Source organism: Vipera berus (genome assembly GCF_964194415.1).
Source record: "Vipera berus genome assembly, chromosome: 3".
Lineage (NCBI taxonomy): Eukaryota > Metazoa > Chordata > Lepidosauria > Squamata > Viperidae > Vipera > Vipera berus.
The window spans coordinates 118,120,659-118,376,638 of NC_138204.1; the positions used below are offsets into that span (position 1 = coordinate 118,120,659).

At 41.8% G+C, this 255,980-nt stretch overlaps 5 protein-coding genes and 1 pseudogene across 10 annotated transcripts; 4 read left to right on the forward strand and 2 right to left on the reverse strand.

The window, feature by feature from the left end:
• Positions 1 to 8,703: 8,703 nt before the first annotated feature.
• On the forward strand, positions 8,704 to 31,997 carry LOC308665785 (mitotic-spindle organizing protein 2A-like). The gene is made up of 4 exons (XM_081324006.1): positions 8,704 to 8,927; positions 15,352 to 15,470; positions 23,626 to 23,814; positions 29,546 to 31,997. The coding sequence occupies exons 1-4, from the start codon at positions 8,791 to 8,793 to the stop codon at positions 29,686 to 29,688; spliced, it is 588 nt and encodes a 195-aa protein (XP_081180132.1). The 5' UTR covers positions 8,704 to 8,790; the 3' UTR covers positions 29,689 to 31,997.
• A 1,889-nt stretch (positions 31,998 to 33,886) lies between these two features.
• HMGCS2 (3-hydroxy-3-methylglutaryl-CoA synthase 2) lies at positions 33,887 to 61,794 on the forward strand. Its single transcript, XM_081322560.1, has 9 exons — positions 33,887 to 34,016; positions 36,797 to 37,251; positions 40,114 to 40,239; positions 46,988 to 47,152; positions 52,480 to 52,648; positions 54,231 to 54,401; positions 55,121 to 55,227; positions 59,233 to 59,358; positions 61,261 to 61,794. Exons 1-9 carry the CDS (start codon positions 33,907 to 33,909, stop codon positions 61,365 to 61,367), a joined length of 1,536 nt encoding a protein of 511 aa, XP_081178686.1. The 5' UTR covers positions 33,887 to 33,906; the 3' UTR covers positions 61,368 to 61,794.
• A 3,649-nt stretch (positions 61,795 to 65,443) lies between these two features.
• Positions 65,444 to 83,472, reverse strand: PHGDH (phosphoglycerate dehydrogenase). Its single transcript, XM_081324004.1, has 12 exons — positions 83,237 to 83,472; positions 76,031 to 76,182; positions 72,937 to 73,002; positions 72,457 to 72,511; positions 72,262 to 72,360; positions 71,988 to 72,120; positions 70,041 to 70,189; positions 69,502 to 69,654; positions 68,462 to 68,594; positions 67,683 to 67,810; positions 67,174 to 67,393; positions 65,444 to 65,694 (listed from the first exon to the last, which is right to left on the reverse strand). Exons 1-12 carry the CDS (start codon positions 83,390 to 83,392, stop codon positions 65,540 to 65,542), a joined length of 1,599 nt encoding a protein of 532 aa, XP_081180130.1. The 5' UTR covers positions 83,393 to 83,472; the 3' UTR covers positions 65,444 to 65,539.
• Positions 83,473 to 105,934: 22,462 nt separating this feature from the next.
• Positions 105,935 to 222,049, forward strand: PDE4DIP (phosphodiesterase 4D interacting protein). 5 transcript variants are annotated; one of them, XM_081323242.1, is made up of 36 exons: positions 105,935 to 106,209; positions 121,228 to 121,304; positions 129,428 to 129,536; positions 140,183 to 140,302; positions 143,463 to 143,582; positions 144,163 to 144,255; positions 146,080 to 146,298; positions 149,409 to 149,567; positions 152,081 to 152,194; positions 153,113 to 153,250; positions 153,972 to 154,139; positions 154,560 to 154,754; positions 156,024 to 156,167; positions 156,801 to 156,882; positions 156,967 to 157,058; positions 157,960 to 158,076; positions 158,794 to 158,931; positions 159,328 to 159,440; positions 159,720 to 159,841; positions 172,847 to 172,935; positions 182,686 to 182,900; positions 192,536 to 192,890; positions 197,813 to 197,966; positions 199,368 to 199,484; positions 199,774 to 200,248; positions 200,751 to 200,986; positions 202,282 to 202,330; positions 203,332 to 203,552; positions 205,219 to 205,359; positions 210,177 to 210,371; positions 215,231 to 215,446; positions 216,303 to 216,434; positions 217,116 to 217,293; positions 219,709 to 219,833; positions 220,088 to 220,254; positions 220,631 to 222,049. In XM_081323242.1, exons 1-36 carry the CDS (start codon positions 106,069 to 106,071, stop codon positions 220,802 to 220,804), a joined length of 5,700 nt encoding a protein of 1,899 aa, XP_081179368.1. In that variant the 5' UTR covers positions 105,935 to 106,068; the 3' UTR covers positions 220,805 to 222,049. The 5 variants fall into 5 exon arrangements, with proteins under 5 accessions (XP_081179368.1, XP_081179369.1, XP_081179367.1 ...); XM_081323243.1 differs by lacking the exons at positions 105,935 to 106,209; positions 129,428 to 129,536 and having other exon boundaries at positions 121,287 to 121,304; XM_081323241.1 differs by lacking the exons at positions 105,935 to 106,209; positions 121,228 to 121,304; positions 129,428 to 129,536 and adding an exon at positions 136,476 to 137,794 and having other exon boundaries at positions 215,300 to 215,446.
• LOC308665337 (thiopurine S-methyltransferase-like) lies at positions 190,627 to 191,583 on the reverse strand (annotated as a pseudogene). The gene has a single exon. The product of its transcript is annotated as a thiopurine S-methyltransferase-like (transcript).
• Positions 222,050 to 229,906: 7,857 nt separating the features above from the next.
• Positions 229,907 to 243,491, forward strand: PLPP6 (phospholipid phosphatase 6). Its single transcript, XM_081324005.1, has 3 exons — positions 229,907 to 229,950; positions 232,173 to 232,611; positions 242,591 to 243,491. Exons 2-3 carry the CDS (start codon positions 232,194 to 232,196, stop codon positions 242,956 to 242,958), a joined length of 786 nt encoding a protein of 261 aa, XP_081180131.1. The 5' UTR covers positions 229,907 to 229,950; positions 232,173 to 232,193; the 3' UTR covers positions 242,959 to 243,491.
• Positions 243,492 to 255,980: the final 12,489 nt, after the last annotated feature.

Below are 255,980 nucleotides of genomic sequence, written 5' to 3' on the forward strand. Positions count from 1 at the left end.
TTGAACAGGCCAAAATGCCCCGCAGCCGGGTTATCATGACACTGGCTGAGGACGAGTCCCCTGAGTGGCCCTCCTGGAACATAGAGCCGGTCACGATAATACAGGAGTCCATCCGTGACCGACCAAGGCGAATCTGGCCCCACCTCTTCCTTCCGCTGAGCCACCCACGCCTCCTGCTGCTGCGCCTCCCGGATCCGAGCCCGTATATCCACCGGCTCCCGCACCGCAGCAAAAGACTCGACGGGGATCACTGTCCTGGGCGGAAGCTTGTCTTCCACTCGGGTGTACTCGGGCTTCCTGGACAGAGCATCCGCTCTCTGGTATGTACCGCACCCGGAAGTCAAACCTCGCAAAGAAGAGGGACCACCGGATCTGGCGTTGGTTCAAATTCCGAGCGGTCTGCAGGCTTTCCAGATTCTTGTGGTCCGTCCGGACCTCGATTTGATGCCGCGCCCCCTCCAGATGATGCCTCCAAGCCTCGAACGCCGCCTTGATGGCCAGCAGCTCCTTCTCCCAGATGGTATAGTTGCGCTCCGAGGGGTTCAATTTCCGAGAGTGATACGCGCAAGGGAAAAGGGTACCGCTGGGCGTCGTTGCCTGGAGTAACACGGCCCCAATGGCAATGTCGGAGGCGTCCGCCTCCACGACAAACGGCCGTTGCGGGTCAGGATGCTTCAAGATGGGCTCCTTCATGAAGGCGTCCTTCAAAGCTTGGAACGCCTGTTGTTCGGGGGCGTTCCACTGGAACCGAGTCTTCTTCTGCAGGAGCCGGGTGAGGGGGGCTGTCAAGGCAGCAAAGCCAGGGATGAATGTCCGATAGTAGTTGGCAAATCCAAGAAGTCGCTGAACATCCTTCACGCGACGCGGGGGTTGCCAACTCTGCAACGACTCAACTTTACTTGGATCCATGGCGATGCCCTCAGGAGAAATGCGGTGGCCCAAGAAATCAATGGTCACCTGGTAGAACTGGCACTTCTCCAACTTGGCAAACAGCCGATGTTTCCGGAGGCGCTGCAGGACCTGACGGAGATGCTGATGATGCACTTCACGCGACGGGGAGTAAATCAGGATGTCGTCCAGGTAAATCACAACAAACTGGTCCAACAGATCCCGAAAGATGTCGTTCATAAAATGCTGAAACACAGCGGGGGCGTTGGTCAGGCCAAACGGCATCACCGTGTACTCGAAATGTCCATAGCGAGTACCAAACGCCGTCTTCCACTCATCACCCGGCCGAACCCTGACGAGGTTGTAAGCTCCACGCAGGTCCAGTTTCGTGAAGATCTTAGCCTCCCGGAGTCGGTCCAAGAGCTCGGGGATGAGGGGCAGCGGGTAGCGGTTACGCACCGTGATGGCATTGAGTTTCCGGTAGTCACAGCAAAGCCGTAACTCGCCCGACTTCTTTTTGACGAAGAGCACGGGCGCAGACACTGGCGAGGACGAGGGCCGGATGAATCCACGAGCCAAGTTCTTTGTCAGGAAGTCCCGCAATGCAGCCAACTCGGGCTCCGACATGGAGTACAAACGCCCCACTGGGAGAGGCGCATCAGGGACTAGGTCAATGGAGCAGTCGTAGGGCCTGTGCGGGGGTAATTGGTCCGCCTCTGACTCGCTGAACACGTCAGCAAAGTCGGACAGTTCGGGAGGCAAGGAAACCCCTGGGGAACCCTCCACCTGGCCGGCACAGATATGGCGGGTGTGGTCCACGCACTGCAAACTTGGGAAGGTGACCAAGTTCTGAGACCAATAGATCTGTGGATCATGCGCCCGGAGCCACGCCAGTCCCAAGACCACGGGGAAGTGCAGATCCGAAGTGACGTAAAACTGAATGGCCTCCACATGGGTACTGATGGCCATACACACGGGTTGCGTGGCGGCCGTGATAGGCCCGGACAGGAGCACTCGACCATCGATGGTCTCCACAAGCATGGGCGGATCCACCGGACACTGGGGAACAGCCCATTTGGCCACGAAGGCCGAGTCCATAAAGTTAGTGGTAGCCCCAGAGTCAATTAAGGCATGGACCGGAATCCCCTCTGGCTTGCCAGGAAGGATCAGTCGTGCCTCCAAAATCAAATGCCGTGGAGGTTCACAGGCACCGTCGGAACGGCGTCGCTCGGCGTGATCGTTGTGGGTCGCCCGATCTTTCACACCGTCTAGATCGGGCTCGGGCCGTTTCCCGATAGCCAAGCAGGGGACTTTCTCGGGGCAGGCTTGGTCACTGACGCCCGCTGACGCTTCTTCGGGCAAGAAGCAGCCAAATGTCCAGGGTCCCCACAGTAAAAACACAACCCCTCCGATCGTCGTCTGTCCATTTCCGTCACCGATAGACGGGACCTGGCGGCACCCAGCTCCATTGGCTCCTCCCTCTGGACTGGGGGCTCACGCACAACAGGGGCGGCAGGGGTCTGTGGGGTGGCACGGCGACTCTTACGCTGCTGCAGCCGGGCATCGATCCGCAGACAAAGATGGATCAGCCCATTCAGGTCTGAGGGAATGTCCACGCGGGCCAGCTCATCCAACATCTCCTCTGACAAGCCATCCTGAAAGGCATCCACGAGCGCAGCCTCATTCCAGGCGGAATCCTGGCTAAGCAGCCGGAAATCGCTGATATAGGCCTGTAGGGGGCGCTGACCCTGCCTCAAAGCTTTCAGACGTCGGGTGGCGGTCTGCGCCTTAATCGGGTCCTCGTACATGAGGCGCATATGGTCACAAAACCCCCCAAAGTTATCCAACAAAGGGCTAGGCTGTGCCAACAGAGGCGTGCCCCAACGAGCTGCATCTCCCGACAGAAGGCTCAACACGAATCCCACCTTATCTCGGTCAGTGGGGAAATCAGCTGCTCTCACGCTGATATAAAGCTGGCATTGTCCCAGGAAGGCAGGAAACAGTTCTGGATTACCAGCAAATTTATCCGGCATAGCTATCTGACATTTCCTCCTGGGTGGGGGGGCAGCATGTACCTGAGCCTGCAGTTGTGCCACCTGAGTGGCCAGCAAGGTGAGTTGCTGGTTGAGCTGGGCATTCTCGGCAAGAAGCTGCTCCATCGTAGTATTAAGGGGTGGGTGGCTGAAAGCAAACTGTTCTGAACCAGCCCTCTTCTCGCACCCCTAATCAAAAGAAGAGTCTGGAAAGCGTCCAAGGCTAAAAGGCTTCTGCCAAGATTTAATTATGCAGTTAACAAAAACACAAGAGCTTGTCTTCTCAAGCGGAAAAGGTTGCTTTCAGCAACCAGCCCCTCCCCAAACACTTCTTTTATAGAGAGCTCAGGGCGTGGTCTCCCTGTGCCTCCTCCCGAGGAGTCCCATAGTCTTTCTTTGTTTGTCCCTGCTCGTCTGCCTCCTGCGTCGGGCGTCCTTGAACAGGGCCAGCTGTGGGTCATCATCTTCCGCACTCTCGGGCTCACACAGCTGAGAAGAGGTCCCCGGCTGAGGGCTCTGCAAAGCCTCCAAATCATCATCATCAGCCGGTTCGTTTCCCTCCTCCCCCACATCTGAGTCCTCCGATACATCGGAGCCGGCTGTCGGACCCACAGGCTGGCCCTGAGTCACAACACAATCCTTGCACAAGGGACAGCGCCACGAGTGGCAGGTGGGTGGTGGTGTGCCATAGACAGGTGGCGGCATTGCCACAAACCTTTTGTGGGTGGCAGCAGTGCCGCAAGAGGCAGGTGGGCCACAGCACAATCCTCATGCATGGGTGGCAGTGTGAGCCTCACGCTGAGGCAGGTTCACTGCGGGCTGCTGCACAATCCTTATGCGGGGACGGCGGCATAAGCTTCACGCCAGGCACGATCCTCACACAGGGGTGGTGGCATGACCCTCATGCCAGGGTGGCATTGCTGCAGGCCATGGCACAATCTTCGCACGGGGCGGTGGTACGAACCTCACATCGGAGTGGGGCAGCATTGCTGCGGGCCACAGTATGAGCCTCGTGCTGGGGTAGCATCGCCGCGAACCTGGCAGCAGCAGCACAAGCCTCACACAGGGGCCACCATCACTGACAGCCTCATGCACATGCTCGCAGTCTCGTTTGCATGGTGTGCACGCTCGCAGCCTGTTTGTATGTGCGCATGCATGTATGGCCACATTCACGTTTGTGCATGTGTGTGTAAAGTGCCTGCCCTTCCCTCTCCCGCCGGGCCACAATCCAAAATGGTTGGTGACCCCTGACCTATATCATTTCAGACAAGTAACTGTCTAGTCTCTTCTTAAAAATCTCCAGTGATGGAGCGGCCACGATTTCTCAACGCCAGCTGTTCCACTGGTTAATTGTCCTCACTGTTAGAAAGTTTCTCCTTAATTCCAGGTTGCTTCTCTCTCTGATCAGTTTCCAACCATTGGTTCTTCTCTTGCCCTCTGGTGCTTTGGAGAATAGTTTGACCCCCTCTTTGTGGCAGCCCCTCAAATACTGGAATGCTGCTATCATTTTTTTACTTGTAGTTTGTCTTTCTAGGGGTTGGGTTTTGTTTTTTTTTGCTGTTGGACTATAATTTTTGTGTGAAGATTGATGCTAAGAATGAGTTAAGCAGCTCCGCTTTCTCTCTACTGTCTGTTTGTTCCTTGCTGTCTTCTCTCTTTAGTGAACCTACAGTTTCCTTGACTTTTCTTGTTATTAATATGTTGAAAGAAACTTTTTTTATTGTCCTTGATTTCTGTTGCAAGTCTTTGTTCATTCTGAGCCTTTGCTTTCCTGACTTTATCTTTGCATGTTCTGGCTGTCTGCTGATAATCAGCCTTAGTTATTTGTACCTCTTTCCATTTGATGTACTTGTCCTTTTTGTCATTAATTTGTCATTTATATATACATATGTTTTGTCTGTATAGTGCATACATAAATTCACCCATTGGTTAAATAACCATTATTTAATGAAATATGACTGCAGCCATGTACAGTAGATTCAAGAAATATTCAGACCCCTCCATTTTGTTAATTTTGTTATGCTGCAGCTTGATTCTACAAATGTTGAAATGCACTTTTTCTCATGTTAATCTACATTCAGTACACCATAATGACAAAGTGAAAACAGAAGTTTAGAAATGTCTGTAAATTTATTAAAAAGAAAAAACTGAAATACCACATTGGCATAAATATTCAGATCCTTTGGGAAAACATGTGAAATTTAGCTCAGGTGCCTCCCATTTCTCTTGATCATTGCTGACATGTTTCTACACCTTGATTGGAGGCCGGCCACCTGTGGTAAATTAAATTGATTGGGCATCATATGGAAAGGCACACACCTCTCTATGGAATTCTTCACAGCTGACAATGTGTACTGTAGCACAGGGTTCCCCAACCTTTCTGGGTTGGTGGCCTGGTGGGAAAGGGAGGGGCAGGCACCTTTATGCGTGCATGCACATACATGGTAATGTGGGTGCACACGCATACATATGAACGGGGCCACAAATGGTGCTGCTAGCGCGGTGTGAGGCTCATGGCTTGACTAGCACCGCTGCAAGGAGAGGTGAGCGTGTGCAGACACAGGCTCACACACACTGGCCAGCCACTCACACAGCCCGGTGGCCAAGAGGCGACGGTCGGGTAGTGGGCCGCAGCCCATAGGTTGGGGACCTCTGCTGTAGCAGAGCAAAAGCCATGAGATCAAAGGAACTGCCTGCAGAAGGCTTTTCAACCGTTGGTACGCGTACCATCGGTGGTACATTGGCACCTGGCAGGTGGTATGCGACCCTGCCCAGCCCAGCCAAGTGTAGCAGGGGAGGGAATGAGCCAAAGCGGTGCAGCACAGGACTTGCCATGAGAGATCCTCAGGAGCTGCAGGGCAGCTGGAGCGAGGCAAAGGACCCAGAATTGGCACTTTCGGCTCACCTGAAAGAGAAAGGAGAAGGGGGGTGGAGAGGAGAGGCTATAAAAGAAGGTAGTTTGGGCGGGAGAGGGAAAAAAAAGATCCAGCCTTGGGAAGAAGAGTCAGCTGGAGCTGCACCCAAGGAAAAAGAAGGAGTGGGGGGGGGAGAGAGGAGATCAAACAGGCTGGCTGGGAGCCGATCTGCAACTTCTGTGGCAGCCATCTGTGCTGGGCGCGCACACAGGTGGCAGCGACAAACAGGCAAGAGACGCAGCTGGGGAGGGGTCACCCCCCCTGAGGAATGAAGAAAGGCAGCATGGCTGGAGGTGAGGCACGGTGGGAGGGAGGGAGGAAAGAAGTTTTGGAAGAAAAAGCTGGGGACTTGCTTTCCAGCCAGGAGGCTATATCTTTAAGAAGAAGAAAAAATGAAGCACTGCTGTTTGAAATAGGCGAGATGAAGCCGGCTGTTCTGGCTGCTCCAGAGGAGATGTTTATTGGCAGAAGCGAAGTGCCGTTTCAGCAGTTCAGTTTTGGATCATCTAAATAACAAACTGGGAGAATGGAAGAATTCTTATGTGATTTTGAAGTTCTGGAATTTGTGCAATGTGGGCTTGGTGTGTTCTTAAGGAGTGTTTGTCAATTTCTTTTGCAGCTGATGGCTGATGTCCCGTGTTGGATTTTGGGTTCTAATTCTATTGCTCTATTGTTAGCTGTAAATTTTGCTGCAAGAGATTTCAAAGTATTTTTGTCCTGAATGGATTTTGCTTGTAGCATTTGTTTACTTATGAATGGAGCCATTTAGGGAGGCTACCTTAGCCAGCAGCCAGTACTTACTACATTTGTTTTTTTTCCTTAAGTGCCGGGTGCCGGCTCCTTATCTTTCCTTTCTAGCCAGTAGCTAATTCTTGAAGGAGAATGCACTCTTTTAAGCTAGTTCCCTCAGCAACTTGTCTTTTCTGTCTCCTTGTTTGATAAATGTATGGAGGAGGGAAAATATGGGAGGGGGGTGTTCAAATTCTTACTTCAGAAGGAAGGAGATGGGAATGACAAAGAGGGAGGGAGGGAAACAGGAAGGCAGAGATGAGGCACGGAGATTGGAATGAAAGGGAGGGTCTGAAGGAAGTCCTGCCTTAGCACTTGGCCACCAGCAGCCCTGCCATTGACTTTGATTGTCAAAACTTTGCAAAAGGGGATCACATGACCCTGGGACGCTGTAACCATCATAAATATTAATCAGTTGCCAAGCATCCAAATATAAATCACATGATCCTGGGAATACTGCAACGGTCATACGTGTGAAAAATGGTCATAAGTCACTTCAGTGCCATTGTAACTTTGAACAGTCATTAAGCAAATTGTTGTAAGTCAAGGATTACCTGTACTTTATCACTTTTTTCCTTTTTTTTGGTCATCAGGTTTTTGACACCTTGCTAGGTGGTAGTCAAATATTGCCATATCCTAAAAGTGGTACAATCAGTGAAAAGTTGAAAAACCCTGTCCTAGACCTCTCTCAGTTATTGCTGTTGAGCCAGGTCCCTCCCCTGCTACACTGTACCTATGCATTGACTTTAAAACTGAATTTCATTTTGTTAGATAGGGCCCAGTCTGACAAGATCTTTCTGGATCTTCACCCTATCTTCTGAGATGTTGGCTATTCCTGCCAGCTTGTTCTTGTCTGCAAACAATCCAAGCATCTAAATCAGACATGTCAAACACAAGGCCCGGGGGCCGGATGCGGCCCGTGAAGTGGTTTCATGTGGCCCGTGAAGCCATCCTGGAAACAGTGAGGGAACGGCCCCCACTGCCTTGGCCCTGGCCCAGAGACCCTCCTTCTGCCAGAGACCCTCAGATCTGTCCCCACTCCTGCCCGGGCCCCCATAGGCACCCTTGATGCGAATGATGTAGAGCTGGCCACGCCCACCCAGTAGGCCATACGCACTCTAGCCACGCCCACCCAGTAGGCCACGCCCAGCCTGGCCATACCCACCCGGCCCCCTGAGGGTAACCGCAATGCTGATGCGGCCCTCAATGAAATTGAGTTTGACACCCCTGATCTAAATTGTTTGGATAAGCATGATACACTGGATATAAAAGACCAGCACGCAAACAAGGTCAACAAGTAATCGATTGGAGTTGTAATTAGGAGAAAAATATTACTGAACTCATTGAGCTTCTGTCTAACCAAATATGCGTTTGATTCAGCAGCAGGATGTCTCCCACTTAACAACTTTTATTAAAACCACAGACTTTGGTTTTCAAGGGAAACTACTGTAAATTTTAGCCTAGGGACTTTGTCAGCTTAGAAACTAAATTAGTATTTGAACCAGATATCTCATTACCTTTAACTTTGTTCTTTTAACTTATTTTAAATAGTACGCCCTGGCGTCAACCTCAACTTTTCTCACTCTTGGGTGCAACCACACTGTGCTTTATCAAAGTAAAGAAGTATTTTTTGACTTCCCAGGAAAATCAACTACAAAGTGCAAAAAGAATTTCAAGGGTTTCATTAAGAGCCTAAGTGCACGAAGCTCTTCAGACCCAGTGGTAGGTGGAGAGGACACAAAATGAGAGGAGAGGGCATGGTCTGAAAATGGAGCGCTTCACGTTGCTATTTTTTCCCCCTTTCATTTGCTACCATCGATCATGTCCCGTTTATGAGTGAAAAGCAGACGCCGAAAGGAGAAAAGTCCAACTTCAGAGTACCGAATGAGAAAATCGACAGTTTAGATCAGGGGTCTTCAAACTTGGCCGTTTTACGACTTGTGGACTTCAACTCCCAGAATTCCTCAGCCAGACACGCTGGCTGAGGAACTCTGGGAGTTGAAGTCCACAAGTCATAAAAGGGCCAAGTTTGAAGACCCGTGGTTTAGATCTACCGGCTTTCCGAGAAACTACGAGTCCCTGAGTTCCTCGTTAAATTCCCGAGATGCTTTGCCCGCGGAAGTGAACATGAGGCCGGAGGGCGCCTCTGGGATATCGGGTCGGTGATGGAGACGGCAGGGTTACCGAAGGGGGGCACGGCTGTTGGATCGCGAGCTCGGCGGAAGCTTCTTACGGGGGAAGAAGAGGAACTCTTCGAACTTGCGCAGGCTGCGGGGAGCGGCATTGACCCGGAAGTGTTTAGGTGAGTGAGCGGAGGTTGAGGTCTTGCAAGCTTGTGGCCATTGCTTATTGGGAACTGTAAAGGCGTTAGGGCAGGGGTAGGCAACCTCGGCTCTTTTATGACTCATGGACTTCAACTCCCAGAATTCCTGAGCCAGCATGGCTGGCTCAGGAATTCTGGGAGTTGAAGTCCATGAGTCATAAAAGAGCCGAGGTTGCCTACCCCTGCGTTAGGGTATTTCACCCGCTTTTCTTCCCCTCCGCAAAGAAATAGATGGAAGATAGTGACGGGACGCTTCTTCGCCCAATGAGATTATAGTTGCCTAAAGCATTTAATTTGTTTTCTTTGTAGATAATAACACTCAACCCTCTTGAAGAGGTGTGTCTATTTAAGTTTTGCCTGCAATTTTAACCCTAGCCCAGGGGTAGGCAACCTCGGCACTTTTATGACTCATGGACTTCAACTCCCAGAATTCCTGAGTCAGCGTAGCTGAGTCAGCGTAGCTGACTCAGGAATTCTGGGAGTTGAAGTCCATGAGTCATAAAAGAGCCGAGGTTGCCTGCCCCTGCCCTACCGTGTATAATAAGTTCCTATTTCTTAGACTACAATTTAATATATAGTTTGGGGGTAATAAAAACTGATAAGAGTTGTACAGGGCCCAGCTAGTAATATGATGGTGTTATTAGTGAACTGAAGGTGAGGGTCAGTTAGATTAACAGAATAACAGTTGGAAGGGGCCTTGGAGGTCTTCTAGTCCAACCTGCTCAAGCAGGAGACCTTATGGATGTCCAGTCTCTTTTTACAAGCCTCCAATGATGGAGCGTCCACAACTTCTGAAGGCAAGCCGTTCCACTGGTTAATTGTTCTCACTGTCAGGAAATTTCTCCTTAGCATTAGGCTGGCTCTTTCCATGATTAGTTTCTATCCATTTCTTCTTGTCCTGCCTTCAGGTGCTTTGGAAAATAGGTTGACCCCCGCTTTTTTGTGGCAGCCCCTCAAATATTGGAACACTGCTATCATGTCACCCCCTAGTCCAGGGGTAGGCAACCTCGGTTCTTTTATGACTCATGGACTTCAACTCCCAGAATTCCTGAGCCAGCCATGTTGAAGTCCATGAGTCATAAAAGAGCCGAGGTTGCCTACCCCTGCCCTAGTCCTTCTTTTCACTGGACTAGACATATCAAATTCCTGCAACCATTCTTCATATGTTTTAGCCTCCAGCCCCCTAATCATCTTAGTTGCTCTTTTCTGCACTCTTTCCAGACTCTCAACAACTTTTTTTTATATTGTGGTATTTATTTTCTCTCTCCTAAGTGTAAAATCTTATTTTTTTCATCATTGAATTTCATTTTGTTAGATAGGGGCCAGTGTTCTAGTCTGTCAAGATCCTTCTGGATCTTCATCCTATCTTTCTGAGGTGTGGGCTATTCCCACCAGCTTGTTCTTGTCTACAAATTTGACGAGTTCCCTTTCTAAATTGTTTATGAAGATATTGCAGAGTACTGAGCCTAAGACAAGTATCTTTAGGTATCCCACTGCATAATTTCCTCCATGTAGATGTAGTTCCATTGAGGACTACATGTTGAGTGCAGTCAATTAATTGCAAATCTATCTGGTGGTGATGCTGTTTAACCCACATTTTTCTATCTTATCGAGTAGTAGATTGTGGTCTACTTTATCAAATGCCTTACTGAAGTGCAAGTAAATTATGTCCATAGCATTTCACTGTCAAAGAATGTGGTAAGATTTGTCTGGCATGATCTATTTCCGACAAACCCATGTTGGTTCTGGTTGTAACTTTATTTGCCTCTACTGTAGGTGTTCGTTGTTTGACAGTCTTTTCCAGGATCTTCCCATCTATCGGTGTCAGGCTGATTGGCTTATAGAGAATTATGTCAGCTCTTTTCCAGTTCTCTGGTAGTTCCCCAGTTCTCCAGAACTTTGAAAGATATGATTCAGTGATTCTAAGATCACATGCCAGTTTCTTTAGAACTCTAGGGTGTAATCCATCTGGTCCTGGTGATTTGATCTATGGTGCACAGGTGTTCTATTACTATTTTCTTGCCTATTTTAATTTGTATTCCTAATCTTTTGCAGTTCTGCTTTTGGTAGGTTGGACTATTTTTCTCTCTTGTGTGAAAACAGATACAAAGAATGAATTAAGTAGCTTTGCTTTCTCCCTGCCACCTTTCACTTCCTTGCCATCTTCTCCCATTAGTGGCTCAATTGTTTCCTTGCCTTTTTAAAATATATTTTGAAAGAATTTTTTCATCAGTTTTGACATTTATTGCAAGTCTTACTTCATTCTGAGACTTAGCTTTCCTGACTTCATCTTTGCAGATTCGGGCTATCTGTTGGTATTCTGCCTTATTTATGTGCTCCTCTTTCCATTTTTTTTATACTTATCCTTTTTGTCTTTCAGTTTATCAGAGAATGCTTTATGCAACCATGCTGGTTTCTTCTTGGATTTCTTATGTTTCTTTTTCAGTGGTATTATAGTGGACTAGGTTTTCATCCATGGAATCCTTCCCAAGCTCTCTCTAAATTTGTTGAAATCAGTTCTTTTAAAGTCTAAGACATTAGTTTGATTTTATTATATTGCTTGTGTCTGCATTATATTGAATTCCAATATGACATGGTACCTCTCACCCAGAGTTCCTGGAACTTCAACCCCCTCTATCATTTCACCTCTGTTAGTAAGAATTAAGTCCAGTGTAGCTGACCTTCTGGTTCCCTCCTCTATGTTTTGGATGACAAAGTTATTAACTAGGCTCATAAGGAACCTGTTCAATCTCCCACCTGCTGCAGAATTTGTCTCCCAGTTGATGTCAGGATAGTTAAAGTCCCCCATTACTATTGTGATGTGTTTCCTACATACATTAGTTAACTGATTAGCAAAAGCTTCATCTCTTTCTTCTGCTTGGTTGGATGGCCTGTGCTAGACATCTATGGCAATGTCATTCTTTTTTCCTTTTCTCGGAATCTCGGTGAATATTTTGACTTTTATGTTGAATCTGTATATTGCACAAATCATACCTCAGCTTTGGCAACAGATTGTGCTTGTCTTCATTATTGATGCTGTTATGATATACAGACAGATCAATTTGATTCCACATATTTTAATGCAAATGATACCATTTTGAAATAACATCTTTTTCTAATGATTTAATTCACAAGAACTATGTACATATTTTCAGACAGAACCAATGAGCTCACGCAATTACCAAGTTTAAAAATTTCTCTGAAAGAAAAATTCTCTTGATTTTTCATCCTTTTTATATACAATCTGCCTGAAAATGTATACATAAATTATAGAATGAAAAAGATGGATACAAATATTAGTGCTGCATTTCAGCTTCAAAAGAAAAAAGGCATTTTGAGGCACATAAGTGGCATCTGTTGCAACTCAAATAAAACTTTTTTCCTGAGGTCACATTGGTACTATGGAAACAAAGGATCAGCGTTTTGGGGAAAGAGGTAATTTAAAGAGTTGTTGAGTATTACCTGAATGATCCTATGTGTTCTGAAGCACCTTTGACCTTTATTATCCAAAACAGTGAACAATAAATCTTCACATTGCAGATTTAGACATCAGTTTAAGGATGAATATATGCGAGTTTGCATTACTGCCAGTGTATTGCTCGGCCAAGGCATAGTCACTGCTTACACAAACTTACTACAATCAATATATAAAAAAACAATGGTGACAATTTGTCTTAATGATCTTAAAGTGGAAATCAACATAGAACAAGGTGCGCGCCCCAAAATTGCCACGAGGCCATGGATGAGAGCTTCAGAGGCTTGGAAAATGCAATTTGGCGCCCTCCCCACGGCCGATCCGGGTGGCATAAGCATTTGCCAAGCCTTTGGAGCTTGCATCCATGGTCTTGCGGTGATTTTGGGGCGCACAAGCGGCCCAATCCGCACTGTGGAGGCCTGGAAATGCTTTTGCCTGGATCTAGGGCTGCAGAGTGATTTTGTGCACCCCCCACGGCCGATCTGGGCGGCATAAGTGTTTGCCAAGCCTCCGGAGCTCGCATCCATGGCCTCGCGTCGATTTTGGAGCGCGCAAGCGGCCCGATCCGTGCTCTGGAGGCCTGGAAAATGCTTCTGCTGCCTGGATCTAGGGCTGTAGAGCGATTTTGCGCACCTCCGATGGCGGATCCGGTTGGCAGAAGCATTTTCCAGGCCTCTGGAGCCCGGATCGGACTGCTGGCGCATCCCAAAACCCCCACAGCCATGGATGCGAGTCCAGAGGCTTGGAAAACGTTTCTGCCGCCCAGATTGGCATGAGTTGCAATTAAAAGATAGTTTTAAAGATACAGGTACTCCTCACTTCCCTTTAAGATCATCTATTCCTCCACCCACTTCAGTATGATCTCTTGCTCCATCACTGGAGGCTTTTAAGTAGAGATTGGATATTCCTTTGTCTGGAATGGTATACGTCCCCTGCTTGAGCAGGGGCTTGGACTAAAGACCTCAAAGGTCTCTTCCAACACTCTTTGAGATAAGCGCTACTAACCTCTCCCCCTCCCCTCATCCCTTCCTGGGCACAGAGAAAGGAAGGGAAGGAAACAGGAAGAAAGAAAGGGAAGGAAAGAAGGAAGGAGTTGGGAATGAAAAGGAGGGAGGCAGGGAAGGAGGGGAGGGAGGGAGGAAGGAAGGAGATTGGAATAAGAGGGAGGGAGGGTCTGAGGGAAGTCCTGCCTTAGCACTTGGCCACCAGCAGCCCTGTTGCCCTTTCGCCATCCCCTGATGGTCTCCCATCCTATTGCTGAGGATGCTTTGGTTACAAAGCCAGGTCTCCCTCACGTGGAGAGGGAGTGGGCCTCCCTCTGACCCACGCACTTTGCCCTCCTGCACCCACCATGAGCAACCTTGCCAAGGAGAGTGAGCACAGAAGCAGTAGCCTTGAGGAGGAGGTAAATGCAGCTGGGCATCCCCTCGAGGAAGTGTGGCTAGGATAGGCAGGGCTGTGGGGTCCTGGTGCTGTGGGAGCTCAAGGGCCGGGCTGGGCGCTTGACCTCCGTTGCACAGGGCTCCAGGTAGTCTGTGCCACCGTCCAGGGGTCCCCTGTATGGCCTGAGGATCAGTGAGGTTCCTCCAGGGGACCATGCCCCAGCGCTCGCCCTGGTACCACCACCCCAGGTGCCAGAGATCCTCAGGTCCGCCCCAGTCCTGCCCAGGTCTGCACAAGTGCCCCTGACGCAAGTGACGTTAAGATGGCCACACCCACCCAGTAGGCCATACCCATGCCAGCCATGCCCACCCAGTGGGCCACGCCCACCCAGTGGGCCACGCCCACCCAGCATCCAACGATAAATAAGTGGGGTTTGGGTTGCAGTTTGGGCACTCAGTCTCTGAAAGGTTCGCCATCACTCTTACAGCTCATTCTGTGCAGAGGAGTGTGATTTAATGGTAATTTCAGTTGGATTTTTATTAAAACTGTGAAATCATAGCTCTGTCTTTTACTTTTCATCACAAACTTGTAAGTGCAACACCTGTTTTCAAGTAATTTTTAAAATCAAGATCTCTAGTCCCAGTGAGGGGGCAAAATGAGTTCCCATTGATTTTATATTGTAAACATGGGGTTATAGCTGTGAAAGAGTTCAATATCCATAACCCTACTTCATGATGTTATATCAAAGATAAAGAGAAGCTATTTTAAAGGAGTGAATGATATTTCACAAGGACGTTGTGATTGAATGGATAGCTTATGCTTTCACTGGAGAGAATTTCAATCATAAATTACATAAAGGAACCCAAATTCTATACTTGTCAGCACACATGTATTACATATTAAAGGTAATGGAGATTTGCTACTATGTTGAGCATAGAAACCATTGAGCTATTTGGTTTCTGCAGGGTACAGTATATGTCAACTAAATAAAATGGGAATGGTAGAAGCTTGTTCTCTTCTATTTTTGTGAGAAAGGGTTAAAGTATGTGTGTTCAGCAGCCCTGAGTAAAACCTTCAGTTCCTGGCAAGCAGACACAGTCAGTCTAGAAAGAGTAATTGCTGCATAATCAATGCTCCTATGGAAGAACAAGAATCCAAGACTATAAACTTATACTATTCTGATGTAGCAGCAGGTACAGAAATAAATCAAAACAGCGTAAGTCAATCTCAGATATAGTTTAAACTAGATTCAGATTGATTGGTAGTGGAAAGGCTGGTTACCTCTGAAAATCCTCAAATACATTATTGCCTGAAATAAAACTTGAACTGGAACGGATTCTCTTGTTTCTATATTTTTGGGGTGGGGCTCCCAAACATGTATGTATTTGAGTCATGGAGTACTGTAGTCCATCAGTTCTTTTAAACACTTGTTAATTTTACTTAACGACCCAGAAACAATGGATTTCGGGTACTGTAATCAAGAAATCCTGTTTGCAAATAATAAATGAAAATATTACATTCTTAACATTTATTTTCTCTCCTTAGGATTCTGCTGGATCTTTTACGCATGAATGTGGCACCTTTGGCTGTCTTTCAGATGTTGCGTTCTATGTGTGCTGGGCAGAGATTAGTTAGTACTGAGGCTCTTCCTGATACAGTACGAGGTCAGTGGTTCTCCTGTTTGTTGAGACGCATGTATTAGGATGCTTCAGAGTCAGGGTTTGGTCTAAGGCAGGAAATGAGCAGCAGTGACATGATTACTTTGGATCTTTGGAAGATTACCTACACAATAGTTTGATAATTTTCTATTTGACAAACATTCTGCAGACACAATAGAGTTATGCTAATTTTTTAATGTCTTGATATTCTTGATCTGAGGCAACGTTCTAGAATTACTAAGTGTTAGGCTTTTAATGTCTGTATTTTTCGAACAGTTCACTTTGTGTAGTTGGAATTAAAATTTACAAAATATTGTTGTTGCTTTTGCTTTATTTGTTTCTTCAGTCTCTTCTGGTATCCACCAACAATATAAGTTGCATTCATTTCTTGAAAAATAACACATCAAAATGTATGCTTTTTAAAAAAAAGTTAAATCCCAGTTTACTGCATTTTTAAGCTCCGCATGGTGTTATTTTTCCAAGTAACTTATCATTAGAAGCATATAGAACAGTCATATGTTGTATCAGATCATTGAATTATCCATCTGAGTATTATCTTTGCTGATTGCTTCAACTGTGCCAGAGTTTGGACCTAATATTTTCTGAGCCAAAAACTGGGGTTGTTCCTTCTACAGTATGTACAAAGTATATAGTGCTATACTTTGTATATATTGACCTGGCATGTTTTCAATTAAATATAACAACAGAAGTAGTGCAGTGTTATAGTTTATGTTGCTTTCACTCTAAAAATTGATCAGGCTTTCTGGAGTAAGCTTTTCTAATTTAAATAATAGCTGTTTCATTAATATGCAGCCATAAACTTCTGTTGCATTACAGGTGGTTCTTTGTAAGTATGACTCAGGACAACATAATCTTGCTACTGTTTCTCTGCAGTTCACTCTGTGTTCTGTTCAGCAATGAAAAATATTGCCTGTTTCGTTTTAGAATTGCAGCTGCTAACTATCGTGTGTTAGGGGAAAACAGCACGTTTGAATAGTTAATTAATATCAAGGTTACCTTGGTTGTTAACCTAAGCTTCTTCAGAGCATTTGTAACAATAATTGTCCTTGGCACTGCATATATCATCCAATACTTCTATAGCTTCTAGCTTAGTGTCAATCACTAGAAGAGCAGCAAGGCAACCTGATCAAATGGAGGTTTTAAACAGCAAAAACCTAACTTAATGGTAGAAAGTGTACGGTTCTAGGGTGAATTTTTCAAGTATTAAAACTGAACAGGAGAAAGTATGAAGAGCAGTAGAAGACCAATTTATCAACGGGGAATTAGCTTGCAAGAATGGAAGTTGATGAAAAAATAGGCTCTACTGTGTGTTGTGTTCTCTTTCATGGCTCTTCTCAGTTACATTATGAGCATTTGTGTTAGCCCTTGTGTAGAATTCTCGGTGCTCTCTGAGCTTGGTTGTTTGCTTGCAGTTGTTGCATTATCCAACTTATCACTACAAGCGCTAGCTGACTAATGAAATCTTTGCAAGCAAACAGCCAAGCTCAGAGAGCATTGAGAATTCCACAATTCAGCCCTGATATTCTCTTCTATTAGTCTTTGTGTCTTGATTTTTCTGGCAACATGAGATTATCTCCCTGAATGTCAACATTCCTAGTAAGATCTTACATAACACTGTTGAATTTATTCTGAGGGGATTTTTTCCCTAATACTGGGAAATCTCTGATGTCCCATCTATGAGACTTAAATAATATTAAAATTGAATTTTGACCATATGTCATATTATTCACCTACTCCCTGTTCTTATATAACCCTCCTCACTCCACACTCCAGTCCTATTTTTTTCCAAGTTGTAAAAGCACTATAGGTCTAAAAAGATGGACTGAGTTGTAATAAAACCTCATGTTGAATTCATACATCAAAAATGATTGTCTTTCAAGAAAACTTGGTTAAGCAAACTGGCTTAGGATAACATGCAAAATCAGTGTGTCCTTTCTGATAGCGGAGGATACTGCTACTGCTCTTACTAGGTTGTTCCTTGCTGTAAGAAACCTCTGAATTAAATTAAGGGCACATCAGTACATCTAAGAAGGCAAACATTTTTATTCATGAAAAATCTTTTGAGGGAGGGAAGAGTTTGAAAAGCAAGTGTAAGAGAAGTTTTAACCCTTTTCTTGCTATTTCTCCATTCTACCATTCGCCCCAGACCACCCTATCACGTAAGATAAAAAGAAAATCACCTCCCAGTTTAGTTTTTATTGGTGACTTGCAGAAATACGCACCTTCAGTTTTCTAGGTATGATAGAAAGAGACTTGGCACTACATTTTTTTTAAAAAAAAAATCCCAGTCAAGATAGTTCATGTATTACTCCTCAAAAGTGTGCCTGGAGAGTTGAGTAGAAAATAGTTAAGTATCTCCTTAACTGTCCCCAAAGTGTTTTTTTCCAAGAGGCAACTAGACTTTGTTTTTCCTTGAAGATGTTTTGCTTCTCATCCTTAACTGGTGAGTTACCGGTAACTTATCCTTCTTATCCTTAACTCATTCTTCTGCCTCCTTAACTGATTATCCACTCTAAACTGTGGCCCCACACTTAACAGTAACATTTAGTATTCAGTTACATTCTTTTTTTTAATAAATGTTTTATTAATTTTCTATTTTCACAAAACAAGTGCTCCATAGACAACGTGATGACTGAGTCCATGGGTGATTCTGTGGTACATGTAAGCTTCTTCCAACTAAGTCCAATATTAAACCCGCCAGTACAGCCTCTCTTCTTCTGGCAATAACCATTTTCCCGCACTAAGCAAATACAATTCTTGTTATTGTTTGTAAACATACAATTGCCTATCAACATTTGATACATTTTTCTAATAGTGTTAATAATATCAGTTTAGAATATCTTTATTAAACAAAGCATACCTTAATTGCATTTGCACTCAATTTCCACTTATTTAATCCGTATCCTATTGTTGCTTTTTTCAGTTTTAATTTCCCATCCATGTTCAAAGTATCCCAATCATTTAAAATTTCAAAACAAGTTATATTTGGGCAACCAAAAGCATCCCTTATTCAAAGTTCTTAGCATACTCTTATTTCCCTTTTCATACCAAGATACAACATTCTGATTACAAATCCTAACTATCTAGTTATAATAATACTTCTGTTTCTAAAAATCTATTCTTAACCATATTCAAACCTCTAATTAATAATATAGCATCCCCTCTAATAGGTCAAAGCTTCTGTTTCCTTCAATCTTGCTCTAGCTTTCTTTCTGTGTCAACTAACTTTCCAAGTCAGTGCATTTGGATCATCAAATAATTCTTTCTCTGTTTTTGTATATATTATTTGAAACAAGAGAAACAATTTGGTTAAAGTGTTTTTGGAAGAGCTAGCCTGTTGATATTCATTAAACCACCTCCCTCCTTCTCCCGTTCCGCACAGTTCTGTTAACGACTTTATCTTCCATTCCATCAGCTCTCCTTCCTTGTCATCCAGTATGTACTGAAACCTTAGTTTATAAAATGTCTTTTCCATTTCCAATATTATCATTGTGTCTTCTGAGTTTTCATTTATCTGAGTCTGGTCATTAGTTTCTTCCTTTAGATCATCAATGTTTGTGTCAGCATTCTCTAGTTTTCCTTCTATTTTCTGGGTTGCTGGTTCCTTCTCTGTAGTTGTTTTCTAAGTTTGTAAATTTACATTAGAAAATTGTTCTTTTATCTCCTTTGTGTTATTTTTAATTTGCTTATCAGCTAAAGTAATTGGTTTTTGTATTAATTTCAACATGGAGAGAATTTCTTTCTGTGTTTCATCAGTATTTTCTTGGTGATATGGCAAGTTAAGGCTAGTGGGAACAGATGTTAAAGATGGTGTTTTACTATTTAAAACTGAGTATGAATCATCCATTTTATTTTTTTTAAGTAGCCTTTATAAATTTATCCAATCAACTGTTCCTGAATCTCCCCACAGCAGATATAAGTAAAATTCAATTTTTTCTGTCCAGTAAGAAATATATCCTTTCTGTCCAGGGAGAAAAAAAGAACCATTGAAGGTTGTTTAACAATCAAGATTTATAATGCAAAGTGTTCCATGTGTTTCTTCCACAAGAAAATAAATCCACAATACAGTTCTGAAAGTCAGTATTTATGTTCAAAATTCAGACAGGCCAAATTTAGAATATTTGTTATCTCTGCCACAGAGATAAGCATCCCCCAAGCCTGTTCCTTTTTTCTCAACTGCATTTCTCAATAGTGAAAGCTTCCAAAGCCAGCCAAAGTCTTATGTAGTTCTGGGCTTTGAGCCAGGTTTATTTTAGGCATAAATAAGTTGTAGTGCTGCAATTCGCCACTAGATGTCATCAACACCGCTTTCCAGTTTTTAGATCCAAAATTTATATTGTAAACTTTTTAAGTTTTTTTTAAAGGTCTTAAAAACACTTTTAGTCCGCAAATTTTCAAGCTGTATGTATAGATTAATTCCAAATAAGTCTTACAGCTTTTGCCATTTTCCCCAAGTAATTAATTTGCCGGTTTTCTTTTCTGATGGAATGGGGCGGAAATTCCCTTTCCCTCTTTCATGGGGGGGAATGCTTTGGGCAGATTTTCAGGAAGAGGTCTTTAAATCATAAAGAAAGGATCAGGTCTCACCCAGTTTCATCTATGTTGCTGTAAAGTTGCTTGGTAGTGCTTGTTGACTTCCATTGTCAGCAGCTTCGGACTGGCTACATGAATGCAGCGTCTTTCCCCCGCCAGTTTGGAGGGCTTCCTTGGATCAAATGGGAGGGCTTCCGCGCCCCTCCCCACAATCAACGAGAGTCCCCTCCTTGCTTGCTGCCTCTATGGGGCAACTTTTGACCCTTTCCAGGGTCCCCCAGCAGGGCAAAACCAAACGCAAAAGATGGAGCCCCTTCTTTCTGCATCTGCATCGCCGTGAAGTCAAAACTGGAAGTCAGTATTCAGTTACATTCTTCTTGTAAATCATTCTTCTTTGCAATTCACGAGGGGCTGCTCTACTGAGTTCAGTACAACAGCTTACATAGGTATTGGATTGTGATTTTTATCATCCTTAGCCAGTGGTACAGAACATAGAACAATAGGGTTGGAGTGGACCTTGGAGGTCTTCTAGTCCAGCCCCCTGTTGAAGCAAGGGACCCTATACCATTCTGGATAAATAGCTGTCCAATCTCTTCTTGAAAACCTCCAGTGCTGGAGCAACCAGAACTTCTGGAGGCAAGCCATACCACTGATTAATTGTTCTCTGTCAGGAAATTTCTGTTTAGGTCTGAGTTGGATCTCTCTTTAAAGATATTCCACCCATTATTTCTTGTCCTGCCCTAAGGTTCTTTGGAGAATAGGTTGAGCCTCTCCTCCTCTGTGGCAGCCCCCTCAAATACTGGAAGACTGCTATCATATAATCCCTAATCCTCTTCATTAGACTAGACATACCTAGTTCCCTCAATCATTCATTATATGATTCATCCTCCAGACCCCTTATCATCTTTGTTGCTCTTCTCTGTATTCTTTCTAGAGTCTCAACATCTTTTTTGTATTGTGCTGACCAGAAGTGGATATAGTATTACAAGTATGGTCTCACCTGTGCAATATAAAGCATTACTAACACTTCACATCATCTTGATTCTACCCCTCTGTTGATGCAACTAGGACTGCATTAGTTTTTTTGGCAGCTGCAGCAAACTGCTGGCTCATACTTAAGTGTATCTACTAGGACACCTAGATCTCTCTTACAATTGCTACTGTTGAGCCAGATACCACCTATTCTATATCTGTGCATTTGGTTTACCTTACCTATGTGTAGGACCTTACTTTTTTCACCAATGAATTGCATTTTGCTGGATAGGGCCCAATGTTTAAGTCTGCCAAGATCCTCCTAAATCTTGAGTCCATCGTCTAAAATATTAGTTATTCCCACCAGTTTGGTGTTGTCTGAAAATTTGATGTTCCCCTTCTCATCTCGATCATTTATGAAGACGTTGAAGAGTACAGCCCTAAGACAGAACCTTATGGTACTCTTCATGTAGATGTAATTCCATTGAGGACTACTTGCTGAGTGCTACTTGGAGGTGTTGTAGTTCAAAGAGGGCAATGCATTAGATTTCATTCAGTCTTGGAAAATCATGAAAAAACTGTAATGCTATCAGAAATTGGAAACAACTGCTAATGAATCTATGGATTTTTGAAAGTACACAACGACAGTGATACTGTTGTGGTAATGAAATAGAATATATTTAAATTTCCCATACTTATTGATAAGGTCTGAATTGCAATTGCTATTGTTGCTCATAAATTTAGCTTAAAGAGGTATTCTGATGCTCCTTAGATTTTATCTGCTATTTAATAATAATTAATTTTAGATGACGCGTCCGGCCTATGGGCCGGCAGAGTGACACCCCTGTGCTAGGGTTACCTGCCATTGACTTTAAGCTGGTTGCATTTGAATAAAACACTTTCTAAGAGAGTTTATTGTATTACAGATGGAAGTTTAGTTCTGCCACCTATAACTTCAACTGAGTTTTTAATCATGTAGTATATCAATTAAACGCAGTTTGGTGTAGTGGTTCAGGCATCAGGCTGTAAACCAAGGGAACCATGGAGTTCTAATCCCACCTTAGACATAAAGCCAGCTGGGTGACCTTGGGCCACACTGAACAAGTGCAATTCCTGTTTCTTTGCTTATTTCAATAGAAGAACAGAATCAAGAAAAAAAAGTATCAAAGATAAATAAGGGGGGGGCGGAATTAAAAGCAATGTAAGATAGAATAAAAAAATGAAGAACATTTATTTAGTGCTGCAGACTTCAGAAAAATATTGAAATGCTTCATAAAAACCACCAAGAGTTTTTGGATTGTGACAGGATTGAAATACAGTAAATAAATTCAAGCAAATATTCAATAATTAAAAACAATAGGCAGTATAATATGAATCATGTCAGAATAAAAAATTAACAAATGTTCCTTTATATTCTAAATCCTATCCTTATTTAGCAAATCAAACAAAAGCTATTATTGTAAAGCTTCCTGCTAAGAGAAACCTCACATCCGTATGTAGAACTGTAATCTATGGATGGTTTCTAAGCTGAATTAAATTCTGTATCAGACTTGATTCTCAAATGTAAGATTATTTCTGACATTGAAATATACTTCCATATTTTAGGTTGCCATTCTTCATAGAGACATTTATTTGCAAGGACACTTTCTGTTGCTTTCTTTTCTTCAACTAGTTATATCAAAATATATAAGAGAGCAGTTTTCAAGTTATGCATGCAAGAGTTACTGTCGTATAAGAATCTTTCCCACTAATCAGAACCAGTAAAATAAAATAATTGGCTGCAACTGTTGTTGCTACAAAAAACTAACACTTCTGTTCAGGCATTATGTGCTTCAAAGCTTCTTTGAATTTCATTAATTCATTTATATTTCTTTTACTAAACAGCATTTAAGCATTTACTGTGAATTTGTCTATGAAGAGAAAAAGCTAGTTTAAAAGCTTTAAGTAAACTGTCCTTACCTTCATGTTGTAATTATTTAAAAAAAAATTCCAAGGGGATGTTATTTTACACTACTGCATTTAATCAAAACAAAGCAGTATGATTAGTTTATGAAGTATAGAGACATTTAAATTGCTGTACTATTTATGGTTCAGTGTACTTGTAATGTGCGCTAAGTGTTCTGGGGCTCTGTTAGATTTGGAAGAGATTGACTGTGCTAAGATTGTAGCAATAGAGCCAGGACATTTCCTTTCCCTGAGCTGTGTAGGCTAAATTCTAGCCTCATTGCATATACCGTAGAATAGAACTTTACTGATAGTGCTCTTATTGTATAATATACAATTAAGGATGGCTTTGAAATACATACATTAAAGATCTTTTACAAAAATTAATATTACACAGTGTCTTTATTTGTGGCATCCCCAAATTATTTTGAAAATGAAACAATTAAACCTAATAGAGCAGCTAGCTCCCATTTTCTCCTAAATACTTCAAGCTGTTTAGAATTGTATGTGGATCTACAGTTTTTCAATCTAGGAGCTGCATGTGTGTAAAACAACAAACCCCAAAAAAGCAATATTACTACTTGGTGTGTAATAGCATTTAAAGTATGTAAAATATAGATTCACTTGTTTATTTTTGTGTCTGTAGCCTTGTGGTGTTTCTAATTTGTTTCTGTGTCTCTCTTTGAATTAGAGCCCCCAATTGTGTCTGCCAAGGCCAGTAAAATCCCTGCGCCACTCTTACTTTCCTCTGTCCTTCGACCTCCACGAATAAGAGTCCCTAAGGCTGCGGTCTACGGTTCTGCTGCAGCTTGCTCGCCTCTCTCTCAAGGTCCCCCTGGCTCTTTCCAGTTTTCTTGCTGCCTGTTCTCTCCTTTTGCAGGTTGTTATCTACTGGGTTTTAGGGCAGTCTTGAGAAAGGAAAGTGACTCTCTTGCCTTCAGATTTGAAAAAGTTCTTACTTGGACTAAGAACTCTTGATTTCAGCAGAATTTGCTTCCGAGTAAACGTACTCATTACTTTAAGTTTACACATTCTGAACACCGTGCAAACGATATTCATTTCATTCTAGTGATTTTTTCAGTCCTGGATATCATGGTTCAACTGAAAGGTTGGGGGGAGCCCATTATATTTTTTTTATCAAGTGTATTATTAATATGCAGACTGTTTCGAATGTGAAACAACAGCTTTTTAGAGTTTAAAGCAGATTGTTTAGAATAGTACCAAACTTCTGTTAAGGTTGGAATAGCCTTGGAATGCTTTTGGTAAGGTGGGAACAGGTGTTGAGAATTTCAGCTCCAAAATGGGGGTTCTTTTAGGTCAAAACATTTTAAATTTTAAATGTTTGTACATCACTAGTACATGCCTCCAAATATATCGTCTTTGCAGCACTGCAACCTTGTGAATTATGACTGAAAGTTCCTTGTGTTTTCTGAAAGGAGTTTTACAACCACCCATATCTGTAGCACCAAGTAGGAAATGGCATGCAGATTGAGCATAGCTCATTTGGATCATACTGTTGCTATTGCAACATTTAGGTCAAGTATAGAATACCGTATATACTTGAGTATAAGCCGACTCGAGTATAAGCCGAGACCCCCAATTTCACCCCCAAAAACTGGAAAAAGTTATTGACTCGAGTATAAGCCGATCCGCCGTTCTGCAAGCCTCTGCCGCCAGCAGAGGCTCGATCCGCCATTTTGAAAGCCTGAATACACAGGAATACCCTGTGTGGCCGCGGCTCTCGGGGAAGCCCTGGCTGTCCGCTTCCTCGCTCCACGCTGCCATTCGGGGCCCGCGCGTTCCCCGGGCAAATCGCGGCGCCCAGCAGGCGAGGAAACACGCCCGCTCCAGTCGCCCCCCCTTCCCTCAGGAGACGCGAAGCAAGTGACCGCCCAGAGCTTACCGAGGACTTGCGCGCGGCCGAGGCTTCGGTGCTTTCAGGATCGCGCGCACCTCTCCCAAGCCGCCGCCGTCCGGAGACCTGCCGAAGTTTGGGGAGGTTTGGGGAGGTGCGCGCGCAGCGGAAAGAAGCAGGCAGGCAGGGCGCGGAGGAACGGAGACCTGCCGACGTTTGGGGAGGTTTGGGCGCCTCCCCAAACCTCCCCAAACGTCGGCAGGTCTCCGTTCCTCCTGCCGACGTTTGGGGAGGTTTGGGCGCCTCCCCAAACCTCCCCAAACGTCGGCAGGTCTCCGTTCCTCCGCGCAGACCTGCCGACGTTTGGGGAGGTTTGGGCGCCTCCCCAAACCTCCCCAAACGTCGGCAGGTCTCCGTTCCTCCTGCCGACGTTTGGGGAGGTTTGGGCGCCTCCCCAAACCTCCCCAAACGTCGGCAGGTCTCCGTTCCTCCGCGCAGACCTGCCGACGTTTGGGGAGGTTTGGGCGCCTCCCCAAACCTCCCCAAACGTCGGCAGGTCTCCGTTCCTCCGCGCAGACCTGCCGACGTTTGGGGAGGTTTGGGCGCCTCCCCAAACCTCCCCAAACGTCGGCAGGTCTCCGTTCCTCCGCGCAGACCTGCCGATGTTTGGGGAGGTTTGGGCGCCTCCCCAAACCTCCCCAAACGTCGGCAGGTCTCCGTTCCTCCTGCCGACGTTTGGGGAGGTTTGGGCGCCTCCCCAAACCTCCCCAAACGTTGGCAGGTCTCCGTTCCTCCGCGCAGACCTGCCGACGTTTGGGGAGGTTTGGGCGCCTCCCCAAACCTCCCCAAACGTCGGCAGGTCTCCGTTCCTCCTGCCGACGTTTGGGGAGGTTTGGGCGCCTCCCCAAACCTCGGCAGGTCTCCGTTCCTCCTGCCGACGTTTGGGGAGGTTTGGGCGCCTCCCCAAACCTCCCCAAACATCGGCAGGAGGAACGGAGACCTGCCGACGTTTGGGGAGGTTTGGGGAGGCGCCCAAACCTCCCCAAACGTCGGCAGGTCTGCGCGGAGGAACGGAGACCTGCCGACGTTTGGGGAGGCGCCCAAACCTCCCCAAACGTCGGCAGGAGGAACAGAGACCTGCCGACGTTTGGGGAGGTTTGGGGAGGCGCCCAAACCTCCCCAAACGTCGGCAGGTCTGCGCGGAGGAACGGAGACCTGCCGACGTTTGGGGAGGCGCCCAAACCTCCCCAAACGTCGGCAGGTCTGCGCAGAGGAACGGAGACCTGCCGACGTTTGGGGAGGAACGGAGACCTGCCGACGTTTGGGGAGGTTTGGGGAGGCGCCCAAACCTCCCCAAACGTCGGCAGGTCTGCGCGGAGGAACGGAGACCTGCCGACGTTTGGGGAGGTTTGGGGAGGCGCCCAAACCTCCCCAAACGTCGGCAGGTCTGCGCGGAGGAACGGAGACCTGCCGACGTTTGGGGAGGTTTGGGGAGGCGCCCAAACCTCCCCAAACGTCGGCAGGAGGAACGGAGACCTGCCGACGTTTGGGGAGGTTTGGGGAGGCGCCCAAACCTCCCCAAACGTCGGCAGGTCTCCGTTCCTCCGCGCCCTGCCTGCCTGCTTCTTTCCGCTGCGGAAAGAAGCAGGCAGGCAAGGCGTGGAGGTCCGGAGACCTGCCGACGTTTGGGGAGGTTTGGGGAGGTGCGCGTGCACCTCCCCAAACCTCCCCAAACTTCGGCAGGTCTCCGGATGGCGGTGGCTTGGGAGAGGTGCGCGCGATCCCGGAAGCACCAAAGCCTCGGCCGCGCACAAGTCCTCGGTAAGTTTTTTTGTTGACTGGAGTATAAGCCGAAGTGGAATTTTTCAGCCCAAAAAGTGGGCTGAAAAATTCGGCTTGTACTCAAGTATATACGGTATTTTTTATCTATCTGGCACTGTAAATCCCTCCAGTCATTTGAAAATGTTTAAATATATACTGTATTAAACTTTTGGTTGAAGAATCTATTTCATCTAGCACATTAAGTTGCAAGATATTATAATTTTGTGGCAGAGTTATTTTTCTAAGATATTTGTTCTATGTCTCTTCTTCCATCAACATGTTCAACCTTCATAAAGTTTTTTGCATTAAGATATTATGTTGATCCTTGACATTCAGCATTGTGACTCGTATGCTTTGTGACACCTGAATGGGATATTCTTAATCAATTTGGGGCACATTTTACAACACACATTTAGTGGAATACCCTATTTTAAATATAAACATATGTGGCGTTCACTTTTTATTCCCAAAATATTAGTTTATACTTTTCTGAGAAACATTCTCTACCCTATCTCATTTTGTCATTGTTCCACCAACTACTCCAGTTAGCAAATTTCTGGAGCTTCTAAGTTTCTTCTGCAAGCAGAAGACAATGCAGCAGCTTCTACAGATGACAAATATCTGGGACAGAAAATGTTTTTTAGGAATCACACCAGTGTGAACTATCCTTTCTAAATCTCCATGGAGAACACTGATTTAAATCCTTGCCCTAAGATTATTGTATCTGAGGAAAGTTTTGTTTGCATCTGAGGATAGTGAAAGGTTTCCTTCAGCTTTTCCTTCATTCATTTTTGGTAAGGTAACTGGCAATTTTGTGTCTGTACAGAAGAGAATGGTGGATCCAGTAAATTATTAATGTACTTTCTCTGATTTAGTGGATCGTATAATAAGTGTGAGATATCTGGAAGAAGTCTGAAAAGAAACATTTCTTCAAAATGTTGATTCTTTTGGAAAGGATCAGTCGTTGCTGTGAAACATAGATTTGTGGGACTGGATTTTAAAAAATTTAACGAAAAAGGTTCAAAGATCTAGTCCAACATTATTAAAAATTTTGGTGAAATTAAACACTTTCCTGTCATACATGACAGAAGTGACCCCGTAAGCTCTAACTTCCATTAGAGAGAGTGTGTAAAAAATGTATTATTTCTGTCCATGTCCTTACTTTCAAAGCCAGAAGCCAGAATTGGCTTGTAAAAGTGCTATTTTCTGCTACATTCTTCCATTTCCTCGTGTTAGTGCTGGTAACCATCTATGGTGGCCAGTGCTGACATAGTTACATAAGGCATACATCAAGGACAGATACTTTCAAAGATGCATTGAACAATAAAATTAATATGGCTTAAAATTAATTGATGGAATAATTCAGATATATTTGGATGCCAACAAGCTCTGTGATACTATTTAAGAATATCATTTTTGTTAGAGTGCTTTGAGTACAGATTCATTAAATATTATAAAAGCCAAGGGCTTTGAACATCTTCATGTCATTGACAGAAAGAAACACCATCTTGTTTCTTTTACTGTTAATTCTTAAACTGGAAATCAGGGTTCTAAGCCATGAACTATTGCAACATTGTGAAGATTCCAAACCATTACTAGAATAACATTTGAGCTTAACAAAATGTTAGTTTTGTGACTTTTATGGAAAAGAACATTTCTTGAAGTTGGGCCCACAGGGAAAAATTGGCACATTTATCAAAGGGGAACCAAAATTTGTACCCATTAAGAATTAAAATGTACCTTTTAGTCTTTGACTAAAGATGTTCTGATTGTAAACTTATTTATATGGATTAGTCTTCTTTACATCAACTAGAGGATTTTGGAGTTTGGGTAGCAGTATTATTTTACAAAGTAATTTTCCCTACATAAAAAACAACCACCACCTCTAGTACTACATGCTGCTCTTAACAAAATAGTTTGGTTGTGGAGCAGTCGGGTTAGGCTACACTGCTAAAATACATAATTCATTTTTATTTCAAGAATACAAAGCACATTTTGTGAGTGGGGAGAAATTCATTAGAAGTCTTCAAAGAGAGAGTGAATCATCATCTGTCAGAGATGCTTTAGTGCAGCCTGCACTGAGCAGGTGATTGGACTGCAGTAATGATTTCTGTGGTCTCTTCCAATTCTGTGATTCTGCAGATTTATAAGAAAAGGATAGAATTTGGAAAAAGTTGAAAGACGTTGTGTTCATTTTCATGTTGCTCAACAGTTGCAGGGAATATGTGAGGGTCCAGAACAAGAAGTTTGATTATGCTATTAGCTAGTTCTTGTTTTCAGCAGTGAGTCTCAGGAAAACAGATCTGATAAGCAGTGATTTGGATAATTCAGCTACTCCAGACCCTTAACAGTAGCTGAATTATCCAAATCACTGCTTATCAGATCTGTTTTCCTGAGACTCACTGCTGAAAACAAGAACTAGCTAATAGCATAATCAAACTTCATATATATATTTAGGGATGCAGTGGCTCAGTGGGTTAGGATGCTGAGCTTGTCGATCAGAAGGTCGGCAGTTTGGCGGGTCGAATCCCGAGTGCCGCATAACAGAGTGAGTGCCTGTTACTCGTCCCAGCTTCTGCCAACCTAGCAGTTCGAAAGCACGTAAAAATGCAAGTAGAAAAATAGGGACCACTACGGTGGGAAGGTAACAGCGTTCCGTGCGCCTTTGGCATCTAGTCATGCCGGCCACATGACCACGGAGACGTCCTCGGACAAGCGCTGGCTCTTCGGCTTTGAAACGGAGATGAGCACCGGCCCCTAGTCGGAAACGACTAGCACGACTACCTTAGTATATTTTTAGTCTTTTATATTGTGATCTTATAGCTTGTTAGATTTACATCCCTAGATACATTTCAAAATTGTTTAAAATATTCCAGCAATCCTAAGAGTTGATAGGTTGGTCATAATAAATATCTGAGCCTTTCTTTTCCTCCAGGGAGAACCAGAACCATTTCTGCAACAACTGGGAACCAACCTGTGTCTGATCATAGCAACCGAGAAGGATCTGGTCAGCGTGTACCACGGCAGCCAAGTGCCAGCAGGCTGCAGAAGACTGGGTGTCCTGTGAAAAATACATAGATATTTAGAAAAGGGTTAAAAAATTATTCTGATGTTACAAATAGCCAAACACTGCTCATTCCAGGAAAGCCAATGACTAGAATGCTATGTAAAGTTCTAACTATTAAAGAATATAATGAACCTGTCCAAATTAATTTATTGTTCAGTTTAACCATCAGGCAGAACATAATATACAGTATATTCTGTATTTCTCATATTGCTATTTATGATTACATGTAGCTTTGTTACTTGTTTTCTGTTTGGGGGGAATTTCCTTTTTGAAATTAAGATTTTTTTAAAAATCACTTAACTTGTCTCCTAGGGAATCCATGAGCTTATTCACAGAGCATTTTTGGCAGTACAGGTGGTCCTTGATTTATGACCACAATTAAGCCCAAAATTTCTGTTGCTAAGTGAGACAATTGTTAAGTGAATTTTGCCCCATTTTATGACCTTTCTTGCCACAGTTGTTAAGTGAATCACTGCAGTTATGAAGTTAGTAAAATGGTTGGTAAATGAACCTGGCTCCCCCAGATTCATCAGAAGGTCACAAACAGTGATCACATAACCTCAGAAAACTGCAGCCGTCATAAATATGAACCAGTTGCCAAGCATCCGAATTTTGATCATGTGATCATGGGGAGGCTGCAGCAGTCATAAGTGTGAAAAACCGTCCTAAGTCCCTTTTTCCAGTGCTGTTCTGACTTTGAATGGTCACTAAATGAATTGTTGTAAGTCAAGAACTACCTGTAGTACAGAAGTGATTTGCATTGCCTTCTTCCATAAATGAATGAATGAATGAAATAAAATCTCTCTCTCTCTCCAGTCAAGCCTATGGCTCTGGGATTTTCTGATGGTTTTTCATGCAAATAGTAATCAGATCTGACCCTGCATAGTTTTTCCAAGATCAGCCAAAGCTGGGTGGATACTGCTACTCAGCTTGGCTTTAAAACACACATGCCATCTTTCACCCAATAGGCAGCCATCCCTAAACCTTGAAGTTTTATACAAATGTTTTTGGGAATAAATTCAGTAAGAATTGGGGTTATTTCAGTCTGCTATTGTATTCCTGGAACAAATTCATTAACAAATACAGAGCAAAGATGCAAATGCAATTCTAAGCACAGTTAGTCTCTTAAACATGCTAAAGGACCATTCAGGAGCACTAATTAGAGAGAAAATAATTTTGTAGTCAAAGTATTCTTCAAGAAAGGTAGTGACTGGAGGTTCAGAACAAAATAAGGCTGGCAATGACTTTATCCTTAATATAGAGCTGCATAAATTTGAACAGCATTTGTTGAGAAACAACAGCAGGAGAGTCCTATACATGCTTATCACAGTTGTATAACTGGTGTGATTTCTGTAGTATTACATCTGTCCCTCACATAGCTCACTAACAGTTTTCCATTTTTGATATAAAAATGGAGAACTGTGCAGTTCTTAAATAATTTTTGTATTCCATATAAAAGCTTTCCTTCAGTACTTCTCTCTGACGTTTGATGTGATTGGGGAAGGTTTAAATTTGGCTACAGTAGGATAGGCATTTGGAGAACTGAGGTGATTATGAGAGTTAGATAAAACAGAGCAAGGAGTTTAAAAAAACACAAAAGATTGCAGAAAAAAATGTCTGTAAGAGATAGTGTAAAGAAACTAATCAGTTTGTGGCATATTTTGAACTATTGCCTACATTCCTCGCCATCATCTGTAGAAAGAACTGCTTCCCTGTATTCTTCAGTAATGTGAAAGCCCTATTTCTAATATCTTGAGCCATCTTGTTTCCCCAGCAGCTTCAGCAATATTTTATCTGCTGCCCTGACCTCTTCCCTAAATTTCCTCTGCAGCCTTTCACCTGAATTTAAAGTAGTATCCGTTGGCACATTACATTCTGGGAGGCAGTTCCTCACCGCAATTGTCCCCTCTTGCACTGCTATTTTGTAAGTGTATATTATACACTTAAACAAAGTAATAAAATGAACTATTTTTTTTACCTTGGATGCCTCTCTACACTAGCTGACAGCTGTACTAAATGAGTGTTTTCTTTGCCTGGAGATACAAGATATTTAAATGACAATGTTTGTTTGCTCATAGAAAGATGTATGCTTACAGGGCAAAATTTCACTTCACTTTGTGGCAGCCTTAAATATTATTTTGGTGCCCAGAATTTTGTTTGTCATTTGATCAACATAAATGATTATCAATCAAAGTGGAAGGCAAGGAATTGAGAAATGTGCAACTTGCTTAATTAATTATAACAGTATGTGTGTGTGTGTGTGTAATTTTTTTTGGATTGCTAACAAAGAATTAAAGGGAGGTATTCTAAAATGCTTAACAAATACTTTATATATATATATATATATATATATATATATATATATATATATATATATATATATATATATATATGTGTGTGTGTGTGTGTGTGTGTGTGTGTGTGTGTGCGCGCGCGCATGCGTGTGTGTGTGCACGCGTGCGCACGCACGTATGTGTGTGTATATATATATATGTATGTACATATATATGTATGTGTGTGTATAGGTAAAGGTTCCCCCGCACATGCGTGCTAGTCGTTTCCGACTCTAGGGGCTGGTGCTCATCTCCGTTTCAAAGCCGAAGAGCCAGCGCTTGTCCGAGGACGTCTCCGTGGTCATGTCATACATAGAATGAAGGCTACTGCTAAGCTTGTAAGCCGCCCTGAGTCTTCGGAGAAGGGCGGGATATAAATGGAATAAAAATAAAAATAAAAATGTGGCTGGCATGACTAGACGCCAAAGGCGTACGGAACGCTGTTACCTTCCCACCGTAGTGGTCCCTATTTTTCTACTTGCATTTTTACGTGCTTTCGAACTGCTAGGTTGGCAGAAGCTGGGACGAGTAACAGGCGCTCACTCTGTTACGCGGCACTCGGGATTCGACCTCCCAACTGAAGACCAGTTTTCAGAGCTATGTCCATTGGAAGATCCCCATAGTTACATGATCAAAATTTAGGCACTTGGCAACTGGCATGTATTTATGACAGTTGCAGTGTTCCAGGGTCATGTGATCACCATTTATAATCTTCACAACTGGCTTCCAGCAAACAAAGTCAATGTGGGAAGCCAAATTCCCTTAACAGCACATGATTCATTTAACAGCTGCAGTGATTTGCTTAACAATTGTGGCAAAAAGGTCATAAAATGAGGCACAAGTCACTTAGCAACTGTCTTGCTTAGCAATAGAAATTTTGGGCTCAATTGTGGTCATACGTTGAGGACTACATGTATTTGCTAAATACATAGTAAGCTGATGGCAGTATTGTTATGGCTATTTTTGCCTCCTTCAAGGTAGGCATAAATAATAATTTATTATTACTGCAGTACAGTAGGTAGTTATCCACAAATCAGCTTCTGGTAAAACATACAGAAAATACAATATTAAGATGATTAGCATTAGAAGAAGAAATGCTCGGGTTTAATTTAATTTGGATGTATTATAACTGTTTTAGGAAGATTTGACTTTGAAGAATGGCATGTTCTTTCGAAAATAAAATACTAAGCACATTAAATAAAAGGAGTATTATAATTTGTAGATGCAGTGCTTTTTTTGTAAAAGAAAAAGGTGCCGGAACTCACACATGTTATACAACCCGCCTTGCCTACCCTACAAGGTTCCATCCAAAAAAGGTGCCGGAACTCCATTCTGAGCGTTCTATGACAAAAAAAGCCCTGTGTATATGTATGCATATATGAAAGCCAAAGTTATATTAACTCCTAAATACTAAACGTGGGAAATTTTTTGTTTGTTTATTAGTTCAAGCCACTTTTGGCAATGAGGAAGTAACCATTTTCCAGACTAAATCCTACCTCTGGGTGCTGTTTGCTTTACAGGGCAGCAGGAAAATACAGACGTAACACATTACAACTAGTTAGAACTCGTATGGAAGAGGAAGGGGTCCAAAACAACCCAACATTCATGGATGGAAAGTTTTAGATTTAGATTCTAGTCAGGACAAAACGGGAAGACACCTTGATTAAAGGTGGCCAGCTCTTTAGAAACCCTCGGGACTGAAAGTTGATGCTACAAAAAATTGCAAAAGCCTAGTTAGATCAACTTGTGTACTGTTACTTGTACTGAGTATACTATTGGCTGCCATGATAAGAGCAGGGAGGGGCTTACCGGAGCTCTGTAGTACCCTTGGGGTGTCTTTAAAAAAGCTGGGGTGGCAGTTCAAAGCTTAGTTGGATTGTTTAACCAAACTGGAAAATGTTCCGGCTTTTCAGACATACGAAGCAGCTATGTTGCTTTCAGATGAAACGAACATTGCAGAAACCACTTTGGCCTCTCACTTTTTCAGCAGTAACAAAGCAGAACAGGTAAGTGAAGAAAAAATAGCACTAAAAATGTTGACATCTTCAAGCTCTGTAATTAGGGTTTTACTTTTACACAAACTTTTCCAATGGTGATCTACCTAGAAAATTGGATAAGAAAATTCTGCCTTAATCATAATGAGTATTAGAATAATAGAAGTCAGGGTGTTTTAAAATATTAGGATCACCAGCTACAAATCTGTAAAAAGCCTCTTAAAACTCTTTTCTCTATGAAAAGCATACACAAGCATTTTCAACTTTCATCTTCTATCTTGCCTTTAATCTCGATATAACTTTTGTTATGTCTTAGCATTTCTTCTGTTTGTGAAAGATCATTTGTGAACGTGTATATCTGAACCCTATAAGAACAATGGCTTATATCATTTAAAGGAACCCAGAGATTCTGATCCATGAGAATGCGTGTGTGAGAAAAACTTTTCCAAATTATGTAGTTTTTTGAATAGCAAGTCTTAGGTAATCTTTTTCTTCCACTTTTTCCTGTTTTGCTACTTTTATACTCTAATGTCCCATCCACTATTGCATTGAAGTCTCCTACTAAGCAAACATTTTGATACTCCATTTTTCAGATCTCAAGAAGACAGTTCCAATGGTCTCACATAATATTTTTCATCAATGAAATATTAAACCGAAAAGACAAATGTCAATGCAAGATCCAAAATTGGGATTCAAAATTCTGCCCATGCTAAATAGCATATTGATGCAGACCTTATTCCTTTAAATAGGAAAACACTATTATTTACTTTGATATCCACTTTTTTTAAAAAAAAGCTAATTTTATATTTATAATAAAGTAATCCAAATTAAAATTAGCATTACAGGTAGTCTTTGACTTACAACAGTTCATTTAGTGACCAAAGTTACAACGACACTGAAAAAGGTGATTTATGACTATTTTTCACAGTTATGACCTTTGAAGCATTCCCATGATCCTTTGATCAAAATTCAGGTGCTTGGCAACTGGTTCATACTTGTTGCAACTTTCTGACAAGCAAAGTCAATGGGAAGCCAGATTCATTTAACAACCAGGTTACTAACTTATCAATGGCAGTGATTCATTTAACAACTGTGGCAAGAAAGGTGGTAAAATGGGGCAAATCTCACTTAACAACTGCCTTGCTTAACAATAGACATTTTGGGCACGGTTGTGGTTGTAAGCTGAGGACTAGCTGTATCTCTATGACAATAGGAAGAAAAAATCAGAATAAAAACAAGGAGACTGGATTTTTGGAATACTCTTTTTGTATTCTAAGGGACAATAACTTAAGTAATACATCCACATACTTACCCTTTGGACCTGACCCCTAGTGCTGTCCAGCAATGTTGATCTTCTGCAAATGTAATCAAAGGTCTTTGTATTAAACATTAACCTCTTGATAACAATATGTCAGGGTTAGGATGAGTGAGTATCCTCTGGGCTATTGGACTGCATCTGTTTTTAAGATGCTGTAGATCACAACACAGTAAAAGCCTTAATTCCACAGTTCACCCAAATGCTAAAGGGCAAAGAAAAACTTAGATACTATTCAAATATCTCATTTGTTCATCCGTATTTAAAGTAAATGTTTCATTTTTTCTCTTAATACAAGTTTGCAAAAAACTAAAATCTATAAAGTCAAATCTGTAAAGTACTGCCACAACAATACAGTCAGTGACAGTATAACAAAACAGAAATTATAGAAGAGAAAGAGAAAGAAAACATAACTGTTGAAAATAAAAGGAGGCCATTTCAAGAGCCTATCTCAAAAGGCAGCACCTGAATATCAGGATGAATATCAAAATGTATTTTGGTAGAGACTTACCTAATTTTCTTCAGTGGCAGAAAAATTGAAACAAAATTCGTTGGAACTCGAGCATAGAAGCAAATCATCACTACCATAAATAGGACCTTCTTTTATTTGTTTATACAAATCAAATTTGTTGATACAGATCTCACAGAATTGGGAGTGCCTGTAATATATCTATCATTGAATGAGCCCTCTCTTAGCACTAGGAATTTCCACATTTATTTATTTGAATGCAGCAGTAGTCTTATCTGAAGGCTGCCACTGCAGCTCCAAGCACTTTTGTGTCATTGTTGATTGTAAGGTACTTCACTTTTCCAAAGCTTCACAGGGGATATTGCAGATGGAGTGACAAAATAAGCGCTGCAGTAAGTTGCTTCTCAGATTGTATGGTAATGCCTAAACGTGGAGCAACAGTTGTTTACACAGTGGGGTTTAATTATAGTAGCCTTGGTGGAGCAGTGGGCTAATGCCTCCTTAAGTAACACCAGCTGCCTGCAATTAGTGCAGGTTCGAGTCCCACCAGGCTCAAGGTTGACTCAGCCTTCCATCCTTCCGAGGTAGGTAAAATGAGGACCCAGATTGTTAGGGGCAATAAAGCTGACTTAGTAATAATGCCGCTTGGGGGGTGGCTGAAAGCCCTAATAAGCAGGCATATACATAGAATGAAGGCTATTGCTAAGCACATTGATTTGTGCTTTAGATTGTAAGCCCCCCTGAGTCTTCAGAGAAGGGCGGGATATAAATGGGATTAAAAAATTTTTTACCTAGCTAACAAGAGATTGTGAATATTCCTTTTCCCTGAGTATAAATATACCTGTCCTTGTTATTTACTTGTGGGATATTCATAAGACGAGCAAGGTCCTTACCTACATCAGCCTGAAACATGTTTGTTTTGTAAGGTATTCCTCCTAATAGTGTAGAAGCCAGAATTATATCTAAATGTGTATTGTGAAAAACCTTTCCTCTCTACTTGTTTTGCAGTTTCTCCACAGATTCTATACAACCACTCCAGACAAATTCTCCATGGCCTAAGGATGTGGGTATCCTTGCTCTGGAAGTATATTTCCCATTCCAATATGTAGAACAAAGTGAGTTAGAGAAATACGATGAGGTAGAATCAGGGAAATACACCATAGGCCTAGGCCAGAAGCAGATGGGTTTCTGTGCTGCACACGAAGACATCAATTCCTTGTGCCTGACTGTGGTACAGAATCTGGTACAAAGAAACAATCTCTCCTGGGATTCTATCGGCCGCCTGGAAGTTGGGACAGAAACTATTATTGACAAATCCAAAGCTGTTAAAACTGTTCTGATGCAGCTCTTTCAGGATTCAGGGAACACAGACATTGAGGGCATTGACACAACCAATGCCTGCTATGGAGGTACAGCTTCTCTATTCAACTCTGCTGATTGGGTGGAATCCAGCTCCTGGGATGGTAAGTGTTGGCAGACTGAGTTCAGTTCTTTTAGCTGGAGAATCTAAGTTTTCTTAACTTCAGCAACTTTAAGATAGGTGGACTCCAACTCCTACAAATCTGGGAATTGGAGTCCACCCACCTTAAAGCCACTGAGGTTAAAAAAAACACAGTGGTATAGCCAATGTGCCTTAAGTGCACATTCTGAAAAAAAGAGTAACTATTCAAATTGTTTAATTGGTTAAATTTCAGAGGTAAGGGAGCTGATCCTTTGATTCTACTAAGCTGTTAGCTACTAACACTATATATTCAGCATAATGTAGTCACAACATATACCCTTTTAGCAGCAGATAGAAAGTGGAATACTTTCAGAATTTTCTCAACATATAAGTCATTACTGCATAGCAATAACAAAATAATGCTGGAGACACAAGGTCTCTTGCTACAGAAGCAACTTTGCTTTAATGTTTCTAATATTCTCCAGTTTTCTGATTTTCCTTTTTCATTTAATCTATTATCAACTCTTAATCTACCAAGCTTCAAAACACAGTTTTGAACACTGTTTTTTTCTAGGGTTTTTCTTACTCTCAGTTCTCTCCTTTCTCCATTCAGCCTAGTTTTCTGAACTTTTCAGTTCTTCCTTACATTGCATTAATGATTTAATTTTATCTAGAAGCAACGCTAATTTTTTTTGTCCAAACAGTTTGTTAATATATGTTGATATATGTCTGGGACTGACAGAGACAGAAAATGACCCTAGGGTTGCGAAGAATTAGCTGTAGTACTTTCGTTGTAGAGAAAGAAGAGGAAGAGGTATGGGAGTCGTCAGATATACCTTCCATTATTCCCCGCTCCCCTTGAGCTTTTGAAAAATAGTCGATTCAAAGTCCATGCACAAATTCTAGGATAGCAAAGAAAAAAATTGCAAAGAAGAGGCAAAAGTGCGTGATGACAGGCCATTTGTAATCATTGACCGTGTCCCAAGAGCAAGAATGATGTAACAAAGCAGAAAGTACGTGAAGATCCCCTCTCAGCTACTTCTGCAAAGAAGCAGAGCTCACTCTGGACAAAATGAAATAGAGCAAATAAGAGATTACAGTATGAGATGCATTCCTCGTGTCACTGTCCTGTGCTATTATGTCAGCAAACAAGGAAGCAGTCCTAATGTTGTCCACTAACTAATGAACTAATGCTGCCCATTAACAGAACCACCAATGTGGGATGACCCCAATGCTATTGGCCACAAGGGAGAAAATATAGAGGCTTCAATATATCCTGAGTTTCCTATACTTTAGCTGTTAGTCTAGCTTACAGCCCCCAAAAGGAAATCCCATAAAGTTTCCTGAGTCTGACCTTTCAATAAACATGTTATGGATTAGATTTTGAGACACTTGATCACCCCCTTAAAAATAGGAAATGTGTAGGTAATTAAATCCTACTTTTCTCAGTTGCAGTACAATTATTCTTGCCGAGAAGGTTCTGCATAGAAGCTCCTTTCTTATTTCAAAATTGCAGTGCAGATTTCCAGATTTCAAAAGTGCACATTAGTAGTTTTCCATTAATCTTTGAATCATGATATAATAAGTTCTGCCCTTCGGTTCTAGAGCTCTGCCTGCTTAGAATCTGCCTGACTGCTTATGAAAAGAAGTGTAGAACATTAAATAAAAGCCCACACTTTAGTCTCTGAGATGTTAATTCTGTGGCCCTTGGAAAATTCAACTCCATTTCAACCAACTTGGGAAAAATAGTTCTACCACTGCTATGATAAAGTTCAGAGAGTAGGCTGGGGAGGTTTGGGAGTCCCCAGTGACTTTAAAATAGTCATTTAGTCCTTGCTTAGACACTTGGCCTCTACCCAGAGTTCATTGAGGGGACTATTGGACAGCAGCTAAAGAAAGGGCAATAAAGGTTGTGGCTGCTTCCTTCCACAAGGCTGTCATGAATATTACTACTGGTAGGAAATGGCTACTGTTTGCTAAAGGAGCCACAATTTCAGAAAATGTCATTGTGTGCCATCATAATATTGAGTTTGGGGATGTCCCTTGAGGTCTTTTTTTTAAAGCACAAAATTTAGCTATGCAAGCTATATCTACCCTTGTTACGCATTTTATGACTGATAGTGCTGTTGTGATTTCCCCCATAGCTGTTTTCACCAACAGGGAATGGTTGAAAAGTATTCCTTCCCCACCCAGGTTTCCCAAATCAGGCTGCAACTTCCACTGCCACATCTTTCAGCTGAAAGGACAATTTTTAGGGGAGGGGGAAACCCTAACATATTATCACATGTATTTTTGATCTAGATCCTTCCTTTCAAACCTCTCTACTGTGTATCCATTCATGAAATCTTAATTCTCACCATATGTAAACTGAATTCAATCATCTCTGTGTTTCATCTGTCTGGTAACTTTTTGCTTACCTTTTCTGTACTTCTATTGGCTCTTTGATGTCAAAACGGAGGTCCTTGGTGTAGGGCATGGGTGTCATACTCGATCGCATCATGTGATGTATCATGACGTATCACAACATTTTTTGCCTTTGTGGAGCTGCGGTGGGTGTGGCCTGTGCGTGACGCATCTGGCCCACTGACCGCCAGTTTGACACCCCTGGTAGGGGCCTCTCTTTTGGGGTTTAGGCCAGTGTTTCAGCAAATTTAAGATGGGTGGACTTCAATTCCCAGAATCCCAGAGCTGCACACATCTTATAGTCAGTACTATTCAAACGCATTGGCTTAAGTAAATATGTTCTTGAATAGATAACAGCTACTGGAACAGGAATTGAAGCTACAAAAGAACTTCGGCCCATTTTATGAAGAAAATTAGGTAGAGTTTATCTATTTTTCTCTTCATCAGTGTTGACACTTTGGTGATGCTCTTGTCATGCCAGGACGCTACGCCTTGGTAGTTTGTGGTGATATTGCTGTGTATGCAACTGGAAATGCAAGACCGACCGGTGGAGCTGGAGCTGTAGCTATGTTGGTTGGACCAAATGCTCCTCTGACTTTAGAGAGAGGTCAGTAAAAACATTTACATTTACAGTATTTATGGATTTCAGCTAAAGCCAGTTTGGTGGGAGGAGAGGAGTATTCATTGCAGAAGAACAACATGGGTGGATGGATGAAAACAATTCCTTTAAAGGGGGAGGTGATAATGAAGATGATCCTCCAACAACATGAGTCTTGTTGCAACCTTGTTAGCATTAATAGTTACACTGCTCTGACAGGCACACTGCAGGGCAGACACTTGTAGGGTAGAACAAGTCCAGAGCTATGAATTTATTCTACTGTAAGTGAAAAAGATGAATAGGACAAAGGTGGGTTTCTGCCAGACTCCATGGTGCTTGCTAATTACTCAGCAGTCAAATACTCTGATGTATGCTGAACCAGAAATTCAAAAGAACTTGCTGGTGGAAAAGCAGATTGGTGACGGTAAAAATGTGTCTATTTCAGGGACATAGAAGGCTTCTGGGACAAAGCTGCTCTTCTCTTTATAATAAGCTTTTCATCTGCAAGAAAGAGTCCTTTGTGTCTGAACCATTAGTATGCTTCAGAGGGTATACTTAGAGTAGCTGCTTGTATTTTATGACCAAACCACACTTACCTTACCTCTCCCTCACCCCTCTACCCTAACAGTGAGGAATTGTGTTTGCATTATCTGGAAAATGAGCAACTTCTGAACAAAGCTAGTCAGAGCTTATATAGGGAAGATTTGGGGAACAGTCTACTTTTACCACATGTCATATCAAGAGTCCTTTTTAGGTATTTTCCCACTGTACGATTACCTTCTGTGGGGATAGTTTGGGAGGAAAATTTAGAAAATAGAGAATCTTTCCTACTTAAGGAACTTCCAGTGCATTTCAAAATTTTGGTAGTCTAGGGTTAGTTTTAAAATGATATATGAAAGGCCATATTCTAATAGCTTTCCCAAAAGTAGGCTCATGTTCTGATACAATTCTTTCTCCTTAGCAGCATTGGCACTGCCTTTACCTATCATTTACCGGTCATACAACATTACCTGTCAGTAATTTATTTCCATTATTCCAGTTGCTCTGCAGGTGAGATGGGCAATCTCTAAATTTGATATTAAAATAAATAAAATTATGAAGAATATCTTTTTTCATGAACTAACTTTTGTGGAGTTACTGAACAAATGCCACTTATTTACACTGTGTTCATGACCAAGAACACATAACTGAACAAACCTCTTTACAAAACACTGGTCCATGTTCTTGTTAAATTCATCATGGAAAAAAACATTTCATATCATAACTGAGAAGATTATATTCCTTTACTCTTGAACCTACCCTGCTTCTTTGACAAGCTCAAATCACACAAGATCATTAAAATCCCTTTGGGTCAACAAATGCGGCTGACTTGAAATGTTGAATTTTTGAATTAATATTTTCCCTTATATGCCCTTGTATGCATTATTATTATCAGTAGATTAATTGCACTAAACATCTGGAGGATGTAGTACAGGCAACTGTTTACTGTGTAGGATTGATCTTATTGCACATGGTAAATCAGAGTATTTCACAATGTGTTTACTTTTAGAGTGATTCCCGTTGCACTTGTTAGGCAGAAATTACAATCTAATGAATGGTGTTTTGGCTCCCTCCAAAACATAAGAAAGGCAAATGGCTTATAGCATTTAACTATCTTGTTAGAAATCTAACATGTCACACAGTAATTGTGTGGGCCCTATTCTTATCTCAATCAGCCACTTTACAACCAAAATAAATTTCATAGCATTTTTGACAGGTGGGATGTAGTTTCACTTCTGAGTTTTAACAGTTAGCTCACCACATGCATAGCAAAAAGTATCAGGATGATTTGAACAGTTTTATGGCAGGATAGCATTATGTAGATAATCTATGTAAACATAACACTACAGTATAAAAATTAAACTAATATTTAATGGAATACAGGAAACATAGACTTAAACTTCATACTCTGATCTAAAACAGGAACTGCTTTTCAAGCAGAGATAGGACTCATGTGCAAACATGATTCAACCTGCATAATAAGCTAGCTATCATGTCTACTTCTTTTGTCTTGAGGTTATTTACATTGAACAATGATAACTAGATTTTGCTCAATGTTTGTTACAAGCATGTTTCTCTAGTTAAAATATAGTATTATAATAGACCTAGTTAAACTGAGTAAAATGAGAGTTCCTGTTTTGCGTCATAGCAATACAGCCGAGGGATTGCAGGGCTCCGCACCCTACAGCTGGTTTCGTCCTGCTAGGGGACCCTAAATGAGTTTAAAGTCCGCCCGGAGAGCCGACAAAGAAGGAGATCCCCCCCTTTCGATCACAGAAAGATGGCGCTCAATCCATTTGATCTGTGGGAAACCCTCCAAACCAACAGGAGAAAGGCTAGCTGCAGTCCGGTGACTAGCCCAACCTACCGGCATCTGAACTCCAAAAGCACTAACTAAGAACAACTGTGAACAATGTGTTTGGAACTGGGTGACAATATTGATCTTCTCTTCTCTATTTTGAGACTGATTTCCTGGAAAAGATCCCCAAGAAGCAAAAAATCCTCCAAAAGTGAGAAGGAAGGGGATTATAACCCCACCCCTTCATAGATGGAAGCAGTGATTTAATTTTTATGGGAGACAGAAATACATTGAAATGAATTAATATAAATCTGCAATCTGGATAAAACTGAACATTATGGAAATTGTTAAGATTTTCCATTTGAAAGAATATTGATGAAATTACAAGAAAATAATTTTTCATTTTAAAAGTTGGAAAATAAATAGTTACTGACATCTAATCGTGGATTAGAGTATAGAACTAGAGCTGTCTTGGCTCAGAAATCGGCAAGATGCCTAGAAACAGAACAATTTGTTCCTTTGATCCTCAGTGACTCTTAGCTAAATAGAGAACAGCTGGGACCAGAGGAAAGAAAATACACTGGGCTATCTATTGCAGAATGAGATTACAATTACAATAAATTACAATTACAATAAAAACTGCTGAACTTTTTGGATTACAAACACTTACCGAGCTGTGATCTTTAAGTTCAAGAATTGTTTGCAGGAAAAAAAAAACCTTGACTTTTTGGCTATTCTTCTAGAGGGGAAACTACTGGATAGTTTTTAAGAGGTTGAACACTTTGAACTGCAACTATGGCTGGTTGATAATTGTAGGATCCCTGAGCAGAAGAACCATTATAAAATATTGCTGTTAGTGGTGGACTGACAATTGGAAACACATTGGACTATAAAGGCCATACATAAAGATAAGGACTATATAAGACTTTGGTGTTTGGAACGTAAGACTAATTGGTTTGATGAAAATGGAGGTTGCATACTAAAAGTGGTAGGAAACCACACTCAATATTCTTTTCCAAAATCCCCAGTCTGGAACATCAGAGACCTGTAGGAGTAATACTTCAAGACAAGACAAATATCTTCCAGGAGGAAATGCATGCTATGTTGCAACTAATTCAAATGACAATTGTTTCAAATCATGAGATTAAAAATAATTTTGATGATATAAATGAGCACATTCTTGATCTAAGCTCACAATTTAAAAAATTTGGTCTTTGGCTAATCTTCTAAATGAGAAATTACTGGAAAACTTTTAGATGGTCAAATACTTTGAACTGAATCCTGACTGGCTGATAATTATAAGACCCCTGAAAATAAAACTGCCACAAAATATTGTTTTCAGTGGTGCATTGAAAATTGGAAATGTACCGGAATATAAAACTATTATATAAAGACAAGAACTACATAAGGTTTGGCTGTTTGGATTTTAAGATGGATTGGCTTGCTAAAACTAATTAAAAAGACTATGACACCGATGGAAAACTACTTAGAGAGGAGAAATCAAATGGATATTATATACCTATCTAAAATAATATAAAACCATACCTAACACCTCTTCCTGAAGAACCCAGTTTGGAGCTTCAAAGATCTACAGGAACAATGACTCAAGACAACACAAATACATTCCAGGAGAAAATACACACAATGCTGCGACAGATTCAAACGATAATTGTTTCAAACCATGATGAGATTAGAAATCAGTTTGACAATATAAACGAACATATCTGTAACTTAAACCTACAACTAAATGACATTCAAAAAATGACAACAAAGAATGAACAAACAAATCAGATAACAGAATATAAATTAAATGAAAGTGACTTAAATAGAAAAGCTACAAATGAAGAAAACTACAATTTAGTACAAAGAAATCTGCAAAACCTTACTAAAATAAAGACAAAAAAGATGCCTTATCCTCCAGGACTTCAAAACAAATTTGAGGATAAAAAAGAAGAACAAATAAAATGGATTAAAGGACTGTCAGATGAATCATCAAAACGTGGGAGGCAAAAACTGGATACCTTACTTGCTTTGTCTTTTTTGTCCCCAATAACATTTACAAAAATACAACCTGGCAAGCTAAATTTACTGATCTGGAAAGCAACTTGGCAAAAGAAGATCAAAGCTGGAGTCAAGAGACATGATTTAACTTATCAGGTGGAATATTATATGACTAAGCATTTGTTTGAATATCACACACACACACACACACACACACACACACACACGCACACACACACACACACAGTAAGAGGAATAAGATATATAAGTAGTATAATACTTTTAGAATATATGAAATGTTAAAACATTGAGAGGATCTATTTAAATGAAAAGTTTGGATTTTAAAGGTAATGAATTTTGAGAAAACTATGACTGATAAGAATGGTTTGAATACTGAGGGGAAATTAAACTTCAATAAGCATCTTGAAAAGAGGACATATAAATTTTTTATAAATACAATGGAAATAAGCTGATTAAAAACATGTTATATGTTGATATTATTATATGCATAAATACTAAAAAAGGTTTATGTTCAACTTGATTTGTACTGAAAATATTAAGAATTATATTTGTTTAATGTACACAAAAGGAGAATATTACAGGAAGAAGAGAGGATCAAGAAATATATATATTAACATTGATTAATTTGTTGTAGCCACAAGAAAACTAAGCCTGATGAGAAAAAATATTGATTTCATTTTTGAATTCTGCATGGAAAAGTCTGCTTAGAACAACCATTACACCCTTGTTATAAAATTTTTATAACCAGTATTACCAGGGTGGGCTTCTAAGCCCAGGTACTGTAGAACTTTAAAAGGAAGAATCCTCAGTTTTTATACTCAGAAACTGATCGTTTTTCAAAACTAGTGAGATATGTAATCAAATAATCGGAGCGTACTATATTCAATTACAGTAACTTAATTCAGTTTTTGTTTTAATCAACTGAAGTTTTTACCCATCTTTAATAGCATCACTATGGGAAACTCATTATAGCAGGTGATCCTAGAAGATTCCAGAGCAAGGGTGGCTTATTCAAGACAGACGATAACTGGTCCCCACTACAAGCTGACAATTCACTATAGAAGCTATATAGGCCATCAATTAATTACAATAATAAATTCAGGAAATGCTCTAGATCAGTGAGACCGAGTGCCCAAACTGCAACCCAAAACCCACTTACGTATCGTCAGGTGCCAGGTGGACATGGCCCATTGGGTGGGTGTGGCCAATTGGGTGGGTGTGGCCAATTGGGCGGGTATGGCCCACTGGGTGGTAACGGCAGACTGGGTGGGACTAAAAAGTTCAATCGATTAATTCCAACTTTGCGAGATCTTTTTTTTCCTGCGAGAAGTTGAAATTGATTGATTGATTGATTGAACCTTTTTTTCTCATATGGCGGTGGAGGCCTAAAGCGAAAAGGTTTTATAAAACCCAGCTGAAGGCCTAGGACCGGGGCAATGGTGCGCGTGCCCACAGAGAGGGCTCTGCGTGCCACCTGTTGCACGCGTGCCATAGGTTCGCCACCACGGCCCTGGATTATGAACTTTAGAGGGGTCACAATCCCTTTCAGAAGTTATAAAATATTTCTCCAAACAGGTAACCCACCTGACTACTAGCTTTCTCTCTGGTCAGGATAATGTGGTTGTTTTAATTCACTAGTAGTCAGGACCAAAACCAAGAAAGACATATGGTGATTCTTCCCAGGTGAGTTCTTTATTGTTTCATATCTATAGACAAAATGTTGCCAGACTAAGCATTCTACTATCTGCACCTACAATACGCTCTGTCAACTATTAGGGAGGGGCTGTCTTCACCATCTTTCTCTCACACGAAATGTCTGGAGTGAGCTGCTTCTTACTCCTCTGTAATGTACCCTCTCCCTCTGGGAATCCACTTCCTTAGTACGTTGTATCATACTCTCACTGAGCCCAATATTTATTCTAGATGGTGGAATGATCTTATTCAATAGAAGACAGGTTCATATGGAGGAAATAGCAGCAGATATTATGCATGTGTCAGTTTGTGGGAATGGATAAGGCTTCCTGGGAACCTGGACCTTGGAAAAGGAAGCATCGAGAAATAATACAGCATACCCCTCACCAGGACCTTAGGGAAGGAGGCATCTGAAATTGTGAGATTGAAATTAAGTGGGCTATTTATTGTATTAATTGTTATAAATATCATTCACATTGAATACATCATTCACACTTGAGGGGCTCTCCAATTTTATAAGCAGGAGAAATTAGAATCCTCTTGGAAGAATCATATGCTTAGTGGAAATTGCTTGGTGAGATGACCAGCCATAGAAATCACTCAATCAATTACTGAATGTCTGTCACAACTTCAATGGTCATAAGATAAAGAAGATCATGTTTCTATGACAGATTATCACGTCTATGATATCATCTTCCTATTCAGGTGTCCGAGGAACCCACATGGAGCATGTCTATGACTTCTATAAACCAGACCTGGCTTCAGAGTATCCTATGGTAGATGGACCACTTTCCATTCAGTGCTATTTCCAGGCTCTTGATAAGTGCTATGCCACATATCGAAAGAAAATTGAAAGCCAGTGGCAGAAAGGTCTGTATGTCTGGAAAGCTAAAGCTAAGCTTTCCCCTATTTTTCCTCATCCTCTTATATGCTGATCTCTTTATGCAAGTATGGAGTGCATGGAAGTTGCACTTAAGATGTGAAAAGGAAATAGTAAATACAGGAATAGGAAATAAAAGAGAAATAGCCTTCATCTTATGCAACCCTATTGAAAGGGGTCATGATCTTAAAACTAACTAATCTGTGTTTTAGATTAATATTTTGGGAGAAAATAGAAAATAGTAGAAAAGGAGAAGGAAGAATTTTGAACCCATAGCTCTACTCAACAATGGAATCTGAAGTAAGAAATATACTCCTCCTCCTTATTTCAGGGCCTTTCCTCATGACTGAGTTACTGAGTATCTACCTTGACTTGGTAGAAAGCAATATTTACATGAACATTCACTGTCCCTATTGCCAGTTCTTCTCTGACCTCAGTTGTCTCTGTTCCAAGCTGATTCCCTTATAAGATAGTACAAGCCTAACAGATTTTACTTACCTTAATAAGGGCTTAGACTTAGAATAACGGAAGGGACCTTGTAGATCAGGGTTTTTCAATTGATGGTACATGTACCACCTGTGGTACATTGGCACGTGGCAGGTGGTATGTGGCCCTGCCCAGCCCAGCCCAGGGTAGCAGGGGAGGGAACAAGCCAAAGCAGCTCAGCGCAGGACTTGCCATGAGCGAGTCTTCAAGAGCTGCAGGGCTGCTTGAGGTGAGGCAAAGGCCCCAGGATCAGCATTTCTGCCATCCCCATAAGAGAAAGGAGGAGGAGGGAGGGCGGAGACAGGAAGGGATATAAAAGATGGCAGTTTGGGTGGGAGAGGGAAAGAGAAAAAAAGATGCAGCCTTGGGAGGAGGAGGAAGAGTCAGCTGGAGCTGCACCAAAGGTAAAAGAAGGAGGAGGAGGAGGGACAAGAGAGGAGAGGACAAAAAACAGGCCGGGTGGCAGTGAAAAACAGGTAAGAAATATGGCCTGAGAGTCCTTCCTTCCTTCCTTCCTTCCTTCCTTCCTTCCTTCCTTCCTTCCTTCCTTCCTTCCTTCCCTCCCTCTTTGTTGCTGGTTCACCTCGCCAGCCACTCCATGCGGTGAGGAGAATGCACCTCTGCCTGCCAAATCCAGGCAGGGGTCTGGGCGGCGTAGTGCAGGTAACATGGACTCTCATGCCACTTGCAGTGTCCCCTTCCCCGGAGTCCAAGGGTGTATGAAGAGGGCGAGGGCCATTTGCTGATCTCCTTCAGGGGATGCCTGTTTTTCTCCCTCTCTCATTACAAATATCTTCCTGCCACTCTGCTCTTAACACTGCGTGGCTCTTGTCCAGCAATTTACAGTGGCCTTTCAAGCCATGGCCGCCAGCAGCACAGCCACCAGCCATGCTGGCAGCCTGTCCCCCTCCTGGTGTCCCTTCCTGGGCATGGAGGGGGGAAGGAGGGGGGAAGGGACAAAGAGGGAAGGAAGGAAGGAAGGAAGGAAGGAAGGAAGGAAGGAAGGAAGGAAGGAAGGAAGGAAGGACAATGAGAGGGAGAGAGGGAAGGAAGGAAGGAAGGGACAATGAGGGAGGGAAGGAAGGGAGGGAGGGAGGGAGGGACAATGAGAGGAGGGAGGAAGGGAGGGAGCAAAAGGGCCCATTGCAGACCCATCCCCCTCCACCAGAGACCCACGGATCCCCTCCACAGCCCCGCCTGAACCCCCCACAGGTGCCCCGCAACCTGAGCAATGAGCTGGCCATGCCCCCTCCCAGCCATTGACTTCACTTGTCAAAAAGTTGCAGAAGGTGATCACATGACCCTGGGACACTGTGACCATCATAAGTATGAATCAGTTGCCAAGCATCCAAATGTAAATCACATGACCCTGGGGATGCTGCTATTATTATCCCTCTCACAGTTAATGCTATTAAGTCAGGTTTCACCTAATCTGTATGTGTACTTCAGTTTTTCTTGCCTAAGTGTAAGACTTTACTTTTTTCTATGTTGAATTTCATTTTGTTAGATAGGGCCTAATGTTCAAGACTGTCAAGATCATCTGGATTTTGAGCCTATCATCTAGGATATTGGCTATTCCTGCCAGCTTAGTGTCATCTGTAAATCTGATGAGTTTCTATTCCTTCATCTAATTGATTTATGAAGATATTGAAGAGTAGTGGACCTAAGGCAGAACCTTGTGGTATCCCACTGCTTACTTTCCTCTATGTAGATGTAGTACCATTAAGGACTAACTCATTGAGTATGGTTTGTCAGCCAGTTACAAATCCATCTGCTGATGATGCTGTCTATCCCACTTTTTTCTAGCTTACCAAGAAGTAGGTTGTGGTCTACTTTGTCAAATTCCTCACAGAAATCTAAGTATACTATGTCCACTGCATTTCGCTGGTCTACTAATTTAGTCACTTTGTCAAAAAATGAAATAAGATTGGTCTGATATGATCTCTTTGTAACAAATCCATGCTGGCTTCTAGTTATAACTTTGTTTCTAGATGTTTGCAGGTTTGTTTTTTTATTATCTTTTTCAGTATCTTCCCAGGTATCGATATTAGGATGATTGGTGTGTAGTTTCCTGGGTGTAATTTTATTCCTTTTTTGAAGGTGGGAAACAAATCAATTCTTTTCCAATCCTCAGGTAGTTCTCCGGTGCTCCAGGATTTTTTTTTAAGATATGGTACAATGGTTCTGAGATCACATCTGCCAGCTCTTTCAGAACTCTGGGTTGTAATCTGTCAGGTCTCGGGGATTTATATTTATCAAGATCAGACAGCTGTTCTCTTACCACTTTCTTGCTTATTTTAATTTTTATTTCTAGTCTGTCTTTTACAGTTATGTTTTAGGTAGGTTGGGCTATAGTTTCTTTTTGCGTGAAGACCAATGCAAAGTATGAGTTAAGCAGCTCTGCTTTCTCCCTGTTACCTGTTATTTCCTTGCCATCTTTTCTCTTTAGTGGACCTAGTGTTTCCTTGATTCTTTTCTTGTTATTTATATGTTGAAAGAAACTTTTAAAATTATCTTGAACTTTTGTTGCATGTCTTTGTTTGCTTTGAGCCTTTGCTTTCCTGACTTCATCTTTGCAGATTCTAGCTATCTGCTGATATTCTGCCTTAGTTATGAGTCCCTCTTTCCATTTTTTGTACTTATCATTTTCGTTTGTGCAACCATGCTAGTTTCTGCCTGGGGGTTTCTTGTTTTTCTTTTTGGTATTGTGGTATTGTGCTGGACGGGGCTTTTATGATAAAATCTAAGATTTTTGTATGACTATGTTCTATTGCTTGTGGTTGCATTATGTTGAATTCAGTGGTGGAATTCAGCCGGTTCACACCGGTTCAGCAGAATCGGTAGCTAATTTCTTTTGAGTTCGGAGAACTGGTTGATGCGTGGCAGAAACGCCCCCCCCCTTCCCTTCCTCAATCGGACCCATGAGACATCTTCTTTCCAACTCCGACATACTGTAGTCCTCTGTCACTTCCTCCACTGCCCTGGGCAGACCAAAAAGAAATCTATCAAGTCAAACTTCGCAAAATCTTTGGGTTTTTTTGCAAGAAGTTGGAATTGATTGATTGAACTTTTTTTTTTAGTCCCACAAACTTCTTGTTTGTGAGACTGTGCATGGTGGCAGAGGAAGTGACGCAAGAGCTGGAAAAGTTAGAAAAGAAATGGTTTGGAAAGCGAGGGCATCTGGGCAGTAGTGGGTGGGGCAAGCTCTCTGGTGGCAGAGAAATGCTTTCCAGCTCCAGTGCTCCACCTGCTGCTTTGGCGGCTGTGTGGGCAAGAGCTTTGAAGAAGGCTCGGAAAGGGAGTGAAAGGGAAGAGGGTGGCAGGTGAGGGGGGGTCTGTTGAAGCTATCCGGAGGAGAAAACGAAAAGCAGCCCCACCTCGTTCGCTGCCAGCAGTTCGGAGAAGCTGCCTCTGAGCTGGACAGCCAGCCGACAGCTGAGGAGGTGCTGCAGTGGGTCATGCCCCAGAAAAGGAGAGTATGCGAGGCTAGGAGGGCTGGGACTGGGGGAGGGGAGGGAAACCAGATGGGCTGGGATGCATCTGGCCACGTGGGGCCTCAGTGAGTTAGCGGGCGACTGGTTGAAGAGAGGGACAGTTGCGGTTCTGCCTGCTTTATTATGCAACAGGCTATTAACAGGCAGCCCACTCCATTTAATTAAAAATAAAAAAGAGTTTTTTTAATGAAATGGAGCGGAATGCCTGTTAAAAGCCTGCCCCATAATAAAGCAGGCAGAAGTCCGACCATCCCTCTCTTCAGACACCCGCCCACTAACTTTGGTTCCATAGGAAGAAGGCAGGTATCAAATGGCGACTTATATTTTTTTCTCCAACCGCCTGTTTCCGGTGTTAGAACTGATAGCTTTCAGGGAGACTGTGTGGTCGAGGAAGGTACCGCTTGTAATCAAAAACATAAGAGGCGCTGTCCTGCATCATGGTGAACCACCATGGAGCCCCATCGGTGCGGGTGGAGACAGCCTGGGGACAGCCGGAAGGGGGCCCTTGCCTGGCCTGGGCCTCATCCACTCAGTGGCTCTGACGGGGATGGCAGCTACTACGGCTCCTGCTGCTACGAGCCCCTCAACTGGCTGGCCACGCAGGGAAGCAGGAGAGGCAGCCGGGGGTCTGGAGCCACCTTGGCTGCCCACTGGCCACAGCCAGCCCTGTCTCAGCAGCCAGACAAGGCAGCAGATCTGACACACTGGCTGCCCAGCCTCATGGGGCAGCAGGGCCTGGGCAATGCATGGGGCTGGGCAGGAGGTTGCGGCTGCAATCCCTGCATCGCCAGGCCCGGTCAGCAACAGTTGTGTCGCCCATCCTTGTGCTGCTGGGGGCGGTGGTGGGGGAAGGTGGGTTCTGGTGTGTGCCCATCCCTCGTTGCTGCCACTCCACATCATCCTCCGTGCGCCCCTGGCCCACCTCCACCCCAACAGATGCTGCGCTGTGGAAGCGAGTTGGTGACGAGTGGTCGGGGGCATACGCAGGATGATGTGGAGTGGCAGCGGCGAGGGGTGGGCACGTGCCAGAGCCCGCCTTCCCCCTACCACCCCTCCTCAATTAGTGGCTCCAGAGGAAGGGCAAGGGATTTATTTATAGTAAATAATTCAATTTTTTTATGTTATGCATAATTGCAGGAAATGTTGGTGGTTATGCAGCAAGGGATGGGTTGCAGAAGTAAGGGCTTCTTACAGAGAGGAGCATGGTCTACTGAAGAAGTTTGAAGGGCTGATGGGGAGGAGATTTTCTGTATCTGTTTTATAAAACACCCTTCTCTTTGGGTGTATTTGCCAAGTTATTTCTATTTCTTATTCTTTAAATTATTTTACTTGAGCAGCTGGGATAAACAAACTCTGTACTCTGGAAGATTTCCAGTTCATGATCTTCCACACGCCATTCTGTAAGCTGGTGCAGAAGTCTTTTGCACGGATCTTTTTGAATGACTTCCTTGCATCTCCCAAATCAGACACAGAAAGTGGAATCTACAAAGGGCTCAAGGATTTCAGGTCAGTGAAGGCTACAAGAATTCCTTCTCCAATTCTATACATATATATATAAGGAAATTCACAAACCTTTTGATGAGAGGTGCCTTTTTTATTGAAATTTTTACAAAATTTAAAAAACATATAAATTTAATCCCCCTCCCCATCACCTCTCCCCCCCCCCAGACTTCCCAAAGCAGAATACAGGGTATTGTGTATAACAATGTTATACAAACATATGCTAAATATCTATTAAAACATTCCACTCTTTAACTCCCTTATAACAAAACTGTGGGGGGGGGGCAGTGAACTACAACTATGAATTTAATAGCTACTTTAGAATTTAGACAGCAAATTTTAGGAATGATCACTACCTGGGTGATTCCCTACAGAGAAATAGATGATGAGCATAAATTTGTGGAATCTTAAAATAATCAACTACATTTATTCCTTTGTAATTCTCCATTAATTCATAGAATTAGTTCCCCATTTAAGTCTCCTGTAGCAGAGCCATTTAGTATGAACAAATCTAGTCTGTCTATAAGCTGGGCCACTCAGAAGCCTGTCCTATTACAGGGTTTAGACCAGGGCTTCTTTTCTCATAGAACACTCAGAACGGAGTTCCGGCACCTTTTTTGGATGGAACTTTGTAGGATAGACAAGGTGGGTTGTATGACATTTATTTTATTTTATTTTTTATTTTAATTCCATTTATATCCCGCCCTTCTCCGAAGACTCAGGGCGGCTTACAAGCTTAGCAGTAGCCTTCATTCTATGTATGTGCCTGCTTATTAGGGCTTTCACACACACCCCAGCGGCATTATTACAAAGTCAGCTTATTGCCCCCAACAATCTGGGTCCTCATTTTACCTACCTCGGAAGGATGGAAGGCTGAGTCAACCTTGAGCCTGGTGGGATGCGAACCTGCACTAATTGCAGGCAGCTGGTGTTACTTAAGGAGGCATTAGCCCACTGCTCCACCAAGGCTCAACTCATGTGTGAGTTCCAGCACCTTTTTCTTATACAAAAAAAGCACTGGTTTAGACTGTCAAGCCTTTAAAGCAGGGGTCCCCAACTACTGGTTTGCGGACCACTATCACTCTGTGGCTGTTTGGAAACTAACCAGGGGTAGGCAACCTCGGCTCTTTTATGACTCATGGACTTCAACTCCCAGAATTTAACTCCCAGCATAGCTGACTCAGGAATTCTGGGAGTCCATGAGTCTGACTTTTTTGTCCATCACAAAATAAGAAATCAAAGCTAATGGATAAAAGCACACCTTGAAACTATGGTAAATAATCAATAACTTTGTCTCAATTTCTTAGTAAAACCTGTTTTTGAAATTAAATAGTATGATCAGGCAATTTGGTATTAGTGCATTCTTTAATGGGACAAAGTTATAATTAAAAAATCATGGCACATGATTCTTTATTGGGATAAAATATTTTCCTTTTGTAACAAAAAATATCAATATCTGATATAATGGGAAATTTTGTTCATTGTTGTAACTTAAGTTAAGAAATAATTTTTAAAAACACCGTATACAGTATCTACCTATCTAGTCTGATTCACTCATAAGGAACTAGACGTGCTTGCTCTCTTTCAGCAATGTGAAATTGGAAGAAACCTATTCAAGTAAGGAGGTGGACAAAACTTTTCAGAAGGCCAGCCAGGAGCTGTTCAAGCAGAAAACGCAGCCCTCTCTCTTTCTTTCTGCCCGGAATGGCAACATGTATACCCCATCAGTCTATGGCTGCCTGGCATCCCTCTTGGCCCAGTAAGTTGTAGGTCTGATCTCACACCCCAGGAGTCAGTGAGAACATACGACACCCTTCAATTCTTCAATATGCTGCATTAAGAGTAGTACCGTATATTAAAGTTTTGTAAACGTTGTGTAACAAATAATTAAATGCCTTTCTTGCTTATGAAAATCTGCAGAAAATGAATTCTTCTAAATAAGTGTTAGGGCTAAGGCATCCAGATATATTGGTGGTCCCTAATATTGTTACAATATGAAGTAGTTTTTTATCCAAACATTTTTATATTTATATTTTATATTTTTATATATTTATATCCAACATTTATTTTTTTCCTTTTTTTAAAAAAAAATCAAAGCAATGTCAAATATTTAGATTTAGCAGTTTATTGCTCTCTGTTTAGAACTGGGTAGTTTAAATTTTTGCTTGAAATGGAGTTATAGTTGTCATTTATCCTTTTCATATTGACATTCTATGTGTATTTTATGCATTATTTTGTTCTTTCTAGAGAAACAAATAGATTTAAGTATAATTAGAAGGTCAATATCCCCCTCAAGGCCTCAAGATTTCCAGACATTTTTGCATCCCATCCATGTCAGCATGAATTAGCGCAATTTATAATTGTCATCTTCAGAAAGGAATGGTTTTATAGGGACACAATATGCAGATAAACAAGCTACTGGAGGAAAAAAAATATGGTCTTTCCCCCTGGGACTTTATTTACTCTACATTTTTGCAGGTATTCTGCCAAGCAGCTGGCTGGATCCAGAATTGGGGTTTTCTCCTACGGCTCAGGATTGGCTGCCAGCATGTTTTCCCTGAAAGCATCTCAGAACTCAGATCCAGGTAAGTCTGTTAGGGCGGATTAGGAAACCTTTTTCATTTCTTCCCACACATTTGGCCTACTGGAATGGGCTTATGAATTAAGCCATTTAAAGACTGTGTTTCAGAAATAATATTGTATGTACATATTGTCTTATTTTCTTTGTTTTCATGACAAAGGAATAAAAACTATATTGGGTTCATCTCTGGATTTAGGGTTATTGAATAAAGTGAGAGAATTAACCCAAGATGGGACATGCATAATGTTGTTTTCCAACAGCGAAATTGCATTGGTGGATTACATGATTCATCACGACCAACCTCTTTTCCTGATGCTTTTCTTTTCAAAATCTCATTTTTCCTGATACGTTCTGGCAGTATAGTATGTTATCAAACTGCAGGAAGCTTCTAAAGGTATCATAGAAGTCATCTAGTCACTGAAGACAATATGTAATACATATTATTTAAAAAAGCAGGGGGAAAAGCTGCAGAGTTTTTAATCTGCTTTGTAAAGGAGCTAAAAGATTATAAAATTGAGTAGACTGTAATAAAATGTGATTATGAAATTTACTATGTGCAAAACAAATGCACGATAAGAGGGAAAGGATGTCCTCAATTTCTGTTTCTCCAAAAGATTGATTGATAAAAAAAGACTTGTTTTCTTTTCTTAAAAGACTGCATCTAATGAGCAGGAAGAGAAAATTGAATTTGTAACACTCACAAACAGAAAATGAAGTAAACTAGCTCAGCAGCAATTGGAATCTCCAGTTACAATCCAATAGGTATCCACAACACATAGCCTTTTTAGCCTTCTTCTCCCTCGGTCATGGGAATGTGCCTCATGTTCAGATTCTAAACAGAACATATGTTGCATTGATGCAGTTTGTCTGTCATGCAAATAGATAAACCTGAACTACCACAATACCTCAGAAGTCCTCAAACATTGATTTGCCCTTACGTCTCTCATGCATGGGCAGAAATATGGTATGGCAGGAGTGAGTGAGCAGAGAGGAGAAACAGCCAGGCATATGGATATTAAACAAGTGGCCATACATATTGCACATAGCAAAATAAGAATTGAAACTTGATTCAAGCAATGACAAGTGAGTGGGAAGGACAGGAGAGGACAATGATTTCCCAAGTGTTGTTGAGCTGCAATCAGCCCTACCAAAAAAAAAATCAACTCCATAGGTTAACTAAAACTACTTTTATTGTGATTGTCTACACTAATGGAATCATGTAAGTCTGATATTGTTGTGCCTCCTTCCCTTTCTTATGTTGTTGTTAGCTGCGAAGTCGTGTCCAACCCATCGCGACCCTATGGACAACGTTCCTCCAGGCCTTCCTGTCCTCTACTATCTTCTGGAGTCCATTTAAGCTCACGCCTACTGCTTCAGTGACTCCATCCAGCCACCTCATTCTCTGTCGTCCCCTTCTTCTATTGCCCTCAATCTTTCCCAGCATTAGGCTCTTCTCCAGTGAGTCCTTCCTTCTCATTAGGTGACCAAAGTATTTGAGTTTTAGCTTCAGGATCTGGCCTTCTAAAGAGCAGTCAGAGTTGATCTCCTCTAGGACTGACCGGTTTGATCGCCTTGCAGTCCAAGGGACTCGCAGGAGTCTTCTCCAGCACCACAGTTCAAAGGCCTCAATTCTTTGGCACTCAGCCTTTTTTATGGTCCAACTTTCACTGCCATACATTGCAACTGGGAAGACCATAGCCTTGACTATATGCACTTTTGTTAACAGGGTGATATCTCTGCTTTTTAGTGTGCTGTCTAGATTTGCCATGGCTTTCCTCCCAAGGAGCAAGTGTCTTTTAATTTCTTGGCTACAGTCCCCATCTCCAGTGATCATGGAGCCCAGGAAAATAGAATCTGTCACTACCTCCATTTCTTCCCCATCTATTTGCCAGGAATTGAGAGGACCGGATGCCATGATCTTGGTTTTCTTAATGTTAAGTTTCAACCCAAGTTTTGCACTCTCCTTCTTCACCCGTAACAAGAGGCTCTTTAGTTCCTCTTCACTTTCTGCCATTAGAGTGGTATCATCTGCATATCTTAGGTTGTTGATATTTCTTCCGGCAATCTTAATTCCAACTTTTGATTCATCAAGCCCTGCCTTTCTCATGATGTGCTCTGCATATAAGTTAAATAGGCAGGGCGACAGTATACAGCCTTGCCGGACTCCTTTCCCAATTTTGAACCAATCAGTGGTTCTGTGTCCAGTTCTCACTGTTGCTTCTTGGCCCACATATAGGTTTCTCAAGAGACAAATAAGATGGTCTGGTACGCCCATCTCTTTAAGATCCCTTTCTTATACTTCAGTGAATTAGGAAGTTGTGTGTCGTGAGTTGCTTACAAATACTATCAGTTTGTTGTAGACAAAATATTTTTTCACCTCTCTGCACTTTAATACTAAAATGCATCCTGCATATCTCCATCAAAATCATATTTCTTACTTGCTACAGCTACAATTCCCAACAGTCCCAATATGTATCCCTGAAGTAGAGACTGAATTCAACAGTAGGAGCATGCAAATAATTTCATGAAGATGGGAATGATGAGCATGCATGAGCAATGCTGATAGCCTAAAGCCTACCCCTTCACAATTTAATGAAAGTAAGGAAGATTTGTCTGCCACAACTTAAACGCCTCTCTTCCATGCTTGGCCTCAAGGAAAGCATCTTAGAGCCAGCCTAATATTAGATGAAAACAAAAATGTGGGGGCCTCAAGCAAGCAAGAGGGCACTGCCTTCCTCTATGTAATGGATCCAGAGTTCTATCCTATTTGCAAGTACTAAGGCAGCCACCAATTTCACTGTATTTGTATTTGTATCTGTTTTTCAGTCCCAAGAGTGATTTTTTTAGCTATGTTCACAGTGCTTAAACATATTACCTCACAAGCTTTTGAATTCATACTGTGTGCAAAATCAGCATTTATCAACCTTAGCAATTTTAACTTCAACTCCAGCTGAGGAATTCTGGGAGCCAAAATTCCACCATCTTAAAAGCTGACAAAGTTGAAAAACACTGAGTAAGAAGGTGAAACACTGTCCTTCCGGAGCATGAAGTTGTTGTGTCTCGAGATAGCACCGGCTTTATCACTGAAAGATATCTTGCATTGATAGAAATTGATTCAGAGACGGAACTTGTCAAAGACTGTATGATAAAATGGGCTCAGAATTTTCAAGAAGTTATAACAATGGATACTTGGGAAAAGATCTGGGTGAGAAATGTAAAATTTACACAGGCCCAAAATTTAAGAGAGAACTTTTACAAAATGTTTTATAGGTGGCACTTAGATCCTAAAAAATTAGCAAGTATGTATCCGAACTGCCAGCCCAAATGTTGGAGGTGTGGTTGTGAGGATGCAACGTATTTTCATATATGGTGGACTTGTAAAAGGGTTAAAGCTTTTTGGATTAAAATTTGGTGGAATTTGCAAAAAATATTCAAGAAAAGGATAAAGTTTTGTCCGCAACTGTTTTTATTGGGTATTATCACAGATACTACCGTTGTGGACACTAAGTTGATGTTGAATTTAATTACGGCAGTGAGACTTTTAGTAGCGCAATATTGAAAGAAGGAAGAACTGCCGACTATAGAAGAATGGACTTTAAAAGTTTCCAACTTGGCGGAAATGGCAAAGATCTCAGCGTATTTGAAAGACCAATCGCAACAGAGATACATTGTGGAGTGGAGAAGATGGATTGATTATATCCAGAATAAATATGGAACTAAAAAGTTTCATTTAGCATTTGAATAAGTAGCGGATATAATGTATAACTAGCTTGTAGTCATTTTATTAAGAGTTAAAGTGTGATAGAATTTAATATTTTATAGTTGTTTGCATATTTTAGATTATGTTTGTTTGTATTTTTATACCCTGTATTTTGCTCTGGGAAGTCAGGGAGGGGGGAGGGGGGGAGGGTTGGGGGGGTTGGGGAGAGGGGAGGGGGAGGGGGGGTTGTATTTAAAAATGTATTGTAAAACTTTTCAATAAAAAAAGATATCTGATGTTTTGTTTCAGGCTCCCCTCTGGAGAAATTGGTATACAGTCTTTCAGATTTAGACAGTCGCTTAAACTCCCGGAAATGTGTTTCTCCTGAAAAGTTTAATGAGATCCTGAAAATCAGGGAAGACACTCATACTTCAGGTGAGCTTAAGAAAACAGTCTTAGTTTTGTCTTGTGTACACCAATGCCATCCATCTGTCCACTCTCAAAATATTCATGAAAAAAGTGGTAATCTGTGGAGATTGCTGCCCTCCCCAATGGTTGGCTTTCAAAATTTGGGACTATTTTTGGAATTGAGGAGAATGAAGGGGCAAAACAGTACCTTAATACTTGAAGATGCTTCAGGAATTCATTCAATCCTTAAACTTCTTGCAATACCATCACAGAAATGGTTATTGACCTCCCTACTTTCAGAAGGTGTGGCTGAAATGTTAAATAAACTATTGATCCTTTGAGGTAGAAAAGTCCTGAAACATTCGACAAGGATTCTGGAACTCAGCAGAATCTTGAAAACCCAAAGGAGATTCTTTCTGTCCTTCATATACTAAAGAAAATCAGGGTGGGGGATTTTTTTTCTTACATCCTCATATCTATTCCAGTTGAATTTCTTTTTTGAGGACATCTCTGCTCTACAGGAACGCTATACTGCATGATAATTTGGGGATTGCCCCAACCATGTTGATTTCCTATGCCATGACACCCCATGCCCATGCCATGCGATACAAACATTTCTAGTCTTCCTTGTTTCTTAGTCACTGACTCTTACTACCATGTTTCCACGAAAATAAGACCCACCCTGAAAGTAAGCCCTATCCTGATTTTTTAGGGTGGGCCCTATCCCAAAAATAAGCCGGGGGGATGGGCTTGGCCAGCACAAGAGGTGGCAAGTGCACATGGACCGATGGTGTCCAGCAGCAGCCCCAGCCCACTGGCCCCTTGGTGCAGCGCAGATAAGTCCAGGCGTGAAGGCAGAGGCTGGGGGGACACAGGTGATCTGGATGTGCTGCGTGGCCACCTGGATCACAGGAGACTCGCGGGAGGCTAGTGTGGTGGCACTGGCAACAGGCAGAGGCAAAGGAACAGTGGGGAGGCAGGCAATTCTGTTGAAGCAGTGGGCAAGCTGAGAGGCGGGAGGACAGAGTGGGTGGCATGTCAGGATCGCCTGCCTCCCCCCCCCGCCCGGTACCTCTGCCTCCATCTGCTGCTAATGTCATCATGCAAGCCAGGTAGCTGCACAGCATGTCTGGATCACCTGCCTCCCCCCATGCCTCTGTGTCTGCCCAGCTCTGCCGCACACTATTCGCCCAGAGGGAGACTGGAAGCATTGTCTATTTGCAAATGGGGCGCTTTGAAACAGAACAAATTGCTCTGTTTCAAAGCGCCCCATTTGCAAGCAGACGAAGCTTCCAGTCTCCCTCTGAGCAAAAAGTGTTTGGGCGCCTATGGGGAACAGAGCAAATCTCCCCACTTCCAAGAGCCCCATGGGAACCAGAACACTTTTCGCCTGGACGGAGAAATGACAAGAGACTGGAAGCTTTGTCTGCTTGCAATTGGGGCACTTTGAAACGGAGCGATTTAGCAAATAGACAAAACTTCCAGTCTCTGTCATTTCTCTGTCTGGGCGAAAAGTGTGTCTGCCCTGGGAAGTGCATCTGGCCTGGGAAGCCCTGTAAACCACTGTGGCCACGGGCAGGCAGATGGTGGGAGGGAGCAGGCGGGCAGCTGCAAAATAAAACATCCCCCGAAAATAAGACCTAATGTCTTTTGGTCCAAAAAAGATTATAAGACCCAGTCTTATTTTTGGGAAAACACTGTATTGCTAAGTATTCCTAGAATAAAAAGACTACACATCCCTGAACACCAGAACTGAATGCACAGGAATCTCTGCTGGACTTTTGAAGGAGAATTGTAAATGTACGTAGTAGAAGGAAGACAAGTGAGCATTGCTTTGAGAAAAAGTGTGAGGTATCAACACTAACTCTTCATATTGATTTTTATTGATTCGTATTGACTCATGCTGATGTTGCTCTTACCTTCCCATAGTTGATCACACTCCCCATGGATCCGAGGATGACCTGTTCCCAGGAACCTGGTACTTGGAGCAAGTGGATGAAAAAAACCGCAGGAAATATGCACGAAAACCAGTTTAGGAACATAGAGCTGTCATTAATGAGAGCTAGATCTAAGAGCCCTAGATCTAAGAACCCTTCATAGAAAGGAGACATGCAGACGGAAGGATCAGTTGCCGTATCAGGCAAAACGAAAAATGAAAATACTTATGGAAATGAGAAATTTGTCATAGTTTGGCAACTGCCTGTCTACCTATCCTTCTGTACAGAAACATTTAAAATAAAGCGCACAACCATTAGACTTTTGTAACTGGAAGAGGAATATGCCAATACTGTTCTTTCAAGCTATTATGTGTGTGCATTGTTCAGCTGGGCATCAAAATAGGCTGATAAACAAAGGTTGAATGGTTGGTTATTCATAGACACATGCAATAAATAATAATAATAATAATAATAATAATAATAATAATAATAATAATAATAAATAATATAAAATAATAATAATAAAAAAAAGAGCCTTGGTGGAGCAGTGGGCTAATGCCTCCTTAAGTAACACCAGCTGCCTGCAATTAGTGCAGGTTCGCATCCCACCAGGCTCAAGGTTGACTCAGCCTTCCATCCTTCTGAGGTAGGTAAAATGAGGACCCAGATTGTTGGGGGCAATTAAGCTGACTTTGTAATAATGCCGCTTGGGGTGTGTGTGAAAGCCCTAATAAGCAGGCATATACATAGAATGAAGGCTACTGCTAAGCTTGTAAGCCGCCCTGAGTCTTCGGAGAAGGGCGGGATATAAATGGAATTAAAATAAAATAAATAAATAAATAAAAATAATATATCAGAAAATAAAATTCCCACATGGCCTGTATCCCTTCTACCTTGCTTGATATCAAAATAAAAGGTGAAGAAAAATCTTACAAATACAGGTTCTCCTTGACCTGTGACCACAATTGAGCCCAAAATTTCTGTTGCTAAGCAGGACATTTGTTACTTAAGTGAGTTTTGCTCCATTTTACAACCTTTCTTGGCACAGTTGTTAAGTGAATCACTGCCGTTAAGTGAATCTGGCTTCCCCATTGACTTGGCTTGTCAGAAGGTCACAAAAGGTTAAGAGTCTGTCCCATATTTAGAACTTTCATCACTATTGTAATCTTTGCTAATTTTCTCACACTTTAACCATAAACAATCTGTCATGTAGATACATAACTTGTTTGAGTGACATATTAAGAACAAACTGCCCTTTCTATATGCAGATACTCATTACTCACAATTCTGATTCTCTGATCTCTGAATGACCCAGTTGCTTTTTCTGTGCTTCCATCTTGCTCATATCCGTTCTTCATATTATTCAGCAGAATAGCTTCCACCATTAGATCACATTCATTCAGAAAGTTACATGATTGTTCCCAAATTCATTTTCACTTCTTTCATTTTTACCATTGACTGGAGCAAACCTATCATCAGCCTAGATACCAATTTTCAAATGCACCTTCCACAATTCTAGACGGCACCAATTTATATTTTGTGGTACATATTTTAATTCATTCATTAATAATTAGGTTTATACCTTCACTTCCCTGCATATATTTTATCAATTTTACTTCACAAAATCAGATGTTCTTCATTCAGGTTTATTACATATTTCCCACTGTTATACAGCATATTTATGATTCATTTTATTCGTTAGCTATACTATTTACTCCACTTACATTTCTATATCTTGTATATGCCACAGTGTTTATCAGAGAACCTCTGGTATTCATGGTTTGATCAATACAGGCTTTCATATATATTTTAGTAAGATAGAGGTGTTGATAAAGTCACCAGCCTTAATCATACCTGTGCCAAATTCAGCATTCCCACTTACAATACTAATATGCATTTAGGATAGACGAAAGCATGGTAATAACAGGGAAAAAAACCCTTGCATTTATTTCTATTTAGAATCTTTCATCCTCATGGACAGAATCAAAGTAATAGCTTAACAGGAAATAGGATAATCTAAGCTTTTGAAGATGGCTGCTGGATTTCTATTGTACTGTAGAATTTCATTGCTTATTCATGCTTGCTATCAGGACTCCAATTTACCCCTTAGGCTGTATGTGGGGCAAATTTCAACTTTTGTATTTTGTGATTGTTGAGTTGCCATGGTCACCTGCCACTTATCTTAGTATCTGCCTCAATTATATACTTTTCTGAGTTTTGGGATGGGTAAGAACAATAGTACATGTATAATGATATCAAGAAGCATCTGTCATGTCGTATTATTTCCATCAGATTGTGGCTCACAAGTAGGTAATAATGCACTGGCTTGGTCATACTATAGCAGATACATTATTTTTGGCATCCCCACAATTTGTTGTGGATACTTGACAGTATGAGTGATTTAAAGGAGTATTTTTATTTTGTTAGGACTGAAAATAGTGGTAACACAGTATACATTTGTATGCTGAAATGATTACTTTGATTATCTGCAAACTGGGTTTAATTCAGCACCCACACTTTCCAATATATCAATCTGATACCAAGCTCCATGCCTCAGCTTTACAGTTTTATTCTTTAATATTTTTTTTGAAATACTGGGAAATTAGCATGCTGCAAAGGAAAACATCAGCCTCAAACTATCATATTTATTTCTGGGTAGCTCTCATAAAGTTTTATTTTTACACTGTGCTGAGCAGCCCAGAGTTGATCTTGCTTCAGGCACAAATGACCAGGTTCAAATTTTATCCTATTTTGGACACCTTATGTGAAGATCCAGCTCTTTGGAGAAGACTCTAATGCTGGGAAAGATAGAAGGAAAGAGAATAACAGGAAGACCCAAAGTGAAGTGGCTGGATTCAGTTACAGTGGCAATGAATGCATCATTGGGAAACCTGAAAGAATAGGTTAGGGATGGATTATCATGGAGCACACGTATCTATGTGGCTAGGAGTCAAAAATGTGTTGATGGCACATATGTGCTGAATGCCATTATTACCTTAAAGATTGGCTATATTAAATAAAACTTTCAGAACTACATGTTCATTAGTTTTTCAAAAGGTTCACCTAGCTCTAGATGCATGCTATATAAGAAATTCAAGCAGTTATTTTTTTTAAAACATGCTATTTTTAAAAAATAACTAATGAAGAATAGTGTGTTTTAAGCAACTAGTGACTGTTTTAAAGAGATGGGTGTTGGGGAGTTATTGATATTTCAACCAGATACTTGAGGCATGAATATGGGGAACTTAAGGGATTAAGGAAGTTATGTAGTAGGACTGGGATGGGAAATTCTACCTCCAATTAAGCTTAAAATAGCTGTTTTAAGGGAGCGGATGTGAGGTGCAAGAATTCAGGAACCAGGATAGAATTCAATGGTACTACAAGTTTACAGTATTGCATGCTACCTATACACAAGAATCTGATCTACTAACAGTCAAAGCAAATTGGTACCAGATAAGAGTTAATGGACTTCAAGGGGGACTGGACTTAGGTCATAGGGGTATAGAGACTCCAGACTGATGATGCATTTGATCGTACCTACAGGCTCAGCCTGGTCCTCTTCTACATCAGAATTACATTTTATAATGTTTAAATTATAGAAAATATTGTTTGATAGCACTCAATACATCAATGCTTATTGCCTTCCTAAAAATATTTAGGTCCATAGCTATAAAAAGATAATCAGAGGACTGAACATTTCTGTGTACTAATAAATAAATTAGTGAAAAATAGAGGGAGGGAATTTTCTCAAGAAAAAAAAAGAAAGTTCCACATAAGTCTGCAGAGGATGCTGGTTTCCTGAAAATTTTGTTTCAGATATTGAAGGTGGTAACTGGGTCACTCACCCAAGATACAAATCCTCTGAAGAATTGAGGTACAATTTTTTCCCGAGTGTGCAATGTGCTGAGTGTGGTTTGTAAAATACTATCCTTCAGACTAACTTCTGAAAAATGCACTGTAGAAATAATATTAAAATGAATCTGTTATTTGCAAACAAAAGTAAGAAATGTATGAATACTGAATAGTAAAGCTACACATTCTGGTTTTTTTTTCAGAACTAAGAGCCAGCTTGAAAGTTTTTTATCAGTAAGTAGTCAGGAAGAGCATTTCACTTCTCACACTGAAATACATTGGTCAGGTCTCTCAAGGACAACAACTGTATCATACATAAAAACGATGATGCACAAAATCATTTTTGCATTATTTTTAATTAGATATATAAGATTCACATTGCAGAAAGTGGTGGGCCCTGTCAGGTTCTTCACCAGAACTTAAAGTGTCACCTGGAACACTTCTGTCAGAAGTGGCTTCAGTTCCTGCAGGTTGTGTAGAGCAGAAGATAGACTGAGGACATTCCACTCGTATCCACTCTCAGTGCTGGAACGGTGATAGCACAGCAGCTCTATTTTGGTCTTCCCTAGCAGATCTGAAATCAGAATAACACCCATTCCAGAGAGCTGACTGTGCATTTGCAGACCTGTAATCCTCTAAGCCAGGGGTATCAAACTCAATTTCATTGAGGGCCGCATCAGCACTGCGGTTGCCCTCAGGGGGCCGGGTGGGTATGGCCAGGGTGGGTGTGGCCTACTGGGTGGGCGTGGCTAGAGTGCGTATGGCGTACTGGGTGGGCATGGCCAGCTCTACATCGTTCGCATCGAGGGTGCCTATGGGGGCCTGGACAGGAGTGGGACAGATCTGAGGGTCTCTGGCAGAAGGAGGGTCTCTGGGCCAGGGCCAAGGCAGTGGGGGCCGTTCCCTCACTGTTTCCAGGATGGCTTCGCGGGCCACATGAAACCACTTCGCGGGCCGGATCCGGGCCCCCGGGCCTTGTGTTTGACATGTCTGCTCTAAGCCTACACTGCTAAATACTGGTGCTAAAACACAGTGATATTTTTTTTAAAAAATAAAATGGGTGCACAAAACAGATTTCTATTTTAATTCTAAAATACTTCATACACTCCCTCGATAAAGGAAAAAGAAGCCCAAAAGTTATGCCACTGTTGCCACCCTCCCTTATGCACTGGGAAACTTTAAAAAAAACAAAACACCTTCTTCATAATGGCTGCCTGTCATATAGCACATCTTACGAGTTCATTACAGATTTCTTTCCATACAGGTAATCCTTGCTTAGCAATTCTAACTGGGGAAGGAATTTCTGTTACAAAGCAGTCATTACATGAAACATGTGATCACACCACTTAACAACAGCAGTTCTGGTAGTCCCAGCTGCAGTTGTTAGGGCCAATAGCTTCCTCAGCTTAACACACTTCATCAACAGAGGGAGGGGGAAGATGCGGGGAGATGGCAAAAAAACAGCTGTGGGTGGTGAAGGATGGCAAAAATAGGTGATGGCAGTGGAGTCCAGGATGACCAAAAAGCCAGATATGGGGGGGGGGGGGGAAAGTTGAAGCACACTCTGTGACAGTAAATGCGGATGGACTGCTTGGTGCCTGAAATTTGATCACATGACTGCAGGGCTGCAGTAATCATAACTTTGAGGACCAATCATAACTACCATTTGTTCAGTCCTGCTATAACTTCAAACAGTTAGCAAATGAACAGTCATTAAGTGAGGACTACCCATATTTTCCTCCACCCCAAATCCCATAAGCAGATGCTTATAGGTATTATCTACCATACAGATCACATTATTCATTAAATCATGTTTAAAGTATCTTCCTACAACTATCAATTTTTCACCTGCTCTTTATCATGCCTTGGAGCACTTATCATAAATGTTCTTCTAAAATCCAATGTTATTCATAGATACACCAAAGGAGGTTACATTCATGACTCATCCTTGTCTATGGTTTTAGTCTTTGGGACACCGATTGGAGGGAACTTGGTTCTAAAGAAAATTCTTACTTAAAAGGCAGTGAAGGGGATGAGAAATGTTTTGCCTTACCAACAATTCTTGGTAACACACTGACACTGGAGGTCTTGGATTTGTAGAACAGTAGAGGGCCACTGAGGGGAACCAGCTGCTTGAAGATTGCTCCGTTGAGTTCTAGCAGGCATGGAATGGTGCCTTGCACAGTGCCAACAAGCACTTGAGGGGTATTGGTCACAGTTAGTTGCACTTGTTCACTATTGCCCAGTGCTCTGTCAGTGTGAGTAGTGGTGATCTGGGAATCAGAAAGAGGGAAGTTAGTTTTGTTCCAAATTTCTTCTTCCAGACATGGCAGAGCTATAGTCTGCAGAAAGGGTTATTATTATGTGCAGCTATAACTGTGCTTTGGAAGATGCATACCTTGAATTTCAACCTGTTTTATAATTACAAAAATATACAGAAAGAAACAGCATCATGTCTTAAGAGAAATAACTTTACAAAACATTTCTTTAATGATCCTGCAGCTGTCTCAAAGGCCTGCAATAAACTAGCTCTTAGATCTGGGGATAAAGGGGGTTATGTACCTTCAACCCTGCCTCTTGAGCCAGAAGCAGCCCATTCACAAGGTTCACATCCTTCTGTGCTGTTTCTTGAAGGAGCCCCATTGCCACTGCCGGAATCAAGTAGTTGCTAGACCTCTGCAAGGTTGAACCTAGTGAAAATTACAGGCATGATCAAATCATCAGATGTATAAATTGAGGAGCCAAGTCCAGAGTTTCAAACAGAATAAGAAGAATTTCCCAGAATTAGTTTAAGTGAGAATAAGCAAGCTGAGGGAAGGACTGGATTAATCTAATCTCATCTCATCTCAAATCTAATCTAATCTATATCATCTTGTTTGTCTCTTTTCAGGGTAAGTAAATTCAGGACTATCTTCTGTTCTTTTCAGGCAATTATAGTACTACTTACTAGAGACCTATGCTTTAGCACCAAGAGCAAATGAGATTTTATATGCAAACAGGGAATGGACAATGACAACCTCCCATAGGATACCAACTGCAAAAATACAAAATGAGAAAACTGTTCCTACACCATGTTTTCTTAAAAAAAAACAACAAACTCTGAGAAGAAAGCAAAAGCCAAAACAAACAAGGAAACAAAAGGCATTTCAGAGAGGGTGAAAGTTACTAATTCTCTTTAAAAAGACGAAATCTTACACAAGAGAAATTATGTAGGCTGAAAAATAACGCTTTCCTGTTTAGTCGAGTAGGAAGATGAGAGTACAAAGGCAGAGGAGTGAAAAGATTTTGGTAAAAAGCCAATATCTGAAGGCCAAGCACTATGCCTGGATCTCTCATCTCACCCTCGGTAATAAGCTGCACTCCTCCATTCACTTGATGGCTCAGTCCCCGTAGCACACTTCCTAAAGCTCTGGCCAGTGCAATCCATGGCTTGGTATGGGGTGCATAGGCACTGCTGAGAGCCTGCCCATTTACCTGAGAAAGGGAAGAACAGGAGCGTGAAACTGCCTATTGGACTAGACTTCCAACCCACAACTCTTCCCCCCAGTTACTTTGTTTACAATGCTTGGTCACTTAATAGGTTTTCTTTATTATATACGTAATAATTACAGATGGATTACCATTCAAGCTCTAAAGCACAGTGGTACCTCGGTAGTTTATCATCAATTGGTTCCAGGAGGTGCAATGAGTACCAAAACCAATAAGTAGCAAACCATTTTTCCCATAAGAAATAATATAGTGAGTCATAAAGCAACCAATACTGCCAGGTTCTAGCTTGTGCGTTGAATACCAAACAAACAACGATTACTGGGACAATATTTTCACGTCAAAATGCATTAAGTACCAAATTTGATGAGTTTCATAGCAGTTGAATACCGAGGTATCACTATATTGTCTTCTTTGAAAATCTATCCCCTTGGAGGATTTATCCTGAGGCCTGCTTTCAATTTTAGAACTGAATATCTTTACACTGAGTAAAGTTCTATTTTATTGTCATTTGTTAAAAAAAAAATACTGGCAGTCACACAATGAAAGTTAGCACTTATAAGATGGACTGGTCAGTACAAGCATAATACCTTGAAGCTTGGCTGAACTTTAGGTTTAACTTAGTACTGCGTGTTTTAGCCTGTATTCAAGTTAGCTATGTTTATTACATCTCAAATGTGTTGTATGATGCTTTGATTTTGCTTACAAATTCAACTCTATTAATTTTTGGAAAAAATGTGCTAGAATATGCAGAAACTGAGTTTAAAATTTGTGCTGATCTTTAACCATAAATGATTTATGATGATGATGATAAGTTTAAAATTAAAATTAGTTACATGAATTTTAAAAATGATATACAAATCACAACTCGCTGAGGACTGAATGTAGGACTCACAGTGCCAACCAGTGCCTTGCCCTGGGCCAAGTCTACAAGCTGCATGGCAATCTCTCTTCCACAGCGGCTCTGAGCTTCTCTGGTACTGGCACCCAGGTGGGGACAGCTGATCACATTGGGATGGTTAACCAAGGCTTTATCCTTGGGTGGCTCCTAAAAAGGAAAAAGAATTTGTCTAGTTATGAAATGCTAAGTCCAGACTTAGTTGAGTTAGAAAGAAAATCTTATCCTTAATAATGCAGACACTGTAAGACTCCAACTAGTTTTGCAGTGAAATAATAAGGAGCAGCATTTTCTATAGAGGAATCAGGTAGTTAGCTCTAGAACACTAATAGGCAACTATGAATTTTTCATCCTGAGGTGCACACTTTCCCCAATCAGAGTACATGACCAAAAATATGGCCTTTTGCTTCCAGAGTTCCTCAGCCAGCTTGGCTGTCAGAGAAAACTGCTGTAGAACTACTAGACCCAACAGCACCACCAGTCTGACCACCTGAACTGAACTGCTGAAGGCAAAACAAGATGTCATAAAGCCTCACCTCTGTGAAAACATCTAAGGCTGCTCCTCCACAGCGGCCAGACTGGAGAGCCCGCAAAAGGGCACCTTCATCCACAATACCTCCTCGGGCACAGTTGATCACCTGGACCCCATGGCGGCACTGACCAAAGGTAGTGTCATTGAGAAGCCCTAGAAAGAAAGCAGCAGCAAAAGCAGAGAACTTGAGTAGAAGTCCAGCCATATTCTCCTTCTTATATTTACCCTTGTTAGAAGTTTGCAACACCACAATTATAGCACATGCCAAGAGAACTGACTGCCTTTCTGTTTATATAAAAGATTGTGTACTATCTTTTCCTGAAGGAAAATTCAAAGCTACGAACAAAGCAATAAACCAGCTTAGAAAGCATTTTTCTAGTAAGTTATCATAGTAACTGCTTCTCTCATGATTACAGCTGCAAAATTTTAATACAAACACACATAATTGCTCCTCCCCCCATTAGCCAGAATTCTTAGCTGACACCTTCTACAATGTAGTAATCCTTGTCTGTACCATTAGGGTTTTCTAACATACATCCATAGTCTGTCTTCTCCATTCCTTATCCCCAAAGGGTTCCTTTTGCTCATTCAAGATGCCTGTTTACCGCATGTAAGTTCTCATGGTCAATCATTCCAACTTTCCTTCCTTCCTGTCAAACAACTAGTTAGAACAGACCAGGAAATTAATTCCAGATAGGCTAAAACTACTTTTATTATATTGGTTATACATTGGTTATATTAATAGAACCATCAAGTCTGATTGTGCTATACTTCCTCCTTCCTTCAGTGAATTATAGAGGTGTCTGCTTCAGCCACTTCATTATTTTATTGTAGATTTAAAAATGTTTCACCCCCTTGTGACTAGGCAATGAATCCTGCAGATCTCTGCCAAAATTTCTTTCTTGCTCCCTACACTGACTCCTTCCTCACTCAGCTTTATTTGCGTAAGTTGTGGGTGGAGCCTTGGTGGAGCAGTGGGCAATTAGTGCAGGTTCGAGTCCCACCAGGCTCAAGGTTGACTCAGCCTTCCATCTTTCCGAGGTAGGTAAAATGAGGACCCAGATTGTTGGGGGCAATAAGCTGACTTTGTAATAACGCCGCTTGCCCCCCCGAAAGCCCTAATAAGCAGGCATATACATAGAATGAAGGCTATTGCTAAGCACATTGATTTGTGCTTCTTAGATTGTAAGCCGCCCTGAGTCTTCGGAGAAGGGCGGGATATAAATGGGATTATATATATATATATATATATATATATATATATATATATATATATATATATATATATATATATATATATATATATATATATATATATATATATATATATATATATATATATATATATATATATATTCCATTTGCTAATAATAAGCAGCAAACATGAGCATGCATACTGTTCTGTACCAGCCTGCTACCGGCCTTGCAGAAAGGCAACCCCTGTACAAACGGCAGAGGCTGGAATACGTCTGCCAAATTTATTACACAAACAAACAAGACACGTACCAAGATACAGGAGCTTTGAAACACTATCTGAGCGGTTGCTTTCAGCAAACCAGCCCTCCCCCAAACACTCCCTTTATAAGAGTTCAGGGCGTGGCCTCTCTTTGCCTCCTTCCGAGAAGTCCCACAGCCTTTCTCTGCTTGCTCCTACTTGACTGCCTCCTGCGTCGGGCGTCCTTGAACAGGGCCAGCTGTGGGTCATCTTCATCCACACTGTCAGGCTCACACAGCTGGGTCTCCACCAAGTAAGAGGGGCCTGGCTGGGGGCTCTGCGGAGCCTCCAAGCCATCATCAGCAAGTTCTTCTTCAACACCCCCCTCCTCCCCCTCATCTGAGTCATCCGACCCAACTGCCGAACCCACAGGCTGACCCTGAATCACAACACATACCTCAGGACTACACAAGGATCCCTCCGACACAATAAGAGACCTCAAAACTGGCACTTTACCTGTGGTGGAAGGCAGGAGTGGGGTGTGCACTGTGATGAAGTCACACAGTGGCCAGATCTGTTCCAATGACAACTGTTCAACACCAAAGACAGCCGACTCCTCAGGAGTGATTATGGGATCATAGCCTATGGTCTACATAGAGAGAAGAAAGAAAAGTTGTCTGAATGGCTGAGATGTCCATCTATCACCACTAGGAAACAGGAGCACTGGCTATCCATAGCCTTTTTTTCAGAAGAGGAGGTCCAAGGCAGCTGAGGGGGAAACCACTCTTACCTTCATGCCAAAGGACTGCATCCGAATGGCTACCTCTCGTCCAATCCTGCCAAGGCCTAGGATGCCTAGGGTCTTCCCTTGAAGTTCCATCCCCATAAACTGCAGCGGAAAGATGCATTGGTTTCAACCAATTCCTCCTCTCTCTATAGATATATGATTGCCCTCTCTGACATCCCCACAGGATCAACCTCTTACCTTTTTACGGTCCCATTTCCCTTCTTTCATTGAAGCTGCAGCTTGCGGGATTTGCCTGAAATAACAATTTCTGTTACAAACAGTCTCTAATAAATAAATAAAAAGGTCCCAGGCTTTTAATCAAGTGGATACTGTTATTTCTTATTATTCTGTTTTAGTGTGATGATTACTGAATTTTGATTTCAAAACTATGTTTGATTACTACCAATTATATGCATACCATGCCTAATATAACCAGAACCACTATATTAAGACGTACTTTACTTAAATTTATATCCCATGTTTGGAAATACAAAATACAAGCATAATAGTCAGTCTAATGAAGTAACTACAACTAGTACAGTACCTCTTAACACCTTTTGACAGTTTAACTCTTTTCTCTCGGTTTGTTTAATATTTAACTTCTTGAAAAACACAGAAGTTCAAGGTAGCCTAAGCTCTTGCAGGGACGTTCCATTCTTTCTCAGAAATACTACTTACCTGGCCAGACTCATGATCATGCCACATGTTAGCTCTGCTGCACTGAGACTGTTGCCGGTGGGAGTACTACGGGGCAAAGCAATAAGAAAGAAATATAATGTTAACAGTTCCTAGTCACTTGGGAAAGCAATTAATGTATGCTTCTATGTATTTATTTCACCATATTGTTTTCCCAGAGTTAAAGTAACATTCCAAATAGACACTACACACAGAACATTGAGTGAAAAACTGCTCTTCAGGAAGTTCTAAAAGATAGGTAAAGGTAAAGGTTCCCCCACACATGCGTGCTAGTCGTTTCCAACTCTAGGGGCCGGTGCTCATCTCCATTTCAAAGCCAAAGAGCCAGCGCTTGTCCGAGGACGTCTCCGTGGTCATGTGGCTGGCATGACTAGACGCCAAAGGCGCACAGAACGGTGTTACCTTCCCACCGTAGTGGTCCCTATTTTTCTACTTGCATTTTTACGGGCTTTCGAACTGCTAGGTTGGCAGAAGCCGGGACGAGTAACAGGCGCTCACTCTGTTACGTGGCACTCGGGATTCAACCCGCCAAACTGCCGACCTTCTGATCGACAAGCTTAGTGTCCTAACCCACTGAGCCACCGCGTCCCTGTCTAAAAGATAATGCCCCTTAATTGAAAATTGTGCTTTCAATCCTTTGTAGCTATTTATTATTTATGGTGGACATGTGAATAAGGCAAAGAAATATTGGAGTACGATTCATATATTAATGCAGAAAATTCTTAAAGTGAACATAAAGATTAAACCAGAAACTTTCCTTCTGGGCCTAATGGAAAGAGAACTGGAAAAAAATTGGAATTCTGATTTTACATATGGTGACGGGAGCAAGACTGCTCTATGCACAAAAGTGGAAGGATGCCTCGAATTCCTAACATGGACAAAAGCTGATGGAATTAAGCAGAGCTGGCCAAATTGACTGTGTTGATAAAAGAAAAGAACATAAGTACTTTTGTTTCTGCTTGGAAACCACTTCTGGACTTTGTGCTTGAGGTGGGGAAAAAAATGATATTATGGTTTTGAGTTTTACTGATTAGACTTATTTGCCAATACAGAAATGGCTAGTGCATACTATTATAGAAATGTAAAAAGTTGAGATTTGATTTGAATGTCTGATTTTACCACAACAGAGAGTCAGAAGTCAATGCCTTTTGTTTCCTCCCCTCCCTTTCTTCACACTCTTCCCCCCCCCCTTTTCTACTATTGTCCCCTACTATTTGCTTTTGCTTTTTCACATTTTATGTTATAGATGAATAAAACTAATTAAAAAATCCTTTGTAACTAGAATCCTGTGAAGGAGGACCTTTCAAATTAAACACCACACATAAATCCCTTAATATCTATGCAGGCAAAATATCATTTACCATACACTTTTGAGGTATCAGATGTAAACAGACGATTTTTTGTTCATTACTTATATTGCCCAAACAATCACAGGGTTTACACATTAAATGTTATGTTAAACTATAGCTTAGAGCTGTAGAAATGAACTTAAGAAAATGTAGAGTTTGCAGCTTACCTGTGACAATGAGATTGGAATCATGATTATGTTTAACATTCTGTCATATTAAAAACTGTAATTTGGTAATAAATTTTGGAAGACTGCATGTAGTCCTAATACCATATAACTAGTTCATCTCTGTATTAAACCATTACAATCCATCTGTACAGTTTCAGAGATATTTCCAGTGGTCAGAGTGCATTTAAACAATGAAAAAAGTAAGGAAAGAATGATGAATGTGGACACAGCACAGCAGTGACGTATAAGTGAAGGCAAAAACACCATATAACTTTAAAAGCAACCTGAAATATTTTTAAAGGCAAAAACAAGGATATTTTCTCCTCCAGAGTTAATAGGAATTGTTATTCTTAAGCAGTTGCAGCTTTGGCAATGAGAAGGGGGAAATGTTTTTTTTTTAATTCCACCTGCTAGTTCCTTCCTTCAAGCTGAGTTGCATGGATTGAGTTGAATACAGGTAATCCTCGACTTATGACCACAATTTAGCCCAAACGTTCTGTGGTTAAGTGAAACATTTGTAAAGATAGTTTCGCCTCATTTTTTGACCTCTCATGCTACAGAATCATTGCAGTTGATAAGTTAGTAAGCTGGTTGTTAAGTAAATCTGGATTCTCCAGTAACCTTGCTTGTCAGAAGGTTGCAAAAGGCGATCACATGACCTTGGGACACAGCAACGATTGTAAGTATGAACCAGTTGCCAGGCATCTAAATTTTGATCACATGAACATGGGGATGCTTCAAAGGTTGTAACTGTGAAAAATGATCATGTCACTTTTTTCAGTGCTGTTGTAATTTTAAATGTTCACTAAATGAACTGTTGTAAGTCGAGGACTACCTGTGGTTGTCCCTAGGAGGAAAAGGAAGACAGTGTTTATCCAATTTCTCTTTTCCTGAGCCTATGTGGTGATGAATGTAGGAGGAGGGAAATGATTCTCTTCCTATGAAGGAATAAGAGAAAAAACAAGAAGCTAAAGATCTTTAAGAGGGTTTTTATTTTATTTATTTTAATTCCATTTATATCCCGCCCTTCTCCGAAGACTCAGGGTGGCTTACAAGCTTAGCAGTAGCCTTCATTCTATGTATATGCCTGCTTATTAGGGCTTTCACACACACCCCAAGCGGCATTATTACAAAGTCATCACGGGCAAGGAAATAGCATGCTCAGTTTGGCAGGTAAGGAAAGACCTCAGAAGATATAAAGTTATGCTGGGCCTTCCCTTCTCCAGCAAGGGCCACCCACAACTCTAAAACTCAGCTCTGAGAAAGGAAGATAGGGATTGTCACTACAGAACCCTAGTACCATATGTGTTCACCCTTAGAAGGAAAGGCATAGTCTCTTAAAACCCAGGCAACTAAAACTGCTTTCATTGAGAGCAAACGTCTTTCAGAAAGAAGCCTGCCAATTCATTGCTCCTGAATTCTCTGCTTTATGAGCAAATCCAGGAGTGAAGATTAGACCAGACAGGCCTGCTCTGAATTAGGCGCCTGGTGACCTCTGCATCCTCTTCCATGTAAAAGCAGGGAATGACTTTGCTCTCTGACAACGTCTTGCTGACTTACTTCATGACTAGGATTCCTTTCCTTGTAGCAGCCTCCACATCTACGTTGTCAACCCCAGTTCCGGCTCTCCCAATGATCTGCAACTTCTCCGCTGCATTGATGATCTCTGCAGTCACTTTGGTTGCCGAGCGTACAATGAGCCCATCAACGTCCTGAAGAAATCAAAATCCAATCAGCAATTGGATGAGAAGGAAGGTGCCCAGAGAACTATAATCAAGGCTTAGAAATGTGTCCTCTATTCCTCTCCCTAATCTGCACAGATATCAGGAAACTATAAAGAGGGCTGAAAGCTACATCAGTTATAGAGATAGGGTTTCCAAATAATGTTGTAGGCACACCGATTCTTAAATCACCTCTATATTTCTTACTTTTCCACAGAAACACTGCAGAAAAGAAGTAATTTTAAACAAAGAGCCTCAGAAGGGCTAAAATGCCTAACCCACCTCCTCCTTACTGAGCTCTACTCCTCTTAGTAAGAGAACTTAGTAGGTAATGGTACTGCATTTTCAATGCTGTAAGTCAGTGGTTCTCAACCTGTGGTCTGAGGACCCCTGGGGGGCTGCAATGCCATCATAAAGGATCTGCAAAGGCTTGAAGAAATGTTATGATTTAAGTTACGTCTTGGGGGGGTTCCGTGGCCATGGTCCATGACCACAAAAGGTATTTAAAGGCGATCCATGGTGAAGAAAAGGTTAAGAACCACTGCTGTAAGCAATAGTGTGACTGATTTCAGGAGAGGAAAAGCTAGTGGGTTTTCCATTCCTGTCAGTAAAGATAGCTGATCTACCACTTAACAAATGGATTGTCAGAAAGTTACAAAAGTTGTGAAAAATGGCACAATTTGTCTAGACAATCAAAACGTGAATGCCTCATCATCCATACACTTTATATAATTTTATTTGCATAATTAATTCTGATCAGGTTATTGATAAAAAGGGTTATTGAAATGCAGCCCTTCTGACCACTGGAAATCTAATTCAGCCATGGAATTTACAATAACAAAACAGGATAAAAGAATTACAGAGTTGGTAGGACCTTGGAGGTCTTTACTCCAACTTCCTGCTCAAGCAGGGGACTCTACCCAATTCTGGACAAATGGCTGTCCAATCTCTCCTTAAAACCTCCAGTGAAACAGCATGTACAACCTCCAGAGGCAAGCTTGCCTCTGGAAGTTATGTGTGCTCCATTACTGGAGATTAATTATGATTGTTAATGATTGTTTTCAGTGTCAGGAAATTTCTCCTTAATTCTGTATCTCCTTCTGATAATCTTCCATTGTTATTTCTTGTCCTGCCCTCAGATGCTTTGGAGAATAAATCAATCCCCTCTTCCCTGTAACAGCTCCTCAAATATTGGAAGATTGCTATCATGTCACCCCTAATTAGCCATAACTAGTTCCTGCAAATCATTCATTATACAGTTTAGCCTCCAGTCTATCTTTGTTGCTGTTTTCTGCATTCCCTCTAGTGCCTCAACAACTTTTTTGTATGGTGGTGACCAGAACTGGATGCAGTGCAGTATATAGCAGTATTTACTTCACATGACTTTGTTACTATCCCTGCATTGTTTTTTGGCAACTGTAGCACATTGCTGGCTCATACGTAAGTACTTAAGTAGTTGTCCACTAGTTGTCCACTAGATCCCATTCACAGCTACTGCTGTTCAGCCACATATCGCCTACTCTAAACATGTGCATTTGGTTTTTCTTGTCTAAGTTTAAGAACTTACTTTCTCACCACTGAATTGCATTTGGTTGTACAGAGCCCAGTGGTCAAGTCTGTCAAGATCCAGATGGATCTTGAGCCTATCTTCTAAGTGTTGGCTATTCCTTCCACCATGGTGTCATCTGCAAATTTGAAGAATTCTCCTTCTATCGTCTATGAAGATGTTGAAAAGTACTGGACCTAAGACAGAGCCTTGAGGTAACCCTCTGCACACTTTCCTCCATTTAGATGTAGTTTCATTGACGACTATATGTTAAGTGTGATTGGGTAGCCAGTCATGAATCTATTTGGTGGTGGATGCTATCTATCTCACATTTTCCTATCTTACCAAAAGGTAGGCTGTGGTTACTTAGTGAAGTTTAAGTAATAACTGCAGTATGTGCACAGTATTTCCCCAATTCACTAATTTAGTCACTTTGTCGAAGAATGCATTAAGGTTTGTCTGGCATGATTTTTTGATAAACTCATGGCTTCTCATAATCACTTTGCTTGTTTCTAGGTGCTCACAAACCCTCTGCTTGATTAACTTTTCCAGGACTTTCTCAGGTACTGATGACCAGTCTGTAGTCTTCTGGATTTGAACCATATTAGCTCTTTTCCAGTCCCCTGGAAAAATAATGTTCCTGGTGCTCCAGGATTTTGGAAAGATATGGCTTCCTTTTCCCAAACCTCCCAGTGTTGTTCAGTCTCCACCAGCTTTTTCGAAGTGTATACTCAGGGCTGCAGTTGGCCCTTTTCTTTTTCCTGGAGCAGTACCGCACCTACGGCCACATGGCTAGCATCAGCCTAAATGACAAATGGTCTCTCTGGGTATGGGTGCCTCAGTACTGGCTCTGCAGAAAAATGTCTTTTCAACTTTTCAAATGAGGCTTGGCATTCCATAGTCCACTTTCAGCTTATCTACCCCCTTGGTTTTTAACACGTTTGTAATGGGAAGTGCAATGTGCAAAGGAGAGAATGAACTGCCTATAGAAATTGGTGAAGCCCAAGAAGATTTGTAGTTGCTTCCTGCTGCATGGGGTTTCCCATTCAAAAATGGCTCATACTTTTACTGGGTTCATTTCCACCCCCTCATGCAATATCCGGTAGCCTAGGTAGTCAAATCTTTTCTTTGTGAAATCCACACTTTGAAAGTTTAGCATATAGCTTGGCAGCACAGAATTTGTTTAGGACCACTCTGACCAATTTTACATGCTCAGCTTTCATTTCAGTGTAGATTAATACATCGTCCAGGTTCATCAAAACTCCCTTTATACTAATACTCATAAAGTACTTTGTTTATCAGTTGCATAAACACTGCAGGGGCTCCATATAATCCAAATAGGCGCACCTTAAATTGGAAGCAACCCAGGGGGGCAGTTAAAAGCGGTTTTCAATTTGTCTCCTTTAATTCTGACCCAGTAATAAGCCTTCCGTAAGTCCAGTTTGGAAAACACATTGCCCACCTTAGAAAGGTGGGCTTCAGAAGGGGCAAGGGGTACACATTTTCCGTGCATACCATGTTCAGATCCCTGTAATCAACACAGAGACAAAGACACTCATCTTTCTTTTTCCGTTACAGTACCGGGGCTGCCACCCTGGGTCTGGCTGGCTGAAACCCCGAGCCAAATTTTTATCTATGAACTGGTGCAGTTCGTCTCAATTCCCAGGGGGGGGGGTGTCATGTACTACAATTTAGGCTTTGGTAGTTTGGCTCCGGGGACAATCTCAGTGGCATAGTCGGTGGGTCGGTGAGTTCATCTGAGATCCTTTCACTGGATACTTCAGCCAAATCGTGGTATTCTCTGGGTATGCCTCTCAGCCACTTGCTCTTTGCAGTGGCCGCCCCTTTTTGATTAGGTTCATGAAGGACATGCTGACCCTCCTCTCTCACGGGAATGTGTTCTCTAAACTGGACGTATGGGAAGCTTATTACTGGGTCAGAATTAGAGAAGGGGATGAATGGAAAACTGCTTTTAACTAACTCCTTAATGATTTTCTACCGGTTACTTCTTTTCCTGCCCTCAGGTGCTTTGGAGAATAGGTCGATCCTTTCTCTGTGACAGCCCTTCAAGTACTGGAAGACTGCTATCACATCTCCCCAGTCCTTCTCTTCTTTAAAAAAAGTAATAAATTGTATTTCTATTTCTCATTCCTTTACTTCTTCCATTTTGTAGTACGCTGCCTAGTAGTACGCTACTGCCATTCTCAGTTGTCTCGCTGCACATCCCACTCTTTCCAACACCATTCATTTTCCTTCTCTATGCCATTCCTTCTCTTCTCTCTTCTCCACCTCACCTAATGTCCTTCACTTTTCAAATTTTACTTTAACTGTGTTTTCCTTTTTCTTCTACATTTTTAAACAAAAAAACAAATAAATGAGGGAGGGAAGAAGCCAAAACTTTTAGAGAAAAATTAGAATTTCAGTGGCAGCCCCTACCCTATAGAGTAGGGTCCCCAATCTCTGTGTACCAGGAAATGGGCCTCAAAATGGGCTGCTGAGCATGCAAAGCTTCATTTGCACACGGGTGGGAGCTAGGCTGTGTGCATGAAACCACCCCCTTCCTCCCAGCTGCCATTACCATTGTCAGTCTGTGATGCCAGAAAGATTGGGGGACCACTGCTATAGAACACCCTGCTCCCTGAAATTTGGCAGGGCTCAACCCTATTAAGCCTTCTGTAAGGCACAGAGTGAGCACCTGTTACTCATCCCAGTTTCTGCCAACCTAGCAGTTCGAAAGCACGTAAAAATGCAAGTAGAAAAATAGGGACCACTACGGTGGGAAGGTAACAGCGTTCCGTGTGCCTTTGGCGTCTAGTCATGCCGGCCACATGACCACGGAGACATCCTCGGACAAGCACTGGCTCTTCGGCTTTGAAACGGAGATGAGCACTGGCCCCTAGAGTTGGAAACGACTAGCACGCATGTGCGGGGGAACCTTTACCTTTACCTTTTTAAGGCACTGAAGACCTGACTTTGCCTGCAAGCACTGGGTTAAAATGAAGTGGCTGCACATCAGAAACTTGACTTGAGACCAAGTTTCTGTTTTTATGTGTTTGGTTTTAATAGTTTTATTATGTTTTTATATTATTTTAATTTTTGATTGGAAACTCACCAGAGTTGGTTATAAAATTGGGCATAAAAGTTGGGCATAAAATAGTATCCTGCATAAGATGAGCAGAATAATGATAAGCAAACATTTAAGTTTCCCTGAACACTACTTGGGAGTCAGTATGACTAACGTGTTGCAGAGAAAATGGATAAATCTAAAAACTTGGTCTAATCAGAAAAACTATCTATAGCTTACGTTACTCTAAAATAAACATATAAATAAACCCTCCAAGGTTTCTTATTAGTGGGGATATTTGGTATTTCAGTTGTTATATAATGGAGAAAACTTGCCCATTCATAAATGCAAATAGCATAAAACAGTCATATTTGCAGGAGCAAATATCTAAGGCTAAAAGAAAAATACAGTAATTCTTCAAATAAATTAAGTACAAAGCAGCAAGGAATAAAGGAATAAGTACAAAGCTCCAGGAATAAAACCATTCTTTCAAAATCAATTCTCTACTCCCGTGTCATTTTATTGAAGGCAAAGGGCAGAAATTTCATGTATGTGCATCGTAAATCCTTTGCATGAAAAGGGCAAATAATCTTAACATGCAGTATATGGTGTTGCATCACAAAGAAGAAAACAATAAGTATAGGTCCTACGCCCATCACTTTCTCTACCCCCAAGATCCTCCCTAGACCCACACATTGCCTCCAGCTGATTTTTCTGGGCAAGGCTCAAACTGCAGCAACCAAGAGTTCCTTTGTAGAATGGCACACTGTATACAGTTCACCTTCCTTTTCTTAAGCTCTGAGACTATAAAGATATTGTGTACCATACAACATTTTACATAATTTACCCGTTTAGGAGGGGGGGAGGGAGAGAGGTTTTTCTGGGTGTTATATTGATCACCAGGAAGCAGCACATGATCAATTCCACCCTGCATAAAACTCATCAGGCTGTGGATCTTTCTACTCCCTTGTGTCCAATAGGCAGAGCATGAGGAATATTAAGTCAATTATCTACTCTTTGGCTGTCAGGGTAAGCAAGTTCCTTTCCCCTTCCACAATCTTCATATGAAGCCAAGCAAATTTCATCTTCTCCCCCTTCCTCCAAACAGGAGGGGTTGGAAACAAGGACGGACAGAATTTCCCACCAACTTCCTATTTCTAACCTGGCAAAATGGTCTTGGTATTAGGAACAGCCATTGGGAACAACCCAAATTCAACAGTTGCTCTCAGGACTAGAGCCAAGGGTGAATTGGACCAGTTCCCAACCAGCTCTTAGTTCTACAATCTTCCAACATAATTGGAACAAAGGAATGAGGCAGAGTTATGCAAATCAGAGCAGGCTCCAGCTACCACTGGAGCGCTGCCTCCAACTAACTTTAAAGGACAAATGGTTCATCGGGTGAGATTCATCCCCAAATCTAATCACCCCAATTCTTCAGATTCATTCTTCAATTTTCCAATCATCCCCAAAGCAATAGCAATAGCACTTAGACTTATATACTGCTTCACAGTGCTTTGCAGCCTTCTCTAAGTGGTTTACAGAGTCAGCATATTGCCCCCAACAATCTGGCTGCTCATTTTACCAAAAGGCTGAGTCAACCTTGAGCCTGTGAGAATGGAACTACCAAACTGCAGGCAGCGGGCAGGCAACAGAAGTAGCCCGCAGTACTGCATTCTAACCACTGCGCCACCAAAGCAAAATATCTTTTAAAGAAAAAACTGAAAGGTTTAGATTCGGGCCGCTAAGCACGTTTGATTTACAAATTCAGCAACCTCTATTCCAGCAAACTATTCTGGAATCTCTTATTTTTTCCACTACCCAGCCAGAGAAACAGTTGCACTTTGTGCATCCGATTTCTATCCTGCGATACACGCATTTCGTTTTGGATTTATTGCAGTCGCCCGCTCTAGTGGACTCTTGGTGGCTCACAAAACGTAACAGATCAAAACAAGTAAAAACTTTTTAAAAAGCCATTAAAGAAAAGCACGACGGGGAAAAGGGGGGGGGGTTGAACTAGGAACTCTTGAGCCGGAATAAATTTATCTCGCATTGCTTACATCCTCCAACCTCCACCATCGGATCGCAAGAGTCTAGAGACGGATGGGAAGACTAAAACAGCGATCTCCAATCCCCTGTTACTCTTAAAACGAAATGAGGAAAATATTCTAATTTTAGTCCCGGCGTTCTTTACAATCCAGATATGAATTCATGAACACAGCTGGAAACCTACCCTGCATATTTGAATTGATTGGTTGAACTTTTTTTAGTCCCACTTATTTTATTTTTTTTGGACTGCACACGGCAGAGGACTGGGAGCCTCTTTATCTTGCCTAGCTTAACGTTTTGCTTCCCCTCTCCCGACTTTTGAAACTTATCCAGGGGATTGTTCCGACGGCTGGAGAAGCGAAGGTAACCTCACAGTTCTTCTGTCTCACCTTGATCTCGGCCTGCAATTGTTCTTTGCTGAGGTTAATTTTCTCTAGGACTTGGATGCCGGCCGCCTCCAGGATCTGCTTGCAGCAGGGGTCCAGGCTATCGCTGATCAACACTTTAGTCAGGGCGATCGCTCCTGCAGCTGCCGCCGGGGCCATCCTAGCTTCACCTCTAGGCTTCTTCGAAGTACGGCTGGAGTAACAACTCCTTTCCTAAACGCTTGCAAGCGAAAAGAGGGAGAGAGAGCTGGTTCGCAGCGCGTGATAAAGACTGACTCGCCCCTTCGTTCGATTGGAGCGGAGTTGCCGAGGTCCCACCTCCTCCCCCTTTTCCTCACCAACCATAACCTTCGCCCCTCCCGTGGAATTTTCCTGCACCAGCACAAAACCCTGCATTCTTCCACCCTTGGGTGCCTCGTCGGCAAAAGTCAAGTGGGCTGGCAGCCAGCTGGCCTCGCTGCTCCCTAGCCAGCTTTTTTAGTTTGTCCCTTCCTGTCTTGAGCAGACCTGGGTGCGTTGTGCGGGGAACACTCGGTTGCCCCGATGGCGTGCTTGGAACGCAAAAAGGATGCCGTCGGGGAAAAGGGCAGAAGGCGGACTCCTGCTACGAAAGGGCCCGTGCTTGGCGCTCGTTTTCGGGTGTTCAAGGCACGCTGCACCACATGAACGAGACTTGGCGTTCATCCGAAGGGAACAACACGTGTCTGCGTTACGTCGGCAAAAGTCAGTTAACTACCACGTCGGCAAGAATCCGTCGAGGCTTATTGCTGTCTGGAAGTCTATCCGCTCAAACCATTCAAGCCTCTGCACCCTGCAGGTGTGGTCTTAGCTCAGGGGTAGGCAACCTCGGCTCTTTTGTGACTCATGGACTTCAACTCCCAGAATTCCTGAGCCAGCCAGGCTGGCTCAGGAATTCTGGGAGTTGAAGTCCATGAGTCACAAAAGAGCCGAAGTTGCCTACCCCTGTCTTTAGCTCGTGCCTCTGAACTTGTACAGAGGCTGCGGCTGTACGACTTTCTCTCCGGCAGATGTAAGCTTCAACTGGTGATATCAAAATGCAAAAATGTTCATGAACGTTGCCAAAGTCATTGGACTGGAGCAGGACATAATTGCAGTCAGTCAATAACCACAAATAAGTATTACTGTGAGTAGGAAGCCTTATTCAGTCAATATTCACCTGATTGCTCTCTCTATCTCTCACACATATGTAAAAGACCTTTACAGGGAGCACTAGAATTTGTGATTTCTTAGAAGTGAAGTTTAAAACAGTTGTGAACTGCTTACTCTAAAATCTAGTGAAAATGTCTGAGCAATTTTAAAGATTCTCCAACACATTGAGTAGGTTTGTACGAGATACTGAATTCAGATAAGTACTTGTAAACATGCTGTGTAAAACCAGGCATCAATTGGAGAGTAAATTTAGACTTAAGATATATACATTTTAGGTGTCTGTTCTAGTGACCAATAAAATCCCCAGCTTGGGTCTCTATGTCATTTATAGTCATCTAAGTAATGGTTTACAAGGGACGTGGTGGCTCAGTGGGTTAGGACGCTGAGCTTGTCGATCAGAAGGTCGGCAGTTTGGCAGGTCGAATCCCGAGTGCCGCGTAACAGTGAGTGCCTGTTACTCGTCCCAGCTTCTGCCAACCTAGCAGTTCGAAAGCACGTAAAAATGCAAGTAGAAAAATGGGACCACTACGGTGGGAAGGTAACAGCGTTCCGTGCGCCTTTGGCATCTAGTCACGGCTTTGAAACGGAGATGAGCGCTGGCCCCTAGAGTTGGAAACGGCTAGCACGCATGTGTAGGGGAACCTTTACCTTAAGTAATGGTTGTGGGAAGTCAGCCCTCCCTCCCCCAAAGAAGGAAATATTAAAAAGACAGAATATTATATTTCCTCAAAGGATCTTAAAAAGGCAGAAAAGCATGCCCAGTTTTTCTGAAAGGATTATCACATCTGCAGAGCTGGTTTCTGCTTGGGGGAGGGAGACTTGGGGCTATTAAAAAAACTGGGCATACTTTTCTGCCTTTTTAAGATCCTTTGAGGAAAGATAATTCTGTATTTTTAATATTTCCTTCTCTGGGGGTGGGGGGCTGACTTCCCATACGGTAATGCTGGAAATACCACACTAGAATAGCATATTGGTTGATGCATTGTCAAGATTATTCACCCAAAAATGCCCTTAACACAGAGGTCCCCAACCTTTTGGGCACCAGGGACCGGTTCCGCGGAGAAAGTTTCTCCCATGGACCGGAGAGTGCTTGGTTTTGTGTGCTGCCTGCATCCTGTGGATGGGGCTTTGCTTGTTTGTGAGGCCCAGTTGCTGGCATGCCAGGCCCGGTACTGGTCCACAGACCAAGGGTTAGGGACCCTTGCCTTAACAAGCTTGATTTTAGGACAGTTTCCAATGTAACAGAGAAATACACATAATTGTTATAATTAAGCTGAACATCTTTTTGATTATATTTTTGAAAGGTTTGATTGGTCAAACCTGAAAATGAGAAAAGCAGTGAAAAAGAATAAAATCATGACACAAAATTGCATTCCAATCAGAAAGATGGGGGAAGAAATTAAAATATGTTGTGTAATTTTTTGGCTGAAAACCCACTGAAGCAAAAAAATGTAAAATTTTAGACATAGTTACTACTTTTTTATCCCTATCTATTTTTATAGGGGTTTAAATAAATGAGTCCAGGTAAACCTTGACTTATAACCACAATTGAATCAAAATCAAAAAGGGGATCACATGACCCTGGGACTCTGCAATTGTCATAAATATGAGTTAGTGACCAAGCCTCTGAATTTTGATTGTGTGACCATGGGATGCTGCAATGGTCATAAATGTGAAAAATAGTCATAAATCACTTTTTTCAGTGCTGTTGTAACTTTGAATGGTCACTAAATGAACTGTTGTAAGTCGAGGACTACCTGTATAGCATAAATAAATTGGAATTATTATCAGCAACTTATCATCTAGTGATTTGGAAAGTTTTATACTTTATTTAACTTTTAATGCAGTCGTTAACCAGCACAAGAGAATTGATATTCAAATATCCAAAAAAATCTAAAATTAAATTGACAATGTTAGGATAGTTTAAAAAAGTACATAGAGACAAAAATCAAATGGCTAAAAGACAATATTAAATCAAATATGCCAGAGGGCTTGGTCAGTCTATATATATATGCAACAAGGAGAAAAGAAATTAAAAATAGCCATCTGGATAATATAAACTTTGAAACAGTATAAAATACAAATGTGCACATGCACACCTATAAATATGCATATTCAAAAATAAAATAAAGTTATCCAAAGGTATTATAACTTCTCTTACAATCTCCTGTCAAATCTGAGAAAAATCTAGTATAGTAGCTGACATGGCATATACAATGGTTAATGCTGAATCTGAGCCATTTCTGGCTATCCATACTACAGCACATTCAATTGTTCGTAATTATTCTTTGCTGAAAAGACTATTTTCTCCCCTGCTGAATCAGAGAAAGGAATAGTACCAATTGTTGTGTCCATAGCATATTTAAGCAGTAACCAGGAGTTGGGCAGATTTCCACTCTTTTTTTTTATTAAAGAGTTTTACAAAAACAAAATTTTACAATATATCCCCAAATCCCTCCCACCCCAAACCCACCCACTTCCCCCCCCACTTCCCAGAGCTAAATACAGGATTATAGTTACAATAATCATATTCTAAATAAAAATTATGCATAATATACAATTAACCAAATTCATAATGCGCTTTAACTCTCTTTTAACATAACTACAAACAACATACCAATAACAATATCCCACTAAAATCTACTCATAAGCTAAATGGTATTTTTAGTCCCATATTTGTTTTGAATATAATTTATCCATCTCCTCCAAACTGAAATATATCTTTCCTGTGAATGATCCTTCAGATAAGCAGAAATCTTAGACATTTCTGCAAGATTCGAAACTTTAAACACCCATTCTTCTACAGTGGGCAAACTATCCTTCTTCCAATATTGTCCCACCAGTAACCGTGCTGCTGTTATCATGTTCAACATCAAGTTAGTTTCTTTAACATCACAATCTACAACAATGCCCAATAAAAACAATTGCGGGGAAAACTTTATCTTTCTCTTAAAAATCTTTTGAATGTTCCACCAAATTTTAATCCAAAAAGCTTTTATATTTCTACAAGTCCACCACATGTGAAAATAGGTAGCTTCTAAACTACCACACCTCCAACATTTAGACTGTAAATTAGGATACATGTTGGACAGCTTCTTGGGATCCAGATGCCATCTATAAAACATTTTATAAAAATTTTCTCTTAAATTTTGAGCCTGGGTAAATTTAACATTTCTAACCCAAATTATCTCCCAGGTGTCCAACAAAATTGGTTCCTGAATATTTTGTGCCCACTTTATCATGAAGTCTTTAACCAGTTCCGTTTCCGAATCCAATTCAATTAAAGCATTATATATCCTCTTTATATACATATAAAGAGGCAGATTTCCACTCTTGACCTCCTTAATCTTCAGTTCAACGAAGAGGGAAAACACTACTTTAATATCAAAACAAATAAAAATGACTAGACTGCACTGGGCTGAGAAGAGGCAATAAATACGTCTCTCTTGAAAATAGCAGTATGGCAGTTAGCATGCTGTGGTAAGTGGGAAATTGAGTCTTAAGTGTAGGATAGAATAAACTTTCATGGACTAGAATCTGTATTATGAGAGGCATGCAATGCTATTCACAATAAAATCATGAAACAGGGACCTTAAAATTATTATGAATTTTCACAAATTGGTAAAGTTCAGTTTTATTTAGATCAATAACAATGTAATTTTATTTTAGAACTATCCACTAAACGTCCTTTGCAGGTGAATAATTATTTAAGGTCAATAGTAATTATGTCTTCTAAATTATGTCATTTCTTATGTCAAAATTTTGTCCATTTTTTAACACTTATTTGTTCAAAGAGCCAAAGTTTATTATTATATGTAGCCTGATTATCATATTAGAAGAAGGTCAGGGAGATCAAGCCAACATCACTTGATCCTGCAAATTACTGTTTGACTACAGTAGTTATTTACCACATGCTGTAGTTACTAAAGATGACTTTGCCAGATCTCCAAGGAAGAGAAATGAGGCTGCTTTCAGGGAGTTTAAATAACTATTCACACGGACACACCTCTGTCACAAAAAGGTTTGCCTTGTATTCCTAATTAGTTATATTTTACCTGAGGAAGAGGGAAATTTGCACCAAAGACCAGAGGTCACTACAAGAAGACTAGGTCCTGCTAGATAGCAACATTTAAGGGAAGAGACCTGAAGCATGCCCACCCTGTCAGATCTGGCACACCTGGCAGATAGCTTCAGGGAGAGGCAATCACACAGACAACCTGGCCCTTGTCATTCAGCACTTTAAAGCAGATAATCAGCACCTTAAATCATACTGGAAAGAAATCTTTTCAACATCAGTAGTATAATATGGGCAAATTGTGGGGCACCCAAAACTATACATGCTGCCTCATTCTAGACCAGTTATAATTTCCAATTAGTCTTCAGGGCAAGCCCCATTTAAAGTGCATTGCAATGATCCAACTAGGATATGGCCAGGGCATAAGTGACAATGGACAAGCCTCCTGGTCCAGGAATGGGCATGATTGGCAAACAAGAGTCTGTGGAAAGGCCCTTCCCTAGCCACAGCTGCAGAAGCTGCAAGTCCATGGAAACTCCTAAGTCTCTAACTCTGTCCAAGGGAGTACAACCTTGGCAAAAGTCAAAGCTGATAACTTCTCTGAACCAGGGCACTAAAATCCGAGAACCAGTGTTGAGCCAAAGCTAATTCCTTTTCATGCAAACCCTTCCAGGCAATGGGCCAACATTGGTATAGTATCACCTGGATGGCCAGAAGCAGAGATATATTACTGGATTGTCAGTGGTGATATTACTTTCCATGCTGTCAAATCTCAGTGATTTCACGTAGATGTTGAAGAGATGGGGTGAAAAACACAAGGCATCCTGCATTGCAGTGGCCTAAACTTTGCCTCTTGCCCTATCCCAACTCTTGGTGGAACTTGCCATAGAGGAAGGAGAAAACAGTGCTCTGTGCTACCATAAAACAGTGCCCCTGTTTCCAAACCTTGAGCTGGCACAAAAGGTTAATATGGTTGATGCTAACAAATGCTACTGAGAGATCCAGGAAGGCCAGGTTTAATGCACCACTCCTGTCACAGGCCTTCCACAGATCATTCATAAATGCTGTCTCAGTGCAGTAGCCCAGCCGAAATCTTGACTGAAAATGGCCTAAATCAGGGGTCTTCAAACTTGGCCCTTTTATGACGTGTGGACTTCAACTCCCAGAATTCCTCAGCCAGGGTGAACTCAGACAGCACATTGGTTGAAAAATTATTACTATGTGTATGGAAATAATAAAAATAAAAACTTCTACAAAAAAAAGAACGACAGCAGAAAACCAAACCAAAATTGAGGGATGAGGGAGAAAATATATTAAAGCTTTTCTGCAAAAAAAAGTTGTGTGATATAGGATTATGTGGGACTATACAGTATATGATATAGGATTATGCAAGCTCCATAAATTTGTTATTTTATGAGGGCATTAGGAATGATTGTTATTAAATGAAATCATTAAATTGTCATTCAATATTAAATAATAATTTGTTAAATTATATAATCATTAAAAGTGACGATGGCATATTTCATGATTTGGGACAGGACAAGATAGAATCTGCTAATCAGCAAACATCTGTATTGCTACAGATGGGTGCAGTGACATCATAGGAGAAAGTTCAAGGCAAACTGCAAACAGACAAAGGAACATATTACAAGACTTGTCTCAAACAGACGTGTTTCAACTTGACACTATTTCTATGTAGGCATACACGTACATGGGTGTACAGTACATAAATACGAAAAATTCTTCATTATGGCCTCCAGCCTCTCTTCACAAACTGCAGGAGCAATTTGGCTGGCTTTAATTCTTCACAATGTCTTTCCCTCCAGCTGACCAATAAGAAGCATTAAGAAAGACAGCTAGTGGTGTCTTGCTACCTTCTCGGTGTTTCCTCTACTACAACTGCTTTCTAGAATGCTGAAAAAAAGTCAGCATAATCATAATCATGATTACAGTGTACCACACCGGTGTATAGTAAAACCGCCCTTCAAAAGAGCCAGAAAGCAGCAGCAGGAACACCAGAGTGCCTTGATTTCAGAAGGAGAGACAAAATCCCAGGAAATGGAGGCAGGATGAGGAGGAAGTTCTTGTTGAAGACTGCATCATCTCTTTGCCAGTCTTTGCCTATATTGACCACTAAGGGAAGGGTGAAAGACCTGGTGCTAACCTTTTTTTTGCTTAAATGAATCTCTGGGTTTAAAGGAAGGTTCTCCCTCGCTCCAAGTTGTAATTTAGATAGAACTGCTGATTTCCTACTCCCGTATACAGTCCTCAACGTACAACCACAATTGAACCCAAAGTTTCTGTTGCTAAGCAAGACAGGTGTTAACGGAATTTTGCCCCATTTTACAAGCTTTCTTGCTGCAGTTAAGTGAATGACTGCAATTATTATTTATTTATTTTATTTATTTATGGGACTTATATGCCGCCCTATCTCCCGAAGGACTCAGGGCAGCTCACAACAATAAAACAGCTATAAAAAACAGTAATCAAATATTAAAAAAGAATTAAATTACAAAGCCCCATAATTAATTACTAAAACCAATAAAATTATTTAAACCCCCCATCCTCAGTCCAGGTCGGCCAGTTGGAAAAGATACGTCTTTAGGTCACGACGAAAGGACCGGAGATCTGGGGACATCCGAAGTTCTCGGGGGAGCTGATTCCAAAGGGCAGGCGCCCCAACAGATAAGGCCCTCCCCCTGGGGATCACCCGCCGACACTGTCTAACTGACGGCACCCTGAGGAGACCCTCTCTGTGTGAGCGCACAGGGCGGAGGGAAGTCGTTCCTGGCAGCAGACGGTCCTGTAAGTATCCTGGACCTAAGCCATGTAGGGCTTTATAGGTAAGAACCAGCACCTTGAACCTCACCCGGAGGACAACCGGCAACCAATGCAGCTCACACAGGAGGGGTGTAATATGGGAGTATCGGGATGCTCCCATCACAACCCACACGGCCGCATTCTGCACCAGCTGAAGCCTCCTTGTGGTCTTCAAGGGCAGCCCCATGTAGAGAGCGTTACAGTAATCTATACGGGAGGTAACGAGTGCATGAGTGACTGTACGTAAGGCATCTCGGTCCAGATAGGGGCACAACTGGCGCACCAGGCGAACCTGGGCAAATGCCCCCCTGGCTACGGTTCCTATATGATGATCTAAATCGAGTCGTGCATCCAGGAGGACGCCTAAGTTGCGCGCCCTATCAACGGGAGGCAACACCTCTCCCCCCATAACCAAAGATGGTAAATCTTGGATGGTAAAATCTTGGATGGTAAAAATTGGCCTAACACGGCAGAAAAAAGGAAATGGAAGCTGCCAATTTAAAGCTCTGCTGATAACTTAGTTGTTAAGGGAATGTGGCTTCCCCATTGACTTTGCTTGTCTGGTCACAAAATGTAATCACATGACACCAGGACACTGCAATCATTATAAATATGACTCAGGTGCCAAGTGTCCAAATTTTGATCATGTGACCATAGGGAGGCTGCAGTGGTTGTAAGTGTGAAAAATGGTCATGAGTCACTTTTTTTCAGTGCTGTTGTAACTTCTAGCAGTCACTAAACAAATTGTTGTTTTAATAAATCTAGCTTCAAAATATAGTGAACATCTGTTAGTATTCATTGATTGATTTAATTTGATTTTATTTATTAAATTTATATGCCGCCCTTCTCCCCAAGGACTCAGGGTGGCTCACAACAATAAAAAATTAAAAGACATAAAATGCAAAATTTAAAAAAGAATTAAACAATGGATGTAATAAATAAATGACAATTTAACCCAATAAAAGTCTAATTTAAAACCACAGTCAGCCCACTGATGACTGGAATGCCAGAAGAAACTATGAAGCAATATTCTTAAGCCAATCAGTTAAGGATTTCCACTTAAATGGAAGCTAAAATCAAGTCTCTGCTATTTCAACAAGCAATTCTTTTTCCTCTTCCTTCTCACTAATATGTTTTTTGTTTCTTGTGGAAAAAGAGAACTTCCTTGTGGAGGCTGCCTGGTCATCGGGGGAGCCTTCCATTTTGAACTAGAAGTGCTTCAAATGATTACTGTCCCCAGTTTATCTAAGGTTGCTGGAAGCAATGTATATCCATTTGTTGTCAATTAGCGGTTAAAAGTTCGCTGTCTATAGTTCACCTCTGCCGGCCAGTGATCTAAGTGCCCGAATGAATACAGAGATTAAGTTTATTACTTTCTCAGCTTTCCACATTTATTGCCTTAACAGATTAAGGAAACATTGCATTTTATGAATGAAGACAAGCTTTTTCCAATAATAAGCGATGCCGGCAACAGCACAAGTGGTTTAAAGAAAAATAAAAGGGAGCAGGGTGCTTTCTGGTGTGTGTGTGTGTGGGGAGGGAGAATCTCCTAATTTGTGGAGGGTTCAAAATAAACTGTACATTTCCTTCCTTCCATCACCATAAAATATATAGCATTCCCCACACAAATGTCACCATTTTGTTTGTGCACATGTGCATGGATTTGGCTGATGACTTGCAAAAACAACAAAAAAGAAAATCACAAAATAATTTCACAGCAAGATTGGTTATTGAAACAGTTTGCAAGTTCCCTGGAAGACCTATAAAATCTTCCTCTCTTTGTGGTGCTAGATCAGCTTTACTGAGGTGTGTTTCTTCCTGCAGCAAATATAACTGACAAAACAGCATTTCTGAGTTTCTCAAATTTAACTACTTCAAATATAGCTGGGAATCAGGCTTTGTCAAGCAGTTTCTCCCCTGAGAAACAAGGACCAGGGTTGTCTGCAGGGAATGGCCACAAAAATCAAGATGGCAGCTGTGATGGTGCAGTTGGAGCTTTGTTGTCCTGACTGCCACAACCAGGCGCCTGTGGTTGTCCCTGGCTCAGAGAAGCTGGACTCACTTGAATATGAATGGCATCTCTAGCCAAGGAAGAGAAGAAAAACTCCTCATTTTGAAAGGGTAGGTAGGAAGCAGCTTACTTGAAAATTATAGCATGTGTTGTTGTTAATGCCTGCAAACATCAGGGATCTGTATAATTAATCCAAAATACAAGAAACTCATAAACTGGTAGGCAAATAGTGAAGGAAACTGGAGCTTAACCAAACTTGAAGAGGAACAGTTTAAGAGGATACTATCCCACACATGTCTAAGACTGAAATAAACAGGCAAGTCTTTGCATGAAATTATGTACTTGCCTTGAAGTTCCTTCTGATAGAAAATGCCTGATGAAATTGTATATTCAGAAAGCCCAACCTAAATGTATTGCTTTAAAATGCCTTTGCTGCTATAGTTATGGCAAGAAAGGAAGAAGAATCAATTGAATTCTTTTCTTTTTTCTTCTATTATAAAGTTGGAAGGGACCTTGGAGGTCATCTAGTCCAACCCCCTGCTCAGGCAGGAAACCTTATACAATTTCAGGCAAATGGCTGTCCAGTCTCTTCTTAAAAACCTCCAGTGTTGGAGCATTCACCACCTCTGGAGGCAGGTTGTTCCACTGGTTAATTGTTCTAACTGTCAGGAAGTTTCTCCTTAGTTCTAGGTTGCTTCTCTCCTTGACTAGTTTCCATCCGTTGCTTCTTGTCCTGCTTTCAGGTGCTTTGGAGAATAGCTTGACTCCCTCTTCTTTGTGGTAGCCCCTGAGATATTGGAACACTGCTATCATGTCACCCCTCGCCCTTCTCTTCATTAAACTACACATACCCAATTCCAGCAACCGTTCCCTATATGTTTTAGCCTCCAGCCCCCTAATCATCTTTGTTGCTCTTCTCTGTACCCTTTCTAGAGTCTCAACATCTTTTTTACATCGTGGTGACCAAAACTGGATGCAGTATTCCAGGTGTGGCCTTACCAAAGCATTGTAAAGTGGTATTAGTACTTCATTTGATCTTGATTCTATCCCTCTGTTAATGCAGCCTAGCACTGTGTTGGCTTTTTTGGCAGCTGCAGCACACTGCTGGCTCATATTGAAGTTATTGTCTACTAAGACTCCGAGATCCCTCTCACAGTTACTACTATTGAGCAAGGTACCACCTATACTATACCTATGCATTCGATTTTTCCTGCCTAAATGTAGAACCTTACTTTTTTCACCATTGAATTTCATTTTGTTAGATAGTGCCCAGTGTTCGAGTCTGTCCAGATCCTTCTGTTTCTTAAGCCTATCTTCTGGAGTATTGGCTATTCCTGCCAGCTTGGTGTCGTCTGCAAATTTGATGAGTTCCCCATCTATCCCCTCATCCAAATCATTAATGAAGATAACTAGGCTAAGCCAATATCTGCATCCAGGACAACCGTACTGTATCTATCTGCCGGTATAAATAAATGATGGCTCTGCTACTTAATTACTCTGGTAAAATGATTCACTGTTGCACTATTCAAAATGAAAAATACTGTGTTATTTCTTAAAATATACTTGCAGATTAGAGAGAAAAAGGTAACAATAATTCCAACTATTTTTCTGATAACTCCACTACTACTGGGACACTCCAGTCACATTAAAATATTATCTTCTTTGCAAATGATCTGAATATGCATTGTTATGGGAGAAAACTCCCGATAAGGTTGTTCTTAAGTATCGTTTCCTCTTGTTTCATCTTTAGATGGTTCCTTGTTTTTATCAAGAAGCTTAAGATTTCCAAGTGGCAAAATAAAAGTTAATGAAAGATGATGGAAAGTCTAAGTTCTAATGAACAACTTGAAACTCTTTCTGCTTCTGCCATCCTAGTGTGCTCTGATTGCATCACAAAAGCCAAGTTGCAATATGTTGTAAGAGTCTATGAAATCTACATATTATAGTGAAATACAGACTTTTATCAGTTGCAATGAAATGTCATCACTACAATGATGGCATGCAACTAGTTTTTTGGTTTTTTTCCAACATTTTCGGGAGAGGTGATACGAGCTGATCTCTTAGAATGGTCTACATGAGGCAAAGATGGTCAGGCATTGTGAAGTGATTATTTCTTCTTGAAGAAACAAATTAATCACCTGGGAGTTCTTCAGATTTCTTTGGATTTGAATCTGATATTTTCATCACTGCTACTTCCAAAACTGGGCCAGATACTACCTCTAAAAGCTAACACTCCGAGACTTTAAGAATCAGGAAAAAACATAGGCGACTTAATATTAGGACAAATAAAGCCACTAATTCTTAACCCAATAGCAGAAAGTAAGCAGGGAAACAGCATACCTATTTGTGGGGAGGAAGGGCTGGCTTCACCAAGTCCATAATTTTATGAACCTAAGCAGTGGTGGGATTCCAATATGTGAACAACCAGTTCTCTGTGTGGATGCCACTTCCGGGAGTCCATTCTAGGCCTGGGCAACAAAAAATTAGCTAACTGGTTCTGCCAAAGTGGTGCAAACTGGCTGAATTCCACCACTGGGCATTTCCGACGTTTGTGTGCACCCGGTTGTGTAGGGTGGTGACGGTGGAGGGAGCTGGAAAACACTTGGGAGCTGCCATGCTTCTCTGGAGGTCTTTTGAGAAATGTACAGAAATTTATGGGTGAGACTGGAAGGATTCAGTTCAGTTTCAACTTAGTGCTGTCATAGACCAATAAAAGCAGAGTGTTCTGTGAATATATGTATGTACTCTTTAATCAAACTAAATTTTAAGAATGAATTAAAATACGTTTATAAAACAACTTAACATCTATAAGTGACACCCAGGATGCCGCCTATATTGAATTGTAAATCCTAAAATTATTTTATATTTGATAACATTTAAAATTACAACAAAATGATAATATCTAAAATTTAAATGAATGATAGAATTCATAGAATGCTCTGCAGAAGATTGGCCCATCAGAGTCCGATAGATCTTCCGTGCTGCTGCACAAAACCTCGCTATATGCACTGTAACAAGCAGTATTTCATCTATGAGCACCACCTGGGCATAGACTGAATTTGAGTGACCAGGATATCTACTAATCAAAGATAGTATGGGTCTGGTTCTGATGTCTCCTAAAAGGGGCAATGAAGAGCAGTTCTGTAGTTTCCACTCCCCCAGAATCATAGGGGAATCAGCCTTTCAACCAATGTTACCTTTTTATATTTATCATCCAATACTGCAGAGGGCAGCACAAGGCAGGGAAAGCTTCCCAATGGCTGGCTTTTTCTAGCTGTATAAGGTAGTCGGCAGTAGTGACAATATATCAGTCATGTTCTGGTGACAGGAAGTCTGCAGCCTTCCCTAAATCCATTTGCTGCTCTGTATCATTTTGCTTTGCTTCAGGTTTTGTTTTACCTGATCATATTCTATCTTAGCAACTGAGGAGGAAGAGTAGCCTAGATTTAAAAGATTAGATTCAACAGGCTTGATCGTGGTGGATTGAAAACTGTCCTGATGGTACTAGCCCTTACAGATAGAAGTTAATCCTTAATGAAAGGTTTATAGAAGCTAGAAACAGTCTTCACTGAATTGTATCACCTTGTCTCTAGACATAGAGGTGCATTTGCAGATATCTGGAGACAGTTGTTGTTGTTGTTAGCTGCGAAGTTGTGTCCGACCCATCGTGACCCCATGGACAACGTTCCTCCAGGCCTTCCTGTCCTCTATCATCTTCTGGAGTCCCTTTAAGCTCACGCCTACTGCTTCAGTGACTCTATCCAGCCACCTCATTCTCTGTCATCCCCTTCTTCTATTGCCCTCAATCATTCCCAGCATTAGACTCTTCTTCAGTGAGTCCTTCCTTCTCATTAGGTGGCCAAAGTATTTGAGTTTCAACTTCAGGATCTGGCCTTCTAAAGAGCATTCAGGGTTGATCTCCTCTAGGACTGACCGGTTTGATCACCTTGCAGTCCAAGGGACTCGCAGGAGTCTTCTCCAGCACCATAGTTCAAAGGCCTCAATTCTTTGGCGCTCACCACTGGAGACAGTGGTGGGATTCAAATATGTGAACACTGGTTCTCTGTGTGGATGCCGCTTCCAGAAGTCCATTCTGGGCAACAAAAAATTAGCTATCGGTTCTGCTGAAGTGGTGCAAACTGGCTGACTCCCACCACTGTCTGGAAAGCTGCTTTGATGAATTTAAATTGTACGCTCTCCAAGGAGATGAAACACAACCTGGGGGTCAACTAGAGTCCCATAAAGAAGCTGGGGTAATGACTTAACCTGAAAAAGCTTTAGAGAGGCTGCAACATAATATTTTACTTTGGATCAAAAAAAATTGAGAATATCATTGGCAGATCTTTGTCCAGGAGCAGTAGCATATTCACAATGAGCTTTCCTTGAGCCAGTGGTATGCATAACTACTCCTAAATTCTTAAAGCTAGTCACTCATTCTATTTTATGGCCATTAATGCTCCATAAATGGAACTTTGTCCTTTTGGCAAAAGCATAATCTTGGTTTATTTCCAGATCACATACGTTTGTTAACTGGTTGGCAAAGAATTCATCTATTTCTTCTGATTGGTTGGCTGGCCTGTAATATACACCTATGGCAATGTCATTTTTTCTCCCTTTTATATTGACCCATACACATTCTGGAGGGATTTTATATTGACCCATACACATTCTGGAGGGATTTTATATTGACCCATACACATTCTGGAGGGATTTTATATTGACCCATATTCATTCTGGAGAGATTTTATCTTCGATCACGTGGCATTTCTGTAGATATGTAGTGTTCTCTTACATATAGTGCAACTCCCCCTCCTCTTTTTGTAGATCTATTCCTTTAGAACAATTTGTATCCATCCATCAGTACATTTTAGACATGGGTTTTGTCCCACCAGGTTTCTGTAATGCCAACTATGTCATATGCACCCTCGTTTACTATTGCCTCTAGTTCACTCTGTTTGTTCCCCAAGCTTTGAGCATTTGTACATAAGCATTGAAGACCTTTATGCTTGTCCTTGGGTATGTTTCCTGCATCTCCTGATTGTTGATGGAGTTTTTCTTTTTTTCTCATCGCTCCCTACCACATTGTTTGATTTGTTTTCTTGGGATTTATGATTGGTTTTGTGTTCTAGAGATTCAAAAGACTGGTCACCCTTCCCCCTCAATTTTAGTTTAAAACCCTCCTGATGAGTTGGGCCAGTCTTTTTCCGAGTACATTTTTGCCTGTTTTCGTGAGATGTAGCCCATCCCTTGCCAAGAGTCCTTTGCATAGGAAATGCAGTCCATGATCCAGGAAACCAAAGTTTCCTTGGCAACACCAACCCTTTAGCCAGTGGTTTAATTCTAAAATTCTTTTTCCCTCAATGAGGGGTTGGCCTTTCATTGGGAGTACTGATGAGAACACTACTTGTGCTCCTAGCTCCTTAACTTTATTGCCTAGTTGCTTATAATCTCTCCATATTGTACTCAGGTTCTTTGTTGTGTCATTCATCCCAATGTGAAGGAGAAGGAAATCTGTGGGCCTAATTATTTTGGTTAGGTTCTCAGCCGCATGTTTGATTTTTGCTCCAGGGAGACAACATACCTCCCTGGTTTGTATGTCCGGTCTGTTTCTTGGAGAATAGAATCTCCTATTACCAACACTTGCCTTCCTTTTGGGGGAGGTGCAGTCTGGGGTGCCTTTCTGTTTATCTGAGGTAAGTTTGTTGATGTAGCTCTTTTGGGATATTTGGTGATGTTTCTTTGCTAGGTGTCTGCATGTTTTCTTTGAGGGGGAGGTTGTGGGTCTGTATATTTTCATCTAGGGGGAAAAATCGATTGCTCAGTTTTAAAGGGGCTGCTTCTGGTTGGGTTAGATTGGGCATTAAGAGTTAGATGTATGCTACTTCTTTCTTTGATTATTGTGTTTCCTTCTATGTGTGACATACCTCCATTTGTCTTCCTCCAAGGGTTAATCAGTAGGGTCAAATCCTCTGGGAGTTATTTGTTCATTATTTGATTCTGTTTGGGTATAGCTTTCTTGTGTAGGTTGGAGTTTGGCTAGAGTTGCCTCTAAGTCCCTTCCTTTTTCCTCTAGTAGTTCACATAGTTTACATTTAAGGCATGTATAATTTGGGTGTTCTTTGGGCATGAGTACATACATGGAACATATATTGCATACACAATAGTAGCAGTCACCTGTTCCATGAGTTTGTTGTTTGAAAATCCCTCTTTTTATTTGGTGCATGTGTTTTGCTGTTAGCCTTGTTTCTTCCTTCCCTGTCCTAGGTAATTACGCCTATTTTTTCCCTATCCTTTTTTCCACCTGTTTGTGCTCGTTTTTCTACCTTGTTATTTATTTAACCTTCTTACTATTATGTTAGTTTTATTTAATCTTTCCTTACCTCTATTTTTTTAAAGTTTTTGAGCTCCCAATTCCTCCCTACCTTATTATTTAAGAATTGCCTTGTTAAGATTTGCCTCTTTATTAATCCTATTCTTCCTTGATTTCTAATACTCCACTCTTGTCCTTATTATTTGCCTATTTATTTGTTGACCAGAAGAAAAGCTGATTAAGAAACTATATAATTTTCTATTAAATTTAAAAATGGAAGATGAACAAGTGAAATAGACAATGATAACATGAGCAAAAAACTTTGGGCACAATATAGAATTAGAAAAATAGCAAAATCTTTGGGAAAGAAACTATAAGTTGACAATGGCAAGAAAATTTATATAAAATGTTTTATAGATGGCACTTACCACTTGCAAGGTTAGCAAAAATGTTTAAAAACATGTCAAATATTGTTGGAAGTGCAATAAAAAAACAGGCACGTACTACCATCTTTGGTGGACATGCCCTGAAGCAAAAAAAAACCTAGGACAAATATACATATCTGGCTAGAAAAGATGTTAAGAAAACATGTAGATTTTAAACTGGAACTATTTTTATTAGGTATATTATCAGGAAAATATGATAAGAAAGTATATATTTAATGTTGCATGTATTAACAGCAGCAAGAATTGTATTTGCTCAGTACTGGAAAAATGAAGAAACACCATCTGAAGAAGAGATAATCAAGAAAATACTGGACTGCGCAAAAATGGATAGACTTACACTGAAGATTAAAGAAAAAGAAGACAGAATATTTTCAAATATGGGATGTATTTTATCAATGGCTGGAAAAACGGGGTAGGAATTTAATGTGTATTATGAAGTAAAACAAATGGACCCATACAACCCGTTGTTTACTAAGCACTTATGAATTGTAAATGTAGAAAACTAATAAAATATTATAAAAAATTATTTGTCTATTTATTTATGTCTTATTTTCTGTCCTGTATTTATTTTTATTCTTTACTGGTCCCATCCTATTGGGACCTCAAACTTAGTTGTTGCCTTCACTTCAGTTGCTCGCTGCTCCGGCCTCTTGTTTTCTCTGCTAGCCCTATTCTGTCTTTCGGTGCTCGGGTCTTTTCAGCCTAATCACTGCTCTGGTCAGGCCTGCCATTCAGCTTTCCAGTTGGGTCAGCTCTGCTGTGTGGTCTGCTCCTCTCAGCCGGCCACTCAGCTTTAGAGACCAGAGCTGTTTTACTGGTGTTTTCCTCCTTACCCCAATTTCTTCTTTTCCTTTATCCTTTCTATCTTCCTTATCTAACTTTCTGCTCCTTTTTTCTCCCTTTTTCTCCCTCTCTTTGTACCTTCCTACTTAGTTTAGTGACTTATCTCCCTGTGATCCACTTCCTACGCTGTCACCATCTTGAAAATAGATTGATCATCTGTTCTTTGTGGCACTCTCAAATATAGGAATACTGCTATTGTGTCATCCCTAATACTGCTATTGTGTCATCCCTAGACTAGACATACCTCTCCATTTGGTTTTTCTTGCCTAAGTGTAAAACCTTTTCTAAGGTCACTGGTCCTTGGCAAAACATGAGAAAGCATAAGAATCCAATCATGAAAACTCAAGCAGAGGCTTCTTAAAGGTACAGCACTTTATTTTCAATCAGAATAAGTCCTGGGTGGGAACACAATCTGAACACTGGCAGCAGTTGTGTTCAGGAGGGCCACACCTTAGAAAGTTAGTAGCATTGCTTTATAAACTTTGTTAGCCAATAAAAATCGGACAACAGAGTTATTACAATATAAGGAAGACATCAGTCATTCCTATACAACCCTTATTCCCTCCTTCAGTACATCACATCCTTGCTTCAAGAACAGATCTATCACAGTCCAAATCACAGTGTTCCCTCACACTTTATGGCAGCTGTACAATAAAGTCCATGGCTATCTCCTCCCAAGATCTGGTCGGGTCGATTACCCATTGTAATAACCCCAGACTCTTCCCTGGCAGTCTTTTGCTGGCAGCACAGATCACACAACTCCCCACATAGTTCTCAATGTCCTTCATTTTTGGCCACAAGAATTGACAGCAAGATGTAGAGTTTTCAGGGAGCCAAAGTGACCTGCCTGCTTGGCATGGCTGCATTGCAAGTCTTGCAATCGCAGGTGGTCGGGGACATACAGCTTGTCCCCTTTCCATGCCAACTCATCTCTCATAGGTCAATTCCACCTAGTGAGCCATGAACCATGGATTGGTCATCAACTCTTGTTTCAGCTGCTGGGCAAACACATCAATGGGGGGGTGAGCTTCTCTTTTTCTCTTGCCGCCTAGTTGTTGCTTGCATCTCTTGCTATTTGTTGGGGATGACCAAACTCACCACCTCCTGCCGGGTGTTTTTGTACTGAGGCATACAGTACAAGGCATCAGCTAGGAAGTTTCCCCCCTACAGCAGGGATGTACTTCAGCTCAAAATCAAATCTCTTGAAAGACTGCACCCATCTGACTTTTTAAGAGGAAAGCTTGTGTGGGGTTTTCAAAGCCTGTAAGTTTTTGTGATCAGTCCAAACTTCAAAGGAGACTTTACTCCCTTCTAGGAACTGTCTCCAAGTTAACAGTGCCCTTTGTACCGCAAAAGCCTCTTTCTCCCACACTGCCCATCTCCATTCTGTTTCATTCAATTTGTGGGATGCCACCCCCACTGTTGAGGGCAACATTTGATGGAAGCTCAGAGAAGTTGGCATTCTTTCTCAATCAACCCACCTCGATCGGCACAGAGATGACTAGCCTGAGTTGCTAGTTCCTTCTTTGTTATCATTTTCTGAGTTTGTAGATATAGATTAGAAAATTGTTCTTTTATCTCCTTTGTGTTATTTTTAGTCTCATCATGAGCTAAGGCAATTGTCTCTTATATTGATTTTAACATGGAAAGAATTTCTTTCTGAAATTCATCAACATTTTCTTGTTGGTATGTCAAGCTGGGGACTTTGGGGACAGGTGTTAGGGATCATTTTTTATCATTTGAAGCTAAGTATAGAACATCCATTTTGTTTTCGTATGCAGTCTTTATAAAAGGTAAAGGTAAAGGTTCCCCCACACATGCGTGCTAGTCGTTTCCAACTCTAGGGGCTGGTGCTCATCTCCGTTTCAAAGCCAAAGAGCCAGCGCTTGTCCGATGACGTCTCTGTGGTCATGTGGCCAGCATGACTAGACACCAAAGGCACACGGAACGCTGTTACCTTCCAACCGTAGTGGTCCCTATTTTTCTACTTGCATTTTTACATGCTTTTGAACTGCTAGGTGGGCAGAAGCTGAGACGAGTAACACGCTCACTCTGTTACATGGCACTCGGGATTCGACCTGCCAAACTGCCGACCATCTGATCGACAAGCTCAGCATCCTAACCCACTGAGCCACCGCGTCCAATCTTTTCTTTATAGTCCAATCTATTTAGGGATTTTAAAAGTTTCAGTCAATTGTCATTTCAATTCTGAATTATCCAGCTGTCCTATCAGTCTGTCCTTAAGTCTCTCCTCAGCAAATATAAGTAAAATTCAATTTTTTTCAAATTTTTCTGTCCAATGAAAAACATATCCTTTCTGTCCAGAGAGAGAAGAGCAATTAAAAATTGTTCATCAATCAAAGGTTTATAATCCATAATATTCCATCATCTCAATCAATAATGCATGTTTCTTCTACAGGGAGATAGCTCTGTGACACAGCTCTAAAAGTCAGTTAGTATTTATATTCATGGTCCAGGCAGACCAGTTTCAAAATAGTTTATTGTCTCTGCCACACAGATAAACAGACCAAGAGGGGTTTTTTCCCTTTTCCCAGCTGCAGTCTTCAAAAGTGAAAGTTTTTGAGAACAATAAGAGTCTTATCCGAGTCTGGGCTTCAAACCAAGTTTCCTTTAGGTATAATAAATTGTAGTGCTGTAGTTCACCACTAGATGTCGTTGATGCTGTCTTCCAGCTTTTTACATCCAGACTTATACTACAAGCTTTTTAAGCCTCTTTTTTTAAAGAAAAAAAATCTTAAAAGCACTTTTAGTCCCCAAATTTCAAAGTTATATATGTGTATTGATTCCAAATTAATCTTGTAATTTTCTGTTTTCCCCCAAGCAATTAATTCACCACTTTTCTTTTCCTGAGGAAATGGGGTGGAAATTCCCCTTCCCTCTCTCAGGGAAGATTCTTTGCTTTGGGTGTTTTTTCCCCAGGAAAAAGTCTTAAAGTCATAAAGAGAGGATAGAGTCTCACCCAGTTCCATCCACGTTGCTTGAAAGTTGCTCATTAGTGCTTATTTTCTTCGGTTGTCAGCAGCTTCTGGCTGGCCACATGAATGTAGTCAGTCTTTCCCCTGACGGTTTGGAGGGCTTCCTTGGATAAAACAGAAGGGCCGCTCCCCTCCCGCAATCAACAAAGGTCCCCTCCTTCTTGGTCGCCTCTTCAGAGTGACCTTTGACCCTTTTTAGGGTCCCCAGCAGGGCGAAATTGAACACGGAAGATGGAGCCCCGTCTTCCTGCGCCTGTCATGCCATGACATCAAACTGGAAGTCTCTCCTCCAATGTAATCTTTATTGAGCAGAATAGATAGGATCAAAGTGATCCTCCAACACATAATGGCATTTCAGGTGAAGCAGTTCTCAAATGTGGAAACATTAATTATAAGTATTACCTAAATAGCTGCAATTTTACTGCAGTTTCAGATGTACCATGACTGAGTTAGAAATAAATTGACTTATTCTTGATTACAGTTAATATCATGGGATTACAGAGATCTGGAGGTGAATTCAAAATGATTCAAAATTCTTCAAAAGTGGTGATAGTTTGCCTCAGTTTCTGTCTAGGATCAATTTCAATATAAATCTTCAGAGTGGAAAAATAAACCTTTTAAAAAATCACATTCTGAAAAAAAACGGAGGACAAAAATAAGACACATGGAATTTCAGGAAAGTTCTATGCGTAGAATTTCTAGTTTTTTAGCCAATGTAGAGATCCCAGTTTTTGATAGATTTGCCTTTTTTGAGGGGGGAAGTAGATTCCTTAATCTCATCCAGATTTTAAATTTCTTCTAGGTTTTATATGATGGTGAGAAAAATGTCACTTGTTTCCATTGCAATATTGTACAAATAAGGATTTCAACAATCTAGGAAATAGGTCAGATTACGTGAGCCAATCCAAACTGGAAGAGACATCACCTCAGTTTTTATGAATACTCAACCATTCCACTCATTTAAAACAAAACAAAACAAATAAAAACCTTCCCCAAACCATTTCCCCATTTATTCTACTGAACTGGAGTCATGGATTCTAGTGACCCTGAAATATGTATACATTTTATTTTTTAGATTTTTATCCTGTCTCTATAATTTTTATAAATAACTCAAAGTGCTAAACTTACCTAATTCTACTTCCTCTTCATATTTTCCTTCCCACTACAGGGAAGTTGGGCTGAGAAGTGGTGACCGGCCCAAGGTCATTGGTAAAAGATTGTACTCTCATTCATAATATTTATGGCATTCAGGTAACAGCAGATTAGAGTGAAAGTTGGATGAGAAAGAAAATGTTTTTACTCAGTGCTGGATGCTTAACTCCTCATAAACATAATTTGAATTCAGTCATGTTAAGGGAGGGATTTTTACTTTAGCTCATATTAATGTCAGAGCCAGAAAACAGCTCAATGACCATAATTCCACTTGAGATGAAAATTATATTTCCTTCCAAATAGTGTCTCCATTTTTTTCCTACTTCTGTTTTGAATTAGTAGGATTGTCCATTACTTCGATTTTGGAAAAAAACACTGTCTCCTTACTAGCAATGCAAGCAGACAATTCAAAAGAGAGAATTGGAGCCTCAGAGCCCCATCATATTCTGGGTTTTGCTTCTATTATTTGTTAAACCACCAGCCACCACTTGCAGGGTTGCCAACCCAAATCACAGGCTTATTTGGAGATTCGCTTGAGTCTTTTCTGTTTTTTTATGCTTGTTAGTCCACAGAAATGGAACTTAAGGAGCTTCTTCCTAGTCTACTTGTCTTGTCATGGTGCTGTACTTTGTCTTACCTTCTTAACACCTGCTGCAGTCGCTATTTGCCTATAGTCCTGAAGAGAAAGATTAGTTGCCAGGTTTTCTATTTCTCTCAGGCTTATTAATCTCCTCCAGTTGGTGTGGGATGGCTGTGAAGTATCAGCAGAGTTACAGAGCAATCCTTATCTCAGATTACACCACTTGTACATGTGTCTGTTTGTCCATGAGAGTCTCTGCCAGGAATTTCTTAAATACTTCCCTGAGATAAAAAAAGCAAGTGATTCTTAGGCTCCTTGTGCACTGAGTAGGGCTTTTAGTTTCACAGTGCAGCTGATATTCAAACACTGAGTTCACTTCTGTGATAAACCTCCCATATGCAAGTATAGCCATTTCTTTGGCCTTTTTTTGCTTCACAATGTTATTGGTGTGAAAGGGATGAGAGAAGACTTTCACCCCATGGATTCCCAAACATGTCTAATGGATACCGTACACTGTCTCAGCATCTCAATGACCTGAAGAAGGAGAACTTCAGCCTTAAGCTGCGCATCTACTTCTTGGAGGAGCGCATACAGCAAAAGTATGAAGACAATAGAGAGGACATCTACAGACAGGTGAGTTGGTAGTTTTTGTCTGTCTGTCTGTCTGTCTGTCTGTTTATTTATTCATCAAACAAAAATTACAAATTCAAACAAAATGAAAGAACTAAAACGTGACAGGGATGATAGGCATGCTAGTGCACTTACGCATGCCCCCTTAGGGACCTCTTAAATATGGGGTGAGGCCCACAGAAGTTAAGTTGGAATTAAAACTGCGAAAGTTAGTAGCTGAGACAACTGAATCGGGTAAGATATTCCAGACTTTGACAACTCTTTTACAAAAATCATTTTTTTTGCAATCAAGTTTAAAGTGGTTTACATTAAATTTAAAGTGATTGTTTGCATGCATTAAATTATGATTAAAACTAAAGAAATCATTCACAGGTAAGTTGTTACTATGTACAATTTTGTATGAAATACCTAAATCTGACTGCAAGCATCACAGTTCTAAACAAACCAAGAATTTCAAGCCTAGTAGCATTAACATATTCTATTATGGAGAGGTGTGCAAGAACTTTTCTTGAAAAGTACTTCTGCACTCGCTTGATTGTATTAATATCTGATATATGGTAAGGATTCCAAACAGTTGAACAATATTCTAGGATTGGCCTAATGTATGTTTTATAAGCTCTAGTGAGCAATTTACACACACACACACAAAATTCATAGAATTAAATTCACAACTTTTAGTGCTTTTTTAGCAATGCTGTTACAATGAATTTTATAACATAAATCATTCGAGATGAGTATACCCAGGTCCTATAGGGACTGGAGGATGGGGTGGTGGTGCCACAGTTGAACGTTTTTGAATCTTTAGGCAGAGTTTATTTTTATTTTTATACTATGCTGAAAAAAGTCACTGTAGGAAACTAATAATGTTTCAACATGCTTAAACGATTTGTTTTGTCACTGAAAGTTATGTTCCTGGTAAAGTTGGCTTTCAGTCAGGACCAACAGCTATTTCACTAAAGAAGGAGACAGGATTCTGATCCAACTACCTCTGCTGTTATCAGGTTTTATGCATAATTTCTTAAGAAAAATTATTGATGCATAGTCTCCAAAAATCCTGTAAGCATAGTGTGATATATCAAGTGCCTGTATGAATTTATATGTATATGTTCAGGGAACTGAGCACAAACCCAAGATGAAAAATTGCAGTGCCTGGATCTATGTACAATTTTAGTTGTAAAAAATAAAGGTGGGACATAATTTTAATAAATAAATGTAATGGCACATGGTCCTCTCATTATTAAATATGCCTATAACTACTTTCACCTATAGCATGAAAATCATCAGTATAATCTGGCCTATCTGTTAATTAAGTCAAACAACATTAATAATTCATCTTAATTTTGAACCTGGAAAGTGATATCATTTAACAGTGTGTCAACAGTAAAATATCGAATACAATATTATATTTGGGCAAATAAAACATTTTTAAAGATGACTTTTTATTTAGAAGTTTGCTGATGGAAAGTAAGGCTTAAATGTACAGCCGATGAATACACCTGGGTGCCCACCAAAAGAAATTGTCAGGTAGTTCAGATGTATTACTTGACAGACTTGGGCTAACCAATATTTCTGCATTAATAGATTTTATAGCATTTTTGTTCTTCTACTCTTTCTCAACAAATTAACTGTAAAAGGATGCATCTAAAACACTCTACTGCTTAAAATACTGGAGAGACCACAGTATTTCAGTTGATAAAATAATAACTTTAAAGCTGTGTTGTGAGAAATCCTGATGTTCCTTAGATGATTATCTGGGAGTTTCCACATAAAGGTCACAAATGGGAGAAAAGCTTTCTTGAAAGACAGCTTGCCTGTCTCTGTTAATTTTCCTGACAATCTGCAGCTGTTACAAGAGATCAGAATGGTTTGGGGGCACATTCTCTATTCATTCAGTGGTGGAATGATGGACAAATGAACTTCAAGCATGTGTGGTCTGTTTTGATTGTTTAGTAGAACAGAGGTCCCCACCCCCGATCCGTGGACCGGTACTGGGCTGCAGCAAGCCAGCAACCGGTCCGCATAAACAAGCAAAGCTCCATGTGTGGGATGTAGGCAGCACACAAAACCACGCATCCTCCAGTCCACGGAAAAAACTCTCTCCGTGGAACCAGTCCCTGGTGCCTGAAAGGTTAGGGACCTCTGTACTAGAATACTGACTCTGCCAACTGGAGCTAAATACAAATAAAGGCTCAGAAGAAAAAGACTCTGTGGCATATATATCACACTGACGTATATACATCTTTTTCTGAAAGACTAATGTACCAGTATTTTAATATAGCTGTCGGACTCCATTTGCACAATACAGATACCCATTTTCAACCATGATATAATAGTGAACCATAAACCCATCACAGAGGTGTGTTCTCACTAAAAAAGGTCGGCTTATTTGCGATTCATATGCCATGAAATGAAAGCATTAAAACAAAGTTGAAAAAAGTCTAAAATATCCGATTAATACTTCTTATTTTGCAAATGAGGAACACTGAGACTTAGAGATAATGCATTGCCTCTAAATCAGTTATCCTACTCTTAAAATATCAGGAATAAAAACTGTTGGAGATCTACTACTACAAATTACAAAAAAAAAATCTATCAGGAGAATGATGTACAGTAATTTATTCATTCATTTATTTTTGCATTCTCCACTTTGAGATGCAGTTACTGCAAAATTCTTTACAGTGTGCTACAGTTCTGTAACAAAATAATAAATTTAGTTTTCTCCCCTTTACTATTATATATACAGTAAATATAAATATAAAAACGTTGTTTTAAGCATCTATGCCAGGAGTATCACCAGTTACAAAATTTACTTCCCATCCACATAGATCCACCTCCTTCACTCAAAGGTGCTCTTAAAATGTTCATTTGGTGCCAGTGAACCTTAAATGACATGGTGGGGTAGCTTTTTTTAAAAAAAGGAAAATAGGGAAGAATGGACTAAAGTTCTTTCCCTAGGTGTTTTGATCCCTCCTTAGTATTGCCTAGATCAGACATGTCAAACACAAGGCCCGGGGGCCGGATCCGGCCCGCGAAGTGGTTTCATGCGGCCCGTGAAGCCATCCTGGAAACAGTGAGGGAACGGCCCCCACTGCCTTGGCCCTGGCCCAGACACCCTCCTTCTGCCAGAGACCCTCAGATCTGTCCCTCTGCTGCCCAGGCCCCCATAGGCACCCTTGATGCGAACGATGTAGAGCTGGCCACACCCACCCAGTAGGCCATTCGCACTCTAGCCACGCCTACCCAGTAGGCCACGCCCACCCTGGCCATACCCACCCGGCCCCCTGAGGGCAACCGCAATGCTGATGTGGCCCTCAATGAAATTGAGTTTGACACCCCTGGCCTAGATAGATAGATAGATAGATAGATAGATAGATAGATAGATAGATAGATATAGATATAGATATAGATATAGATATAGATATAGATACATACATACATACATATGCATATATACACATATATATATAATCACCTTGTCATAGATCCTGTTTTTAAAATTCTCATTTAAATTTATTTTCCCGGCAGTGTTCAAAAGACATTTTTCCCTGTTAAGATTTTCTTAGAGTTAATTACACTTAAGTATTTAAGTCTTCTTCCTCATGCAAGCCATCCCAACACTTTTACGTTTCTCATATCTTAAAACGAAAACAAAGAAAAGGGAAGAAAAAAAGAAAATATACTACTTCTTAAGCTAAAATACCTTTATGTCCAAACATTTTTGTATTCTTTTTAAACATATTCAAACCAATATTTAATCTTTAATTATTCCATCTAATAAATCTACAGCTAATCTTTTAAAACTATTCAGAACATTCTTATTAATTAAAATTTTCTCAAAATCCATTATCCTTAAGTGTCTAAAACATTTACCTCATATAAATCATTTTTATATTTCTCATATCATAAACAAAGGATCCTCAATTCATCATGCAACCAGACTTTTAAGAGTGGTCAAGAACGTATTTTCTTCTGCCCTTTTGGGGGGGCATGGTGGTTCAGAAAGTAGTATTTGTGCACCTGCAGGCATTCTTGAGGAGAAGGTTTTTTAGTGTTCTTCAGTCTGAGTTACAGCTTGATCTTGGAATAAAAGTAGCAATGGTTCACTTTCTCCTATGGGAACATGGCGCAAAGAATGTATTTCTATTGCTGCTGCTTTACCTATCTCATCAGAAACGTTTGATACAATTGGTGAATGTGACTCTACGGCAAACACAGTTGTGTACCCTTTTTATAGAGGAATAACATTTGGAGCATAGGGCAATACCTGTCTTGCTATGTATGTATATATACAGTATGTGTGTGTGTGTGTGTGTGTGTAGATCTTTGGTCATTCGGGTTTTTTCCCCACGTAGAATTGGAGGTATCAGGGCAACGTTTCAACGAAATCTCATCCGTCATCCTCAGGCTGGTGACTTCAGCTTCGTTCTTCTGGGAGAAGTTATAATTGAACACCCTAGAAAGGCATCAAGTTAAGAAAAAGTTCAAGTTCAAGGTCAATATGGATTACTAAAAAGTTTGGACAAAATTCTCCATTAAAAATTTCTGAGAAAGCATGTTTATCAGGGATAAGAGATAAATTAGGACATAGCATGGAGAAATATATGGACAATTTTTACGGTACAAAAAATTAATACCCGCGGGGAAGGGTGAAACAAGTCTTTTACTATCCAAGAATGGAAAATAGACTCTTGTTGATTCAATAGATCAGTACTAACTAGGTATAATACAGCTTCACATCTTGATAATAAGAGCTTGTACCTAAACGTTTGTAATCATATTCTGCTAGAGAAAGGTCACTGTGGCGTTGACAGTTGCTGTTGACAAAGCAAGAGCAGCTGCTATGGTACTGAACGGCTTGTTGTTCTCAAATAGAGAAATTATAAATAGCTAGGTTACTCAAATATATGTTTATGACTGAGGCATGGGACTCAGCAGTCTTCATGAAAAGTAGTATCACATTGTTCCAGGAAAAAAAGTGCTACTGCTTTTAGCAATATTTGCTAATTATTTACTCAGAGCTGTAACACACTATGGATACATAGACAGCTCAAAGTCATGGGGAAAAAGAGAAAAAATGGAGGGGGTGGACTTTCTGATTCTCTTCTTACTGATTTCTCATCAGCTATTGATAGCATAAACCAAGATATCCTTTTGGAAGGGCTATCCTAGACAGATATTGGACAAACAATTTTTCAGTGATTTCAGTGGGTAGTGCTAAGATGTCGCTTCATCTCATAGTAGTTCTACTTTGTTGTCAGGCAAATGTGCTGTTTAGAATCTCCATGAAACCATTAAAATTTATTTATTTATTCATTTATTTATTTATTCAATTTATATACCGCCCTTCTCCCGTAGGACTCAGGGCGGTTCACAAGGTTATTTAAAAAACAGATACAACAGTACAAAACTTAAAATCAATTAAAAAGAATTATATAAACCTTGCTATAAAACCCCAATTAAAAAACAGTTAAAATCCCAATTAATATGCTCAGACCAGGCCAGAGAGCTGACTAGAAATGTGATATTTGTCATCAATGTTACATAGATGACATCAGATTTCTCTCTCTTCCTTTGTCCTTCTAAGTTTCTTAAATTTAGACAAGACCGTAAATAGTCTATACCAGTGCTTGAAAATGATAACCAACTGGATTAGATCTAATAAACTGAGGATATTTTCACACATCTGTGATCCCATGCCATCACATGACATTGTGAGATGTATCGGGACTATTTTGCCATTGCCTGCAATGGGGTGGGTGCGGCTTCCGGTTGACGCGTCCACCCCGCGGGCTGGCAGTTTGACACCCCTGCCATAGAAAGTCAATTTATTTTCTTTTTACTTAGTTGCAGTGATTTATACGCAGAGATGTCTTAGGTGTGTGTACCTCATCCCTTAAAATGTTTTCATTGGTACCAATAGAAAACTTGATGCTACATTTAAATACCAAGTGATTAATTAAAGGGATGCAAATGAAGAGAGAGTTTATAATCCTTCTTCACTTTCTGTAATCTACAGAAAATCACTACCTCTCAAGATGATTGTTAAATTTAAAAGAAAAGTTTTATTTGTGTTAATTAAGGGTCTTTTTCTAAGCTTAAGAAAAAGGTCACAGAGGTCACAACTGAGGAGAGAAAGACATATATTTCTATTTCAATGCAGAAGAAAACAGAAAAGAGAAGAGATTAAGATACCTAAATGCGGAAGAGTGAAAAATGTTTATTGGTCTAATTTAATTACTTTGCCAGTCATAATTTAATTAAATATTTTGTCAAAGCTTTGCTGAAGTTAAGATGTTGTAAAACAAACCACCCTAATGCTGACCATTGTGAAGTTGGCTGGCAGACAAGCTACATGGCACTAGGTTTATAAAGTTGGGGTCTTTGTAAAAAAGGAAAGAAGAGCCCGCAGTGGGTGTAGTGGTCTCAAGGCAGGTCTCCCTGACCTCTGAGTCATCCTCAGTTTTGGTCTCTAGTATTAAAGAAGAAGAAAAGTTTCTATTAAACGAAGTTATCTTAAACTAGGAGGAGGAGAGGGAAAGAGGGAAAGATAAGTCAGAAAAATAAAAAAGACTGGAGAAGAGAAAAGGAGGAGAAAGATCTGTGGAGCAGAAAGGAGAATCAGCTGTGGGGCAGAGAGGAAAGTCGACTGAGGGCAGCGCAATCACCAGCAGAGAGGAGAAACAGGAAAGCTGGTGAGAGAGTGGAGCAGGGAGGAGAGCCAGCCTGGGAGAGAAGATGAAAGCTTATTGTGAACCATCCAGGTAGCTCTGTTTGCTGAAGGAAGTGATGGACCAGCAAACGGGAGCCACGTGGCCGCAGAGATGTTGGTGGGGCTGGTGGAATGCTGAAGCACAGTAGACCAGGTGCTACGGACAGCAGTAGACCAGGGCCTACAGATAGCAGCAGACCAAGTGCTACCGGAGCTTGACTGGAAGGCCTGCAGGCGACAATGAGGCAGCACGACAGAGGCGGCAGAGCAGAGCAGGGGAGGACCCGATGACAGCTTGAGAGAACCTGGCTGAACATCGGAGACGGAGCAACAGCCGGAGACAGAACGGCAGAGCGGCGGATGCAGGCAGTTGGTAGGAAGGCCCAGTGGAGAAAACCCAGCTATTAAACCTTCTCAGCAGAGAAAAATCAATTAGCAAACCTTCCCAACTCAGAAAGACCAGTTATTAGACGATCACAGCACAGAAAAACTAGCTGAACACAGAAGAGACTTCAGAAGAGCAATGGCTGGAGGCAACGAGGGGCAATTAGAAAGACCTTCTGAGTACAGGAAGGCAGTCAAAAATGCAAGGTGGAGAGGATAGAGATAAACAAGGAGCAAATTAAGAAAAGGAGCAAATTAAGAAAAGGAAGGATAGGGAAGACTTTTTATGCAGAGAGCAGAAAGTTAAAAACAAACCCCTTGTTGAGGAGAAAGCAGTCCTTCCCTTTGTTAAATAGCCCTATCCTAACATCAATTTTTAACTTCAATATAAACTGCATTTTTTTCCTTTAAAACCAAAGGGCATACCGCCACATACTTTTACCTATACCTAAATAACAAGGCAAAAAAAAAAACAAACAAACACAAACAGGCAGAAAAATGATAGGAAAAAAAGGTATAATTATCTAGAACAGAGAAGCTAGAAACAAGGCTAACAGCAAAGCACATCCACCAACCCAAAAGAGGGATTTTCAAACAACAAACAAATCAGGTGATTGATACTACTGTGGTATGCGATACATGTTCCATGTATGTGCTTATGCCCAAAGAACAGCCAAACTATGCATGCATTAGATGTAAACTATATAAACTACTGAAGGAAAAAGTAAGGGGCTTAGAGGCAACTCTAGCCAAACCCCAACACACAAAAGAAAACTCTGTCCAAACCGAACCAAATAACGAACAAATAGCACCCAGAGGATTTGACCCTACTGACAAACCTTTGGAGGAAGATGAATGGAGGTATGTCACACATAGAAGGAAACACAATAATCAAAGAAAGAAGTAGCATACTTCTTGCTAGATTGCTAGAAATATAAATATTATCATAACTAGATAGTTAGGATTTGTAATCAGAATATTATTTGTATGAAAAGGGAAATAAGAATATGTTAAGAACTTTGAATAAGGGATTGTTTTGGTTGCCCCAAATACTTGTTTTGAAATTATAAATGATTGGATACTTTGAACATGGATGGGAAACTAAAATTGGAAAAAAAAGGAAAAATAGGATATGGATTAAATATATGGCAATTGAATGCAAATGTAGTTAAGATATGCTTTGGCTAGGAAAGATATTTTAAGCTGATATTATTGATATTATTAGAAAAATGTAATAAATGTTGATATGCAATTGTATGTTTACTAACAATAATAAGAATTGTATTTGCTTAATGAGAAAAAATTGTTATTATCAGAAGAAGAGAGGTTGTACTGGACTTAGTTGGAAAAACTTATATATATCACCGAATTATTAATGGACTCGGTCATCACATTGTTTATTGAGCACTTGTTTGTGAATATAGAAAATCAATAAAATGTTTATTAAAAAAATAAAAAAGAATTTAATTTGTAAAAGGAAACATCTGATGGTGCTTAAAGTTGGATAAAATTAAATTAAAGAGAGAGAGAGATGATGGCACTCATCAAATAAGTGAAAGTTGGAACAGGTAATTTGCTATTGCTCAGGAAGACAGGACTAAAAGTAGTTTGTACTGAAGTGTAAGGTCCTGCCTCAGCTAGTTCTACCAAGAAATCAGAACACTTGAAACTGGCATTGTTTCAAAAGGAACTTTTATTGGAAGATAGAGAAAGCAGAGAGACAAGGCAAGATTTGAATATTCCCGCATGAAAATGTTACTTTCAACCCCTCTCTTCAATACTCCTCCCAGATACTCAACTGCTCAGTCCATTTCCAACCAATCCAAAGGTGTGAAGTTGTTGTGGGAACTGGAGGCTGAGAGAACGATAAAAAGCTGTTCCCAGGTGTTGCATTCTCTTCTCACCAGAGTAGAGATAAGGGAAATGGCCCCAGGCTCATCCCTCCCTCTTTCACACCCAAAAAGATACATCAAAATAGCAGAAGAACAAAGCAAAAGAAACACATCACAGAGAGCTCAAAGATTCCCCCCTCCCAACAAATGGTAGCATCCCAATAGGGATTTGAGGCACCTGACATGCTGCCCCTGTAAGGCCCTGCCTCAGATGAATCTCTCAAGAAAGCAGAACTCCTGAAATTAGCATCATTTCAACAGGAACTTTTATTGAGAGTTAGTGAAAGCAAGAGAAGGCAGGCAGAATCTGACAAGCCCACACAAATTCACTAAGTTACACACCAAAGTTTAAAACCCCTCCCAACTGCCCAGTCCATAGGAGCCAATCCAGAGGTGTTAAAACATTGTAAGAACTCTGGACAGAGACAATGATAAGATGTTTCCCAGGCATCTCTTCCGGGTGAAGTGGAGCAGATGGCCTTGGGCAATTCCCTCCCCCCATTACATTCCCCAGAAAGATACATCAAAGCGAACTGAGTAAACAAAGCAAAGCTAAGCACAATACAGAAGAGCTCCAAAGGGTTCCTGTCCCCTCACAATGGCAGAGTCCCGATAGAGATCTATATGGATCTGACATATTGCCCCCCTAAAAGAAGGAGAAATCCACCTGGAGCAGAGCAAAACAATAAAAGGGTAAAGAACATAGAACAATCTAGGGGCTCTAAAATGTTTCTTGTGAACCCACTCATTTTGGGAATCGGGAAGGTCCTTCCATACTATGAGATATTGTGTTATTCCATGGTATTTACGAGAATCAAGGATCTCTTTAATTTCAAAATGTTGTTCACCTTCAACCATGAGGGGTTGCAGCTTTGAGGGGCCTACTGGCCATAAAGACGAGGTTTCTTCAGGTTTTAGAAGACTGCAATGGAACACAGGGTGGACCTGTCTTAATGTTTTCAGTAGCTCTAGCTCTACCATAACAGGGTTTTATAATACGTGTGATGGAGAAAGGTCCCACAAATTTTGGGCCTAACTTTTTAGAGGTTTGTAGGGACTGGAGATAATGAGTATATAGAAAGACTCGGCCTCCAACGCAGAACAATTTAGGTTCCACTCTTTTCTTGTCTGCTTGTGGCTTGTAGGCTGCTCTGGCTTCATCTCTGGCTTTGCAAATGACTGGCCATGTATTTTTCAACTGGTCAATCCTTCAACAAACGAATGGTGGGCTCTTCGGCTGGTAGCTCAGGCATTGTGTTAAAATCTTGCTCTGTGGCCATTCTGAAAGGGGTGAAGCCAGTGCTAGTGTATACAGCATTGTTATAAGCAACCTCTGCAAAAGGCAAGAGGTCAGTCCAGTTATCTTGTTGATAATTAATAAAGCATCTTAGGTATTGTTCTAGAACTGAGTTCGTTTGTTCTGTCCCCATATTCATTTGAGGATGATGACTGGAACTCAGGACCTGATCCATCCCCAAAAGGTCCAGGAAAACTCTCCAGAACTTAGAAGTGAATTGGACCTCCCTATCTGAAATTATCCGACGTGGGGCCCCATGTAAGCAATAGATGTGATGGAGGAACAGCTTCGCCAGGGTTTTTGCTGTGGGGATCTTCTGGCATGAGATGAAGTGGACCTGTTTGGGGAACAGTCCATCACAACCCAGATAAATATGTTTCCCGCATTTTCTGGCAGCTCTACAATAAAATCCATAGAAACCTCTCTCCAGAATGCTGAAGGATCAGCAACCAGTTGCAGGAGGCACAGGTTTTCCCTTGCTCCACTTGATTGCTGCATAGATGGGACAGCTAGCCACATAGTTTTCAATGTCCTTCTTTAGGGATGGCCACCAAAACTGCCTCTTTAAAAGGTGCAGGGTTTTTACAAATCCAAAGTGCCCTGCAAGTTTTGAATCATGGCAGGTTTGCATAGTCTGACTGGCGGGGATGTACAACTTCCTGCCCAAACCAGGCTAATCCCTCTCACATGGAGCAAAGATTCTTATGGCTCAGAAACCACTCATGTTTCTCCAGGGCCTGCTTGAACGCAAGGGTAGTGGAGTTTCTAGTGGTTGGGCTGCTTGTGTTTGTGCTCTGCCATCTGTTTTGCTGGGAACAAGGGCTTGACAATTTTTTGGGGGTACTGTTATACTGGGGCAGTCTCAACAAAGCGTCAGCTAAAAAATTCTTTTCCCCCAGTAGGTAGCGGAGGGTAAAATTTAAACGTTGAAAATACTGGGCCCACTGCAGCTGTTTTGGGGACAATTTCCTCAGGGTCTTCAGGGCTTCTAGATTTTTATGATCAGTCCAACCTTGAAATGGGATTTTGTTCCCTTCCAGGAGGTGCTGCCAGGAGAGAAGGGCCCACCTGACTGCATAGGCTTCCTTTTCCCACACTCCCAATGTTGTTCTGTCTGTCAATTTTTGCAATGTGTAGGTACCAGGCTGCAGCTGGCCTTGGTCATTCTCTTGGAGTAGCACCATCCCTATAACTACATTGCTTGCATCAGTCTGAATTACGAAAGGCTTTTAGGGTCTGGATGTCTCAACACCAGTTCAGCAGAAAAAAGTCTCTTTAGTTTTTTGAACACCGCTTGGCATTCCATAGTCCATTTTAGTGGTTGACTAGGCTTCAATTTGTCCACCCCTTCACCCTTAGTAAGTTGGTGAGGGGGAGAGGGATTTGTGCAAAGGAAGGGATGAACTGTCTGTAAAAGTTTGCAAAGCTGAGGAAGCTTTATATCTGCTTCCTGGGGTTGCCCACTCTAACACCACACTTTCTCTGGATCCATTTCTACCCATTTGTGGGAGATGTGGTAGCCCAAATAGTCAATCTTTTCTTTGTGGAATTCACATTTTGAGATTTTAGCATGCAGTTTAGCAACCTGGACTTTGTTCAGGACTGCTCTGACCAATTTCACATGTTCGGCTTTTGTTTCTGTATAAATATGTCGTCAAGCTACACTCAGACCCTCCTTGTACAGGTGCTCATGGAGTACTTCATTTATCAGCTGCATAAAGGCAACAGGGGGTCCTTGAGTCCAAATGGGAGCACCTTGACTTGAAAACAGCCTAGTAGGCAGTTAAAAACAGTCTTCCATTCATCCCCCTCCTTAATCCTGACCCAGTAGTATGCCTCACACAAGTCCAGTTTGGAGAATATTTTCCCTTTTGAAAGATGGGCTAGCATATCTTTCATGAGTGGGAGGGGGTACATGTTTTCCACACATACTGCGTTCAGAGCTCTATAGTCTATGCCAGGGCTTTTCCACCTTTTCACAGATTGTACCACTTTTAGGACATGACAATATTTGTGTACCACCAGTGCTTAGCAAGATGTTAAAAATGTGATGACTAAAAAAAAGGAGGGGGGATTTGGGGTTTTACTGATTAGATTAATTTGTTGTTATAGAAATGGCTAGTTTATAACATTATGGAAAAGTAAAACGTTGAGGTCCAATGTTAATGCTTCCATCTACTGCAACAGAGGAAGTCTGTTCTTTTTCCCTTCTCCCCCTCACTTTTCTCCCCTTTTTCCTCCCCACTATATCCTACTATTTGCTCTTGTATTTTTTTATTTTATTTTATAATCTAATAAAATGTTACAAACTGTAGAAAAAAGTTTAAAAAGTACCGGTTTTAATTTCTTCAGTGGCTGTTCCTTTACTGAATCACTTTCCCTTTGCACTAACAAATGTGTGATGAATTTATCCATGTTTATTAATAGCAGCTCTGATGGGGGTGGCTGCTGCTGCTGCTGCTGCTGCTCTAAGCCCCTCAACTAGCTGGCCATACAGGGAACCAGGAGGGGTGGCTGGGGGTCTGGAGCTACCTCGGCTGCCCGCTGACCACAGCTGGCCCCACCTCAGCAGCCTGATGAGGCAGCGGATCTTGTATACTGGCTGCCCAGCCTCATGGGGCAGTGGTGCCGGGGCTGGGCAGGAGGAGGAGGTGGTGGCAATGATCCCTACATCACCAGGCTCTGCCGGCAGCAGCTCTGGAAGCAAAGCTGTGCCGTCCATCCTCGCGCTGGTGGAGGCGGCGGTGGGGGAAGGCGGGCTCTGGCACACACCCATCCCTCACCACTGCTGCTCTGCATCGTCCCACGCATGCCCCTGGCCCACCACCGCCCCGGAAGATGCTGTGCTGTGGCAAGGAGCCGTGTGTGTGTGTGTGTGTGTGTGTGTGTGCAGCCTGATGATGCAGGGATTGCCGCTGCTACTTCCTCCTGCCCAGGTGCTGCTGCCCCATGAGGCTGGGCAGCCAGTGCATGAGATCTGCTGCCTCGTTGGGCTGCTAGGGCAGGGCCAGCTGCAGCCAGAGGGCAGCCGAGGTGACTCCAGACCCCCGGCCACCCCTCCACTTCCTCCTGCTTCCCTGCATGGCTGGCTGATGGGGCTGCACTGTGGAAGGGAGACAGCGGTGGCTCTGATTGCCCCTTCTATACATTCCTACATGACTGCGGTGTGGATGAGAGGCTTGGCCAGTGGGGGGGGGCTTTCCTTCACGGAGGCATCCCAATCTTCCTGCCCCCCCAGCCAGACCCCCTCACCTTCCCTCAGCCGGCACCTGCTGATCCCCCACCCTCCTACACCTACCCCAGTCCAAGACTCCTGCTGCTCCCCTCAACCCTACCCTTCTGCCCCCCCCCAAGCTGGGACCTCCAGCAAGTCCGCAACTGGGAGCTCCTCCCCCCCACTGGGACCTCCTGCACCCACCCTAGCCGACCCCCCAAGCATCTCATTCTGACCAAAGTGGAGGGAAAGTGAGGCAGAGAACCAGTTGTTAAATTATTTGAAACCCACCCCTGCACTATTGTATGCATTCAGCTGGCAGAAGGAATATGTACATGTAACAGTCTTTCTTCCCTCCTTCTGTCATTCCTAATTGCTAGGCAAATGCACATAATATCTACTGGAAATTTGGACCAGGAACATTAGCTTTACTTTACTTTTTCTCCTCATGCAAATTCATGCCACAAGTTATTATTTCTTCTATTTTTATTTTATTTTTATTAAATACTCCAGCCATTCTAATTTGTTTTATCTTAAAATGGTATTATGAGATCAATTCGACTCCATCTCTCTGTCTACACCAAGTATGGCTCAGTAGTCTGCACTTCACCACGGTAGGACCGAATCTAACCCCTCTTAGATATTTTAAAATACACACACATGCGTGCACACTCAATCTTCCTTTCGTGTTTTATTCTAATGAACTGCAATTTCTGTATTCTAATTCTGGTCTATGACCAAATAAAGATTTGAGATTGAGATTATTTTACTTTGTGTGGAGAGAGTGTGAGGAATGTCTTCCTATGGGAACTGTAGCAATTTAGGGCATATGCTTTAAACTCTCCTGCTGGAGGCATCATTCCCCAGTTGTTTTTTCAGCTTTTTGATGAATCCAAGGTCAGATTCAACTTGTTTTGTGAGATCCTGGAGTGTGGACATAGAATGAAAATAGTGCCTATGGAACTACCAGTATCTCTAGTATTTGATGAAAAGAAAAAAAATATCTTAGCATTTTTACATAAAATATTTGTATCCCACGTTTAAAATTAAGTCCATAAATAAGTAAAATAAATACATATTTTAAACAAAATAAAATAAATCCATAAAATTTATGACACTTCTGCTTCTCATTTCAACCAAAGATTGTTAGGGCATATTGTTTTTCCTTTTTTGTTTGAATGTTTCTGATTGGCTACCATGAACAACAGAAAACACTGACTTGTAGTTTTTGCAATATACTTTTGAATTATCTATTTCCATCTCGCCAAAAAAATCAAAGGAAGGCTTTCTGTAACTTTTCACTAAATTAATGTTTGCATTTAGGAAGCATCTCTCTGTTTGTTACAATGCTTTAATGAACATCATTGGAAAGATATTTTTGGTTACACAGTAAATAACATAAATTAAGTTGCACCTGTATGTTTGAAATAAAAAGCAATTCACTTCGGAATTTGAATTTCTAGAACAGAAAATCCAACACTACAGTTCAGTAGATTATGTTGATTCTTCACTGTTCTTTTTTTAGAACATTGAGCTAAAAGTGGAAGTGGAGAGCCTGAAGCAAGAGCTCCAGGAGAAGCAGCAAAGTTTAGATAAAGCATGGTAAGCAAAGTATATCATGTAGATTAAAATTTTATGGACATGGGCCCTGATCAATATGAGTCACAAATGTAAAATGCTACATTAAGAAGCACCAAAGGTATTCTATAAAATATCAAATCCTGCCTCTCCTCCACCTCTGTGGGCACTGAAAGTCTCAAGGCCAAGGAGTATGGCAGCCATTGAATGGCACTGCCAGCAAGGAGGCAATGGAAGCCCATAATCTCACTTGCATTCTAATGTGTCCTATATGGAGGTGCCTTTTGCTTTCAACTGCTCCTCAACCTATGACCACAACTGGGAGAAGAATTTCCATTGCTAAGCAAGGCAGTTGTTAATTGAATCATGGCTGATTTTACGACCTTTTTTACTATGGTTGTTAAATCACTGCAGTTAAGTGGATTATGCAGTTGTTAAGCAAATCCAGTTTCCTCCATTGACATTGCTTGTTGGAAGCTGGCTGGGAAAGTTGCAGATGACAATCACATGACTCCAGGATACTGCAACCATTGTAAATATTCACGTGCCTGAATTTTGATTACAGGACCATGAGAAAGTGCGAGGACCAGTCATAAGTAACTTTTTTCAGTGTCATAAAATGAATGGTTGTAAGTCGAAGACTATCTGTATTCATACTATTAAAACAGGGATTATATGGAGTATTTGATTCCTTGTTAAAAAACAGCTCCATTGTTTATTAGTCTGCTTCTACATCCGATTCAAGTACTGAATATGACCATATTCTCTTCCCACGTGCCTGCAAATCACTGTATAACTGATTGTTCATTAGGTATAAACACAAAAAAGCAAAATAATTGGAAATAATAGTTGGTGCTTATTTTTGCCTCCTGTCTGGGCTTCTAGAAAAATGAGAGAACTGTTCTTTTGAAAATGGAGTCTGGGAAACCTGGGATAACGTTTTAGCTGGGGAGTCCATTTACTTGCTTGCCGCACTCTTATGAATGCTTATATTGAGTCCTGGGGGGAGGGGTCCTAAGGAGAAAGCAATTCCTGCAAAGGAAACAAAAGTACAGGTTAGGAATCCCCCCTTGACCTCTGAGGATGCCTGTCGTAGAACTTTTCTATTAATCTGTCTGCCTTCACATCAGTATGTTTCACTCAGGTAGCTTCTGACAAGGGGTAACCTTTCCATTGCACCAAATATTGTGATTTTCCTTTATATAATCTAGAGCCAATGATGCATTTTATCTCATGGTGAGTTTCCCCCTCTACTAAAACGGGACCAGATGGTTTCTTAGGGATTGGCCTCAAGGATGACTCTGTGACTGGTTTTAACAAGCTGCAATGGAAAACAGGGTGGACCTTCCCTAATAGCCTTGGGAGCTTTAACTGAACTGTGACAAGAGTTATAATTCTGACTATAAGGAAAGGAATGAGAAACTTAGGTCCCAATTTCGTGCTTGGTAATTTTAGTCTTAAATATTTAGTAGAGAGGTAAACCTTCTCCCCCACATGAAATGGCTTCTGGGAAAACTGCTTCTTATCGGTTTGTACTGTACATCTTAGTGATTTGGGCTAAAGCTTTTTTTTAATGTTTGCCCAAACATTTTGCAAAGAGGTCACCCACCGATCTAGAGTCTGCGAAGTGGGAGGCTCCTGGAGATATTCGTGTATAGGAACAAACTCCCGAACAGTGGCTATCTTAAATGAAGTAAGCCGAGTGCTACTGTGAACTGTATTATTGTATACCACTTCAGTGAAAGGCAGGAGGTCTGCCCAATTACCCTTTTGGTGCTTAACATAGCATCTGAGGTATTGTTCCACCGTTGCATTTGCAAGTTCAGCCAATCCATTCGTACTCGAATGATAAGCAGATGAAAGTCCCAGGGTGAACCCAATCAATTTTACAAACTCCCTCCAGAATTTTGCAGTAAATTAAACCCCCTGTATGATATAATCCTTTTCAGGGGGTCCGTGGAGTCGATAGATGTGTTTTAAAAATAACCTGCCAGTTTCTGGGCAGATGGAAGTCCCAAACAAGCGATGAAATGTGCTTGCTTTGAACAAAGGTCAATGGCAGTCCAGATTAATGTGCTTCCCCTACTTTCAGGCAACTCAACAATAAAGTCCATGGCTATCTCTTTCCAGGGTTGGGAAGGATCTGCCACCTTCTGCAACAGATCAGGAGGTTCACCAGGGCATTTTTTCATGGCTATACAGATGGCATATCCTTTTACATAACTTTCAATGTCTTTTTTCATTCCTGGCCACCAAAACTGCCTCCGCACCAAATGTAAAGTTTTTAGGAGGGCTTGAATTCTGAGGGACATCAGAAGGTACAGTTTAGATCTCTTCCAGGTTAGTCCATCCCAGTAGGTTAATAGTGATCTATTGCCACTGAACCAGGGGTCTGTTCTTCATTCCTCTTTGAGTTTTTGTGTTAGATGGCTCTCGGGCTCATCAGATTTCCCCTGTGATTGATCCCTCGTGGTTACTTGAGAAGCTGACTGTGGTAGACGAATGATGAAATTGATAATTTCTTCCTGGAGACTTGGATTTTGGAGTATTCTAAATAATATATCCACCAGAAAGTTCTCTCTTCCCACCCCCCGGGAGGTATTTGAGAGTGAAATTAAAATGGTTAAAATACTGTGCCCACCAAATTTGTTTAGGGGACAACTTTGGTGGGCACAAAACATGCCTCTAGGTTTTTATGATTAGTCCACACTTCAAAAGGCACTTTGCTCCTTTCCAGGAAATGGCACCAAGTTAGGAGCGCCCATCTTACTGCAAAAGCTTCCTTCTCCCAAACAGCTCACTGCCTCTCCGTGTTCGAAGGTTTCCTTGAGGTATAGGCACAGGGTTGTAGATCCCCCTTAAGATTGCTCTGTAGGAGAACAGTGCCCACTGCAACATCACTTGCATTGGCTTGGATGATGAATTGTTCCTCAGGATCAGGGTGTTTAAGAACTGGTTCTTCTGTGTACAGTCTTTTCAATTGTTCAAAAGCAGCCTGGCATTCCATAGTCCATTGCAATGGCTGACAAGATCGGTGCTTCCTCCCTCCTTTTTCAGTCTTCAATAGTTCAATAACTGGCATAGCTATTTTTGCAAAGGAGGGGATGAACTGGCAATAAAGAGTTGCGAACCCCCAAAAACTTTGAAGCTACTTACAGGTCCATGGGGGCTGCCATTCTAGCAGGGTCCATCTCTATTCCATCACTAGAGATTTGGTATCCCAGGTAATTGAGGCACGTTTGGTGAAATTCGCATTTAGACAGTTTAGCATAAAGACTAGCTTTCAGCAGCTTCTTGAGAACCTCGCAAACTAATTTGACATGCTCCTCCATGGTCTCAGTGTAGATAAGGATATTGTTGAGGTAAACTAAAACTCCTTTGTATAGGGGATCAGGTAGCACTTGGTTAATCAACATCACCTTGAGCTTGAAACTACCCCAGGTTCAATTGGGTGTCATAGAGTACATCTCTAGATGCAACGGCTAGGTTAGGTGCATTGCAGGGGAACCTCCAAAAGAGACCCATCTGCCTGTTCAAATTTCATGGCTAGAGGCAATAATTTACCATGAATGCCCAGCTTAAGCACTGTGGGGAGGTTGATTAGGCATCTGGTGCAACCTGAGTCTATCAAAACCTTTAAGTCTGTTTGGGTCCCTGGTTTTGGCACTATAATTTTGGTGAGAATAGCGAAGGGTGGGATGGCTTGACTTACCATCAGATCATCTTTGTCCTCCTCATCACTGTCATAAGGTGCCAGCACTGGCTGGCGTTCCAGTGGAACTCTTGCTTCCCCCTGTGATGGAGAGGAGATTTGGATGGCTTGCTCCTGCTGGGCCCAATTAGACTTTTCTCATCCTGCTCGTGGTGGTTTTCTTGGCTTAGTGTTTTATCATCAGTATCAGGTGGGAAAGGTCCTGTCCCCAGTCTTCATTTGTGCATTCCCTCCTCCCACCAGATGTGAGGATGCCATTTGCCAAGCTAGCCTCCAAATTACTGCTTCAGTCATCTTCGGAACCACCACAAAATGGATGATTTTCCAATGCCGACCCATTTCTAAATGTACAAGTTCAGTTAACTGTGTGGCAGGGGGACCTCCGAGGAGGGACCCATTGGCCTGCTCAAACCCAATGAGATGAGGCAATAGCTTGGCTCGGATGCCCAGTTTCAGTACAATGGATAAATTAAGTAAGCACCGAGAGCACCCCGAGTCTATTTGCACGGTCAGATTCATATGAACCCCTGTTTTGGGTACTATCAGTCTGGTGGGAATGGCAAAAGGGGGAATGGGCTGACTCACCATGGGGTCCTGCTTGCCTTCCTCATCGCTGTACTCTGATAAAAGACTAGAGTCCTCCCAAACCTTGTTGCTCGATGTGTGAAAGGGGTGGAAAGGAGCCTTGCCATGCAAAAGTCTCTGCAAAAGAGTCAATCCAAAGATTGTGGGAGGTCCTGCAAGGGAATCTTGACATATAAAGCAGGTGCTCAAACTAAATGGTACCAAGAGCTATGGGAAATTCAGGCTCAAGGGTCCTGCCAGAATTTCTGCTAGAGAGATTGCTAGAAGTCTGGGACAAAAAGACATTGCCGGTCCAGGCAGGGACGAAAAGACACATGTGTCCCAATTACATAAAGAATGGATTTTGTTCAGGGATGAAGCAGGCAACCAAATTTGACTGATAAATGGTACTTTCAAATACAAAATATTAAAAGCACTAAAGCTGGAGCCTTGCTGAAGGATCTACAGGAAATTGGGTGAAAACCATTGAACTGGTCAGAATTTCAATACATTGGCAGGGAGAGACGCCCTATGCTTTCTGGGTCCGTCTCCTAGATGCAGGGGTTGCTTATGCCCATCATGACATGAGCAAGCCCGAGGGCCAGGAATCCTAGCCTCTTTCACTCAGCAGTCGGCCAGTGACATAAGAGGTCACTTTCATAGGATTGTGTCTAACTGGTCCACCACGGAAATATCAGAATTGCACAGAATGGCCAATTTTGTGTTCAACCGAAGGGAAAAGTTAAAAGACGAAGACAAGGAGAGAAAGGAAGCAGAAAGAAAGAGAGAGAGAGAGAGATAGGAAAAGAAGGGCAGAAAGGAAGGAAAACCCGAAAAGGTTTGCAGCCCTGTAAAATGACAGGAGAGATTCTAATTACTGGTCTTCAGATTGCCAGAAAAAATGCCAGGAGAGGAAGAATGGCCTAGGAAAAGATGTCAATATTGCTTTAAAGGTGAAAAAAGAGGGACATTTCAGGAATGAGTACAGGGACAAATTTTTTAGGATGCTGAAATCACTACCTCCCACCCCCCCAGAAGCCCCATTCTCCAAAGGGTCTCCCATCCCACATAGAACTCAGGAGGCTCCAGGGCAACCTCATCATTTGCAGTTTGAGGATGATTTTGAAATATTATAACTAGACATGGGACCAGTGAAGTTTAGTGCAACTTTCACTGGCCTCACTATCCCTCTAAGGAATGGCCCCGAAAGTGAAGCCCTCATAACCCTCACAATAGGAGGGAAAGCCTATGAGTGTCTAGGCCCTTGGTGGCGAACCTATGGCACGCATGCCACAGGTGGCACGCAGAGCCCTCTCTGTTGGCACGTGCACCATCGCCCCAGTCCTAGGCCTTCAGCTGGATTTTATAAAACCTTTTCTCTTTAGGCCTTCACTGCTGTGTGCAAAAAAAAAAAGGTTCGTTCAATCAATCAATTTCAACTTCTCGTGGGAAAAAAAAGATCTCGCAAAGTTGGAACTGATTGAACTTTTTAGTCCCACCCAGTCTGCCGTTACCACCGCAGCCACGCCCAGCCAAAGGGCCACGCCCACTCGGCACCCGATGATACATAAGTGGGTTTTGGGTTGCAGTTTGGGCACTCGGTCTCCAAAAGGTTCGTCACCACTGGTCTAGGCGATACTGGGGCAACATCCTCCCTAATTACACAACCCTCATTTAAAGGGTTGATGGTGTCAGAGACAAGGGAATAACATCATCAGGATGGGAGGAAAATTATAACCATGGAATCCACAAATGACATGAGTAGTAATAGGATCTTTATCCCTAGATCACTCCTTCACAATCACTCTTGACAGACTTACACTAGATATCCCCACCAGGTGTACACATTACTTAGCTACCCACCTCCCTTCAAAAGAAAATCCACTACACCCATACTTACAGGATCTGCCACCCTCCTTATGGGTCTGGGTTTCCACCAAAGTAGATTTCCTGAAAGGGGCCACCCAAGTTAAAATATGGCTTAAAGCGGGGCCTCTCCCATGCATACCACAATACAAAATATCTGTAAGAAAACTGATCAAAGCGTATATGGTGCAAGGGCTCCTCCAAAGCTGCACATCTCCATGCAATATCCCAATCTTCCTAGTCTAATGCTGGATAAAAACATGTAATAAAATTAATTATAAAAGATTATTAAAAAGATCTAAAATGTTTATTTATGTTTCTGGTGAATCCCCAATGCTGCTGCACAGAATCTAGCCACCTGCACCGTCATCACTGCCTGCTCGTCCTTAAGCAGCCACTGGAGATAAATACTTTCAGAACGACCAGGATACCTATCAATTATGGGGAGGATATGGTTTTCCCGAATGGCTCTGTAGAAGGAACATCGAAGGAGTATGTGTCCAATGGTCTCCACCTCTCCTAAGCCACAGGAGCAGAATCTTTCAGCCAGTGGTGTCTTTAATCTTCCTAGTGAAAAAACCTTGGACTGACCTAGAAGGAAACCCTATCTTTTGCGTTATGTTTTGTAAAATTTATGTGATACCCAAAACATATAAAAACCCACACACTCACCAATCCAGTTTGCCAGCTGCCCCCAAGAACATGCTGGTTGTTGTTGGGAATAAACCATTTCCTTTCCTAGCAGTTTGCCTCATGACTTCATTCTTTTCGCCTCATGACTTCATTCTTTTCGCTCGTCGTGCCACTCTCCTTCTCTGAGGTTGAAGGACAAATCCAAACCTTTCAACAGTGTTTTGACTTGCCTGAAGAGTTTTCACTTTTTCTGTAATCTAATTAGTTCACACTTATTGTTAAGTGTAATTTGAGTCCTCCATAGGTAGGAATATAAACATTGCACACAGTTTGCATGTAACGTTGTTGTTAGACTGCTTCCCTATGGCTTTGTTTTTCTTCGTGTAGTTTGTTTATAGCTCCACTATAAGCAGACAAACAATGTTTTTTTCTCTTGTGGCACTGTTTACAACTCCTCAAGAAGTAGAACAGAGTCTTTAGAAAGTATAAAAGTCTTTATTAAAAAGTCCAGTCAGGTTACGTTGGAGAAAGAGCTGGATTTTCACAGCTGTTCAAATGAATGCATTGCACATTTGGGGCTCTTTCTACTAATAGTGAGTTTCACATGTCCATTTTTTTTTACTTTTTAAAATTAATTTAGTGGTGGGCGATGGCATTTTTTGTCTTCCAGTTCCATTTGGAATATTCCTGACTGCTGCCATAGGTGGACTCTTCTTGCCAGTATGCCATTCTCTTGCTGTTATATGGGAGTCAAGGTGAAATGGATAAGAATTCTTGTCCTTGTTTCTCCTTTTTAGCTTGAGTTACAGGTTATAAGCAGTACCAAAAAGTGTTGAGTGAATCACAGCCACTTTCTGTCATTTTTCTGGCAAGACTTATTGATTCTTACCTCGCCTCAATCTGAGGCCAAGCTTTTCACTGGGGTAGCCCATGCTGGGAGACTATTTTTTTACTCATGAAATACTGTAATCACAATAAGGAACAAATATACTGTATAGGCTGATATATCTATGGAGGCAATGACTGAGCAGAGGCAAAATAGCAAGATATGGGGTGGGCAGAATGGTGGCATATGGGTAGTGGAACAGTGGCAATGGCAGTGGCAAAGAAGAGGCAGCCTTGTATACAGATAATGCAGGAGAGAGAAGAGAGGATGATGCACACCAACCATGCCCCACTTATCCTATGCAATCACTCAGAGTTCACAACTAGTTTATTTCCACTGAAACCTAGAACAGCCAAACTTGCCAGACTTTGTTGTTGTTGGACCAATGTTGTTTGGCAAAACTTGCAGAATACTATGGTTTACTATAGATTAGAAAGAAAGCATATTTTTCATTCTTTGACCATCAGTTGAAACTATGAATTTCAGGACAGAAGCAGAGAACCAGAGCAATAAAGATGAAGCCAAGATCTGTCATCAACCAAAGAATAAGGTTGTCTGTGAGAACCTGGGGGAAAAAATCCAGACACAACACGAGGTAAGAAAAATACTGACTATTTTGATTGATTCAGTCAAGCCATACTATTGCATAATTTACTGTCGTGGCTATAAACAAATGTCAGACCTGCCCCAGACTACTCTCTCAGGAAAGTAAGACTCACAACTCCGTTTAGTTGAAGCAAATGAACTTTTACTGAAAGAAACTGGTTGCAGTAAAGTCAGGTGGCATCTGGTGTTCCTGAGCAAAATACAAAACTATTCTTTCCGACTCTCAATCCCTCCCCCCCTGTGACCAGTCTCCTAGCCAGTCAATGTGATGCTGGTATGATGTTTTGAGAATCTCTGAGGTGTGAAACTGGTAACATTCCATTTTCAGGGCAAATGGCCTTGAAGATCCTGGTACAAACTGGTTTGGTGATCTGGTTTTCTTCCATTATCACTTCCCCCTCCCCTTTCCCACCAATTGATACACAGGTGTGGATTGACCCAAATACCTCTTCCCCCCCACACACTCCCCTTTGATAGTAGAACCCAGCAAGGCACCAGGACAACAACCCCCTTGGCAAGGATGTTAGTCCTGCAAAAAAAGAGAGACAGAGAACAAGGAAAACCAGGGTTAGATCATTTGGTTTGTCAGGGTATTGATTGTGAAAACATTTGAGGAGTTTGGCAGCTGTAACCTGTTTGAGGTCCATCCACTCCATTTCGGAAGGGGGAAAGTCCATGCCACCAAGTACTGGATCTTCCTGTGCTGTTTGCTGGAATCCAGAATGTTTTTGACTTCAAAATGCTGTTCACCTTCGATCATGAGAAGGTCAGGTGAAGGTAGTGGTATTGGGTGCAGTGGGAAAAGTGCCTGAGGTTTCAGCAGACAGCAATGGAAGATTGGGTGGATGCATCTGAGTGATTTGGGGAGTTCAAGTTCTACTGTGACTGGTTTAACCAGGCGTTTAATGTGAAAAGGTTCAACATACCTGGGTCCAAGTATTTTCAAGAGTTGTCTGGATTGCAAGTACTTGGTAGATAAATACTCCCACTCTCCTACATTAAAGCCCTTAGGCTTTGTGCATTTTTGCTTGTTTTTTATAGACGTGTCTCACCTCTTTCAGTGATTTTCTAGCCACTGGCCAGATGTTTTGTAATCGGGTCACTTAGTCTTTGAGAGAGGTGACAGAGGGGGCGGTCATGGGTAATTCAGGTATTGAGGCAAAGCCTTGGCCCATGGCCACTTTGAATGGGATGAAGCCTGTGCTGTTATGGACGGAATTATTGTATGCTACTTCGGCAAATGGGAGGAGCTCAGTCCAGTTGTTGTGCTGGTAGTTTACACCAGGGCTTTTCAACCGGTGGTATGCATACCACTGGTGGTACATTGGCACCTGGCAGGAGGTACACAGCCCTGCCCAGCCCAGCCCAGCCAAGTGTAGCAGGAGAGGGGATGAGCCAATGCGGTGCAGCACAGGACTTGCCCTGAGAGAGTCCTCAGGAGCTGCAGGGATGTTTGGGGTGAGACAAAGTCCCCAGGATTGGCACTTCTGGTTCGCCCAGAAGACAAAGGATGAGGAGGGGCGGAGACAGGAGAGGCTATAAAAGGAGGCAGTTTTGGTGGGAGAGGGAGAGAAGAAAAGACTCCAGAGAAAGAGGCAGAAGAGAAAAGGCTTTTGTCAGAGAAGCAGTGAGAGAGAGACAGAGAGAGAGAAAGAAGAAAGGACCCTCTTTTACCGATCTACTATAGAGAGCGTCCTCTCATATGGTATTTATTTATTTATTTATTTGATTTATATACCGCCCTTCTCCTAGAGGACTCAGGGCGGTGTACAGGGCAATAAAATAAGAATACATTAGATAAATAATTTTAAAACCCAAATCCATCAGGCCAGGCCGGCTTGTTCGAATAGATAAGTTTTTAGATCACGCCGGAAGGAGCGAAGGTCGGGGGCCATCCGGAGTTCAGCTGGTAAGCGGTTCCAAAGGATTGGTGCACCCACCGAGAATGCTCTCCCCCTGGGGGTCACCAGCCGACATTCTCTGACCGGTGGTACCCTGAGGAGGCCCTCTCTGTGGGAACGTACAGGACGGAGGGACGTTGACGCCGGCAGTAGGTGCTCCCGTAGGTAATCCGGACCCATGCCATGTAGGGCTTTGTATGTCATCACCAGCACCTTGAATTTCACTCGGAAGGTAACTGGAAGCCAGTGCAGCTCACGGAGCAGAGGTGTAATATGGGAGTATCGGGAGACCCCCAAAAGAACTCGTGCAGCTGCAGGTATTGTGGTTTGGTATGCTGGTTTGACAGCGGCGGATAGGAAAGTATTACAGAGGGTGGTGAGTACAGCACAAGACATTGTGGGCTGTCCCCTGACACCACTGGATGACATCGCCAGGGCTCGTTGCCTTGGAAGAGTGAGGAAAATTCTCAGGGATGACTCACACCCTGGACGGTATCTCTTTACTCTCCTCAGTGCTTTTTTTGTAAAAGAAAAAGGTGCCAGAACTCATACATGTCATACAACCCGCCTTGCCTACCCTACAAGGTTCCATCCAAAAAAGGTGCCGGAACTCCATTCTGAGCATTCTATGAGAAAAAAAGCCCTGACTCTCCTACCATCTGGTAGGAGATACAGGAGTATAGCCAGCCGCACCAACAGGCTGAAAAACAGCTTCTATCCATGGGCTGTTAGGCTTTTGAATGAGAAATAGCTTTTGTGAATTTTATGCAGAATTGACTTGGGAGGCCGGTGTGTGGTGTAGTTGGTTCACATGGTGTAGTAAGATGGAGGGTTTGTTGTCACTGTGTGTTGTGGGGTGGGAGCACAAAGGGAGGCTCAGCTAATCTCAATGTACACATAGTTGTACTTTGACAATAAAGGTTAATTTCATTTCATTTGGAGGAATGTGTATGTGAGAATGGGGAGGATATTTGAGGAACATGTGTGTGAGACTGGGAAGGATTTGGAGGAATGTGTGCATGGGAATGGGAAGGATTTTGGAGAGATGTGTGCATGAGAAAGAGAGAAAAGGCTTTTTGTAAGAGAAGCTGTAAGGAGAAAGGAAGAAGAGAAGGAAGGAAGGAAGGAGATGGGAATGGGACGGAGGGAGGGAGGGAGACCCTTGGATCTTCTCCACAGGTCTCCCCCCGACCTGAGCGATGTAGAGCTGGCCACACAACCCCACTCCCCCCCAGTAACCACAATGCTGATGCAGCCCTCAATGAAATCAAGTTTGACACCCGATATAAAAGGACGAGGTGGGGGGAGAGGAGATGATATAAAAAAAGGAGGAGGAAGAGGAAAGGAGAGGATATAAAAGGAGGAAGCAGGAGAGAGGAGAGGATATAAAAGGAGAAGGGGTAAGAAATTTGTTAAATGAGTTTTGTCCCATTTTATGACCTTTCTTGTCACATTTGTTAAGTGAATCACTGCAGTTGTTAAATTAGTAACATGGTTGTAAAATAAATCTGGTTTCCCCATTGACTTTGCTTGTCAAAGGATTGCAAAAGGGGAATCGAATAATCCTGGGACACTGTAACCATCATAAATATGAATCAGTTGCCAAGCATGCAAATGTAAATCACATGACCCTGGGGATGCTGCAATGGTCATAAGTATGAAAAATGGTCATAAGTCATTTTTTTCAGTACCGTTGTAACTTCAAACAGTCACTAAGCGAACTGTTGTAAGTCAAGGACTACGTGTACTTTCACTTTTTTCCTTTTTTTTGTCATCAAGTTTTTGACACCTTGCTAGGCGACTGGTGGTACTCGAATATTGCCATATCCTAAAAATGGTACAATTGGTGAAAAGGTTGAAAAGTCCTGGTTTACACAACTTCTGAGGTACTGCTCTAGAACCCTATTGGTCCATTCATACCCCCCATTAGTTTGGGGGTGATGAGTGGAGCTTAGTCCCTGGGAAGTCCCCTAAAGGCCCAGAAACTCCTGCCAAAACTCTGAGGTGAATTGCACTCTGCGATCACAAATTATTTGTTGAGGGGCCCTATGCAGTCTATAAACATGCTGAACAAAAAGTTTAGCCAAGGCACGAGCAGATGAGATCTTTTGTCAGGGTACAAAATGTACATGTTTGGAGAATTAGGTCTGTTACAACCCAGATCACCGTATTTCCTGAGCTCTCAGAGAGTTCTACAATAAAGTCCACGGAGATTTCTTTCCATGGAGTGCTGGTCTCCGCTATTGTTTGAAGGACCCTGGTGTTGTCCCTTGCTGTCATTTGGCTGAGGCATATACTGGGCAGCTTGCCACATACCCTTCAATGTCCTTGTCAACCGTCAGTCTAACGAATTCAAAATTAAGGAATCTTTACAGCTCTGAGGTGCCATAAATTAAGATAAACTTTATTGAATATACATCTCAGTACTGAAGAAGCAAAACCAACTCTAGTTTTCCCATGCTTAAATCTGGTTAGTTAACAATAGCTTTCCATAATCTCCACCCACCAAATGCTCATGTTTCCCAATCATACTTCCTTGATTTGTTATGAGAACAGTCCACTTCTCCATCAGACAACCTGCTTTTGTGACCTTGGTTCTCACAGTCCATGGATGGCTTCTTAGAATCCTTTTCTTTCCCAAGCTTTCTACCCCTCCCCACTGTTTCTATGGCAAATTGAACAGCAGTAGAAGTTAGCAGGCATCTTAGCAATTCAACCTTGACATGCCGACCCATCAAAAAAAAGCCAAACATAGGGAATTAATAAGTACAATTATCCAAACAATCAAACATCATCCCCTTGGACACTCAGGATATTTATCATGAAACTTTCATATTAATCTGTCATCATTCACCAGAACTTTGTGGTAAACTGCACCCCCTCTGGTGAGAGATGATGTGCCTTGGGATTCCATGCAGTCTATATATATACATATGCTGCATGAACAACTTGGCCAAGGTTCGGGCTGAATGGATTTTTTGTAGCTAATGCCACAAAATGCGCTTGTTTTGACAACAGTCCAGATTACTGTATTCCCAGAACTCTCAGGCAGTTCCACAATGAAGTCCATGGCTATCTTGTCCCATGGGCTGCTGGGATTAGCCACTGGCTGCAACAGTCCAGGAGAGTTTCCTGGCAGTCTTTTCATAGAAGCGCATGTCGGGCACCCAGCAACATAGCTCTCTATGTCTTTGTTCATCTTAGGCTACCAAAATTGCCTCCTGGCTAAGTGGAGGGTTTTCACAAATTCAAAATGGTCTCCTGGCTTTATGTCATGACACCCTCATCCTTTGGTTGAGTGGCACATACAGTTTGGAACCCTTCCAAGCCAGACCCTCACTCGTCTTCATGTCTCCTTTATGGTTCCTGAACCATTCATCTTCCTCCAGAGGGAACTACCGGAAGATTGGAAAAGAGCCTAGTTGGCAAAGGAAGAAAGCCAGAATAAGGCTGAAGAAAATTGGGATTTTAATTTATTAGAGGGGATTTCATATTATTAATTAGAGGGTTAAAGGGAGAAGTTGAGATAAGGGGAATTCTGGTCATTAGATTTAAAATATTAGGAAATTAGTTGAAAATAGGGATTTTTATCTGTTTAATATTTAAAAATTAGACCTAAAAGAAAAAAATAAATTATTATGAATATGTTTGATTTATGGATTAACCCAGGTAATATATACAATGGTTTTGATTTATTAAAGGGGATATTGTATTATTAAGTAGATGATTTAATATGGTGGGAAATAGATAACTTTTAGGGAATAGAACAATATTATATTTAAATAGATAAAATGTGTATTTTAGATATTAGATTCTGTTATGAATTGAGATAAGGGAAATCTTGGCTACCTAAAACCTGAAAATTATAAATATCAAAGATTAATTTGGAATATTGATGGGAAACTAAAAATTGGGGAAAAAATTAATAACAGGATATGGATTGTTTATGAAGATTGAATGTAAAAAATAATTAAAATACGTATAAGCTAAAAATTTATTGATAAATGTAATAATGATGTTTTTACTGAGTTGATATAGTAAGAACTGTATTAGCTTAAATACGAGACAGTAAATGTTAAAGGAAAAAGAGAGGAAATATTTGATGTTGTAACTTGAGATTTGTACTAAAGATTTTGTTATCGAACTATTGATTAACCTAGCCAATACGTTGCTTTTTAAATACTTAAATGTAAAATTGGAAAATTAATAAAATATTATATAAAAAAGAAGAAATAGGGGTGACATGATAGCAGTATTCCAGTATTTGAGGGGCTGCCACAAAGAAGAGGGGGTCACGTTATTCACCAAAGCACCAGAGGGCAGGACAAGAAACAATGGTTGGAAACTGATCAGAGAGAAGCAACCTGGAATTAAGGAGAAACTTCCTAACAATGAGGACAATTAACCAGTAGAACACTTTGCCTTCAGAAATCGGGGGCGCTCCATCACTGGAGATTTTTAAGAAGCATCTAGACAGTCACTTGTCTGAAATGGTACAGGTTCTCCTGCTTGAGCAGGGGTCTGGACTCCATGGTCCCTTCCAGTTCTATTATATTCTAATTCAAATATCTCGGATTGACAGGAGTTATTCTACATATGCAACACAGTAATTAAATTGAAACGAGGTTATACAGCTTTGCTTGTCTTTAATCAGCAAATCAAATATAGTTTCAGAGTCAGTAAGGCAATTTCTATACGAAAGTACGCTAAATGCATTCCTTCAACGCATTCATCTCGGGGAAACCTCGCGTTTTTACATAAAAGGACGCGGTTTGAAGCCAGCTAGAAGGGAGTAGATGATGTGGCATCTTGAGCATGTATTATTTATTCGCTTGGCAGGCTGGCCAACTACATTCCCCAAGAATCTTTGCGCGAAAAGTGGGCGGACATTGTCACGGCCGCCATCTTGAAATCTGAACCGCTATCAAAAAAGATTCGCGGATCGCATCAATCTTTCCCACTCTTGCGGCAGCCTGGGGAAAATGGTGGGGGGGGGAGACTTAGTAGCAGGTCCAACTTGTTGGAAGGAGGCGCTTTAAGGTCCTGAAGTCCTCAGTAGGTCAGCTATGCGATTTGGGCGGAGACGTGTGTGTGATTGAATGGAGGGGCATTTTTGAGCCAGGCAGATCTACGGGGGAAGGGATTTTTTTGGCTCCTCCCATCCGAGTTAGTGATGTTTCGGTTAGCTAAAGCCAACCCAGCTGAGAAATAGCAAGCGAGAGGGAGAAAAGAGAAAGGAGGCCGCGAAGGAGGAAGCTGGAGGGAAATGAGGGAATCCTGTCGAATTTGTGGTCGGGAACTTTGTGGCAATCAGAGGCGTTGGATCTTCCACCCTGCAGCTAAACTCAATTTGCAGGTTTTGCTCTCGCATGTTCTGGGCAAGGAGATCTCACGAGATGGCAAAAACGAGTTCATCTGCAGCAAGTGTGCCTTTATGCTGGAGCGCATATACCGCTTCGATACGGTCATTGCGCGCATCGAAGCGCTGTCAATTGAGCGGTTGCAGAAGCTGATGCTAGAAAAGGACCGCCTCAAGCTGTGCATCGCTGGAATATACAGGAAGAACAATGACGAGCCCACCGACGAGACGACGGACGTCTCCAGCCTGCCGGATCTGCGCTACTCTGCTCTCCTGCAGGAAGACTTCGCTTATTCCGGGTTTGAATCCTGGACAGAGCCGGAGGAACGAGTTGGAGATCCACAAGCGTGTCACGCTGGAGAAAGCCGTCCTAGGCGGTGTCGGGGTTGCGCTGTGCTCCGCGTTACTGATGCTGACTATGAGGCAATTTGCAAAATCCCACGAAAGGTGGCAAGGAATCTCTCCTGTGGATCGTCCAGGTGTTCTGCCAACGTTTGTAGTGAAGACTTACTTATGTGTGAGCCAGGAATTACTGACTTGCTAAGCGACAAGGCGCCTTTGGATGAAAAAAGCGTGGAAGGGGAAACTCCCGCATCGTCCCTTGAGTCGTTGGATGCAACCGCTGGTGCATTACATCCAAAAGAGGAGGAAACGGACACAGAGGCAAAGAGAAGCGCGATGTGTAACTGTATAGATGATTGTGGGGCCCAAAGCTTGTCACTTCAGGGCAACAGGTTAGAGGTAGCCCTTAATTTGGTGAAAGCTTTTGACTGCAAGCCAGTCCAGAGTCCCAGAGGGAGCAAGTTACCTATTCCTGTAAAATCAAGTTCTCATTGCCAGAACTTGGATAAAAACTCTTCTTCTGGCTTCCCAGATGTGGTGCTGAAATCTCAACCTGGCTTTGCCTTAGCTTTTCCCTTGGAGATGTCCGATCTTCAGGAATTGTGGGAAGACTTATGTATGGATTATGTTCCACTTCAAACTAAGGTAGAAGATTATTTCTTCCAATTCTGCCTTTCAAATTCTCGAATATTGTCATCTTGTACTTTTGATTCACTTTTGGCTTGAGATCCAATATTTTTGTAACCCACCTATAGTTTATTGCTTGCTTTCGTCATCCACTACAGTTTACCACTTGCTTTCTTCGCCCATTATTGTTGTATTCTGAAAATTGCATGTTCATTTTCTGCTGTTTTTGCCTGAAGTTTTTTTCTTTTCTTTTAGCCTTTGGTTATGTTTGCTTTGCAAATGATTAAAATGAATGTTATTTTCTGCCTTACATGTGAAATAAGAGTTATCTTTTTTAAAAGTCTTTGTGGAGTTGAGTCTTTAGTCTTTAGTCTAATCTTTAGTCCAGATTTGTGCTAGCTATAAGCTGATTAGGATATTCACATTAAAAATGGCATATCTTCTGTAGTTTTTTTAAAGGGAATTGATAGCAATTGCCATAAAAACATACCACTTCAGATGGTCCTCACTGGCATGCTAGATATCATGTGTAAGGAGACTGCATTATGAATTTCATTGACTTCGTTAACAAAATTTTATAAATTTTACTGACACGTTATGTGACTATTCTTAACAAATAGTACCTCTAACTGCATTTTGTTAGTTTTTTTTATCCTGCCTATTATTTCTATATACAACTCAAGGCAGTGAACGTACATAATGCTCTTTCCTCCTAGTACTTTCCATTCAACAGCAACCACCTATATGAAGCAAGTTGGGCTGAGAGAGAGTGACTGGCCAAAAGTCACCCAGCTAGCTTTTATGCCTATGGTGAAATTAGAACTCAGCAGTTTCTAGTTTCTAACCTGATGTCTTAACTGTTAGACCAAACTGGCTTTATACTTATATATCTATCATATCCAGTGCTTTTTTTGTAAAAGAAAAAGGTGCCGGAACTCACACATGTCATACAACCTGCCTTGCCTCTACCCTACAAGGTTCCATCCAAAAAAGGTGCCGGAACTCCATTCTGAGCGTTCTATGAGAAAAAAAGCCCTGATCATATCTATATTTATATAGCAACAAATGCTAATTTCAGTTAGCAATAGCAGTAGCACTTAGACTTATAGTGGTTTAGAGCATTCTCTGAGTGGTTTGCAGTGTCAGCATATTATCCCCAACAACCTGGGACCTCATTTTACCAACCGTGGATGGATGGAAGGCTGAGTCAACCTTGAGCCTGTCAGGAGTGAACCACAGATTGTGGGCAGAGTTAGCCTGCAATACTCCATTCTAAGCATTGCGCCACCAGGGCTCGTTACCTTAGAAAGTAGAAGGATGCTTGTAACTATGGTATAGCAGCTGGTTTTTGAATGATAATTGTAAATTTCAGCAATTTTGTTTTATCCTAGTTTTTTCACATTAATTAAGTTAATGGCACGGTGGAAATGCAGAGATAGCATCACACACAGAATTGAGCTTTGCTGGAGATTATCTTCTTGCAATATCTTCAGGAATTCTATTAAAATCATGAAATTACAATTATTTTAGAATTTGTGAAAGCAAAGCTGCTTTCTATAATTTTAATATGTATGCGCAATTTTAAGCATGCATTCAGAAATCGTACTGAATTTAATAACATAGTCTTGCTTAAAATCATAAAATGTTAGAAAGATCTACTGGACTTGAACCAGGTACTTTTTATCTATATTGATATCTAGGCTGAGTTGCTTAAATTTATCATGTATGGAAAAGGGGGGTCAAACAGGCTAAAAAGTGGTTGAAAAAGTAGGTAGGTAGATAGACAGACAGTCTTATGAGCACATCAAAGACAATAAAAGTAAAATAAAGGGTCTATTTCCAGGATAAAACAGATAAAATACAATAGTAAAATACATATACAGTATACTAAATACAAAGAATCAATAATCAGATAAATACATCACCTTTATATGGTACCCCAATCTGTTCAATATAACAGAGTTTTAGCTGAATGTCTGTCTCATCTATAAACTTAGCTATTCTGATGTAGCTAAAATATTAGAAGACAAGCTGCATTCCATTAAAAAACTAATTTTACTTCTCTCTTATGGAGATATATTGCAGATGTCTTAGTGAAAGATGTCTCTGTCTAGGGGTGTGTATACTTTATATTTTGAAATTATTTGCAAAAAATGCCTTCAAACATATAATTGCAGCACCTTCTCTGCTATTTATTAAAGAAGGTGAATGTTTCAGCTTCATGATCCAGAAAAAAAGATGATGCTTTAAAAAAATCTTCTCAAGTTCAGCAGCTTAAAGAATACGGAGCTTTGTATAAATGCTGCACTTTGCCTCTTCCAAGCAGTTTTAGTGAAATGATATAACAATGAAAGGTAAAGAATGTCTCAGCAAATACTATTTTTCTTATTCTCTTTATCTCTTCAGAATATGTTTGAGGCTAATCAGCAGCTACCTTACTGCAACATGTCATTCAGCGAAGAGGAAACTGTATTAAATGATACAGAACATATGGAGAAAATCAGCTCTTTAAAGGCTATGAATAAGGTATTTATTTAATTTCAAAAATGTTGAAAATTAGCTTGGGCACAACAAAATTGTTTCTAAATGTAACATCTTCAGACAGTGTGCTGGCTAGAATGCACCTTAATGTAGTTTTGGCTTTCAAGGTTGGAAGCAATTAAGCAAATACCTTACAGCAGACATGTCAAACACAAGGCCCGGGGGCCAGATCCGGCCCGTGAAGTGGTTTCATGCGGCCCACGAAGCCATCTTGGAAACAGTGAGGGAACGGCCCCCACTGCCTTGGCCCTAGCCCAGAGACCCTCTTCCTGCCAGAGACCCTCAGATCTGTCCCACTCCTGCCCAGGCCCCCATAGGCACCCTTGATGCGAACGATGTAGAGCTGGCCACGCCCACCCAGTAGGCCATACGCACTCTAGCCACGCCCACCCAGTAGGCCATATGCACTTTAGCCACGCCCACCCAGTAGGCCATGCCCACTCAGGCCACACCCACCCGGCCCCCTGAGGGCAACCGCAATGCTGGTGTGGCCCTCAATGAAATTGAGTTTGACACCCCTGCCTTACAGGGCAGGAAGATCTTAATCAGCTGAAAAATTGTGCAGAATCCAGCACAATGAAATTTTAACAGAGTTGAATCAGAAATATGAATACAGGATGGTGGGCACCACAGTGCATGAAAAGAAAAATCTGAGGTGTCTTGGTAGCTGAATGAGTCAACAGGTGATGCAGCAAGGCAGGAAAACGCATGGTCTGTATTTTCTTCTGTATAAAGAAATGTTGTGTGTTTCTGTACTCCCTGCTTGTGCTTATGTCTGCTTATGTCTGCACCTGGCAGCACAGGGCAAAGCTATGTATACTCTACTAAAGGTCAAATGTCCAGGAGACATAGGTGAAAATAGAGCAGTTGGCAGCATTTGAAGAAACAACTTAGACAGATGCAGAGGAGGAACATTTTTCTGATTGAATTTCTATTCAGCCCATTTTCATATTTACTTTTCCAAGCCTCTCTGCAGCATATCAGATTTTGGAGAATTAGGCTGCCGATGGATAGATGAGCAGGCAGAAGCCAAAGCTATATAATTTTTTTCCCAACATTTTGTTAGGTTGTCAAAGCATAAAAAATCAAATGCAATCCTAGGTGGCATAAATAGTGTAGTATCAAGATTAAGAGAAGTCGCTATTCTTCTCTATTCTGCATCTCTTAATGCAGCCAGTTCTGAGCAATGTATTTTAGGAAGGACAGTGACAAACGAGGAGTCCAGAGAGTAACAGGCCTGGAAAGAAAAATATAGGAACAATAGTTGTAGTAGTTGAATATGTTTAGTTGGAGAATCAAAAACTGTAGGGAGATAAGAATCTGAAGGAGTGTCATACGGAGTAGGGATTTTCAAACTTTTTTCAGCCATGGGACCTGTTAGTTTATTTTAATCTTGAATCCCCCCCCCAGTTGGCAAAGCTCTACCAATAGAAAATTGGCTGTGTTCAAGTAAATTTTTATTTTATACAAATTTTAATGGAATCACATCAGGTTCCCACAGAACCCACTTTGAAAAACACTGATCTAGAAGATGGGATAGAATTGTTCAGTCGTTTTATGGCAACAAGTAAGAAACTATAGGTTTAAATTGGCTGTGTTCAAGTAAATTTTTATTTTATACAAATTTTAATGGAATCACATCAGGTGCCCACAGAACCCAGTTTGAAAAACCCTAATCTAGAAGATGGGATAGAACTGTTCAGTTGTTTTGTGGGAACAGGTAAGAAACTGTAGATTTAAATTACAATAAATTTATTTTAAGTGAACATGAGGAAAAAATTCCTACAGGAGGTGCTGAAAGAAAGGCTGGATGCTATAGCAGTGGCTTTCAGCAGTGAGCAGAGTGTTCAAATATATTATCTTCAAGATCCAACTCGTACATTCATATAGTAGCAATACCAAAATAATACAGAAATAATTTTTGACTGTTAATCCATATTGTAATATTTTGTGCCTGCTATAAAGACACATTGATGATGCCTTAAATAAATGTGATTCAAAATTATCTGAAGGTCAGTAGCTATAGAGTGATTGGGGTTTCTGGTGAAAATTTAGCTATTCTAAATTTTTAGTTAAACTTTAGCTAAGTTTATTTTTGATTCAGTTACAAAGAAATTGAGTTTCCGCCTAATTGAAAGCATCTTCGGCCATTCATTTTCCTTCTTTTGTTCTTGCTATCTGAAAGTTAAGTGTTATTTGTTTAAATCAAGATGAGTGCCTTGTTTGTATAGAATATCTCTTCCTAAATTAGCAAATCTTTCAGTGCAAAACTCCTGTATGGAAATCTGAAAAGCTTTTGTAAGCTAATGTGCCATCTGGTAGGCACACCTTCTTTCCATAAGTATTACCATAACTCATGTGGACTGTAAATCTATGTTTATAACTGTAATTGTGCACATTGAAAGCAATATTATGGAAATTATCCAGTAAGCTTAACAAACTAGCGTCTAAGTTCAGGCCTCAGAAAAACTGACATCTAGTTTGTGAAGAAATTATATCAATCTTAATTTCTCCTTAATTTTTCTCCTCTGATTCGGAGTACTTTTTCATATTTTTTGTGGCTGACTTCTAAAACAAATTAATAAGCTGAGGAATGAAGTATTTATTGCATGATATAGATATTGATTTGAACAGAAAAATAAATTCTTGTTTATAATACAGACAACCATTTGCCATTTTTGCATTCTTGAGCTTAAATTTGTGGTGAGCTCTCAAACTAAAAAAGTAGTTCCATTTTTGTGCCAGACTAGAATATAATCCTTGTTACATGAATCTGCTAATATTTTCCTTTATTCAGTTATTTATTCCTTTAATATAAAAATGTTATAGAAGAAAAATGTGTGCTGTACTTGCAAGGCTAATGAAATGGGAGAAACAGTGCACTCAAATCAAGAGTGCGACAGACACAGCGAGCTGGATATGTAGATTGCTTCTTATTCTCCCTTGAATTTGCATATATGTATAATGCCTGTGTCTGCAGAAGGCAATAACTTCCCGCTGAAACATTTAGATGCTTTATTGTACCTAATTATATTTGTGATAATTCATAGTTGCAAGACAATTTGCTGTTAGTTCGCCTTTTCCTAAATGTAAGAAATAAATACCAAAATTAAATTAGTGATATAAATTTATTTATGGTATTCAGCAGCTCCAAGAGAAAGTGAATGAAATGGATTTTGAACTGAAATCTGTCCAGCATACATCCAAGAAACAGGATCACATGACCCAGAAATTGAAAGAGATGTTGAAGAGCAAGGAAAATGAGGTTTGTAATTCTTTGAAGAATAAATACTGATATAGATCTAATGACTGAAATATAATTAGGATAGGGTAGGGTAGGGCAGAGCAGAGCAGGACAGGGCAGGGAAGGGCAGAGCAGAGCAGAGCAGAGCAGAGCAGAGCTGGAAGGGACCTTGGAGGCCTTTTAGTCCAACCTCCTGCTCAAGCAGGAGACTGAACAGGTGGCTGTCGAGTCTTTTCTTAAAAACCTCCAGTGATGAAGCACCCACTACTTCTGAAGGCAAGCTGTTCCACTGGTTAATCGTTCTGTTAGGAAGTTTCTCCTTAATTCCAGGTTGCTTCTCTCCTTGATTAGTTTTCCATCCATTGTTACTTTCTATCTATTGCCTTGCCTTCTGGTGCTTTGGAAAATTAAGTTGAGCCCCTTTTCTTTGTGGCAGCCCCTCAAATAGATTTTTTTCTTCTCAGCTTTCAATATTGTTTGCAAATAATAATGATCAAGGATTTGATTCAAATCACTACCAATAAATATGTAGTCAACTATCAAGATATAGTGAAACTGAAAATACTCTCTGTGAATTTAGAATTGCCATTGTTTCCTGTAGTGTGAAGAACTAAATCGTTTAATTCATAACCAGAATGAGAAAATAGCCAAACTGCAAGAAGTGCTACATAAGAATCAGCTTGGGCAATTACAGGTATGGCTTTTACTTGAATTTCTTTTACAAATTAACATTTTTGTTTATATCTCTCCAGAAATTGGAGTTTACAGTAATTTCTTTTGAGTTTTAAAAGATGATTAACCCTAATAATGTATACTAAAAATATTAAGTAAAGGTAAAGGTAAAGGTTCCCCCGCACATGCGTGCTAGTTGTTTCCAACTCTAGGGGCGCTCATCTCCGTTTCAAAGCCGAAGAGCCAGCGCTTGTCCGAGGACGTCTCCGTGGTCATGACTAGACGCCAAAGGCACACGGAACGCTGTTACCTTCCCACCGTAGTGGTCCCTATTTTTCTACTTGCATTTTTACGTGCTTTCGAACTGCTAGGTTGGCAGAAGCTGGGACGAGTAACAGGCGCTCACTCTGTTACGCGGCACTCGGGATTCGACCTGCCAAACTGCTGACCATCTGATCGACAAGCTCAGCATCCTAACCCACTGAGCCACCGCATCCCAAAAATATAACGTACACTAAAAAAAATCCAAAAAGAGCAATATGCCAGCTAGTGTAAAACATTGCCAGTATTAACACAAATGATACAGTAGTATATTATAAGATGCAAAGATCTTACTTTTCCTAAGGAAAAGTTTAAACAATTAAGAACTTTGGAAACTAATTCTTTACCTGCTTATAGCCAATAATTAAGATGAGCAGATAGAACAATACAGTAATGATCTGCTGTCTAAAGTTTAGAGTCTGCAGTAGAAAGAAATTGATACATTTGCTAGTTTAAAAATACTTCAGGATTTTAGAATCTTGAATTGTGTGTTAAAATATATGAAGACAATTGCTAAGAAGATGTTGTAAGCCACCCAGAGTCACCTATGTATGAGCTGGGAAGCTAAAAAGTATAAATAAATTAAATAAACAAACAAACAAACAAACAAACAAACAGGCTTCCTAGTTCAGGACCTAATTCATCAGTGTAAGACTCTGAAGCATAAATGGGTTTCATCTTATGGAGGGTAGGGAGAAATTTGTTTGGCTAGAACCTTGCAAATCTTAGCAGAATGGTTTTAAAGAAGACAGGAGAAAAGGCAAAGAGCCCAGGAATGTAGCTGCAGATATCCTCATAGAGGAGTCACGAGCCAGGAAATACTAACTATAAATCTCCAATTTCTAGTGATAGAGAGATGACCCAGCAATGACATCTGTAGGTTCCAATGTTTACACAACAGTGCTCAAAGAATGAAGTAGAATCCTAACATGGGAAAGCAATAAATATTAAAAAACGCAGTGACAGGAGAATCATGATTAGAAGGTAGAAATCAGAGAATATAAATTATTCAAAGAAATAGACCCAATATTATCACAGTACAGGTTTCTCGACTTGCAACCTTTCATTTGACAGCCATTCAAAGTTATGACAGCACTGAAAAAAATTACTTATGACTGTGCCTCACAGTTACGACTATTGAAACATCCCTCTGATTATGAGCAAAAAGCATTCCTCTGATTGTGAGCAAAATTTGGGTGCTTGGTAACAAGCATAAATTTATGATGGTTGCAGCATCCCAGATTCACATGGGGACTTCTGATAAATCAGCGTGAGCAATTTCCTTAATGACTAGAGCAGCAAAAGTCGTAAAATTAGACATGATTCACTTAAGGATTGCATCGCTTAGCAACTTAAGGATCACATTGCTTAGCAACAGAAGTTCCAGTTCCAATTGTCATCATAAATCAGTGAATATAACAATCTCTGGTGCCTTATGATAGAATGCATAAAACCTATGTTCATGCCATCATTTTAATGACAAGGGATTGCCTCTGTTCTGTTTCCTGCTTTTGAATCTTTTTAGAACTTAGAGGGCTGTTCTTCATTACAACAGAAACAAAAGGTAGCGTTTCTTGATATACAGAATGCCCTTTTCTTCAGTCAGTTGGAAATCCAACAATTGAAATATGCCCAGCAGCAAAAGGATCGCAAGTTGGCTGAGGCTAAAAGGACCAGCCACTTTCTAGAGACAGCGTTGCAAGAAGAACAACTACAAAAAGAAACAGCTTGGAGACATAATAAGGTATGCTTTTTGAATAATTGGCTTTAGCAATAAAGGTGAAAGATACCTTTTCTGAATCATCTAAGTCACAATCAGAGGAGAGAAACATAAACCGTATTGTCAATGCATAATCCTCCCAGTTAGAGAGAGGAAAAGAAAGGAGTCCCTGCAGATTTTACTCCTCTGTTTGTTGCCGATTATAAGGCGCAACACACATTTCCATTCTGAAGCCATGAGCCACCGCTGTCCAAAAACGTTTCTGAACTGGACACAATGTTCTAAATACAGTCTCACCAGTGCACTGTAAAGCAGTACTGTCACTTCTCATTGCCATGGTACTATCCCTCTGTTGATGCAGCCTAGGACTGCATTGGCTTTTTTGGCAGCTTCAATACACTTCTGGCTCATACTTAAGTGATGGGCTACTAGGACACCTAGATCCCTCTCACAGTTGCTACTGTTGACTTAGGTCAGGGGTTAGCAACCTGAAACAGTGAAAGAGCCACTCGAAACTGGTTCCCTCACAAAAGGAAAAACTGGGAGCCGCAAAAAATGTGTGCACATGCATGTACATGCACGCATGCACTGAACAGGGTTTGACTGAAGAGTGGAGCCAAGGCGAGATATGCATCTACCCTGCATATTTGAATTGATTGGTTGACCTTTTTTAGTCTCACTTTTTTTTTTGGACTGCACATGGCAGAGGACTGGGAGCCGCATGCGGCTCCGGAGCCGCGGGTTGCAGACCTGTGACTTAGGTACTACCTGTTCTGTAGTGCATTTGTGTTTTTCTCTTTAAGGACCTTGTTTTTCTCTCCACTGAACTGCATAGGGACCAGTGTTCAGGTCTGTCAAGGTCCTTCTGGATATCTTCCAAAGTGTTAGCAATTCCACCCAGCTTGATGATAAGCAATGAGTTCCACTTCTATTGGGGTATCCTATTCCATGCTTCCCCTGAGGTAGTTCTGTTGAGGACGATCTGCTGAGTGTAATTGGTCAGCCAATTGCTAATTCATCTGGTGGTGGTTCTGACCATCCCATATTGTTCTATCTTACAAAGAAGTAGGTTGTGGTCTATTTTGTCAAATACCTTGCTGAAGTCCAAGTATACTATCTAGCGCAGCATTTTGCTAATCCACTAATTTCATTATTTTATCAAAAAAGGCAATAACATTTTTCTGGCATGATCTGTTTATAACAAATCCACACTGGTTTCCAATAATCACCTTGTTTGTTTCTCGGGTGCTCACAAATCCTCATTTGATTAACTTTTCCAGGATTCCTGGATCCATTTTTCTCCTTTTTTGTAGATTTTTTGTAGATTGGAAGCACATTACCGGTAACTCTTTTCTAGTCCTCTGTTATTTCTGTGTTACATGAGCTTTAAAAGATTATATTCATTGGCAAATTACATCTGCCAGCTACTTCAGAACCCTGGATGTGAACCATCTGACCCAGGTGTTTTGTACTTATCCAGGGTGGTTAGGTATTCTCTTATGAAGTACTGCTTTTGATAGGTTGGGCTAGTTCTTCTTTTTCCATTAAAAAACAGATGCAAAGAAAGAAGTAAGCAGTTCTGCTTTCTCCCTGCTGTCTGTTACTTTCTTACCATTTATTTCTATTAGTGGACCAGTAGTTTCCCTGACTTTCTTCTTGTTTCTTACATATTGAAGTAAACTTATTATTATTATTTTTGGCAAAGTTTTAGCTCATTCTGGACCTTAGCTTTTCTGACCCCCCCCCCTCCTTGCAGATTCAGGCTATTTATTGGTATTCTATTTTAGGTACTGTATGTGTCCCTCTTTTATATTTAACCCTTTTCCTTTAATTTTTCAGACAGCATGTTATGCAACCATGATGGTCTCATCTGAAGTTTTTTTGTTTTTCTTTGTCTGTGATATTGTTTTTGCTTGGGCCTTCATTAGCTCATTTTTCAGGACTTCCCAAGCATCTTGAAATGTTTTTTCTTTTAGGATATCCATCCATGCAATCCTTCCTAATCTCTTTCTCAGCTTGTTGAGTCAGCTCTCTGAAAGACTAAAACAGAGTTCACCAACTTTCCGGCTTTGCCGACCAGTGTGGGGGGAGAGGGGATAGTTCCACGTGAGCAGCTGGCAAGCAAATGCACAGCTCAATTTGGGCAAGTGGCAGGTACACCACCTACCATTCACGCAAATGGAGCATGCTCACACATGCTTACTCACTGCTTGAGTAAGTGGGGATGTGTGCATGTGCTTGCCTGCCGCTTCTGTGGCCTGGTTGCAAAAGCTCATGGCCCAGTAATGGGCCGGTGCCCAGGGTTGGGGATCCATGGTCCAAAACATTAGTCTGACTTGATTTAGTTACATGTAGTTGCATGATGGTGAAATAGGCATTCTCCCCTAAAGTTCCTATAACTTCTACTCCCTCAATCATCTTATCCCTATTAGTAAGAATTAACTCCAGTATAGCTGTCCCTATATCAAAATTGTCAGCTAGGCACGTCAGAAACCTAGTTAGGAATTTAATTGGAAATCAAAGTTGTCAGCTAGGCATATAAGAGCATGGTAAAAAAACAAGGCATTGTTAGGGCATGTAGTAGATACAAAGTAGTAAAGGCCCAACAAATCTTTAGGAGAAGATAAAATGGCATGACTTTCAGAACACTACCTTAAACCAGTATGAGAAATTTTATCTTCAGGAGATGGCAAGGCAGTCTCCATTTATGAAAACATTTTACCACATCAAAATGTGTTTCAATGCTTTCTTGCTCAGGTCATTTATTCAGCTATATTCAACTTAGCCATGTTGTTTAAAATAATTATTGGTTGAAACTAATATTATCCAATGGGTTTGGGGCATTTCTGACTTTCAGTGATAATTTTAATTTATCCTGAAAAAAGGCTACTGTGTGCATGATGTGTACAAGTTTGAATTCCTTTCTCAGAAATTAATTTCTCTTGTAACTAGAAACAGGCAAGTAGTATAATTTTCTGTTTCTCCCTTATTTTGATTTAAATATTTCTGTCTCATTTTGGGCTGTAATTAAATGTGTCAGCCCCTAAGCTTAACTTATTTTTTCTGTTATTTGTCATGTGAAGGGTTTTCTTTTCCTAATTTGCTTCAAAGCTAATGGGACTTGTTTCTTTTAGGAATTCTTTGCTACTCTTCAGCAGTTAAAAACAAGTCTACAGAACAAGAACATGCAATGTGGTACTTTAGAAAAGGGAACATTGTTGAGGATGCACAGACAAGACCAGAAAATTAAGGATTTGACATACAGTCTAGCTTGCAAAGAACGGCTTCTACAGGTAAGGATCAGACAGGGATGGGCTTTTAAAGCCATCGTAGGAGCTTAGAGTGGCAGGAGAGAAGAAGCGAAAAAAAGTTTGAATAATTAAAAAATATAATCAATAAATGCCCAAGAGCATATTTTGTGGATCCTATTTTATTGAATTTGAAGAATAGCCTCCTAAATCACTTTTTTTTTGTTTGCTAGAAGGTAAGATCTTTCCAGCCATATACATAATATGTACTCTGCCTCTGTATCAGGTACTGGAATGTGATAAATGGCAATATCAGTTCTAAAAAGAGAATTGAGCTTCAGAGTTCAGTTACAGACTGGCAAGTAAAATGGTGAGAAGCATTATTAAAACAATTTATTTTATTTACTTTATTAAAACAATTATTTGGCTTCTATAAAGTCTTCCTTATGCAGTGTTAAGAATTTTTTTGAAGGGGTCAGGTGTATGAATAGATAAGCATCTAGAGCAGGGGTGTCAATCTGCAGGCCGGACGTGTCATCCGGAAGCTGCGCCCACCACATTGCCGGCAGTGGCAAAACCATCCCGATACATTGAACGACGTCATGTGATGTGGCGAGTTTGACATGTCTGATCTAGACTAGAATAAACACTGATAGGACTTTTAAAAGACTAATTGTAGTTATCAAATTGTAGTCATCAATTAAAAGGTTACCTTAGAGAATGGTACTTCTTTCAAGAGAATAAAAAAATTGGGGTGGTTCACATTTTGAAGGCATTCCGCAAAAATGTGCATTAGGAGCAGTGCTTTTTACCTTATTTACAAATTATAATTAGAGACAGGAGTAATAAGTTAATATCCAATTACTGTCATATTCCAGCTGAAAAGCCCAACTAAGAAAAACACCAGAGGCATTGTGAACTTCAGTATTAACTTTATTAGGCATGATCAATCTGGCAAGATAGAATGAAAGCTACTAACTCTGAAGCAGTGTCGCTAAACAGATAATTAAAAGAGTAAAACCCTCCTTTTGGATTAAGTACTGCAACTTTCCCTTGTGGATTCTAGAATCGAGGATCTGCTTGACCTCATAGTGTGTTTTTTCCCCCACCACTGCTGCTTCCCCTACTGGTCTCATTGTGGATCCCCTGTGTGGTTCCAGTAAGTTGCAATGGAGCACTGAGTGCACTTTACCTGCTGTGTTTCCTCGAAAATAAGACTTGGTCTTTTTATTTTTATTTTTTTGCCTCCAAAAGAGGCACCAGGTCTTATTTTCAGGGATGTCTTTTATACTCATCTTCAGCACCGACAGCTTCGCCCAACCGGTCCACTTCTTCTGTGGCCGAAGGAGCAGCTTCATTCTACAGCAGCATTCTGGCCTGTATTTTGCAGTCAGGCCTTTCCAGAAGGCCTCTGTAGCTGAGTACCAAGCTGTGGATTCAATCCATAGTTTGGTTCTTGGCTATAGAGGTCTTGCAGAACTGAGCTCGATTCTCGGCTGCAGTGGCCTTCATGGAAAGGCCTCTGACTGAGAAATGCAGGCCTGGCTGCAGAAGATGCCACAGAAGAAGTGGGCCAGCAAGGAGAGGCCTGGCTACAAGGTAAGTGGGTGCAGGGCAAGTGGGGCAGCTCTACACACCCCATCCCGCCCTAGCTTGATTTTTAGGTGTGTACCCCACTCCAAAACTAGGGCTTATTTTGAGGGTAGGGCTTGTATTAGGCCCACCCCCAAAAAATCAAGCTAGGGCTTATTTTCGGGGTAGGCCTTACTTTCAGGGAAGCATGGGCAATAGCTTCGATAGTTTTAATTCTACTGTTACTGGGTTTATGTTTTAATTCTACTGTCACTGGGTTTATGATTTTTACAATAGGGAAAGGACCTATGAACTTTGGCCCTAACTTCTTGCAACTTTGTTTCAACTTAAGATACTTGGTAGGCAGATATACTTTATCTCCTACACCAGGGGTAGGCAACCTTGGCTCTTTTATGACTCATGGACTTCAACTCCCAGAATTCCTGAGCCAGACATGCTGGCTCAGGAATTCTGGGAGTTGAAGTCCATGAGTCATAAAAGAGATGAGGTTGCCTACCCCTGTCCTACACGGAATGTCTGCTGTGGAGCTCATTTCTTAGCTCCTTATTTTTTCTGGGTTTTGGCTGCCTTATGCAAAGTTTTCTCCACACCGCTCCAAACCCTTTGGAAAGAACCACCCAGTCACTTAAGGTGGTCTTGTGGGCACTCTGGAATGGGCACGAACTCCACCCCTGTGGCTAACTTAAATGGAGTGAAACCAGTACTACTGTGCACTGCATTGTTATACACCACTTCTGCAAACGGCAAAAGCTCTGACCAGTTTGCTGATATTTGACATAGCAATGCAATTCTTATACTTTACAGACAAAATACAAATTTTGTATTACATCTTGGGGAAAATGTATTAGATCCTGAACAGGCTATAGGGAACTCACTAGATACTCCTGGTTCTTTCTAATAGGAAAAAAATGTATACATTTTCATATAGATTATTGATGATTCTGATATGCGTTCTGTTTTCCTAGGAATCCAAGGATCTCTTTGCGTATCATCAGGATTTGGACAAAAATTCTACAACAGCTGATAAAATGGTACAGAAATTGCAACAACTAATTAAAGACAAGGATGCTGCCCTGGAGGTACTTGTAGAAACTTCTGGGAAAATCTCCCAATTGTTAATTTTTGTTTACGTTTGGGATAGGCTTTGAGGCAGTGTACTCCTTTCCTTTCTATGGGCGATACAGGACTGCCTCCGTTCAAATTCTAAGAAAGAAAATCCCCGACTCCATTGATTTAGAGAAGAGGTATTTTTACTAGAAAGAACTGATAGCAGCGAAAGCAGGCAAGGTCTGAAGCAAAACCGCACACAAGTTACAGATAGCAAATCATCCCAAATCCCTCCTCTCAGGGTCCAGCACAAAGAGTCCAATCAATGTCCAGTAAGATGTTATGGGAAACAGGTCCTCTGCAGGTGTTTCTTGACTCCGGAGTCTCCATAGAGTTGGCCTTGTAAACCAACTCACTCAGTGGTGCCGTAGCTCATGTGTAAAAACCTTCCAGTTCCCAGGAGACACACTCACACACCAACACTTTTCCCACCACAAATATCTAAGCCCTCTTCCCCATTTCAATGGCAGCTGATAGCAAGCAAGTCTCGAAAATCCACTGGAGATCCGGCTGACAATATCAACTTATTTTTTTTAATTAAGTGAGTTTTGTGTTTCTCTAATTTAGAAATATATGTCAGATTCAAAATGGAAAAAGTACTGCTGGGTATGCACATGTTTACTGCACCTGCCAATGCTGCCTTAAGGAAACTGCAGCTTGAATGCTAGCTGCTTGATCCCAAGAAAATACATATGTGCAACCTTCTCATGTCAGTGTCCCCTTAAGCTGAATACATATTTTCCTTGAGCCACACTGCTATTATGGAAACCCAAGAAAAAGTAACACTTATTTAAGTTGCAGTTGCAGCAAGACCCCCGTCTGAGTATTTAACTTTTTGCCTCTTGTTATTCATGCAATACTTTCTGGGGGTGGGTGGGATTCTGTTATAGCAAGCAATAGAGGAGAAGTTCTCTGCACTTGAAGATAAAGAACAGGAAATGAACCAGCTTTATTTGTCCATAAAAGAACAAAATTGTGATCTGAAAGGTCTACACCAAGTTATTTCCGGCAACAAAGCTACTATCCAGGTAAATTGCTACCATAAGGGTAGTTGCTCTGGTTATATTATAGGCCATAGCTTGCTAACAATTAGTGAGATTGAAACTAAAATGCAATTGTTTTTGACAACCATGGCTTGAAGGTGAATCAAAGAAGTTCACACCTAATACTTATTTTTTTAGATTGGTTCTATATAGGTAAGTTAGCAGACCAATGGTTTATCTATCCTGGCATGGCTATGCTGACTGCGGCATTTTGCAAGATCTCAGTACTACATAAAATTGCTTTTTTTTGCTAAATATAAATTGTCTTTGGACAACCATTTGTCTGAAAGGGCATAGGATTGCACTAGAAGACCTACAAGGTCCCTTCCAACTCTTGTTATTCTGTTTCTGATCTGAGATTGAATAAAACTTTGTAAGTTAGGGAAGACAATCTAGCGTTCCTAATTATTTTGTACTGAAGTGCCATGAATGCCAGCCAACACAGCAGTTGGGGATTGCAGAAGTTGCAATGCAATGTAGCTGGAGGCATTAAATTCCCTTCTTCTACTGTAAGAAATAGAATTTCAGCTTGGGTGGGCGGAGCATGTTTGCTTCATGGATAATTTATCTTTTGTCCTAATACTGTATGATTGGCTTTAAAACTGTAAAAAATAAAGGTTGGAATTAATACTGTTTTGGGCCTCAGGAAATTCAGAAACAGATTTGATTTGTCTTATCTATTTGTTGTTCATGTTTACCTTACTAGTGTCTAGAGAGCTTGCTGAAAGCCAAGGACCTGGAACTGGAGAAGCTGTTAGCAGCGAACCAGAATTTGCAATGGCTGATCAAGAATATAGAAGCAAAATCTCAGAAGTGGCAGTCTGAACAAGAAGGGATGATTCAGAAGCTTCACGACAGAAACGAAGAGGTAGAGGTAAGACTTGTGATTCAGCTTGTTAGGAAAGAAGCTGAAGAGACAGGAATCAACAATTTAAGACTTGAGAGAACAATTATGTCATTTTAAGATTTAGAGCACAGTGGCTGGGATGCATAAGACATACTGCCCCATTTGGTTAAGTAGTTTTTGCAGCGGCGCAAAACCAATGGTACATATGGCTTAGGCATTTCGCTATCTTTATTGAGTCTGCTGCTGATGGAACATTGCTATTAATGTTTTGCAGTTAGGGCAGCAGCAGCAAAGCCGTAGGGCAGGGGTGTCAAACTGGCAGCCCACCCCGGCTCCGCAAAGGCAAAAAAAGTCACAATACGTCACGTGATGCAATCGAGTTTGACACCTGTGCCGTAGGGGATAGAAGGCTGATCTCCTCCAGGCTTATCTTTCTTGTTGTCTTAGACCCTTTCAGCAACACTGCTCTGCAATCTGGAGCCTGGACAAAGGGACATCGTGGAAGCCCTGCACTTTCACCTTCAGCAAAAAGATCAGATCATAAAAGAATTCCTAAGGGACAAGAGCCGGCAAGTTGTAGACCCTGTGGTTGAGCTTGAGGAGTTACTTCAAGCATGGAACACTAGAGAACAGCAGAATTATGTAAGTGGAACACTGTGAGTGAGAAAATCAGTCTGATCATAGAATCACAGAAGGAAAGGGTGAAAGAAATCTTACAGATCATCTAGTTTACTTCCTGCCTAGTGCTACATCTTCCTCTGTAGATCCAGTCATATTTATATTCTTGTTTGGATCTCAGTGGGTTAGGACGCTGAGCTTGTCAATCAGAAGGTCGGCAGTTTGGCGGGTCGAATCCCGAGTGCCGCGTAACAGAGTGAGCGCCTGTTACTCGTCCCAGCTTCTGCCAACCTAGCAGTTCGAAAGCACGTAAAAATGCAAGTTGAAAAATAGGGACCACTACGGTGGGAAGGTAACAGTGTTCCGTGCGCCTTTGGTGTCCAGTCATGCCGGCCACATGACCACGGAGACGTCCTCGGACAAGCGCTGGCTCTTCGGCTTTGAAACAGAGATGAGCACCAGCCCCTAGAGTCGGAAACGACTAGCACGCATGTGCGGGGGAACCTTTACCTTTTTACCTTGGATCTTAAGAAAACCTATTCATTGGTTGAGGAGCCAGATACAGTAAAATCACAATGAAACTAAGAATCTTGTTGTTAATGAAATTTCACCATTATCCTATTCCTGGAATATTCAGCAGGAGTATCCCAAGTAGCCTTCCGGTAGAATGTCCACAGGTCCATAGTCTGGCTATCATTCTAAACATCTGTTCTCGCTAAATGGGAAGTTGATGTTATTTTATTTACTTTTTATAAAAATGCTTTTTTATGAACTAAAGATTAGTTAAAAAAAAAAACCTTGAGAAAGAAGGGCTATCAGATATTGCTTTTCTTCTTTCCATCTGCCTGAATGAAGAAGGTGGTAAATGCCCGTGATAGTGTATTTTCATCACCTCTCAAGAAAGATGCCGTGACTAAAGTACCCATTCTAAATAAATTCTTTTATGTTGCTGATTGGATCATGAGGCATAGATTCAGGGTCTTTTCTGTAATGAAATCAAAATACATATTAAAGTAAACATGTTTGGCCTTTTTGCAGCTTCTCTTATTTTTTCTAACCTTTCAAGATTTTGTTTTTGACTGCTGATTTTTGGTTTCCTAATAATTTTTATTTTTCTTTTAAATTAGTGATGCTCAAAAATATTTGTGCATTTTTCTGTAAAATTGGGAACAAGTTGTATTTGTCTGGTCACTAAGTATAGATATGTATGTAAATATGATATTGAACATTTTTATTGTGTGATTCATTTATTAATGCTTGCCTTTCTCTCTCCTGGCCTTGTTGTATAATTAGATATATTCCAAGAAGATTGCACAGGTTCTTATAGAGAAGAATTCTGAGCTGCTAATCCTGAATCAGCAACTGATTAGCCAAATTCTTCATCAGAAGAAGGAGTCTTCTATTGTTCAGTTTGTACAACAAGAGGGCTCTACTGAAGTAAGAGTATTTGGGTTTATGAGACAGCACAGTTAGGCAGATGAATATCAGGCAAGCCACAGATGGCAACAGGCAAGAGCAGTAGTTTGGTTATGAACTGAAAGGAAAGAGTGGCAAGGGCTAAACAAATGGTATTTTAAAATAGAATTCTGTATCTGAGCAAAGGTTTTGGGTAACTATTCAACATTGTTGCTCTTCAGAATTTATGTAGAATTGGTGATTTGCATAGTAATAAGTCCATCTTTGAAAAGGGGGAAATGCTATGTAGGTCTGTCATCTTCAATCAATAAAGGAAACCTTTCCAGAATAGGCTAATAAGTGGTTGAGTTATGGACAGTTGAAACAGTACATTAATTATTTGGAAATGGCATGAGCTTATCAAGAATAAAGGACACAAGACCAACTTTACAAGCAGTCCTGTACGTCAGTTCATTCAGTGATTGTTACAATTAGGCTGGAAAAAAATTAGGCTGGAAAAAAAATGGGCTTACAACTGGTTCTTGACATTAGCAGGACCCCCGTGGTCAAGCGATCAAAATTTGGCCAGCCCACTGTTAACAGCTAGGGCCCCCTGCTGCTGCCAACCACTTGTCTTTAGTAAAATAAGCATGCACATTTTATTTTTATTCCAAGGCACCAAGGCAAGAAGATACTAGCATGAACATCCCAGCCATGATTTCTGACAGAGATGGCAGTAAACCCAGGAGGGATAAAGGTTGGTCCATAAACAATTTCTGAATAGTCTGATGCATCTGTTGTTATATCCTACTTGTCTAAGATTACTTTGCTTTCTCTTCAGATGATTTGCAAACAACTGCTAGACTTGAGAGGGAACTTACTAAAGCAAAAGAGCAGCTTGAATTGTTGACACAAAAAGAAAGAGAAAGCACAGTAAGTCTGAGGAATCCTGAAATATCTACAGACCACTTTTAACACATAAAACAATTTACTAGTTGTACAGGTGATCCCCAAGATATGACTGCAGCTCCAGTTGCCCCCTACAAGTCACTAAGTGGTGATGGCTGCTAAAAGACATGGTGTCACTTAAAGGCACCCACATCCTGCTCTCCCTGATGCAACCGTTAAAGGAATACATGGGTCGTTAAGCAAAGCACAGGTGTCTTAGGAGGTGAGGGAGACCCTGGGAGGCCCAGTGCAGGCCACATGCAACTTACAGAGGTGCTGCAGCATGAGCCCAGGGAAAGAAGTTGTAGCTGCCTCAGTCTGGCCCAGCAGCACAATAAAAAGGCCCTTTGCCAAAGAAGCACTAAACACCTCGGAAGGTTCCACAATGGGGCACGAAACAGCCAGCCCCCCCCCCCGGAGTGTTGTGGGGGTGGAGGGGTTTACTTCTCACCCTCAAGTGTGAATGACCTTGGGGGCATTGTGGTGGCTATACATTTGAAACTGGGTCAGCTTTCACCTTTATTGGGTTCCACACTTCTAGGAAGTGACTTCATTCCATAGTTTGGTTTTAATGTTCCATAGACGTGAATTGCTTTGTATTTTTTTTAATGGAGCACTTTTTCCCAGCCATTCTCCTCCTCTTATGAGACCCGTACAACAATGGAGTTTGCAGCTCAATTTTTAGCTTGGTGAAAATAGTGTTTTAATGCCTAACCCCCTATTCTTCTAATCAAAGGAAGACTGCTCTGGAGGACTGTTAGACCATAGGGTCCGAAATCCCATTATAGAAAAGATCATTGTGCCAAATGGTTGGTCTATCACTATCAAGGGATTTTGGGGTACAAAATTGTCTTCATTTTTTTTCCTCCCACCTCAAACCCCTTAGCTGAAACTCTCTGCTCTTCAGTCTGTGGTGGCTTCCCAAGAGGAGGAGCTGCAAGTTCAATCCTCTGATATTGAATCTCTTACCAGAAGTACCCAGATCAAAGAAGAACTAATTAAGGTTAGTTGAATGTTTACAAAGACTCTCAGTCATCCAGGTCATGGTTGTCCCAAAGGTGCTATTTCAGGAGGGAACTGGACTTTCTTGTTTTTCTTTGAAAACGTTTCACTTCTCATCCAAGAAGCTTCTTCAGCTCTGACTGGATGGTGGGGAATGGGAGGATTTATATATTCCTTGCAGACAGCTGTTCCTTTGCATTCTTTTAGAGAGTCACTGAGGCCATTTACCTGTGTCCTCAGGGTCACCTGAGTTATGCAAATGTGTGTGGAGCCTTCTTGGCTGCGGGAAGTTTTCTGCCCTGGTCCCCTGTTGAAGACAGGCACAGGCTGTTGGGGATGAGTCTAGGTTAGATTGCTTACAAAAATATTTTCAGTTTTGTCTTTCTGCAGATTTCACGGTGTTTCTAATAGTGAGCAAATTGTACTGATTTCCTGTTTCTTTGCCGTTGCTCCAGAAAGTAGAAAGTTTACATTTTTAATACCAATATATTATATATAGTTATAAGCAGTAGGACTTTTAATATAAAACAGACCTGTTTGTTTTGTCTTTAATCCCAGACCTGTGCTAGTTTTTTAAATTTGAAAGCCTCTTTTTTTTTGAAAATTAATCATATCATTCAAGTTTTGAGCAATGTTGTTTACCTCTGTCAAGATGCAAGTTCTATAACACCAAGTTGCTTTCTTTAATTCTCCAGGAAACATTCTTGTTCTTTTTCAGGACTTGCAGATGCAGTTGATTGACCCTGAAGAAATGCCAGCAATTGAACGACTTACTCAAGAGGTTTTGATGCTTCAGGAAAAGGTAGCAAAAATGAAATCACAGGGACAGGAAGACACAGGAAACAAGAGGCAGCAGGTATGATTTAAAAGGTGTCACATAATGAATTCAAGCTATCATGACTTAAGCTTTTGTTCAAAGGAAATGGGATTCTGTATATTGTGTTATTTTTATTTTTATGATATTGCTGAGATACATTGAGAGGAAGTTTGGTATAGCAGTTAAAGCATCAGGCTAGACATTGTGAGTGATTCCTACCTTAAGCATAAAGTGAGCTGGATGACTCTGGGCCAGTCCCTCTCTCTCACTCCCGGGAGGAAAACAATGGTAAACCACTTTCAAAAACCTGACAAGAAAACTGCAGTGACTAGTCCAGGCAGTCACCAGAAGCCAACAGGGGACTTGTAGTAAGCTTAAATAGAAGCAATAACATCAACATTTATTGCTAAGTGAAGTGGACTCTTCATGTTGCAGCTACTGGTGATGTTGGAGGGTGTAATAGCAGAGAAGAAGCAGCTGAATGAAACTCTGAAAGTAGAAAAGCATCTCTATTGCAATTTGGTGAAGTGTCATGCTCATCCTGACAGGTGAGGAAAATAATTTATTATCTTTTTCTAGTTGCAAAAAAAAAAGGTTTGGAATATATTTTCCTATTACTCACTGCACATCTTAAAAAGATTGTTGGTTCACAGTGCTGGATAGGATTGGGGAGCAGGAGTTGTTTGTATGCCTATAATTTTCCACTCTTTTCTTCATGTCAGTACAGCGGTGATGTTATGGTTATCATTTGTAGGATTCCTATTGTGTTCAGTTGGTACATTTTGTCCTAATCTCCTTGCTTTTGTGCCTGGTCTCACCAATTCCAGACAAGAACAGATCCTTCAACTAGAACTAGAAAAGATCCAGGCACTCAGTGGACAGCTAGAAGAGGTCCTTGGAAGAAGCCAGGAGCGCCTGAGCAGACTGGAATCATTGGACATCATAGGAGGTGGGGAACAGGAGCGTGTGACAATCCTGCCCAAGCATGCCTGCTGAGCATTGGCCTTCCCACTGCCCTGACGCAGAACAGAAGCTGAACTAACAGAGCAAGCTTGTGTTGACACTAAGGGGGGGGTTCGATTAGTACTTGCTGGAAATGGCTTTTTTTACAAGCTATTGTAAAATGGGCATCATTCACATTCCTGTCAGGGGAATGTAAATACATTTCAGTTTCTTAATTCCTTTCTAGTTGCACCTACTTTCTTTCTTCCCTCCTTTCAATTTGGCTAAATAAAGATTATTTCTATCCCCACTTGGTGTTAATTGTTATGTGCCATATTTTATGTGCATGCATAATAAGAGATGTGGAGAGTAGGAATAAGCGTTTCTTTTTTATTTGCTGCATTTGTTTGATTTTTTTTATTCTCCCCATGTTTTTGTGTAAAAAATTCTTAAAAGTCTAGAATCGGCACAATCTTATTTTAGTTCATCTTAAAATTATGTTGAGCGTATTGTGAAGAAATCACACACAAGTTTGGCCTCAGCAGAAACAGAATATTTCATGTTTTTAGTTGTATCTTGTGCAAACTTGCAAAGGAATAATATATTTTTACTTTATTGGTTCTCCTTGCATAAAGTGGAAGTCTTGGTTTTTCTTGCCAGAAAAAAGTCGCCTCTCAAATGTTAAAGTTCCTGGGGTTGCCTAAGTTGGTGTGGGTCCACATTCATCCCAACTACTTTCAGAATTTTTCTGTTAGGTTAAGATAAATTTGATTTTTTGTGTGTTGATTTACTTAATCTTCCCTTTCTTCCTAAAGTCCCTAATGTAAAAATATATATCATTGAAATTTTAAATGATAGTACAGATTCTACGTTGTATCATATTCAGACAGTACAGGTTTAATGTTGATAACTTATGTTGGAAAGGAATCCTATCACACATACATATCTTCTCTAGGAAACAATAAGGAATGTAACCACCAAAATCATTTGAAATTCCTCATAATTTTGAATATTGTTACATACAGGTTTCAAAATCACATTTTGTTTTGAATGTGAGCATTCTTCAGTCATGTATTAGCTTAGATTATGTTTTTTTAAAAACATGTTATTTCACATGAAAAGTATTCGCTACTGAATATCATTAAAACTTTGTATATGTTCTGGTATATAAAGGGTGTCAGAGTAAACATCAAAGTTTGCTCCCTGTTTCATTCACTTCATAAACAGACATCCAACATGTGATGTGTCAATATAATTATTGCCCCCTCCCTCATTCATTCAATCAATTCAAGCAAATGAATATTAGGATCAGAAAGATATTCATTAAATCATCAGGACTGATTTAGTCCAGCTGATATAAATCTCTTTTCCTTCACACATTTTAGAATACCAAAGTCTGATGACAAGAAAAATATGCAAAGACAATCAATAAACTACCATCATTTTCCCCAGGTATATGAAATTGTTATGTGCTTCTGGCTACTTTATAGGGACGCGGTGGCTCAGTGGGTTAGGACGCTGAGCTTGTCGATCGGAAGGTCGGCAGTTTGGCGGATCGAATCCCGAGTGCCGCGTAACAGAGTGAGCGCCTGTTACTCGTCCCAGCTTCTGCCAACCTAGCAGTTCGAAAGCACGTAAAAATGCAAGTAGAAAAATAGGGACCACTATGGTGGGAAGTTAACAGCGTTCCGTGCACCTTTGGCGTCTAGTCATGCCAGCCACATGACCACGGAGATGTCCTCGGACAAGCGCTGGCTCTTCGGCTTTGAAACGGAGATGAGCACCGGCCCCTAGAGTCGGAAACGACTAGCACGCATGTGCGGGGGAACCTTTACCTTTACCTTTACCTCTGGCTACTTTCCTTCGTGATCAGAGGCAAGCTCGCCTGACCAATAACCAGCCAAGAAAACAGCAAAGGCCTTTTGTTTCGTGTATTGCAATAAGCAGGGAGAGAAGCTACCAAAGCTTGGTCCTCTCTAAAGTTTCAACCCAAAATATTCTCTTCGTTTCCCATGTAACCCCTATGAGGTTACACTCTTCCCGACTGCCTCCTACGTATTTCCTGCTATGTACTAAATCATACATCACATGTACATTAAAATTAGGAGATAATTTTATGCAAGGTGTGTCAAGCTTTGGAGAATAGGTCAACCCTTGTTCTTTGTGAGAGCTCGTCAGATACTGGAAGCCTGCTATCATATCACTTCTAGTCCTTCTCTTCGTTAGATTAGATATACCTAGTTCCCTCCATTCATCATACGGCTTAGTCTTCAGACCCCTTATCATCTTTGCTGCTCTTCTCTGCACCCTTTCTAGTGTTTCAGCATCAGTTTTGTATTGAGGTGACCAGAACTGGACGTGATACTCCAAGTATGGTCTCATTATTGCAGTGAATTGTGAATCCATCCGGTGGTGGTACTTTCCATCCCGTGTTGTTCTACCTTACCAAGTATGCTGCAGTCTACCTTGTCAAATGCCTTACTGAAGTCTAAGTATCCTATGTCTACAGCATTTCCTTGACCCACTAATTCTCTTTGTCAAAGAAGACAATAATTTAATAGCTGCTTTTGTTTTCTTGAAGTATACAGTGCCCAAAACACCCTAAATTCAAAAGCATAAATATAATTTTAAAAATAAATCAAAAATTAAATCAAGGAGAAATAGAAACAAAACAAACAGTAGTTTGGATAACAGTAAAGATGTTTTAGGTGGCAGAGACTGATATAGGGATGGTGAATTCATGATTCAACACCAAATTGGCAAGGTCAGAATATTGCTTTCTTGTAGGAGCTGGGAAGGCCTTTGATGTTTGTTTTGTTTTTAATTTCACTAAGATTGCTTTGGCCTTCTATAAAAGTTTTTGACACTTTGCATTTTGATTTTTTTTGATCTATCATCATAGTAAGATGTTTTGATTTTTTTTATTTGTATCTCGAAATGTTAGCAAATAGTAGAGCCAATTTTTAGCTTGAATCCTCTTTGGTCAGTTTTAGGGGTTTGTTTTGATTGTATTAAAAAAAACACGCACTACTACTTTCTGTGGTCAACGGGAAAATTATCCTCCACCATGTGTTCCAGTTTTACTGTAAAACTGATAGTCCTTCAGTGATTACAGACATTTTCAATCTTTCATTGCAGCAGGCAGTGGTTCCATAAGACTGCCATTATTTTGCCAGTACCAAAAAGGTCTTCTATCATGGGTCTTAATGATTATCATGCAATGGCACTTATGTCTATCATTATGAAATGTTTTGGAAAAGTTGATAAAGGACTTTTATCATTTGACTCACTTCAGTTTTCTTACCGTCCAAATTGTTCCACAGAAGATGCTATTTCCTGTTCTCCATCTGAGCTTGGCACACTTAAAAGAAAGAAATACTCACATGCAAACACTGTTTGTCGACTTTAGTTCGACATTTAATATGATCATTCCTCAAAATTTAGTAGATAATCTGTAGATAAACTGGGCCTTTTAGGCTTCAATTGTTTTGTGCAACTAGGTTCTTGATTTTCTCACTGATAGGCCCCAGTTTGTGCGAGTTGAGACTAATATTTCTAACACTATGTTCTTGAGCTCGGCTGTGTCCTAAGTCTGTTGTTATTCACCCTGCTGAACCATGATTGTTGTGCAAGGTTTGCTACCAACCATATTGTGAAATATGCAGTTGATGCAACAGTAGTGGTGGGCCTTATTCAGGATGATAATGAGGATGATTACCGGAAATAGTGGGTTTGATGAACTGGTATAATAAAACCACCTGGTTTTAAATGTAGCAAAAACAAAAGAGATCATTGTCAATTTCAGAAAAGGCAGGCATTGCCATACATCTCTCTGTATTAACGATTCAACTATGGAGGTAGTTAGTAGTATCAAGTTTTTGGCTGTGCGGCTGATGAGCAGGTTAGCTTGTGAGACACTGGGGAAACAGCAGTGTCTGCATTTTCTGTGTCATGAGAAGAGCACATCATCTTTGGAAGTATTATTGTTTCGGACAGGAAGGCTGTGCAGAAAAGGTGAGGATGGCATAAAAAATTATTGGAGGTTCACTTCCTTCCATCCAGACATAGCATATAAGCTGCTTGACCAGGGTCTGCAGTATTGTCTTGGATGCTACATGTCCTATCCGCACCCAATTTTGTTTCTTACCTTCTAGGAGGAGGGTTCGCAGCATCTGAAGCAGAACAAATACATTCTGTAATAGTTTATACCATATAGTATCAACCTTGTTAACTTTCAGAATTCTTTTTTCTACTATGTATTCTAAATTGTTTGTACATATATATACAGATATACAGTAAATAAATATAATTGTATAAACACACACACACACATATATATATATTGCATGTGTGTGTGTACATATGTGTATGTATACACACACGTATATACATATATGTGTTTGTGTGTGTGTGTGTATAACTCAGTGGGTTAGGACGCTGAGCTTGTCGATCAGATGGTCGGCAGTTTGGCAGGTCGAATCCCAAGTGCCGCCTAACAGAGTGAGTGCCTGTTACTCATCCTAGCAGTTCGAAAGCACGTAAAAATGCAAGTAGAAAAATAGGGACCACTACGGTGGGAAGGTAACAGCGTTCCATGCGTCTTTGGTGTCTAGTCATGCCGGCCACATGACCACGGAGACGTCCTCGGACAAGCGCTGGCTCTTCAGCTTTGAAATGGAGGTGAGCACCAGCCCCTAGAGTTGGAAACGACTAGCAAGCATGTGCGGGGAAACCTTTATATAATATTTATTTACTCATATATCTGTATATATCTGTATAAGTTTTTATACAATTATACTTATTTACTGTATATCTAGGCTGAATTAGCTAGCATTCCTGGCTAACAAATCCTGCTTCCTGTTCTCTCACAGAATTAAAAAATAAAACATTCCATTTGAATCCATCCTGTAATGGGAAACCCACCAGTTTGGGCAGTAATTGGGTCAACGTTTGAACGCTTCTTACTGTTTAACATTAAATCAGAATGTGCCTATGTTTGGGCATGGCACAGAAATTGATGTCTTCAAAAAAAGCCTACCAAATCAGTTTTTCTCCCTATAAGGTTGAGATCTAAAAACACAAGTTGGTTTTTGAAATACTGGCTGATTACTAGCACCAGGAATTTGAAAGGTAGCATGTGGAACAAGAGTTTATTACATTTTTTGTAGTAATGATCTAAGGGCAACAATTCCAGGCAATAATGGTGAGGTGTTCGAATGACCCAGGGACTGGTACACTCTTCGTAGTATCTTTGTGGCAAGTTTATTTCAAGCCAGCCTTTTGCCACTGGACTTGCAACCAGTCCAATAAATATGAGCCATTGTACAATTTGCAAATCACCATTGGGTGATTTTTGAGCTAGTCATTCTCTCTGAGTCCAGTTCGCCTCACAGGATTGTTGTGCAGGAAATAGGAGGTAGAACATTATGTATTTTTGTCAGTTTAGCCATCTATCCATCCATCATCATTAGGTTTTTTTATAGTTTTAAAGTTTTGAGGACTTGTATTATAGAAAAATCATTCAAAATCAAGATAGTCATTTAAATAACTAATACACACAAAAAATCTGAGTAGCAAAAGGTACAGAAACAAATCACAAGTAATTTACTATGCTCAAACATTTATTATTGTCTCAGAAGTTGTGAATGTTCCAACACTGGAAGTTTTTAAGAAGAGATTAGAGAGCCACTTGTCTGAAATGGTATAGGGCAGTGGTAGGCAAACTTGGCTCTTTTATGACTCGTGGACTTCAACTCCCAGAATTCCTGAGCCAGCATGGCTCAGCTTGGAAACCTCTCCCTTTCCCCTCAGCATGGCTGGCTCAGGAATTCTTGGAGTTGAAGTCCACGAGTCATAAAAGAGCCAAGGTTGCCTATCCCTGGAATAGGGTTTCCTGCCTATACCTAGAAGACCTCCAAGGTCCCTTCCAGCTTCTATCCTATCCTATCCTATCCTATCCTATCCTATCCTATCCTATCCTATCCTATCCTATCCTATCCTATTATTCTATTCTATTCATTGTGTAAGACTTTCTTATCCCTTTTCCAACTAACCTCATCTCTAGCTGTCAATGCAGGAATGTTGGGACTCCAACAAAATTTATTTCTTTTTTTGCAGTCTTGCCCTTCTGGCTGTTTGGCTTCTGAAAGAAAACATCAGGAAGCCAAGATTTTCCCTCTGGAAAAGAAATGAAGACCACAGGGTTAGAAGTAGGAAGGACTAGTACCATGAGAACTGCAGTTCCAAATAAGATGGTCTAGGGCAGGGGTCCCCAACCTACGGTCTGTGGACCAGTACTGGGCCGCAGCATGCCGGCAACCAGTCCACACAAACAAGAAAAGCCCTCAGGATGCAGGCAGCACACAAAACCATGCCTCCTCCGATCCACAGAAAAATCTCTCTCTACAGAACCGGTCCCCGGTGCCCAAAAGGTTGGGGACATCTGGTGTAGGGAATGAGTCTGTAGAATGGAATGAAAGATTTTCCTAGACAAAAAATAGAACTTGCTATTCATTTTGTATTAATTTCAAGAATTGTGAACCAGATGTGCATGCTTTAGAACTTGCCAGTGAACAAGGAAGTGATCAAGGAATCTTCAAAGTTCTAGATGCTGTCATGATTATACATCACATCCCTGTCCTTACTATAACAGTTTCATTCATTCAGCATGTGGACTCAGGCTTTGAGCTACACCAAGGCCTCTTTTCTTTTGTGAGCCAATCTTTTGGAATTCATTTGAGAGTCATTGTTGAGGTAAAGACAAAGAAGCTTTCTTGTGAATCCCCAAATCCTGAGATCTCAAATCTTACTGCAATTATTTTGGGTCTCTAAAGACAGGATCTACTCTATTAAGTTCCCAGAGACTCGCTGATTAGCAGCAATTCAAAAGAGAAATACTTTAGCCTTCATAGATCAATTATTCATTACAACAAGGTGAGTCTTAGGAAATAGTTAAAATTTTCTTCTGAGCAAATATCTCTCCAATAACAATACTGACTCAATAGCTGGTTACAGCTATATGGCGGTAGAGTTTGTAACTGAAATAACATTTTAGTTAACTTTTTTTTATTAAAGAGTTTTACAGATACATTTTAAACATAAAAAAACATAAAAACCCATCCCCCCACCCCCACCCAATTCCCCCTCCCTCTCCCTCCCCCCTGACTTCGCAGAGTATATACAGGGTATTGACCCTAACAATCTTAAACTATAATATGCAAACTAACTATAATAACACTTTAAGTCCTATCGCACTTTAACTCTCCTTAAAAATAACTAAATAATAACAAATCTTAACACGGAATACTTTATCCATTTCCACAAAATAATCTTCCGGTTGAATTCCCAAAATAGGCGCCAGAGCATCCACCAACATCTCTTCCAGATTTTCCTGTGGATTTTCTCTTAAGCCTCTAATCCTCAGGGCAAACTCCATGTCTCTATATTGTGTCATAACCACATCATCATCCATTTTCTCTATTTTATTCTCAACATCAGACATTTTAGCCTCCAGCATCAAATTATTCTGTTTCACTTCTTCCACACATTCATCCAGACTCTCAATACAACCTGAGAGCCCTTGAAATGCCATCAAAATGTCCTCCCGTATTTCCTTATTTTTTTCTTCAATAAGTTCTGCCACCTGCTCAGATATTTTTTCAGACTGAAGTTTTAAAGCATCTTTTAAAGAATCTTGTAAGTCTTTTAAAGTCAGTGGAGGTGCAGCAGCTGCAGCAGGTAACATCAAAGATTGAATTCCAGATTGCTAAACAGGTGATGCCCCCGGACTTTTAGAAACAGGAATTCTAGGCGGTTTGGAGGCCATTTTAGCACCTAATTAACTTTCTTTACACATTTTCACTTTTCCGCCCTCTTGCAATTGTAGTTTAAATGTTAAATATCCAAGTCTTCTAGTCACTTTTAAACAGCTCCAAAATTTAACAAAATCTTAAAGTTCTGAAAATCCACTTTAGATATTCCTCCTCAGTATCCAAACAATCACTTTCACTTTGAGAAGAGAAAAAAAAAGAAAAAAGAAAAAGGACACTTTCAATGCTTGTTACAAAGAACCACTCAGGCGCCATCTTTCCGTCCTTTTTAAAATTGAAACAGGAAAAAAGTTAAAGTTCCAGAGTTAAAGTCTTATACTTGCTGTTTTATATTGCTCCTGCATCCGCTCCGCCTGCATCAATTACTCCAAAAAACAAACAAATCCAGCAGGAGTGGATTCAGCGTCTTGTTCTGCTTAAAAGCAGAAAAATCCTCCGACCTGGAGTGTTTCCGGGCTTCGGGGGAGCTCTCACCCTTCAAGCCCCAGAATAAACATTCTGGGGGTCTAGGGGAGCTCTACCCCTACCCAGAAACTCCTCTTCCCCTCTTCACCCGTGGGGAAGGGTTTTTAAGCCGCGGAACAGCTGATCGTCGGCTGCTCCGCGACTTTAACAAAACCGGAAGGCTGGCGGTCGATCCAGACCATCCTTGATGCTGAAGCGCCACCCGGAAGTCCGTTTTAGTTAACTTTTTTATATGGGCAATAATTATATCCTGAATTGATCCCATTGTTGTGGAAAGCCAGGAAAAAGTCAGATTTCAGACATCAATGTTACTACTATTGACTTACAACTTACAACCACAATTGAGCCCAAAATTTCTATTGCCAAGTGAGATAGTTGTTAGTGAGTTTTGTCCCATTTTACGACCTTTCTTGCCACAGTTGTTAAGTGAAATGAATCTGGTTGTAAAGTGAATCTGGCTTCTCCATTAACTTTGCTTGTCAGAAGATTGCAAAAGATGATCAATGACCTGCAATATGAATTAGTTGCCAAGTATCTGAATTTTCATCAGATGACTATGGGGATACTGCAATGGTCGTAAGTATGAAAAATGGTCATAAGTCACTTTTTTCAGTGCCACTATAACTTTGTACAGTCACTAAATGAATGGTTGTATTTCAAGGACCACCTGTACTAGTACAAAAGTGCTCCTGCAATGATCGTATCAGATGAATCTCTTTTACATTGTTTTATCTAATTTCTTTATTTGAAGTTTTCTGTGAATTATTTGAATCAACATGGTGGTAATCTTCAATGCTGAGAAGATCTTGGGCTTAGATTAAAACTCAGTTTTAATCCTTTTAGAAAGCCTTATTACTCTGCACATCAGAAAGAAAACATATAATAGGTTAGAGTAGAGAGAGCAAACTGGAATTTTACAGACATTTGTGGAGAAAGATCAGTCTATACCTCAGAAGTGAAGAACTGGGCACTCACAATTATGGAAATGCCTTTCAAACACCTAGAGAAGTTCATTTGTAAACCTTTTCAATCATTTCAATTATTCATGTAAGCTGATAGGGAAAGAAACACCTGTTCTCTCAGTAAAAGGTTTGATTATTATAATTTTTATCAGGTTTTATGAAGAATTAGGCTTGAGTTTTGTAGAATTACAGAAAGTTTGAATATTATTTACTGTGATTGAGCAACATCAGTATTTCACCCTAAAGATACTGCTTGTGTACCCTTTATCTTGAAGATTAGGATTAATTTGCTTTTTTTTAGATGTTTAAACGAACTTGGTGAACGATTCAATTCATGTGTCTCCTTCGTAGAACTAGTTATGTTTTGATGGTCCCCACTCAAATGAGAGGGTGAGCCATCCCAATTTGGTCAGTTAGAAAATAAAGTCTCTTGAATCCATTGTTAACAAAAATACACTTTACTAAAGCTAAGTGATTACAGGGCAGCAAAGCTGTATGTGATGTTTTACACCCAAAGCATCTGGTTAACTTTTCCCTTCTTCCCACCTTACCTCTGGTTATCTCAAAGTGTCCAATTACATTAAAACAAATTATTTTGGTAACAGTCCCTGACTTGGTGGGCTGGATGGTCTCCCATTCCATTCCATAACTTTGAAACAGCCAGTGGCTCTCACAGGATGGCATGAAGAGTAGTTTCAATTCCGCTCATCACCGACTTTCCCTTTACCTCCCTGCAGCTCCCTCCCCCCACTGCCTATGGCAGCCTGGCATCTGGCAAAGCATGGCTGGTATAGCCGGATGACAGTCCTGACATTCTGCCCCTCCTGGAAAAAAGGATTAAATCTAGGAAGAAAGCAGAGGAAAGGAAACAAGTTAAAAAGTAAATGTCATCTAGGTTTATCAGGTACAGGGAGTGAGGTGGGGCAAGCGCACATGTTCATCGACCCATTCAGTGTTGGAAGGGGGGAAATCCAAAGAATTAGATATTGTAGTTTGCCCCTATAAGTGTGAGAATCAAGAATGTCTTTTGACTTCAAAGGACTGTTTTCCTTCAATCAGAATAAGTGGAGGTGGTGGTTTTATTGTGGGATGAAATGTGGGTGAGGTGAATGCAGGTTTCAACAGGCTGCAGTGAAAAATGGGATGGATGCAACTACATTTTTTTTTGCAATTTTAGATGTACCGTCATAGGATTAATTACTATGTTGATGGGGAAAGGCCCATTGAATTTCAGCCCCAATTTCTTAGAAGGCTGTCTGTACTGCAGAAATTTGGTGGAGAGGTACACTTCTCCAACTTGGAATTCCTTTTGCAGCACTCTCCTTTTGTCTGCATATTTCTTGTAAGTGTCCCTCATGTCCTTGTGGATGACTGGCCATGTATTTTGCAAGTTTTTGATATCATCAGCTAATGAGGCATTTTGGGGAGATTGTTGGGGAGGTTCTGGCATAGGAGAAAATTCTTGGCCGGTAGCCATGGAGAATGGGGCAAACCCAGTGCTACTATGAATAGAGATATTGTACGCCATTTCTGCAAATGGAAGGAGATTGCTCAATTATCTTGTTGGTAGTTAACATAGCAGCAGAGGTATTGTTCCAGTACCCCATTCACATGTTCACAAGCCCCATTAGATTGAGGGTAGTGAGAGGAACTTTGGGATGATCCTGATAATTTCAAAAATTCCTGCCAAAATTTAGACATAAAGTGCACCCTTCAATCAGAGATAATTCTCTCCAGGGCTCCATGGAGCTATATACATGTTGCAGAAAGAGTTTTGCTAGAGTTCATGCCAAGAATATTTTGAGGCGAGCCACGAAATGCACCTGCTTAGAGAAGAGGTTGGTAATGGCCAAAATCACGATGTTACCTGAACTTTCCAGTAGTTCCACCATGAAGCGCATTGGACTCTTGCTTGCTGAAGACCTCTTCCAATTCCCTGTATTCTCTCAGGATGAGAAAAATTGACCCCTCCCACTCGCGAGTAGCTGCCACGTCTTCCCCTTTCACTTTCTTAATACAGTAGCCAGTGCAAGGTGATTCGGCTTTACTTTCTCTGTGGGCTTTTTCTTGAAGTGCCTTGGGAGTAATTTTAACAGTTTCTTCTTCCAGTATATTAATGGATTCCATTTTTCTAGCCAGGTAAGCCCAAGTACAGTATTGGGCCAGTCATGCCAGGGCCCACAATGAAGCTTATGGTTTCCTCGTGGGACCATATCTTTAAAATGTTAAAAATGTGACAGGGCCTCCCCCTGCTAGAGTCCATCCACTGGGAGAATGTGAGGAAAATATATATAGACAATGTACCATGAGGGATTCACAGGAGGGAAAACTTCATAACAGACTAGCTTCATATTTGAAGAAGCTTTTTGCAAGCAGTAATTGCAAAACGATGGCATATCAATATGTTTCTAATTAGGTATTCCCCTCCTTTCCTAATAGCAGTATAATGTTTGTACAGTGTTGCGGTAACTGGATTATGGAAAACAGAGAGATACCTTCTAAACAATGCTTATTAAAGCTGTCTGGATCAGGACACACAAGCCCTGGTGGGAGGGAGAGTAATGCATACACTGAATCCAGGAGCCAGAATTCAGCCAATGGGAACACCGCCATCCACAAACTTTACACAGCTGCAGTATTACAAAAGGAAAAACGCAATCACTGTGTTTCGGCTTCAAATAAACTGGTGCAGAGCTGGAAATAAGTGAATTCAGTTCCTGTAACCATCTGTTGCTGTAAATTTGAGCTTCCAAACTGAAAAACATTCAGATAGAGCAGGGGTGTCAAACTCAATTTCATTGAGGGCTGCATCAGCATTGCGGTTGCCCTCAGGGGGCCGGGTGGGTATGGCCTGGGTGGGCGTGGCCTACTGGGTGGGCGTGGCCAGAGTGCATATGGCCTACTGGGTGGGCGTGGCCAGCTCTACATCGTTCGCATCAAGGGTGCCTATGGGGGCCTGGGCAGGAGTGGGACAGATCTGAGGGTCTCTGGCAGAAGGAGGGTCTCTGGGCCAGGGCCAAGGCAGTGGGGGCCGTTCCCTCCCTGTTTCCAGGATGGCTTCGCGGGCCGCATGAAACCACTTCGCGGGCCGCATCTGGCCCCCGGGCCTTGTGTTTGACATGTCTGAGATAGAGCTATGATTAATCTCTTTCCTTATTTTTCTACTTAGCTTGTTATTCATTTCCTTGCTCTCTTTTTTGCAGGCTATGCCCTTTGTGCTTTTGATTTTTTTTTCCTGTTTTAATCTTACTGTTAAAATGTTACCATCAGATTAAGGCAAATTAAGTTAATTATTGCTAGATTCCTTAGCACTTGGAGACTTGCAAGGTCTTTCTTTTGTCCTGTTTTGTTTTATTAGTAAAGTCCTTAGCTGGAAAGGAGTTATCTGCTACCTACCTGTATAGTTTTCTTGGCTGATCATAAATAAATTAAACAAATTAACAGATTTTAGAATTGATTAGTGAATACTTGGATGCCCAAGAAAGAATAGACTGTAGATTAGATTGGGAATTAGAGAAAGAAAATCTCAGAGGGCAATGACCAGCTATTTCTGTATGCTTGCCAAGACAATCCAGAAGGCAGCTTTTTTCAGGTTAAACTTGGGTTGAGTCACAAAGTTATTGTATTTTGTTGGTAAAAATCCAAAGGCAAGCTTGCTGATGATTGTACTGGAGATCTCAGGTAAAATTTGGTGCTTAGAAATTAAAGTACCTGAGACTCAAAATGATGATTCTCATTTTGTCACATCATGCCTAGATCTAACTACAGCTGATGACAGTAAAGATTCCAGCACTGAGTTTACAGATAGCATTGAAGAGGAAGTACAGCATTGCTCTCACCTACAGGTAAATCCCCAAAGCGTTCAAAGTGGGATATCTGCGATGATGGTAAGGACAATGATTGTGTGAAGTGTACGAATGCTCAAAGTGTGTGGAACGAAAGGATGAACTTGAATTATTAGTACATGAGGGTAGATAAGATAGAGTTGCAATTACTGAAACTTTGTGAGATGAAACCCATGACTGGAATATATGGATAGAAGGATACAAACTGTTCAAAAAAAGCAGATGCACCAGAGGAGGTGGAGTTGCATTATATGTAAAAGACTGCTATATTACTGCAGAAATGTATGAAACCAAAGACGAAAACTTCCTAGAATTCATATGGATCAATATAAAAGAAAAAAAAAGAATGACATTGCCATAGATGTATACTACAGGCCAAGCTGAAAAAATAGATGTACTTTTTGCTAACCAATTTATTTATTTATTTAATTGAATTTCTATACCGCCCTTCTCCCGAAGGACTCAGGGCGGTGTACAGGGCAATAAAAGCATTACATACAAAAGTTAAAAGTAAGATTAAATTAATTAAGCCCTAACAATAAATAGTTAAAAATACCCCAAACCCTTAGACCAGGCCGGCCTGTTCAAATAAGTAGGTTTTCAGATCACGGCGGAAAGAGCGAAGATTGGGAGCCATCCGGAGCTCAACTGGTAATTGATTCCAAAGGGCTGGCGTGCCCACAGAGAATGCTCTCCCCCTGGGGGCCGCCGGCCGACACTCTCTGACCGACGGCACCCTGAGGAGGCCCTCTCTGTGGGAGCGCACAGATCGAAGGGAAGATGACGCCGGCAGCAGGTGCTCCCGTAAGTAATTCGGACCCATGCCATTTAGGGCTTTATAGGTAATCACCAGCACCTTGAAACTCACCCAGAGGGCAACTGGAAGCCAATGCACTCGCAGAGAAGAGGTGTTAACAAATTAACAAATATATGTAGGACGCACACTACAATAGTAACGGGGGGACTTTAATTACCCTGTCATCAACCAACAGATTGGATAGGTTCCTGACCAACCTAGCTGACATCTTTGTCGTCCAAAAGATAGAGGAGGGTACTAGAAGAGCAGCCATACTGGATTTAATTCTTCCTAACAGAGGAGAAGTGATAGAAGGGGTTGAAATTATAGGAACCTTGGATGAGAGTGACCATGCCATATTGGAATTCAATATAATGCAAACACAAGCAATAGAATATAATCATACCAGAGTTTTAGATTTTAAAAGAGCTGATTTTAACAAACTCAGAGTTAGAGAAAGAGTCCTTGGATGAAAATCCTAAAGGGGAAGACAACCCAAGAAGCTTGGAAAACTGAAAAATATGATCATAAAAGCCCAGTCTAGTACAATACGAGCAAAAAAGAACAAGAAATCCAAGAAGAAACCCAACACGGTTGCACAAAGATCTCTCTGATAAATTAAAAGACAAAAAGGATAAATACAAAAAATGGAAAGAGGGACATAGGTAGTATATCAGCAGATAGCTAGAATCTGCAGGAAGTCAGGAAAGCAAAGGCTCGGAATGAACAAAGACTTGAAACAAAAGTCAAAGATAATAAAAAAAAATTCAACCTTTAAATGGCAAGAAAAAGATCAAAGAAACACAGTCCACTAGAGAGAGAAGATGGCAAGAAGTAACAGGCAGTAGAGAGAAAACAGAGCTGCTTAACTCATTCTTTGCATCGGTATTCACACAAAAAGAAATTATAGCCCAACATACCAAAAAAAGAGAGACAAACTAGAAATAAAAATTAAAATAAGCAAGAAAATGGTAAGAGAACAGCTGTCTGATCTTGATGAATATAATCCATCACCGGGACTTGATGGATTAAATTCCAGAGTTCTGAAGGAGCTGGCAGATGTCATCTCAGAACCATTGTATCATATCTTTCAAAACTCCTGGAGCACCAGGGAACTACCTGAGGATTGGAAAAGAGCTGATGTGGTTCCCATCTTCAAAAAAGGAGAAAAAAAACAGACCCAGGAAACTACAAACCACCCTGGAAGATACTGGAAAAGAATGAAAAAATAGATCTGCCAACATCTAGAAACAAAGTTATAACTAGAAGCCAGCACAGGCTTGTTAAAAACAGATCTTGCCAAACCAATCTTATTTCATTCTTTGACAAAACTAAATTAGTAGACCAGTGAAATGCTGTGGACTTAGACTTCAGTAAGGCATTCAACAAAGAAGACCACAACCTACTTCCTGGTAAGCTAGAGAAATGTGGGATAGACAGCATCACCACCAGATGGATTTGTAATGGCTGACAAATTGCATTCAACGAGTAGTCCTTCATGGTACTACCTCTACATAGAGGGAAGTAAGCAGTGGGGTACACAAGGTTCCACCTTAGGCCCAGTACTCTTCAATATCTTCATCAATGACTTACATGAGGGAATAAAAGGGGAACTCATCAAATCTGCAGATGATACTAAGCTGGCAGGAATAGCCAGCACCCTAGATAATAGGCTCAAGAACGATAAAGACCAGGCATATCAAACTCCCGGCCCATGGGCTGGGTGCATCATGCTAAAACTGCACCCACCGCATTGCCGGCAATGAGGAAAAAGTCGTGATACGTCACACAATGTCACATGACGTCGCGGGTTTGACATGCCTGATATAGACAGACTAGAACACTGGGCCATATCTAACAAAATGAAATTAATGTGGAGAAAAGCAAGGTTTTAAACTTATGCGGGAAAAACCAAAGGTACAAGTACAGATTAGACAAAACTTGGCTCAGAAACAATCTGTGAAAGGGACCTTCGAATCCTAGTGAACGATCACTTAAAACATGATCCAGCAGCCAAGAAAGCTAATACAATCGTTGATTGTGTAAGGAGAGGCATAGAATCAAAATCGTGAAGTATTAGTATAACTTTATGAAACCTTAGTAAGACCACAGATTGAATACTGCATCCAGTTTTGGTTGCCACTTGAGAAAAAAGATGTTGAGACTTTGGGAAAAGTTCAGAGAAGAGCAACAAAGATGATTAGGGGCCTGGAGGCTAAAACATATGAAGAACAGTTGCAAGAACTGGGCATGGCTAGTCTAGTGAAGAGAAGAACCAGGGGTGACATGATAGCAGTGTTCCAATATTTGAGGGGCTGTCACAGAGAGGAGGAGGACAACCTATTTTTCAAAGCACCCCGAAGGCCAGACAAGGAACAATGGATGTAAACTGATCAAGGAGAGATTCAACCTAGAAATAAGAACTTTTCTGACAGAGTAATCAACCAATGGAACACCTTGCCTTCAAAAGTTGTGGATGCTTCACCATTGGAGGCTTTCAAAAAGAGACTGGATAGGCATGTCAGAAATGGTATAGGGTATCCTGCTTGAGCAGGGGCTGGACTAGATGACCTACAAGGTCCCTTCCAACTCTGTTATTCTGTTCTGAAGTCTCTATCGTGTTTCTTAGGAACCATATAATTGGCAAGGTGTATGGAGGCCCAATTTGCTAATTCATGCTTTGAGACACAATGTCAGACCTGCCCCTGACCTGTCCCTTAGGAAAGAAAGACCCTCGACTCCATTTGGTTGAAGTGATAAGTTCTTTTATTAAAGAATGCTGGTTGCAGTAAAGAGACTAGAGCAGGGGTAGGCAACCTTGGCTCTTTTATGACTCGTGGACTTCAACTCCCAGAATTCCTGAGCCACCATAGCTGGCTCAGGAATTCTGGGAGCTGAAGTCCACGAGTCATAAAAGAGCCAAGGTTGCCTACCCGTGGACTAGAGCAAAGTTTTCCCATGCGAAAAAGCTACAAAATGTTTCCCCTCATCTCAGTCTTCTACTCATAACCAGTCCACCTTCAGCTAATGAAGATTTTCCTAGGTATTTTGAGAATGCTGAGATGTTTGGGATAATCTACATTCTCTTCTCAGGGTACATGGCCCTGGGTGCTGGCACAAACTGGTTCCAAGCTGCCCTGTTCTTCAGATTGCCTGGAATTAATTCAAGGATCACATTGAGGGGTTTTTTTACAATTATAGAGGCTAAACTATATTCAATTGGTTGACAAGCTTCTTACAGCAAACAAGACTATGAAGTGCAACCTGTCATCGACGATTCATTTCCTGCATTCACATTTGGACTTCTTTCCTGAACATCTAAGTGCAGTCAGTAACAAATATGGTGAAAGTTTTCACCAGGACATTTATTATTTATTACTTACCGTGCAGCATACAATGGCAGGGAGATTTACAAATGCTATGCTGTCCTGACAGCCTATATTGCTAGTTCATTCTGTTTGGCACTTGATGTCATTCTGTTTGATCCTTGGTGCATTGCGGGGGAAGGGGGGGCAACTAGTTTCAGAAGCCAGATTTAGAAGACCTCCAAGGTCCCTTCCATCTCTGTTCTGAAATTTGTAGGGAATCTATCATAAACACCAAAAGTTTTTCAGGAAGACAAATTTTTGGAAAAAAAAATGTCCAGTATTATCTATTCATTCAATTAGTTTAAATTCTCAGCCTGAATATTTTTGTATATAATGCAGGAAAGAAAGATTTCTGCAATTGGCATAGCAAAGTATTCCAACTATAGCTTTGTCTACAAACTGTGTCCTAGAAATGAGATTCCAGAAAATTCTATGTAATGAATGCTTTTGTCACAGGTAATCTCTGTAGCTAAATTTACTGAGATATGCTACTTGAAATTATCGTACTGTCAGGAATCCCTTCAATGCTTCTCATCGGGGCTCTGCCATTCTGACGGGAGGGGGAGATTTCGCTCTACTGGGAGGGAGGCTTATAGATGTATTTCCTCTACTTTGTTCCCCCTAAACTTTGTATCTCTTTGGGTGTGAAAAGTGGGGAGAATGTGCCAGGGGCAATCTGCCTTATCTCCACTCTGTTGTGACATCTGTTGAAGAACCTGGGAACCATTCCTTATCAGCTCCACTTCCCATAACAACTTCATACCTGTGGATTGGCTGGATGCGAACTGAACAGCTGGGCTCTGTTTGTGAAAAGAAAGTTTTAATGTAACGATTTGCACAGGAATTCTTTAGATCTTGCTTTGCTTTCTGCTATCACTGTCTCCCAATAAAAGTTCCTGTTTGAAACAATGCCAGTTTCAATAGTTTTGTTTTCTTGGGAGTATTAGCTGAGGCAGGACCTTACATTAAGCAAGATCTGCAAAGTGGTCAACCTGGAGAGGCATCTGCCCTACTGTGGGGACAATGTATGCTATGTTTCTCCAGTACTAAGCAACTGCTTACTCATAAGTAGAAACCCCTTTACGTTTATAAGGCAGGAACAAACTATGTTCACAGGAAAACCCCAGTTAACAAGTCTTTAAATCCTTGCTGAAGCAGTAGCAGTCCCAGCTCACATGGCTAAGGCACTTTTAATGTCAATTAATTAGTACTTCACACCCAAACAAAGAGTCCCAGGAAACCTGAATCTTGGCAAAGAAACCTTGGCAAAGAAATCCAAGTGATTGAAGTATCCAGTAACATGAACGGTTGTCTGTCACAAACAGCCATTCCCCAAACCCCTCCTATTTATGTTACAGCCAGGGAGGGGCTGGCTAATGTCTCCTTCTTTTCCCTAAGAGCTGATAAAGAAGAAGGGAAGTCCCACCGAGTGCAGAGAGATAGCGGTCAATCCAATTGGTCCGGGAAAAGTCTTCCAGAAACCAGTAGAGAAAGGCTAGCTTAACTTCAGAGTCTAGCCCAGGAGTCGGCAATCCGCAGCTCCAGAGCTTCATGCAGCTCTTTCATCCCTCTACTGCAGCTCTCAGTCCTCCGCCGCCGTGTGCAGTCTCACAAACAAAAGGAGTGGGGCTAAAAAAGTTCAATCAATCAATTCCAACTTCTCACGGGGAAAAAAAAGATCTTGTGAAGTTGGAATTGATTGATTGAATTTTTTTAGTCCCACTTCTTTTGTTTGTGGGACTGCCCACAAACTTCTTTTGTTTGTGTAACTGCACATGGCGGCAGAGGAAGTGAGGGAGGACCATGGTGGAGCTGGAAAGAAAGTGCCAAGTGGATCCAATTGGGGGCGCAGGGGTGCTGGATTTTTGCCAAGGAACTTGTACGAGTTGGGGAAATGGGGCAGGTGGGGGGGGCTGCCAATGCCATTGCCATGAGGCTTGGCAGAGCCCCCCCAAGTAGCCATGATTCCCCCCTCCCCAGCCAGCCAGCCACCATTGCCCGGCCTACTCCTCACCTAGCCAGTCACCCTCACTCTCTTCTCCTCCTCCTCGTCCTCCCCACCCAATCAGCTGCCAGCAGCTTGGATGGGTCTGCTCTGTCCGAGATGAAGAAAGCAAAGGTGCAGCAGTGGGATTGCCCTTAAACAATGAGCCAGGTGTGCTGCTCACGTGTGCGCCCGACTTATTGAGAGCAATCCCACTGCTGCGCCTCTGCTTTCTTCAACTCAGATGGAGCAGAGGCACCCAAGCCACTGGTGCCGCTTGAGTGTCGAGGACAAGCTTTGCTGCTGCTGCTGGGCCACACCTGGGCTATGCCCTGCTGCTGCCTCCCAAAGTCCACCTTCGCCACTGGGGGAAGCAGCAGCAAAGCACTCTGTCCTGGGGGGAAGCAGTGGCGGTGGTGGAGTGCTCCATTGGGAAGGTGGGGGAAGCAGTGGTGGTGGGATGCTTCATGCAGGGGGGGAAGCAGCAGCGGTGGTTAAGCGTTCTGTCGAGGGGTAACAGAAGCAATGGTGGCAGGATGCTTCATGCGGAGGGGAAGTAGCAGCAGCGGTGGAGCGCTCTGTCAGGGGGGGTGACGGAAGGAGTGGTGGGATGCTTTGTGCAGGGGGGAGCAGCAGCGGTGGAATGCTCCATTGGGGGGGGGTGACAGAAGCAGTGGCAGTGGGATGCAGCAGTGGAGCACTCTGTTGGGGGGTGGGGAGAACCAGTGGCTGGCAGCAGGTGCTTTTTGCGGAGGGGAAGCAGCAGCAGCGGTAGAGTGCTCCATGTGGGGGGGGTGATGGAAGCAGTGGTGGTGGGACGCTTCATGCGGGGGGAAGCAGCAGCAGCAGTGGTGAAGCACTCCATCAGAGGGGTGGAAGCAGTGGCAGCAGGGCACTCCATGTGGGAGCGGGGTAAGCAGCAGGATTCTGTGGTTCCCGGTTTTTTATTTTCTCTGGGAAATGGGTCCAAATGGCTCTTTGAGTCTTTAAGGTTGCCAACCCTTGGTCTAGCCCAAGCTACAAGCAGCCGAAGCCCCAAAGCACTATTTTAAGCTGCAAAAAGCCTCTGAAAGTGAGAAGAAAGGGGATCTTTGCCCCACCCTCCTACAGACAGAAGCAGCGAATTAAACCCTTAAGTGGGGACAGAAATATACTGAAATGAAATGAATATACCATATTTTTTGGCGTATAAGACGACTTTTTAACCCATGAAAATCTTCTCAAAAGTCAGGGGTCGTCTTATATGCCGGGTGCTGAAACTTTAGGGACAGGGCTGGCTGGAAAACCTGGAGCGGATCTCCCATTTGGTCTGTGCAGGGAAAGCGGGACCAATTGGAGAAGAAGCTGCAGTCTGTGATTTTTTACAGGCTGGGGTCTGGGCGTCTTTCCTTCTAAAGTTGAAGAGCAGCTTCAGTCTATCCCAACTTGAAAGGCAGGTGGGGAATGCAGCAGCCAGAGCAGCTGCTTAGCTCTAAGGACACATTTGACTCAGGAACTGGGCGGGCTGGCTGGAAAACCTGGAGCGGATCTCCCATTTGGTCTGTGCAGGGAAAGCTTTAGAGTGAATTAGGAAAAGTTTAATCCACTTGCACTGTTTTATGTTTACATGTTTGATGACAAACAGCCTTATGTTTATAAGTGACAGTTTTCCTACTAAGTACCTGCATGTCATAAGCATTTGAATTAAAATTACCATATTAAAATCAAATCTGATGTTTTTTAATTTTTATTTGGTGTGCGTTGGAAGAGGGGTAGTCTTATACGGCGAGTATAGCCCAAACCCTATAATTAAACAGGAAATGTAGGGGGTCATCTTATACACCCAGTCGTCTTATACGCTGGAAAATACGGTAAGTCCTAAATCTGGATAAGTTTGAAATTGGTGGAAGGTGTTAGATTTCTTTTTTAAATCATGAAAATAGGAAAAAATAATTGTTTATTTTGAAAACTGAAAACTGAAAAACAAACTACTGACATCTCATGGTGGATGAAAATATAGTAGTTGCTTCAATACAGGAACTGGCAAAGCCCAGGAAAAGATAATTTGTTTTTGGGTGACCTTCAATGTCTTAATAGCAGAGAACAGCTGTGACAAAAAGAAAACATCTTGGGCTACCTACAAAGAGAGAACTATAAACTTTAGAGAGAAAAAAATTGACCTTTCTGGTTTACAAATACTTACTCAACTGTGACTTTAAAGCTGTCTGCAGAGAAAGGAAAACCCTGATTTTTGGCTTTTATGGAAAACCAGAGATTTGCAGAAAGAATTATACCAAGAAAAACAAATACTTTCCAGGAGATATGTGCTAATGTTGCAATTAACTCAAACAATAATGATCTCAAACCATGAGGAAATTAAAAATAACTTTGAAAATATAAATGAATGCATCTCTAATTTAACTTTACAACAAAAAACCTCTCAGAAAATAAAAATAGAGAGTGAGCAGATAAAACGGACAACTGACGAACCAGAGAAGAGAGATGTAAAGATGGAACCATTGTGAGATTCATTGAAGTGCCTGGGAACCATCCCTTATCAGCTCCGGTTCCCATAACAACTTCATACCTGTGGATTGGCTGGACACGAACTGGACAGCTGGGCTCTGGAGTGGGGTTTGTGAAAAGAAAATTTTAATGTAACGATTTGCGCGGAAATTCTTTAAATCTTACTTTACTTTTTGCTATCACTGTCTCCCAATAAAAGTTCCTATTTGAAAGTGCCAGTTTCAAGAGTTCTGCTTTCTTGGGAGTATTAGCTGAGGCAGGACCTGACACATACCTTCATTAGCTCAATATCTCTAGGCCATAATGATTCTTTTTATTTCAATTACTGTCTAATTGGTCAGAAAATTCACTCTCTTATCAAATCACCAGGTGTTGTTTTAATAGCAAGATTTGCTTTTCATGTTCAATAGTATCAATATCAATACCTAATAACTCTCCTGTTTATTTGTTTCTTCCTATACCTCCTATAGTCTCTACACCGAGGTTTTAATGCGAACAGTCTCAGTCTTCGAAATGATTTATCTAAATTAAAGTTTCACCTGTGTTGGCTGTGTTTAACTTATCTTTTATTTAGTTTAGTTTAGTTTTATTCGATTTTTATACCATTTTATACCATTTTTATTCCAGTTTGTTTTATTTATTTTAGCTTTTATTTTATTTTTATGGTTTTTGTTATATAAGGCTAGTTAATAACCAAAATAAAAAGTTGACTTTGACTACATTGTCTCTTAGGCAAATAATGTAGATTACAAAATATTGAATTCCTGTTCTAGGATTTGCTATTTCTTTCAATGTTAACTGATGCTTCTCCTCACTATTAAATTATGTAGTGTTTTTCTTATTGCATTGAAGGCATTTTTATTGCTAGAACTGTGTATTTATATACTTATTTAACACCAAGACAGGGGGCTGGAGGCATTCCCAGATGTTTCTGACATACAATTTCCAGCAACCTCAGATGGGAATGGCCAGTAGCTGTAGTTTAGCAAAAATATGGACACCCCAAAATTCCTTATGCCTGATTTGGCCATTTATTTTCAGAAGATTTTAGATGATGTCATTAGGAATAACTCTTTTATTATATCTGCACATTCTAGAATGTTAAGGAAGATATTGATGATAGTCTGATGAGCCATTCCAATTATCCTGCTCTACTGACTTTGAATAGTGAAGGCAACCAGCAAGTGGTGCTGCAGTCTCCAAAATCTATGGTTCAGCATGTTTTGGAAGAGAAACGGAAACTGGAAGAAGAGCTACAAGACATTAAAGAGCAGATTGAGGAAGCTGGGTTTTCTTCGATATCTCAGCTAAGGTAAGCCAGACTGATGCCAGAAAATATGCTGGGCATCCAGCAGTCTGAGTTCTTATCTGTGGGCTCAATACATTTCAATATAGAAACATAAAAACTGTTAGGCTTGCCCCAGATTAGGTCCTTAGAAAAGAAACACCCTCAACTCCATTTGATTGGAATGATAGATTCTTTTACTAAGGTTAAGTGGTTGCAGCAAAAGAAAGGTGATGACCCAGAGCACAGCACAGAGGCAATGCAGTCAGCTGGCAATTCAAACAGTTCTTTTATTGCTCCAAATTTTCCCCAAATGCTCCCCGTTTGCTGGCAAGCCTCCAACAAAAGAACACACACACACACACACACACACACACACACACACACACACACACACACTTTCAGCCGACTCTGGCTGAAAGTAGGTTCAGATACAGTCTGATTAGCATAAGAAAGTACTCAAGGCCATAGAGATAACAAGGAAGAAAACATAAACTTAACGAGTCTGTTTGAATCCAAGCTTGCCTGAGCAGTTTTCAAAAGAGAGAAGCCGAAATACCGTCCAAGGTCTTTAAACATTGAAGCAACATGGTCAGTCAGTCCCATAGTCAGAGTTTCCAGGTTTCCAAATAGAAGTCACAGAACAAGAGATCAGCAACAATACACAACACTCCAAGGAATCAGCATTTGTTCCTGACAAATGCCCCTCCCCACCGTGTCTCCTTAAATCTCAATCTCCAGGTGTGCCTTGTGGAGAAGGGCGGGATGCTCTAGAGTAATTGGGCCTGCCTCTGTTGTTCCCTCCTTCTCTCCACTCTCCATGCTCTAGGATCAGGTGGGGGTGGCCCTTGCTCATCGCCTGAACTCTGCGTCTCCTGTTCCTTCTGTTCCAATCCAGAAGGGCCCTGGCCTGCCTCGGCCTGCTCTTCCCCACATTCCTCTGAAGCCACAGACACCTCTCCCTCAGCCTCCATAGGGTCCCGTTCCAGTTCATTTTCCTCTGCAGATTCAGGCTCAGACAGAGGCATGACAGGCTAGATCTGCATATTCCCATGCAATTTCTTTTCCCTCTTTCCTTGGCCCTGCTCCTTGACCAGTTCACCAATGTCCCATAGTGTGCCATTCAGATGTTTTTTGTTGTGTCAGTAGTTAATTGCTAATGGGTTCTTTGAAGCGGGAAGTTTGGGGTGCATTTATTGGTTAATGTTTAACGGCGGGAAATTCCGGGCAGTGGATTGGATACAGTTCTAACGGCCCGAGTATATAAGCCGGAGTCATTCTGACAGTTGACAGTTGACATATGTGTATTAATAAACGTTCTTACTGTTAAACCTCACTGAGTCATTCGTCTGTCTGAACCTAACAAGTGGCGACGAAGGTGGGATCGACGGCGGACTAGTGAAGGATCGGCGACAATCAGCTGAGCGTAAGGCGGTAAATTCAAACAAAATACACAGTCAACCGCTAGCGGCCGCGGCGGAATTAAACAACCTCCGAATGGCGCAACTAGGCTCTTTAAAAGAATTTGATCCAGACTACCCAGAGGATTGGGAAGAATATGTCGGACAGGTCGAAGGGTTCTTGCTCGTTAACGGCATAACCGACGACCGGAAAAAGGCTGCTGCCTTGTTGACAATCAGTGGCACACCCGTGTACCGGGTTGCCATTGGACTCTGTCAACCCTTGCCGGTATCAAGCGTTCCGTACGCTGACTTGCTTGCCAAATTAAAAGTACATTTTACGCCTAAAAGATCAGAACTCTTTTGGAGGCGCATTTTCGAAAAACGCAATCAGAGGCCGGGCGAGTCTATTACGAAATTCGTCGCGGCAGTCAGAGAAGCAGCAGTACGTTGCAAATATGACAATCTTGAAATTAGGATTCGAGATAGAGTGGTGCTGGGCTAGCGAGATGAACAGTTACAAAATCGAATCATCGCTAAGCCCACTGGCGACCTACAAGAAGTCCTTGACGAACTTTTAACTTATGAATCTACGGGAAGTCGCGACCCCCCCCCCCGCAATAGCGCGGCTGTTTCAGCCGAAATTAATCAAGGAAGCCGTGTGGACAGCGGGGAGGTGGATCAACAATGGGAAGCCGACATAGCCGAAGTCACCCGAAGGTTTGGAAAAATGGCGGCAAAACCTTCTCGCAGCGAAGGATCAGAACCGGGTCGCCGATTTCAACCAACTGCACCACAACGACAACCGAGAGACAATATGACCAGACCGCGCGACGGCGACACCAGATGTGGAAGCTGTGGGGGCAACCACCCCAGGGCAACATGTAGGTTCCGCTCTGCTAAATGCAGATTGTGCGGAAAGACCGGCCACATTCAGGCTATTTGTCGGGGACGCCCGCGCGACAATCATCTTCACGAAATCGACGTTTGGGCCGAAGGTAAGGTAACCCCCTACCATAGTGGCAACGAGACCCCCAGACCTGTGGCATGTTTTCCCAACCACGGGGTGGAGGCGCGAATCAACCACATAGGGAAGTTAAGAATAAACCATATTCTAAGACCAAAATTAAAAATTATAGTCCATCTGCAAGGAATCCCTTGCAAAATGGAAGTCGATTCTGGGGCCTCAGTATCGATAATTTCTAATGAGACCCTTAAATATATTGAATTTAAAAGCGGCCGAAAAATTCCACTTAGCTCAACAAAAATTCAATTGGCCGATTTCCAAAAAACCCCAATAACTATTAAAGGGAAAGTCACCCTTAAGGTTAACTATAAAGGGTTTAATGGCTTCTTAGACTTATTAGTCACAGAAGGCCATAGAACTAGTTTAATCGGTCTTAATTGGTTCCCAGCCCTGGGAATTTGGGTTGGGGGAATAAATACCATTAATAGTAATAATAAGACTCTCAAATCTGTCTGCGATGAATTCGCAGACGTATTTGATGGGTCTTTAGGTAAATATAAAGGGCCCCCAATTAATTTTAATCTAGACCCAACAGTTAAACCAATTAGGCTTAAGGCCCGACGGGTGCCTTTCGCCCTTAAGCAAAAAATCGAGGCCGAGCTCGATAAGCTTGTAGGCCAAGGCGTATTAGAACCAGTCGAGGGTGGTTTGTGGGAAACACCAATCGTCACACCCCTAAAACCTAATGGGGATGTGAGGATTTGTGCTGACTACAAAGCCACCCTGAACTTAGGAATGAAAAAGCATGCTTACCCGGTCCCGACGGTGAAACAGGTCCTCACCACGATCCAGGACGGCGCCATATTTGCCAAGCTCGACTTGGCGCAGGCGTATTTGCAACTTACTGTTTCCAGGGAAGCTGCTGAAGCTCAAACTATTGTCACCCACAAGGGGGCGTTCCGAGTCCACAGATTGCAATTTGGTATTGCAGCAGCTCCAGGCATCTTTCAGGAGGTGATGGAGAGGACTTTAAAGGGCATACCTGGTGTATGCCCTTACTTTGATGATGTCCTAATAGCTGGAAGAACTGAAGAAATTTTAGCTGAGCGTCTGGAACAGGTACTGGGGAAATTTAGAGAGGCTGGACTCAAATTAAAAAAGGAAAAATGCTGTATTGGAGTTAAATCCACTGAATTCTTAGGGTTTAGAATAGATGGAAAGGGAATCCACCCTACAGCTGAAAAAATTAAAGCAATTAAATTGGCTCCTGAACCAAAAAATAAGGCTGAATTACAAGCCTTTTTAGGATTAGTCAATTTCTATCACACATTTTTGCCACATAAAGCTGCCATCGCTGAACCATTGCATAGATTATTAGATAAAAAAACCCCTGGCAGTGGCAAGAAAAACATAGAAGCAGCTTTCAAACCTTAAAAGATATTCTATCTAGCCAATCAACTGTTACACATTTTATTGAGAACAAACCAATCTATTTAGCTTGTGATGCTTCACCTTATGGTGTGGGAGCTGTCATCAGCCACATGGATAGTCAGGGCATTCAAAAACCAATTGCATACTATTCCAGGACGCTTACTAAAGCTGAACGGAACTATGCTCAGATTGATAGGGAAGCATTAGCTATTGTGGCAGGAGTAAAAAAGTTCCATGATTACCTTTATGGTAGGAACTTTACCATATTCACTGACCACAAACCTTTACTGGGACTGTTTACCACTGATAAACAGACACCCCAAATAATGTCTCCCAGGATGCTACGGTGGTCAATTTTCCTCTCTGCATATTCATTTTCCTTGCAACATCGACCAGGTAAGGAAATGGGTTATGCGGATGCTCTTAGCAGACTACCTTTAACTAACACTGATGGTGACCCTGCCCCGGTAGGACAAATTCTGTCACTACAGGAAATACCTGAATGCCCTTTAACAGCTAGAGAAATAGCTGTGGCCACTAAAAAAGACCATATTCTCAATAGGACTATGACCTGGGTACTTGGTGGTTGGCCAAATAACAACCCGGACCCTAAATACACTGCTTATTTTAGAAGGAAAGATGAATTATCATCCCATTTAGGTTGTATTTTATGGGGTAACCGAGTTGTCATTCCTGAACTTCACAGGAATACGGTTATAACTGAATTACATGAAGGTCACCCTGGGATTGTCCGAATGAAGGCATTAGCCAGAAGCCATTTGTGGTGGCCGGGGTTAGACAAGGCTATAGAAGAGTGTGTTTCAGGGTGTTATCAGTGCCAGCGATCTAGGCCTGAGCAGGCACACGCACACACGCATAAGTGGGAAATGGCCAGGAATCCATGGTGTAGGATTCACATTGATTTTGCGGGGCCATTTCAAGGTCTAACCTTCCTAGTTGTGGTGGACAGTTTGTCCCGGTGGTTGGAAGTTGTGCCTGTTACTTCAATGTCATCTAATAGAACAATACAGGTTTTAAGGGGCCTCTTTGCCACTCACGGGTTACCTGATGTGATTGTATCTGATAATGGGCCCCAATTCACCTCTGCTGAATTTCAGGGTTTCCTCAAGGCCAACTCGATTAGACATGCAACATCGGCACCCTTTCACCCTTCCACCAACGGCTTGGCTGAACGCAACGTGAGAACCACTAAAGACGCCTTGAAGCGCATCATCCGTGGCGACTGGCACCAAAGACTTGCAGACTTCTTGCTGACTCAACACACAACCCCTTGTACGGCTACTGGGAAAAGCCCTGCGGAAATGAGGTGGGGCAAACGGCTAACCACTAAATTGGACAGGTTACACCCTGACAGACTACCCTCAAGTGCAGAACCGGACATTCCAAACAGGTCCTTCAACATTGGAGACTTAGTTTGGGCCAGGAACTATGGACCTGGGGACAAATGGGTGCCTGGGGTAGTCACTGACATAATGGGGCCATTGTCTTACACCATTGAGGGGGAAGGGAATAGAGTAAGCAAAAGACATATTGATCAACTAAGAAAGAGGGTTCCCGAAAGTGTGTCAGTCAATGGAGGTCAAATTGAACACAGGAGTGATACTGCAACTGGGCTTAACCAACATGACTCGTCAGTTAGTGGGGGAGAAGTGGAAACTCAACCCAGGTTAGCTGGAGCAACTCAGCATAGCCAATTTGATTGGGAGTTGTTTCTGACGGACAGGCCAACAGTACCTGTTCAACAACAACAGCAAGATCAACAACAACAACAGCCACATCAGCAACAGCAATCAGTTATTAGAGAATCTGCAGAGCCAGTAAACCTAAATTCTAGGCCCATAACAAGCAGCCAGTCTGATAACAATGATGTAAGTTGCAAGTCCAATAGATACCCATCTAGGGTCCATAAGCCACCAAAATACTTGACAGATTACGTCAACAAATAACATCAACTGGGGGGGAAGGGGTGTTGTGTCAGTAGTTAATTGCTAATGGGTTCTTTGAAGCGGGAAGTTTGGGGTGCATTTATTGGTTAATGTTTAACGGCGGGAAATTCCGGGCAGTGGATTGGATACAGTTCTAACGGCCTGAGTATATAAGCCGGAGTCATTCTGACAGTTGACAGTTGACATATGTGTATTAATAAACGTTCTTACTGTTAAACCTCACTGAGTCATTCGTCTGTCTGAACCTAACATTTTTAGAATTGCTTAGCTGTTTGGCACCACTCAATGCAGTTTCACACTCCATTCTCAGGCCAGGTGTCCTTGAAGAGGACTGGCATATTCCAATCTTGGCACCTCTGGATTCTGTTAAGGCTTCACGCTCCCATCTTTTATCTTTACGTTCCCATCACTACTACTCTACTCTCCCCCTCCCTTGCATTTTATGACAAGATGCCAGCAAAGCGTAGAAGCTGCAGATGGCAGATCTGACAAAAACATTATTATTTGGAGGTGGGGGAAATCTGCATTAAACAAAATCTATGCCAGATCTCCCTAAAAAGATCTACATTAAGCCAGCCAGTGTTGTTTTTGTTCTTATAGGGATATTGATTCAAGATTTCTTAATTCTTTCTAATTGTGCAATTTTTCCTTCTTTTAAATAAGTTAGTAAACAAAAAAAATCTGGGCAGCAAAAAAAAGGAAAGTCCTCAATCATCACAATATTTGATGCAAAAACAGCACCAATTAGTTGAACAGAAATTTGAGGCTGATATGTAATCAGTAACACAATAAATGTTTGAAATTATTATAAAAAATAAAATGCATTTTAATATAATGTTTTTAAGGAGCTGTTTCTCTGAAATAGAGTTAAAAAGAATTTATGAAAAAAAAGACAACCCACAAGATGTTCAGGTTTTGTCAATAAACCGAGCTCATGAACCAATGAGGAGGCAGAGTAATTTGATCACAATAGACATGACGTTCAAAATGCCTTCCTTTCGTCCTCACAGAATTATAGGATTGAAGAGGACTTTGGAGGTCTAATCCTATCCCCTGTCCAGTGTGTGAATCCTCATACCATTCTGGACAAATTGCAGAATGTAACACATATCTGACCTTGATGAATACAAATCACTGTGATCTGACAGATTTCATCTCAGAGTTCTGAAAGAGCTGGCAGATGTTATCTCAGAACCATTGTTCTTTCAAAAATCCTGGAGCACTGGGGAAGTACCTGAGGATTGGAAAAGGTCTGATTTGGTTCCCATCTTAACAAAAGGAAAAAAACAGACCCAGGAAACTACAGACCAATCAGTCTAACATTAATACCTGGGAAGATCCTGGAAAAGATAATAAAAAACAGATCTGCAAACAACTAGAAGCAAACAAAGTTATAACTAACGGTAGTAGCCAGCATGGTTTTGTTAAAAACAGATCATACCAAACCAATCTTATTTCATTCTTTGATAAAGTGACTAAATTAATAGACCAGCGAAATGCTGTGGACATAGTATACTTAGATTTCAGTAAGGCATTTGACAAAGTAGACAACAACCTACTACTTGGTAAGCTAGAAAAATGTGGAATAGAAGGATTTGTAGCTGGCTGACAAACTGTACTCAGAAGTTGTCCTCAATGATACTACATCCACATGGAGAGAAGTAAACAGTGGGGTACCACAAGGCTCCGTCCTAGGTCCAGTACTTTTCAATATCTTCATAAATGACTTAGATGAGGGAATAGAAGGGGAACTCATCAGATTTGCAGATGACACTAAAGTGGCAGGAATAGCCAACAACCCAGAAGACAAGCTCAGGATCCAAAAAGATCTTGACGAACTTGAATAATGGGCCCCATCCAACAAAATTTTAATATGGAGAAAAGCAAAGTTTTACATTTAGGCAGGAAAAATCAAAGATACAAGTACAAATTAGGTGAGACCTGGCTCAAAAACAGTAACTGTGAGAGGGACCTTGGAGTCCTAGTGGATGATCACTTGACTATGAGCCAACAATGTGCAGCAGGAGCCAAAAAGCCAATTACAATCCTGGGTTGTATAAACAGAGGCATAGAATCAAGATCACACAAATTATTAAGGCAAATTATCCTCAGACATATTAGCAATAGAAGAAAATATCTGGAGAATGATTGATTATGAGACCAGCGAAGTGGTTCTCCACATCCATCCTCCGAGGGATAGGTCTGGGAGTCATCTCAATTCTTTCAATATGATCAAGTATAAAACCTCCCATAAATAATCTAAGTCCTACTTATTATGTCACTCTTCCAAACCACAGACTTTTTCAAGACATTGTATATCACTTTTTTCTAAATAAACTTTTCATATCTGAATCAGAAACAAAATGGTGGCCTTTTTGTTTCCTTGCACCATACAACAAAGTAATAGAAAAAAGCGATACATTCTGTTCATTAGTGATAGTATCAACTGAACATAGTATTCTCTCTCAGAAGGGTTAACAGACTAGAGATTCTCTGTTCCAAATCCCATCAAAATGACCAGTCACAGAGCTGGTCAAATAGTAGAAATTGCAATGCAGACAAATATTTAGAGATGTGCATTTTAATAATTTAGCTCCAGAGATTTGTGGAATTATTTCTTCTGGAAATGAAAGATTTTGTTCTGTAAAAAAGTCCTTCAATGTACTTTCACTGATTTCCACAACAATCATATAGTGTCCCATGTCAGCTAACCATTTCATTTCAATAGCTTTCCCACAAAGTAGAGAAAAATATTCTTAATTCCTTTCTGCCATTGACAAAAATATCCAGGTATTTCTTCAGGAATTGATGTTCTTCTTTTTTTTTATAAAATCCAATATTGTTTCCCAGTAATGTAGCTGTTCTTTTTTGATCATCACTCAATCCCATTGTAATTTTGGATCATCACAATCTTCATTTCTAGAGGAGCTGGAGTAATTTTTCATGGTCCAGACAACCTGAGCGAAGAGTAAAGGCAGTGACGAGGCGCCAACGGGCAAAGCGCTCAGCTCCTTGGTCCTCCGGAGACCATTTTCCTAATACTAGCAGACTCAGTAAGGTCTAGACTTTGACTTATGACCACAATTGAGCCCAAAATTGTTGCTAAGTGAGACATTCGTTCATTTGGTTTTCTCCATTTTGCACCCTTTCTTGCCACTGCTGTTAAATTGAATTATTGGTGTGGTTAAGTTAGTAACATGGTTTACCCATTGTCTTTGCTTGTTAGGTCACAAAAGGTGATCACATGATATTGCAACCATCATAAATGTGAGTCAGTTGCCAGCTCTCTGAATTTTGATCACATGACCATGGGGATGCTGCAATGGTCATGTGAAAACTGGTTATGTCGCTTTTTCCAGTGATGTAACTTTGAACAATCACTAAATGATCTGTTGTAAGTTGAGGACTACCTGTATTAGGACATAGGAAATTCAGTAGCATGGTGCATATAATAGTTGCCTGACTTATAGAAAACCACTTGTTTGCAATATGGGGAAATGGCTTTTCTTTTTGTTGTTTAATTACTATTTTTCTTTTCCCAATTTACCCACTTTTCAGCTGAGTTTTTCTTTTTAAATAAGTCCTTATTTTTTTAAGAATCATGTAAAAAAGTACATAGCTCAAGGAGATAAAAATAATAATTAAGAACAAATTAGCTTATTTCTGCCAGATTTCTAACTGATGACATTCTACATGCAGGCAACGTGCTACTGAACCTCTGTTCTTTTTTTACTAAAACAAACTAAAGGGGCAATCTTCAAACTGATGGAGTCTGAAAATATTTGTTCTGTTATTAATGGCAGAGCGATAACTGAAGAAGTATCTGTAGACTGAATAACCACCAGGGGAGTGTTAAATAATATTTCATTCTCAATGTCAATCTCTGTGTTTCAACAGGAAGGCCCTGCTTAGTCTTTGTCTCGAGAATGCAGAACTCAAGGAACAAATTGGAGAAGCAAAGTTGTCAGAAGTTTGGGAGAAAGAGGATGAAAAGGAAGATAAAGAGGACTTGAGGAGGGATATCAAGAAACTGCAAGAGAAACTGCACACCTCAGAGATTATGATTGGCCTCCTTAAAGAACAATTGAATCTAAAAAACCACGGATGCAAAGGCACCACCATTCACCATATGACAGCTAGCACAGCTCTGATTAATGAGCAAGAGCAGTGCACTTGCCAAGCTCTCCGTGACCACTCACCATTGTTGCACTGCCCACCCAATCAAATTATGGGCAGCCCAGAAGAAACCCAGGTATGATCAGGGTTTAAAGAAACTGATTAAACCAGCACCTGCCACCATTTATTAGTAATGCCTATTCACCTGTGGATCATACTGCCCTTTGGTCATGTATATTAGAAAAGTCTAAGCTTGGTCCTCTGTGAATTAGGTTCTAGCTGCTACTCACAGGCCAAAGCTGGGATTGCTGCTATCTTCTATCATAGAGAATTAAATTATGGTGGTGTGAGAAATCTCAAATAGTCGGTGAAAACTAATCATGCTCAATAGCCAGGAAATATGGTTGATTGTTCATTTCATTTCATTTATTGGATTTCTATACCGCCCTTCTCCCTAGGGACTCAGGGCGGTTCACAGGGCATATATAAATAGGTATACAAAAATTAAAAGAGAATTAAACCATGCCCAATTAAAATACAGCAATAATAAAATAATAAAACCAATTAGAAAACCCATATTCCCCTTCAGGCCAGACCAGCTAACTCGAACAAGTGGGTCTTCAACCCGCGACGGAAGGATCGGAGGTCCGATGCCATCCAGAGCTCAACCGGCAGTTGGTTCCATAGTGCCGGGGCACCCACAGAGAAGGCCCTCCCCCTGGGGGCCGCCAGTCGACATTCCCTGACTGGAGGCACCCTGAGGAGGCCCCCTCTGTGGGCACGCACAGGGCGGAGGGGAGTTGACGCCGGCAGCAGGTGGTCCTCGAGGTATCTCGGACCCATGCCATGTAAGGACTTAAAGATCATAACCAAGACCTTGAACCTCACCCGGAAGACAACTGGTAACCAATGCAGCTCGCGGAGCAAAGGTGTAACATGGGAGTACCGGGAAACTCCCAAGACAACTCTCGCGGCCGCATTCTGTACCAGTTGGAGCCTCCGAGTGGTCTTCAAGGGAAGCCCCATGTAGAGAGCATTACAGTAGTCTAGGCGAGAGGTCACGAGCGCATGAGTGACCGTACACAGGGCATCCCGGTCCAGATAGGGCCGCAACTGGCGCACCAGGCGAACCTGGGCGAAAGCCCCCCTAGTCACGGCTACTATATGGTCTTCCAGGGTAAGTCGTGAATCTAGGAGGACTCCCAAGTTGCGAGCCCTATCCACGGGGGGTAAGAGCTCACCCCCCATAGAAAGTGATGGAACATTTTGAATGTCCCGGGATGCCGGAATGTACAGCCACTCAGTCTTGTCAGGGTTGAGTTGAAGTCTGTTCCTCCCCATCCAGACCCGTACCGCCTCCAGGCAATGGGACATCACAGCGAGGGCATCACTGGGGTGGTTTGGGGTCAAAATGAAAAGTTGTGTATCATCAGCATATTGATGATACCCAACTCCAAAACCACGAATGATCTCACCCAGCGGTTTCATGTAGATGTTGAACAGGAGAGGCGAGAGAACCGACCCCTGAGGAACTCCACAAACGAGAGACCTAGGGGCCGATCTCTGCCCCCCTGCCAACACCGACTGCGAGCGTCCCAGGAGATAGGAGGAGAACCACTGAAGAACTGTGCCTCCCACTCCCAATCCCCTGAGACGCCGCAGCAAGATACCATGGTCGATGGTATCGAAAGCCGCCGAGAGGTCTAATAGGACTAGGACAGAGGAATATCCCCTATCCCGAGCCCTCCAGAGATCATTCACCAGAGCGACCAATGCCGTCTCCGTGCTGTACCCGGGCCTGAAACCCGATTGGTAGGGGTCCAAATAATCCGCTTCATCCAGGACCAGAGGGAGCTGATGCGCCACCACACTCTCAACAACCTTCGCAAGAAAGCGAAGGTTGGAGACTGGACGAAAGTTGTTCAATACAGCTGGGTCCAAGGCAGGCTTCTTGAGGAGAGGTCTCACCACCGCCTCCTTCAAGACGGTAGGGAAATAACCCTCACTCAAAGAAGCAGATATGACCGCCTGGAGCCAGCCTCGTGTCCTCTCCCTAGCTGCATAAACCAGCCAGGAAGGGCACGGGTCCAATAAACATGTGGTGGAGCTCAGCCTCCCCATAATCCTGTCCACTTCATCAGGGGTCACAGAATCAAACTCCTCCCAGATAACATTGACAAGACCACCCGTGTCCTGATCGCCAGACTCTGCCCAGCTGGAGTCCAAACCGGTCCGAATCCGAGCGATTTTATCCGACAGATGTTGACTAAATTCCTCGGCACGACCCTGCAAGGGATCCTCCCTCACTTCCTGATTAAGAAGTGAGCGAGTCACCCTAAACAGGGCGGCCGGGCGATTATCTGCGGACGCGATGAGGGTGGAGAAGTAATTACACCTCGCCACCCTCATCGCTGCGAGATAAGACCTAATATGGGTTCTTAACCGCAACCGGTCGGATTCGGATCGGCTAGACCTCCAGCAGCTCTCTAGGCCCCGTTTCCGACGCTTCATCTCCCGGAGCTCCGCGGAGAACCATGGAGCTCGCTGGGATCTGCACCGGGTCAGGGGCCGCAAGGGTACAACCCGGTCAAGTGCCTCAGTGGCTGCCCTTTCCCAGGCTTCCACTAAGGCATCCGCCGAGTTGTGAGCAATGGAGGCAGGTGGGGACCCCAGCGCCGCTTGGAATCTATCAGGATCCATTAAGCGTCTGGGGCGGTACCATCTAATTGGCTCTGTACCCCCACGGCGGGGGGTGGCAAAACGGAAGACCAGCCGCAGGAGGTGATGATCGGTCCATGACAGGGGCATAATAAATGGAGAGCCCCCACCAAGATCATCCAACCACCGTCCAGATAAAAAAATCAGGTCAAGGGTGTGGCCTCCCTCATGAGTTGGTTCAGAAATTACTTGCGTCAGGTCCATGGCCGTCATGGAAGCCATGAACTCCCGAGCTAGCTCAGATGAACCTCCCAGGGATGGTAGATTGAAGTCTCCCAAAACAATAAGTTTGGGAAACTCAACCACCAACCCCGAGAGGATATCGAGCAGCTCGGGCAGGGCTGCCGCTGCGCGACTAGGCGAAATGTACACCAGCAGCAAGCCCAACTGCGCCTCAGAACCAAATCTCACAAAGAGAGACTCACACCCGACTATCTGAGGAACGGTGGTCTCCCGCGGACATAAGGTCTCCCTCATAGTCACCGCCACACCCCCACCCCTACCATGAGCTCGTGGCCGATGTAGCACCCGGAAGCCTGGTGGGCAGAGGTCAACCAAAGGGACCCCACCCTCTGGGCCCAACCAAGTCTCCGTGATGCAAGCCAGGTCCGCGTGCTCACCTTCAACTAAATCCCTAACGAGGGGAGCTTTGTTAACCACGGACCTGGCATTCAGGTACACCAGCCGGAGCTCAGGAGGCTGCACATCCTCGCTCCCGGAACCTCGAGGAAGAGGCAGAGGGTCGGAGCGCCTCACCGCTTGCAAATAGCGGAGACGGCCCTCCCGGTAACGATACGGCCCTCTGTCTATCCACCTGCTGCCATTCCCCGTCGTGGGAATCGGTAATCCCACGACCCGCTCATGAGCCCCGGAGACAACCATACCCCGTTCTCCCCCCGAGCGGTCGGACCCAAGTCTGGCCTGAGCCATGGTTGATTGGCCACCCCCCATAGCCAGACAACCCCTATCTCCCACCCCTCTCCCTAACCCCATAAAAAATTTCGATAAAAAAGTAATCAGAGGCCTTCTATTAAATTTGTGTTGACGGCCCCTGCCCCTGCCCAGCCATCTCTCAGGGTCCCAAAACTCGGGCCCGTCATCGAGGTTAGGAGTGTTTAAGGAGGCGGGTCGCACCCAGGAGAGGGGGGCACCCCTGAGGGCGTACAAGTCCGTGCTGGTGTATTGTCGCATGAGTCTAGCAAGTCCAGGATAGGCATCCCATTAGTTATTAGTTATTGTTGGAAAGGGGATTTGAGTAGTGAACAAAACCCTTGCTCATTTACCAAGTTCTACTTGTAAACAAACTAGTGCAAATTAAATGTAATATTCTTTTTATAAAAAATTAAAATAGCCGTGGCTGTTGCTTACTTTAGCCATGCCTGTTCTGCCCTCCTGAGAGAATATTTATTTTCTCATATTTAAGACCCCCTTCTCCCTGGCAAAGCGAATCTGTACAGTAAAATAATAAAAAGGATTTAAAAAATATATAATTTAAAAGATGTAAGAGATGTTAAGAATCTCATAAGGTGGGAGAAAGGGCTATCAGGGCACCAACCAACCCCTCAGTTGCCATCTCAATTACACGCCCCAAACAAGGGCAAAGAGCCATGTTTCTATGGCTTTCCAGAAGGCTGAAAGAATGGGACCCACCTCACCTCTGGAGAAAGCATGTTCCACCAGGCAGAGGCAATGGCAGAAAAGGCTCCATTCCTAGATTCTGCCAGTCAAAATTCTTTGGCTGATGGGGGTCTGCAAAATACTATCCCTGCCTGACCAAGTGTACAGCATACATTATCCATCTGTCAGGCTGGTCCTGACTCAGATGTTTAGGAAAAAAAGATCCTCCACTCCATTTCTTGAAGTGAAAGGTTCTTTTACAAAAGTCAGGCATACAGAAAAAAGCAAAGCTGGATCTCAGTATTCCCACACAAAAGTTGCAATTTTCCCTTTCCACCTGGGCCTCTTGACCAGTCCATTAGTGTCCAATAGTATCTGTTTTTGATGTTTTGGGAACGGCTTTGAAGGTTGGTGCTTCTCTGATGTTGTTTCACATACCATTTTCAGGCTTCGTCCTTGATCAGCTTGTCTAGTCCAGATCGAAACCTCTGTTTCCTGTCACTCTGTCATCTCCCTCCCCTTTCCCTGCTCAATCCCATGCCTTACATCCCCAATTGTCTCCCCCCCCCTGCTTGCATTTTATGGTTGAATGCCAGTGAAGCGAAAGATGCTGAAGATGGCAGGCCTGAACCATATATCTTCTAGGCCAAGTAATGCAAAGCCCACCCACATCTATCAGGCCATTTCTTCGGATGGTTGAAGCATTCATGTTTCTTCTTGCAGGCTGAAGAAGGCAGAGTATCAAGTGGTTTTGTCCAGAAGTCCAAACAAACCCAATGCAGGCAACAGTGTCACAAATTACAAGACAGACTCTTGGTGTCAGAAGCCATCATCCAGGCACAGATAGCCCAGCTCAAACAATTAAAAGCCCTACTCAGTGAGTAAAATTACCACCCAAAGTGATAAGCTGAATAGTTCTTCAATATTTTAATTACTTGGATGAAAATATGAAGGGATTGCTTATCAAATATACAGTATGCATAGATGACATAAAATTAGGCTAAATAGTTAATACCAAATGTTTTGAGAAATGGGCAAAAAATAACAGAATGACATTTAACAGAGATAAATTACAAAGTATTTGTACTGTTTGCTGGTTTGGGGGGAGGGGTGTTGTTTAGTATTAATATTTTAATTTTATTGTTGTTTTAGCTGCTTAGTCCCTCCTTAAACCAAAGGAATGTATTCTTGAGTTCCAAAGAGGGAGCCCATAACAAAGCTTTCTTGCCAGCTTCACATCCAGATTATTCTGGATCAAAGCTGTTGTACTTTAATTAATCTCTTGATAAGACCTCTATGGTCTAAATACGCAGATTTCCTTAACATTAACAGATCTCTCCAGATAGTTTGAACTCGTAGAAAACACCTTTTATATAGAAATACCTTTATTGCATGTAGAATGGAATACAATAGGTGGTTGCATTCAGATGGTATTCATATAGCATTTCCAAGATATTCCCAAGATGTTCCCAAGGTTAGAAAATGGTGATATTCCCAAGATCTGCATATTGAGTTTGCTTGGTATCACATGTTTTGCTGGTAATGAGATTCTCTAGGGACAAATGGCAAGGCTGTACATGGAAATTGTGTTAATATTCTATTGTGGTTGATAGCTTTAATGAATGAGATATTTTCCTGTTTCGGAGTTGACAAAACATGATATTTCAGCTAGGGATGTCCAAAATTTATTTAAAAAAATTATATAATTAGATTCAATCCAAGTCTTAAAAAATATACTACTTTCATTTTAAACACAATATGCAATGTGGCCAAATAATTTCTAAACTTCAAAAAGTCCAGTGCTTGCACAGCAATAGGGGGATGTTTCAAGAGATCTTTCCTCCTTCCTGTAGAATTTTCTGGAATGGCAATTGTTTACATAACAGTGGGTCTTCATAGTAGATTAAACAAAGCTGAAAAACATAAATCAGCCACCTCATACATATAAGCACTTCACATAAAAAGTTGGAGAGGTTTCCAGACCACCTGTGTAGTTTCTTTATTGAACAGGCAGATATCTGTGGTAGCTAGTGGTTCTATCATGAATATCTTTTTGGATAATCTCACTAAATTTGCTATCATGGTAATTTTTTTAATGTACCTAATCATAAGTATGTGCACATGGAGTCTTCCAAACCTCATTTAACAATTCCTGTCTTTTGCTGGACTTTCCTACTAAGATTTAAACCAAACTAATAGTGTGCATGCAATATCTTGTGAGCATCTGGATTTCTGGCAGAAGAGCAACGGAAAATAACTGAAGCATATATTGTGACAGGTGAACCTACGGTACAGCAGGATAACAAGAAGATGCAGGTGGAAATTCAAGACCTGGGCTATGAAACCTGTGGGAGAAGTGAAAATGAGGCTGACAGGGAGGAGGCTACAAGCCCTGGTAATGTAAGATGTTCCTCTGGTTGCCATCCTTAATGTTTTCAATTGTTTGACTTATAAAGGACTCCTAAACAATCTTAAGCAAAGAGTTCTTAATATAAGAAGGTACAGAAAACATATTTCAAAGTTCCATTTTGGTCATCATTGTACATGCAAATTGTAGATATTTACAAACAAAAGAGATACAGAAAATTGGAATTTGCTGTGATTCAAACTCAATTAGCCTGGAAGCCTCGATTATTTGTTTAGTCCTAATTCTTAGTCTTTTGTTGTTGTTTTGTTTTACTCAGAATGCAGAGATCATGATGAGCAACTAAACTTTTGGAAGAAATCACTGGAGCCCCCTCTAAAGAAACTGGCAAAACAGGAAGCATTCCTGGGTGTCAGCCAATGTGATGATGCTCCAGTTCTCCGCCAGCATATTCAGGCCCTCCAGATGCAATTGCAAAGCTTCCACGAAGTTATTCAGAACTTACAAAGTTGTGTGCACTCTGTATCCACTACCAGCGACTATGGTTCTATGGGAGATCAGCCACTCCAATTGAAGCAAGGCTACACTCTGGGCAATTCACCTTCCCACAGTATGATTGATGAAGATGAAGGCTGGCAATCTGACAGCTTTGGAACTTTCTGCCCACCAAGTCTCCAGCCCAACAAAGATTTGGCCAGACTTATACAGAGAGTGTCCCTGTTGGAAGCTCATCTGAATGAGACTAAGCCAAAGGAATTTTTGCCAGAGGAATTGAAATGTACAGCCTCCTTGGGGTAGGACATTCCAGGGTGCAGGGATAAATATGATCAGCTAAGTCTGACAGAGCATTGGTGAAAGGTTTCTGCAAAATCAGAATGGCCAATAAAGCACCTACATTAAGAGGTTGGCTTTTACATATTCAAGCAGATGGTATGATCAAACTAAACTTCACTGGGCAGTTTAAGTCTCTACTCTAGCTTCCTTTCTTCTGGTAACTCCAAACAATAGTTCCCTGCATGAGAACTACTGCAAGATAAGTACTAGATAAAATTAATATAAAACACTATGCTATGTAATATATGAATCATTTCTGAATTATCCATTCTCCGCTTAAGAATTTGTAAACTCACTCCAGAATGAGAAAGTGAATTCAGCCCTCTATGATGAATGTATGAGATACTTCAGGTATGGATGTCCTTCTGGTGAATGGGACAAAGTGTACAGAAAAATCCTTGTTTCTTACTTGTCCTGAAGTTGGATCATTTAATAACTTTGGTTTGCTCTCTTTTCCCCAAGGAAATATGACTCGTTAGTCCAAACTCAGGCTCGGGAGCTCTCCCATCTGCGCCAGCTGCTGCGAGAGGGACAAGGGGTGTCTCATATGCTAAACAAATTCTTCAAGGACACCATCAAATCCTTTGAAGAGCTTCTACGAGGCACTGACATTGACTACTACTTGGGTCAGAGCTTCCGTGAGCAACTTGCAGAAGGGAACCAACTGGCAGACCGATTGGCCAGAAAACTGAACCAGGGTGAGTTCAATAGGCACAGACAAAGTTTAAATCAGCTTTATTTTTGGGTTTTTGAAATACATTTCCCATAGATTTTTTCATCAGTACTTCTGCACTATAACATAAAGAGTACAGTTCCAAAAAGATGTACATCTTGTACATCTTGAAAAGTTGTCCACATCCTAGTTTGGTGACCTCTGTCTTATGGAGGGATTTACTGAAAAACAGTATTTTTATAATGCTACAGAAAGAAATTTAATGTCAGTGACAGATACCTCAGTAGAGATATTGAAAGATATATGGGGAACTTATTTCGCATTAGAGTTTAGGGCCTGATTAAACTCCATAAAACAAGGGTAGGAATTTCTGGCCTCAGCCCGGGATGTCAACTAAATGAGTGAGGGATGCTGACTATTTGAAGATGACGATACTTCATAACTATGAAACATGGAATTAAAACTAATGTTCTCTCTCTCTCACACACACACACACACATACACACACACTCAGATACAAGGACATACACACACACACACCCCTCAATAATAGAGCAAAGTGGGAAATCCCATAAACACAAACACAACCTAACAATCTGGGAGTTACTTATCCACTTTTTCATTAGGTTAAGCCTAACAAAAGTATGTCCAAAGCAGCTAATGGAACCATAGGTCAAAGCAGGCTTACAATTAGGCTTTATAAGGTCGTAGTATGTCCAACATGAAAGGGACGTGGTGGCTCAGTAGGTTAGGACGCTGAGCTTGTCGATCAGAAGGTCGGCAGTTTGGCAGGTCGAATCCCGAGTGCCGCGTAACAGAGTGAGTGCCTGTTACTCGTCCCAGCTTCTGCCAACCTAGCAGTTCAAAAGCACGTAAAAATGCAAGTAGAAAAATAGGGAGCACTACGGTGGGAAGGTAACAGTGTTCTGTGCACCTCTGGCATCTAGTCATGCCGGCCACATGACCACGGAGACGTCCTCGGACAAGCGCTGGCTCTTCGGCTTTGAAACGGAGATGAGCACCGGCCCCTAGAGTCGGAAACGACTAGCACGCATGTCCAACCTTTATGTCCAACATAGATTATGGAGAAAACTATAGAATCATGGGCACACTATATGAGAAACTTAAAAATTAACAAGGAAGCTAGTTGGAAACATTGGAATGGAATCTTTTTTATTCTGTAAGCTCCATGTTTCTCTGTTTTTAATTTTGCACTAAAAGAAGCATATGGGGAGGCTAAATTGCATACCAAGTGATCAATAAGGTCCCGTGATGGAGAAGCTGTACAATCACTAACTTTTTAAAAAATTCTGTTTTTAGGAAATGATCTAAACATGGAGGACAAAACAGATCATGAATTGCTTATGAGGTAATTATTATGGATTGCTAAATGCGGGCTTATTTTGGAATTATCCAAATTACCTTCATTCATTTTTCTGTGTAGTTTGTATGAAGTCCATGAAGCTATATAGTTTGCCACTCGATAAGTATTCATTTGTATTTACTTATTTATTATCCTTTTGGCCAAGTTGTTTGCCTCAAGAAAAACTCCCTTTTCAAATTATCAAGTAACAGTTATCTTTCTTCATTAAATACAGGGCACCTCAATTTATTGAATTCCTTGTGCTGGAATCTATTCCATACCAGTATAAAATCCTTTATAGCAAAAACAACAACAACAACAACAACAACAACAACAACAACAACAACAATAATAATAATAATAATAATAATAATAATAATAATAATAATAATAATAATAACTGAGCCTTGGTGGAGCAGTGGGCTAATGCCTCCTTAAGTAACACCAGCTGCCTGCAATTAGTGCAGGTTCGAGTCCCACCAGGCTCAAGGTTGACTCAGCCTTCCATCCTTCCGAGGTAGGTAAAATGAGGACCCAGACTGTTGGGGGCAATAAGCTGACTTTGTAAAAATGCCGCTTGGGGGGGGGCGAAAGCCCTAATAAGCAGGCATATACATAGAATGAAGGCTATTGCTAAGCACATTGATTTGTGCTTCTTAGATTGTAAGCCGCCCTGAGTCTTTGGAGAAGGGCGGGATATAAATGGGATTTTTTTAAAAAAAATAACAATAATAATAATCCTACATACACCATCACATTTGCCTATCCCATGTCCTTGGGAAGAATTTGATAGGTGCACAAAAATGCCAAAAACAGTCTGAATATCTTGCTGACTGTGCAGTGAACCCTAATATTCTTCATGGGATTATTTAGCTCACTTACAGATTGTGAGAGTTGATCAAAAATCACAGAATCAGAGGGGGGGAGAGACGGAGTACATATCCTAAAACTGAAAAAGTGGGCTGTATCAATATCTTTGGTAATCTTCAAGGTTTGCCTTTCCTCAGGATAAACAAGGAGCTCCAGAAAGAACAATCCATCAAAATTCTCCAAGCAAAACTGCCAGGGCGCTCAGTGACCCCTTCCAGTAGCCATATTACCTCTGAGTCACCCTGCTCCCATAGCAACATCTCCTTCCTCTCTGATGGCCCAGAGGTCTGCTCTGATGTGGATGCCTTTAGTGAAAATAATATAAGTGAAGGCCAAGTCTACAATGTTCTAAACAAAGGTATGAACTTAAGATCTGGGGGTATATAATCTGGTTTGGCACGTAAGAGAAACTGTAACCGTTGCTGAGGGTTTTCAATAAAAGATTTGCCCAGAATAGTATAAAGACTCCTGCCTTGCGCAGGGGGTTGGACTAGAAGACCTCCAAGATTTCTCCCAGCCCTATGATTCTCATAAGCAGTAATTCTTTCTATGTCATTTACTTGATAAACCAGAAGAAATCTAATTACTTATTACTATTTCCTTATCGACTTATCTTTGACTAGTAAAAGGACAACTTGCTGCAGTAAGCTTGCCATGGCCAGCTTGCCACCACCAGCTCGCCTCTGCCAATTCATTCCCACCAAGTTGCCACAATATAACGCCACAGGGACAACTCGCCACAGGTGGCTGGAGGAAGAGCTGGGCAGGTGGATGGGCAAGCAGGTGGGCAGAGCACATAACACAGTGGCTGGGGATTTTGCATTTTCAAACCCCTTGGTGCCAGTGCCGCTGCGGTAGGCTCTGAGTGGAAGATGCTGGGGATAGCAGTGGCAGTCGGGGCAGGTGGCCAGGAGGTGGCAGCAGCTGAATCTTCCCATTTTCCCATTTCCTGCTGCTGCCACATTGGACTGGGACCTGCCACTCAGAGCTACTGCTGATGCTGCTACCATACTGGCCTTGGAGCAATGGCAGTGGCAGTGGTTCTGAGCCTGCCACGGCAGCAGACGCTTCAACCCCAGTGAGGCAGTGGTGGGGAGTGTAAAAATGGGAAGCCCCCCGGCTGCCACCTTCTCTTCACTGCCCATACCAACACACTCAGCTCTGCCCACTAGCTTACTCATCTGCCCACCTGGCTCTCCCTTCAGCTGCTTGCAATGAGTTTGCTCTGTGAAGTTCTCCTGCAGTGATTTGGAAGCAGCCAGTTGTCAGTGGTGAGTTGGTGGCTTTGAACTGGCAGTGGTGAATGGGTCGTAGTGAATGGTCCCTTTCCATATGTGGAGTTCCAAAATCTGATATTGTTTTGTAATCTTATCAGTGGCATCACTTCTGTTTTTATAATACTGGACAAGATTTTCTTAGAATCAAGGGCAACCCTCTGTAACCTTCTTAACAAGTAGGGCCTCATGTTAAGTCTTATGTATTCTGTTAAGTTACTGTACTTCTCAGCTGTCTCCTTAATGTTCTGCAGTGTGGATGTACATGGTCAACACTGCATGTATGGTAAGAAGGAAGCATATTCATGATTTCTGAAGATTCTCTCTGAATCAGGGTGGTGTGATGGCTCAGGGGTTAAGCATCTTGAGTTTCTCATCTGGAAAGCTGACAGTTCAGGTTCAAGACCCAAGCATCGCATGACAGGTTGAGGGCCTGTCTTTGACTAGCTCCTGCCCACCTAGGAGTCCAAAAGCATGCAAATGCGAGTAAGAGGAAATAGTGCTCTGGATGGCCATATGATTACAGGAACATCTTTGGATGGTACTGGCTTGTGGCTTCAAAACAGAGATGAGTGCCACCTCTTATACTCAGCAATGACTAGCAGAGTAAAATCTACAGGGACTTCTTTCCTTTCCTTCTTTGACAAAAGAACCCTGTATCTCTGGTTCAGAAGCCTGGTGCTTCTCACTAGTTGTGTTATTCTCTGTACGGAAATTTAATGAATATTCCCTTTTCTGTGGTTCAAACAGATCTTAGCAGTCAATCTGGCAAAGTTTATGGTCAGCCAACTTGCCCAGCTGCTACAGCTACATCCCACACTGTTCCAACAGAATGCGCCTCAAGAAACTGCTCCCTACATTCCTTGCAGTTTACCAGCCAGGCTTCAAGAGGTATGGACTACACACTAAACAGTATGAACCTGAATTGATCATCAATCTTTTTTTTTTAAAAAAATCTTTCAATGTAGCTTTATGGGAAATAAATAGCAGGAAGAGTAAAACATAGGAAAGAGTGATGAGGGGGAGGGGAGGAGGGAAGCATGGAAAGGAAGGGGGAGAAGTGAGGAGAAGAGGAGAGGAAAATAAAGTAAAATAAAGTGGAATAAATAAAGAATAATACCTTCCTTAAAACATACTTTAAACTACTGTATTCCAAATGCAGGTGTAATACAGTAGAAGTTCAAAACTTCCAAGGTCAATATGAATAGCAATGGGGATAGCGGACATCCTTGTCTTGTGCTTTTCTTTATATTAAACCTCTATCTAATCCCCATTTACAATTACTTTTGCTGATTTTTATGATATATTCTTAATTACATTCATAAACTTTTCTCCAAAATCCATGCAGTTCATTGTGTCATAAATTGCCCGCTTACATTATCTAAGGCTTTTTGAGCATCTAAAAAAAATAGTGTCATTTGTTTTCCTGGGTGCATCTCATAGTTTCTAATGTATCTGCCTCTTCTCCTCCCTTGCATTTTATGGCAGGATGCCAGCAAAGCGAGGTGTACTGAAGGCAGGCCTGACAGTTACTTCCAATGTTCAGCACGTATTAACAAATTTAAAAACTTTTCACCCCTATAAGCTTACTGACACATATCTCTTCATCCCGTATCCCTCCCTTATATATAAGCAGATCAATAAAACAAAATATTTAATCCTGGTGTCAGCAGGAAGTCAATAACGTGTGGCCAGAAATGACAGAAAATTGTCATACTTTAACTTTGGTCAGATAAATCTATTTTATGTTCCTTCCATTTACTCTTAACAGTTTTAATCTTTAATTCAATCAAATACTGTTGTAGGATTTGATTTTTCTTCAGTTATTTTTATCCCATTTCATATATTTCATCAATGTTCTAACAAGCTTCTTTTGTAGATGCACTAAGAAAACATTTTCCAGGTGATTTTCTTAGTATATCCTTTGTATTTCCTTTTTAATTTTTAAACTTCAACCAGTATTTAGTAAGCGTGTTGTCTGGGTTTACATATTTAACATTAATAGTAATACAGTTTCCATTCCTACCGTTTATTCCATTTTTCTAACCATTTATAAAAAATTTCCCATGTTTGGAAGTATTCTGAATCTTGTTTCCCTTTCATTTTCAAGGTGACCCTATCCATTTCTTCACAGTCCAGAATTTTCTTAATTATATCTTCTTCAGATGGTATTTCTTTGTTTTTATAATATTGAGCAGATGTAATTCTCGCTGCTAATACATGTAATGTTAAGTATACACATTTGTTATCACAGTTTTCTGAAATTATACCTAACACAAATAGTTCTGGTTTATAGTCTACATATCTTCCTGTCATCTTCTCTAGCCATCTAGGTGTTTTTGACCAAAAGTTCTTTGCTTTAGGGCAGGGCTTTTCAACCATTGGCACCTGGCAGGTGGTACGCAACCATCCTAGAAAATTGGTAGAGGAAGAGGGGACTGAGCTGAACCGGTGGCAGCACTGCACAAGCCTGAGTGAGAGATGGCTGGAGCTGCACGGCTGTCAGGGCTCAGCGGAAGCGCCAGGATCAGTGCCGCTTTTCAGCTGATCAGCGTTTCTTCGGGGCTGTCAAGGCTCAGTGCAAGCACCAGGATCAGAACCAGGCTCCAGCTGGAGCTTGATGCTGATCCTGGCACTTCTGCTGAGCCTAGAAGAAGTGCCAATCAGCTGGAATGTTACAGTATCTCCATGGTCTTGTGATTTACATTCAGATGCTTGGCAACTGATACATATTTATGACGGTCACAGTGTCCCAGGGTCATGTGAAGTGACCAAAACCTGCTGCAACCACCCAGCAGATGGGGGGGGGAAGAATAAAAACCAAACACCCCCACCCCACCCCACCCCTGCTGCCAATCCTCAACAGAAATGCTCACAACAATGAAAACCTCGGACAGGAGGAAGAGCGCCACCGGTCAGGCAGGTGTCTTGCTCAGCTGTGGCTTGGGGGGCTCTTTTTTCAGTGCCATTGTAACTTCGAACAGTCACTAAGGGAACTGTTGTAAGTTGAGGACTACCTGTACTTCATCACTTTTTTCCTTTTCTTTTTTTTTTTTTGGTCATCACGTTTTTGACACCTTGCTAGGCGACTGGTATTGCCATATCCTAAAAGTGGTACAATGAGTGAAAAGGTTGAAAAGCCCTGCTTTAGGGCATGTCCACCAAACATGGTAATACGTGCCTGGATTTTGTCTACATTTCCAACAATTGCTAGATATATTTTTAAACATTTTTGCTAATCTTGCTGATGGTAAGTGCCATGTGTAGAACATTTTATATACATTTTCTTTATAAGTAGCTGCTCTTGTTATTTTATGGTTTCTTTCCCATATGTATTGCCATTTTTCTCTTTACCTTGTGCCCATTTTTTTTTGCTCATTATCATTGTTTCTTCAACTTGTTCACCTTCCATCTTTAAATTTAATTAATTTAATTTTTAATTTTAATTCCATTTATATCCCGCCCTTCTCCGAAGACTCAGGGCGGCTTACAAGCTTAGCAGTAGCCTTCATTCTATGTATATGCCTGCTTGTTAGGGCTTTGACACACACCCCAAGCGGCATTATTACAAAGTCAGCTTATTGCCCCCAACAATCTGGGTCCTCATTTTACCTACCTCGGAAGGATGGAAGGCTGAGTCAACCTTGAGCCTGGTGGGACTCGAACCTGCACTAATTGCAGGCAGCTGGTCTTACTTAAGGAGGCATTAGCCCACTGCTCCACCAAGGCTCCTAAATTTAACAGAAAACTACAGTTTCTTAATCAGTTTGCAATCTGATAACAATAGTATCTGGTCAAAGGTTGACTGATCTTTGTAAAAACCATATATTTTTGCATCTTTCTCATATCTCATTTGCATTTGAAAATGTGGCCAGCATGATAGTTCTATGCCCTGTTCTTCCAATTCTTGTTTAGTTTGTAGTTTCCCATCTGTATACAAAATATCTTTATAGGTCACAAGTTGCTCATAATTAAATTTGGGTGTACAAACACCTCCATTGTCAAACTCTATCCTGGTATTTTCATATAAATTCTTGATTTTATCTTTTCCCATGTCAGAAGCAATGCATTTCTTAGTGGTTTTGAAAGTTCTTCCCATACCATACAAAGGCATGCCATCCAAGTTGTAGATCATGCCCCTCTAGGTATAATAATCTAATCTTTCTAAGGGTTATCCACTTTTAACCAAGTTAGTACAGCTGCTTGATAGTATAAAACCCAATCTAGTAGCCCAACGCCTCCATTTTCTTTCGCTTCTTCTAACATTTTCAATCCAGTTCTAGCCTTTTTCCCTTGCCCAATAAATTTCAATATTGATGCATTTAATTCATCAAAAAATTCTCATTTTTTATCCTTTTTGTTTGAAATAAAAAAGTAGTTTTGGTAGGATATTCATTTTGACGGTATTCATCCCAAAATTGATAGTTGTACATTTTCCCCCTTTTCCAGATCCAGTTTTATTTGTTTTAGCAATCTTATATAATTCTTTTATTGTTGCACATCTTGCTGTTAAGTAAATTCCCAAATATTTAACTTCTTTAACTATTTGAAGGTTTGTTTGTTTTTTGCTAATTGATTTTTTTTGCTTTTCTGTTAGATTTTTAGTTAGCAGTTTAGTCTTTTCTCTGCCACTTCTCCAAATTCTTCTATTTTCTCCTTAAGTTTAGTGCTTGTTTCAAGCAGTTCTTCCAATTTGAAAACCAAGTCATCTGCAAATGCTTGTAGCTTATATTTTTCATCTTTTGTCTCCAATCCTTTAATTTCTATATCTTGCCTGATATTTCTGTTCAATACTTCCAGTGTTAATATAAATAATAATGGAGATAAAGGACATCCTTGCCTTGTGCCTTAAGGTTTGCCTGGATGCTTTTAGCACTTTAAAAAAGGCAAAACTAAGCAGCAGGCAGAATTGACCAGTAATTGGGCTGCCTGCAGGCATACTGCTGCCAATTTCATTTCCTGAAGTGCTGTTGGGCTCTACTAACAGCCCGGCTTGCAGGAACTATGCTAAATAAGCTTGCTATCACCACACTGTTATTTTAAAAAGGAAAAGAAAATCCTTCCCAATGAATGGTGATGTGTGTAGAAATAGCTGTACATGGTGGCTCAGTGGGTTAGGACTCTGAGCTTGTCGACCAGAAGGTCGGGAGTTTGGCGGGTCAAATCCCAAGTGCTGCATAACAGAATGAGTGCCTGTTACTCGTCCCAGCTTCTGCTAACCTAGCAGTTCGAAAGCACGTAAAAATACAAGTAGAAAAATAGGGAGCGCTACGGTGGGAAGGTAACAGCATTCCGTGCGCCTTTGGTGTCTAGTCATGCTGGCCACATGACCACGGAGATGTCCTCAGAGAAGCGCTGGCTCTTTGGCTTTGAAACGGAGATGAGCACCGGCCCCTAGAGTCGGAAAGAACTAGCACGCATGTGCGGGGGAAACTTTACCTTTACCTTTACCTAGTACTGGTAGATAAGCTGCTTCTTTTGTTTCTTCTTGGTTTATCTTAAACAATCTATTAAAAAGTGTTCAGCATGCCTTCTTAGCTGCTCATCTAAATTTTGGCTCAGCAGTATTCATAATTACCACCACGTTTAAAAAAAGAGGAAACGTTATTCTGTTTAACAATCTGTATCTTTTGGGAACAATCTGTTTCCTCAGGATGTCCTAATTTAACCTGCCAGTCTCTTTGTTTCTCCTCTTTTTCCATCTCTAGGCTTTTATGATGACTCCTTGTCCAAGCCAACAGGTTTGCTTTTGGCTTCACTGGACTCAAAACCATCCTCCTGCGTGTCTTTCGGACCCCCATCTTCATGCTCAAGGCCCCTGCTTGGCTGCTGCAGAACGCCAGCCTTCTCCCTGACTGAGGCTCAGCAGGAGTTGCACATGCTACAGAAACAACTTGGAGAAAGTGAGCTTTCCTGGCCCAGCACCCCATCTGGCATGTAGCTTTGCATGATGTGCCTAACCTTTTCTGCATGGTACCTTCATCACTGCCAAGGATAGCATAGACCATTGTTTGCTTCTTTCCTTGGTGATTTGTGGCTGACCTTTTAGAGGTTCCAAATATAAAATACAGCTTAGCAGGTTTAGTGTAGTGGTGAAGGTGCTGGTGTAGAAACCAGGAGACTGTGAGTGTTAGACCTTTAGGCATGAAACCCGGATGGGTCACCTTGGGCTAGTCACTCTCTCAGTCCAGCCTTCTTCACAAGTTCATTGTTAGGGAAAAGAGGAGGGAGTGTTATTTATATAAAAAAGTTGAGTTATTTATATTATTTATAAAAAAAATAATAGAGGGGATAAAAAAATCATAGATAAATTCACTGGTGTGATTTATTTGGAGCTTCTATGGAAGGAATTAATATTGTTCTGCTCCATGAGGAAGTTCAGATAGTTTGATCAGAGGTAGTCAACAGTTTAGCAAAACTGCTGCAGAAAATTCTTAAAGTGAACATAACAACTAAACCAGAAACTTTCCTGGGTCTAATGGAAAGAGAACTGGAAAAAAAAAATGGAACTCTGATTTTATATATGGTGACGGCAGCAAGATTGCTCTATTCCCCAAAGTGGAAAGATTCCTCGATTCCTACCATGGACGAATGGCTACAAAAGGTAGATGGAATTAGCAGAGCTGGCCAAATTGTGTTGATAAAAGAACATAAGTACTTTTGTTTCTACTTGGAAACTGCTTCTGGACTTTGTGTTGAGGTGGAAAAAAATGATATGATTTTGTGTTTTACCGATTAGACTGATTTGCCGATACAGAAATGGCTAGTGCATACTACTATAGAAATGTAAAAAGTTGAGATTTGATTTTAATGTCTGATTTTACTGCAACAGAGAGAGTCGGAAGTCAATATCTTTTGTTTCTTTCTCTCCCTTTCTTCACCCATTTTTGTTTTCCCTTTTTTTACGGTTGTCCCCTACTATTTGTGTAAGGACCTGCCTCAATTAAGCCTCCCAAGAAAGCAGAACTTTTGAAACTTGCATTGTCTCAACAGGAACTTTTATTGGAAGGCATTCACAGCAGGATAGTAAGGCAGGATCTGAAGATTTCCCAGGTGAAACGTTATATTAAAAGAACCCTTTCAAACCCCACCCCAACTGTCCATCTGGCTGGTTCAAATTAAGCCAATTCATAGGTGTCAAATTGTTGAGAGAAGAACCAATAAGGCTGTCAGGTTTTTCTGTGTCTTCTTCCCTCCGCCTGGAGATAAGGTAGATGGCCAGAGGCACATTCCATTCTCACACCAAGAAAGATACTTCAAAGAGTATAGAACAAAGCAAAGGCAATACACTGCAGAATACTCATGTCCCCTCCCCACATTAGAATGGCAGAATCCGAAAAATGAAAGTATAGGAAAGGCAAAATGCATTGGAGTTCTGACAATTTGCTTTTGTATTTTCACATTTTATATTATAAATGAATAAAACTAATTTTAAAAAACAGTTTAGCAAAACTGCCAGGCTGTGGTGAACTTAATTGTAATTTGGTTTCTGTGAACATGAATTACATGACTTTGATGTTTCATTGCAGCACAAGACACTAAAATACAAACTAGTCAATCACACTTTGGGCTACCATACTATATGGATACTATTCTTGAGCATGTATATGTTGTATAAATCCAGAAATCTGGATTGAATATACTCTGATTAAGTGAATCATGGGTAAGGATCTTGTATAAAGACCTTCAGTGATCATCACTGTTTTCCTACTATATACATGTATATTCCCTCCCGAAAGAGAACAATGGGTTGGAAGAGCAGATATATCTTCCTGTGAATAAGAAAGTATTTAATTGCCCCTTTTAAGATAGAGAGGTTGAACTAAACAGTCAGATTACTACTGCAGTACCAAAAGGTTAATGCCCTAACTTCTCATTAATTAAAAGAAAAATCCTGAAGGCTATTGACATCCATGATGAGAGTGGGTCAAAAAAAGGAATAATATTTATTAAACTCCAACTCTCAAGGAATCTGGAAGCTGACTACAATTAAAGAAATTATAATAAAATCAATAAAGGATAAAAGATAAAGATACAAGATACAAGGGAAACAGACTAGATGGGAAAAAACCCAGTACCTAAGGCTTGGGTGAAGAGCCATTTTAAACTATAGCAGAGTGGGAACCATCCAGATCTCAGGGGGAACCCCATTCCAGAGGATGATGATGGTGGACACTGATTTGCAATATAGGTTTTGCCTTTTTTGGACAAGCATTAACATCTCTCTCACGCACACACAAAGGGGTAGGCCTTGCATAAGTTTCCCATTCCGCCATCTTGCCCATTTTGACACACCCAAACAGATACATGTCCATGGATTCTGTTAAAGCAGGCTGTTCTTATGTAGGGTTTGGTAAGAGTCTCCCATGCATCAACTACAGCTAAATTCATTCTTTGATTACCATTCTGCCCAGGGCTTCTAAAGTCGGACAGACACATATAGGAAGAACAAAAATGTACATACAGATGCAATATGTTACTTCTTTACATGACAAGAAAATAAAATATTTCCTATTGACCTCTTCTGGCAAAAAATTCCAGGAATCATGCTCTATAAGAAATTCCAGCCTCTGATGTCCTGTTATTTGTTTCTGATCATTAAAACGCTTTTAATGAAACATTTTTGAGAAAGGAAGGAAAAAAGAAACAAAAAAGAGGCAAAAGATGTGAAGAAAAATAAAACACAAAGTGAATAGATATGGAATATAGAAGCATCACAGAATTAAATAAATAAATATTTTCAATATTTCATTAGTTTTACAAAGCTGAACCTTATGGGATTTTAAAAACCACAACCATTGTTAGTATATATCATCAATGGCAATAAAGCAAGTATAAACCATGAAAATAAAGTAATTTCAGCTTGAAGAATGAAAAGTAGAAAATTATGACTTTACTGGAAGCCAATTTCAGATATATGGAATGTATGGAATTTTATAACGTATTTATTATAATTATAATAAAAATGATTTCCAAGTTGTATTATTTTTCAAAAGCAAAGTTATTCTGAACACAGTCCTACTACCACAACTGAATTACTCATTCTTCTGCAGAAGGAACCAGAACTAATGTTTTCTGATTGCATCTAATTTCTTTTACCTACCAATACCATTGTTGATAATTTGATTTCATCTCCTGGTAAAAAGTCTGTGAGGCATTAGTATTACTGAAACTTGACAAGTATCACTTTGAACCATGAGATGGATGGCAAATAAATTTAATAATAATCTACTTACCAAGGAAGATAGGCACATCAGATGGTTGAAGAAGAAAAATGGGCATTGGAAGAACATACGAAGAACAGTGAAGAAGATGTACTGAAGTTAGTATACCAGGAAGCCTTGCTACATACTGGAGAGTCCAATCTGGGCTACAAAAATAGAGCCATGGGAAGACAAAGTATTACACGGCCAGTACATTAAAAAAACAACACTAGCAGGCAAGGTAGATAACAAACCTGGCAATGGAAAATTCAAGGATAATTCATAAAAGAGGGGATAATTCTGGCTGCACAAGACTAAGCCTTAAGAACAAATGCATACAAAGCTAGAATTGAGAAGATAGCAAGACAGCAAGTGCCCTCTCTGCAAAGAAGCTTCATAAAGAGTGGACTACCCGGTTGGCTGCAGCAAGAAGATGGCACAGTCTGACTACAAATAATGGCATATCAAAGTAGCAACAATGGTGCACTGGAAGATCTGCAAGAAATACCATTTGCCTGCAAGCAAGAATTGGTGGGATCATAAAGAAGAGAAAGTAATAGAACCTAAGTTTCTGGGGAATAATAATAATAATAATAATAATAATAATAATAAGAAGAAGAAGAAGAAGAAGAAGAAGAAGAAGAAGAAGAAGAAGAAGAAGAAGAAGAAGAAGAAGAAGAAGAAGAAGAAGAAGAAGAAGAAGAAGAAGAAGAAGAAGAAGAAGAAGAAGAAGAAGAAGAAGTAGAAGTTGGAAGGGACCTTGGAGGTCATCTAGGTCATCTTTAGAATTCAAACAGACAGAGACCTCAGATTTAATTGTGGAAAACAAAGACAAAAATGGCAAAGAAAAATAGAAGAAAAAGATAATAAAATACAAAAACCTTCAAATAGAAATAAAACAACTGTAGCAAAAGAAAGCAAAGATAGTACCAGTAGTAATAGACACCTTGGGTGCAATCCCAAAGCATCTGTGGAGCACCACTTGAACATCATCAGCATTTACAAAATCAATTGCAAAAGGCAGCCTTATTCGAAACAGCTTACATCCGGCAGCAATAACTTTAACACCATCAAACATAGACATCTGCCTATCCAAGATCCTTGGGAAGAACTTGGTGATTAAAAATGCCAAGTCCAGTCTAAATATCTGGCCGTCTGTGTGATGAACCATAATAATAATAATTGTCTGTAAAAACAGGGCTTGTCCCTGTAGAATTGTGCCAATGCACTGATACTTTCTAATTTCTGATACCCCTCAAAATACGCCTATGCTGTGGTGAAAGATTTGTCCATAGGACCTTCCCTAATCCTCTTTGTTCCAGGTTTGTTTGTTATTTATTAAATTTATATGTGCGTCCATGTCACAAAAAGTGACTGGGCAGTGTACAATGTAAAAGTGTGTTATATTTATACTGGTATAGATACTGCTATATACTGCATGTTCCTTTGTCTGTGGTAGCGGGCATGATATGTATCTCTCCTTTAGTAATTTATCTGTACCTTGGCTTCCAACTTTGCCATCAATAAAACAGAATAATTTATTGGCATTTTTCCTGCAGGTGGCAAAATTATCTCTTCCAAAAACAGCCGTCATCCTTGCCACCATGTTCCTCACTTATTTCATGTAGAAAATACTGCTAATTGGAAGACTAAATCCAAAGAACAATTGGAGGAAAGCTGCATCCCCCCACGTACTCATCCATGCAGGCAGCCTCAGGAGGGACTTGCCTCTGCATCATGTTGCCCACCCACCCTTCCTACACATAAACCCTCACGTAAGTTCTGTGATTCTACCCTTTGGTGAATATGTGAGAAATTATTTAGAATAGAATAGAGCTGGAAGGGATCTTGGAGGTCTTCTAGTCCAGCCCCCTGCTCAAGCAGGAGAACCTATACCATCTCAGATGTCATCCCTATTTTTATTTTCTTTAAACTAGCCAAATCCAAGTCCTGCAGCCTTCATATGTTTTAGTCTCCAGTTGCTCTTCTCTGAACTTTTTCCAAGGCCTCAGCATCTGTTTGTAGTATGGTAACCAAAATTCTTCGCATTATTTGAGGTGTAGTCTTACTAGGTTTTTATAAAGCGGTACTAATACTTCATGTAATCTTGATTCTATGCCTCCGTTTATACAACCCAGGAATGTATTGGCTTTTTTGGCTGCTGCTGCACACTGCTGGCTCATAGTCAAGTGATCGTCCACTAGGACTCCAAGGTCCCTCTCACAGTTACTGTTTTTGAGCCAGGTCTCGTCTAATCTGTACTTAAATCTTTGATTTTTCCTGTCTAAATATAAAACATTGCTTTTCTCCACGTTAAACTTATTTTGTTGGATAGGGCCCATTGTTCAAGTATGTCAAGATCTCTTTGGATCCTGAGGTCTTCTGGGTCATAAACAAATTGATCCTTTGAGTTACTTAGGACATTACATGTAAGAGCTAAACACATAAGAAATCAGTTTCAAGAGTTTCTTTGGGTATTTTTTCCCCTTAGGGATAGAATGCATGATAATATCATGACGTTAAAAGTTTTAATGAATTTCTTAAGGTGCCAAAGTTAGCTCTTACCTTCTGAACACTATCATGATTCTCTTTTTCATTTTGTTTGCACCCTTTGTTTTTGAATTAATATAGGTGCTGATTTTCTAGAGGAACACATGTTTGAGATTCGAAGTCTCTGGCAGTGTCTAGAGAAGTCCATCTATACCAATGACCGTTTGCGGGAACAACTGGAAATATATCTCACCTCAGTGGCAAAGAGAAATGGTGCGAAAGAAGCAGAATCATCTGCTCTTGGAGTGTCAGATATAACATGCATGTGCTGTCAGCAATACCTAGATCTTCCCCCCATTCTCATCCCCTAGTTCAACAACAGGAAAAATGCTTTAATGGTGTAAATAAGATTACAAATGGCAACAAGTTTTGATAAGCACATTAGACATTACTAAAGCACAAGTTATGGTTATTAAAGTTGTTAAAATCAAAAGTTATTAGACATTTCTAGAGAGTCTGGCCAATGAAAAACAATAATTTGATGAAGTGATTGTGATTGCCACAACTTCATTTTCATTATAAAACCTTTGCTGCAAAGGTTTTAAGTATGGAACGACCTCAGTCTTTAGTATTTTGAGTCATATAACTGAATATAAAAATCTAGTTTAAAAAAGCCTGCTCTATTTTGCTCTTATAAGTAAAGTTTTATTATGTCCAACCATTAGGGCAAGTGACTTCTGAATTCTGAGCTCCTTTAATGACTAGCGTCTATTCATTAGTTTTGTTATCTACTAGCATATCAATTTAAGAGAACTTGTAAAATTCAGCTTTTGGAGAGACCAAACATCTAGAAAGCAACATTCTTATGCCAACAAATATATCTCTATATTATAAGACTTCCTTAATAAATTCATATATTACAAGATCACCTCAGATACCTCTCTCAATTTCCAGAGCTGGAGCAGCTGCAGAAGGCTCTGCTTGAGTCACATTCAAAACTCCATGATGGCAAGCTGAAGCTGGAATGGCAGCGGATTGAGCAGCAGCGACTACAGGAAGACATTCAGAGCAAGCAGCAAGATCTTGCACTGCTTCAAAAGGAGGTCATAGCTTTACAGATGAACAATTCCAGGTAGGATAAGCTGGTGGGAAATCTGCTGAAAAAGGGCATAGAAAAGAAGGGTGGACTTTTTTTTTCTTGACCTGGTACTTACGGAATTCCATACTAATTTTTTGATCTTGAGATGGAAGGGGGTGTATTTTATGAGTAAGGTGACTGATTCGTCAGATGGGTTATCTTTAAAATATCTAAAGAGCTCTATGGAATTAGGCCATCTGGTTCACCATTTTGTATCACAGTTGGATGCATTTATGAAACTCACTGGACTGGATGGCCAGGGTTTTCTTCCACTGCTGCTTTTAGTGATGTGCATCTTCACAAGGACTGGTCTGGTCTGACAAAAAATTTACCATGGCAGAGGTTTGTTGAGGATCACTGTTCTTTCAATCCTAGCATTTAATCCATAAAATCTTTTGAACAATAATGTTAGTTCTACCGTGTCATTAAATTCCATGAAAAATAGACGGATTTGTAACTGGCTGACAAACCACATTCAATGTGTAGCCCTTACTGGAACTGCATCTACAAGGAGGGAAGAGGGCAGTATTGTACCCCAAGGTTCCATTTTAGGCCCAGTACTGTTCAGTATCTTCATAAATGGGCTGCATAAAGAACTCTCTGACAAATTGAAAGATAAAAAAGACAAGTATAGAAAGTGGAAAGAGGGGCACATAACTAAGTCAGAATATCAGCAAATAGCCAGAGCCTGCAAAGATGAAGTGAGGAAAGCTAAGCCTCAAAATGTACTAAGGCTTGCGACCAAAGTGAACAATAACAAAAAAAGCTTCTTTCAACATGTAAAAAACAAGAAAAAAGTGAAGGAATGATTGGTCCATTAGTGGGTGAAAGTGGCAAGAAGGTGACAAGCAACAGGGAGAAAGCAGAACTATTTAACTATTTAACTATTTAACTCATTTTTTGTCTTTACACAAAGGGAAAAAACAAACCATGCTATCAAAAATAGTTCCATAAAAAACAGAATAGAAACACAAGTTAAGATAGGCAAGAAAATGATAAGTGAGCACCTGTCCAGTTTAGATGAGTTCAAATCACCAGGACCAGATGGATTACACCCCAAGATTCTCAAGGAACTGGCAGATGTGATCTCAGAACCACTGAACTATATTTTTCAAAGATCCTGGAGGACTGGGGAACTACCAGAGGATTGGAAAAGAGCTGATGTAGTTCCCATCTTCAAAAAAGGAAAAAAAATGGATCCAGGAAATTACAGACCTATCAGTCTGACCTCAATACCTGGGAAGATTCTGGAAAAGATAATCAAACAACGAATCAGCAAGCACCTAGAGGCAAACAAAGTCATTACTAAAAGCCAACATGGGTTTGTCAAAAACAGATCAGTGATAAAGGGGGGGGGCTTATAACTACTTAATAAACTTTCCAGAGAAGAAGATTTTGCTCCATGAAGTCAAGCTGGAAGGAGTGAGGATCTAGGATGGATTTTTCTTTGACATTTGTAATTGAAAGAAAGTCTTAATCCAAAATTTTATAATGTAATTTTCATATGTTTAAGTAATTCATAAAGTATGCAAAATGTTATTGAAAATGTATTTGAGAAGGATGTTTATAAAAAAAATATTCTATAAGGGTAGTTTGGAGGGCGGGATCTAAATTTAATACTGCAGTTCAAACCCTGTATATTAAGAAGTTAAAAAAAGATGCATTCGAAAGTTTTGATTCTAGAAAAATGTTTAGAGAAATAAGATCAAAGTATTTTTAAAAATATAGTGACCATTTTTAATAAAAATGATAGATGACAAAGATTATTAGGTGCAAATAGAAATACATATTATTTCCATAGCCAGGAAGATAAAACAGGAATAGTTAAATTGATCATTTTATTCAAAGAGGAGAATATATTTGAGTACGGTATGTTTTTCATTTGGGTATCACTTCTGGATATTGTTCTTGTGATAGAAAAAAAATGAATGACTTTGGTTTATCTATCAGATAGACTTTTTGTTAAAGAATAGCTAATTATTTATTGTGTAAAAACAAAAAGTTTAGGCTGTAGGTTTTTATCTTGTACTGTGTTAAAAAGAGTTGGAAGTCAAAGCCTTTTTTTCCCCTTGTACCTCACACCTTCTTTTCCCCCTCTCCTTTTCTTTCCCTTAATTTCCTATTTCTATTTTTCTTTGTATGTTATATATTAAATAAATAAAAATAGAATGTCTCAATTATCTGGGATAGTTTGAGGATTCCTGCCCGGGGAAGGAGACCTTCAAATTCTCTTGTAATCTGTTGATTCGATTTGTGAGGAAATTCAGTCTCTTTCCATGAGACTTCAATGAAATCTTCAGTGAGCAGGTTTTGGCAGAACATTTGTATGAACACTGCAGTGACATCTGACATTCAGCCAATGGAAACCTCAATCATGACTCTTGTTTGCTGGTGGGGGGATTTTTGCAGGCTTCAGCAGAGAATGATAATGCTTCAGCAGCAGTGTGAAGAAAACAGAGTGCTCTTCCAGACCCAGAAGGCTGAATTGTGTGTCTATGAAGCACAGCAGGGACCACTGCAGAAGGCAGTCTCTGGTATGTCCTTACTCCTCCTCTCCACTCAAGCTTTGCTAGTATACTATAGGATGTTAAGTTAAAATATTCTAAGATATCAGAAAGCAGTAGGTCCATCTGAAGCTTCCTGAACAAATACTATACTTCTCTTTTTCTTTCTGTGGTTGTAGGAAACAGCAACTGAGTCACTGTACAGGAACTATAGTTGCTGATGCCAGAGCAGTCCAGAACTGCAACTTCCAACTTAGGCTAACAGTGTGGTTCTTCCTTTGTAGGGGAGCATAAACTGCTGCTGACAGAAGATGACAAAAAACAAGGAATTCATGTCATAGGATACCTTCAGGACTATAATACTCTTAAGAAACAGATTTTGGATGCCAAGACTCGAATCCACCAAATGGCATCACTTCTGCAGCCTCACCTGAAACTACAGGACAACATGGTAACTGGGAAGATTACGCTGCTGAGGACAGAGTACTTTCATTGAGATTTAAATTCCTTAAGGGTTCCATCTTTCACCACTGGAAACAGTTTTGACCAATGTTCTGAATGTCCAGGATAAATGATAATTTATAACCCACCTCCATATTATTGGGAATGGTGCACTGCTGGGCTCTTTCAAGCTAGGGATGGTAAGCTTCTAACCCAAGAGTGAGACAGAACATTTATGAAAAGGTACTTCATGGAGATGAGAGGTGTTGCAAGAGAGATGAGAAAACTATATTCCTTCACCAGAGGGAGGAAGGAAACATCAGAGGCTACCAAGGAGTGAGGAAAATATAAGATATTTGCATTGACCAACCTCTCTATTTCCACAGATTTTCTGCCAAGAAAACACTAGGAAACTACTCATCCATACCAGCACTTTGCATCAGATCCTGGAGAATTCCACTTCCCTCCTTGCAATGTTTTGGAGAGCATCATCTCCCATGCCTCTCAGCCCAGCTCAAATAAGGCAACCCACAAAGGAAAGTATCTTGCTATTACTGTAGAGCAGTTTCTCCCCACTGGAAAATTTGAGGTGACAATTTGATTGGCCTGGGTAAATAGTAGCTGGAAATCCATCTCAATATTGTAGAATTCTAAAAAACCTTTTCCAGTTCCGTTTAAATAGCGTTGATTGGGTTTTCTCTCTATGCCAGTATATTGCAAAATTCCCCCCAAATCATGTTAGGGTGTTTGGAAGCCAACCATTTTCCCATCCGGTGACCTAAGTACCAATCCTAGAGCTGTGTCCTTTGATAAGAACATGCCCCCTCACCTCTATACTCTTCAAGATGGTTTATCTTCCCTTCCCTCTTTTGCTTGGTACTCTCTTTAGCTTTTTAGACAACTCAGGATGATTTCCAAGTGCCTCTTATTTGCATCATAAAGTTTATTAGGGTGAATTATTAAGGGAATATTAGGGGGAGAATTATTGGGGGAATATAAAGGGAACAAGGAAGCAACATTGTTAAGTTGATACCACTTCCCCTATTCTTCAATGCGTGGCAGAGATGGCCCTATTTGCCCAGTCCATTGCAGTCGACCAGACATTCCGCATTGCTCCATCTAGAATTTCTGGTGATCATTCTGAACAGTTTAGAATTGCTGGGGCTGGGAAGCTCTTCCGTGCTATTGTTGACAACATCTGTAACAAACATAGGGAGCAGTAGGGTGGCAGATAGATGGATGAGGAAATAAGAAAGGGGGGGTGTACAGATGTCAACAGTAAGAAAAGAATACGTTAAAAATGGGGATATTGATGGAGCTGCAAATACCAGTGGGACTAGCATCTACAGATATAGCTTGGCAATCACAAAACTGAGAAATTAAAATAGGGAGCTAAAAGAACAGAGAATAGATAGCTCTATGAATTTGGCTCTAGATATGCTCATCCTTAATTTCCCACTACCACCATAAATATACTTTTATGTTGGCTCAGGGAGTTCTACATAGTTTTCAAATATAGTACTTTAGAAGACTGGGAAGAATTTTAAAATACATTCTCTTCACATGCGAAATGTTCAGTCCGTCTAATCTTTCAGAGCACTCTATACATCTAGGTAACTTGATAAACTATAAGCTTCCTTTTTTAAATAATATGCAATTATTGTAGTCATCCTAAGAAATAAAATACTTGTTTTCACAGGATCAGACAGTAGCTGAAGAAATCCAAATACTCAGAGCCAAATTGGCTGAGCAAGAGAATCGTGTGCAGAGTGCTAACCATATCAAAGGAAGTGTGGAGAATTTCATTCTCACTCACTGTAAGTGTCCTGTTTCATGGAATGGATTGGATAGGACCACGTTCCTGTTTCTGGTAGTCAAGCATCCCAAGAGCATAACTCTAGAGCATTAATGACTCTGTCTGTATGTCACAGTCTCTCCCCACTACATTTTATTCTCTACATCTCGATCCATTCTTGATGGAGTTTGAGGCAAGAAATCTGTAGAAGAGGGGGAGATCTGACATATTTACCTTGCAAGTTTACAGTAGTTACTCCTGCAGGATCATGGGAATTTTGTGATAGAAGGGGTGGTGTCCTCCTAGAATTTTCAACTGTCGAATGCCCAACAAGCTTTGGAAATCTTTTCCACATGTCACTGAGCTACAAATACCTGTCTCAATGTACTCCTTGATGAAAAGGAAGAAAGTTAAATTTGCTAATGAAAGTTACAGTTATAAATTAGACAAAAAAGGCTAAAGAATCCTTATGAAACCCTCTTTCCAAAATGACAATGGGCTAAGTTTTTTTGGAGACAAAATTATTCCTCTTCGCTTGCTGAGTCGATATATCAGAAAGGAACATTTCACAAAGGTCTTGCCAAGGTAGGCAATTAACACAGAGATGAGTTGGAGACAAAGAAACTAATTCAAATTATGATTGACACTTTCTTTCCTACAGTGACTGGAACATACAATGTGCTGAAGAAAGCAAGAATCAACCTGGAGGTATGTTCACTTTCATCTCTCCTTCATAAGATGCTGGTATTCCAAGACTGAGGATAGAGAGAAGGAAAGCTATTAGTTTCCTGCTTCCCATTCTTGTTTTTTTACCTAGCTTTTTTACTTGTTTCTAACAAGGTAATATGGGCTTTTACACTCCTAAAGTGGAACTTAATATGCTAATATTGACTTCAAGGTGAATCTCTTCAGCAATTGACTCAGTTATACAAATGCCTCAGTCTTGACACCATAAATAGGCATCCTGCTCTTCTGTTCATAGGGCCATCTTTTGATCTATATTTTTGTGGCCAGAGCATTAAATTATAACTAAGGGTATTAGCATGTGTTAAAATAACTGCTGTGAATGCTTCAGGGTGGGATGAGATGTATTAGGACAGGGCTTTTCAACCAGTGGTACGGGTACCACCTGTGGTACATTGGTACCTGGCAGGTGGTACACGACCATCCTAGAAAAGTGGTAGTGGGGGAGGGGAATGAACTGAACCAGTGGCAGCACCGCACAAGCCTGAGCGAGAGATGGCTGGAGCTGCAGGGCTGTCAGGGCTCAATGGAAGGGCCAGGATCAGCGCTTCTTTGGGGCTGTCAGGGCTCAGTGGAAGCGCCAGGATCAGCGCTAGGCTGCAGCTGGAGCTCGGCGCTGATCCTGGTGCTTCTGAGCCCAGAAGAAGTGCTGATCAGCTGTAATGTTGCAGCATCTCCAGGGTCTTGTGATTTACATTCAGATGCTTGGCAACTGATTCATATTTATGATAGTCACAGTGTCCCAGGGTCATGTGAAGTGACCAAAACCTGCTGCAGCCACCCAGCAGATGGGGGGGGGAATAAAAACCAAACACCCCCACCCCATCCCCACTGCCAATCCTCAACAGAAATGCTCACAACAATGAAAACCTCGGACAGGAAGAAGAGCGCCGCCGGGCAGGCAGGTGTCTTGCTTGGCTGTGGCTTGGGTGGCACTTTTTTCAGTGCCATTGTAACTTTGAACAGTCACTAAGCGAACTGTTGTAAGTCGAGGACTACCTGTACTTCATCACTTTTTTCTTTTTCTTTTTTTTGGTCATCAAGTTTTTGACACCTTGCTAGGCGACTGGTGGTACTCGGATGTTGCCATATCCTAAAAGTGGTACAATGGGTGAAAAGGTTGAAAAGCCCTGGACTAGGAGACAAAGCCTAATAGAAATGCTAGCATCTTTTCTTTACATCATTTAATTACAGGGGACGTCCCAGCAGCCTAAATCCATTTCTTCCATTGGCCAGTGAAGCAACGGGTTCATCCACACATCAGACATATGGAGAAAGAAAAAATAGATTCAACATTCACTCCTAACCCATCTAGTTTTTTTTTCAAATCATCTCTTCATACGCTTTTCTCCTAGACTCAGTGGGAAATTTATTTGGAAATGCTCCAGACATTAGTGCAATGCAATCCCTGGACAAAAATTATGTATATCAGGTGTACAAATACAAATAGAGACTAGACTGTAATCAAAATGCTATTGCAAGAGAAAAGGAGACTGTAAAAATGACATCTCAGAGGTGTCCTAGTCTTAGTGTTTGATTCTTTGGAGTATGGTGCAAGAATCTGCATGCTGTTAGGATTAGGAAATTGATACATCATGCATTATCATTATTATTATATTTGGTTATACAGTCAGCCAGATGTTTAGATTGGATTTGGGATTTTCCTCCACCTATCAAGTCCTTCCCAAGGACAAGGAAAGCAGATGTATTTGTTTCATGGTGTTAAATATCATTACCAGGATGAAAGTTCTTCCCAGCTCTTTTGCAACTAAGTAATGCTGATTTTGTCGGCGCTGATGCTGCAGGTGTTTCAAATTGAACCCAATTATTGTAACAACCTTGCTCTTGGCAATAAGACCTGACAATAAGATCCACCTATTTGATGTTTTTATATATCTGAATTCCCATTTTTTTTAAAAAAAATCCTATCTGCAATTTACAGGTGGTGGAAATTGGCTCATAAATAGCATCATTTTTTTCTTATTCTCAGTATAAACAGGCCTGTACTGCCTAAAGAAGCCTTTCATATGATTGCAAACCACTGCCATTCTCTTGCCATTTCAAGAGCCTTTCAAGGTGAGTTTTAGGCCTGGAATTAGCTTGGAGGCCTTGAGAGATGACCTATTCTAGAAGAGGGAATCCCTGTGTGAAATGCAGCTTTTAAAGCCATCAGTGATGGTATCTTTCTTCTAAGCTGTTTAAATTAAGAACTGGGGATTTTTTTTGACAGTAGCTTTATTTGGATGACCAATAAGAGTAGAAAGTCTGGAGAACTAAGATTTACTCCTTCATATTTATGTTATATGTTTGTTCAACAATAAACCTGATGTGACCTATTGTAGAGTGTTTTACCTTTAATTTTCTATTAACCTAAAATGATTGACTGGATCATTGTAATGGTGTTCGGGATGAGGCTAAAAGAAGCAAATTCGTAGATTAGGACTGTTTCCTCCACATGATTTGTTCAGAAAAGGACAAAATACTTTTTGGTACAAAACAGAAATTTAGCAACTACAGTTCCTCTGAGATTGAGTAATCATGCTGACCAACAACCCCTAGGATGGACTATTACAGTGGAGTTGACAAAGGAGCAATGAGTTTGGGGGCCCTTGGCATCTGTGCAGGAATATTTTTGTCATGTTTATCTTCAAATCACCTCATGACTGGATTGCTTTTCTGATTGTAGTCCTAAATAAACAGAAGCATAGAATCAAGATCATGCGAAGTATTAGTACCGCTTTATAAAACTCTAGTAAGACCACACCTGGAATACTGCAACCAGTTTTGGTCACCATATTACAAAAAAGATGTTGAGACTTTGGAAAAAATTCAGAGAAGAGCAATTAAGATGATCAAAGGTCTGGAGACTAAAACATATGAAGAACGGCTGCAGGACTTGGGTTTGGCTAGTCTAAAGAAAAGAAGAAATAGGGGTGACATGATAACAGTATTCCAGTATTTGAGGGGCTGCCACAAAGAAGAAGGGGTCACGTTATTCTCCAAAGCACCAGAAGGCAGGACAAGAAACAATGATTGGAAACTGATCAAAGAGAGAAGCAACCTGGAATTAAGGAGAAACTTCCTAACAGTGAGGACAATTAACCAGTGGAAGAGTTTGCCTTCAGAAATCGTGGAGATTTTTAAGTAGACAGCCACGTCTGAAATGGTATAGGTTCTCCTGCTTGAGTAGGGGCTGGACTAGAAGACCTCCATGGTCCCTTCCAGCTCTATTCTATTCTATTCTAAAAATATTTCGAAGGGTATTGCCACTGCATGCAACTATTAAAGGTGGGGTCTATTCTTCTTCTGCAACACTCTCACTTATGAAATACTTACCCAGGAAAGCTTTTTTCAGGTGTGCTTTGTTGGGTTGGTCGGGATCTTTTTTTTCTTTGCATTTTGGCCACCTATTATCTATTTCTCTTAAGAGAATACTCTTAACAGCTGCTGGTACTAAGTAACTGTTACAATTTTCTGCCAGAGATTTTTTTAAAAAAACAGTCCTAAAATGTTTTTGAAGTCATGGCATTAATATATCACAGAAAACCTTATTATTTTACTCCCAGCAGGCTGAGGACAAAATATCTTACTTCCCAAGTTGGTCTGGGCTTTTCTCGGAGACCTCCTGCCTCTGGAAATAAAAACTTTCATCCCAAGGAAGGGCTCTAAACTAACTCAAAATCCAACAGGAACTTAGAATTGTTTATTCTTGTTTCATAGGTTTTTTTTTATTTTGGCCTAAATTTTATGGATCACATTTCTTTGGAGTTTTTTTCCCCCCCTTCATTTTCTGTATACATTAAAAATGGACTTAGACCTCTAAATTACCTCTGAAAGACAGGATATTTGAATAGCATCAATTAAAGACTCTACTCCCCAATAGAAATGTTAGAATACATTAACAAGATAACAGAAGCATCAGTTGCCACTCTGTCTGTGCTCCAACAGATTAGGGTTTAGACTTTTTTCCTTGTCACTGTAAGCAGGTCGTACATTGTTTCATATGTGAACTAGAGAAGACTCAGCTTATCCATTCCTTTCTGATTCAAAGAAATTTCTGAACAAATTATATTGCATTTGCATTTAGACACATATCAGATCTGCCTGGCTCAGCATGCGGCGGTGGGGGGGGGCTTCACAGGAATCCTGTCATAAAAGAGAAGAAGGGAGAAAGAAGAGAGAAGGGTGAAAAGGTATTAAAGCTGTGTTTACGTGATAGGAAATCAGGAGGGGAGAATGACAGGTGAGAAGGACCAGAGCAGCTGGATCCAGTTTGTACCAGCATCCCACAGCCAGGCACTGTGAGAAGTATGCAAATGTGGGATTCATTGTCTAGTTGAAATAAACCATCACCAGCCAAAACTAAGAGAAAACAATGGTAATTTATTTGTACTACTTTGCAAAGAGGGTGCTCCTTGTGCATGCAAGCACACAGTGGACATACCTTAAATCTTCAATACATTCTTTATATTCTCCATTGCCATTACAAATTTACCTCCCACCTCTTCTTCATTGGCTTAGTAATCATGCTGTAATCATGCCGTCACAACCTATCCAAAGCTCCTAAATTGAATACATTATTTCCACCCCTGATTGCATCTCCCACCCCCCCTAATTTGATCGCCCCTGCCCTTATTTACAAATTACCTTTTTGGCTGTTAGTTCCTAGAGGTTGTCTAGAGTTACTGTCATATTAGTAAATTCTGGTTAAGATCAGTTTTCAGCATAGCGGAGACCTTTCTAGATACAATTCTCAAGCTTCAGGTAGGCCAGTGATGGTGAACCGAGTGCCCAAACTGCAACCCCAAACCAACTTATGTATCATCGGGTGCTGGGTGGGCATGGCCCATTGGGTGGGTGTGGCCAATTAGGAGGGTGTGGCCCATTGGGTGGGCATGACTGCAGTGGTAACGGCAGACTGGGTGAGACTAAAAAGTTCAATCAATTCCAACTTTGTGAGATCTTTTTTTTCCTGTGAGAAGTTGAAATTGATTGATTGATTGATTGAACCTTTTTTTTGCACACGGCAGTGGAGGCCTAAAGCGAAAAGGTTTTATAAAACCCAGTTGAAGACCTAGGACTGGGGCGATGGCACGCGTGCCCACAGAGAGGGCTCTGTGTGCCACCTGTGGCACGCATGCCTTAGGTTCACCACCAGGGAGCTAGGTTCATGAGATTAAAATATATACAATGTATTTCTTCTCAGGCTAGCATGTCTTCTGCAGTTTCTGTAAAAAACAATAGACCTTTTTTCCCACACGGATTACTCCCAGACATCTGAGTTCTCAAAACATCTTGGCAAGCTCCAGTTGGCTGGAAATGGACTGGTCATGGGGGAGGGGGGAGAGGAGAGATGGGCTGGGGACAAACCTACATCTTATTTTTGTATCCAGTGAGCATGGATTTCAGAGCTAGCTTGACTTTACTGCAACCATCACTTTTAGTAAAAGAAACCTTTGCTTTAACCAAATGGAGTCAAAGGCTTTTCTTTCCTAAGGGATTGGATTGGGACAAGTCTGACACCAAGTTCATGAGAACATACAGTGGAAGGAACAGAATACCAGAGGCCAAAGAGGAAAAAGTGAATTTTGATTTACAGTAGCCCCAAAGCCAAACATTATACTCTTACTCTACCATAGTAACCGACATGCAAGACCATAACTGTTCTGAGACAGGCCCTTTTCATTCTTCCTAACCACTCAAACTATGTGCAGGCTCTGTCTTCTTAAATCTATCTCTTCTGTAGCTGCAACTAGCTGAGAACTTCATCCTGGTCCAGCCCTTTCAACTATCTTGTTAAATTATAATATGGAGCCTCTGAGAGTCCCCTGCTCTTTTAGTATTGCAGATAAATATTGAAAACCTTGAGGCTTTTAAAAGAACCATCTTCACAGTTATTAAACTAAGGAAAGATATCAGTTTAGTAAAGTTAATAACAAGTGCCTTAAGTCCATAGATAACCAGTTTCTTCTTTCCAACTGTTTCCCTCAAAGTTCAAATGCAATTGTGGGACAGAACTAATTCTACAATAGTTCAAAGTTAGCAATTAGAAGCAGCTGTACATGGGAAACCTAGCAGTCCTTAAATTATGTAAGCCAAAATATCCTTTAGGATTAGAGGTAGCAAAAAACTACCAACTGTGATAATAGAAACAATCTCTATCTTAACAGACAATTACAATTAGAAATGGATTTCTGATTTGACTCAAAGACCAATACCAGGTTCTGCACCAAGACAGAAGCAGTCAAGCTATGCATGATCATAGAATTGCAGGGCTGGAAGAAAGCTTGAAGGTTTTCTAGTCCAACCTCCTAACTTTTAAAACCAATTTTATTTTTAAAATATGTTTTCGTAAGTTCCATCTGTTTATCAGCTGTGTCTCAAAGCCCATGCCTTATAAGATAGGTTAAACTTACAAGATACTAAGTTTCTGATTGTGGGGCTACCATAAAAATATGGCTGCCCTCCGGTGGTGGGTTTTTTTTTGGAGAGGGGAAAAACGAAGTGATGTATAAGTGAATTCAAAGGCATTCTAATTTCAAAGCATTTCTTTCAAAACCCTTATAGAAAATATTTTCTGTCAGCTCAGGACAACGCAGGTACCAGTGTCAGCACAGTGATATATGTCTTCAACCACAGATCAACCCTGAGCTATCAATATTCTATCGGCACGATGATGCGCGCACTGTGTATAAGTAAAGATTTCCCGTGTCCAGTCTGTCAAAAGATTTCAGAAAGAGAATTTACGGGCACTCCAATGACAGTAAAAATACGCTGTAACGTTTCCAAATTAAAATAGACAAGCCGTGCTCATCTCCCGTTTCTTAGCCGAGGGAGCCAGTGCTGTCCGAAGACACACACACACACACACACGACAAAAATATCTATTTTGATTTTGAAACGTTACAACGCATTGTTACTGTCAGTGGAGTGCCCGCAAATTCTATTTTTGAAATCTTCGAAAATCCATTACTTTCAAAGGTAGGCAAGATCAAATGATCCAACACTTAAAAAAAGCTCCCCTGCCCATACAGCACAAGGAAGTAGTCGGATGTGCACGCCTTCTCACGTCTCCTACGCGTCCCATTCCTCCTCCCCGCCCGGGCGTGGCTTCTTTTGGTGGATAAGGGAAGCAGAGGGCGATCGCGCCGAGTTAAAGGCCGCTTGGTAATGTGGGGCAAAAAAAAGACGGCTGCAGGGGGCTGGTAGTGGGCGGGCGTTGGCAGCAGTCACGTGTCGGCGTCATCTTAGCCGGGTGGCGGGTTCGGAAGGTATCGCGTGTCGGCTGGGGCGGGCGAGTTCCTACAGAGCGATCGCTGAAACGAGAGGAGTGCGGGCCCTGCAGTCCTTGGTCGGGCGAGGAAAGGAGCTACTTGGGACATGCGATCCGATGCTTTTTTTTCCTCCCTTCCCACTTGGCATCTCTGGGATGTGTGTGGTGCTAATCCTAAATCGACCATCCTCGAAGGCTCCCAAGCTCTCTGTTCCCAAGGGGCCGAGCTGTTTTCTATAATAGACATTAATCGTAAATATTGTCGTTTAAACATGTACTGGCGTTTTAACATTGCTGAAATTCATCATTCGCAAAAGTGGTACCTACCGGTGGTTGTTGAGAGACACAATTTCCAGTTTGTGGAGTGGAGAGAAAAGCTTTTTATTTAATACACTCCTCAAAATAGTTTTACATCGAGAGTGCTTTCATAGCAAAGTAATAAATTTAGGGACCAGTTCAAACATGCGGAAAAACAGATGTAGGTGTGATTGTGTAATGAAGCTTTAATATCGAGCATAACACTAATCTCAGCCATATGGTAGTTTATATTTAAATCCACACAGAGAGATGATAAATATATCATCCCCTAAAACCAGGGCTTTTTTTGCCATAGAAGGCTCAGAACGGAGTTCCGGCACCTTTTTTGGATGGAACCTTGTAGGGTAGGCAAGGTGGGTTGTATGACGTGTCAGTTCCAGCACCTTTTTCTTTTACAAAAAAAGCACTGCCTAAAACTATTAAATCAGGTTCTTCCCCCATGCCCTTGCCTGTCATCTCTGAGATTTCACCAGGCACTACACACCCAGTTTGAAACTATATGCTGCTTTGTGAAGTGATCACAGTGGTCACAGAGTGACTGGCCTAAAATCATCCAGCCGACTTTCAAAGGCAGGTTCAGTAAAAGGCAGTGAGAATGATCTAGGCCAGGGACTGGAAACTATATCCTATGTAGAAAAAATAGAGAAACTTGGTATTTGATCCTGAGGAAAAAAGTGACAGAAGTGTATAGACAGACAGTCCTTGCTTAATAATTGTAATTGGGATCACAATTCCATCACTGAGGTGATCATAAAGTGTGAAGTCATTTGACCATGCTGCTTAGCAATGACTTTTCCAGCAATCCCCAGTTGCAAGGACCATGAAAGTCATCAAATGACCTCAACGTGACAGCGGCTTCTGACTTCCTGTTGGTTTCCCCATTGACTTTGCTTGTCAGAAGCCGAAAGGGAAGGCTACAAATTGTGATCATTGCAAATTGTGACTGTGGGATGCTGCAACAGTCAGAAATCCAGGCTGGTTGCTGAGCACCCTACATCATGATCACATAATTTTGGAGGTGCTACAGTGGCCGTTCGTAGATGCTACTTGTTCAGCTCCTTTGCAGGTTTGAATGGTTGCTGAATGAGTGATTGTTAATTGAGCACCACCTATAATGGAACTGTCCATATACTTGAAAAGATTTCATTTTCATTTCTATACATCTATGTAGGGACGCGATGGCTCAGTGGGTTAGGACGCTGAGCTTGTCGATCAGAAGGTCGGCAGTTTGGTGGGTCGAATCCCGAATGCTGCGTAGCAGAGTGAGCACCTGTTACTCGTCCCAGCTTCTGCCAACCTAGCAGTTCGAAAGCACGTAAAAATGCAAGTAGAAAAATAGGGACCACTACGGTGGGAAGGTAACAGCGTTCCATGCGCCTTTGGCGTCTAGTCATGCCAGCCACCTGACCACGGAGACGTCCTCGGACAAGCGCTGGCTCTTCGGCTTTGAAACGGAGATGAGCACTGGCCCCTAGAGTCGGAAACGACTAGCACACATGTGCGGGGGAACCTTTACCTTTTTTATACATCTATAGGTCATAGTATAATGAATTTAAATTATAAGAAGGCAGATACCAATTACACTGAATGTTAGAAAAAGAACCTTTGCTAATAGAGCAGCTCAACAATTGCTTAGTGTGTGGACTTCCCTTCTTCGGATGAATCCAAGAGCAAGCATAATTTGGATTCCTATATAGAGCACACGGTTGGACTTGATGGCTTACCTAGCCTCTTCCATCTGTATGATTCTAGGTATAGAAACATTTGATGCAACAAACTTTTTTTCCTTCTTCCACAGATAAGCTATATCAGCACCATCATGCCAAGTCCTAGGCACAGTCCAAAGAGCATTCGTGAAAGACGGGCTTATGACAGTAGGCTAGAGTTCTTGTCATTGACAGATCAGAGGGGCCCAGTATCCCCAGAAAATATGTCTCATCATAAAGACTCTTCTACTAGTACTGGCCCTCAACAGGCTTTACCCGAAGAGGACTGTATGAAGCTCAATCCTTCTTTCTGGGGTATTGCCCTGCATTCTCTTTTGGCTGTTGATCTGTGGGCCTCTAAACTACTGGGTATATGCGCTGGAGAGAATTCCCCATGGGGTAGTGTTCGTCCTCTCATGATAGTCATAGAGGTGTCAGGACATGGAATTCCTTGGCTAACTGGTACATTGTACGGGCTTTACAGAAGCAGCAGCTCAGCAGGCCGTGAGGTGCTGCTCAATCTACTCTTTGGTAAGACTTTTGTTCCTTGTATTTGTTGTTTCTTTCTTTTGTGATGATTGGACCAAGATGTGAATAATTGATAGGGATAAGAATGATATTTTCATCTTTCTCTCCTTTGTCTTTCTTTGTGGATAGTTTCCATAATAATGGAAATTTTTTTATATGGATATATGATGTAATATTCTTCTCCCAGATCGATTGGTTTAAAAACTGCATTGTGTACTTTGGTTGAACACTGAAATACAGGAGCCCTAGAAATTAATTAAAATAGAACCAAAGTACTGGTGCTTGCAAAAATGTCCTAAAATGCATATTTGAAAATTAAATAATCATCCAATAGAGCAGATCAAGTAATTTAAGTATCTTAAAATAGTATTTTGTGCCATAACAGTATGCAGGCTACGCATGGAATATGTAATGCAAAAGGCTCAAAGAGTCACCAGAGCCCTCCAAATATTCTTCTTTGCTAAAGGAACATTGTATAGTCTTGCTGCACTTTGAGTACATTCAGCCCATGTTTGGACACAAATATTATTTGATGCATACATAGGCCCTAACAAGTCCTTTACAAGGGTACATACCGTTTCCGGCGTATAAGACTACTTTTTAACCCATTAAAATCTTCTCAAAAGTCAGGGGTCGTCTTATACGCGGAGTGCTGAAAATTTAGGGACAGGGCTGGCTGGAAAACCTGGAGCGGATCTCCCATTTAGTCTGCGCAGGGAAAGCGGGACCAATTGGAGAAGAAGCTGCAGTCTGTGATTTTTTACAGGCTGGGGTCTGGGCGTCTTTTCTTCTAAAGTTGAAGACCAGCTGTAGTATATCCCAACTTGAAAGGCAGGTGGGGAAGGCAGCAGCCAGAGCAGCGGCTTAGCTCTAAGGACACATTTGACTCAGGAACTGGGCGGGCTGGCTGGAAAACCTGGAGCGGATCTCCCATTTGGTCTTTTTTTTAAAATCCCATTTATATCCTGCCCTTCTCCAAAGACTCAGGGTGGCTTACAATTTAAAGCACAAATCAATGTGCTTAGCAATAGCCTTCATTCTGTGTATATGCCTGTTTATTAGGGCTTTCACCCCCCCCCCCAGCAGCATTATTACAAAGTCAGCTTATTGCCCCCAACAATCTGGGTCCTCATTTTACCTACCTTGGAAGGATGGAAAGCTGAGTCAACCTTGAGCCTGGTGGCATGCGAACCTGCACTAATTGCAGGCAGCTTGTGTTACTTAAGGCTCTGTGCAGGGAAAGCTTTAGAGTGAATTAGGAAAAGTGAAAAAGTGAATTAGGAAAATAGGGAATGGTTGCTGGAATTGGGCTGCCACAAAGAAGAGGGAGTCAAGCTATTCTCCAAAGCACCTGAAAGCAGGACAAGAAGTAATGGATGGAAACTAATCAAGGAGAGAAGCAACCTAGAATTAAGGAGAAACTTCCTGACAGTTAGAACAATTAACCAGTGGAACAACCTGCCTCCAGAAGTGGTGAATGCTCCAACACTGGAAGCAGGGGGTTGGACTAGATGACCTCCAAGGTCCCCTCCAACTACTACTACTACTACTACTTATTATTATTATTATTATTATTATTATTATTATTATTATTATTATTATTATTATTATTATTATTATTTAATCCACTTGCACTGTTTTATGTTTACATGTTTGAGGACAAACAGCCTTATGTTTATAAGTGACAGTTTTCCTACTAAGCACCTGCATGTCATAAGCATTTGAATTAAAATTACCATATTAAAATAAAATCTGATGTTTTTTAATTTTTATTTGGTGTGCGTTGGAAGAGGGGTAGTCTTATACGGCGAGTATAGCCCAAACCCTATAATTTAACAGGAAATGTAGGGGGTCGTCTTATACACCCAGTCGTCTTATACGCTGGAAAATACGGTATTAAATTCCTCAGATCCTATTCCAAATCCTGTGTTGTGTTTCAGTTGTGATCTTCTTCCATCATGGCACTGACAGTAAGGTTGACTATAGTGCCTGGATATATATTTTCAGATATTGGACTAAACTGCTTTTCTCCCCTAAATCCTCAGGTCCTTACTGACAAGTTTGTTTACTCCTGGGCCATGGTATAAAAAACTGGAATTTGGAGTTTTTCCTTAACCTATGTGCACATGCCAGGGCAAGAATGTACAGTAGATATAGTAATAGTACCTCTTCACACTTGAAGACATCCTTAACTACTGTGGAAATATGTGCCATTAATAATTCTTTGCTATTTACTTTTTTCAACTTTTGAAAGGCCATTAAAAGATTGGAATGTGTTTCAAGTACACATTAATACATTCATTAAAAAGATTGAAAAATCATCTTTATTGTGCTAAGGAACTTCAGGCTTCCCACCTTGCTGTAAAATGAGTTTGCTTCAGGACAGTAGAAAAAGGGTTTTGGAGCCGCTACTTTTCTCAGGATTTGTTTGCTTATTTCAATTTCTCCAAAAGATGCTATAGTGTTTGACTTGATTAATAGTTTTAATGTTCATGGCTTATCCCTTGGTACATATTATACACAACATGCTTCATTCACTTTGTTTTTCCTCAGTCAGAATAGTGCAGTTACATACACTGTTGAAAGCGTGCTGTGAATTGTCAGTCAGTCATTGGCTTTGGAAAGTACAACAGGACAATGACAAGACTCTAACGCAGACATGTCAAACTCGCGACAACATGTGACATCATGCGATGTATCGGAACTTTTTCCCCATTGCCGGCAATGGGGTGGGCGCGGTTTCATCATGACGCGTCCGGTCTGCAGGCCAGCAGTTTGACACCCCTGCTCTAATGGTAATTACAGATTTAGAAAAGTGTTGGAGCTGAGTTAGGAATCTCCCTAAATTATGGATTATAGGACATTTTTTACTCCAAGTTCAACAGCCACCAAAATTATGGCACTATTATTATTTTGTAGGACATTCAGAATCTTTTTGTACATTTTCAGAAATGGGCTACATCTCAAGCTTTTGAACTGTGTAATGTACAGTTTTGAACCTAAAAAGTCCTCTGAAACTGAGTAGAAGTTAGGGTGCTTGACTTCCGGTTCCTGTTTTCCAGCGGAGCAGTCGGAAGATTCGGAATGCCGAACCCTTCGGCTGAAATTTCTTTTTGTTGGGGACCCTAAGGGGCCAGAACCCACCCTGAAGGGGTGGAATGAAGGAAGGAAATCCCAGGGACTTAGGAGACATGGCAGTCTCCCCGAACGGTCCAGGAGAAGCCTCCCAGAAACCAACAGAAGAAAAGGCTAGCTAACTTCTTGTCCAGTCACAGCTGAAAACAACGGAAGTCATAAGCTTTTAAACTAAGCAGATTTTAAACAGCATGCTTGAATCTGGGTAAGAATATTGATTTTCTCTATCCCACCTATTTTCCTGAAGAAGAAAGTCCCAAAAATAAGAGATCTCCAGAGGGGAAAAAAGGGAGATTCTACTCCCTCTTTTAGGTTACCAGAAGTGGCGAAACTTACCCTTTAGAGAGAGGAAAAAAAGATTAGAAAGACCTGAAAAATGAGCAAACGCTGACACCTACTGGTGGGTGAGGATTTTTTTTCTCTGACTCAAAGTTCTTTAAAAAATGCAGCTGTGTAAACAAAGTGAGAGTAACAAATCTGAAGCAATGAATACTTTACAAAAGGAAACATATGATAAGCGGCAACAATTTCAAAGGACAATGATTTTAAACCACAAAGAAATACAGAACAACCTAGAGAGTATGAATCAACTTATCTCCAACTTAATTTCACTCCAAGAAATTTCCCAGGAAAATACAGTAGAGATGACTGAACATAATTCTGAGGATAGAGACTTAAAGATGGAACCGTATAAAATAAAAATCATGATTTAATTCAAATGGGAAATATTTCAACACATCCAAGCAACTTTGAAGATAAGGAAAAGAATGAGAAAAAAATACTTTACAGGGAAACAAATGATGCCACAAAACATACTGATTAAGAAAGGCAATGGCCAGAGAAAAAATATTAAAATGGAAATCAAGAAAATAGATGATGGGACTTATCAGAGAGAATACTTAAAAAATAAACATTTGTTTGAATATGGCTAAAAATGGAAAAACTTTGGAATATATTACTCTTAGAGAGATGATTTTTTTGTTAACTAATACAATAAGAAACATTTGTTTGAATATGGCTAAAGAAATGGAAAAACTTTGGAATATATTACTCTTAGAGCAGGCATGTCCAAAGTGCGGCCCGCGGGCGATTTGCGGCCCGCGGGGCGGTTTCATACGGCCCTCAAACAGCCCTCCCTGCTCTATGTAAATGTGGCCCTCCCACGGCCCTCCTGACATCACCGCCCAAACCTGGAAGACGAGCGGCGCAGGAGGGGTGGGAGAGGGGAGCGATTTGCCTGCAGTCTTTGTGAAGTAGCAGCTTTAGCCGCAGCTTCGCCGGAAGAAACCGATGGGCCCGCTAAAGCGCTTGGCGACCTTTGAGTGCAGGGAGGTGGGGTGAAGAAACCCGACACCGCCTCTTGTCTGGCTTCTCGGGCTCTCTCTCGAGGGGGGGGACGATCTCGCTGCGCCTCCCACTCTAAGGACCAGCCGGGCAGAGCCACGCAGGTAAGCCCTCCTCCCTCCCTGGTAAAAAAAAAGAAATGCAGCAAGGAGGTGCCTGGGGCGGACCACCTTTTCCTGGCTGGCCGAACCGCCACGCTCCTCCCCCCGCCCCGGGCTTGGCGCGGCGTCTGCCCCGGTGGCCAGGGAAAAAGGGCCTGCCACACGAGGGAGGGCGGTGAGAGGGCCAGGGAGAAAGGGCCTGCCACACGAGGGAGGGCGGTGAGAGGGCCAGGGAGAAAGGGCCTGCCACACGAGGGAGGGCGGTGAGAGGGCCAGGGAGAAAGGGCCTGCCACACGAGGGAGGGCGGTGAGAGGGCCAGGGAGAAAGGGCCTGCCACACGAGGGAGGGCGGTGAGAGGGCCAGGGAGAAAGGGCCTGCCACACGAGGGAGGGCGGTGAGAGGGCCAGGGAGAAAGGGCCTGCCACACGAGGGAGGGCGGTGAGAGGGCCAGGGAGAAAGGGCCTGCCACACGAGGGAGGGCGGTGAGAGGGCCAGGGAGAAAGGGCCTGCCACACGAGGGAGGGCGGTGAGAGGGCCAGGGAGAAAGGGCCTGCCACACGAGGGAGGGCGGTGAGAGGGCCGCATCCTGACGTCACCGCCCAAACGTGGAGGACGAGTAGCGCAGAGCGGGCGCCCCGGGCGAGCTCTGCTCGGCAGCAGCGCTGCCCGGCCGGCCGCTCCCTCGGCGCTCTTCCCTCACCGGTCCACGGCCGCCTCGCCCTGAGCGCACGCTCGCTTGCTGCCTCCGCTTCCCGCACCTTTTCCTGGCTGGCCGAACCGCCACGCTCCTCCCCCCGCCCCGGGCTTGGCGCGGCATCTGTGCCGGTGCAGCGAGGCTGACGGTGCGCGCCTGGCCTGGCCAAGCGGGAGAAGGGCCTGGTAGGCGGAGTCTCCGAGCTGGCGCCAGGCAGACCTCAACGGCCTTCCCGCCCCCGGTGGCCAGGGAAAAAGGGCCTGCCGCACCCTTGGATTCTCTCTGCGCTGCGAGCACCGCTCGGTTGCCAGGCGGGTTCCGAGTAGCAATTTTCTTGTCCGCTGCACGGAAAGGGCTTGGCTTGAATTCTTCCCGGATGTTTCTGGTTGGTCCCCTCTCAAGTGCTAACCAGGAATGCAGGTGAAGCCCTTGGTATGTGGCAGCCGAGAAAATTGCCTTTCAGAGCCCCTTTGTGCAATGGTTCTTTTGTCAGCCAGAAACAATTGGTTGTGACCATCTACCTGGGCACCCTCTACTCTTCAGCAGCCTCAAGGCCAGGCAAGGGGTGGGCGTGCGGCGCTGGTTCTCTCCTCGGCAGGGGGGAAGGTGAAGCAGCGGCGGGGCAGAATTTGTGAAGTGGTGGAAGTGTGTGAGTTGTTACCAGAGAGTCTGACCTTGTCAAAGCAAATAACACAGTTTCCATCTTCCAAGGTCAAACAGAAAATGGCGACTATAAATAAGAAAAGGAAAGTTGACAGTGAGGGCCGCCGTTTCCAGGAAAGGTGGAAAGTGGAATTTTTTTTCACTGAAATACGGAATCGCTGTGTTTGTCTGATATGTCAAGAGACTGTGGCCATTTATAAAGAATTTAATATCAAAAGACACTACCAGACAAAACATAGCACATATGACAAACTAACAGGGCGCGACCGCAGTGAAAAGTTGAAGCAACTTGAAGCAGTTTTAATGTCACAACAGCGATTTCTCACAAGAGCCCGTGAGTCAAATGAAAATGCCACAAAGGCAAGCTATGACGTGGCAATGTTAATTGCTAAAAATGGCAAGTCTTTTGCTGAGGGTGATTTTATTAAAGAGTGCGTTATGAAAATGGTTGAAAATATCTGTCCCGAGAAGAAGCAAGAGTTTGCCAACATTTGCCTGGCTCGTAACACTATAGCACGGAGAATTGAAGATATTTCATCAGATATTAAGAGACAGTTGACGTCCAAAGGACAGGATTTTGACTTCTTTTCAATAGCCTGTGATGAAAGCACAGACCTATCTGACACAGCTCAGTTGCTGATTTTTTTGAGAGGGGTGGACGATGAAATAAATGTGACTGAAGAGCTACTTGACCTCCAGAGCCTTACGGACCAAACTAGAGGAAAAGATTTATTTGTTGCTGTTAGTTCCGCAATAGATGACATGAAACTGCCCTGGAACAAAATTACTGGGATTATTACTGATGGGGCACCTGCTATGGCTGGTGAACGAAGTGGCTTATCAACCCTAATCTGTAACAAGGTGATTGAAGAAGGAGGCAAAGCTATTAAACTCCATTGTATCATTCATCAACAAGTTCTCTGTGCTAAATATCTCAAATATGATCATGTTATGAAACCGGTTGTAAAGACTATTAATTTTATTCGCGCTAAAGCTCTGTACCACCGCCAGTTTAAATAGTTTCTACTGGACATCCAGGTTGAATATGAAGATGTTTTATATCACAACGATGTAAGATGGCTCAGTCGAGGGTCTGCGCTGCAGCGTTTCTACTCTCTCAGAAAGGAAATAAAAGAATTCTTGGAAACAAAGGGACAACCGATGCGAGAACTATCTGATCCTATTTGGCTGGCTGATTTGGGGTTTCTAGTTGACATAACAAAGCATCTGAATGTACTAAACACGAGTCTTCAGGGAAAAGATGCAGCGGTGAACCAGCTTTATTCACACATCAAGGCCTTTGGAACAAAGCTGCAACTTTTCCAAAGGCATTTGTCACAAACACAGCCCAATACCATACATTTCCCAGCATTGCAGGAAATAATGAACAGTTTTTCACAGGACAATATCAGTGTGCAAATGAGCAGGTATGCAGCAGACATCGCATCTCTGGCTGGAGAGTTTAAACGGCGCTTTCAAGATTTTGCAGCTATTGAAAAGGAGATCAGCCTTTTCTCCTCTCCATTCTCTGTTGACCCCGATGATGCTCCAGATCAGCTGCAGCTTGAGCTCATTGAGCTGCATTGTGACAGTGAGTTACGCAGTCGTCACCAACAGCTCTCTCTTGTGAACTTTTACCGCCAACTGGATAAGGGCAGGTTTCAGGAGATTCGGACATTTGCAAAGAAAATGCTGACCTTGTTTGGCTCAACATATTTGTGTGAGAAGACATTCTCTGCTATGAACTTTAACAAGAACCGTGTGAGGACAAGACTAAGTGACCCTCATCTGCGTGACATTTTGCGCATCAAAACCACTGCCTTTGTACCAGACCGAGCCTATTTGCTGCAGTACAGATCTCAATTTCACCCTTCACATTAGTGCAGGTAAGTTTTTTTTTTAAATTTATTTAAAATACATTGTGAAAACTCAGCTGACAGTTGATCTTAATGTTGTAGAATGAAAAGTATGCCATTTGCAATTAACTTGGCATAAAATAATTCATTTGCATTTAATTGCAATTGTTCAAAGAATGTTTGGAAAAATGTTCGGCCCTCCAGCATGTTCACTTCATCCAATCTGGCCCTCTTCGGAAAAAGTTTGGACACCCCTGTCTTAGAGGGATGATTTTTTTATAATTAATACAATGTTTTTTTTCTTTTTCCTTTCTGTAAAAAAAAGTTGAAATGATTTAAACAAAGCAAATGTTTTAGTTATTTAAATGTGACGATAAGAAAAGCATAAAAATGTATTTTGAATGAGAGTTAAAGGATTAGATGATTAGATCTACTGAATGGAATGCTTAAAGTTTAAATAGATTAAATACATTCACAGCTATGATCAAAAAGAATAAGAAATTGAGGGAATAAATATATATTAAATTAGGAGGAATACATATTTTCAGTCGTATGTTATTTTTTGTATCTCAGTGCTTTTGGGTTTTTTTTGTTTTTTCTTCTTTTTTCCCTCTTTGGTCTCTCTCCTCTTTTCTTTTCTCTTTCTACTTTTTTACTTATTGATTAAGAAATATAAAAGTATGAGAGGGCTTATATGGAAAAAATGGAATTAAATCCACCAATGTAAATGTAGTTAATTGTTGAGAAAATTGTCACTAGTAAAAATATTTGGGGGGAGAAATAAGCTGAAATAAGCATGGTAACAGGATTTACGATAAGGCAACTAAAATGACAAATAGGATTATTGGAAAAACTATATACTTAATTGTTGTTTATCAAAATAATGAGAATTGTTTTAATCTAATGTTTTGCAAAGAAAGATACTTTGGGGAAAGGGGAAATCAACTGAAATTAACATATGGAATATAGATTATAGAAATCAATTGTTAAAGATTGTCTTATAAATGTTACCCAGACAACATACTGTTTACAAATTACTGAATGATTTATGTTATGTTAAAAAATACCAATAAAATATATACAAAAAAAGAAGAAGAATTTAGGGTGCTTACCTAAATTAGGTAATAGTCTGCTTTGCCTCCTGGCCTGCTGCCCTCAAAATGGTTGGGCTGACTGAGAAGAGGCATGATGTTCCAAGATACTTCCCAGAGTTTAACTAGCAGCAAGAGCAACAAAATTTACTTTCCAAGGCTTCCAGGAGCTGGGGAAGGTAGCATTTGATTCCAGCATTAGAAAAAGGCCATGGGAGACAGATGGGAAGAAGCAGTCTATTAATACAGGTAGTCCTTGACTTACAACAGTAAAAAGTGACATGACCGTTTTTCACACTTACGACCATTGCAATATCCTCATGGTCACCTGATCAAAATTCTGATGCTTGGTTCATATTTATGACAGTTGCAGTGTCCTGGGATCATGTGATCACCTTTTGTAACCCTCTGATAAGCAAAGTCAATCATAAAGATTCACTTAACAGCTGTGTTACTAATTTAACAATTGCAGTGATTCACTTAATTGTGGCAAGAAAGGTCGTAAAATGGGGCAAAACACACTTATCAAATGTCTCACTTAGCAACAGAAATTATGGGCTCAATTGTGGTCATAAGACGAGGATTACCTGTAGTGCTACCTGTTAAAAGAAATTCTTATGTTGTATTTCAATTATAGCTAGTGTGGGAAATGGTGGCTAACTGGTCAGAACACAACATCAGCAGGCACTTTGCAGGCATCTGGGTTCTGATAAGACCCAGCACTTTTTCTTTGTAGACATAATGACAGTTCAGAGGTACCTGGACAAATGAGTATTGTGGTGAAGTGGACCTAGATGTGTAAATATGCATAAAGTTCCTGGGTCAGAATATTGAGGTGTAATTTCTCAGTTTGGAGAGCCATAGTTATTATATGATTTAAGCCTACAATGCTGCTGCAAAAGCCACACTGACTCCTGTTATTTGAGCAGGCTTCACTAAAACTTATAATCAACTTAAAATTCAAATATAATTTGAATATTTTTACATCTGAAAAGTGAATTTACAAGCAATACTGTATTTGTTGGGTTTGAAGCTTTGTAATTTATACTGTTGCTCTTTAAAATATCTGAAAGTTGTTTCTCTCCCTTATCTCGCAGCTCTGATTCTTGATCTAGTTTTGGTGGCAGCCGTAAAAGGACTGGTGAAACGAAGGCGCCCAGTCTACAACAAGATGGACATGTTTGCCACTGTCTCTGTGGACAAATATTCCTTTCCTTCAGGCCATGCTACCAGAGCCGCCATGGTGTGCAGATTTATACTACATCATCTCGTACTTGCAATCCCTCTGAGAGTGCTGGTTGTACTTTGGACCTTCATAGTGGGAATCTCTAGGGTCATGCTTGGCAGACATAATGTAACAGATGTGATCTTTGGGCTAATCATGGGTTACATGCAGTATAGTTTGGTGGAATATTTCTGGTTGTCACCTGTAAATGCTCCTGTCTTCTTTGCCTTTTGGAACTAATGGCTCTTGAGGGAAGAGAAATATTTGTCTCGATGTCAAAACCCATTCCTATTTCATTTCTGTCTATCCCCTCTGACCCAAAATCAAATCTCACCTCTCCCTGGGTTCTGCATACTCCCAAGGGGGAGGGGGATGTGCCTGTGGGTTATTGCCTCTGCTTCCTCTATCCGCTACAATGTAACATTTTGCTTTCCTGTGTTATATCTCTCTCTGAACTTTCTTTCCTTAAACTGTCAGCTAGAACAAGGGAGGGAACAAGGAATGTAACCTCCGGTGCCTGGCTTATTTCTACGCTCTCAGAAGAAGGTGTGAAGAGCCTCCCAAACATCGCTGTGTGAACCAAAGACAGGCCGATGTTATTTCCCCTTTTCCCACGATAGATTTAACACGTGGGGATTGGCTGTCCCACACTGTCTGGACAAACTATGGGGTGGGGTCTTGCTTGGGGATACTTTAACCTATCGTTCTGCATGGGAAATCTCAGATCCTGTCTATTATGCCTGTTATCAACTGCTCTTAATAAAAGTTCCTGTTGGGAGAAATTGCTTCCAAGAGTTCTGCTTTCTAAAGATGTGGGTTTGAAGTGGGCCCTGACACTTAGTGTAAACATTCATGATACTTCATCTGATCATCAAATTGAGTAGAACCAAGATTTTCACAATATGTGTGATCTAACATAAATTTGCTCTGGAAGGCTTAAATCACAAAAATAAAGGCTTATCAGGCAGCAGTCACTCTTACATGATATTATGCAGTGTTGAGGACATTGATATATAAAATGTATTAAAAATTGGACCTATAAATGCAGGTTGGAGCATGTCATTTAGGTGGATGTTTATGTTGTCAAATCTTCTTCTGACCTCCTGTTACACCTTGTTTAATTGTGATTTGGGAGTTTATTGCTTGGCTGGATTATGAATCAACGTTGAAATACTGAGCCCACTGAACATACTTTGGGGGGGGGGGGTTCAGAGCCTCCAAATCCTTGTGATCAGTCCACACCTCAAAAGGTATTTCCCCTCCCCTTCCAAGAAATGACACCACATTAGTAATGCCCAATGAACTGCAAAAGCCTCTTTCTCCCAAACAGCCCACCTACTCCCAGTGTCAGTTAATTTTCAGGAAGTGTAAGCACAGGGTTTTAATTTCCCCCTTGTGTGTTTTTTTTCCCTAGAATAGCACCCATGGCCACGTCGCTTGCATTGGCTTGAATAATGAACTGCTGTTCGGAGTTAGGGTGCTTAAGGACTGGTTCAGCTGCAAAGAGTCTGTAGTTTCTTGAATGCAGCCTGGCACTCTTAACAACCACTGCAATGGTTGACAAGGTTGGGTTCCCCCCCTTTTTTTTCCCTGGTTTTGAGTAAATCAGTGATTGGCATAGTTATCTGCGAAAGAATAAACTGACGGTAAAAGTTGGCAAAACCCAAAAAGCTTAAACCAGACTTGGTTTAATGTCATGGTTACAACAGACAAGAGATGAATAAAGCAGAACTCCAAGGCTTGTAAATTCCTCAAAGAATATGTTTATTAGTTACAAAGTATCAGCATGATCAAGAGTGAAACCAAGTCTGGATACACACGTAACAATTCCCCAATACAAAGTTAAAAGTCCCACCCACAAAAGCTATGTAAGCAACTATGTTCCCCAATATGATTAGTTAGCAGGCTTTTTATGAAATGCCCAGTCCCTAGTCTCGGGAGCTGCCGATGACCTTGATTCCCATGGGACAAAAGATTATTTTGACTAGCAAAGCACCTGGGCAACCCCCCTCCCTCCATTCTATGTAGCAACCTAGAATGAGAATCAAAATGGCTATAGTCATGCTCATGTGTAGTGTTGACACCAGGCCTTTGAAATTGCCCCCTCCCCCTTTGCTTTTCTGCCTTAAAATCCAGCAGACACATTTTCCTTCTGATCAGCTAAGGCTACAGTAGCTACCGCTATTGTTTTTGGAAGAAGCTGAGTGTACCGGTATGTGTGAGTCCGGCCCAGCCCTGCGGGAAGCAGATCCATCCTCCACGGAAAACCTCAAGGGCTCCATGTAAAACATTTCTGTGGAGCTGGAGAGGTTGGCACACCACCGCCCATCTCCTCTTTCTTCCCAAAAGCATTTCTTCACTAACCTGCTTTCCAGCTCTTGTCATGTTTCTCCACCACTGTAGGGAGACAAAAGAAGTTTGTGGGGCTACCAGTAAAAAAAATAGTTCAATCAGACCTTCCAACTTCGCAAGTTTTTGTTTTTGTGAGAAGTTGTAAGGTCTGATTGAACTTTTTTTTTTTTACCGGTAGTCCCACAGACTGTTGTGGTTCCTTGACTGCCAGTGGATCCGCCAGCTGAGTCAGATGAATCGGATGAGGGGAAAGGGGTACCTGGGTTCACACTGGAGTCTGCGGAAGGCTCTGAGAAGCAAGAAGACTCAGAACCAGACTCAAAACCAGACCCATCTTCTCACGCTCAGGCAGAGAAACAGCTGTGTTGGGGCCCTGAACTGAGCAAAGAGGAGGAACAGCTGGGGCCTGTCCCAGATGCACATATGCGCAGAGAGGAGAGGCACGCAGGACAACAGAGGGCAGTGGGGCTGATCTCCAGGAAAAGTAAGAGACTCTAAGAAGCCACGCCCTGGCTGAACTATAAAGAGGAGAGGTGTGGGAGGTGCCGGTTTGCTACAGGCAACTGTTCATGTTACTGTATCTTGTTCCTCTGTCAGATTTCTTTTGCCAGGATTCTTTGCCAATTCTTTGCCAGGTTTGTCAGCTTTGTGTTTGGGTTGAATTGCTAATTGAGCCTTCCTGCTGGGAACTCAGGGACTTTGTATTTATCTCCGCCAAGTGGGAGCAAAGACTGCTACTATTTGTTTCAACATGTAAGGATTTGTTATCTGGAGTTTATTCCATGAATGCCTTGTTAAAAAGGGGTTTTTCCTCACAAGTAAGCTGTTGAGTAGCACTCACAAAGGCTGGGTCAAAACACAAACGTCTTTTATTTCCCTGCACACGGTGGCAGAGAAATGCGATGGAGCTGGAGAAACGCAATGGAGCTGGAAAGCAGGTTAGTGAAGAAATGCTTTCAGGAAGAGAGAAGAGCTGGGTGGTGGTTCTTATGGCAGAAAGAGCAGGGGCTGTAATCATGACCCAAACCCTGGCATGAAAACTCATGTGGGGGGAGGTGGCAGGAATGCCGGAGGCTGCTGCTGCTCAGGAAATGAAACAGGGCATTTGCTTGCAAGCACGACTTCGGGGAGGCGGGGCATCGCAGGAGGGAGGTAGAAAATTGGAAAATTGGGAGCAGCTGCAGCTGCAGAACCGTGGGAAGGTTCATCCGAAGCGTTTTTTCAGTCTTTTGCTGAACAAGGAGGATCTGCATTCTGCATCAAATAAACATTCTGGCAGCAAAAATCCAGCAGCGGGGGGAAAAACAACCTGTTTCAGATACGAGGAATCTGCACCGCCTGCCTCCCCCCATGCCTTCACTTTGCTCAATCAGCCAGGTAGAAGTGAGGTTTAGCAGGCCGAGCACGCATGCAGAGGCACGGGGGAGGCAGGCGGTACAGGTTTCCCATACGTGAGACCGGGTTTTTCCCCCCGCTGCTGGATTTTCACTGCCAGACTGTTTAACTTTCTTTAGTTTACCCAGCAGCCTCCACTACACAGAGTGCAAACCATGGTCGCTGCCTGCTCCAGAGTCACAAGGTGAGCTGCGGAAGAGAGGGGCCCTTGGTGGCAAAGTTGCCTGGTGCCACAGGTATGGCGAGGCTACCAAGAACACCTCCAGGCACTGGGACAGATGGAACGAGAGGGGAGTCTAGCCGAGCTCGGGGTTGCTTTACCCACATTGCCAATCCCATCGCTACACTGAGTCGTGCCATGCACCCCCTCCCAAACACAGGCAGGGCAGCTGAGAGCAGAGCGGCCAGGAGGGCGAAGACCCCCCCCAGGCCAGTAGCAGCACAGGCAACCGCTTGGCCAGCACCATGCCCGTCATGGCCGAGAAGTGTCCCAGCCACCGCAAGGCCAGCAGGCAGGGTGGGCAGAGGCCCCTCCCATTCCCGTTGGCCCCCGCGCTTGCCGCCTCCTGTATGTGAACAAAATAAGACATCCCTGAAAATACCCCTTTTAGAGGCAATATATATATATACATATATATATATTCTTTCTTAGCAAGCCAAAAAATATGCACAAATATGAGCTGCCACTGCTGTGGCTACTGCCTGTAGATGGCCTTGGGCTAGGCTGAAACAGGAAATAAGATTTGTCCCGTGTCTGGAACTAAGCAAGTGTATTCTGAATGCTTAACAAACATTTAACATACATATACATATACATATACACATATACACATACACACACACACACACACACACACACACACACACACACATATATATATACATATATATACATATATACATATATATATATACATATACATATATACATATATACATATATATATATACATATTTGTTGTTGTTAGCTGTGAAGTCGTGTCCGACCCATCGCGACCCTATGGACAACATTCCTCCAGGCCTTCCTGTCCTCTACCATCTTCTGGAGTCCATTTAAGCTCGCGCCTACTGCTTCAGTGACTCCATCCAGCCACCTCATTCTCTGTCGTCCCCTTCTTCTATTGCCCTCGATCTTTCCCAGCATTAGGCTCTTCTCCAGTGAGTCCTTCCTTCTCATTAGGTGGCCAAAGTACTTGAGTTTTAGCTTCAGAATCTGGCCTTCTAAAGAGCAGTCAGGATTGATCTCCTCTAGGACTGACCGGTTTGATCGCCTTGCAGTCCAAGGGACTCGCAGGAGTCTTCTCCAGCACCACAGTTCAAAGGCCTCAATTCTTTGGCGCTCAGCCTTTCTTATGGTCCAACTTTCACTGCCATACATTGCAACTGGGAAGACCATAGCCTTGACTATACGCACTTTTGTTGACAGGGTGATGTCTCTGCTTTTTAGTGTGCTGTCTAGATTTGCCATGGCTTTCCTCCCCAGGAGCAAGCGTCTTTTAATTTCTTGGCTACAGTCCCCGTCTGCAGTGATCTTGGAGCCCAGGAAAATAAAATCTGTCACTACCTCCATTTCTTCCCCATCTATTTGCCAGGAATTGAGAGGGCCAGATGCCATGATCTTGGTTTTCTTAATGTTAAGTTTCAACCCAAGTTTTGCACTCTCCTTCTTCACCTGCAACAAGAGGCTCTTTAGTTCTTCTTCACTTTCTGCCATTAGAGTGGTATCATCTGCGTATCTTAGGTTGTTGATATTTCTTCCGGCAATCTTAATTCCAACTTTTGATTCATCTAGCCCTGCCTTTCTCATGATGTGCTCTGCATATAAGTTAAATAGGCAGGGCGACAGTATACAGCCTTGCCGGACTCCTTTCCCAATTTTGAACCAATCAGTGGTTCCGTGTCCAGTTCTCACTGTTGCTTCTTGACCCGCATATAGGTTTCTCAAGAGACAAATAAGATGGTCTGGTACTCCCATCTCTTTAAGAACTTGCCACAGTTTGTTGTGATCCACACAATCAAAGGCTTTAGCATAGTCAATGAAGCAGAAGTAGATGTTTTTCTGGAACTCCCTAGCTTTCTCCATGATCCAGCGTATGTTGGCAATTTGATCTCTAGTTCCTCTGCCTCTTCGAAATCCTGCCTGTACTTCTGGTAGTTCTCGATCCACATACTGCTGAAGTCTAGCTTGTAGGATTTTAAGCATGACTTTACTAGCATGAGAAATGAGTGCAATGGTGCGATAGTTTGAACATTCTTTGGCACTGCCTTTCTTTGGAATTGGAATGTAAACTGATCTTTTCCAATCCTGTGGCCACTGTTGAGTTTTCCAAATTTGCTGGCAAATTGAGTGTAGCACTTTTACTGCATTGTCTTTTAAGATTTTGAATAGCTCAGCTGGAATACTGTCACTTCCACTAGCTTTGTTGTTGCTCAGTTTTTCTAAGGCCCACTTCACTTCACATTCTAGGATGTCTGGCTCGAGGTCAGTGACCACCTCATTGTGATTATCAGGGACGTTAAGCTCATTCTTGTATAGTTCTTCTGTGTAATTTTGCCACCTCTTCTTAATCTCTTCTGCCTCTGTTAGGTCCCTGCCATTTTGGTCCTTTATCATGCCCATTTTTGCATTAAACGTTCCCTTCATTTCTCCAATTTTCTTGAAAAGATCTCTGGTCCTCCCTATTCTATTGTTTTCTTCTATTTCTTTGCACTGTTCATTTAAGAAGGCATTCTTATCTCTTCTAGCTATTCTCTGGAATTCTGCATTCAATTGGGCGTATCTTTCTTTTTCTCCCTTGCCTTTCGCTTCCCTCCTTTCCTCAGCTATTTGCAAAGCTTCCTCAGACAGCCATTTTGCTTTCTTGCATTTCTTTTTCTTTGGGATGGTTTTGGTTGCTACCTCTTGTACAATGTCGCGAACCTCTGTCCATAATTCTTCAGGCACTCTGTCTATCAGATCTAATTCCTTAAATCTATTTGTCACCTCTACTGTATATTCAACAGGGATATGATTTAATTCATACCTGAGTGGCCTAGTGCTTTTCCCTACTTTCTTCAGTTTAAGCCTAAACTTTGCAAGGAGAAGCTCATGGTCTGAGCCACAGTCAGCTCCTGGTCTTGTTTTTACTGACTGTATAGAGCTTCTCCATCTTTGGCTGCAGAGCATATAGTCAATCTGATTTCTGTGTTGACCATCTGGTGATGTCCATGTGTAGAGCCGTCTCTTGGGTTGTTGGAAAAGAGTGTTTGCTATGACCATCGCATTCTCTTGACAGAATTCTATCAGCCTGTGCCCTGCTTCATTTTGCACTCCAAGGCCAAACTTGCCTGTTATTCCAGTTATCTTTTGGCTTCCTACTTTAGCATTCCAATCCCCCATGATGATAAGGACATCATTTTTTGGTGTTAGTTCTATAAGGTGCTGTAGTGCTTCATAGAACTGGTCAGTTTCATCCTCTTCATATATATACATATACATATATACATATATACATATACATATATATATATACATACATATTTATTTATTTATTTGTTTTTATATACCGCCCTTCTCCCGAGGGACTCGGGGCGGTGTACATACAGGCTCTTGGGTTTTCTTTTAAATTTTTTTGATGGGTTAGGGAGGGGGGAGGGTCAGGCCCGGCAGAATGAGGGGAAGATCCTACCGGACCTGTCTCAGTCCAGGTTGGCCAATGGTCGCGGCAATATGAGGGCCGAGGACAGTCTTGTAACCCAGGGGGATGGGACAGGGATACCGATCCCCACAGTAATTGGGAATGGCAGCAGATGGAGGAGCAGAGGGCCATATCGTAATCTGAGATCACGCCCACGCTATCTTCTTGATGTGGCGCGCTCTGGCCCTCTGGCTCTCACCTGCTGTTCGGGGGAAGAGGGAGGACAGACTCCTGAGCTCAGGATGATCTATTTTAATGCCAGGTCTGTTGTGAATAAAGCTCCCCTCATCCATGACTTGATCGAGGAGGAAGACGCAGACCTGGTGTGCATCACGGAAACCTGTTTGGGCCCAGAGGGAGGGGTCCCTCTGACTGATTTATCCCCTCCAGGTTTCCATGTGCTACATCAACCTCGAGCTCAGGGTAGGGGAGGTGGCGTGGCGGTCGTTATCAGAGAGACCCTCCATCCGCGGGAGGCCACTGCCCCTCAGATAGACGGATGTGAATCCCTCCTCTTAAGATGGGGTCCTGGTGGTCAGTTGGGCCTACTTCTGGTATACCTCTCTCCAAGCTGCACAGCAACGGTTCTACCCAAGCTACCTGACGCCATCTCGGGATTGGCGGTCGAATTTCCAAAACTTATGGTACTGGGAGACTTTAATCTACCTTCCCTGGGCAGTGTATCAGAAGTGGCCCGAGAGTTCATGGCCTCCATGACGGCCATGGACCTGACACAAATTACTCAGGACCCAACTCACGAGGGAGGAAACATGCCTGATCTTATTTTTGTCTCTGGGCAGTGGCTAAATGGACTGGGTGGGGTTACCCCAACATCACAACCCCTTTCATGGACAGACCATTACCTCCTGCGGTTGGGCCTCCGTCACGTCACCCCCCGCCGTCAGGAGGCGGAACCGACCAGGTGGTTCCGCCCCAGGCGCCTGAAGGACCCAGATAAATTCCGGATGGCGCTTGGACCGATTCCCACCTCCCTCTCCCACAACCCAGTCGAGTCCTTAGTTAATGCCTGGCAACAGGCTGCTGTTCTGAACCAGCCCTCTTCTCGCAACCCCTAATTAAAAGAAGAGTCTGGAAAGCGTCCAAGGCTAAAAGGCTTCTGCCAAGATTTAATTACGCAGTTAACAAAAACACAAGAGCTTGTCTTCTCAAGCGGAAAAGTTGCTTTCAGCAACCAGCCCCTCCCCAAACACTTCTTTTATAGAGAGCTCAGGGCGTGGTCTCCCTGTGCCTCCTCCCGAGGAGTCCCATAGTCTTTCTTTGTTTGTCCCTGCTCGTCTGCCTCCTGCGTCGGGCGTCCTTGAACAGGGCCAGCTGTGGGTCATCATCCTCCGCACTCTCGGGCTCACACAGCTGAGAAGAGGTCCCCGGCTGAGGACTCTGCAAAGCCTCCAAATCATCATCAGCCGGTTCGTTTCCCTCCTCCCCCACATCTGAGTCCTCCGATACATCGGACCCGGCTGTCGGACCCACAGGCTGGCCCTGAGTCACAACACTATCCCGCACCGCAGGGCCCTTCCCCCGGGTCTGCCGATCCGGATGCGGTCGGGATGGGAACTGTTCGTGAAAAGCAGTCACCAACGCAGGAGCATGAACGGTGGTCGCGTCTTCCCATGTGAAGTCCTCCGGCCCGTACCCTTTCCACTCGATCAGGTACTGGAAGCGACCTTTCAGCCAGCGGGAATCCCTGATGCTGGCGACCTCGTACTCGGGGGTGCTGCCTCCATCACGAGTTCCTGATGGTGGAGGTTCCGCTTGGCGAAGTGGACAGGCCGGTTGTTCGGGGACCAACAAGGACCGATGGAAGACGGGGTGCACGCGCAGGGAACGTGGCAGAGTTAAACGATAGGCGACCGGGTTGATGACGGCCTCGACTGGGAACGGTCCAAGGTAACGGTGGTCCAGCTTCCTCGCCGGCCGAGTGGATGGTAGGTTCCTGGTGGACAGCCAGACCCGATCCCCCACCGATAGTGGAGGCGTATCCCTTCTCGACCGATCGGCGAACCTCTTGTAGTCGGCCTTGGCCTTCTCCAGCTGCCGTCGCACCAACCGATGGATCGCCTGTAACTCCGCCATGAATTCGTTCGCTGCCGGCTCCGGTGAGTCCACGGGAGAAAGAGGGAAGAACCTGGGGTGATAACCCACGTTGGCCAAGAACGGTGTCATCTGCGTGGAGGTGTGTTGCGAGTTATTAAAGGCAAACTCGGCTATGGCCAAATAGTCCACCCAGTTGTCCTGCTGCAGGTTAACATAGCAGCGCAGATACTGCTCTAAGATGCCGATGACCTTCTCGGTACCCCCGTCGGTCTGAGGATGATGCGCGGACGAGAGGCAAACCTTAATGTCCAACGCCCGCATCAACTCCTGCCAGAAGCGGGCTGTAAACTGGGCCCCCCTATCGGAGACGACCCTATCGGGAAGGCCGTGCAGCCGGAACACCTGTTGGATGAACATGCGACTAGTGGCGCGAGCTGACGGTAAGCCGCGACAGGGGATGAAGTGCGCCATCTTGGTCAACATGTCCACCACCACAAACACTGTCGTGAAGCCGGAGGATGGGGGTAGATCCGTCAGAAAGTCCATGGACACAGCCCCCCAGGGTCTCTTGGGCGTTGGCAAAGGCTGCAGTAAACCAGGCGGGGCCCCTGTCGCTGACTTGGCCTGCCTGCATGGGACGCAGGAGGTGACATAAGACTGGACATCGTGTCGGACTCGGGGCCACCAGAAAGTACGGGAGACCAGGTTCAGAGTCTTGAACAGGCCAAAATGCCCCGCAGCCGGGTTATCATGACATTGGCTGAGGACGAGTCCCCTGAGTGGCCCTCCTGGAACATAGAGCCGGTCACGATAATACAGGAGTCCATCCGTGACCGACCAAGGCGAATCTGGCCCCACCTCTTCCTTCCGCTGAGCCACCCACGCCTCCTGCTGCTGCGCCTCCCGGATCCGAGCCCGTATATCCACCGGCTCCCGTACCGCAGCAAAAGACTCGACGGGGATCACTGTCCTGGGCGGAAGCTTGTCTTCCACTCGGGTGTACTCGGGCTTCCTGGACAGAGCATCCGCTCTCTGGTTGTGCCCGCTTGGTATGTACCGCACCCGGAAGTCAAACCTCGCAAAGAAGAGGGACCACCGGATCTGGCGTTGGTTCAAATTCCGAGTGGTCTGCAGGCTTTCCAGATTCTTGTGGTCCGTCCGGACCTCGATTTGATGCCGCGCCCCCTCCAGATGATGCCTCCAAGCCTCGAACGCCGCCTTGATGGCCAGCAGCTCCTTCTCCCAGATGGTATAGTTGCGCTCCGAGGGGTTCAATTTCCGAGAGTGATACGCGCAAGGGAAAAGGGTACCGTTGGGCGTCGCTGCCTGGAGTAACACGGCCCCAATGGCAATGTCGGAGGCGTCCGCCTCCACGACAAACGGCCGTTGCGGGTCAGGATGCTTCAAGATGGGCTCCTTCATGAAGGCGTCCTTCAAAGCTTGGAACGCCTGTTGTTCGGGGGCGTTCCACTGGAACCGAGTCTTCTTCTGCAGGAGCCGGGTGAGGGGGGCTGTCAAGGCAGCAAAGCCAGGGATGAATGTCCGATAGTAGTTGGCAAATCCAAGAAGTCGCTGAACATCCTTCACGCGACGCGGGGGTTGCCAACTCTGCAACGACTCAACTTTACTTGGATCCATGGCGATGCCCTCAGGAGAAATGCGGTGGCCCAAGAAATCAATGGTCACCTGGTAGAACTGGCACTTCTCCAACTTGGCAAACAGCCGATGTTTCCGGAGGCGCTGCAGGACCTGACGGAGATGCTGATGATGCGCTTCACGCGACGGGGAGTAAATCAGGATGTCGTCCAGGTAAATTACGACAAACTGGTCCAACAGATCTCGAAAGATGTCGTTCATAAAATGCTGAAACACAGCGGGGGCGTTGGTCAGGCCAAACGGCATCACCGTGTACTCGAAATGTCCATAGCGAGTACCAAACGCTGTCTTCCACTCATCACCCGGCCGAACCCTGACGAGGTTGTAAGCTCCACGCAGGTCCAGTTTCGTGAAGATCTTAGCCTCCCGGAGTCGGTCCAAGAGCTCGGGGATGAGGGGCAGCGGGTAGCGGTTACGCACCGTGATAGCGTTGAGTTTCCGGTAGTCACAGCAAAGCCGTAACTCGCCCGACTTCTTTTTGACGAAGAGCACGGGCGCAGACACTGGCGAGGACGAGGGCCGGATGAATCCACGAGCCAAGTTCTTTGTCAGGAAGTCCCGCAATGCAGCCAACTCGGGCTCCGACATGGAGTACAAACGCCCCACTGGGAGAGGCGCATCAGGGACTAGGTCTATGGAGCAGTCGTAGGGCCTGTGCGGGGGTAATTGGTCCGCCTCTGACTCGCTGAACACGTCAGCAAAGTCGGACAGTACGGGAGGCAAGGAAACCTCTGAGGAACCCTCCACCTGGCCGGCACAGATATGGCGGGTGTGGTCCACGCACTGCAAACTTGGGAAGGTGACCAAGTTCTGAGACCAATAGATCTGTGGATCATGCGCCCGGAGCCACGCCAGTCCCAAGACCACGGGGAAGTGCAGATCCGAAGTGACGTAAAACTGAATGGCCTCCACATGGGTACTGATGGCCATACACACGGGTTGCGTGGCAGCCGTGATAGGCCCGGACAGGAGCACTCGACCATCGATGGTCTCCACAAGCATGGGCGGATCCACCGGACACTGGGGAACAGCCCATTTGGCCACAAAGGCCGAATCCATAAAGTTAGTGGTAGCCCCAGAGTCAATTAAGGCATGGACCGGAATCCCCTCTGGCTTGCCAGGAAGGATCAGTCGTGCCTCCAAAATCAAATGCCGTGGAGGTTCACAGGCACCGTCGGAACGGCGTCGCTCGGCGTGATCGTTGTGGGTCGCCCGATCTTTCACACCGTCTAGATCGGGCTCGGGCCGTTTCCCGATAGCAAAGCAGGGGACTTTCTCAGGGCCGGCTTGGTCACTGACGCCCGCTGACGCTTCTTCGGGCAAGAAGCAGCCAAATGTCCAGGGTCCCCACAGTAAAAACACAACCCCTCCGATCGTCGTCTGTCCATTTCCGTCACCGATAGACGGGACCTGGCAGCACCCAGCTCCATTGGCTCCTCCCTCTGGACTGGGGGCTCACGCACAACAGGGGCGGCAGGGGTCTGTGGGGTGGCACGGCGACTCTTACGCTGCTGCAGCCGGGCATCGATCCGCAGACAAAGATGGATCAGCCCATTCAGGTCTGAGGGAATGTCCACGCGGGCCAGCTCATCCAACATCTCCTCTGACAAGCCATCCTGAAAGGCATCCACGAGCGCAGCCTCATTCCAGGCGGAATCCTGGCTAAGCAACCGGAAATCGCTGATATAGGCCTGTAGGGGGCGCTGACCCTGCCTCAAAGCTTTCAGACGTCGGGTGGCGGTCTGCGCCTTAATCGGGTCCTCGTACATGAGGCGCATATGGTCACAAAACCCCCCAAAGTTATCCAACAAAGGGCTAGGCTGTGCCAACAGAGGCGTGCCCCAACGAGCTGCATCTCCCGACAGAAGGCTCAACACGAATCCCACCTTATCTCGGTCAGTGGGGAAATCAGCTGCTCGCACGCTGATATAAAGCTGGCATTGTCCCAGGAAGGCAGGAAACAGTTCTGGTTTACCAGCAAATTTATCCGGCATAGCTATCTGACATTTCCTCCTGGGTGGGGGGGCAGCATGTATCTGAGCCTGCAGTTGTGCCACCTGAGTGGCCAGCAAGGTGAGTTGCTGGTTGAGCTGGGCATTCTCGGCAAGAAGCTGCTCCATCGTAGTA

Excerpts from the sequence above, each read along its gene's own strand:
- LOC308665785 (XM_081324006.1), top strand. The coding sequence starts at position 8,791 with ATGGAGACGGCAGGGTTACCGAAGGGGGGCACGGCTGTTGGATCGCGA. Across the intron at positions 8,928-15,351 it reads ATTGACCCGGAAGTGTTTAG|GATTCTGCTGGATCTTTTAC; the intron begins GTGAGTGAGCGG and ends TTCTCTCCTTAG. Across the intron at positions 15,471-23,625 it reads TCTTCCTGATACAGTACGAG|AGCCCCCAATTGTGTCTGCC; the intron begins GTCAGTGGTTCT and ends TCTTTGAATTAG.
- HMGCS2 (XM_081322560.1), top strand. The coding sequence starts at position 33,907 with ATGTTCCGGCTTTTCAGACATACGAAGCAGCTATGTTGCTTTCAGATG. Across the intron at positions 52,649-54,230 it reads AAAGGGCTCAAGGATTTCAG|CAATGTGAAATTGGAAGAAA; the intron begins GTCAGTGAAGGC and ends GCTCTCTTTCAG. Across the intron at positions 55,228-59,232 it reads ATCTCAGAACTCAGATCCAG|GCTCCCCTCTGGAGAAATTG; the intron begins GTAAGTCTGTTA and ends GTTTTGTTTCAG.
- PHGDH (XM_081324004.1), bottom strand. The coding sequence starts at position 83,392 with ATGGCCCCGGCGGCAGCTGCAGGAGCGATCGCCCTGACTAAAGTGTTG. Across the intron at positions 72,361-72,456 it reads GGAAATGGGACCGTAAAAAG|TTTATGGGGATGGAACTTCA; the intron begins GTAAGAGGTTGA and ends TTTCCGCTGCAG. Across the intron at positions 72,121-72,261 it reads TGCAGTCCTTTGGCATGAAG|ACCATAGGCTATGATCCCAT; the intron begins GTAAGAGTGGTT and ends CTCTCTATGTAG.
- PDE4DIP (XM_081323239.1), top strand. The coding sequence starts at position 136,715 with ATGAGGGAATCCTGTCGAATTTGTGGTCGGGAACTTTGTGGCAATCAG. Across the intron at positions 158,077-158,793 it reads TCAAAGAAGAACTAATTAAG|GACTTGCAGATGCAGTTGAT; the intron begins GTTAGTTGAATG and ends GTTCTTTTTCAG. Across the intron at positions 205,360-210,176 it reads TACCAGCCAGGCTTCAAGAG|GCTTTTATGATGACTCCTTG; the intron begins GTATGGACTACA and ends TTCCATCTCTAG.
- PLPP6 (XM_081324005.1), top strand. The coding sequence starts at position 232,194 with ATGCCAAGTCCTAGGCACAGTCCAAAGAGCATTCGTGAAAGACGGGCT. Across the intron at positions 232,612-242,590 it reads GCTGCTCAATCTACTCTTTG|CTCTGATTCTTGATCTAGTT; the intron begins GTAAGACTTTTG and ends CTTATCTCGCAG.